The following is a 263,078-nucleotide window of genomic DNA, read 5'->3' as shown; positions in this document are numbered from 1 at the left end:
GCTCCAGGAACTGCATGGCCATTCTCTCCTCATGATGGGTTGCCTCATTCTCCTTCTGCAACCTCATCTCCTCCCTCTCTCTCAGGAACTCCATCTGTTTGTCTGCCTTGGTCAAAATGTCTTGCAGCATTTCGTCATGGATTCTCTTCCTTCTCCCATGTAGGTTGAGTGTCTGCTTCTCCAGGTTCCTGCTTCCTTGCTTCTGCTTGGTAGAGGTGGAAGGGCCTGCCAATGAAAATGAGAGAGCACATTACGGGCTGACCATGAGGGGGTGGGGGAATTCTACCCTTTTTGGGGGAGAGTATCACTGCAAAGTCACAGATTCATACTTTTTATAATATAGTTTTATTTTATTCATCAGCCTGTTCAGAAGCTCCATCAAGCCATGGTCCAAACCCAGACATGTTATGGAAAATTTAGCATAATAATATCATGTATATCTCATTAAATTTGTTTCCCATGGGAGGATGGTTGTTCCTATGAAGGACCCTAGGTTCGGTTTTACCATCCTTACAGGCAAGACAAGCTTTGGAAGACATTAATCTGCTAGAGGAGCCTGGCTGGAGGTGAGAACTCATATTCCAGGCCAGTGAAGAAGTGCCATCCATCTATACAAAGAAGTTGTTTTGGCATCTGGTGACTGGCCAGCACATCTCAGAATGGAGGGGGGTCATGAGTGTCAGAAGCGGCCATAATAAGTATGCCCTGTCCCAGAATTTAATTGTTCCTACTCCATGAGAAGGCTGCATGCATCAGCTGCCAGGAATGGATGAAAATCTGTGGCAAAATCAATCAGATGCTGATGTAGGATGGAGATGTATTATAATCCCTTCACAACCACCCTGCATTCCTGCAGAGATGAGAAAGGGCCCAGGAGACTAACTACATCCACCACTGTCATTCAGACTGATAATCAAGGCATCTTTGGACACTTCAGCTATACAGGGAGGGCGTTCTGGCACAGCTGAATCATAAACAAAGCCATACATGTAGAAATATGAATCAAAGCTAACTAAGGCTAATACCCCAATCCCTCTTTCAAACAATAAGCATGTATCTAGTAAAAATTTAATTTTTTTCCATATCCGCGAACCCATATCAGATCCCACCCAGAGCCCCTTTCCTGTTCCGCAACCCCCCCGGTGTGGTCTTGAGACTGGAAAACCTCTGTCTCCCACTGCGGCCTGAGGGCCCACAGCAGGGAGCTAGAGCTCCTCCATCCCTAGGGCTGTGGTGGGGGAGATTTTTCCGAGTGCCCCAAATTGGCCAGGGCCCCTTGAGGTAATCCGGCATTGCCTGCTCCTCCCACCGGTGGCATGAGGTTTGGGTAGGCCTAGCCCATGCCATTCTTACTAACAATAACATTTTAAAAAAGGAAGTCGCAACATACCAGGCTCCAGCTCCGGGGCTACTGCTACTGCTTCATCTGTGGGCCATTTGGGGGCCATCCCCAAACAGCTCCTCCAAATAAGGGCTCAGGATGTCCTATAGCTGGTCTGTCCACATAGCCTGATCTGGGCCTGGCAACAGCCACACAGTCCATTCAGGGGTGTCCTTCGGCAGCCGCAAGCTTGCTTCCAGTGCTGCCTCAGCCTCCACGGTTAGCTTCATGCTGTCCCTGCTCAGGACATTGTCATGCAGCATTGTGGGCGCTGCACTTGGCATTGTTTCCAGCATCCAGTCAAATTCCTCATAGCAGGGGGCCACGGAGCATCCTGAAGTACGGTTCACATCCTTCACTTTGAGGTAGATGGTTCTGAGGTGCTTGACTTGCTCCCAGCATTCGTTGCTGCTCCAGTGGATCCTCAGCTCTGCCAACGTCTTTGATGTATCTGTGTAAATATGCCCGTTTCTTGTACTCTTGCTAAAGGCAGGGCCTATCTTGCTCTTCTCAAACTATATATTGACCAGAATCTTGGTGTGTTCTTCTGGCCAGTTACCAGCGCACAGGTGGGTGGGCATCTTCTCAAGTTTTCAACAAGCTACGCTTACCAGTGCTTACAAATTGTACAGTCCACACAAAAAGGAAGGGTTAAAAACTGAGCAGCTGTGTTTGAACCACAAGACTGCTTCTGATTCCTGAGAGTTGGACACGCACTAAAGTGGGATGCGGGCTCATACCCATACGTCTGGGCAAGCCAGCGGGCATGCATTCTGAGAGAGTTCTCGCATGTATCAGAGGATTTTGTGTATGAGTGGTAGAGTGGTTGGGCTTAAACATGAGTCAAAGCCTTGTTTTACTATACAATATGAAACATATCCTCAAAAAGGAGCCTTATTTCCATCCTCTCATGTTTATGTTGTGGCAGAGAAAGGCAATGATTCCATCCTTATCAATCACAAGTGCTGTGATGAAAGAAAAGACCCCAGAAAATTTCACACATGAATGAGACTATATTATTTATTGGAATTGATAAGAACTTCTTCTACACTTATCTTAATGCATGGATAAAGCCTCTTTGGTGTTGAGTTCATTTTTTTAGACTCAAACCTTAATGTTTTCATATGGTGGTGTATTAAAAAAGGTGACACATACAGAGTCAAAATATTTAAGATTAGTTTGGCAGTCAGGAACTCTTTTGCTGGGCTAGTAAGATAAAAATCATTACCTCTATTAGCTTGTCTTGACAGCCAGCAAGGTTGACATTAATACCAGACATTACCATGCAGAGGACAACTTTTTAAGGTGCTTTTTACCCTCAAGAATTCTAAAGTAATTGGCTAAATGTATACATGGGTTTCACCACCACCAAAATTCAGCAATATCTGGGGTGAAACATGATAGTTGCCTTACATCAGCCACAGTAGGCAATTTTAGCAAGGAAAGTTAAGTATAATTTCTCCTACAGGAACTGCAGAGTGAATTTAGGCTGCAGAATCTCGTGATGCAATTTTGAATTTGGCTAGGACATCTGGACTTCACCTTTGTGAAAAGTGCTAATATAAAATCACTTGGCCATGAATCACTTGGTCAAGAGTTCTTGTGTGCATCTCTTCCAAGCAACATTAACACCAAAAACACAGTGCTCCGTAATCCCAGGCTGTTCGTTGTTTAGTCTTGAATGACCCATACCACTTCCTGAAGCAGCCAAGATTTTCTTTGGAACTTTCTCATTCACGCACTAACCAAGCCCAAACATGGTTAGTATATGAGATATGAGGAAATTACAGTCAAACTATATGGCTGCAGGATTCAAGCTATAGCTAGCCCCTTGTTTTTGGGCCAGCTGACAATGGGACACCATTTGCCGCTGCTCTGGAGGAAGCTGTCCCAGTCGATCCCACTTGAAATTAGAAAACGTTACTCAGGTATAGGGATGTCTACCCTTTCTGAAGACTACACCAAAACGGTTTTACAGTCTTGAACATGGGAAGGAACTAGATGATATTCATGCTACCAAGAAGAAGTGCCCTTTAGGAGACATGTTTCAGGTATAAAACAGCCTCTATTTAGTAAGATTAAGGGGAAAAAATTTCTCTGTGAGCATTACCTTACTGCCTAATTCAGGGTGTCTTGAACCTTCCTCTGAAGTACCTGGTAATGGCCACTGATAGAGACAGGATACTAGACAACAGGGATAACTACTTTGATCCAATATGGTAATTCCTATGTTCCTTTGACTAAATGAACAAAATGACAGCCTTCTGTGGACTCTTGAGTTTAGCACTCACCCAAGCCAGGGTATCAATAACCTGAATTCTCTCCTAACTCTCCTGAATACTCGAGTTTGCCCTGCTGTCCTCACAAAAGGAGATGGCAAGGGAGAAGTGGAATCTGCCAAAATTCTGTTTTTATTCCAAAGGCCAAGGAAGGAGCTTCTCAGTGAGTAACTGTTCCTTCCACTGCACAGAAGTGACAAACAAATCTTTTTGGCCATAACACAGTGCTAATGCACCTGACAAATATAGTTGAAGACTCCCTTAGTGCCATTTAAAAAAGGAGAGGGGCTCAAACTGTCAAATCCAGTTCTTGAATACTCAAGTCCTAGAGCAGTCAACTCACCCCTAACTGAAGGTGACCCCCAGACTCACTCTATCCCCCTGCTCACATCCACTGCCTGCATTTGGAGAGAAAGAGGGCATGGGAGAGGGGAATGGAGTGATAATGGAGAGAGAATGATGAGAGATTGTGACAGAGAGTGAGAGCGAGAGAGACAGAAAACACTGAAGGTTAAAATTAGACAGAGATAAAAGGCATGTAAGAAGAAACCATATCAAAGAGGTTGAGAAAAGAGACATTTTTAAAAAATGAAAAAAATATGGAAAAGGAGATGAAAGGCAACACAAACACTGAAAAAGACTGAAGAAAAACAGTGAGGCATAGAAGGAAAAGTAGGGAATACAATACAAAAGGAAAAACAAACAAACAATGGATCTATCTGAAATAAAGCCTCTAGGGCAAAAGAGTTTGTGATGTTCATTAAGGATGCTCCCTTGTCAATTTAATTTACATAGGAAGCACTTAGAAACTGTAGGTTTCAGAGTGGTAGCCATATTAGTCTGTATCGGCAAAAACAATGAGGAGTCCTTGTGGCACCTTAGAGACTAACACATTTATTTGGGCATAAGCTTTCGTGGGCTAAAAGCCACTTCATCAGAAACTATAGTGATGAGTGCTATAGAATATGAAGACCTAGATCCTGCAAAGTGTGCTTAACTTTAATTGAAATCAACATATAGGTGTTTGCACTATCTGGGTCTAAAATAAGTAGATACCAAAGGAAGAAAAGAAGTGGGGTGGAAAGCATATGATATTAAAAAACATTAAAAGTTTGTTTTTAGCTTCATTTTAAATTTAAGATTCAGTGAGTTTTGTTTTTGTTACACACAGCCAAACAAACAAACAAACAAACAAACAAAATCCAAACCGTGAGTTTTTCCAGCTTTGGGAGGGGACTACACCTCTTGCAACATCTAATTCCTCTTGGATTTTATACATCAAACATTCTTTTTGAAAATATGACATATTGCAGGTTTGGGATGCTCAGATCATGGGATGTGAGATCATCTCTTTCTTCAGTGATAGGGAACCAACTATGAATTTAGACCTGAATCCAAATTTTGATTTTGTTTCCCTCCTTCCAAATTTTAACAGTGTCCAGTCATGAGTTATGAGTCAAACCTATTTTTATGAAATGAAAAATAAAAGTAGGAGCCTTTTTCTATCACAAGGCCAAATGAGATTTTTAGAGTTATTTACAAAACAAAGAGTAAAAGCTTAAAAATACTGAGACAGAAGTTTAGAAATGAGCTTCTGAATATAAAATCACCAGATTTAAAAGTTTATTTTAAATACTTTGAATATATTTTGCTGTAATAATTTAACATAATTTCTGAACATTTTATTTTTCATGCATATTAATATTTATAATTATTAAAAATTGAGTGTATATTCAATAGTGTCAGGATTTCAGCTCAAGTGTTTTCACCTTGATGTTTACACCAGTAAGCCATTTCCTCCTACCTTACAAAAATGTTAGTACAACCCAAATAGATACGGTTGAACGGTTTGGTTGGGAGTGGACTTAGGATGTGCCATGGGTTGGGACCAACCACAGAGAAAAGCTCTTCAGGTCAGACACCATCCCTTAAACTATCATGTTTTACAGAAATACATTTGTGCTTAATATGTAAACATCTCAGACTGAACATCTCAGTCTTTCTCTTGCCCTCATAACAAACAGCATGCATGATGGTAGATAATCCAAAAAAGTGAACACTAAAAACCTCAAAAAGAAAAGGAGGACTTGTGGCACCTTAGAGACTAACAAATTTATTTGAGCATAAGCTTTCATGAGCTACAGCTCACTTCATCGGATGCATACAGTGGAAAATACAGTGTGGAGATTTATATACACAGAGAACATGAAACAGTGGGTGTTACCATACACACTGTAACGAGAGTCATCAGGTAAGGTGAGTTATTACCAGCAGGAGAGCGGGGGGTGGGAGGGGGAACCTTTTGTAGTGATAATCAAGGTGGGCCATTTCCAGCAGTTGACAAGAACATCTGAGGAACAGTGGTGGGGGGCGGGGAGGGGGAATAGTTTTACTTTGTGTAATGACCCATCCCCTCCCAGTCTTTATTCAAGCCTAAGTTAACTGTATCCAGTTTGCAAATTAATTCCAATTCAGCAGTCTCTTGTTGGAGTCTGTTTCTGAAGTTTTTTTGTTGAAGAATTGTGACTTTTAGGTCTGTAATCGAGTGACGAAAGAGATTGAAGTGTTCTCCGACTGGTTTTTGAATGTTATAATTCTTGACATCTGATTTGTGTCCATTTATTCTTTTATGTAGAGAGTGTCCAGTTTGGCCAATGTACATGGCAGAGGGGCATTGTTGGCACATGATGGCATATATCACACTGGTAGATGTGCAGGTGAACGAGCCTCTGATAGTGTGGCTGATGTGATGAGGCCCTGTGATGGTGTCTGCTGAATAGATATGTGGACACAGTTGGCAACGGGCTTTGTTGCAAGGATAGGATCCTGGGTTAGTGATTCTGTTATGTGGTGTGTGGTTGCTGGTGAGTATTTGCTTCAGGTTGGGGGGCTGTCTGTAAGCAAGGACTGGCTTGTCTCCCAAGATCTGTGAAAGTGATGGGTCGTCCTTCAGGATAGGTTGTAGGTCCTTGATGATGCGTTGGAGAGGTTTTAGTTGGGGGCTGAAGGTGATGGCTAGTGGCGTTCTGTTATTTTCTTTGTTGGGCCTGTCCTGTAGTAGGTGACTTCTGGGTACTCTTGTGGCTCTGTCAATCTGTTTCTTCACTTCAGCAGGTGGGTATTGTAGTTGTAAGAACACTTGATAGAGATCCTGTAGGTGTTTGTCTCTCTCTGAGGGGTTGGAGCAAATGCGGTTGTATTGTAGAGCTTGGCTGCAGTCTCTAAGGTGCCACAAGTCCTCCTTTTCTTTTTGCAGATACACACTAACACAGCTGCTACTCTGAAACTAAAAACCTCAGATTTAAAAAAGAAAGAAAACAAATCAGTCCACTGTTGTGTAGCTGTGACTGTCATAATTCCTAAATATAATACTTGTTTACAGACTGGACTGGGAATGAAGTTCAGTGAAGATTTCTCTCAAATGTGACATACTACCTTTATTTTTGCATAATTAAAAAAAAAATCAGTTCCACTACAAACAATGGTTGACTGTTTTTACTAATTGAGTAGTACACTCACTCAAGGCTGCTATTTTAGGGGAACATTCTAGGCCTCTAATCCTTGGAATGCCCCAAACCCCAATCATTCCTTAAGAAGTGCATTTTCTCTGTCCAGATTTTCTTCATTAATAAAAACAATATCCAAGTGGGTACCAAATAGAAACGAGCATTTCTACAAAATTCTAGATTTTTATTTTTAAAAATATTTTTCTGCAAGGGAAAAAGGATATAATACTGAATCCATGTCACAGCTCTACAGACCTGCCATTTTTCTATATTTTCAATCCAACACCCTCAGGACCTCATGACATCGTTACCATTGTTCTACCTGATGACTCCTCCTTAGGACTCCTTTCATAAAATATCAAGGAAGCATTCATTCAGCTGAAGGACTGCTGTTTAGTGGTATTTTCAATAAAATACTAAACAGGTTTACATAATGCCTTTTATTAAAAAAACCAAAGTGCTTTACAATGTATAGAGGAATAATTTCACCAGCAATAGAAATACAGCCACCTGAATGGAACATGGCAGCCGCATAAGAGTGCACAATAGTATACAGCCATTTAGGACAGGAAATAAAATACCATCCACTCAAATCTGCAGGAATAATTTAGAGCAGACAATGTAATTACCTAAAGCAACAGGTTTAACAACCCTATTGCAAGAAAAATCTTAAATTTTACACTGATCACAAGCTTTCAGTCCCGATTGAAAGACTTGCAATTTAAGCATTTTATTAATTCCTATCATCCCCTTTGAGCAGGGGATTGGATTAGATGACCTCCTGAGGTCTCTTCGAACCCTAATATTCTATGATTCATAGAATCATATAATATCAGGGTTGGAAGGAACCTCAAGAGGTCATCTAGTCCAACCCCTTGCTCAAAGCAGGACCAATTCAATGATCACAATGGAGCATTTGCTCAGTACTGACTTAGAAGGAAGAGCGCCACTTAATGAGTCACCAACACCACACCATCAGCACCCTGGTTCTCTTGGGAGGTAACTTATCCAAGTACTGATGTGGAGTAATTCTGCATATAGCTTGAAAGGACTTTCCACTCTGTTTTTATGAAACACCTAAGAAAATGTGTTTGTTGGTTTAAAGGGGCTCATATCAATTATTTTATTTTTCATGAGAGTTGGACAGAACAAAGGCAGACAAAATTTTGTGTACTAGCAGCCTATTTTACAGATCATTCCTCTCTCATTTGGCATCAAAGCTTTGTTTTGCAACTTTTAGCTAGCTATGTCTCAATTGTCTGGAAAAATTTATATGCCTTGGAAAGATTTTACAAAATGTTTCTCATATTGCAATAAAATTATCTAGTTTACCAATCAGCATGGAGATATTTAATAACTATAATCCAGAATAGTATCCAAACATTTAAATAATAGCTTTCACTAGGATACTTTCAGACCTGCTTTTTGGAGCAGAGTAACTATGGATTGAATCTAATGTTTAACATTTTGTATTGGAACACTATCAAGAAACAACAAGGAAAGACAGGAGTCTAGCTGATGCAATAAATACTACATTTATATTGCATTTAAAGCATGTTCTAAAATATGATGGAATGACATTGAATGAATACTGTAATACATTGGGGTTCAAGAATCATACTCAAAATCCAGACTAGTTTGTAGAGACTAGAAAGTAGCACTTAAGAGATTTGATAGTTTCTAATGAAATTTTTAAAAAAGGGTTTCACTAGATCATGTAATAGAATATATATGGAGAGAAATCCTATATAATTAGAATACAAACATAACACTGGGATTATTATACTGGTTTCCAGTTCAGAACATTGATGAGTGCACAAAGTTGAAAGAAAATGAAGGCCTCAAATTCTATTAATGGTAATTACAACTACTCGAGTATTAGTTGGGCAAAAGTCAAATGAAGGCAGTTGAGAGAAAAAAAAATCAACACTCATCAAGATGGTTGCTTGTTTGAAAAAGCTGGTTTTGAAACAGAAAAAGTTTATTCTTGATTTAGACCATAGTAACACACTGAAAGGGATATCTATATCTATATAGAGATTTCAAAGGAGAAAGCTACTTAGGAAGAACATAAAGACAAAAGTTAAGTTAAAATCCTTGGAATCAGCATGGAGGCTACTTATACTTTAGTTTAACTGAGGTGTTGAAGTTATGCCAATACCTAAATAAGACAGGAAGAAGAAACACAATGAGGTTAAAGGGCAAGGCACAAAAGTTTATTCAGACTAAAAGGATGTCTTTCAAAAAGTGGAAATCCAGCCTGAGTAAAGCCAATAGCAAGAACACACCATAGCAGGTAAAATATACCTAAATTAAAATGAAATTTAAAGAGGAAACAGTAAACAAATAAAACAAAAACTAGATGTCTTGGGGGTTGTTCCATTAGGAGGAGAAATAGATGGAGTCAGGTATTTATTTGCTGCAATCCTGTTTATTTACAAAGCATGTTTCCCTGAACACAGTAGGAATCAAACAGCAGGAGACAATTTCTTTGCTCACAGTTCCAAGCCTCTTTCCAGCCAGCACTCTTCCTATAAGCACTCTCAGCTTTTTCTCAGGATCATGCTGTATGTTTTATTCTGGCTGTCTCTAGGGCTTCCTTACTGCCTTCTCTGTGTGCTTTCTTAGCTGCTTCTGATCACAGACACACAACTGTAATCAAATGAAACCCCCATCCCAGCATATTGTTATGGGACTCCCCCAGGAAACCACTTTGGCCACATGGCCCAGCAACTGTCCAGGCTTGTATGCAGTCTAATTCTTGAGCCGTGGTTTTCCATTGTTTCAGCTATCACTAAATAGAGAGGCATTTAATTATTCCATCATTTGTAGAAGGCAGCTGTCATGCCCAATAGCTTCAGTGAGGTGGTGTGAATTGTCTTAAGATAAGGAATGTCCAGGTACCAGCAACACAGACACAGGTAAGTAACCGTTCTCATGTTCTCTCCACAGGTACCATTGCAGAGAGTGGACCAGATGATACATCCTGGGGGGAGAAAGCAGAAGGAGACTCCACTGGTTGGAAGGCATGAGATGCGCTGTCCTGAGGTTGGGGGTTCCACGACCACCACTCCCAAGAGAAGGAGGCGGGTGGTGGTGGTCGGGGACTCTCTCCTCAGGGGGACTGAGTCATCTATCTGCTGCCCTGACCGGGAAAACAGAGAAGTCTGCTGCTTGCCAGGGGCTAAGATTCGCGATGTGACGGAGAGACTGCCGAGACTCATCAAGCCCTCGGATCGCTACCTCTTCCTGCTTCTCCACGTGGGCACCAATGATACTGCCAAGAATGACCTTGAGCGGATCACTGTGGACTACGTGGTTCTGGGAAGAAGGATAAAGGAGTTTGAGGCGCAAGTGGTGTTCTCGTCCATCCTCCCCGTGGAAGGAAAAGGCCGGGGTAGGGACCGTCGAATCGTGGAAGTCAACGAATGGCTACTCAGGTGGTGTCGGAGAGAAGGCTTTGGATTCTTTGACCATGGGATGGTGTTCCATGAAGGAGGAGTGCTGGGCAGAGACGGGCTCCACCTAACGAAGAGAGGGAAGAGCATCTTTGCCAGCAGGCTGGCTAACCTAGTGAGGAGGGCTTTAAACTAGGTTCACTGGGGGAAGGAGACCAAAGCCCTGAGGTAAGTGGGCAAGCGGGATACCGGGAGGAAGCACAGGCAAGAACGTCTGTGAGGGGAGGGCTCCTGCCTCATACTGAGAATGTGGAGCAATCAGCAGGTTATCTCAAGTGCCTATATACAAATGCACAAAGCCTTGGAAACAAGCAGGGTGAACTGGACGTCCTAGTGATGTCAAGGAATTATGACATGATTGGAATAACAGAGACCTGGTGGGATAACTCACATGACTGGAGTACTATCATGGATGGTTATAAACTGTTCAGGAAGGACAGGCAGGGCAGAAAAGGTGGGGGAGTAGCACTGTATGTAAGGGAGCAGTATGACTGCTCAGAGCTCCGGTATGAAACTGCAGAAAAACCTGAGTGTCTCTGGATTAAGTTTAGAAGTGTGAGCAACAAGAGTGATGTAGTGGTGGGAGTCTGCTATAGACCACCGGACCAGGGGGATGAGGTGGATGAGGCTTTCTTCCGGCAACTCGCAGAAGCTACTAGATCGCATGCCCTGGTTCTCATGGGCGACTTTAATCATCCTGATATCTGCTGGGAGAGCAATACACCGGTGCATAGACAATCCAGGAAGTTTTTGGAAAATGTAGGGGATAATTTCCTGGTGCAAGTGCTGGAGGAGCCAACTAGGGGGGAGCTTTTCTTGACCTGCTGCTCACAAACCGGGAAGAATTAGTAGGGGAAGCAAAAGTGGGTGGGAATCTGGGAGGCAGTGACCATGAGTTGGTCGAGTTCAGGATCCTGACACCGGGAAGAAAGGTAAGTAGCAGAATACGGACCCTGGACTTCAGGAAAGCAGACTTCAACTCCCTCAGGGAACTGATGGGTAGGATCCCCTGGGGGAATAACATGAGGGGGAAAGGAGTCCAGGAGAGCTGGCTGTATTTCAAGGAATCCCTATTGAGGTTACAGGGACAAACCATCCCGATGTGTCGAAAGAATAGTAAATATGGCAGGAGACCAGCTTGGCTTAATGGTGAAATCCTTGCGGATCTTAAACATAAAAAAGAAGCTTACAAGAAGTGGAAGATTGGACAAATGACCAGGGAAGAGTATAAAAATATTGCTCGGGCATGTAGGAATGAAATCAGGAGGGCCAAATCACACCTGGAGCTGCAGCTAGCAAGAGATGTTAAGAGTAACAAGAAGGGTTTCTTCAGGGATGTTGGCAACAAGAAGAAAGCCAAGGAAAATGTGGGCCCCTTACTGAATGAGGGAGGCAACCTAGTGACAGAGGATGTGGAAAAAGCTAATGTACTCAATGCTTTCTTTGCCTCTGTCTTCACGAACAAGGTCAGCTCCCAGACTGCTGCGCTGGGCAACACAGCATGGGGAGTAGGTGGCCAGCCCTCTGTGGAGAAAGAGGTGGTTAGGGACTATGTAGAAAAGCTGGACGTGCACAAGTCCCTGGGGCCGGATGCGTTGCATCCGAGAGTGCTAAAGGAATTGGCAGCTGTGATTGCAGAGCCATTGGCCATTATCTTTGAAAACTCGTGGCGAACGGGGGAAGTCCCGGATGACTGGAAAAAGGCTAATGTAGTGCCAGTCTTTAAAAAAGGGAAGGAGGAGGATCCTGGGAACTACAGGCCAGTCAGCCTCACCTCAGTCCCCGGAAAAATCATGGAGCAGGTCCTCAAGGAATCTATCCTGAAGCACTTACACGAGAGGAAAGTGATCAGGAACAGTCAGCATGGATTCACCAAGGGAAGGTCATGCCTGACTAATCTAATCGCCTTCTATGATGAGATTACTGGTTCTGTGGATGAAGGGAAAGCAGTGGATGTATTGTTTCTTGACTTTAGCAAAGCTTTCGACACGGTCTCCCACAGTATTCTTGTCAGCAAGTTAAAGAAGTATGGGCTGGATGAAGGCACTATAAGGTGTGTAGAAAGTTGGCTAGATTGTCGGGCTCAACGGGTAGTGATCAATGGCTCCATGTCTAGTTGGCAGCCGGTGTCAAGTGGAGTGCCCCAAGGGTCGGTCCTGGGGCCGGTTTTGTTCAATATCTTCATAAATGATCTGGAGGATGGTGTGGATTGCACTCTCAGCAAATTTGCGGATGATACTAAACTAGGAGTGGTAGATACGGTGGCAGGTAGGGACAGGATACAGAGGGACCTAGACAAATTGGAGGATTGGGCCAAAAGAAATCTGATGAGGTTCAACAAGGATAAGTGCAGGGTCCTGCACTTAAGACGGAAGAATCCAATGCACCGCTACAGACTAATGACTGAATGGCTAGGCAGCAGTTCTGCGGAAAAGGACCTAGGGGTGACAGTGGACGAGTAGCTGGATATGAGTCAACAGTGTGCCCTTGTTGCCAAGAAGGCCAATGGCATTTTGGGATGTATAAGTAGGGGCATAGCCAGCGGATCGAGGGACGTGATCGTTCCCCTCTATTCGACATTGGTGTGGCCTCATCTGGAGTACTGTGTCCAGTTTTGGGCCCCACACTACAAGAAGGATGTGGAAAAATTGGAAAGAGTCCAGCGGAGGGCAACAAAAATGATTAGGGAACTGGAACACATGACTTATGAGGAGAGGCTGAGGGAACTGGGATTGTTTAGTCTGCAGAAGAGAAGAATGAGGGGGGATTTGATAGCTGCTTTCAACTACTTGAGAGGTGGTTCCAAAGAGGATGGTTCTAGACTATTCTCAGTGGTAGAAGATGACAGGACAAGGAGTAATGGTCTCAAGTTGCAGTGGGGGAGGTTTAGGTTGATATTAGGAAAAACTTTTTCACTAGGAGGGTGGTGAAACACTGGAATGCGTTACCTAGGGAGGTGGTAGAATCTCCTTCCTTAGAAGTTTTTAAGGTCAGGCTTGACAAAGCTCTGGCTGGGATGATTTAATTGGGGATTGGTCCTGCTTTGAGCAGGGGGTTGGACTAGATGACCTCCTGAGGTCCCTTCCAACCCTGATATTCTACGATTCTATGAAGGCTATAATTTAGTCTCAGAGGTCATGGAAGTCATGGAATCCGTGACTTCCAGAGACCTCCGTGACTTCAGCCTCTGATGGTCAGGAGCTGCAGGGTTCCCCGCTGCCTGCAGGGCCACAGATCTCCCGGCCATGGCGGGGGAACCCCACAGCTCCCAGATGCTGTGGGTGGCAAGGGAACCCAGCAGCTCCCAGCTGCCGCAGGAAGCCCTGAGCTGTGGGTGAACCCTGCAGCTCCCGGCCGCCGCAGGTGGTGGGGGAATCCCAGAGCTGTGGGAGGCAGGGGTACCCCGCTGCCCCCAGCTGCTGCAGGTGGTGGTGGGGAAGTGGGCTCCCGCCACTCCCAGCTGCTGCAGGCGGCCGGGGACCCTGGAGCTCTGACACCCAACCTGCGGTGGAGACCCCCAGAGATCCCAGCCACCCTGCAGCTGCCCCCACTGTGGGCTGCGTGGGGAACTTCAGAACCCTATTTTGTCACAGATATTTTTACTAAAAGCCACGGCTTCCATGAATTTTTCTTTAATGCCCGTGATTTGTCTGTGATTTTTACTAAAAATATCTGTGACAAAATCTTAGCCTTACCCATAGATCACAGATATGATTGGTGGAAGCTGCCCAACCTGCAGCATAACGGAACCTTTGGGTGAGTAGACAGTACATATGTTTGGAAGGAACTCTTTTGAGTCTCTTTAATCAGCTGCTAATCATAGGTTCTTGAAGGGAAGTATATTGCAGGTGCCAAGTACAAGTGGACCTCTGTATTAGTGTGGTTGAAACAGAGGACTGCTGCCCTTGGATCCGGTCTGAGAGAGGTAGAAATTCAGGGTTCCACCTAGACAAACATAAACATAGCAAAAGGTGTCGCATGAGGGGTATATGTCAGCAAGCACCATATATAACTGGGGCAGTATAGTGGGAGCAGGGCATGTTGTAGCCTTGTGAATCAGTCTAAAGTTAGGGGAACTGTGGAGTTCCACTCTGGGAGACGAATAGGTCTGTCACTTGAAAAGAGTGCCCACCAAGAGAATGGGACAAAGATCATCATTGAAGCTCAAATCTGAATCACGACAGCGGGTAATAAAGATGAGGCACTGGATTGCTCAAGGAGATGTCAAAACAAATGGATAATTATTTATGGTAACACCTAGAGGATCCAATCAGAATTGGGGCCCCACTGAGTTAGGCACTGTAAGAAGCACATAGGAAGACATGGTTGTGAAACACTGTGCCCCAAAGAGACACTCTGCACCCCATATTCACCATGGTGATATAATTATATGTTTTGTACAAGGTATGCTTTGTGAAGTATCATTCTAAAAGTCTTAATCTGTTGACCATTAATATCCTGTTAAGTTGTATGTGCTATCATTGTATATAAAGTTATGAAGTTTTGCTATGTATGTGCTACTGTAACATATTGTGAGGTTGGAACACCCACAAGCAGACTTTCAGGTACAACAATGAACAGGCCAAACAATGTTGATGGCCCATTGAGGAAATACACACACTCACAAGGATTACACCAGGAACTGGGTACAATAGGAACCTCTCAGAGATAGCACTACACAATGGGAACTGTGTGATCCAGGTCACAGCAAAAGATCTTTCCAGCAAGTTGGAAAAAGATATAAAGGGGGGAATGACATCATGACCGGCCTCACTCCCCACACAAGAGAACATCTGAGGAACAAAGACTGAACTGGGGGAAGTGCTGGTCCCAGGCAGGAAAGAAGGAAGCCTGTCCGTGTAGAAAACCTTGGTGGACTGTTTATACTATTTAACAGGGTGAGACAGGGTGAGACACTGCTTAATTCAAACCCTATCTATTATATTAGGCTTAGTGTGCATTTTTGTTTCTTTGCTATGTAAACAACTTTGATCTATTTGCTATCACTTATAATCACTTTAATCACATTATGGAAGCTTTTACCCTTTTCTGTAAAACATCTTGTACTAGCTACAGTTGAGCCTTGGAGTTATGAACACCAAAGTTACAAAAACACCTCATTTGGAACTGGAAGTATGCAGTCAGGCAGCAGCAGAGACACAAAAAAAAAGTATGTACAGTACAGTGTTAAATGTAAACTACTAAAAAAAGGGAAAGTTTACAAAAGATTTGACAAGGTAATGAAACTGTTTCTATGCTTGTTTCTTTTAAATTAAGATGGTTAAAAGCAGCATTTTCCTTCTGCATAGTAAAGTTTCAAAGCTGTATTAAGTCAATGTTCAGTTGTAAACTTTTGAAAGAACAACCATAACATTTTGTTCAGTTACAAACATTTCAGAGTTACGAACAACCTCTATTTCTGAGGTGTTCATAACTCTAAGGTTCTACTGTACTATTTGCCAAAATATTGGGCTAGACCAGGGGTTCTAAAATTGGCAGTTGGGAACAGTCAGGGGATTGCAAAGTTATTACATGGAGGGTCATGAGCTGTCAGCCTCCACCCCAAACCCCGCTTCACCTCCAGCATTTATAATAAGAACGGCCATACTGGGTCAGACCAAAGGTCCATCAAGCCCAGTATCCTGTCCTCTGACAGTGGCCAATGCCCGGTTCCCCAAAAGGAATGAACAGCAGGTAATCATCAAGTGATCCATGCCCTATCACCCAATCCCAGCTTCTGGCAAACAGAGGCCTGGGACACCATTCCTGCCCATCCTGGCTAATAGCCATTGATGGACCTATCTTCCATGAATCTATCTAGCTCCTTTTTGAACCCCGTTATAGTATTGGCCTTCACAACACCCTCAGGCAAGGAGTTCCAGAGGTTGACAGTGTGTTGCATGAAAAAATACTTTCTTGTGTTTGTTTTAAACCTGCTACCTATTAATTTCATTTGGTGGCCCCTTGTTCTTGTATTATGAGAAGGAGTAAATAACACTTCCTTATTACTTTCTCTATACAACTCATGATTTTATAGACGTCTATCATAACCCCCCTTAGTCGCCTCTTTTCCAAGCTGAAAAGTCTCAGTCTTATTAATGTCTCCTCATATGGAAGCCATTCCATACTTCTAATAATTTTTGTTGCCCTTTTCTGAACCTTTTCCAATTCCAATATATCTTTTTTGAGATGGGGCGACCACATCTGCACGCAGTATTCAAGGTGTGGGCATACCATAGATTTATACAGAGGCAATATGATATTTTCTGTCTTATTATCTATCCCTTTCTTGATGATTCCCAACATTCTGTTCACTTTTTTGACTGCCGCTGCACATTGAGTGGATGATTTCAGAGAACTATCCACAATGACTCCAAGATCTCTTTCTTGAGTGGTAACAGCTAATTTAGACCCCATCATTGTATATGTATAGCTAGGATTATGTTTTCCAATGTGCATTACTTTGCATTTATCAACATTAAATTTCATCTGCCATTTTGTTGCCCAGTCACCCAATTTTGTGAGATCCTTTTGTAGCTCTTCACCATCTGCCGGGGACATAACTATCTTGAGTAGTTTTGTATCATCTCACTGTTTGCCACCTCACTGTTTCCCCTTTTTCCAGATTGTTTATGAATATGTTAAATAGGACTGGGTTCAGTACAGATCCCTGGGGGACACCACTGTTTACTTCTCTCCATTCTGAAAACTGACCATTTATTCCTACCCTTTGTTTCCTATCTTTTAACCAGTTACCAATCCATGAGAGAGCCTTCCCTCTTATCCCATGACTGCTTATTTTGCTTAAGAGCCTTTGGTGAGGGACCTTGTCAAAAGCTTTCTGAAAATCGAAATACACTATATCCACTGGATCTTCTTTGTCCATATGCTTGTTGACCCCCCCCTTAAATAATTAATACTGTTTAAAAAAATTTAAGTGTTTTTAATTTATTGGGGGTGGGGGTCACACTCAGAGGCTTGCTATGTGAAAGGGGTCACTAATACAAACGTTTAAGAACCGCTGGGCTAGACAGACCAGTGATGTGGTTTCACAATTTTTATATTCCTAATAAAGATTTTTAAAAATCATTTTTTATTAATTCAATTTACAATTTGGTTAGCTCAACTTTTAATGTTTTGATCCAAATTCTTCAACAATATTTTTTGTACAAATGTTCTCTACACCATACATGATGTAACATGGTTATCACAAATAATCTGATATCTAAAGAGGGAAAAGAAATTGGACCCAAGAATAACTTCCAGACTCACAGTTTAAGATTTTTTTTCTGATTAGAAAACCAATTAAGTTGCCAGTGTGAACCAGATGTCTTGAGAGCATATGAAAAGTCCCAATTCCAGAAAAACAAAATATTGAAAAATATTTTCTCTGATAATAGAAAACCAAATTGCTTAAATTAACAGTTGTGCGTACTTTAAAGATGAAAAGGGCATTACCCCTAAAATACCGTATCAACATTGTTTTTGTGTGGGTATTCTGACCAAGTCTTAAGTTGTGCTATTTGTATTAATATTTTATTATGTATTCTTAATTGCTACTCAGTTTAAGCAATTTTGAGTTTAGCTTCTTCAGTCAGGTGAGCATCATCCTAAGCCTTTGTTTTATAGTTTGAGAGCAAGTGAGAAATTCAGCAGACAGAAAAGTTCTTCAACCCGCAGATACGCTATGTAAATAAAGTTCTATTGTAATGGAATTAGTATTTGAAATTCAATTTGGTTTTTGTAAATTGGTACATTTTATAGTAATAATCTTAATAGAAAACTAGAGTGAAGGTTCTGTTACCAGATTTTCCCATTACTTTGGGGTATGCTCATTTATTAGGGTTACTCTTCTGGCGGTGGGGGGGGGGGGGGAAGAGGGTTGTGTAATTCTGTTAATGTACTGCTTGTGTCACTTGTGTTTTCATATGGAGCTCTACTCCTTCCTTTTGCAAGTCCCCTCCCAATAGAGCTATCCTGCAGGACCTAGGTTCCCCAGGACTGGGTTCCTTCAGCCCCAGAACCAGCTGGACACACGTACACACACACGTACACACACAAACAGAGCAAGTCTGAGCAGACCGGGTCAATCAGCACTTTCAAGCTGACCCCTTATACGTCCCTGGACTCAGTGGGCTGGATCAAGCAGCAATTTCAAGCTGCCCCCCTTATGTGCCAAAGGTACCACACTGGAATAGAGTAAGCCTGAGCCGGCTGGCTCAAATGACACTTCCAGGCTGCCACCCTTATGTGCCCCTGAACTCAGCAGACTGGGTCAAGCAGCACTTTCAAGCTGCCACCCCTATATGCCCCTGGACTCAGTAGTCTAGGTTGAGCAGCACTTCCAAGCTGCCACCCTTGTATGTCACAGATTCAGCACATCCCTATCCCCACTTTCACATCACAATTGCACTGGTAGTAACCCACTTGATGAGCAAACCCCACAGTATTTTTGGGCGCTGCAGGGATCTTTAGCTTAGGTAAAAGAAGCGTTGCTGCAGAGTAAACGGGGAAGCTAAAAAACACAAAAGAGTAAAGTTGAGAGAGAGAGAGAGAGAGAGAGAGAGAGGCAACCCGCTTAACCATAAAAGTTATTTATTAAATACTAGTAATAACTACACAAGGAGAGCCTAAACCAACATCATTAAAGGTTAATACCTGAGGTAGGCGAGAGAGAGCAGGAAAGATCTCACCGCTCCATGAATCTTGAACTGGTCGGGGTTCCCAAGTGATGGTGGTAGCTGAGGGTCTGGAGTGCTGGAGACAGGCCGAGCCCCCAGCACAATCAGTCAGGAGAAGATGAAATCCCAGTGAACTGATGCAAGTTTGGATCCATGTATCAGCACACTTACTGGAGCATAAGTAGGAGTTTTTGTAGGGAAACAACAATGGTTCAAGGGAGAATACTCGATTTGTTTATGGGTAAACTGATGACTCAAGGGTTTTCTTTAGGCTAGATAATAGGAGCTGATCCCTCTTGGCTATGGGTGGTGTTCTTCCAGGGAGCACACAATGCAATTAGGCTGCTTCAGTATTTGGATATCAATCAAGGATTTATTATTATAATTGGTCTGATAACTGCTGAGCTGGGTGGCTGCAGGCATAGGTTCATTAACATCTGGAGCAGAGATCCCCCATGATGGAGTGCTTCCCTGCTTTTCTGGTCCCAGAGTTCAGTGCGGTTCTTGCTTTGGAATCTCTATTCTCCATTCTGTATGCTAATGGAGATACCTCCCTGTCCCATTTTCAATGCAGCTGAGGCTAGAGGAGTTGCCTTAATCTTGTCACCCTTGTCAGGAGGGGTCTAGGTGTCTCTCCCACCACCCTTCACTGCTCTCTGCAAGTCTTTTCTCTGATCGGTTTTGGTTCAAGCCAAGGTGGGGGGGGGGGGTGTCTTTCATGAGTCAGAGAGGCTGGATACTGCGCCCTGGTTCCCCAAGAACACAGAGCTGACTAGTATCAGTTCTCTCTCTGTTGTCTGAAGGATTCCAACTTATCAGGGAGCAAGGAGTTAAGTGGTTTAAGCATAAATGGAAGTTTTGTCTGAACTTGCAAGGAACTGTTTCAACTCCAACCATATATACACCCATAAGAGACTTCAAGATGACAGCAATAGACTAGTACATTTTAAGAGAATTATTGGGGAGATTCTTCAATTATGCTTAGTCGGAAAATATTAAGTTGTTTTTCCTCTTATTTTAAGTTCTTGGAATTCCTTTGGGTTTGGGAAACACTGTTGCTAAGAAAAGAGCAGCAATTTGGCATGTGGTATTATATTTTGGAAGAGAGTCATTAGCACATATGCAGTTGGAGGAGGTTCAGGGCTACTGCACCACATCCTTAAACATTTTAATTTTCAAGATGAATTAACATTAGAAGCTGTTGGGTGGAGACTAATTGGTTTGATATATATATTTTAGGAACCCTTCTCTCTTTTTTGGTTATGCCCTGTGAGGGAGTGTACTACCCCTTTAAGTGACAGGCTGGAGCCAACATTTGGAACAGCCTAGGGTGTAATCAAGGAAGCCCTGCCCTATGGCTGGGCTATATAAAAAGGAAGAGGAAGTGAAGAATGTGTGCATGCTGCAGTGGATGATGGTTTCTCTCAGGCTCCAGAGGATCAGCCCTATGACACTCAAGGCTTGTCTACATTTACAGTGCTGTAGCTGCACCAGTGCAGCTATAGCATGTAATGAAGATGCTACCTACGTCAATGGGAGAGCTTCTCCCATCGGCGTAGGTACTCCACCTCCCCAAGGGGTGGTGGCTATGCCAAAGGGAGAAGACCTCCTGTCAACATAGCACTATCAACACTGGGGATTAGGTCAGTAGAGCTACGTTGCTCAGGGGTGTGGAATGACAGTTATACCAACATAAGCTGGTAGTGTAGACTAGGGCTCAGAGACTTGGTGTTATGGACTTTAAGGTGGGAGCTCTCAACTAGGGTCTGGAGGTGAGGACTTATTGTTTGTTGTAATTGCTGCTGCCCACAAGACTTATTTAAAAAGGGACATGCCATTTTGTTCTTTTGTGTTGGCTTCTCCTTGCCTTGGCCTTTTAAAATGGAAACCTATTGCCACCCAAACAGGGGAAATTAAGATGGGGCACATCTACAGCACCACAGTGGGGTGCAAAAGGACTGCCCATAAATTTACATGCCCTACATTTTACGTGGAACAATTCTTAAAATAAGAGAAATATGGAACCTTTACTAAGCTGGGAGAGGATTTGGTGGAGGAAATCTTGAAGGTAAATTCTACTTTTTCTTTCATTAAGTTTTAGTACAAAAGCCTATAAACAACCAATATAAGTTGAAAAGATAGAATTGCGGAAACCTTTAAACCTGTGCTTATATAAAAGGTCTGCTTTTCCATTCAAAAATATTCATAATGAAGTGGAAGGAACACAGACTAACATTTTAAAACAAACGGAAATGTATTGTAAGATTCTTGTTCAAAGGTTAGGTGTTGTCTGAAGATTCTTTTTACGGTTTGACAAAACGATACCTATTTTGATGGAAGGGCAATTACAGTTCAGCATAAGTCATTCTTACTGAAAAAACCCATACTTGAGTTTCAAGTTTATAAATATATTGCATATTTTTATAATACCTGATTTGTCTTTTGAGAAATAAGTTTATAACTTTTTATACATTAATGTTGACTTGCTGATTTCCAAAGGCTGCAAACTGTGTGTGCAACAAATGATTTTCCTGGTATTTGTAGGTTTATAGGTAAGAGCCACCACTGTAGTTCAAAATTCAAGTAGTATGAGATAGAGCTACTTACTCAGAAGGTGGATGGAAATGCCAATATCCTAGTGATCATCTTAGAGGTGATTATAAATGCCCTTGTGTTATGGAAATTCAAATGGCATACAAGGAAAAGCCCAAGAAATTAGTTTAGAAATCCCCTGGGCTGTTAGGTCATTATAATATCAACCAATGTTAGAATAATTACATAGATAAAACGTAAGTGTGCAGGAAGCATTTCCCTAAACAGAAGTATTAAAAGTGTATCCTTATTCTATTTTGTTCCTACATTAATAAAAAGAATTAGTGGGCTCCCCCTAATGACATAGGCATCCTGAAAGTTACTATTACAAAGAAGTGACAAACAAACATTCAGGAAAATACTTCATAATATACTTTGCTCCTGACAACTAAGCACATTTTTCTGAGGAAGTATCTTATTGTAATAGGTAGAGTCTACTATGACATTTGCATGGGATACAACACTGTTAGTTTTTTTAGGAGAGGATAGTTAGTCTGCAAGCCCAATAGCAATTCAGTAGGGTTCTACTGTGTATTCAGTATTACATATAAAAACTCCCTTAAATGATGGTTAAGGTGGAAAGTCAAGCCTTCAAATTAGGAAGTGCCAGAATTAAGGTTGCCTGTGCAATCTTAATGTGGCCTACTTTAGTGTGTGAAATATGATGGAGTCTTTAATTACATTATCTCATACCATTATTTCCACCATGCCATTTAGTGTACAGGATGTGTCCCGAGAATGAATTGTGGTTGTGTTGCTAATGATGCTCTTAGCTGTTGGATCCCTGCCTCATTTGTTGCAGAAGTTGGAAGGTGTGTAGTGAATGAGGCAGGGGAATGCAGGAAGAGAGAGGCTGTTTTCATGGTTTAGGCAGGATGGAATGCCACCTTGGAGAACTGGAGTCTCTCACAGCCTCTACTATAGAGTTCCTGGGTGATGCTGGGCAAGACACTTAAACCAAACTTTTTACAGGTGGCCACTGTGTTCCTCATTTTCCAGGTGGCCAATAGGATACCCAGGGGTCTGACTGAAGAAGTGCTAAACACTCACGGCTGCAACTGAGGTCAATGGGAGCTGTACTCTGAATATATAAAGTTCTATAAAATACTAAGTTTTCTGAAAAGAGTCAGCCCCTCTGCATCTTAAATTGTACACCCAAAGTCCCAAGCAAGCACCCTAACCACGGGACAATTCTTCCTAGTATTCCGGTATTTCCTAGTTGTTGAGTGCTTCATTTTTAAACCTTAATGTTCTTTCCATAGATGTTGTGTTTGTAATTTCCTAATTAAAAAAAAGGGGGGGGGGGGAATTCCAACATGTGGCTCACAGTGAGACCAAAGCAGTCATCAGCAGAGCAGGAACCTTTAGACCCACCTCACAAATATCTGCTGCTTGAGCTAACAGTAATTCACAGCAGTGGTAGGTTGTCACCCTGTATATGCACTCTCTATTAGAGGGAGATGAGGCACAGGTTGCACTGCTATTTGCTGACAGCACAGGGATTTGGGATTTAGTCCATGCTTTGAAGGGAGTGTGCAATAATGGTTAGACCCCAGGGAATACTTCTCCTCCCCCCGCACCAGACCCTTCTTCCCTTGCCCTTCCAGTCTGTCCTTGTTCCAGTATTTCCCCCCCAATACATGCAGCTCCCTCGCTACATGCGGCTCATCTGAGACCACCTGTCCTACCCCTTCCCTAGGCCTAGCTTCTCACCCCTCCGTCTTACAATCAGACCACTGCCACCACCCTCACTGCATGGACTCTGGTAGCATAGGAAAGAAAATACCACTGCTCTCAGTTTCTGCTCCCAACACTTGGTTGCTGGAAGGAGGAACTCTCGGGAAAATCCTTCTCCAGCCCAGGGCTGCTGGATTGAGAATGCTCAATATTTTTTCCCCTAACCTTGTTCTGAGAACAGCTGAACCCTTTTTGCTGAAACTTAAAAAAAATTTCAGCAGGAGGCAGACACCCACCACAGAAATTTCAGCTGAAACAGATCTATCTGGCAGTGTTATAAGCAGCTAAAATAGGGTTGCATCATTAATGGCAAGTCAGGCAACTTTAACTGTACATATTGCTACCTGTGCCATCTCTACTACAAAGAAGGATTAAGCATAAATCCTGAATGAGTTTACCAAGATATCTGCTCCCTCACAACCATATTCAGGCTACATCAAATGAGGTAGGGGTGTGGTTTCCCTGCTCACTTACACATTCTCGTGCTAGTGCAAGTATAAACAGCAGTGTAGTAGCAGTCACACACGGTAGCAGCAAAGGCACAGCTGAGCTGTGATAGCAAGATTGAGTAGGTGTTCACATGCCTGCGGGGGGGGGGGGGGGGAGGAGAGAAAAATCACACCCCTGGCTTGTTGCAGTCTCAAATAAATTCTTCACACATCTTTAAAGATGGACTCTTACTCCCAATTTCAGAGTCTGACCTTGTCGGGGGGGGGGGGGGGGGCACGACGACATGACACACTACCCCACTTGGCAGACAGCTAGCTGGTACTACTTACCGGTGTCTTACTGCTTTGACTCATTTGGGTATCCAAATCTTCTTTACAGGACCATGGTCTCAGCCCAAATGATTCTTCCTTAACCCACTACTGACTACACCTACTTAGCTTTCAGAATGGAAAAAAAACTATTAAAAAGAACTATTTGCACATATTGACCACACAGATGAGCAAACATTGTCAAATTATGTAAAATACGCTTTGTAAGAGACAAATCAAACAGCTTTAAAATAAGACCTCTGCTGCAGTGATGCAGAAAACTCAGAAGTTAGATTTATGCATTCAAAAAAAATTAAGTACCATGCAACATATGGCGCTTGAAAATGCCACACAGTACTGGAACAGTAAATGCATGCCAAGGTGGATCCAGTTCCTAAAGTAAATTGTAACTTCCACTGAGCATTAATTCTCTTTACTTATTGAAAGATAAAGTATTCTTAGGGACAACTGAAGTCATGTTCATCTCCAACATCTGTTGACATTTTAGATCATAAAATATCTACAATTTAATAACTTGAGTGTTAAAAGGAAAGTTTGCAAACTGTTGCACAACATCTTTATCTTTTGTAAATCAGTAGTAACAAGCCACTTGCCAGAAATAGGAAACAGGTAAACGAAGAGCCCAATATTTAACAGCAAAAGCACAGCTCTCTGTGCAAATTAAACCTATCCCTAGGTAAACTATCAACCTCACAGCTGAATCACAAAGATGCATCAAACTGAACTACTCCATATTTTCCACATATCATCCAGTCAGGTTCAGAATTCACAAACTGCTCACCTTGTCCAGGTTTCAGACCAACCTGAACATCAGATTTTAGTGTTCTCAAGCTGCAAAGAGGTGCAGGATGAAATTTGTTTAAGGCTTGATGAAATGGAACAGTAAACTCCCATTTTCTATCTCCAGTTAGTTTCCTGTAGTTCAGATCACCTTTAAAAATAATTAAATGTGACTTCTGCAGCTCAGTGTACAAGTCAGTAGCAACCTGAGCCATACTACAAAATTCATGTGGCAGAGTCCAAAACATGTGATCATGGTAAACCAAAACTCCTTTTTTAATACTGCCCTCCCAGTTTATCCCACACCTAGACATCCACTTATTATTAGCTGACTGCAACTGTTTAATAGTCCAATTAAAATCTTGCTTTGTAGTATCTGATACATACCATGGAATACACTTTCCATGGAAATGGATTTCAGAAGCTAACTTTGATGATAACAGAAAGTCAGCCAGTACTAGATCAGTAATAAGTTCATATCCAGCATTATCCAGGACTATGTCAACTCTAGTAACTTCTTCTGAAGTTCTTCTTTTCTTGCTGTTAATAAGCAGTGACCAAATGCTTTCCATATCATCCACTAAGATGGAAGTTTTCAAGTTGTCCAACGATTTTACAGGACTGGCTTTCTGAGAGTTGTCTTCACCAGCTGAAATGGAGAGGTCGCACTTATTCCCCCACAATGAAACCTGAAGAGAAAAAAGTCCATTTTGCTAAAATCTCATTATTCTATAGCATTTGTATTTTTCTAGACACAGTGGGACCTGACTCCACATACATACTCCCTATTAAAGCTCAACATTTTGTACATAAAGAGTTCAGAATGATTTCTGGGAGAGAAACCAAAACAATACTCTTCACTTCCAAAGAGACACAAGAAATGAGTTGGAAGGGGGAAATACAAGCCTCTTTCCCATCTTTATCCTGGACTCGTGACAGATTAGGTTTGGTATAAACACACTGACAGAGCTAAAGAAATTTATATTATATACACAACTCCAAAGAGCCTTGGCAGGAGTACACATAGGACTAATAATGGGAGGATAAGTGAGTTTTGATTACCTGGAGTTTGATAAGTTGGTCTATATTGCAAGACTATGAAAATGTGCTCTTTTATGAAGTCTCAACAAACAGCTAGGTATGCAGTGTTGCCAACTTATGATTTTATTAAGCCTCATGGTAATTGGTGTTTTCCTAAAGCTTCAGCTCCTAGGGCAAGGAGATGGTGAGAACTTCAACTTTCAGTTAAATCAATAAGTTTCTATCCCTAATGGTTACAGAGAAAAGCTTGAAGTTGTAAACGATAACACCAAAACAATTTTTTAAAATCATGGTTTAAAGCAAATCTCATGACTTTTGAATGCTCGGGGATGGCAACACTGGATTTACATGAAAAAGAATAAGCAGGGCTTGGAACATGTAATAGACCACCAGCAGCATGAAATTACATGGCTACTCACAGGGTTTTTGAATAAGACCCAATATCTAACCAGAGTCTTGTTAGTTTCACTCTGCTGCTCAGATCTTTAACTTGCAGCAGAGGCACAAGAAATGTTTGCAGACTCAGCAATAAACTGCATCAGTCAACATATGATAGGATACACCTCTACCCTGACAGAACACGGTCCTCAAGAGCCAAAAAAAAAAAAAAAATCTTACCGCATTATATCGAACTTGCTTTGGCCTCGAGCATTTCCGTTAATAGTCACTTCTCGCCCCGACTGACCCCTCAGAACCCCTGACCCATCCAACCCCCCCTGCTCCTTGTCCCGACTACTCTCTCCAGAGATGCCCCACCCCTAACCTCACTTCAAGACCCCACCCCATCTAAGCCCCCCTGCTCCTTGTCCCCTGACTGCCCCCTCCAGAGACCCCCCCAGCCCCTAACCACCCTTCCCAAGACCCCACCCAACCCCCCTGCTCCCTGTCCCCTGACTGCCCTGAGCCCTATCCACACTCCTGCACCCTTATAGGCCCTCCGGGACTCCCACGCCCTATTCAACACGCCCATTCCCCATGCCCTGACCGCCCCCAGAACCTCTGAACCATCCAACCTCTCCGCTCCCTATCCCCTGACCCCCACCACCCGAGACCCTCCGCCCCTTATCCAACCCCTTGGCCCCGGCCCGGCACCCTTAACACGCCGCTCAGAGCGGCGTGTCAGAGCCAGACAAGCTGATTCACCAGAGCGCGCAGCCCCGCCCACCAGAGCACCGCTTTACCATGTTATATCCGAATTAGTGTTATATTGGGTAGCTTTATATCGGGGTAGAGGTGTAATTGCAAATAAGGCCCCAGAATTTTTTTTAAGTTTAAAGTTTAAGTTTTGCAGAACTCAAATTTTGTAACTTGCTACAGGAAGGAACTGTGAATAAGAAATGCCAAGTTTACCTGCAGCAGCTTATAAAATTCTTCCTGAAGTTGTTTTTCATCTAGGTCCTCAATGTTTTTAAGAAGTTCCTGCAAGTAAGTGCATAAGGCAATAATAGCTTGTTGAGATTCAAAGAAGCTGTGAACCTTTGCTTCTTTAAATACATCATAGTCATCAATAGGAGGACTAAAATAGAAGGGAAAAGATATAATTATTAATATGATTTCCATTTTCTCTCACAGCAGCAGCAGCAGCAGCAAAAGCGTTAAACACAACTTGTTTATTTAGATGAATGTTAAACTCGGGGTCCTAATCTGAACTTTCACAGTAATGTGGCATGCCAGACTCCTACATGGCTCCAGTAATACTTACTTTGCCTGGTATTTGGTCTCATTTATTTTAAGCAGCACATACATATATTTTTTAACAATAACCATATATATTATGGTTGTGGCCAAATGTCTCAATCACGATGGTCCCCTTCTCCTCCCACTATATGGGGCACTGTATACGCACTTTGAAAACCCTCAAGGGCAGCCAATCTATGAGAGACAAATAGATGAAGGGTGACAAGCCAACTGAGGTTAAATAATTGATCCAGTTTTTTTTCAGTACATTTGTATTTATGGTTGTGTGGCAACTTTTCATATGGACATACCTAAACCCTTTTTTGAAAGGAAGGGATTCGTCTTGTGGAAATTTTCATCTGGGCCATTCTAAAAATTAGCATGATAATTCTTCTGTTAAACTTAAAAAAAAACTTTACATTTATAATGTATTGGAAAAGATAAATACAATTTTTTTAACAAATGACTCAGTACACCACACAAATAAAAGTTTTAGTCAAAGATCCTCTAGTATTTTGAATTGCTGAACAAAAAAGCCTTTCATGTTGTTGACTCTCTCTAAGATTACAAAAGAATTCTTCACTTTTGGTGTAGAGGGAGATTTAGAGAACACAATTCCAAAATAACAGGAAATACAATGAATGGATTCCCAAAAGTGCAACTGACACGGAAAGTGACATTTTCTGGTTTGGAAAAATGTTCTTTTCCCCACCCCATTTTGGAAACTAAAAACAATTTACTCATTTAGTTTACAAAGATCTTTGTGTGACACAGAATTAATGAAAATTTTAGAAGCCTTCTTTCACACTATGATCTTTTCATTATTTATTTGTTTTGTGTGTGGGGTGAAGCTTTTTTGGAGAACTGAATTCTTAACATTGCGGCTTACATAAATCACTCAATATTTATCTACACAAAAACGTACAATTTTTGGAAGTGTTTAAGTATCAATTAGACTCTTTTGAAAATTTTACCCAAAAATATCAGTGGTAAGAAGTGTATAATTACAACTAACCCTACTGTCACCACATTTTTGTCTTTTAGTGCCTGCTACTACTCCTGTTGAAATTAATAGGAGTTTTGCCATTAACTTCAAATGAGAGCTGGGATTGGCCCTTTGCTTTCAAATGAAAAACACCAGCCAATTTAACTTTTTTAGAGGGCACACAGAAAACGTTAGCTCAACCTTGCATATTACTTGATTAAGGGGAGGATATCAGAGTTTGAATTATGCTATGTCGCAAAGGAAGCAAAGCCTCATTAGTACCTTAACCAGGGAAATTGTTGCTAAGACTTCTAGCAGTGGAGTTAGTAGAAAATTGAAAAAGACTACTGCTCTACATTTGTAAGAAAGATCTGCATTTTAAACCAATTGCTTCATTTTAAGCTTACTCCCTTTCTTCCCCCTCTCAGATGCACAAAATCAGAAGAACTATACACAGGGTAACATTTCATGTTAGAGTATATACTTACTTATGAACTAGTGCTTCATGAATGCGGCGATACATGTAGCACTCCACATATAACCAAGGGGACTGAAACCAGCTTGGCTGTTCATTTCCATCTAATAAATTTTGTTGATATTCTAGGTATTGATTCCACAATGAAACATCAGGGAGTTTATCATCCAAGGGAACCAATGGTTTGTCTGTCTGCAGCTCATTCCTTAACTTAGAGAGGATGGATATAGTATTCTTCTCTGCCTCAATGCCTTTCTGAAATAAAATGGAAAATAAGGTCCCTAGTCCAAAAATACATTCCTGGATAGCCACATACTCTATGGTAGATAAATTTTACTGCAAAAGGAAATAAGTTTTGAATCTTAAAAATCGAACAAAAATATCAGACTCTCAGGATCTTGCACTTGAACAAAGACAAAAGTCTAAATGACGCTCAGTGAAGCTTTTGTTCTACATCTGACATTCACTGCAGTTTCAAACCTTCCAAGCTAGAAGAATCCCCTTATGCCATGAAAGTTATCTGATTCTGTGTTGAGGCGGGACCTTTTGCTCATAATCCATTCTGTTCAACAAAATGCCTGGTTCACTGGGGAGAACTGTTAGGGGTCTGTTACAGTAGCGGGCAGATGAGGTTCTGTAGACTGCAATGTGCAGGAGGTTAGACTAGATGATCATGATTCTCTCTTCCGACATTAAAGTCTACAAGTCTATGAGAACAGCAGCCTGAAACCTTACCATCCCCACAAGGGCTAAGATGGATATGCCACATACCACCATGTAGCCAAAGAACAGAGAAAACTGAGGAAGTTTCAGGAGCCAGAAAGAAAAAAAAAAAAACATTAATAAAAGTGAGACATAACATAAATAACCAGGAAAGCAAAGGAAAAAGACAAGTCAGGGGTTGAGAGAAAAGAGGGACGACATGAGAAAAATTATGAGAGAAGACAACACGAGGAAAACAGGAATAAAAATAAAACAGAGAAAAGATCTCTAATAAGTTTCAGTATGAGAAAAATAGTATGAAACAACAGTACTCTTACCTCTCCATGTTCTTCAAAGAATTCATTTTTATGTCGGTGCAAAGTATCAATAACCCTAGTTAGGATTTGAGGCAGCCTGTCCTTAATTGTAAAATATGCAAAAGATCTAACAAGAAAAGAATCAAAGCATTACATTAATTACTCACACTAACACGAACAGATTTAATACCTTTTTCCTATTTATTCATTACTTTATTTTCAAGTGCAATCTATCACATTTAAGGATAGCATATAAAATGCAGTAATTTCTGTTTTGCTAGCTGCTTTTGAAGTTAGAGGGAGGAGTTAGCAAATGTGAAAAATTATTTTTCATTTCACCATATCCTAATGGACTAAAGAAATACTTTAGCCCTGGCAGACCAGTGAATTCCAGTGTAAAACACCCTTTCACGGAGAATGCTCAGTTATCAGATGTTGAAATCAAAGGAGGTAGGCTCAAGTGCCCAAATGGCTCATTAGAAGAAACATACACTGTTTTAACCTTGTATCTTATTGACCCTGGCTAATAAAAGCAAAGTAACCTTACACTTACCCTACACTTCCATTTATGTTACAACATACCCAGTTCCTAAAATAATTTACCTGGATGAATCAATACCAAATTTGAAGAAGGGCAATAAGCAGGGGTGAAAGTAAGTTAGAGCCGGAGTCCTGAGCAGGGGGCGTGGCCTCAACCGGAAGAGGCAGGGCCTTAAATCCCTGGGCCCTTTAAATCTTGATTTAAAGGGCCAGGGCTCCAGCTGCGGTAGTGGTGGCTGGGAGCCCGGGGCCCTTTAAATCCCCCCAAGCTACCAGCTGCAGAGGCGGCTGCGAGCCCCGGGGCTGATTTAAAGGGCCCAGGACTCCAGCTGCCACTACTGCAGTGGAGCCCTCTGCCCTTTAAATCACTGAAGAGCCCTGGGGGCTCCCAGCTGCCACTGCTACCCCGGGGCTCTGGCAGAGCTTTAAAGGGCCTGGGGCTCTGCTGTGGTAGCAGCTGCCGGAGCCCTGAGCCCTTTAAATCCCTGCCTGAGCCCTGGGGTAGTGGCAGCGGGGCTCTGGCGGGGATTTAAAGGGCCCCGGAGCTCCAGCCACCGCTACTGCCCCGGGGCCCTTTAAATCCCCACCTGAGCCCTGCTGCCCGGGCCCTGGGATAGCGGTGGCCGGGCTCCATCACGGATTTAAAGGACCCCAGGGCTTCAGCCACCGCTACCGCCCCAGCCCTTTAAATCCCTTCGGAACCCCACCACTGCTACCCCAGGGTTTCGGCAGCAGGGCTCAGACGGGGATTTAAAGGGCCCCAGGAGGGTAGCAGGGGCTGGAGCTCCGGGGCCCTTTAAATCCCTGCCACTGCCGCTACCCCAGGGCTCGGGCAGCAGGGCTCAGGTTGGGATTTAAAGGGCCCCGGGGCAGTAGCAGCGGCTGGAGCTCCAGGGCCCTTTAAATCCCTGCCAGAGCCCCGCCGCCACTACCCCAGGGCTTGGGCAGCAGGGCTCAGGCCAGGATTTAAAGGGTCCGGGACGGTAGCAGCGGCTGGAGCTCCAGGGCCCTTTAAATCCCCGCCGCAGCCACCCCAGGGCTTTAAATTGCCCTCTCTGAAAGCCAGTCCTGATACAGCACACCAGCTCTTACTGGTACACCGTACCGGCTTACTTTCATCTCTGACAATACGTAAAAGAAAATGACATGCATTAAAGCGCTCACTATAACTAGTCAGAACATTTTCATTTAAATTTCAATTCAGCAAACTATGTTTTGTCAAAATTAAAATGTTTCATGAAGACATTGTTTTCACTAAACTTTTGTTGGGAAGGTTTTGGGGTCCAGGATGAGGGATGAAAAGCCTTGGCTCTGAATCAGGCAGAGCAGGGACTTGAACCCGAGTCTCCCACATTCCAGACCAGTGTCCTAACTATCAAGTTGTAGAGCAGGGGTCGGAAACCTATGGCACGCATGCCAAACACAGCACGCGAGCCAATTTTTAATGGCTCGCTGCTGTCTGCTGGACCCAGGCAGACAGCAGCGTGCCACTAAAAATCCTGCCCGGCCCAGCCCGCTCTTTTCCGCTCCCCACCCTCCCCTTGCAGGGCAGGCAAGCTTCCCCCTCCCCCAGCCTCTTCCCCGAGCATGCTGGGTTCCTGCCCCTCCTTCTCTCCCTCCCTTGCTACAGAGGGGGAGAGGGAAAAGCGGAACTGCAGCACGCTCCGGGGACCTTGGGGAAGGGGGTGGAATCAGGGCATATCCCCTCCAGCCCCCTGCCCTGGGCTGCTCAGGGCAGGGGGCTGGGAGCACCCCCAGCCCTCTGCCCTGACCCCTGCACCTCCCCCCACACCCCCTCAGTCCTCTGCCCTGACCCCTGCACCCCCACACCCCATGCCCTGACTCTTGCACCCCCCACCTCCCCACTCCCACCCCTCACACCAAATGGGAGCTCCTGCACACACCCTCACATTCCCACCTGCACCCCTCGCACCAAATGGGAGCTGCCCAGGTAAGCGCTGCACACCCAAACCTCCTGCCCCAACCCTGAGCCCCCTCCCTCATTCTAGCTCCTGGCCAGACCCTGCACCCCAACCTGCTCCTTCTCCCCCAGCCCTGTTCTCAGCACACACCCACCCTCATCTCAGTGCAGAGAGAGGAAGAGAATGGCTAGAACCAGGGAGAAGGTAGGTACCTACTCTATGTGGACAGGGCCAGGACTCCAGACCAGCAGCGGGCTGAGCAGGGCCGGCAGCCGGGACCCTGGCTGGCAGGAGCCGGCAGACGGAACCCCAGACCAACAGCAGGCTGAGTGGCAGCGGGCTGAGCCGCTCAACCCACTGCCAGTCTGGGGTCCCGGCCACCAGCACCGCTCAGCCCACTGCCCGTCTGGGGTTCTGGCTGCCTGCCCCTTACCAGCCGGGGTCCCGGCCGCAGGCCCTGCTCAGCCCGCTGCCGGCCTAGGTGAACGGAACTCCCGGCCAGCAACGGGCTGAGCGGGCCGGCAGCATAAGATCAGCATTTTAATTTAATTTTAAATGAAGTTTCTTAAACATTTTGAAAACCTTGTTTACATACGACAATAGTTTAGTTATATAATATATAGACTTATAGAGAGAGACCCTCTAAAAAACGTTAAAATGTATTACTGGCACACAAAACCTTAAATTAAAGTGAATAAATGAAGACTTGGCACACCACTTCTGAAAGGTTGCCAACCCCTGTTGTAGAGCAACTGACATGCAGGCACACTTCCCTTTACCAGTCTGTTTTTCTAAACAAATTCAAAAAGAATATTTTTGGTGGTGTTGTTCCAATAAGGAACAAAAACAAATTTCAAAACCTTGAGAGCTGCTACACAATAACACTGCCATTTTCCCATAGCTCTGGTCCTCATCTCATGAAGTGTTTTTCCAACTCTGGTAAAGAAGATTTGTCAAGGATGCAAGTTGACAGGCATCACTTGCGTCACCTTTTCAGATGATAATATAATACTGTCAAGCTAGTGCTACAATGTATGTACACTGATAAGGTGATATACAATCCTATACATATGGTTACTTTAATACACACAAAAAATTCACTGTGAAGCAATCAGGACTGCTAACCCCACAGCATACCTGATCCAAACTCACAATATCAGAGAGAAGTTAGGGTATGTTAAAGTACATAGACTCTGTTCCTCCACTCACACTGCATCATCACCACAAATATCAAACACAGACCATGCACTGCAACCTCAACTCTGTCTCCCCCGTTTTGTTTCTGCACATACCCCTTTGCCAGATTTCTCCTCCTTCACCTCTTCCCCCAATACTATTAGTTACGGATATCAGGTATAAGGTAAAGGGTTAGATGCAGAAGGATTGCTAAAGGGAGACTGCCCAGCCTTCTGTTATGAAAGGACAAAATTAAGGTTCTCATGTATGGTCTTTGTTGTACGGCATAATTCTCCTCTGTCAGATTTTATTCTACAGCAGCAGAGAAAGTGTAGCTCCTGGTAGGGAAGATTTCATATGTCCCGGATTCCAATGAACCATTAGGCCAGCATATGCAGTGTATAACCCTAAATCCAATCTTTTTTTAAAAGCACTCATTACACCAGATCTACTCAGAATACACACCTCTCTACCAATTTTTTTTGTAGCCAGACAACAAAAAGGTAAAACTCTCAAAAAATTTTTTTTGCCAGAACCCAATTCCAGAGACTTCCTGTTTAAAACCAAACCAAACAAAAGCTACCAGGGAAAACCACACAGGGCATAAGAATTAATCCTGTGTGAAATTTCACCTCAATAAGCCACCTACCTTTAGAGAAAAATAGGAATTCAAGCAATATTTTAAGTCAATTTTAGTCATTACCAGTCACCTCCATTTACTAAATGTCAGTAATAATACAGAGAGATGACAGGCTGACAAAGGTAGCTGGTATCTACCACAGTGCATCAACTTACATTAACACTGAGTTACTTGTCACAAAAACTACATTAATAACCTTAGAGACTAACCAGTGCCACAAGTACTCCTTTTCTTTTTGCAAATACAGACTAACACAGCTGTTACTCTGAAACCTGTCATTAATAACCTTAAACTACAATTTTAATAGAGACTAAAACCCATCATAATCCTAGTACTAACCATCCAGCTGGAGGAACACCTCCACGGGTACTGAATACATGCAGATATACCGGCGCTGGAGCCCCCAGCACAACTGCACCGACTGGAGGGCGAGAGCTGAAGGTCTGGCCAGAGCAGTTTCACTTCCAGTGGCATGCCTGTACGTCTCTGCCTTGCTACCAAAACAGCGTTTGCGATGCCCCCTAGGATGCAGGGAGTGCGGGTTGACAAGGATGCCCGCAGGGCTTGTGTAGAAGGGAGACCAGCGATAAGAGCGAATCACCCAGGACAGCCGCCCCAGCTGAGCGGGGGTAAGAAGGGCCCGTGACAGCCTGGTCGGCACCGCACAGGGAGCGACGCTGTCTGACCGCGCTGCGTCCCCGCGCACAGAGGCGGAGCTCAGGTGACAGCGGAGCTCCACAGCCGGCTCTCGGGCTACCCACCCCTCCGCGCCTTGGCCGCCCCCGAGTCAGGGAGCCCCGTTAGCGCACCGGCCCAGCGGCCGCCCGCGCACGCTGCCGAGCCGTGACCGGCGGGGAGTCACGAGCCGGGGCAGGGCTCGACGTTCCGCCGCCCTCTCCAGCCGCGGCGCCCTGCGGAGGTCGCTGCTGGACGCAGCCCCCCCCCGGGACAGGTTCGTCCCACGAGAGCCCGGAGCCGGCGCCCCGGTGTCGGGCGCTCTCAGGGGAGCCGCTGCCAGAGCGGCGCCTGGATGGGCTGAGATGCGCCCCCCCCGGTTCAGCACTACCCCACTTGCGAACCCCCGCCGAGCCGTCACGGACCCCTTGAAGCTGCCCGCCAACGAAGCCGGTACCCCCGCCATCTTCCCCCCGCAGAGTAGTACTGCGGCACCGTTCCGGAAATGACGCAAGCACGCCTTGTTGCGCCCTCAATACGCATCATTAGCGCCGCAGGGAGGAGGAACAAACCCGCGGGGCGGGGCCGCACGGGGGCGGAATTGGTGGACGAGGGGGCGTGGTTACATGGTAAGAGCGCGCGGTGTGGCGGGGACTGAAGGTCGGGAGCCGGGTGCGGGGACAGGCAGTTGGGCGCAGCCGTTCCCCGCGCGTCAGGGAAAGGAGCCGCCCCCCCCACCCCGGGAAGCTCAGGTCACTGGTAGGGTGCGACCCCCACCCCTTGTGAACAGAGCCGCGCGCGGCTGTCAGGCCTTCCCAGTGTGTCGGGGCGCGAGCCCCCCCCGTGCGCGCGAGGGGTCCGCGGGCCCCCGGCACGGCTGCCGCCAAGAATCGGCTCCCGCTGGCTGCCAACGGCCGCGTGGGGGGAGGCGCTGTGCCCGGGCTCTGGGCGCCGCGGGCTGGGCCTTATGAAGGGGAGGCTGGAGGCGGTGCCGGCCTCCTCCCGGCTCGGGCTCCCGGCGGTTGCCCTGCTGCCGCCCGGAGCCGCGCGCGTCCCCCGTAGCTCACAGGGCACCCTACCGGGGAGTCGGTGTCGTCGCCCCATTTTATAGATGGCGAAACTGAGACCCGGAGGGTGTCCAGGCCTGGAGGGAGTGGGCGAAACCACATGCGTTTCTGTTCTAGGCCTTGGCTGCCCTGGCCTGTGCCAGTTCAGCAGGCTGGTCGGAAGCAGAGGCCCCAGCTCCTAACTGATGTATGGAGGGGGGAGGGGGTCTCTTAGGACAACCTTTCCAGGTACCCTGCCCAACAGGGCTCTTCCTGTTTCAGGACCCTGAGGTAGGTCAGGATTCTGCAGCTGGTCCTACATCACAGCAGTGCTCAGATACAACCACCAGCGCCCCAAGCTGCAATTCAAAACATGTCTACACTGGCAGAGTTACAGTGCCACCCAGAGAGTGCTGAAGGGAAACCGCTGTTGTGTGTTCTCACTGTCAGCTGCCAGTGCAATAACGTGTTCATACTTGCGGCACTTGCAGCGGTATTTGGAGTGGTGCACTCTGGGCAGCTGTCCCACAGAGCACCTCTTTCTCTTCTGCCGCTAAGACTTGTGGGAAGGTGAAGAGGGTTGCAGGGCATCCTGGGTCCTGTCCCAATGTCTCATGATGCATTGCTTTGCATCCCAGCAATTGCTGTGCTTCTGTCTGTATTTGGCGCCATCTTTCAATGGTTTCTGTACTGCGCACCCTGCCTCTTCAGGCTGCAGGAGTGGATCCCGAGCTGTTGACTAGTATGCTGCTCGCTCTGACCAACACGTCACAAGTGACAGTGGAGTTATTCCTTAAACTACAAAGGCAAGAGCAGTGTGACATTGATCTTGCTACGCGTAGTAGCTACGACACAAGATTTCTTTTGGCATTCATGGAAGTGCTGACCACAGTGAAACGCTGCTTTTGGGCTCAGGAAACGAGCACTGAGTGGTGCGATCACATCGTGATGTATGTCTGGGATGACGAGCAGTGGCTACGGTTGGTGGATGTGATTTAAATCAAATTAGTGGAAGACTCGATTCAATCATGGTTTTCTACATAAAAGTGCATTCTTGTTGGTTGTTATAGCCTTAATACATATTCTTCACAACTCCGATAGGTGTAGGTTTCATTGTTAGAAGGTGCACACTATACATTTTTAAAGTGAATTATTTTGAAAACTTTTCAGGTTAGTTTTACAGCTATATCAGAAAATGAATGATTGGTTATTTCATTTACCAAAAGTAATTAAAGCATATATTTATGAAGTTATTGGGAGGTGAGCTATCTCCAATTCAACAGGTTAATCATTAATATTTGGAGGAGTTTCTTGCCATGCTGTATTAGGAGGAGTACATCGGCAGACATTTAAGTTGTTTTAGTTAACTAAAACAACGTTATGTATTCTGGATTTTTTTTCTTCAACAGCAAACAATGTTTTAACAAAACAAGCATATGAATTTTTGAATTTAGTTAAACATTCAAGTTTTTTAAAATCAGGTTTGTTTTTGTTAAAATTGTTTAAAATAGTTAAATGAAATATTTAAAAAAAAATTAAATCAACTATGTCAGCCAGGTCAACATGAGAAACTTAAAATATTGGCTTCTGCAGCTAATTCAGTCGTTTTCACCTTCATTTTCTTCTTTGTTCATAATCTGGGAAAGGTCCCAAACAGTTTCTCAATTTGGAATGAATTAGTCCAAAGGAAGAAAATATTCTTTCTACACCAGCAGAGGAAGCAACTGCTGGTAAAAGTGAGATTATCACTTCAGCAGTCTCTGAATCCAAGTATTTAAGTGACTTCCAACCAGTTCACTGGTATGACTTTCTTTAAAACATCATCAGCAAACATATATTTCTTGAATGGTTCACACTTATAGTTGGCATTATGGAGGGATGATTGCTGGATGTCCATGTCATAGCCAACTCCTCTTCTTCAGCAGTTAAGGTTTGATGAGTATTACGAATCTTTGCAAGAAAATGAGCTGGAGATGGTGCTTGTCCCATTTGTTTTTTTTAATGCTTGTAATTTTACTCTCATTGTATATTTCTCTTTTTAAAATCTCACTCAGTTCCTTCCAGATTTCAACAGCGTCAGCAATAAAACAGCTATTTCCCTGCATTTTGTTCAAGGCTACAGAAATAGGCTTCGGGGTACTCCGCATGTGGTCAACATTTCTCTTAAGTCCAATGTTGAGAACTTTGGCTCTGACAGTGCCATCTATTTTTTTCACTCTTTTGTTCACAAACTGTCCTAAGATTAGGCCAGTTCTTGATATAGTGCTCAAAACAGTCCACTACTGAGTTCCATTGCACGTCTTGTGGGAGGGTTAGCTTGGTTCCTCCCACTTTTTTCAGAGCAGCTGCTGCAAAGTGGTTGTTACAGAAGTATTTTGCAATTTCAACAACATTAGCCTTTATTTCTGGAACACTGAAGTCTGGCTAAGAAGTGCATCAAATGAGCACTGCAACTATATGTTGTTAGCTTGGGACTCTTTTCACACTCTCCTAAATTATTTCTTCTCATCTTGGATACATTTGCAGCATTGTCTGTGACCAAGCCGCTTACTAGACATTTGAACTTTTTTTTTCAGTTTGTTATAGCTTTTACTGCTGCTACTACTTGTAAGTATTCTGCTGTGTGTGCATTTCCTGATGTATCAATTGTTTCTGTAAGGAAGACACTCCCTTCTTCTGTTGTCACAGAAGCACATACAACAGGATCATTGTGGACATTGCTCCACCCAAGACTTAGGTTAACAATTTCACCCTCTAGACCTTTTGCACACTGCTCAATTTCTCTTTCATACACTTTATCCAGCAATTTGCCTGCAATATCTGCTCTGTTGGGTGGATTGTATCCTGGTCTTAATGACTGAATCATGTTAATGAAGTGTGGGTTCTCAGTCATATGGAAAGGGGAGTTTTTTTGCATAAACAAACCGGGCAATCTTTTAATCAATTACTGCTTTTTGTAATCTGCTGGTTCTTATCACAAACTTGTCTATGGTGGTTTCTGGATGATGATGGAGTTGTTTTTTTCTTTTTGCTACAGGTGATATACTGTGGCTATGTGACATACCTTATGTGACTGAAACACTATCATTGGCAGATAACTCTGAAACTATAGAAAATGATGGTGATCTTGAAGGTGGATAGTCTTCAGAATCCTGTATGTTGAGGATGGATTCTCCTAATTAATTAATTGCATTGACTTATTTTGTTTATTATTACTATACTGCTCATTTAGTATTACTCATTGCATTCACTGATACTCAGTACTACTTTAAAGGTGAAATTGTAAAAGGAAGATCTGCCTATTTCAGCTATTTATTTTTTATCACAACTGCATCTAAAATGATAGTACCATAGAGTAACAACTATATTTTTTGCTCAAACATGAGAATTTAAGAATAGTCTAGAAGGAAGACAGGCAGTCCTTAAGAAAAGTATGAAATAAAAAAGTTTACCAACCTGAAGATCCTGCTAGTTCAGACATGTTCCTTTCATCATCTTCAGTGCAGCTTCCTCCTGAAAAGAAACACTTCTCATGATGTTGTTTCTTTCAGGCAACCCAGGCCTTGCATTTCTTTGTTGCACTGTTTGCATTTTGCACGCATGCCTGTCTTACCCACAGGTAGAGGAACTTCATTAAAATATTCCCAAGCTGGGTCTCTTTTACAGCCTGCTGCTATTATAGGTTTTCCCTTCTAGTGAGAGAATAGTATGGTAGATCTCAAATCAATGAAGGCTACACTCAGAAAGACCTCAAGACTTCTGGAATATGCTGCTCAAACAGTTTCACTTTTGTTTCTGCTGCCTGTCCCTCCCTTCTCACATTTATCTCCAGACTTCTTCTCCTTGTCCAGATCTATTCCGCCCCCAACAATCTTCTATTCATTGAACTTTTTGAAACTTTGCACTTTTAGAGAGAGGTAAGAGAGTGACTCTGTGTACACAGATTGGCAGAGGGACAGTGAAGTTGAGGTCTGTTATTTCTCACCTCTATATGTTTATTTTATTTATAACATTTTTGCTGTTAACAAGCATGTTATCTCTGGAGACAAATCTACCATTGGAGAACTGCAAAACTAAGCATCTCTGATGCTCAGTCTAGAAGATACTGAGTCCCATTGGGTAGATAGAAAGATTAACCTAAATAATCTATAAAGAAGCTCCTGGACCCCCATAAGATTTGGGTCCCTAATCCATGAACTATTGGAACACATTTACAAGACTTTTTTAAACATTACTTAAATATATTGTCTCATACTAAAGAATTAGAATTTATAATCTCTATTCCATGATGAGATATCTTTGAGCTATAATGTATCTTAATTAAAACTCTTTTCCTCAAAAAGCATTTTATAAAAAAAATCCTATTTAAATGAAAAATCTGTTTGTTTTTTTTTTATATCATTGATTTTTATCCACCATGGCTTCAGAAATTTTGTATGAGGAAAGCCACATTCATGGGACTGTGAGATGAACTCACCCCAGCCCTGCACCACAAGGACACAAGAATGAGAGCTACCCTGCCGTTGGAGAAGCGCGTGGCGATTGCACTATGGAAGCTGGCTATTCCAGACTGCTACTGATCGGTCGCTAATCAGTTTGGAGTGGGAAAGTCTACCATTGGACTCATGTTGATGGAAGTGTACAGGACCATTAATTGCATCCTGCTCCGAAAGACCGTGATTCTGGGCAATGTGCGTGACATTGTAGCTGGTTTTGCACAAATGGGCTTCCCTAACTGCAGAGGGGCAATACATGGCATGCATATTCCGATTCTGGCACCAGACCACCTAGCCACCAAGTACATTAATCACAAGGGGTATTTCTCAGTGGTTCTCCAGGCACTTATGAATCACCGTGGGCGTTTTACAAACAACGCAGGCTGGTCCAGAAAGGTGCATGACACATGCATTTTTCAGAACTCTGACCTGTTCAGGAAGCTGCAAGCAGGGACTTTCTTCCCGGACCAGAAGATCACCGGAGGGGAAGTTGAAATGCCCATTGTGATCCTGGGAGATCCTGCCTACCCCTTAATGTCAGGACTTATGAAGTCATACACGAGGCAACTTGACAGCAGTAAGGAGCAGTTCAACAACAGGCTGCACAAGTGCAGAATGACTGTTAATTGTGCTTTTGGCAGTTTAAAGGCCCGTTGGCGCTGCCTCTATGGGAAGCTGAACCTGGCCGATGACAATATTCCTATGCATATTAGCTATGTGTTGTACGCTCCATAATATTTGTGAGTGGAAGGGTGAAAGCTTCACTCAGGGCTGGACCACTGAGGCTCAGTGCCTGGAGGCTGAGTTTGAACAGCCAGAGACCAGGGCTATTAGCAGGACACAGCACGGAACCATAAGCGATGCCTTGAGGCAGCAACTTGAAGCTGAGCACCACTAATATTTGTTGCTATGCTCGGGAGTGCAGTGCTTGTAATGCTAAGAGGTGATTGGTGCACATGTTGCAATATGTGGGTTTAACATAATTGTATGTTGCTTTGCAGGGCTCATTTTGCTTTCAGTTAATAGAATAAAGATTACTTTCAAGCCAACGCAATTCTTTTATTAAAAGACAACAACTGTAGGAGAGAGTCAAATAAAAAAAAAAAAAAGTAGTGAGTGGGATAGGGGAAGGGAAGGTCCGAGGAAGAGGAGGGACCCGGGGCTGGCTAAAGATTTGTGTATGTCTAGGGATCATACCCAACCTTCTCCTTTGGAGTACAATGCAACACAGACAACACTGATTCAGTGATTTAAAACACAGCTAGTACTCTCACACCTGTCACTAACTGGCTGATGCCAGGCAAGCACACATGAGCCACAAGACCCCCAAAATGGCGAGTAGCTGCAGGGGCAGGGTAAATTACTCTTCCCGGACCCTGCTGTACACTGGGCACGTGGCTCTTGGGGAGAGCCAGCACTGTGGGGGGGCCTGATAATCATTCTTGTCCCCCCACTTTCCACAGGATGTGATAATTATGAAAGATATCTTGCTGCTGAGGGTGAGCAAGGAATCAAGGGAGGGTCTTCTCCAAGACTGCTGCTTCCACCCTGGCCCCTGTGCGGCTCGCCTGTGTGCAGCAATGGTACCTCCTCTTCCCCCCTCCCCGTGACACAGTGGAGCAGGAAAGTTACCATTAATGGGGCAAGAAACAAAGCAGCTCTGCCGAAGAACCTGCGGCAGCAGATTGCCCAGTATCTCCACAAGAGTTTCCTGGAGATCTCTGAGGGAGATTCCCATGAAGTGAAGGAATCAATCAACATCCTGTTCTGTCGCTCAGACTAGGCATGTGATGGGAGACAAACCTGCTTTCTGCAAACCTCCTGCCCCCAACTCCTCGCTTCAACGATTCCCAAAATCAAATCCACTTACCAAGGGCCGCCTCTCCTGTTTGTGCTTTGCCAACATCCAACAGCTGTGACTAGCTAGCCTCTGAATTATCCTCTGCCACCACATCCTTGTCCAAAATTTCCTCCTCCTGGCTCAGTCCACTCTCAACTGGCACGTGAGCCACCGAAGTATCCACAGTGGTCTTCATATGGTTTTCATAGTGAAGGTGGGGTCACAGCTGAGTATTGCATCCAGCTCTTTGTAGACCCGGCAGCTCGTGGGTGCAGCACCGGAGCAGCTGTTTGTCTCCCATGCCTTGTGGTAGGCATTCCGCAGCTCCTTCACTTTGAGCCTGCACTGCAGTGTGTCCCGGTCATGGCCCCTTTCTGTCCTGCATCGTGAAATTTGTCTGTAGGTATCATAATTCCTACAGCTGGAGCACAGCTGTGACTGGACGGCCTCCTCTTTCCCAAATGTTGATGAGCTCCCGCAGCTCAGCATTTCTCCAAATGGGGGATTGCCTGGTGCATAGAGCAGGCATGGCCACCTTAAGGTGACCAGATAGAAAGTGTGAAAAATCAGGACAAAGGGTGGGGGGGTAATAGGCACTTATATAAGAAAAAGCCCCAAATATCAGGACTGTCCCTAGAAAATTGGGACATCTGGTCACCTTAGGCCACCTGGAAAGATGCACTGAAACCCCTGCACGTGTCACTGAGCAAATAGGAAGGGGACTTTCAAAATTCCAAAGGAATTTAGGGGGTGGGGATGAAGGTTGGTCACCTGAAGGCAGGGCAGTAGAGTTCAAACCGATGACCATAGAGGCGAGAACAGGCATTGTGGGCCACCTCCCGGAGGCCAATCACAGCACTGGAATCGACCACGGTGTCTACGCTGGCACTGCAGCGCTGTAGCCTCGGCACAGAAAGCTGTATGCCTCTTGTTGGGGTGGTTTTTTCAAAGCGCTACAACTGCGCAGTTCCTGCGTACTAAGTGGTTTGGCAGTGTGTACACCTTGGGAGTTACAGCGCAGAAACTTGCTAGTGTAGACAGGGCCTCAGGAATCAAGTTGGATCAGTGAGGCCTGGTCTGCACCTCAAATGTAGGTTGACCTACCTATGTTGCTCAGGGCTGTGAAAAATTTCAAGTCCTTTATGGTGTGGAAGAGTCAACCTAACCCCCACTGTAGATACGGGTAGGTCAGTGGAAGAATTCTTCCATCAACCTAGCTGTTGCCTCTTGGAGAGGTGGATTGCCTTTGTTGACAGAAAAACCCTTTATGTTGCTGTAGCAAGAATCGGCACTGCAGTACTTGTGTAGGTATACGCTGAGTCTCTCTATCTTGAGAAAAGAGCTCTGTCCTTTGGGGAGGAGGTGACTACTGTGTCTTCTTCCATTAGTCAGAACCTAAGAACTGATTGAAACTTCGTCTCTCCCACTCAGTTCATATAGGTCTCTGCCCCTAATTATATCCTTCCTGCCTATAGTACAATTAAACTGCACACAACTGGTCCACTGATTCTCTTGTTCTGCCACAACATATGAGTAAAGCCCCTCATCCCACAAGTCTGCAAATATCGAAAAACATGTTTAACTTTGGGAGTAGTCATATTGAACTCGTGTATGTTTTTACAGGACTGGGCTACAGGCTGTGCATACACTTAATATTTTTAGAAATTCTTGCACAAGTGGTCACTGCAGCTTCAGCAGTGCTGGTAATGGAAGAACACAAGTGCATTTTAACCTCTGCTGCCTGCGTCCAGTCTACATTAACGTTCCCACCATTGCGAGTACTAGTAGAGCAGCAGTGGTCATAGACAAATGATGGAAGAGTTTCTGAAAATGCTTAGTGGAGATAAGGCCTAAATGCAGAACGCTGGTGCAAGAATGGGTTATGATTAGTACATAGTATTTAAAGGGCTTGTGTGGAAGAAATTGGAACCCATGATCCATTCACAGATTTTGATAATCCTACATACCACATGGTCTCCTCCTGTTGCATTTCCAACTGAAAATGTGATTGACTACTTATTATTTGCAAAAAGAAAAGGAGGACTTGTGGCACCTTTGAGACTAACACATTTATTTGAGCATAAGCTTTCGTGACCTACAGCTTACATAATTGGATGCGTTCAGTGGAAAATACAGTGGGGAGATTTATATACACAGAGAACTTGAAACAATGGGTGTTACCGTACACACTAATGAGAGTGATCAGGTAAGGAGAGCTATTACCAGCGGGGGGGGGGGGGGGGACCTTTTGTAGTGATAATCAGGGTGGGCCATTTCCAGCAGTTGACAAGAACATCTGAGGAACAGCTGGGGGGAATAAACCAGACTCCAACGAGAGACTGCTGAATTGGAATTAATTTGCAAACTGGATACAATTAACTTAGGCTTGAATAAAAGACTGGGAGTGGATGGGTCATCACACAAAGTAAAACTCTTTCCCCATGTTTATTCCCCCCACTCCCCCCCCCCCCCCGCTGTTCCTCAGACGTTCTTGTCAACTGCTGGAAATGGCCCACCTTGATTATCACTACAAAAGGTCCGTCCCCCGTCCCGTCCCCCCCGCTCTCCTGCTGGTAATAGCTCACCTTATCTGATCACTCTCCTTACAGTGTGTATGGTATAACACCCATTGTTTCATGTTCTCTGTGTATATAAATCTCCCCACTGTATTTTCCACTGAATGTATCCGATGAAGTGAGCTGTAGCTCATGAAAGCTTACGCTCAAATAAATTTGTTAGTCTCTAAGGTGCCACAAGTCCTCCTTCTCTTTTTGCGGATACAGACTAACATGGCTGCTACTCTGAAACCTACTTGTTATTTGTATTTATTACTTATATAGTGCCAGCAGCATTCTGGAATCTGTAAAGACATCAGAAAACAACCGATGGACATTTATCCCAGTTAGTTGTTATGTAAGATGTAGTGCACTAACTATCCTGATTATTTCTTAAAGGAGGAATGAGGACATGATTTTATATTACATTTCATTTGCTGTTATAAATTTGACATCAGCTCTGACCTTTTTGGTGAATCTTAAACTGGGTCATGGCAAGTTTTTTATTTAAAACTATTGAGTAAAAAATCATTCTTGGTATGATTAATTAAGTTAGTGGAGTTACCCTACCTGCCCCTCCAGATGGATTTAACTTTGTAGTCATGTTTTTGTTTGTTTAATTATTATTTGTATTATGTTAGTATCTAGATGCTCCATTCAGAATTGAGGTCTTGTTACAATGTGTGTTTTTGTACATTATTCTTCATGCACAAGAACATGACAATTTGAAGTATTATTTCGAATACATGTTGGAGGATTGGGAATTGGGTTCTTGTTAGGTATACTGTAATTTTAATTCGCATATTTCATTAGGAATGCTCCCATCCTTGAAAAACTTAGCACATTCCAAAAAACAAAACAAAAACCCCTAAGCAAGTGCAGTTTTAATTTCATTGTGCATTATGTCCCTATGAGGGAAAAGCATACCTTCTCCTAGTAAGAAGCCTAAAGACCCCCTGAAGATGCCTCTACGCAGGAGGTTTTTCCAAAAAATGTTCTCCAAAAAGGCAATTTTTTTCATAAGAAAACACTTGCTGTGTTTCTGTCTGCCTCTTATTACGAGAGTTATTTGCCTGAAAACAGCTCCTGTGTTTTCAGGCAAATGTTCCACATAATGAAAAGCAGGTGGGGAAAGACTTAGAGTTGCGTAACTGTTTATAAATGGAATGTGCTTCATGAGGTGTTAGCAGTATGTTAAATTTACCACCTTTGGAACACTCTGGCAGCTTATTTATATTGGCACACATATTGTGGTCCAAAATCTTCAGGAACTCTCTCTCATTCTAGCATAACTGATTTTATTTTGGTTAGTGCTAGTTATTGGACAATGTCAAACTCCTGTCAAAATCATTGGGGTGGAATTCAAGCAGTTCTTCTGCAATAACTTGCAGGATCGAGGCCTTACTGACCTAATTGGTATCAGTTTCTTATGGGATTCTGTATGATAGATTAATAACCACAACACTTGTATCTGTGTTGGGCTGTTTGTGAGGCATGGTAATTGGTATTGTCAGACAACATGCATGTATTGTAGGTGACTTTCTTTAAGAAGTGTTCACTAACTAATATAAATGTTAGAGATCAGTATTCAGACTATAAGGTCTGTATAATTTGATGTCCTAGTCAATGTGAGCATCTTAATCCATGAGTTGAAGCTAATGGGGCTTACTCCATAATAAGGTGCTACTTGGTGTGAGTAAGGGTGTGAGAATCTAACTGAAAGTGCCTGCCTATCAGCTAGCATAAGAACCACTGCATTATCTTTCCCTGTCTTTTGAGGATGCTGGGCAAGAAATGCATTTTGACCTCATTCAGGAAGAATATCAAATGTGAGGGAACAGTATTCAGAACCATCAGTATTTTTTTATGTAGAATGCAAGAGGAGTATTGATAGGCTCTTCTCTTTAAATACAACTGAACATAATGTGATTTCTTTCCAAGAGTTGATCTTTTAATTTTTTTTTTTTTATGCAGTTCAGAGAGAAGCGATGACAGTAAAACTGTTGGGATTCCTGGCTAGATGTTCCCATGTTTTAATGAAAATATGTGAATGCCAAGGCCTTCATAAACCTAGGCATTCAGTGTTGAAACTAAGCAATGATGTTGTCAGGGCATCATTCAGAACTCTAGCACCAAACAAAGACTTGAACTTGTGCACTCCTGAAACTGCTACCTGTTGCTTGACAAATCTGTGTGTGCGACTCAAGAATTGGCAAATGTCAGAAGCAAAAATTGTGAATTACCAGATCGGAGAAGTTTATCCTCCATTCAGGGACCATTTTGATACTCTGAGGACCGTGAACTACAAGCATGGACTAAGTAGTGCTAGAAAGTTTATGAAAATACCAACAAGACCTTACTCAATTGTATCAACTAGTAAAATACTGCCAAAACAAAGTATTCTGCCAACTAAGAGACCACCGAAAGCACCTAGGACCAAACAGCCATCCAGAGCTAACCAGCCACTAGTGTCAGAAACTGAGGTAAAGTATAAAACTTATGTTGTCTGTTATGTGGAATGTTAAAGGAACACTGCCAATTTAGTTTAGGTTCCAATTTTTTTAACAAACACTTTTCATAAAATTAAGTGAACTCTTTTTTTGGTGGAAGGAGGAGGATTTAAACATTCACATACGTGATTGTGAACACAAACAGTAGGACTATGCTGATAGAAGAAAAACAAAGTGAAATTCACTAGAAATAAGAATGTTATTGTCTAAAATGAAGCAGATGCAGCAAGCAGACTGCACAAATGGTGAGAAGAAAACCATATTATTAGAACAGAATAAGCTATAAAAGTTTTTTTTAATGGATTTAGCTTGTGTCCCTCTCTTGAGGTGTTGAAAGACAAAATCTGCTCTTCAGAATCATTTAATCCTTGAACACTCTTCTCTTTCTGTCTCAGTGATCAACTGTCACCATTTAAAAGGCTTTTATTCTTCTCCATTTTTCTTCTGTTAAGAAAGTAATATGAAGGTATACAGAATAAATTTCCAAATCGGTTTAAAAAAATTTCAGTTCAGGGAAGAAATAAGCAAAAATACTTAGGAAGTTTGTTTAAATAGACAACAGAAGTATAACATTTTTTCTTTTTTGAGTCTGATTTTGCTATTCTTATCTTTAAAGGGATAGTTACGTCATGTCAAGCTAAAGAGAAATAAATTATGCAAAAATGTTCCTTTCATTGGAAGCTCACGATATTTTCCTATAATCAGTCCTGAATTAGTGCATAGTTGTTGCATATACATTTCCCTAGGGGTTGGAGAAGGACAGCTATACATTTTGTATAGCTAGTTTCTGGATCTGAGAATAAGCACATCATTGCACTTAATGTTTGTGATACAGTCAATGACAGGACAAATCTTGCTTCCCTGATTCATGTGGGAAGTTCCATTGAAATCAGTAGAAGTACTTGAATAAGTTGGGTGAGGAAGATTTGGTCTGACATTTATAAATGAAGGTAGCATTTGTCACAAAGCTCCGCAGACCTGTTGGTTATTTATTTATTTTCCGAATGACGGCAGAGGATAGAAACTGCATCAACAGAGCATAAGGACTGAATCATTCAAAAGGAAAAACTTGTATGCTCTTAAGAAACCATCTGGCATTGGGGTAAAGATGAGTAGTATGCCAGTGTAGTGTATGTTTGTGGGATTCAATCGGAACAAATCAATCAAGAAATCCATTTAACAACAACTGTCAATAGTCTATAGATATCTTTGCTACCCATTTCGCAGCAAATACTAGACCATACTTAACATTTTGCTAAATGATGACCAAGAGGGGGTTATCGTTGAGCTGAGGCTCAAGCATATGTCTACACTACAGTGTAAGCCCATGCTTGAGCCTGGAATATGGTTACTTTGAAATGGGTCTGCACATTGCCATGTGGACTCCAGAGCCCTAAGTTCAAGCACAGGTTAGAAAAGTCTTAATGTAGGGTTAAAATACAATGTAGATGCTCAAGCTTAGGGTTCCCTAACACAGTTCGGCTGACTTGAGTCCCACAAACTCTGGGCATACCTTTTGAGGCTTGTGAAAGGCACTATACAAAACTAACAAATTGCTTAATTTTTTGACACTTCCATAAACAGAATATGCATGTAAAAATATGAGGTGCAGCTGTGATTTTTCCATTGTCAAAAGGCAGAGCAAACTGTCTGAAGTACTGAAATAGTACTTCTTTCAGAGGAAGCTTTCACATTTCAAAACTTTATGCCAGAGGTCACACAAACTCAGGCCTAATAAAAACATTTGTTATTTCAGAAATGACTTCTGTGCTTTTTCTTAACGTACAGCTCCACCTACTGGAATGCTGACATTTTGTAACCCAGCGAAAGGCTGACACAGAACACACTGCAACAAGAACATATGTTGACATTAAAAAAAAAAGTACTTTCCTTACATTGTACAAAAAAATCTCTAAAAGGCGTGTCTGAGTCTCTATGGATAGTAATTCCATGCTCTAATAAGACTATAACAGTAGGGATCTATTATCGACCACCCGACCAGGACAGCGATAGTGACTATGAAATGCTAAGGGGGATTAGAGAGGTTATCAAAATAAAGAACTCAATAATAGTGGGGGATTTCAGTTATCCCCATATTGACTGGGTAAATGTCACCTCAGGACGAAATGCAGAGACAAAATTTCTCGATACTTTAAGTGACTGCTTCTTGAAGCAGCTGGTACAGGAACCCACAAGGGGAAAGGCAATTCTTGATCTAGTCCTGAGTGGAGTGCAGGATCTGGTCCAAGAGGTAACTAACAGGACCGCTTGGAAATAGTGACCAAAATATAATAACATTTAACATTCCTGTGGTGGGAAGAACACCTCAGCAGCCCAACACTGTGGCATTTAATTTCAGAAAGGGGAACTATGCGAAAATGAGGAGGTTAGTTAAAGAGAAATTAAAAGGTACAGTGACTAGAGTAGAATCCCTGTAAGCTGCATGGACACTTCAAAGACACCATAATAGAGGCCCAACTTAAATGTACACCCCAAATTAAAAAACCACAGTAAAAGCACTAAAAAAGAACCAGCATGGCTCAACAACCATGTAAAAGAAAGCAGTGAGAGATAAAAAGGCATCTTTTAAAAAGTGGAAGTCACATCCTAGTGGGGTAAATAGAAAGGAGCAAACACACTGCCAAATTAAGTGTAAAAATGTAATAAGAAAAGCCAAAAAGGAGTTTGAAGAACAGCTAGCCAAAAACTCAAAAGGTCATAACAAAATGTTTTTTAAGTACTTCAGAAGCAGGAAGCCTGCTAAACAACCAGTGGGGCCCCTGGACAATAGAGATACAAAAGGAGCACTTAAAGACGACAAAGTCATTGCGGAGAAACTAAATTAATTCTTTGCTTCAGTCTTCACGGCTGAGGATGTTAGGGAGATTCCCAAACCTGAGCCGTCTTTTGTAGGTGACAAATCTGAGGAATTGTCACAGATTGAAGTGTCATTTAGAGGAGGTTTTGGAATTAATTGAGAAACTCAACAGTAACAAGTCACCAGGACCAGATGGCATTCATAGAGTTCTGAAAGAACTCAAATGTGAAATTGCAGAACTATTAACTATGGTTTATAACCTGCCCTTTAAATTAGCTACTGTACCCAATGACTGGAAAATAGCTAATGTAACGCCAATATTTAAAAAGGGCTCTAGAGGTGATCCTGGCAATTACAGACTGGTAAGTCTAACATCAGTACCGGGCAAATTAGTTGAAACAATAGTAAAGAATAAAATTGTCAGACCCATAGAAGAACATAAATTGTTGTGCAAAAGTCAACATGGTTTCCGTAAAGGAAAATCATGTCTTACTAATCTATTAGAGTTCTTTAAAGGGGTCAACAAACATGTGGACAAGGGGGATCCAGTGGACATAGTGAACTTAGATTACCAGAAAGCCTTTGACAAGGTCTCTTACCAAAGGCTCTTACATAAATTAAGTTGTCGTGGGATAAGAGGGAAAATCCTTTCATGGATTGAGAACCGATTAAAAGACAGGGAACAAAAGGTAGGAATAAATGGTAAATTTTCAGAATGGAGAGGGGTAACTAGAGGTGTTCCCCAAGGGTTGGTCCTAGGACCAATCCTATTCAACTTATTCATAAATGATCTGGAGAAAGGGGTAAACAGTGAGGTGGCAAAGTTTGTAGATGATACTAAACTGCTCAAGATAGTTAAGACCAAAGCAGACTGTGAAAAACTTCAAAAAAAATCTCACAAAACTAAGTGATTGGGCAACAAAATGGCAAATGAAATTTAATGTGGATAAATGTAAAGTAATGCACATTGGAAAAAATAACCCCAGCTATACATACAATATGATGGGGGCTAATTTAGCTACAACTAATCAGGAAAGAGATCTTGGAGTGATCGTGGATAGTTCTCTGAAGACATTCATACAGTGTACAGCGGCAGTCTAAAAAACCTAACAGGATGTTAGGAATCATTAAAAATGGGATAGAGAATAAGACGGAGAATATCTTATTGCTCTTATATAAATCCATGGTATGCTCACATCTTGAATGCTGTGTACAGCTATGGTCCCCTCATCTCAAAAAAGATATACTGGCATTAGAAAAGGTTCAGAGAAAGGCAACTAAAATGATTAAGGGTTTGGAATGGGTCCCATTTGAGGAGAGAGTAAAAAGACTAGGACTTTTCAGCTTGGAAAAGAGGAGACTAAGGGGGGATATGATAGAGGTCTATGAAATCATGAGTGGGGTGGAGAAAGTGAATAAGGAAAAGTTATTTACTTGTTCCCATAATATAAGAACTAGGGGCCACCAAATGAAATTAGTGGGCCGCAGGTTTAAAACAAATAAAAGGAAGTTCTTCACACAGCACACAGTCAACCTGTGGAACTCCTTGCCTGAGGAGGTTGTGAAGGCTAGGACTATAACAGGGTTTAAAAGAGAGCTAGATAAATTCATGGAGGTTAAGTCCATTAATAGCTATTAGCCAGGATGGGTAAGGAATGGTGTCCCTAGCTTCTGTTTGTCAGAGGATGGAGATTGATGGCAGGAGAGAGATCACTAGATCGTTACCTGTTAGGTTCACTCCCTCTGGGGCACCTGGCATTGGCCACTGTCAGCAGACAGGATACTCGTCTGGATGGACCTTTGATTTGACTCAGTATGGCCATTCTTATGACTTCTGCAAGATGACTGATGTAGTCCCAATGAATGGAGCAGAGTGAATTGATTCAGCTCAATCAATTGATTTAAATAGGCAAGCAGGAAACCTTGATTTAAATAATTGATTTTAATCTTGTTTTGCGTTTCTGTTCTTTAGTTATTTTTCTAAAAGTTTGATTCTCATTGGTTAGTTAATCATTGAAGCATGTTGATTTGCAACATAATATAGTGGGTTTTTTTGTTTTTTGTTTTTTGTTTTTTTTACACTAAATTTGGTACTTCTTTTTGCTAACCATGGAGATAAACTATACCTACACACATTTAGGCAGTTACATAGCTTAACATACATTTATTCAGATTCTTAATTATGTTAAGAAATGTGTCAATCATTTTTGATTCACTAGTTGTTTTTTTTTTTTTTAATACTTGTGATTGATGTCAAGCTGCCTTTGGTTGAAAACTGGAAATCAATTAAAACAAACAACAGCATTTTAAAATTGCTGTTCATTAGTTAAATAAAGCTATCTTAAATGTGCTGGACAGAGAAGAAAAATTTATCAAAAGATGTTTTGCATTTAAAACTGATTAATTAAACAAAGTATCCATGGTTAGGGATTGAACCTTTTCTGATCACCGTGTCTTGCAAGGTTTTAGAACTAGCACATCTCATCCTTACACCGTCATAGTTTGGAAGAGGAAAATGAGCTTTACTGATCTTAACTCCCAATGAGTTTCTCAACTTAGAATGAGCTAGTCATTGAACTGACCAGATAAATAAACTAAAGGAAGAAAATATTTTCTTTTTACCTGCAGAAGAGGCTACTCTTGTTAAAAGCTGGTTTAGCACTTCAGCAAAGTCTGGTTCCAGGTGCTTAGCCAGTAGGTTGACTTTCTTTAAAACTTTGGCAGCAAACATGTACTGCTTGAATATTTTTATTTATATTATTTCAATAAATTAAGGTAAGTTTAGGCCTTAATATAGGTTATCATAATTTCAAATTTAATTTCCCATACATTTCTTTTTAAATATAAACCTATTTAAATGAAAAAAAATCTGTTTTTTGTGGAGTTCTTAACTCTGTTTTTATCCACCCTGAAATGGAAAATCTTTGAGGTATTTTTCCAAGGTGTCATTTGTTTTCCTCACTAACTTTTATTCTGCATAGGCCCTTACACCATGGTATCTGAGTGCCTTTCAGTAGTGTATTGAACAGTGTGACTATACCTCTGTCATGTGTTGTTTGTTCTCTCAATCTCCCCAGAGAGAGGAGCATATATAGTGTAGGGTTTTTTTAGAACTGTTTTAAAAAAAAAAAAATTAATATACATGTTGCTATATGTTCCTTAGAGAAGGCAATGCAAAGGAAATGTGTCTTGCACTTGTAACAGAAGGTGGTAATGTTTGTAATGGTCCTTCGTTCCTGGGGGAGTTCATTCCACGGTCTCAGACTGGCCCCTGAGAAAGTTCTGTCTCCTGCACAGATGAGCTTTACCCTTATTGTAGAGAGTTCAATAGAGTAGAGAGTGCCAGAGGAATGTGGTTGTCAACCATGGTCTTCATCCCAGAGCTTTAGGCAGTCTTAGATATCCTGGCCCCACGCCATGGAGCACTTTGAATATGATTCAGTTCTATGGGAAATCAGTGTAGAGAGCAGGGGACAGCTTTTATGTGCTCACAGTAGCCTGTGTGGCTGAAGAGAGACACTGTAACATTCTGTACTAGTTGGGGTTTCCTGAGTGCTGAAGGTTTTATGCACAGGTATATTACATTGTTGTACTCCAGCTGAGAAGTGACTAAGGCTTGTATAAATGAGGTCAGGCCATCATCTGCCAAGGTGGGACAGAATCTCTTAGCCTACTGGAGGTGATAGAAAACATTACTCATGAATGCTCCTATGGAACAGTTTAGCATCAATGAGGAATCCAAGAATACTCCTAAACTATGAACTTCAAATTGACCAATTTTGAATGTGTACCTTCCACCAGTGGAGACTGTGCTGTGACATGCAAACTCTTGAAAATGCTTTTCTCTACCCACCATCACCACCTCTGGTCCTTGAAAAGCACAATCTACTCTTCCTTTGCATATCTTGAATAAGCCCAGAACTCTTCAAACATGCAGGCTATATGATTATCACTGCAGTTGTAAAAGAGCATGCTGCTGTATCTGAATCATCATAAGTAGCCTTTAGAGAGTGTTTGACTACATCCTGCCTTTTGGAATGATGGCTTTAGGTTCCCTCTTTAGGTCTTCTGGCAGGTGGTCCATGAGGGATTTCAGCTTGTTCTTTTGGAAGTAGTCTCATCTGGAAGTAGTCTGGCCAGAAGAGTTAGACAGTTAGTCATCCTCATTCACAGAGTAGATGAGGAATAAGGCTTCCTATCAAGGAGATTCAGTTTCCTTATACTCTGTCATCAGGAGAGGATTTTAGTATTTCTTCAGCGACTACTGAATACTTGCTGCGGGGTGCTGGTAGAAATATCCCAGCCATGGCAGTGCAGATTTGTCTGTGGTAGTCTGTCAGCTTTTGTGGAAGAAACTAGGATGAGTGGATGGGTTACTTGCAAGTCCTTGGATTGACCAAACAAGTCCTCAGTGATTAGTGGTACCACTATTCTGTCTAGCTGCTGTGGCCACAAAGTATGAAACAGCCTCCTGTTCAGCTGTCTAAAGTGGTAGCTATGCAGGCTAGTAAGAACTTGAATTTTAAGTGCAGACACAGTAGGTGAGGTGGTTCTTACATTCCTAAGAGCCCATGAAGACTGAATCCCTATAGGGATGCTAAGGAATAGGTTCTTCTTCCAGGTTTCCTGTTTTAAAGATTCAAATCCTTCAGCTAGTGGGGCAGAGGATGCGGTCTTCAATGGGAATTGGAGAACTACATTTAAGAACCAGAGTCCCCAACTTTGTTACAGGGCCTTTTTCTAGGTGTTGATATTCAAGGCTGTCCAAACCATTCTGCTAGTTCCATAGGGATAATGTGATGAACAGCAGTTCATTCACCCTGGTGCTTTAGACTGACTGATTCCTTCTTCCCCTTCAGTCCAAGGTCTTAATGGATCCACACCTCTGCTTGGCTTTTGCCAACGAAGAGGGTCCTGGTGCTCAGTCTGAGCTTCTCAGAGAGCCTGCACAATCAGGGAGGACGAGGTAAAGGTAGTACAGCAGAACACATCCCCAGCAAGTGAGTCTTTGGGGAAGATGAGCCATTGTACATGCATTGACCTCTCTGCATTACACAAAGAGGGCACATGTGAAGCTGGTTACCTTACCAGCCATCCTTCAGTGCCAACTGGAGGCATCCATGGCACTAAGAGAGTAAAACAACAAATTTAAATTGAAAAACTGGAAACCATGCTATGGAGCTTCTAGTCTAAAACAAGTGACAAAGAACTGCGTAAGATGGAAAGCAGCTAGAGCAGAGATGGGCAAACTACGGCCCATGGGTCACATCCGGCCCGTGGGACCATCCTGCCCAGCCCTTGAACTCACAGCCGGGTAGGCTATCCCCCTTTCCCCGCAGCCTCAGCTCGCCGTGCCGCCAGCACTCTGGGTGGTGGGGCTGCGAGCTCCTGCCAGGCAGCGCGGCAGCGTGGCTGGCTCCAGCCGGGCAGTGTGGCTGCCAGTCCTGGTGCTCTGAGCGTCATGGTAAGGGGGTAGGGAGCAGGGGGGTTGGGTAAGGGGCAGGTGGTCCCAGGGGACAGTTGGATAGGTGTGGGGCCTGTCAGGGGGCAGGGGTGTGGATTGGTGGTGGGGTCCTGGGGATGGGAGGGGAGCAGTTAGGGGTGGAGGGTCCCGGGAGGGGGCAGTCAGGGGACAAGGAGCAGGGGGGGATTGGATGGGTCAAGGGTTCGGGGGGGACAGTCAGGGGGCAGATAGGGGGCAGGGGCCAGGCTGTTTGGGGAGGCACAGCCTTCCCTACCCGGCCCTCCATACAGTTTCAGAACTCCAATGTGGTCCTCAGGCCAAAAAGTTTGCCCACCCCTGAACTAGAGGAAGGTTGAGGGTTTCTGACGGTGTACAGCTAGCTGGAAGGAACTGAGGGATAGAGCTCCTGCTCTCTCTATAACCTTGGGCCCAAATGTTTGGGACCATGACGGACCATTTTTGCAATTCCAATAACCTAAGCTTTCTAGAAACTTATGGTAAAGACATGGATTTTATCAGCGCGAGAGTGTATAGTTGTACAAGAAATACTCTTAAAACCAGAACTTTATTTAAACAATTCTAGCAAGTGAACTGGCAACAAATACATTCCATTGTTAAGTTAGCCTTCCAAAATGGTCATGAAAATTTACCAGCCCAGATACAAAACCATTCACTCATTCTTAATATAAGGGTGATCTTAAACATGAATATTTTATTTGCTTCTCAAATTAAGCTCCTTACTCCAGATGAGTGATGAAGTAGAATTTTTCTAGGCTGTGTTAAACATAGAATTGTAACAATCATTGAATTGATGAGATTATACTAAGATTATGGCAGGGATAAGAAAAAGGCTTACATTAAAAGGAAACAAAGTTTTGCTGTATGGGCACTGATTCACATAACTGGGTATAGGCATCTCTGTGAGAAAGTAGGTTCTCATCAAATTACATGGGGTTTGATAAGTACCAGGATTGACTCTCGCATACAACATGAAATCCACCCCCAAAAGTAAAAAGCCTTTTCCAGTAGTATTATAATCAGCTGCAGATTGCCAGTGTGTCTCATTTGCAACTGTGTGACAATACACTTTTTTCATCGATTACATTGTGCCTACAGTTTGTTTCAGTGTGGTGTTTTAGGAATTTAACATATGTTCTTTGAATATTGAAAGATTATGGCAGTTGTCTGCTGTCCTGCATTAGGAGCAGTGGAGAGCACACTGTTCTTTCATGAATACTGTGCTAGCTCTCTGCAGCGTGAAATGTATCCCCTACAGTTGTCCATTTCTATTGATTGGTGCAAAGCACGGCAGGGCTATGGCCCATTCTGCACTCCAGCCCTTTTTGAGGTAGTTTACATCCCAGGGATTGCAAATGGGGAGTAGGCTCTGCACTCACAAGAATACTGGGCCTGCCGTTTTGACTAGCCCTTGCTCAGGAGACATGGGGTGGGCGGGAACTGGCCCTATTACCTTAGTTTCTTAAGGGCCTGATCCTCAATGGGAGCCTTGCCATTGTTTTCACTTGGGAGCAAGTCCTAAGTCATGTACAAAATTAAGTAGCAGTAAGAGTGGAAGGATGGTCTTTCTGTTAAGGCACTGGACTGGCATTCAGGAGACCTGAGTTCAGTTCCTGGCTTTGTCATAAGGCGATTTAAGGCACATCACTTTATCTGTTGCTCCAGTCCCTATCTGTAAAATAGGGATAATTATACTCCACTATCTCTTAGGGACAGGATAAATTCATTAGTGTTTGTGTGGTGCTCTGATATTATGGTGATGAGCACCATAGAGAAACTAATAATTAAATGAATGTCAAATCATATAACAAACTTGGCCACAGAGCCAGACATATATCCTGTAAACATGTAACTTCAGCATTTTTTTAACCCAAGCTTGTATTCCTTTGGCACAGGATCTGATGCAGTGCACAGCCTTCGCAACAGCAGATGAATATCATCTTGGTAATCTGTGTCATGACCTGACTTCATATGGATATGTTGAAATAACAAGTTTGCCTAGAGGTAGATTTTTAAAACCTATTTTGAGCAGCTTTATCTTATTTTGGGAACAAAATATGGGTGAGTTATATAGAAAAGTAGTAGTAATTTTCTACACTTTCATATGTACTTTATCTTTGACATAGTATTGGAATATTTTGATACCTTCGAACAAAATTGCCTTTTCACAATTTTCTTAATAAAACAAAAACTGAAGACAAAACAAACCTTTGGCAGAGCAACATTCTCTGCACTTGCAAATAACTTATGATTTTCCAGAAATGACAGAGCTGGTTGGAAAATAGGATCCCTCCTCCCCACCAAAAATAAATTGCCCCGAAAAAATCATTTTGAAAGTTTGATAAAAGAATTTCTATTTTTGCAGGAAGTTTCAAATGGAAGGTTGTTCTGTTTCTAATCAACATTTCAAAACAAAATGAAGTTTTTCATATTTTTTCTTCCTTTATGCCACTTTTCCTGGTGAGGGTTGCAGCGGCAGCATGGAGAGTAGGGAGGACCAGACGTCCTTTTCCTCCGCAACAGATTCTAGCTGTTGTCCCACAACTTTTAAACAAAATAAAAAATGGTGGGGTTTTTGATAACCAAAATTCTTCATTTTGAAAAATGTCAGAAAAAAATAATTTGTCAAATGAAAATTTCTCAAATCTTTTGACAAAAACCCTCCTTTCCAACTACAAAATTTTTTAGTCTGAACATTTTTTGACCAGCTGTCACGTATAGTAAGTGCTAATATAAGAAGGTAGCTGGTAACTGTTAAGATGATAACATAACCAATAAGTTGTAACCTATATATTGACTACAAAAGGTCTAAACTAGAATGCAGTAATATACCATCTGTTCTGCAGCCTACTTGTCACTGGCAAATATGAAGCTTTTTCTAGTAAGTAGTCCTTTGCCATCAAATTCGGCAGAATTAAGCTTTCATCTGAAAGTTTCTAGATATTATAGTTATGAATATAGCACAGCAGTAGTTTACATGCAGATTGTCATCTTTAGTCTACAGACAGTTCTAATTCCTCTACAGCTGCTCATAACTTTACCAATCTGCAGCAAAATGAAAGCTGACCAGTCTTGGCAGTTTCACAGCTGTTAATCAGAGCCCTGCAGATAAAAGTAAAAACACATCTTTCAATCTGCTCTTGCTTGGAAAAGCTAAGAGGCATTGTTGCTTTTTATTGGGGAGGAAGCTTGGGATGGGAATAGAATAGTGAAGATGTCTTTTGTGGGAAGCTGAGTAGAGCAGTGGTGATATCCTCAACCCACCCACCATTGCAGGGGTCTTTGGGGTGGAAAGGAGGGAGGGGATGCGGTTTCTTTCCTGCAGCTAGAAAGTTTAGAGGTTTCATATTTATTGGGCATTCTAGTGTGAGAGTGATCTTAAAAGCCCAGAACAAGATCCTGGGAGAGCAGCCTGGTTAGAATTCCAACAATCTCCCCTTTCCTTGCAGCTGGCTGGACTTCTCATCAGGGCACTTTCCCTAATCATTGATGCTCTTTTCCTGATCTTTATTGTCCCTTGCATGTCTGATAAACTTCTCCAGCCCTGATCTGTATTATGAATTTAAGATGTGTTCCCTGAATATGCAAGCTGGCCATTAGTAGGAGGAGAGAGAGAAGCTTGCTGAATATTTACCCTTTAAAACAAACAATTACACACCAAAGTGAAAGGATACCTTTCTGATCAAGAAAATACAGTGGATATAGTGGGCCAAATTTAATCACTGGTGTAACTGTTGAAGAGTCCACTACGGCAAGCCTTCAACAAAATATTTGGCAATGATTCAACCTGAGATTTCTCAGAAAATCTGGGAAGCTGTGGCTTGGATATGAATATTGTGTGATGAATCCTGAATTAGCTGAAGGGTACTAACCAGAGAATAATTCTTGGAATCGTTGTTGGTCTGGAAGACCACAAGTGGGCTTCCACAAATGTTGGCTCTTGAACAGTTTACTATCTTGGAAGAAGTGGAGAGTACATTAATTAAACTAACAATGTATGTGAAGGTAAGAGGGATGAAAGATACTGTTAATAGGCATTTCAGCAGTGCTCAGCATAGTATCAGGGTGTTTCACAAACGTTAATAAATTAAGCCTGGCCAAACCCCAGTAATGAAAGAAAGTGATATTAACTCGTATTACAGATGGGGGTGCAGAGACAACTTACACTACTGTAAATGAGAACAGAATCTAGCCCTTTGGCTTCAAACACAAGATACTTTTGGACATATTTTGCTTGGAAAGATTAATGTGGAAGAATGAAACACTGTACAACAGGTCTATGTGTATTAGAACAAGGGAGGCAATGCTTCCATATGAGTACTGGCTTTTTACTTCGAGGCAGTAATTTTGTCTTTTCTGTTTTATACAGCACAATGGGGGTCCTAACCCAGTTGGGGCCTTTACCATAGGATAAATATTATTATTATTGTTGCTGGTGCCGTCCCCCCAATTGTAGCTGCCATCTCTATTTCCTCACTGCTTGCTCTGACTTCTCTTCTCTCATAGATGCAAGTTTTCTATTGGGTTGGAGGGAGATTTAAAACACTTGTTTTTTTCAAAATGTGATTGTGCTAGCAGCTAGGATGTTTTGTGGGCACTCATATCCTCATGCTGAATGTAGTGTCAGATGGCATGCTGACATGGCAATAGTTGGATAACAACTCGCTCAATCTTGTACACTGGAGAGTAAAATGTTGAGCATATATAAGCACAAAGTAACAAACCTGGGAATTATGTCCCTGGTCCCTGCCTACTAAAGTGCACTGGTTGCATTGTTGTTTCATTTGACAGCTATAGAATCATAGGTTTGGAAGGGACTTCTAATCCAGTCCTCTGCACTCAAGGCAGGACTAAGTATTGTCTAGATCATCCCTGACAAGTGTTTGTCTAACCTGCTTTTAAAAACCTCCAGTGACTAAGGAGATTCCACAATCTCCCTCGGCAATTTGTTCCAGTACTTAAGTACCCTGACAGGAAGTTTTTCCTAATGTCCAACCTAGACCTCCCATACTGCAATTTAAGCATCTTGCTTCTTGTCCTATCCTCACAGGTTAAGGAGAAAAATTTTTCTCCCTCCTCCTTGTACCAACCTTTTATGTACTGGAAAACTTATGGTGTCTCCCCTCAGTCTTCTCTTCTCCAGATCAAACAAAACCAGTTTTGTCAGTCTTTCCTCATCGGTCATGTTTTCGAGACCTTTAATCATTTTTGTTGCTCTCCTCTGGACTTTCTCCAATTTGTCACACCTTTCCTGAAATGTGACTCCCAGAACTGGACACAATACTCTGTGCTGATAAGACCTCAGCTGAAGTAGAGTGGAAAAATTACTTCTTGTGTCTTGCTTACAACACTCCTGCTAATATATCCCAGAATGATGTTTTGCAACAGTGTTACACTGTTGACTCCTATTTAGCTTGTGATCCACTGTGACCTCCAGATCCCTTTCCGCAGTACTCCTTCCAAGGCAGTCATTTCCCGTTTTGTATGTGTGCAATTGATTGATCCTTCTTAAGTGGAGTACTTTGCATTTGTTCTTGTTAAATTTCAGCCTATTTACTTCAGACTATTCAGTTTTTCCAAATCATTTTGAATTTTAATCCTGCCCTTCAACGCACTTACAACCCCACCTAGCTTGGTATCGTCTGCAAACTTTATAAGCATACTGTCTATGCCATTATTGAAATCGTTGACGAAGACATGGAACAGAACCAGACCCAGGACTGATCCCTGTGGGACCCCACTCAATATGCCCTTCCAGCTTGACTGTGTACCACTGATAACTACTCTGGGAACAGTTTTGCAACCAGTTATGCACCCACCTTATAGTAGCTTCGTCTAGGTTGTATTTCCTTTGTTTGTTTATGAGAAGGTCATGCAAGACCATATCAAAAGTCTTACTAAAGTCAAGATATACCACACCTACTGTTTCCCCCCATTCACAAAGCTTGTTTACCCTTTCAAAGAAAGCTATTAGGTTGGTTTGACATGATTTGTTCTTGACAAATCCATGCTGATTGTCACTATAGTATTTCTAAGGTGGTAAGTAACAGAGTACCACAGATTTTCCTAGAAGGCCACAGACATGAGGAAAAGAAGTATTTGGTGGGATAAGGAGATGGGAAGTTATGGCTTATCCTAATTAGGTATAAACTTTTGAAATGCCTACCTAATTAGTAATTTATTACCAAATGATTCTTCATCTTTTCTCTCTCATTCTGTTCATGCAGTTCTCTGGTAACCACAGTGGACACAATTCTGGCATAAGTGGACAAATGTAATGGGATTTGTGCCCACTTTATACCATGATATTACATGTTAGCCAAATTCATCCTATGTCAAATGTATTTTAACCATGATGGAAAGTATAACAAATACAGATGAAATAACTGGGCTGTGATATTTTAACATGGGAAAATGAAGGGATATGCTGACAAGTGCTCTCTTCCATCAGAGAACACTGATGATATTGTAATAGTTTTCTATAGCATTTGAGACTTTTGATCATTTTGAGCATTTGATCAACCACTACAACAAAAAGAAAAGGAGTACTTGTGGCACCTTAGCGACTAACCAATTTATTTGAGCATAAGCTTTTGTGAGCTACAGCTCACTTCATCACTTCAACAACTTTCCCAATTCTGTACTGCCTTAGTGGATAAAAGTCATGGCTTTTAAGTGGCCGGTGTCAAGTCAGTTGGTGGTGTCAATTCAGTTTCCATTGGAAATGAATCCACATCACAGTCACCACCTCAAGTAGCCTTAATAGATACTTCTTTGCCAAGTAAGTTTGCAATAAGGCAAAGGACTGAATGGGCACAGACCCTGAATTTAACACTTCACCCCAGCCCTAGAAGTGATTCGGTCACATTGGGGTTGATGCACATTTGACTGCTATCTTAAGCCTTGTCTGCACTAAAAAGGGTTTGCCGGTATAGTTACACCGGCAACCCCTCACAGCTTATCCCAATTCCCCAAATGAAATAAACCATAGCAGCAAAAACACTTTTTTTGCTGGTAAAACTTCATCAACACTAGGGCTTTTGGCAGCATGGCTATGTCTGTTATGGGGTATGATTTTTCACACTCCTAACCAACATAACTATGCTGGCAAAACTTAGTGTAGACCTGGATTTTGCTGTCCTTGCTGTATGGACAAAGAGGATTTCAGTCTTCTGGGCTGGCAAGCTCAACAGGGAGGTTGTCTGCAACTGTGCGGCATACCATTGTTCCTCACACATCAGTCAGAATTCCTCTGGGTGGCATCTACTGACTCCTGGGTCTCCTTCATAGAGCAGCGTTTACTTTCCACGGTTCTCTGCTTGATATCCCCTGTCCGATTCCCTTGTTTACATCTATGACCTCACTCCCATTTCTATTTTTCATTTGTTGTCCACTGCCATCAATTCCATCCTGTGTCCTATATTCTTCATGAGTACTATATTTCACTAAAAATTTAAGGGAACTGGGCTAGTGGAATGCAAAAATCAAAATCAGGAATGAATGTGCATTTTTGAGAACCCATGCAATTCTATGTATTGTAATCGCTTCCTATACTCCCTCCTTGAAAGCATTTCTATTTTTAAAAAAATGTAGTACTTTTATTTTGGAAGTACTGTTCCCAGATAAAGACTGTTAAAACTGGAGTTAGTTATAAATGTTTAACAGGTATAAAATACAGAAACTGTTGTGCCTCCTAAAGTGTTATTCCCTTCCTCTTATTTTTAAACTAGATGCAGCAAATGTTTTGGTGATTGGCACAGAAAATGCTGCAAAAGAATATGATCTTGGTATGATCTTTTTCTTCAGGTAAGTTGCAAACCAAGCCTGGCACATATGGTACATGTGGATGTAGCAAGCTACTTTGTCAGAGTTCAGGGCAACTGCACCTGAATTTTCTTCTCGTAGTCTGGCAAGGGTACCCTTTCTAGGCTTCAGGCTCCTCAAGCAGTCACCTCACTTGGGTAGAGCCCCACATTTTTCTACAGTGTGAAAGTCAGACTGGCTTAGCAGATATGCTTTGCTTCTTCTCAGAGGCTATAAATGTGTACACATGCTAATTAGTTTACCAGAGATCATCCCAACCCCAACAGGGGCTCTGGCAGGTGACCAGCCCTCTCATCCTCACCAAGGGGTTTTCTGTGGTTACAAGTTAATAACAGCTGTTAGTGCAGAACAAGCACCCCGTGAATCTGAGTTCCTCATTGTTAGGCCTCTGATCTTGTCCACATGTAACAGGTAATGAATAGACAAAAGTCCCCTTCTCAGGGTGAAGCTTCAAAAGGCTGAGTTGTTGCACAACTGGAGGGGTACATTTGCATACACCTTCCCCTAGAGATTTCCTGGGAAACCCACAATTTTAAAATTCATTCTTGTCTAGCCCATTGGTTCAAATAGTCCTTTGACGCAAATAACACTTCCCATGGTTTATGTTAATCATGTCTCCCCCCTAGGACATTACAAACAATCCCCCAATAATGCTACACATTTTTATTTTTAATACAATGAACTTGTAAGATACTGAAACTTAATTAAATAAGTTAAACTTCTTTGAATTTGTGAGTCCAGGCTATTGCAGGAAATTGCCATATCTCACATGTATTTTATTTTAATTATGTTTAAAAAAAAAAAAAAAAAACAACAAGAACAAGTGTTTCCTTCTGGAGATTCAGGAAACACCATGCAACCACTTAAGTGTTAAATAATTCTGACTTTAAAACTATATTTGGGTATTTTTTGTATTAAAAATTAAAGCATGATTAACAGCATATTTTTATGGGGCTCATATGAAGAATAAGCATTGTAAATGTTCTTGATTCACTTTGTGCAGAGGCAATTCCTGACAATATGACTGTAGCATTAAAGCCCTTTTAAGTACAAAACAATGTAATCTGACCCTCAAGCCTAATGCATCCTTATGTTCTGTTAACACAGGGAAGGGTCTGTTGTGTTTTGGAATGTGGAAGAGAAAACTGTAAGTAGAAAAAGAAGCTGTATTATTTAAATATCAAAGCTGATTAAGGTGAAATTCCTGCAAAGCCTGAGCAGATGGGTTTTGCATAGGTGACCTATGGAGGTGAGGGGAGGATTAAATTATTCTCCTCAGTGGAGGCAGCCACTTGGGGCTGTATCAGACAAGTGTGGATTGCTCTTGTGTAATCTTCATATCCTGCCTGCTTGCATAAGGTGGGCAGGTCTTCCACAGTGCTACTGTTAGAAAATAATATCCCAGTTATAGCGAAGTAGAAGCTCTAAGATGCCTTGCAGACCATGCCACCTAGTGCTGAAAGCCAGTCACGTCTCATGAATTAACTGGAGTCAAGTCAGGTCAGTATAGCAGTGTAACAACAAGGAACCTCTTGATGATTATTCAGTATGTGATACTTTTCCCTCTCTTTCAATACTGAACTGCACCTGGATGATATTTTGGGGCACTGTGCTGTTGGATATGTCATCTTAGACCAGAGGTCCCTCATCTCTTGCAATCACTGCAGATCCCATATCCTGGCCATGTACCAACTGAAGCTTCCCCTGTAGCCAGAATTGGGTACAGTGGAACGGATTCTTTGTTGCTGTGCACCTTGTAGTTATTTACACCAGTACAAAGTGGATGTAAAATATCAACAGAGCAGAATGGGAGCATTTTATACCTACTTCTAATTCACTTTTCACTAGTGTAGTCTGGAAAAAAAAACCAAAACACAAGGGTCAGGATAACAGAGAAGCAGATATAACGTCTGGTCTGCACACACTTTTTGTATTGGTGTAACTCAGTTAGGGGTTTGGGGTTTTTTTGTTTTGTTTTTTAAACCAAAATAGTTATACCTGCACAACCCCTAGTATGAAATGCAGTTACACTGGTATAACGGTGCCACCTACTCGTGTAGTTTATTTCCCTTATTCTACTGGAATAATCTACACCAGTATAAGTGCCTTTATGCCGGTATAACTGAAGGGCACCTTCAATATTACACATGGTCCTTGGAGGTTGTTGGAAGTTTTGCTTAGTCCCTTGTATGGTCTTTAATTTCCCATGACTGATTTAGCACCTGCCTCTTGATTTCTCTTGAGAAGTCTACAAGGAAGATTTTACATCTAGGCTGTTACATTCAAGTGAGGCTTTGAACAGTTCCATCTGCTCAACACTTGCTTCACTGGTGGTGGATACACTTGAATAAAATAGAAGACATTTCACTTTTTTATAATGTGCTGACTGCCATATTTAGCCAAATCAGAGAATATTGTAGTTGTTTCAAATCTGAGAAAACCTTGAAGAAAGTAGAAGCACTGCATCTAGCATGGTATTGCTGTAAACCTTTGCTCAGATGCGAATATATAAGCTGTCTGTTGCTAAATTTCTATGTGTTATTTGTGTTTTTAATAGGGCTGCCAGTAGAAGGGGGAGAGAAACTTGTTTTGGTGTACAAGTCATTGCACAAGCTTAAAACTAAAATCAATGTTCTTCTTTGAGTGAATCAATGTTTTTAGACTTTTTGGGCTCCAGCTACCCACAATTCACAACTTGGGATAGGCATAGATTTAAACTCTTGCCAAACAGAATTCTAACACACTTTGACTGCCAGTACTGATAGGGCCAAACAGGGTTAAAACCATGATGTTCTAATAAAGGTAAAGACATAAGTTAAACACTTTTAGAACTACTTTAAGATGATTTGGCTCAACTATAGCATCCACCCAAACAGTGTTTAGATTCCCATTTGGCCACAGTCAAATTAAAAGCATGTTTGAGGATTTTTGTTTTTAAAAAAATCCTCAATTTTAAGGCCATTGTAAATAAGGTCCATGTCCTCAAAATTCTTAACTATAAACAGACAAGCTTTCATGTCAAAGAGTGAGGATAATGGTATGGATTATTTACTTTACCTGCAATCAAGGTACTGGATACTGAACATCATAGTCTGTGATCCGTCAATTCTAGTTCTACTTATTCCAGATTGCACACTACATTTTCAAAGATCTGACAAAAAGGATCGTTGCTCTTCAGTTCACTGCAACATCTTCTGCTGAAAGCAATAGAAGACCATATAGACTTCAAAAGACCTATCACAGATTTCACTCCAGATGCAGCTTCGTACTAAAAGACTGGGTGGTTTGGTTTTTGTTTGTTTTGGTTTAGTTTCCTGATTAGCCAACATTTAAACTGCTCTCCACAATCAAATTATATAGCTTCAGTAGGTAATAAACATTCTGATTAAAGAATCTGTTTTCACATTCCAGTATTCTTATTCTAAGTCTCTCAACAGATAGTATCAAATTGGTAGCATACCTAATGATCTGTATGCCATCTGGAACTTGAACTGCTAGTTGATCTAGTAGAACTACTAGGCTGGCAAATGAGGGAAGAGGTTCAGACAGTTGCTCAGTTTTCCCTTGAGTTGGGGTCTATAAACTTAACCCAAAAGCATCAGCTTTTGAAGAAGCCAGACTTAAAATAGCAGTTTGTTTTTGTAAGTCAAGAAAATAGTTAAATCAAGGTTGCAGACTTAAAGACAGAACTCAAAATGAAGATTCTTTGGCTGAATCTGCTTCATTTTTAAGGTTAAAAATATGACCTTCACATTAGTGTCCACTGCAGCAGTAGATGGCCGGGGTATCATAAAAAGAAAATGGCTGATAGTTGCCCCATTTCTGCACCACATGACTCGGAGACAAAACACATTGCTCAAAAGAAATGCACAAGTGAAGCAGAATAAAGTTAGTAATTACTAAGACCATGTGTACACTATCACTTACATCAGCAAAACTTATATCACTCAGGGTGTGAAAAAAAAAAAAACACAAAACACCTCCCCCATCCCAAGTGACATAAGTTTCACAGGCATAAGTGATAGTGTTCACATCACTATGTCGATGGGAGAGCTTCTCCCGCTGACATAGCTACCACCACTCATTGGAGGTGGTTTAAATATGTCGATGGGAGAAGTCTCTCCCATCAGCATACAGTGGCTACAAGAGAAATCTTACTGCAGCGCAGCTGCATCAGTACAGCTGTGCCACTGTAATGTCTCTAGTGTAGCCAGAGCCCAAGATAGATATACATTAGCTATGGATTTGGGGAGATTGCATGAGCTGTAACTGATTTGGTGCAGAACACAGTTCATATCACTTTGCCTGCCACAAATTCAAATCCCTTTGTTTCTCTAAAGCACTCATACTGTTGCACTTTACAGAAATGCCATTGCAAAACAATGACTGCACTTTAGCAATGATGTGTTCCAGAGTGCATGCAGTATCTTTGTTGTGCAACAACAAAAACACACCCTTAGATTAGGAGTAAATCTTTTACCTTTAAAAGTTATCCTATCCCCCCAAACTTAGTTTGATTGTTCTTCCTCAAGAAGGATTTCCATCATGCCAAGTTTAAAGTTCACTCTTTCAGTCATTTGAGTTAAAAACATAAAAGAGACAGGAAAATATTCTTATGAGGAGAAAAGTGTAGTTTTTTTTCCATTCAGCTTGAGACATGATGTTATAGCATGTCCTCACCTTGAAGTAGCTCCGCTTTGTGTGTCCTTGCAGTGTTGTTGGGGCCCTAGTTTCAGGCACCCCCTCTTCTGGTTACTTCCTCCTGATGGCTTGTCCGTCTGGGTCTTTTATGTGATTTAGCCGGATGGCCAGGTTATAGAAGTTCACTCCCCTTCTGAGGTAACAAGAAGTCCAACTGAAAGTCCACAACAAATACCCAAACTTACAGTTCTTCTGCCCCTCTCAGGCTCCACTGAAGTCCTCTGTTTCTTGGTCCCTACTCCTAGCCCCTGCAGAACATCTCTTTTGTCTTAGTTCCTCCCCAGCCAGATTTCCCCCACTGCTTCCCTTCCCAAGGGACACTGGCAGCTTCACTTAGGGGCTACAAGTAGCTGGGAGATCCCTATCTCAGGACTCCCGCAGGGGTGCCTACTCTGTTCCTGTGGATCTCTTCCAGAACACCAGCCCCCGGACTGGCTCCTTGTTCCAGAGGCTCACCACAGGAGTTTGCTTACTCTGTGGCTCAGCTCACAAGCCACAGCCAGTCCCACCTTGCTGGGCTTTTCCTGTGGAATTGTCCTTCCTCCTCTGCAGTCTCTCCCTCTAGGCTGAATTCCCAGCTCTATTTAAGAAGTCCCATATAATTCTCTGCAGCTGAGATCACTAATTATCATTAAGTTGTTATCACTGTCAGTTGAGGGTAAACTGGTAGGTCACAAGTGAGGCTAAGCCCAGCTTGATTTAAAGGGCCAGCCAGCCTGTAACAGGTGGTGAGCCAGGTTAGCTCAGATTTTCTATTCAATCTCAGTGTAAAGATGGCGTTACTGTTTTATGACAGGCGCAACCCCAAAGTAACATTTATCAAAAAGTTATCAAAAAGTAAAAGGGCGATGAATAGAAATATCAATTTAGCTTGTCATGAATAAATGTTATAATGAGCACAGTGGACAAAGTCTTGCTTTGGGTCCAGAATCTGAAACCTTTACCATGTGAGATTGACAGAAGAAAAATAAATATCCTCCTAACTGTACTTATTCAAGGAACAGCATAGAAAATGCAAAGTGCAGTTAAGTCCCATGTTTACACCTAACCTATGAGGGTAGCTAAAAGAACACACTAAATTATGTCTTCCTGAAGCAGGGAGTACGAGTTAGAGAAAACATGATCAAACCATTCTTTTGTCTCTGGTATTTGATGCGTATCAAGTGTTTGTGGTGGAAGTGCGAGTCTACCATAAAAATAATGAGAAGCATTATTCAGTTATTCTTCAGAAGAGACAAAAGAAAATACATCTGCAGATCCCAACATACAAGTGACAGCAACAAATCTTTCAGGAGTGTCATGTGCTGAAAGTATCCAGAGAAAACGTTCTCTGAGTGTACTTGGAATGTTTTGTGTCCAAGCCTACAGAGTCTTACATTTATGTAATGCCTTTTATCCAGAGGGTAAACAAAGATCCCAACAAAGTTTCTTCCATGTATGTACAGAATAGTTTGTAGTTACAGTACTTGTATAAAATCATTATGGGCCTGAGCCAAACCTTGCGAGCCCAAGCTCTGGCCTGAGCTGCAATGTTCACACTAATTTTAGCATGCTAACTGAAGCTGTGCTAGCATGCTAGAAAGCTCACTCCCAGCTGCAGTGTGGACATACCCTTTAAGTCAATGGGAATCTTTCTGTTGACTTCAGTGGGCTTTGGATCAGACCCCAAATAGATACAAGCAATCTGCCAGTGAAGTGTAGCCACTTCTGGGATGGAACACAACAGCATAGAGCAGGGGTCGGCAACCTTTCAGAAGTGGTGTGCCGAGTCTTCATTTATTCATTTTAATTTAAGGTTTCATGTGCCAGTAATACATTTTAACGTTTTTTAGAAGGTCTCCCTCTATAAGTCTATATATTATATAACTAAACTATTGTCGAATGTAAAGTAAATAAGGTTTTCAAAATGTTTAAGAAGCTTCATTTAAAATTAAAATAAAATGCTGATCTTATGCTGCCGGCCCGCTCAGCCGGTTGCCAGCCTGGGGTCCGTTCACCTAGGCCGGCAGCAGGCTGAGCGGGGCCTGCGGCCGGGACTCCAGCTGGCAAGGGGCTGGCAGCCAGAACCCCAGACCAGCAGCGGGCTGAGCGGGGCTGGCAGCTGGGACCCCAGCAGCTCAGCCCACTGCCGGTGTGGGGTTCCGTCCACCGGCCCCTGCCAGCCAGGACCCTGCTCAGCCCGCTGCCGGTCTGGGATTCCAGCCCTGCCCACATAGAGTGGGTACCTACCTTCTCCCTGGTTCTAGCCCATTCTCTTCCTCTCTCTCTGCACTGAGCTGAGAGTGGGAGTGCACTGAGCATAGGGCTGGGGCTGAAGGAGCAGGCTGAGGGTGGGAGTGCACTGAGCACAGGGTTTGGCCAGGAGCTAGAATGAGGGAGGGAGCTCAGGGTTGGGGCAGGAGGTTTGGGTGTAGAGTGCTTACCTGGGCAGCTCCCATTTGGTGTGAGGGGTGCAGGTGGGAATGTGGGAGGGGGGGTGCAGGAGCTCCCGTTTGGTGCTCAGGGTGGGGGTGGGAATGTGGGGGGTGCAAAAGTCAGGGCATGGGGGGGCTGGGTATGTGGGGGGTTGCAGGAGTCAGGGCAGAGGGCTGGGGGCATGTGAGGGTGGTGCAGGAGTCAGGGCATGGGGTGTGGCAGGGCTGGGTATGTGTGGGGGTGTTGGAGTCAGGGCTCGGGTTGTGGCGGGGTACAGGGGTCAGGGCAGAGGGCTGGGAGTGTGTGGGGGGTGCAGGGGTCAGGACAGGGGGCTGGGGTATGGGGGGGTGTAGGGGTCAGGGCAGAGGGTGTGGGCTAGGGTCGTGGGGGTGCTCCCAACCCCCTGCCCAGAGCGGCTCACAGCACGGGGCTGGAGGGGATATGCCCTGATTCCACTCCCCCTTCCCAAAGGCCCTGTCCCCACCTCTTCTCCACCTCCTCCCTGGCCGCTTCTCCCCCTCCTCTCAAGGGCCATCAGCTGATTGGCAGCAGGGAGAGAGAGGAGGAGGGGCAGGAACCCAGCATGGCAGGGGAGGGGGGAGCTTGCCTGCCTTGCAGCAGCAGCCGCCAGGACCAAGCTTCTTCACCCTGCCCCCACGTGAGGGGGCTGGGCCAGAGAAGAGTGGGTTGGGGCGGGCAGGATTTTTAATGGCACGCTGCTGCCTGCCGGGGTCCCGGCCACTGGCCCCGCTCAGCCCACTGCCGGCCTGGGTTCGGCAGTGGGCTGATTGGGGCCAGCGGCTGGGACCCAGCAGACAGCAGCATGCCATCTTTGGCACACGTGCCATAGGTTGCCGACCCCGGCATACAGCAATGATGCATGACAGCTGGAAATGAAATGAAGAAAATTAAGAGGAAAACTGCATCAATGAAGGAAATGAAAAGGAAAACTGCATCAATTTGTAAACTGCATGTGGCATTTAGCTAGGCAGACAGGAATTCCCAAAATAGGAATGGCCAGAGAATGAAGGCTAGCGGCCCTGCTTTTTGAGTATAGTGCCATGAAAGTTTAATGGTTGTCTCAGCTAGAACCTGGACTTTTGTTCTCATGTAAATGACAGTAGCTTCAGCAAATAACAAGCCTATGATTTCCTAGCTAAACAAATAAAGGCCGTTAAGTTCAGCAGCAGTGTTTCATGGCCCAAGTATTCAGTAGTTTCTAAGGGGAAGGTGTGCTGCCTACTGAATCACTAATATTCAAAGTCCTATAGCACTGTGGATTCTCCTCACAGGTCTATACAAATGCTGATCAGGCCTGATCCTGCTTGGCCTACAGGACCTTGTGAGATCACAGCCGTAGATATTATGACTGCTATAAAAATGAAAAATACTTTATCTCAGCAATACAAATCAGAATTTCTCTACCTTTTTAGCAGTAATTCTTGGAATAGTTGGCAGACCTTAGACCAGTGGTTCCCAAACTTGTTCCACTGCTTGTTCAGGGCAAGCCCCTGGTGGGCTGGTCCGGTTTGTTTACCTGCCGTATCCGCAGGTTCGGCCGATTGCGGCTCCCAGTGGCTGCGGTTCACTGCTCCAGGCCAATGGGAGCTGCTGGAAGCGGCAGCCAGTACATCCCTCGGCCTGCACCGCTTCCAGCAGCTCCCATTGGCCGGGAGCAGTGAACCGCGGCCACTGGGAGCCACGATCGGCCAAACATGCGGAGGCAGCAGGTAAACAAACCAGCCCAGCCCGCCAGGGACTTTCCCCGCACTAGCAGCGGATCAAGTTTGGGAACCGCTGCCTTATACACGTCAGTATTTAATTCAAAATGATACGGCAATATTTCAGAAATTGCAGCCCTTCATAAAAACATATGGCAATGACTCTTATAGCATCATGTATATTGTCAATAAATATTATGAAAGCAACAAAGAAAGCTAACACCGCAGAGAAAATTATAGTCTTGTGTGGGATCGAACTGATTTTAAAGTACCTGTCTTTGGAAACTGCTTTATTGGAAATTGATTAAGCTAAAATTTTGCACTGAAAGATCCACTATTCTCCTTATGTTGAAGAGATAAGTGTTTAAAACGTGAGTACCCTAGCAGTGAGTATAGTATAAGTGCCTAGATGGCACAATCTTTTGGCCAAATTAGTTTAGAATTTCTGTTCTAAAATGTACAGTGTCAGAAAGTCTTGTACTATGGAAGATTTTCTGAATGGGATGTAAAATAAAATTAAAATGGTTACTTTATCCTAATGCAAGAAGGTATTTTCACCACACCTTTAACATTATTTAAATAAGCATCAGCGTACTGCTTTAATTTTAAGTATTAGATATTTGAAGACTTATGTGGGGCAGTTGTGTAGTATTTGCTAACCATTTTAATAATGTGCAATTGTCTTTTTTTCTAGATGAAGAAAATAATGCAAGTGCTGGAGCGGCATGAAATTCAGCCTTATGAAGTTGCACTGGTTCACTGGGAGAATGAAGAAATTAACTACAGGAGAGGAGAGTAAGAATTTTTATGCATCCTTTACCCAAAAACATTCCTTCCCTACCTCTCCTCCAGAGGAGTAAGAAAGTGTTTTGAGGGGTCAGTAATATGGGCTACAAACACTAAATACATCGGTCTTAATGGAGTATGCATTAATGTTTTTTTGAAAAATATGGCTTTGCAGCATTACTTGTGATCTTGATTATTTAGTGATCTCACTAAAGTAGTAGAGTAATCTCCATGGCTTCATAATGGTAAGTGCTCTTCAGCAGTCTCAAATGGAAAAACTCACACCTCATGAGGGCAGATATAAAGGAAAGGTGCATATTGAGACAGCTCTGATACAGAAGGGTCATCACAAGGAGTATCTTGCCTTCTTAGCTACATTGAAGTACACTGAAAACATAACAGTTTCTAATAGGGATAAAAGTGGCATATCATGGAAGAAGATGTGTGACCTCTCTTGACTTGGTTGCTTGTTAAATCATATCTTCAGGTTTCAGAGTAACAGCCGTGTTAGTCTGTATTCGTAAAAAGAAAAAAGAAAAGGAGTACTTGTGGCACCGTAGAGACTAACCAGTTTATTTGAGCATGAGCTTTCGTGAGCTACAGCTCACTTCATCGGATGCATAGCATATCGTGGAAACTGCAGAAGACATTATATACACACAGAGACCATGAAACAAAACTTCCTCCCACCCCACTGTCCTGCTGCTAACAGCTTATCTAAAGTGATCATCAAGTGATCATCAAGGAAGGCCATTTCCAGCACAAATCAAGGTTTTCTCACTCTTCCCCCCCCCCCCACACACACACACACAGACACACACACAAACTCACTCTCCTGCTGGTAATAGCCCATCCCTCTTTGAAACCTCTCTTTATAATGCGCATGATAATCAAGGTGGGTCATTTCCAGCACTAATCCAGGTTTTCTCACCACCACCCCCCTCACACACACACACACACCCCCTCCAAAAACCACACACACAAACTCACTCTCCTGCTGGCAATAGCTCATCTTACAATGTGCACAGCAATAATCCAAGTTTAACCAGAACGTCTTGGGGGAGGGGGGGGGGTTTGTAGGAAAAAAACAAGGGGAGATAGGCTACCTTGCATAATGACTTAGCCACTCCCAGTCTCTATTCAAGCCCAAATTAATAGTATCCAATTTGCAAATGAATTCCAATTCAGCAGTTTCTCGCTGGAGTCTGGATTTGAAGTTTTTTTGCTTTAAGATAGCGACCCTCATGTCTGTGATTGCGTGACCAGAGAGATTGAAGTGTTCTCCGACTGGTTTATGAATGTTATAATTCTTAACATCTGATTTGTGTCCATTTATTCTTTTACGTAGAGACTGTCCAGTTTGACCAATGTACATGGCAGAGGGGCATTGCTGGCACATGATGGCATATATCACATTGGTGGATGTGCAGGTGAACGAGCCTCTGATAGTGTGGCTGATGTTGTTAGGCCCTGTGATGGTGTTCCCTGAATAGATATGTGGGCACAGTTGGCAACGGGCTTTGTTGCAAGGATAGGTTCCTGGGTTAGTGGTTCTGTTGTGTGGTATGTGGTTGTTGGTGAGTATTCGCTTCAGGTTGGGGGGCTGTCTGTAGGCAAGGACTGGCCTTTCTCCCAAGATTTGTGAGAGTGTTGGGTCATCCTTCAGGATAGGTTGTAGATCCTTAATAATGCGTTGGAGGGGTTTTAGTTGGGGGCTGAAGGTGACGGCTAGTGGCGTTCTGTTATTTTCTTTGTTAGGCCTGTCCTGTAGTAGGTGACTTCTGGGAACTCTTCTGGCTCTATCAATCTGTTTCTTCACTTCCGCAGGTGGGTATTGTAGTTGTAAGAATGCTTGATAGAGATCTTGTAGGTGTTTGTCTCTGTCTGAGGGGTTGGAGCAAATGCGGTTGTATCGCAGAGCTTGGCTGTAGACGATGGATCGTGTGGTGTGGTCAGGGTGAAAGCTGGAGGCATGTAGGTAGGAATAGCGGTCAGTAGGTTTCCGGTATAGGGTGGTGTTGATGTGACCATCGTTTATTAGCACTGTAGTGTCCAGGAAGTGGATCTCATGTGTGGACTGGACCAGGCTGAGGTTGATGGTGGGATGGAAATTGTTGAAATCATGGTGGAATTCCTCAAGGGCTTCTTTTCCATGGGTCCAGATGATGAAGATGTCATCAATATAGCGCAAGTAAAGTAGGGGTGTTAGGGGACGAGAGCTGAGGAAGCGTTGTTCTAAATCAGCCATAAAAATGTTGGCATACTGTGGGGCCATGCGGGTACCCATAGCAGTGCCGCTGATCTGAAGGTATACATTGTCCCCAAATGTAAAATAGTTATGGGTAAGGACAAAGTCACAAAGTTCAGCCACCAGGTTAGTCGTGACATTATCGGGGATAGTGTTCTTGATGGCTTGTAGTCCATCTTTGTGTGGAATGTTGGTGTAGAGGGCTTCTACATCCATAGTGGCCAGGATGGTGTTATCAGGAAGATCACCAATGGATTGTAGTTTCCTCAGGAAGTCAGTGGTGTCTCGAAGGTAGCTGGGAGTGCTGGTAGCGTAGGGCCTGAGGAGTGAGTCTACATAGCCGGACAATCCTGCTGTCAGGGTGTCAATGCCTGAGATGATGGGGCGTCCAGGATTTCCAGGTTTATGGATCTTGGGTAGTAGATAGAATATCCCAGGTCGGGGTTCCAGGGGTGTGTCTGTGCGGATTTGATCTTGCGCTTTTTCAGGAAGTTTCTTGAGCAAATGCTGTAGATGCTTTTGGTAACTCTCAGTGGGATCAGAGGGTAATGGCTTGTAGAAAGTGGTGTTGGAGAGCTGCCGAGCAGCCTCTTGTTCATATTCCGACCTATTCATGATGACAACAGCACCTCCTTTGTCAGCCTTTTTGATTATGATGTCAGAGTTGTTTCTGAGGCTGTGGATGGCATTGTGTTCTGCACGGCTGAGGTTATGGGGCAAGTGATGCTGCTTTTCCACAATTTCAGCCCGTGCACGTCGGCGGAAGCACTCTATGTAGAAGTCCAGTCTGCTGTTTCGACCTTCAGGAGGAGTCCACCTAGAATCCTTCTTTTTGTAATGTTGGTAGGCAGGCCTCTGTGGATCATTATGTTGTTCAGAGGTATCTTGGAAATATTCCTTGAGTCGGAGACGTCGAAAATAGGATTCTAGGTCACCACAGAACTGTATCATGTTCGAGGGGGTGGAGGGGCAGAAGGAGAGACCCCGAGATAGGACAGCTGCTTCTGCTGGGCTGAGAGTATAGTTGGATAGGTTAACAATATTGCTGGGTGGGTTGAGGGGACCATTGCTGTGGCCCCTTGTAGCCTGTAGTAGTTTAGAAAGTTTAGTGTCCTTTTTCTTTTGTAGAGAAGTAAAGTGTGCGTTGTAAATGGCTTGTCTAGTTTTAGTAAAATCCAGCCACGAGGAAGTTGGAACACCATCACAGGGCCTAACAACATCAGCCAACATCACGAGGAAGTTGGGAACACCATCACAGGGCCTAACAACATCAGCCACACTATCAGAGGCTCGTTCACCTGCACATCCACCAATGTGATATATGCCATCATGTGCCAGCAATGCCCCTCTGCCATGTACATTGGTCAAACTGGACAGTCTCTACGTAAAAGAATAAATGGACACAAATCAGATGTTAAGAATTATAACATTCATAAACCAGTCGGAGAACACTTCAATCTCTCTGGTCACGCAATCACAGACATGAGGGTCGCTATCTTAAAGCAAAAAAACTTCAAATCCAGACTCCAGCGAGAAACTGCTGAATTGGAATTCATTTGCAAATTGGATACTATTAATTTGGGCTTGAATAGAGACTGGGAGTGGCTAAGTCATTATGCAAGGTAGCCTATCTCCCCTTGTTTTTTTCCTACAAACCCCCCCCCCCCCCCCCAAGACGTTCTGGTTAAACTTGGATTATTGCTGTGCACATTGTAAGATGAGCTATTGCCAGCAGGAGAGTGAGTTTCTGTGTGTGGTTTTTGGAGGGGGGGGGGGTGTGGGGGGGGGGTGAGAAAACCTGGATTAGTGCTGGAAATGACCCACCTTGATTATCATGCGCATTATAAAGAGAGGTTTCAAAGAGGGATGGGCTATTACCAGCAGGAGAGTGAGTTTGTATGTGTGTCTGTGTGTGTGGGGGGGGGGGGGGGGGAAGAGTGAGAAAACCTTGATTTGTGCTGGAAATGGCCTTCCTTGATGATCACTTGATGATCACTTTAGATAAGCTGTTAGCAGCAGGACAGTGGGGTGGGAGGAAGTTTTGTTTCATGGTCTCTGTGTGTATATAATGTCTTCTGCAGTTTCCACGATATGCTATGCATCCGATGAAGTGAGCTGTAGCTCACGAAAGCTCATGCTCAAATAAACTGGTTAGTCTCTAAGGTGCCACAAGTACTCCTTTTCTTTTTTCTTTTTATAAATCATATCTTGAGATCATGATAAGCTAAAGTTCTTGTTCAGAAAGATTTTTCATTGCAAATCATTGCTAGTTCATAGAATACATTGTATTTAGTCATTTGTAGTACAATGCTGCTACATAAGATGGTCATTTTCATAGCCAATGGAAAACTGAATGTGTTGTAAATTATGGAATCTGTAACTATTGAATTGCTCCATTGTTTTTAGCTTCTCCTTCACCAGCATTTGTACTTTACATTTTGAATGCTTCGCAGACTCTGAGGTGGGACTTATGCAAGGCACCTTGAAACTTGCAGGACTCATGACTTCTACTTTGCTGCTGACACACTGAAGAGAGCTGTTGGGGAGGAGTATCACAATTCAAGAAGGGAAAGGAGCGGAAATAGAGTGACAGAACAGAGTAGGAGAGATGAAAACAAGAACAGTGAAGTAGAAAGAGAGAGCACAAGAGGGGAGGGGAAGTGAGTGGGAAAGAGAAGTCCATAGTCCTGCTGTTTCTCTGAATTTTCTCAGTAGTGCTGCAGTTATTGTAGAAGATACTAATATTAGGTTTTTGCAGAGGAGTTGCTGGTGTAGAGGTTGAAGAAAGGTCTCCTGGTGGGTTTTCTCTCACTTTAATTGTGACTGAGAGCAAAATGCAAGGAAGTAAGATGGAGCAGTCATATACACTGCTCCATGTTTTTAAATTTTAAAAAGATGCATGAGGAATTTCCTTGTATAAAGGATTCTACCCTGACTCTTCATTTTAGAGGTGACTTAGTCAATGAATATGTCTCAATCCTGTTTTTACAGAGGCCAGTCAAAGCTCCACAGAGGAGAAATCTTGTTAAATTCTGACCTGGATATTGATGAAGTAATTCTGCAGAAATTTGCCTTTTCAAATGCTCTTTGCCTTTCTGGTAAGCTAATACTTTATGTAGTTCCCAATTTTACTTAAGATTGTGAAATGCCATCACAAATTTGGACATATACAATAACAGGGATGGAGGGAGAAGATGACCTTAAGCAAACTTTATATATGTATCAAATGGTGAATGTCTGTTTTCCATGTTGGGTACCTGCTGTTTTTACGTGGGTTACTCTCATTCATGAAAGTGAGGTATGCACATAAGTTGCCAGAGGCTAAATGGGAGGATTACTCTCATAGTTTTTAACTTGTGTTTTGTAAATTGGATCCCTACTTCAATCACAGGTAAATCTTTTAAAACAACATGCTTGAGGAAACTTTTTTTTTTTGTTTTTTTTTAGTTTATATCTTTTCCCTTCCCCAGCCCTGAATACTCTTCTAGTATTAGATGAACTAGAAGATAGCAGCAGTTTGTGCTTGACGCACATAGAGTTTAATGGAATCTTGAAACATTGGCAGATAGGCACTGTATTTTATGGTTACTTGAAATCTGAGACAACACATGAGATGTAATGTGCTATTTTGTTAATTTTTTGTTGCAGTAAAACTGGCCATTTGGGAATCATCCTTGGATAATTTTGTGGAATCTATCCAGTCAATTCCTGAGGTGAAATTTCTGTTTACTTGGGTTGGTTTTTTTTAAATTCTTTGTAAAGAATTAATTTTATCAGGAAAGAGATATTGGGAAAGCATTTGAATGGCTAATAGATTTGACTGTAAAGCCAAAGCAGGTATAGAAGCTCAGAGCATCTGCACTGGGTGGAATAAGGAAAGATGTTTAAAACCTTTTTTAAAGGGAGGTGATTGTCTGCATGCAAAAATGTTTTCACACAGGTGCACTTGCTAGATCATGCATGTGCATGTACAATAAAGTATCTACCTTTTCAAAATTCGGTCAGAGAATAGTGCAGCATCCCTGATCTAAATCAAAATCTAAATCATCATGAACTTGATTAAAATCTCAAATGTGAATAACTCAAGTAAAGAGTTTTCCTGATATTTTAATTAAATCAAGATTGCAATGTCCCATATCACTTATGTAGAAACCACAGCACTGAAAGCACAATTCAGTGACTTCTTTCTCTGGGGAAAGGGGTGGAAATCCTTAGCCTGTCTCTTTAAAAACAATTTATTCACTTTTTTTAAGCCTCTCAAAAGAAGAAATTAAGAAAGCTCAGTAGTTACAGGATAAGAGAGAAAGTTCTATCATATGTTAGAAACTGAATAGAGACTAAACAGTATAAAAGGGAATAAGTGGTCCATTTTCAGCCTGACAAAAGTTTAACAAGGAGTGTTCCAAGGGTCTGTGTTAGGAGTGGTGGTGTTTAATATATTGATCAATGATCTAGAAAAAGGTTGACAAGTTGTATGTGACACAGCAGGTTACCAAATTATTTAGGTAAATCAAGACTATAGAAGACTAAGGATCCCCAGAGCGACCTAACAATGCAAGCTAAATGGGCAGTAGAGTAGCAGATGAAATTCAGTGTTGATAAATGTGCAGTAGTGCACATTAGAAGGAATAGTTTGAACAACTGGTACAATGCTCAGGGTGTAGGATTCATGTTTTTTTTTTTTAACTGAGCTTAAATAAAATAAGCAGTTATGGAATGTCTTTGGCTAACGATTTATCACTAACTTCTCTGCAGATATTAAAATCAAGAAAAAAAGTGAAACTCTCTCATGCTGATGTAATGCAGAAAATTGGGGAACTCTTTGCCTTACGGTAAACTTTTTTTTAAGGGCTCACACCCTATCATTTCAAAAAGTATATTAATAGATTCTTAGCATCCCAACGCCAGAAAGAAAGAACTTCTGTGGCCCATGATTAAAGGATTGGCAAACATTCCTTATAGTGATAATCTCAAGGAGCCCAATCTATTTAGTTTAACAAAGCAAAGGCTAAGGGATAATTTGAACCCAATTTATAAGTATCTACATGGGGAACAAACATTTGATAATGGGCTCTTCAATCTAGCAGAGAAAGGTATAACACAATCCAATGGCTGGAAGTTGAAGCTAGACAAATTCAGACTGGAAATAAGGTGTACTTTTTGAGCAGTATGGCTAATTAGCCATTGGAACAGTTTAGCAGGGGTTGTGTTGGATTCTCCAAAACTGGCAATTTTTAAGTCAAGATATGAGGAGTTTTACTGTGATAAAAATGATTCCTTTGTTGTGTCCCTCTCACAAATCACATAAGTCTGACTGTAATACACATTACTATATATGTCCCATACAACTTACATTCAGTAAGTTAACAGGTGGAAGGGGAAAAAAGGACTATGAAGACAGACAGCTATGATATGAACACTACCTGCTAAGGCTCTGGATTTCATATCCACACCTAAAGGAGCCTATTGCCCGTGGACTGGGGGAAGCTATTGTTAGTGATCCTGATAACCGTCCCAGCATTCAATATCTGTTTTGTGCTGGAGGTGGGAGATATTACAAAGTAACTTTGATGCTGTTGTGACAGGCCTGGGAAGGTGCTTCACACTCAAGTCTATTGTTGTAGGTGCTCATCACCTCAGGCTTAAGCATTCTGTCACAATAAGTTTGTTTATTTCAGAACCATCTGTCTGTACTGATTGCTGTATAGCAAAAAGTGATTCATTCATGAGGGTCTAGTGACTTTCCGTATTCTCAGAACAACCAATTTAAGCAATTCTTACTGTTTAGTATTCATCGCCTGTCCTCGGATTTGTATTTTGTATAGGGAATAAGGGGAAATACTTCATACAGTGACAGTTGATGTTTTTAAAATAAACACTGTAGAAATTGGTAGGAAACTGAATAAACTTTAATCATTGCTTTGAAATAGCAATATAAATATTTGAACCTTTAACTCCCTAAAAAAAATTTTAACTACCATAACCATCCTTCTTTAGGCACTGTATAAATCTGAGTTCAGACCTGCTGATAACTCCTGACTTCTACTGGGACAGAGAGAATCTTGAAGAGCTTTATGACAAAACCTGTCAGTTTCTCAGCATTAATCGCAGAGTTAAAGTAAGTTTTTCGCAATTAGGAGGTTCTCCCTCACCCATAACAAGTCTTTGTAACTACATAAGAACGGCCATATTGGGTCAGACCAAAGGTCCATCTAGCCCAGTATCCTGTCTTCTCACAGTGGCCAATGCCAGGTGCCCCAGAGGGAATGAACAGAACAGGTAATCATCAAGTGATCCATCCCCTGTTGCCCATTCCTAGCTGGCAAACGGATGCTAGGGACACCATCCCTGCCCATTCTGGTTAATAGCCATTGATGGACCTATCCTCCATGAATTTATCTAGTTCTTTTTTGAAGCCTGTTATAGTCTTGGCCTTCACAACATCCTCTGGCAAAGAGTTCCACAGGTTGACTGTGCTTTTTGTGAAGAAATACTTCCTTCTGTTTGTTTTAAACCTGCTGCCTATTAATTTCATTTGGTGACCCCTAGTTCACGTGTTATGAGAAGGAGTAAATAACACTTCCTTATTTACTTTCTCCACACCCGTCATGATTTTATAGATCTCTATCATATCCCCCCTTAATCGTCTCTTTTCCAGGCTCAAAAGTCCTAGTCTTATTAATCACTTCTCATACGGAAGCCGTTCCATACCCCTAATCATTTTTGTTGCCCTTTCTGAACATTTTCCAATTCCAATATATCATTTTTGAGATTGGGTGACTACATCTGCACACAGTATTCAAGATGTGGGTGTACCAGGGATTTATATAGAGGCAATATGATATTTTTCTGTCTTATTATCTATCCCTTTCGTGATGATGCCTAACATTGACTGGATGTTTTCAGAGAACTATCCACAATGATTCCAAGATCTTTCTTGAGTGGTAACAGCTCATTTAGACCTTATCATTTTATATGTATAGTTGGGATTATGTTTTCCAATGTGCATTACATGGCATTTATCAACATTGAATTTCATCTGCCATTTTGTTGCCCAGTCACCCAGTTTAGAGAGATTCTTTTGTAGCTCTTCTCAGTCTGCTTGGGACTTAACTATCTTGAGTAGTTTTGTATCATCTGCAAATTTTGCCACCTCAGAGTTTACCCCTTTTTTCAGATCATTTCTGAATATGTTGAATAGGACTGGTCCCAGTACAGACCCCTGGGCAACACCACTATTTACCTCTCTCCATTCTGAAAACTGACCATTTATTCCTACCCTTTGTTTCCTATCTTTTAACCAGTTACCAATCCCTGAGAGGACCTTCCCCTCCTATCCCATGACAGACTCTGGTTAGTCTTCTGCTGAGCAAGACTACTCCATGAGTTTTTATAAATTTGACTCTGTCCAGTGAAGCAGAGATTGAGAGAGTGACCTGGATTTTTTAATGGTTTTAAACTATTAATTAATAAAAGTTCAATATTATTTACTGCACAAAGATATTTTGTAGAAAATAATAGGGGCCTGTAAGTTGCATCCTCTTCTATAAGTTTTTCTTTATTTGCATTTTTTCTGTGACAGATTCATGATACTTCCCCATTTTTGGCCATGACAAACAGCTAACCTTTATCATTCAGGCTTACATGTAAAGAGTATTTTTTCTAAGCCTTTAAATAAAGTTTTAAACAGGAAGAGCTTTTCTTTTGTTCTACAATACCACACCGTATGGAAATAAGCAAATAAAATTTTTTTTTCTGCTTTTGGGGTTTTTTATCAAGTAAAAGTGTTTTAAAGAAACAGAGGAGTTAAAAGGCCACTGAGGTGCAAAGCAATCTTTTTAGCTAAACCAAAGAAGGTTCCTGTGATACCTTAATCAATTGGTAGAATGAGCTGTAGTAAAATGAACATGCTGCTTAGGCCTTGTCTACACTACAGAGTTTTGTCGACACAAGTTATGCTGACGATTGAAAACCGGTATAATTACATTGCTTGTGCATATTCGTACAATGCTCCTTCTGTTGGCAGAGCACGTCCATAGTTGGTGCACTGTGGGTAGCTATCCCACTGTGCAACTTGCCACCTTCTTCATCTAGGAGTTGTGGAAAGGCGGAGTGTATCATGGGTGTGGACTCAACATCTCATGATGCAGTTTTTTTCCGTCCCATTATTCCATGAGCTTCCAGTTGCATTTCGCAGCATTTTTCAGCAGCCCCAGTTTACTGTGTGCCTGCTATCTCTGTCTCAAAGGATGGATCCTGCACTGCTCTCTACTGTTGTGGTCACTGTTATGAACACATCGCAGCTGGTCATTCAGTGTATCATGAACAGGAATCAGAGGTGCCTGACCTGCTGTGTGCCATGGAAAGAACAGATTACTTTTGGCATTCACAGAGCAGCTGCACACCGTGGACCATTGCTTCTGGGCTCGGGAAACAAACCCTGAGTGTTAAGATCGCATCATTATACAGTTCTGGGGTGACAAGCACTGGCTGCAGAACTTTCGGATTTGGAAAGCCACCTACCTGGAACTGTATGTGGAGCTTGCCCCAGCACTGTGGCACAAGGACACCAAAATGAGAGCTGCCCTCTTGGTGGAGAAGGGCGTGGCAATTGACGTGTGGAAGCTGGTAACACCAGACTGCTACCAGATGGTCGCAAATCAGTTTGAAGTCGGTAAGTCCACTGTTAGGGTTGCAGTAACGCAAGCATGCAGGACCATTAATCGTATCGTGCTACAAAGGACTGTGACTTGGCAATGTGCGTGAAAGAGTGGTTACTTTGCGGCAATGGGATTCCCTAGCTGCAGCGGAAAAATAGATGGCACACGGATCTCAATTTTGGCCCTGGACCATCTTGTGACGCAGTACATCAATAGAAGGAGTACTTCTCTGTGATATTGCAGGGGCTTGTGGATCACCGTGGGCATTTCACTGACATCAGTGTGGGGTGATCCGAGAAGGTGCATGACGCACGCATCTTCAGAAACACTGTCCTGTACAGAAAGCTGGAAGCAGGGACTTTATTTCCAGAGCAGAAGATTCCAGTGGGGGATGTTGGAATGCCCATAGTGATCCCGGGAGATGCAGCGTACCCCTTACTCTCATGGCTCACAAAGCCTTACCCTGGAAACCTGGACATCAGCAAGGAGCACTTCAGCAATGGGCTGAGCAGGTACAGAATGACCATACAATGTGCCTTTGGTAGATTAAAAGCATGCTGGTGCTGTCTTTATGGCAAGTTAGACCTCAGTGAGGAAAATATTCCCAGGGTCATAGCAACCTGCTGTGTGCTCCATAATATTTGTAAGGCTCAGGGTGAAAAGTTTTCCCCGAGGTGGAGTGCGAAGGTGGATCGCCTTGTGGTTGATCTTGAGCAGCCAGCTACCAAGGCTATTAGAGGGGTACAACGGGGGGCCTATTTGAATCAAGGAGATTTTGAGGCACTGTTTTGACAATGAGCACCAGTAATGTGTCCTTCTATACAACTGTCTGCCGTGCTTTGCTAACTTGCCATCTTTCATGAACATTTTGATGATTCCTGATAGTGATTTGTAATCAGCAAATGATCAAGTTGCAACTGTGTCTTAATTCCAGCAGCAGCCACTGTGTGTAAGAGACAAATAAAGATTGGTATTTAATAAAAACATATATTCTGAAAGATAACCAATTAACAACACACACAAAAGGCTTAGTGGGAAAGGAGATAACAATGAAGGGCAGTGTAGCCTCTTGTAGCTGTGTGTTAATCCAGCTATCATTTTGGAAGCTGTCCAAAGGGGTGGAGTGAACAAGGTACCGACATGGGCTGGGAAGTTGCAAGGAATATGTGGGAGGAGTTTGGGAGGGCATGGAAAGCAGTTCTGTATTGACTGCAGGGGTATCGAGCATGCATGAATTCTGCCTGTAGCATGATTAGGGACTTCAACATCTTCGTTTGCTCCTCCATCACTTTCATCATCCCCTCCTGGCCCATTAGAGTTCACTCCTGGCTCTCTTTTCTGTCTTGTTTTATAATTTTCTTTTAAAGTCTCTCTCCATGCCCTGCGTTCTTGTTTTTTGGCCTCCTGAGGGTAACAAGGGTGCAACTCCTGCACGCGTGCGACTTCAGACCTGGTCCCTATGCTGCTTACCTGTGTGCCGCTTTGATCCCTACACAAGTGATCGCCAATTAGCGCAGGAAGGTTTCCTACAATTGTGGGGAGGAACAAAGCAGCTCTGCCAAGGAACCTTCGGCAGAGGATTAGCGAGTACCTCCAGGAGTGTTTCCTAGAGATCTCTCTGGAGGATTTCTGTGAAATCTTGGTATGCATTAACACACTGTTCCGCCATACCGCTTAGCTGCATAGGGGAATGGGAAGCACATGCAAACCCAGCTAGTCTTTTACATTTCTATCCCTTCACCCACTTTTAGAATGTACAAAGCAAAGGACAGCTCTACTCCATATAACCAAGCAGTATCAAGTCAAATAGGTCATTTACCAGAGCTCTCGTCTCCTGCATTATGTGAGCCAGAGACAAACTGCTGAGACTGGCTAGACCCCTTCGGAGTGGAAAAGAGGTCCTGACTCGCCACTGGATGACTCTGCCATGTGTTCCACATCATCTTCCAGTTCAACCTCCTCATCCACAACTTTGTCCTTGTGGTTGTCTGCTGGCTCCCCCCGCCGAAGTATCCACGGGGCTCTTGGTGGTTGAGGTGGGGTCGCCCACGAGGATGGCGTCCAGCTCCTTATAGAAGCAGCAGGTCTTCGGTGCAGCACCAGCATGATGGTTTGACTTCCTTGTCTTCTGGTACACCTTTCTCAGTTCTTTTATCTTCGAACGGCACTGATGCTTGTCCTGTTCGTATCCCTTATTCAACATGTCCTGAGAAATCTGACCGTAGGTATTGAAGTTCCTACGGCTGGAGCGGAGCTGGGACTGCACAGCCTCCTCTCCCCATAGTGCCAGCAGATCCAACAACTCCAAACAGGAGTGTCTTTGTGTGCGTGGAGCTGCAATGGTCAGCTGGGAAGATGCGATGTGAGCTGTCCATGCCGAGCAAACAGGAAGCGGAATTTCAAAAATTCCTGGGCCTTTAAAGGGGGAGCGGCAGATGCCTGTGTACCTGGGTGCAGGGCAGCAGAGTTTGAACCGCTGACCAGAGTAGTCAGGATGGGCATTGTGGGACACTTCTTGGAGGCTATTTATAGCAACATAACCAAGCGCAGTGTCTACACTGACACTTTGTCGATAGAACTTTGGCACAAAAAGCTCTACGCCTCTCGTTGAGGTGGTTTTATTTTGTTGGCTAAGCAGGAGTGTTTTGTTGGCAGAAGGAGCATTGTAGTTTGTGCACCTCCACTGTTTTGTTGACAAAACTCTGTATTGCAGACAAGGTCTTAGGGTAAGTTACCTATTTAATGGCCTGAACCAGAGGTCAGCGACTGTTGATCTCAGTGGAAGTTACAGGCTCTTAATCCCAATCACTGACAGTCACAGAAGGAAAAAAAAAACCTTGAATGAGATGCAACAGAAAATTAAATCAGAGCCTTTTAATATTAGAAGTCTCTGAATTCTTGGGATATATAAAGTACCTTCCATTTGAGGAACCTTTTTTCCCCAACAGCGTTGGTTGTGACATAAAAGGAGTTTTAGTGGACACCAAAGGGTAAGAAGGGTGTTATGAGTCCTGTGAAGAAGAGCTGGGTATCTTTTCTTAACCCGAAAATGTATTATACAGCTGCTTAAGTAAAAAGACAGTGACAAAGTCAAGACAGGTTTCACTGTGTGAATACTGAATAGGCTAGATTCATGCATTGTCGGTGATAGGGAAACTCAAGTTACAGAAGTCCCCTTCCTCCAGAATTGTTTTGGAAGGCAACATCTCACCTTGCTCCAGTAAATCACTCAGTTCACTGTTCTCAGTACTGCCCTGAACTGTATCAGCAGGTGGACTAACCCAAAGATGTGTCACAGACATTGCCTATTGCTTACTTAATCTTTGACCTATTAATCTGTTTAAAAGTTTCTGGCTATGATGGACCTGATAGTATTGGGGATGGTGGGGAGTTAAAGGAAGTTATACCTACCTAATGGTGGGATGTTGAGAGAGTCTTAAATCATTAGTGTTTGTAAAGGACTCTGAGGATTTTGGATGAAAGGTGCTATAAAAGCATCAAGTAGGTGCGAGCTCATTCTACGAGAGCGCAAGCTATGTCAATAGTGTTTCTCAGTGATGTCTCAATATTGGACATTCGCAAGGCTGACGTGGTCATCAATACATATGTTTTTGAACCATTCTGCCATTACCACATCATCCAAAGCAGATGCAAATGTTGGGCAGTCCTGCAGTCTTTGTTTAGATCAGGGGTGCCCAACCTATGGCCCAAGGCCATACACGGTCCACCAGAGCATTTCATAAGGTCCACGGACTGCTTCAACACAATATACTAATGGCCGATTCATTACTGGTTTTTTTCCTGTTTACTATAATTCATCTGATACATGTTTTATGCACTGATTTCTCTGTTTTTAAATAGACAATATCGTACCTACGTTGTTTCTATCTAAATACATACGAAACAAGCTGAACTTAAAATATAAATCAATACAGGTGCCTTTAAATCTTATTAAAACATGCAGAATCTGTTCAGCCACACAAGGTTGTGCTTAGGTTTATGTGGCACTCCTGTGTGATAAGGTTGGCACCACTGGTTTAGATAAACTCTAAGCCCTGCCTCCTGAGGTGCGTACTGCTTGAGTCACACAAGTTGAATACATAGCTGCATCTACTTGAAGAAGAAACTGTTACTTACTGTAAATGGTTCCTCGAGATGTGATGCAGACGTATTCCACAATCCCCCATCCCATCCCTTCTGTATCAGTCTAGTCGCGGGGCATTCTGTGTGAATGAACTGAGAGGGTCAAGGTGGCATTGCCTCATATAGCCAAGGGAGGGGCTGTGTGGAACAACAAGGGGCTGTGCTGTACACTTTTGCACAGGGAAAAATCTCTATCAGCCTGGGAACCAAACAGTCATGTTTAAGTTAGATAATTTCTGCATTTGGTTAGCTTTCCTTAATGATTTAATAGAATTTGTTTAACTCAGGCTTTCTAAAAGTGCAGACTCTTCAACTGAAAGCATATATTTTTGCTGCAGGTAATGAATGAGAAACTTCAGCACTGCATGGAATTGACAGACCTGATGCGAAATCACCTGAATGAAAAACGTGCCCTGCGCTTGGAATGGATGATAGTCATACTCATCACTATAGAGGTGAGTTTGGTGTTCAGTTGCCACGCTTTCAATCATCACTCTGAAGAAGAAAATTAAATAATGAAAATATTATGATGCAGGAGTCACCCATTGTTGCACGGTTACATAAGCAGCTGTATATTTTACATGGCATGATTTGAAATATCCTGGAACAGTTTATGCTTATGTAGCCTGTGTGTAGGAATAAGTCTTCAGTTTTGGTTATTTCATGTATCATCACTGAGCCTTTTCTTTTGATTTGCAGCTATAGTCCACCTTTTCAGATTATTTTGTTTACCCTCTACCTTTTTTGTAGTATTAAAGAACTTGTACTATGCAAATCCTTATTAATACTGGTATTCATTACTCTGCAGGTCATGTTTGAACTTGCCAGAGTAGTTTTCTGACCATGGCAGAAGCTAAGAACATCTGAAAAAAGTATGACCGGACCATATTCACAACCAAAAAAAGTTCCTTGCTCCCACCTCTTTATTTTCTGTACATTTCTGGAAAATGCTGTAATTGTCTTACTAAATAAATATAGTTATGTATAAATGTACATCTGTTCAAATAAACTGTGAAATTAGTGAATAAATCATAAGTTAGGTTCAGCACTACTAGACAACTGATCTTTTGATATAACACTATAGAATTTATGCATTTTAAGTGAAGTTTCTGCAGTGAGTAGGAAATGCTGTGTCAATAAATGTCTCCAATGTGACAGTTTTGCCTCAATTATGGAGGTGACTCACTCAGCCTGTTCTGGTCCATGAATACCAAAGTCCTCGCTGCTGCCCCTGCTTCCTCTCCCCTGCCCCCCTGTACTGAAGTGTTTGCTGCCTGCTCCCTTTGAGCACTGAAAAGATACGGATATACCTACCCCCTCTTTTCCATTTTTGGTGAAAGCTTCTCTTCCTTTCACATTTTTGTTGCTTGAAATGTCTAGGAGAAGGCCATTCACCTTCTCGGTGTTCAATCTGTCAGACCTTCACCCCAAGAACCCATCAGCACAGGGAGATTTGTCTGCAACAACTTCTGCTTAAGGAAGCCCTTGAGGCTAGACCCTTTGGATCCATTCAGACTTTGGTTCAAAGGTCTAAAGAGTCAGCCTCAGCACCGTGGTCTCTGTCAATTCCAAAGGGATCCAAGAAGCTGCAGCCCCTATCTGGGCCAGACTTGGTTCCTGCGGCTCCCACAGTCAAGCCCCTGAATGATACAAGGCTGAACCAAGAGGTGTGTGGTTGGATCCCACTGCCCCAGTTCTGGAAGAAAGGTCGATGAACAGTTCAGCCACCCCTGCTAGTACCAAACCTCATGCCTCACAGCAGTCTGATCCTGATATAACCCCTGCAGCTGCAGGACATGGGTCAGTTCCAACTGTCTCTTCCAGTTCCTGGAAGATGGATGTAAGCAGTGCCTTTGACAGCCCTAGTTCAATGCCTTTGGTTTCAGATGCTGTGGTACTGAGGATAAAGCAAGACAGCCAATGTAAGCAGTGCTGGTTCCTGTGCATCAGAGTTATCAAATCCATACGATTCTGATGGAGTTGTAGTTGCAAAGTGGAGACATGTATCACCCCCAGCTTCAGTAATGAAGAAGATGAGCCCACATACCATTGGATCTGATGATGTCCAAACCTTCAGATCTGCTGTCATTTCCTGATCCAGTCTCTGTCAGTCTGGTTACTGCCACATGGCTAGATTGTGTGGTCCTATGGGTAGAGCCCCAAACCCTGCAGTGGGGGTCAGAGCACACAGCCAGAGCCCGTGGGTGGGGGGAGGGGGTGAGCCTAGGGCCAGGGTCAGGGCTCAAAGCCCATCACCAGGGGATGGAACCCGCAGCCACACGGCTGGAGCCTGCCGCCCGCCACCCCAGATCTGAAGCCCGAGCCCCGCCACCTGCCTGCTCCTCCAGCATTTGTGGCTCCAGAGGAGGACAGGGCCCAACCCCAAGTGGCAGCCCTGGGAGGGGCCACTGCTTTGCTTTCCTCTCCTTCCCTCCCATCACCACAGAGCAGGCTGTGGTCACATGAAAAGCACCAAGTGGCCGCATGTGAGAAACACTGATTTAGAAACTGACCTTCACCCTGACGTATCACCAAACTAACATGCAGTAGTTTCAACCTCTTCTCCTGAGAATGCTATGTAGGTCCACAATTTGATGGATCACATGGTGTCCATTTTGAATCTCCCTTTGGTACTGGTGGAAGAGACTTCACACATGGTATTTGATATCCTCAATGCTACTGTCAAGAGTAGAATGTCACTCCCCATCCTGGATCATAGAATCATAGAATAAGGGGTTGGAAGGGACCTCTGGAGGCCATCTAGTCCAACCCCCTGCCCAGAGCAGGACCAATCCCAACTAAATCATCCCAGCCAGGGCTTTGTCAAGCCTGACCTTAAAAACTTCTAAGGAAGGGGATTCCACCACCTCCCTAGGTAACGCATTCCAGTGTTTCACCACCCTCCTAGTGAAAAAGTTTTTCCTAATATCCAACCGAAACCTCCCCCACTGCAACTTGAGACCATTACTCCTTGTCCTGTCATCTGCTATCACTGAGAATAGTCTAGATCCATCCTCTTTGGATCCACCTTTCAGGTAGTTAAAAGCAGCTATCAAATCCCCCCTCATTCTTCTCTTCCGTAGACTAAACAATCCCAATTCCCTCAGCCTCTCCTCATAACTCGTGTTCCAGTCCCCTAATCATTTTTGTTGCCTTTCGCTGGGCTCTCTCCGATTTCTCCACATCCTTCTTGTAGTGTGGGGCCCAAAACTGGACACAGTACTCCAGATGAGGCCTCACCAATGTCGGATGGGTTGTTACAGCCAGCCAAATCTGTGTGGTCCAATCCCACCCCTTGTCCATCTGCCTGTAAGAAGGCAAATTATACCAGATACTCTGTGAAGGGTTCTCTTATTTCAATACCCAGCAACAGGGCAGGGTCTGAACAATCACATCCAAATGATAAAGGGGGGGGGGGAATTGACTCATTAGGGAGAAAGGCATTCTCCTCTTCATCCATGGTATCAGGGTGGCAAATTATCAGGCGGACATGGCCTATTACAAATTCCATCTATGGGGGGAAAGTGTTTTTTCTCCAGGACTTGCCTAATGACAGAAGGTTGGCAAATGCTGTTTTATTGGAGGGTCAGATTGTGTCCAAACATGCCCTCAGGGCCTCCTTCAATGCTTTAGACTCTGCTGCTAGAGCAGGGGTGGACAAACTACGGCCCGTGAGCCTGATCTGGCCCCTCAGGGCTTTGGATCTGGCCTGTGGGATTGCCACCCCGGTGGCGCCCCGGGCCCCGCACCGCTCCAGGAAGCAGCCAGGACCATGTCCCTGCGGCCCCTTGGGTAGGGGGGACAGAGGGCTGAGTGTGCTGCACTTGCCTATGGGAACCTCCCCCGAAGCTCCCATTAGCCAGGAACGGGGAACTGGGGAACCGCGGCCAATGGGAGCTTCGGGGGAGGTACCCACAGGCAAGGGCAGCGTGCTCAGCCCTCTGCCCCCCCGTCCCTCAGGGGCTACAGGGACGTTGTGCCGGGCACTTCCCAGAGCAGTGCGGGGCCGGGGCCGGGGCCAGGGCCAGGGCCGGCAGGGACCTGCCCTGGCCCCAGTGCATGCTGCTGCCACCCCAGAGCCGCTCCAGGTAAGCAGCACCAGGCCAGAGCCTGCACCCTGAGCCCCTCCTGCACCCCATACCCCAATTCCCTGCCTGAGCCCCCTCCCTGCACCCCTGCCACACCCCAACCCCTGCCCTTAGCGCACTCTGCACCCCTCCCTGCACCCCTGCCAAGCTCCCTCCTGCACCCCGCCCTGCACCACTGCCCTGAGCCCCTCCCGCACCCCCTTCTGCAGCCCAACCCCCTTCCCTGAGCTCCCTCGTACAACCTACACCTCTTCTCTGCCCCAATCCCTTACCCTGAGCCCCTTCCTACACACCACACTCCCTCCCACACCCCAACCCTACATTCATGGCCCTGCATGCAATTTCCCCACCCAGATGTGGCCCTCGGTCCAAAAAGTTTGCCCACCCCTGTGCTAGAGCATTGGTGTTGGCTGTGACCTTTAAGAGGCATGCCTGGCTTAGATTCTCCTCCTCAAGCTATGGACATTAGAAAGTAAGATGGAGGATCTCCCTTTTGAAGCGGAGGGTTTTTTGCAGTGAAAAGACTGAGTTATCAATCTTGTGTCCTTTAGTTTTTCTAATAAATTGCCAATCTCTGGGATTGATTCCATCTACTCAAAGAAGGCCCTTCACTCCCTTTTTCTGATACTAGATGCAGAGTACCCCCCATCTTTAGTGTTTCTACTTTTTGTCATGTCAAAAATGCCAACACCACCAATAGCCTGTAGTCTCTCAGAGCCATTGTAGAAAAAGGCCTTTCAACAAGTTTCCAAATCCAACCAGCTCACTTCCTTGTCAGCTCCTTCACCGCAGAAAATTAAGCCTCGGTTTGACAAGATGTTCAAGAGTTAGGAGCCAATCAACCAGCACTGTTCTGCCTCTGCATTTGGAGACAGGCTAGCCCACTTCATCAACGCATAGAGACAGATTATATCAAACCAATAAGTCTTAGAGATCATGGGAAAAAGCTATGCTGTACCATTTGAAAGACGGCTTTCTCCAAAATGCCCTTACCTGTCCTGTTCAGGGACTCTTCTCATGAGGCGATTCTCACAGAAGTGGAGAAGTTGCTTCTGATAGGAGCAGTCAAAGAGCTTCCTGCTTACCTCAGGGGTTTTACTCCTGATATTTTCTGGTAAAAATGAAGGACTGGGGTGGTGGGCATTTTGGCTGATGCTACACATGAGGGAATTTAACAAGTACATCCAGAAGTTTTGGTTCTGTACACTGCTCTGGCCTCCATAATCCCTTTGTCGTTGGTCCTGGATTGGTTCATGACAATCTAAAGGATGTGTATTTCCATATCCCAATTTGCTAAAATCATCAAAAGTAACTTTGATTCATGGTGGCTGGGCACCATTTCTAGTACCAGGTGCTCCCCTCTGGCCTTTCCCCAGCACCCAGGGTATTTACAAAATGCCTCTCTGTGGTAGCGATGTATCTGTGGAATCAGGGTATTTTTGTTTACACTTATTTGGATAATTGGCAGCTGCAGGCCGCTGTGCGCAAGGATCCATTGAGCCATGTGTGCTCCATGATCAATCTTTTCTCAGACCTAGCCTTTTTTCTCAACCTTCCAAAGTCAATCAAAAAGATTCCTTTTATAGGCACCATATTGAACTCAGTAAAAGGGAGAGCTTTTCTGCCAGAGGAGAGATTTCTCAATGTGAGACAATGTCTATTAAAGACGCAAAGTTGCCCTACACCAAGGATAAGAGTCTTCTTGTGGATCTCATGTGGTACATGGCAGCCACTACCTATCTGACTTCCCAGCTAACCATGAGACTTGTGCAGCAATGGATGTCCCAGGTCTACACTCCAGGTTGGGACAGTCTTCAGTTATTGATCACCATGCCTCAGAACATTATAGTCTCACTACACTAGTGGTCAAGCAGGAAGAACATGCTTCAGGGTATGCAATTTGGCTCATCAGAGACAGTGCCTAGATGCACAGGTGGTCCCTGAAGGATCAGTTGATCAGACCATATTTTCCAGATGGGGTTGACCAACTGTGGACTGTTCACAATGAAGTTCAACAAAAAGTGTCATTGTTTATGTTCCAGAGCAGGCTTGGACAATCTATCTCTAGCAGATGCTTTCCTGCTGCACTGGAGGAAGAGTCTGATATACATCTTTCCTCCTTTTCCCTTGAGACAGAAGGTGATAAGGAAGATACATCAGGGGAGGGCAAGGATGATATTCATTGCTTTGCTATGGCCATGTCAACAGTGGCTTACTGATCTCAAGCTATCCAGCAGTGTCTTTATGCACCTCCTCTGTCTCCAGCTTTTGTGTCCAAGGAGCGGGGACTGTTCCTCACCTGATGGCATGAGCAACCAGACTTTGACTCTGCACTTGAGTAGTCATCTTTCTCTGTATGCAGGACATACTAGTTAACCCTAGATAGTAGCAGTTTCTAGTTGACTGTTTTCTGAAGTGGTCCAAATTGCAGGCATGGATGCAGAAGAAGTCTGATTCTCCCATAATTGCTTCCATTCCTTGTGTTTTGGAATACTTAGACAACCCCTGGATTTTTAGGTAAGTTAATTCATCTTTAAATGTCCATTTGGCAGTCCTCTCTGCCTATTATACATTAGTTGATGGTAGATTGCTGTTTGTTCATGTTTGGTTACGAAGTTTATGAAAGGGTTAAGAAAAGTGTATCTTAATGTTAGATGCTCCGTCCCTTCTTGGAACCTCGATTTGGTTTTGACCACATTGGTAAAATTTCCGAGCCAGGGGTTGAGTGTTCATTTAATCATCTCATCTATCTATCAATCAAAACAGCCCTCATTATTGTTATTACATCAGCCAAAAGAATAAATAAATTGAATGCACTAATGGCTGATCCACCTTTTACTTTGTTTCATAAGGACAAGGTCCTTAGACTGATCCTTGGTTCGTACTGAAGGTGGGGTCTGATTTTCTCATTAGTCTATTAATTTACCACTTTTCCCACCTAAACCACATTCTAATAAAGGAGAATCTGTTCTCTGTACATTGGATGCTAGGAGGGCTCTTGCCTATTATTTGAACAGAACTAAGAGTTTTCTTAAAACATCTAACCTGTTTGTTTTGTATGCTAAGACCAACATGGGGCATACAGTTTCTTCCCAGACTATTTCCTGGTGGATTAAGCAATGTATTGGTGAGTGTTACAGGCTAGCAAAAGTTCATGTACCTGCTTCAGTTTGACCACATTCCCGTAGAGCTGTGCTTACTTCCTTCACTAGTTCTGTTGTCCTTCCCTTACCAACCTCTGCTTCCACATGGAATTAGATGTTAAGGTCACTGAGAGACTACAAGTCATATCCAAAGTATCTAGAGATGAGAGTATACCTGCCATCCCCTGCATTCTCAAGAGATTAGCTGCACAGCTGTTCTGCTCTGCAGACTCAGCTACCCAGTCTTCCCTCTGAACCTGAGACACAGACTGGTCACTTACAGAATCAGCATGGAGACATTCCTTTCTCAACAACCTTGTCTCCCCAACAAGCTGGCCAAACACAGCCACTTGGTTATAGGACTGTTCAACTTTCTTAACAGCTTTCACTCCATTTGAGACCTTCTCAAAGCTATCCACACTGGATCTTTCACTAGTGTGAGGCAGATACCACTTGCTGAGATCTGCAGAGTTGTAACCTGGACTTTGGTACACACCTTCAGCACTATGCTCTGGATTTGGCTTTTAGAGCGGGCATAAGGAGGTGCTTTAGTCTTTATTCAGCTAGGACTGTGTCCCTAGCCTCGGTTTGCCAGAAGCTGGGAATGAGCGACAGGGGATGGATCACTTGATGATTACCTGTTCTGTTCATTCCCTCTGGGCTAGATGGACCTTTGGTCTGACCCAGTAGGGCCATTTTTATGTTCTAGGACCCTTCCTTCCTCTACGTTAATTTCAGCACTGCTTATCAATCTTTCCCACAAGTCCTGTAACTGAACTTCAAGCTGTCTCTGCATCATCACACTTCCCAACTCTCCTCCTCTAGTCCATGTTCTCGAGTCTGGCATGGTGGTGGAAGAAACGGAGGTGGGACGGCACTATCACTCCATATTTAGCCTTGCCCTCAGTACAACGGGATGCTGAAGGGAGGGGCAGGGGTACTAGCTGACATTGCTAGAATAGGGTTCTGCCACAAGGTCGCGCCGTATCCCTTAAGTGTGAATATGCAGAATCATCTTGAAGAACTCCAGTTACAAATAAGTAACCTTCACTTTTCCTTTCTGGATCTTCAATCTGCAAATCACCATCTCCAAAATACAGCTATGATTCCTTCATCTTGCTTCAGCTGAACCTTTTGTATGGGGTCTTTTCATTAATTTAGTCTGCCTAAAGCCCTACTATCTAAATCTGTATTGAGAATCCACAGGCATAATCCTATTCCAGATAGTGGGACCATATCACCTCAGTTTTACCAGCATTTTAAACCTAAAGTTATCCTCATTTCCTGAATTATCCCTGTCCCATTTTTAATCTTTACCCATGCTTGTTTACTCATTCCTTCGCTTGACTTCTTGCTACCATACATATGCTGGTGTGAAACAAGTCTTCTGGGAACTGGATTGAAATTAATTCTTTTAATGTAAACCATCCAACTACTATCAACTAGTAAAAGCTTTTGGGCAGGACTAAATTTAGGCTGGAGTCAAACTGATAAGCTACTGTGAAAAGCACCCATTTGCAATTTGACACCTCCTCATCAATTATTAGGAGTGGACCATATCCACCCTGACTGAATTGGCCTTGTCAACACTAAAAGAAAAGGAGTACTTGTGGCACCTTAGAGACTAACCAATTTATTTGAGCATGAGCTTTCGTGAGCTACAGCTCACTTCATCGGATGCATACTGTGCATATATCGATGAAGTGAGCTGTAGCTCACGAATCAAATAAATTGGTTAGTCTCTAAGGTGCCACAAGTACTCCTTTTCTTTTTGCGAATACAGACTAACACGGCTGTTACTCTGAAACTTGTCAACACTGGTTCTCCACTTGCAAGGTAACTCACTTCTCTTCATGTGCCAGTGTACATATTTATGCCTGTATCTGTAATTTTCACTCCATGCGTCCGAAAAAGTGGATTTTTTACCCACAAAAGCTCATGCCCAAATAAATCTGTTAGTCTTTAAGGTGCCACCGGACACCTCGTAGTTTTTGTGGACACAAACTAACACAGCTACCCCTCTAAAGCCGTTTTTCTTAACCTGGGTGTGGGCTTCTCTGGGAGGCTGCCAGACTAGTCCAAGGGACAGGGAAAGCTGCATGACATTAGATCCACCCTTCCGCCTTACTAAGAATGTACTCCCATGGTTCCAGATAAACCACTGGCCTTCCTGCCTTCCGGGCAGTTTTTCTATCCTATCCCCTTTGCACCAGTACAGAAGTCGCCCACTCACAATGAATATGCAGTAGTTGAGGATTTTGCTTTTGGGACAATTCAGCTACAGTTTCCTAAGACCTTTGATAGGGGAAAGGTTTGAATGATCACAGGAGCATTCACAGAGATGAATTACTCAACTGGAGGGCTACACTGACAGACTATAAAATTTTCCAGAACAGCTCTGGTGCAGGGATCTTGCTTTCTGTATGGCTGAAGAACCTAGCCTAGACTTGTTCCTATATTAATAATAAACTTAACTAGACACCATTTGATTCCAGTAAGGGACAAACTATTAACTTTAGAAGTTAAATTTAGTATGTGTTTTTATTGTAAACTGAATGGTCTCATTCTTTTAGCAACAACCTGTTTTTTCCCATTCCTAAATTCAATTCTTATCCATCTTAGGAATAATCCATTAGCCTACCAGCCTCTCATGCATTTTAAGTCTGTATACTTTAATGTTTCAGCTAAATTGCTAATTCTCCACCTGGTGGACTTAACCACCTTTCTGAAATATGTAAACAAGCAAGAAGGACACACAGCGTCAAACAACGGCTAGTTTGGTCACCTCTTCCTAACTGTTAAATAGTTCCAGTGATTTGTCCTATGATTATACTGTATTACATTAGGAAAACATTAAAGTTGCAAAGTCAAGCATTTAAAAATTAGGAAATGCCAGAATTAAGGTTACCTGTGCAATCTTAATGCAGCCCGTTTGCGTGAACGTATGCATTATATAGTGGTCTATTACATGACCGTGTGCTATTTTTTCCTCACAGTGCACAGGATGCACAATACTAACTGGGTAGCTATTACATTTTTTTTTTTTAATTATCATTCTTTGTATGGCCCTATGCATTATTTACATATCATCCAAGCTGCACTGAACACAGATTTTCCACATAGACTTTGTTATGGTACTCAAATAATAGTATCCACTTTCTTTACAGACCATTCATGAATTTATGTTCTCAAAACCCCTGTGAGGTGAAGAGTATTATCTCCATTTTACACAGAGGTTGAGGGCACAGAGATGAAAGCAAGGCATGTGAAATAAAAGTGGCTGAAACCCAATTTGAGAAACCTTGGGCCTGATTTTTCACAGAACCTAGCATTTTATAGCACATTGTATGTACAGAACTCCCCTTGACCTCAGTTGCAGTTGTGAGTATTCAGCACTTCTTCAAACCAAATGCCTCAAGTTTGGTCACCAGAAAATTAGGATCAGCCAAAATTTTGGTTTAGAATCATAAAATCATAGGCTTTTCAGGTCAGAAGGGACCATTATGATAGTCTCGTCTGACCTCCTGCACAATGTAGGCCACAGAATCTCACCCATCCACTCCTGTAACAAACCCCTGACCTATGTCTGAGCTATTGAAGTCCTCAAATTGTGGTTTAAAGACTTCTAGGTGCAGAGAATCCTCCAGCAAGTGACCCATGCCCCATGCTGACTTGCCTGAACTCTGGGGCAGAGGAAGGGATAGAATCTAGTTCTGTAGGGCAGCATTCGACTCCTTCAGCCATGAGACCATCCTGCCTCTTCTTTGCCTCCTTTACTACACGCCTTCCAGTTTCTGCAACAAACGAGGGAGGGTCCTAGAGACAACAGTCTTATTCTTACACAACCCTGATTCATCCCCCAAGCATCAACCATCTTTTGCACTGAATGAGGCAGGTGTCCTGTGGAAAAATAGCAAATTACATATAACTAAAAGTTTATAAATAGATATGCAGAAGGCAGCCAAATAAAGGTTGCATGAACTTAAAATATGTCATTTACTACCTTCTGAGTACTTGATTTTGCAGCTGTAATGTTTAATGTATTTTTAACGTAATTTTTTGTTTGTTAAAAAACAAAAATTGAAGAAAAAATATTATATGGAACCATATTAAACTCTTACATGGGTCATCAGCAAGATTGGGATTTTTAAATGCATAAACACATCCTCTGCCACTTGAGCTAAGGGAGTAAATGACAGTAAAGGAAAGCTCTTATCTTCTGTATAGCTCTTCCACTTGAAAGGAGGGGACACACCTTGCCAGTTAATTTCACAGCTAGCTGCTAGACAGCACAGGAATGGTGAAATTCCAGGCCCTGAAAGGAAGTGTCTAGTGGTTACAGATCATTCCTGCCTCTGCTGTCCCCATCAGCTCTTGTTCCTATCCTACCTGCCCTTCCTTTTCCTGCTCCCATCCTCTTCTCCTGTCCTTATCTTCCCCCACTTCTCCTTTCCCCAACTCCTGCTCCCCTCCTGTCAATCTTCTCCCCCAGCACCTCTGTGCTCCTATTCCCCCCTCTCCCCCCGACTCCTGCCTCTCTCCTATCTTCTGTCCCACCTCTGCTCCTGTCCGTTCACAGCCCTGTATCTTTCCCCTCCCCCTATGCATTGTAAGCTAGGCTGTTGCTCCTGCCCCTCTACGTTGCATGGGGACCAGCAGGGATAGCACTGAGAGCCCAGAAAATACAGCCTCCCTTTCCTCAAATTTCTATACCCAGCACCACAGGAGCCCCCAAGCTTCATTACTAAAGAATGGCAGATTGTGATGTGAGAAGTACAAACTAAACTAGACACTCGATTATAAAAAATTTAAAATATGAGATTTCCACACAATCAGCAAGGATGCTGAGATCTCTTCTGAAGAAAACATACACATAACAACAGAAGAAAAACCTGCTAAATATAAGGATTATTTGACCTACAGTGCAACCTACACAAACACCATCTATATATAAGCAACCACTCTAAAATTATTCCAGAAATCTCCAGAATATTGTTTAGGAAGCAATTAATTTTTGCTGGTCTCTGGAGTGAGAGGTGGTTGTTGTTTTTTTTTTTGTTTTTTTTTTGTATTTCACACTTTTCTTCTGTAAAAATTAAGACTGTGCACACAACCCCAGTGCATAACCTTTACAGGTTGAAAGTTTCCATCTTGCAAGTTCTCCGACAAGAGCTAATTGAGAAGGTGAAGTGACACCACCAAATTTTAAAAAGTCACTTCCCCCCCACCCTCTAATTATAAGAAACTGAAAATTGCTTATAAAAGATGAGAGAAAATAAAATTTGTTTCTTCAGTTTACTTTAGGCTTTTGATAGTTCTCTTCCAGAGATGTTCAACGTTTCCTCTGTTGTTTATGTGGATCTTTCAAAGAGCAACTGGGTAGGAAAAAAATTGATTGTAAAATTATAGAAATTGGCAAATATAATACCTGAAACTACTTTGTTTTTAAATACTAACTAGATTTCAAGTGGATGTTGACCAGTTAAGCGCTCAAACTGATTTTGTAAATACACAGTATCCCATTAATTTTAAATGTATGATACAATTTGGGGGAAAACTATGGAATACTGTAAATACTTATCAGTGCTATTCAGTTAAGCAGGTGTGATTTTGTACTTTTTCCACTGAAGAGTTCAATAATTGCATAAGCTTTTAACTATGCAAGTATGGAAGCACTCAGTAAAAGCAGTAGTATTTTTTTTTAAAATACATTAATTTGTGCCCTCTCTTACAAGAAGTATACAATCATTCACATTGATATATAATAGAGTAGCTCTCTGAAAAATGTCATACTCTAGTCAGGAGAGCAGAGTCATATTCTGAGCTTGAGTACAGTTAAAGTTTGGCTCAAGTATGAAGCTGAACTGGGAAGGAGGCTGAGTCTGGAGATAGAGACCTGCATTCCAATTTTCCAGTTTTACACTTGACACAGGATATAGGAGAGATGATTTAAGCTACTTCTGTACTTGGTGTATTCTCAGACTCAGGTACGCTCTGGCCGCAACAGCCACATGGGCTGTTCACCCAACTGAGGCTAGTGCATTCCAGTAACACTCTCAAGGGAAGGAAGAAAGATGCAACACCTTTTCATTATTACCTGGAAATACGTGAGCTATAATCTGCACAGAACTACTACCACTCATCACCTAGGAGAAGTACTAAATCCATCTGCTTCTAACTGACCAGGGGTTTTCGTTGAAAGAGATACAACTGTCCTGTTTAAGTAGAAAAGAAATATTGTGAAGAGCAGGAAGGCAAGTAGTTATTCAGGGCACGGACTCTACTCTAGCTTTAAAGGTGCCAAACATCTCTTAAAGGCACCCCTGGAAACAATCATTAGTATTAGTCAGCCTGAACTGGATTAAAGTCAATAGGGCCATCTGATTCTAGATACCCCACAGCAGACTCAAGACTGGCACTGAGAGCTGTGCTGTAGTCTCTTAGTTTAGGGTTAGTACTAATTATTACGTTTACCAAAAATAAAAAAATCACTTGAGGGGTTTGGGTGTCTAGTCCAGGCTTCTCCCACTGCTAAATTGAATTCTTACTTGCATGCATTGACAATGGGATTAACATGCATCTTCATCATCCTCGCAGCACCCGTACCATCATTGGTGTCCACTGATCTAAATCATAGTACGTGATACTTGTAATATTTTTTTTATCTGGGTGCAGGATACTTGGCAGGACAGAATAAGGTCTACTGTTATGATAGGATTGGAGCCTGTAGCCCATAGTCACATGAATAGTCATTCCTGTTCTCAAGTCCTGTACTCAAATTTTAAGTAAGGCTTGCAGGATCAGTCCAGAATTTTAGTCAGTATGATTGTGCCTGTCAAAAGTCATACAAGGAAAGTAAAACCATTTCATTCATCTAGTATTCAGTGACAAAGGGGAAGAAATCTGCTTTTACAAATACGATGTGGCTCAGATTCAAATGGGAATCTTTTCTTTGACTGATGAGCTTTGATCAGACCAAGGGTCCTTTTACATCAAGATATCAGATTACCATTGATTTAGAAAATGTTATGAAGTTTACAGGTCTATAAACTGTTGATGTAAATCTAACTATTAAATACAAGTATTTACATTTTCCTCCAACTTTAGAGCCTGATTCTCCTTCTCTTATGCTGATGTGAATGAATAACTCCACGGAAGACACTGGAGTTACACCAGAATAAAGCGGTTTAAATAGGACACTCAAAGCCCTAGCCTTCAATTATCAAATAGAAAGCTTGCCAGAAATGTATTTGTTTTCCTCTTCTGAGTAGCCCATTCAGAGAATTATCTATAATTATTTCACTTTAAAATTATGGTTTTGCTGTTCTCAGTGAGAGTAGCATCTCTCAGTGTTTTGTGTAAACTCCCTATCTTAAAACATTTGGCTTACCAGCTATGTTAATTTATATTTCAAGTAGTCAAATCAAGTATGAACCACTGTCAAAAGGAGCACAGACCATTCTGGCAAGTAGATCAGAAATGTTCCCATTTACTAATTAAATATGTGCTGTAGAAACGTCTTTAAATCACACATTCACTCATGGAATTGAACAAGTCAAAGCTGTTGCACACACATACATATAGGGATATGATACTGTTTATTCACAATACCAGAACATTAGTACACATTATAGACTACCAACTTTGAGTTTGGTGAGCACAAAACCAACTGAAATAAGTTAAAAAAAAAAACAAAAAAAAAACCACATCAACTGTAAAGTCTTTTTTAAGATTTTGTTTGATAATTCAGATTTTAAAAGTATTTAAATTTTTATGGGCTAGATTCTCCCTATGAACCCAAACTGAGAGCACCCTTGCATACATGCAGAGACCCACTGACTTTGATGGGACTTCCTGCAAATGACTCTGTCAAGATGTGTGTCTAAGCTTGTAGGATCAAGCCCTCCATCAATTTAGTGCTCGTAAAATGTGATGACAGACAGCCCTGAAAACTGCAGTTGCCCACTGTGTCTCAATCATGACTGGCTCTACAGGTGAAAAGTTTGTTTATTCTCTGTTATTTGTACACCACATGTTCTTTTTTTATGCAGACTGCAAAAAAAGTAGTTAGTGATGTGAACACCTGTCCCCTAAGAACTGGGCTGAGACAAGTAAGTTCACCCACCATGCTATTTAACAGCCATCAGAAAATTCTCTTTACTCCATAACATGGATCAAATTCAAACAGTTGACATGGTGTTATATCCTGCTCCTGTCAAATGGAAAAACTTCCTCTGATTTTAATAATATCAGGACAAGCCCCCTAGAGGGTAAAGTTTTATAGCTAGTGCTGGTCAAAGATTTTTCCACCAAATTGTTTTGATGGAAAATTAGGTTTTTCGACTAATTGAAATTTTTGGTGAAAAGTGTTTGCTTTCTGCCTTAAAACTTTTGATTTTTCAGTCAAAAAACCTGAAATTTTCAGCAGAAAATCTATTTACTGACCAACTCTATTTGTAACATATATACACAAACACACACACACACGTGTTAAAGTTCAGGTCTGGACTTTGAGACTATAGAAGCGCAGCAAAGAAAAATACATGTAGACCGCTGAGAAGGTGGGATACTTCCATTTCTCAGATGACTTCCCGTTGCCCTCTCCAAAGGCGAAAGCCCACCCTCAATTCACATTAATGTCTACGGCCAATTGCAAAGTATTGAAATTTGTAAATAGGTAAACAATTCAAACACCAAGGATCACATCAAACATCAATGTATTTTGTTCAAATTTATTTATGCTACTTTGGAATACAGAAGTGTTCTGCACAATATATCAAATCTTTGTAAGATGAGGTCTCACTCCAGTACTGCCCCTCCCTTTCCTTCCACTACAAGAAATGGGCATAGTCACAAGTGTGAAAGCTGCAGAGCAAACTTTTATGAAAGATTTTCTAAACTTTTAAAACTATAAATATCTTAAAACTACAGGCAAAGAGTATGAAGAACTAAGACATTTCAACTGCATTTATACTTGAGCAATGTTTTAACTTAATATTTTAGACTGCAGAGTTTAGGTATTATATATTTGACAGTCCTGCAAAATGTAAAACCTGTCTTACCTAAATTAACCTCTTAGGGTAGGTCTACATAGCAGTTAAACACCCAAGGCTGGCCTGTGCCAGCTGACTTGGGCTTGCAGGGCTCAGGCTATAGAGCTATAAAACTGCAGTGTAGACATTTGGGCTCAGGCTGGAATCCTGGCTTTTGGACCCTTCCCCTAGCAGGGTCCCAGAGCTTGGACTCCAGCCCCAAGCCAAAATCAGCTGACACAGGCCAGCCACAGGTATTTAACCGTTGCGTAGATGTACCGTTAAAACACAGTACAAAAATAAAGGCTACTATACTCTGCAGTTTCTGCTTTGCCAGGTCTTTACCATCCCCTTTACAACAGCTGTTATTTCAACTTCCACATTAACTAGTGCGACCTGAGCAAGGGCACAACCATTTGCAATAGATAAAACCACCTAGACACATCTTAAAGCCTTGTTTTATCACAAAAGGTGCCTGTCGCTGATGACCAGAACCAGACCAAGACTTTACCATGGATTCAGAAATGGTGCTGACCAGACAGTACTTGGCTACCCTTACCGTTAAACTACATCCAGCACTGGATCAGTTCTGCCCAGTGCTGACAATGGGTATTTTTAATAATGTAGACAAGGTTTAAGCGGATGTTTTAAACTGCATTTTAAACTTAGTTTAGTATCCACACCCAGTTTCAAGTATAATTTTGAAGATGCCACCCTGGCAGAGGGGCACTCCTGAGCAGTGCAAGGTGCTCTCACTGGCTGAGCACTGCTGAAAGAAAGAGCAAAACCCAAAGTAGGCAGGTCCAGGGAGTTTTGGAGTATGCAGTGGGTGTGTGGGCACCGCAGGGAGGCGGCTATGCACTCCTCCACCCCAAGTCCAACTAGGCCACTCTGGTCTGCTGTGTCTGAAACAGGCCCCGACATGAGCCAGGCCTCGGATCCCCCTCCCCAGGAGCAGGCTGCGCCCTCGGCAGCAGGATGTGGTTAGGGCTGGGGGAAGCTACACTCGGGCTTCACCTCCCGCGCCCCCCTCCCCCACGGTTTTTAAAGGGGCAGCTCCCCAACAATAACGCGCGGTAGGGCTGGCTCCGGGGCTCCATTCGGCCGGGGGAGGGGGAGCTGTGGCTGGCGGCTCGGAGCAGGGGCTGAACGGGGAGCCCCGGCCCGGTGCGGCCTGTGCTCGGCACCGCGAGAGAGAGAGCGAGAGAGAGGGGAGGGGCGGGGTGGCTCCTGCTGCTGCCGCCACCAGCGCTCGCCGCCTCCCCTCCCCCCCCCGGCGGGGGCTCCTCGCTGCAGCCTCTGTGCTCCGCTCTCGGTCATGTGACCCTAACGTAACCGGACAGGAAAAGCCGCCGCCGCCGCCGCCGCGCTGACTCCGTTGTTGCTGCTGCTGCTGGGCGCGGAGACGGCGGCGGCCCGAGCGGGACCAGGCGCCACAGCGGCCCGAGCCCCCCAGGTGAGCGCCCTGCCCCCGGGACCGCAGGGGGGCCGGGGCCGCTCCCACGTGCCCGATCCCCGCCGCACCGAGCCAGCCGGGAGAACGCGGGCTCCGGCGGAGCGGCTGGGCCCGGCCCCCGCTATTGTGTGTGAGGGGAGCGGGCCCGGGCCGGCCGCGGGAGCCTCGGGCGCTGGAGCGGGCGGCGGCTGGCGGGGGACAGGGGGCGGCAGCAGCGCCTGGCGGCGCCGGAGCTCCCTCGCCTCCCGACTGGGCGGCTCCATCCGGGCCGCGCGGGGCCAGGGGAATGGGGGCCGCGCGGGGAGGGAGGGGGGGCAGAATCAGATCCTTTTCTCGCACGCCCTCCCCTCCTCCGGCCCGCGCGGGGCTCGGTTCGGTCGGTTGGGGCCCACTTGCCCTCGCGCTCTCTCCCCGCCCCTCGCGCCCGAAGCGGAGCGGCCCCCTGCGGCGGCATCCGGCGTGGGGGAGGGGCGAGGGTGAGGGAGCCGCGCGAAGCGGGAGGGGGCGGCTCCGTCTGGTTCTCCTCAGCAGGCTGGGCGGCCCTGGCGGCAGCGGTGGATCCCGTCTCGCGCGCCCTGGCGGCTCCGCTCGCGCTGCGTCTTGCTTGCGCCGGCTCCGTCCCGTCCGTGCGCGCGTGGAGGGCGCGTCGCATGCGCTAGGGGGCGGAGCCCAGCCAGTAAGAGCAACGCGCGGCCACTCAACCTTCCGCCTCGGCGACCAATCAGAGCGCGTCCTTAGTCCCCGCTGCCACAGGCCGAGCGTGACTCCTGAGGGGGTGGAGGAGCAGCCGCGAGACTCCACCCCCGTTGCGCGCCAGAGCCCGCTGCCCGCGGGGCTGGGGGAGGGGAGTGCTGTGGCGTGCCACTGAGATCACGGCAGCTGGGCCTAGCCCTGCAGGCCCAGGCCGCGCCCAGCCCGGCCGGCTCTGCCCGAGGGGGTCTGGCAGCGCCACCCCCATGGCTGAAATAAGCCGCTGTCCCCAAGCTGCAGTGTCCGGGGGGCGGCAGCGACAGGGACTTGGCTGGGTCGGGCGCGGAGAATTGTCCGGGGCGGGCGCAGCTGCCAGCCAGAGCCCCGCTGCCTTCGCTCTGGGAGCGGCTGGTGTCCTACCCGCCCAGCACCAACCTGGCGCTGGAGGCCGCGCCCCGCGAGCGTGAGCCCGGGGGCTCGCTCGCTTGCCGCTCGGCAGGCATGGGGCCCGGCTCGGCACACAGCCTGCGCTGGGGCTCGGGTAGCGGCCAGGTTTTAATAAGGTGTTTACTGTAGTCTGGCTGATATAGCAAACCAGCCCTACCCCATGGCACCTTTTGAAAGTCTCCAATCTCCCAAGCCTTCCAATGGTGAGACATTTCCCACGTCCTAACTTGCTACCAGAACTACCCAGTACCGATGAAGTGGGCTGTAGCTCACGAAAGCTTATGCTCAAATAAATTTGTTAGTCTCTAAGGTGCCACAAGTCCTCCTTTTCTTTTCACGTCTTTAAGGTTATTTGTCATGATTTTCTCTTCATAATTAAATTGACCTAATTTTTCACTTTTATATTTTGGTTTTCCATAACAGACTTCTTCTAAATGTTTGCAAAGGGACAATTCAGTGAATTATGGTTTTCATCTGTTACTCAGTTTACGTGACTTCAAAAACTGATCTTTAGAAATGATCACCAGCAGAACAAAGTAGCCCATCCAAGCTATGCTGCCAGCAACTTAGCAATAGGATCTTCTCCATAATACTAAGCACAGAGATATTTCCATGTGGTAAAGTTGTTTTAAATACAGAATTGTATTATTAGACTCATTTATTATATTAACCTTATTTAGCTAATACTTCAACCTAATGATCATATAATAAAGTCATGAATTTTCTTAGGCTGAAAACTACTTAGATATTCTAAAACAAAATAAGGTAGGTGGTTCCCTCACTCTTTTCCCCTTCACCAGGGTGTGTGTGAAGATGGAATTAGTTTTTAGTGCCTTTGATTCCAAAGACTTTATCATTTTTGAGTACCAATAAATGGGATAGGTGTACACGCATACTGAGATCATGTCATCCTGGATAGTAATTAAGCCAGCTCTGGGATGGAATATAATTGCTGCTCAGTAGCCACATTGACTCTGCAGTTTAGAAAAGGAAACAATACTGTATCAAGGACAAGCTTAGGTAGTAGAAGGTAAATAAAGAATGCCTCTTAACATGTGCTACCACCCCCTGGATCATTACTACCTCCTATTTCACCTAAAGGTCTTCTATCCAAGTACAAACTGGACCCAGCCCTGATTAGTTTGTAAATCCTGAGATGTTCTCAAAAATATTGCATAAAAATGAAGGCTTGATCTTGCAAAATTTTCCATGTTGTCAGAGTCTACTTGAGTGGAGCATCAACCTAACAGGATTGGAACCTGAACTGTGAATGTGCTTTTTTGTTGCTGATAGATCAAATATTTACTTTTGAGAATTTATCATAATATTTGCAGAGCCACAAATATCAAATGCCAACTTGTGTGCTTTATGGCCTTTATGATGTTGGAAAGTAATTTTTTCCTATTAAGCAGTAGTTTTTGTAACAAAATATTGCTTTTGTACACTGCATTCTTTCTTCCCCGCTCCTGACTCACTTTACACATAGAATTATAGGACTGGAAGGGACCTTGAGAGGTCTTCTAGTCCAATCTCCTGCGCTCAGCGGGGTGCAGGTGGCGCTGGGGGTGGGACAGGACAGGAAGGGGGCGTGCTTGGGGGAGGGGGTGGAAAGAGATGGGGAAGGGGTTGAGTGGGTGTGGGAAGAGGTGGGGTGGGGCCTTATGGGGAAGGGTGGAGTGGGGACAGGGCCTGGGGCTGGGGAAGGTTTGGGGGTCCGTGAACATTTTAAAATCAAAATGGGGGTCCTTGGGTTGCTAAAGTTTGAGAACCACTGCTCTATGCCATTACCTAAATCTTTGATGAAGATATTGAACCAGACCTGGAACTGATCCCTGTGGGACCCCACTTGATATGCCCTTCCATCTTGACTATGAACCACTGATAACTACTCTCAGGGAACACTTTTCCAACTAGTTATGCACCCACCTTATAGTAGCTCCATCTAGGTTATATTTCCCTAGTTTGTTTATGGGGTGATCATATTTCATAATTTCATATGAACGTCTGTGTCAGTGCAATGTATTGAAGCAGCCTGGTGACTGATGGCAGTCACAAAGTGTAATAATACCTTGGTCCTTCAGCAGGTTTGAAAAACATCTAATACCTACAACTACAATGACTAAACCTGTTAGCTAAGGTGAAATACCTACACCACCATCCCTCTCCTGTAATTGAAAGGGAAAATACAGTTTTGCATTGTTGTAATATTGTTTAAAATGTTCTATTAAACTTTGGAAACCAACTTTCTGTATGTCCTGGGGTCTTGTTACACTTCCCCCTTTCTGGCTTCACTGTATCTTTCTTTTCTATTATAGATCATGTATGTTTTTCTTAATTGTTGTGGATGTTTGTTTTCCTTCCTACACCTTCCACTGCTTTATACCCATTCCTCCTTTTCCTACTGTCTTTTGTACTCTATTTTCCATCTCTCCCTTCTTTCCAAAGTCTCTCTTCTGTACTTTATCCCTCCTCATTTTCTTCTTCCCATTATCATCCCTGCCCTACCCACGCACTCACTTACACTCACACATGCACTCAAAGGTTTTCTTGGCCCCCTGTCCTAAAAGTTAAAAATATCAGGTTGTAGAGGATGCTGCACTCCCTTCTCTGCCTCCAACTCTTGAGAAAATAGTAGCAACTCCTGAGCTGCTTCTCTACTGCACTGTTTTGTGCATTCACCTCCTTAATCCTGAACAAAATCAGTAATGGCACCCTTGGACTGCTTTGTTGCTGTTCGGCCTCCCCCTTAATACAGCATCAACCTCTGAGCTGCTTCTGCTCACAGGTTTGCCCTCAGGGGAAAGAGTCAGCAAGTATAGCACCCCTGGCTACTGTTGCCGGCTCCAAATTATTACTCACTCTGGGAAAGTGAGGTTTTCCAAGCCCTGGTTGAATTTTCAGTTGCCCTGCAGGTAGGTGTTTACTTTTACACGTGTTTGTCAGTGATCTCTACCCACACTGAATTGTATTGATGGAGGTGATTGAAATCCTGAGGAGGTAAAGGTCTACCAAGTGACCAGACTATAATTATATAAAAAATTAGTAGCAAAAACCTTCAATACAATTTCCCCTTAAAAATAAATTCATTCGTCTCTTACTCATCTTCTTTCGTTTCTCTTTCCCTTCTCTTGGATTGTGTATATTTATCTCTTAGGTATCTCCTATTCTAATACCCTATTTCTACCACTGTATTGTTATGTGATCCTGAGCAAATCAGTCAACCCTCTATAAAATGAGGATATTTACCTACTTATAAGACACTGTTTATAAAGCACCTTGATACTCTTGCATGAAAGGTGCAGTAGAAGCACAACATATATTGAAAAAGAATCTTCATGTACATCTACTGTTAAGTAAATACTTTTACATAAATGTCATTTGCTTTTCAGAGTGTAAAAAATGGATCTGGCCAACCACGGACTTATACTGCTACAGCAGCTAAATGCTCAGAGGGAGTTTGGTTTCCTGTGTGACTGCACGGTTGCTATTGGTGATGTCTACTTCAAGGCACACAAATCTGTCCTTGCTTCTTTCTCCAACTACTTTAAGATGTTGTTTGTCCATCAGACCAGGTAACTACAGAAAGGTTGACTGTTAAAATGTTATTCATTTAACTTGGCTAAAAAAATCTAGCTGCATTCTGAAGCATTAAAAAAGCGATCATTTTATTTTTTTGTTAATATTCATAGAGAACCCGGAATCTATTCTTGTTTGCAAACAAGGAAAGTCCTCAAGAAGTGGTAAGGTTGAAATTGTGTTTCATTGGCGTCCAGCTAACTTCCAAAACTAATATTATACTTCAGCAAAAATTCTTCACCTTCAAAAAACAAACACTCATTATCTCGAAGTGAATAGTTAAGGTAGCCAGCCTTGTCTCCACTTCTCTGTAGTTCTTGGTCACTGTCATCCACCCAAATTTAACTTTATTTCCTCAAATCTGCAAAAGAATACCCAAGAGCCAGTAATTAATTACTAGGAGAGTAAAATCTGTTAGAAGTTTGTTTTTTATCTTTGCTCCATAAAAATTGCAAAAATATTACAAAGTTAAGATTTGGTGGTGTGATTGTGAACAATGAAGGATTACATGGCAGTGGAGCACAAGCTGCATCCCTTAGCTGTTTATTTCCAGACATTGTAAAAAAAAAAAATTGGGGCAGAGGGGCTTTTTTTTTAAGGGTAGAATTCGTGGAAAGCAGGTATTGTTATTGGGTGTTAGCTGGACTCTAGTGAACAAGTTCAACCTTAACTCTTGAACATTTTTTGAACTAGGACTAAAATTTTGAATCTGATATATAAGGTCCACAGGTAGAGAGCCAACTCAGATAGCTCTAACACCCGTCAAGGTGGTGCTCCCTCCCTGCATATTTTAACAAGAGCTGGAGAGGAGAAAGTTATACCTGAGGAAAAAATGGGAGTGGAGGACTGTGGAGAGAGGGAAGCCTCTTATTCAGATTGAAGGTAGTGGGGCAGGAGCCTGTGGGAACAGTGTTCCCATATTCCGTAGCACTGTTGACCTCACTCACTGTATGGATGAAGTCATGCCACATCTTATACAGAAGCTTCCTGATGGCAGTGGCAGAGTACCTGCACTTAAAAGCCCCCCAAAAAACAGGACTATACCCCTGATTAAATTGTTAATGTCTGCTATCTAGAAAATTAAACATTTAAAGTTTACCATGAATAAGAGTCTCTGCCTGTCGCTGTCCCTCCAGTCCCTTCATCCCCCCTACTCCTAACCTCTTGCTTCCCTTCTCCAAAGCCCTTCATCCCAAGACCAGATAGCATAGCTCTATGCCAACGTCCTTTGCCCTCAGGCCCTACCCCTTCTCATCCGTTGCCCCTTTATCATGCCCCCTACTGTCTCCTCCTCAACCTCTGCCTTGATTCAGCAGTAGGTAATCCTATAAACAATTGTAATATCGCGCTGTATACATGTGAAAACAGCTTCTTAAGATTATAGCCTAAATTTAGCCATTAGCAAGATTTTAATATAAGACTGGCGGGGCGGGCAATGGAGGGAATCCTTGTAAATTGCAGAATATATTGTGTGGGACAGCAAATTCATAACAGCAGAAAAGAATTATTATCTTAGGGTCTGTCAGAACATATTTATGTTTCAAAGCAATTGGTTTACTTAGAATAAGATTGCCATTTTTCAACTGGCCAAATAAATTAATGCCTTTTGCCCCATCTACAAACCATATCTCTTATGACAAGCTCCCCCCTCTCTTTCCAAGCAAAACTAATCATTGCTGGAATTGCAGGTTGGTATGAGCTATGGGGATTATAGGTTATTGTTTTACACTTGGACTTTTAGTATTCATACATTTATAATTTAACAACAAAAAATGTGATTCTCCCTATGTTTCAAAAATCTCCCTATATTTCTGCATGGCACTTGTAGAAGTGTTATGTTTAGCTATGATGCTGCATAAATGCAAGGATTGGTTCCTGCACATATGACCTTACAGTCTATCGATTGGAGCTTTCTTTCTTTAATGTGTTAGGATGACAGATGACTGCTAGTATTTCCTAAAATTCAGTTAAAATGAGGAGGTCATTTTTAAAAGCAAATACATTTTGTAATAAATTTTATGTTTATATTTCAAACATATAACACTAATTATTTTTTATTCAGATAAATGAATGACCTAGATTAGATTCTAGAGACTTTTCCTTATCTCATTGTTTACTAAACAATTATTTTTCTTTTAGTGAATGTGTCCGTTTGAAAGCAACTGACATACAACCAGATATCTTCAGCTATCTCTTGCATTTGATGTATACTGGGAAGATGGCACCTCAGCTCATTGACCCAGTTCGATTAGAACAGGGAATAAAGTTTCTGCATGCATATCCACTGATTCAAGAGGCCAGCCTTGCCAGTCAGGGTACCTTTTCTCATCCAGATCAAGTTTTTCCATTAGCCTCTTCTTTATATGGCATTCAAATTGCAGATCACCAGACAAGACATCCCACTAAGGTTACCTCAGCAACTGACAAACTTGGGCGAGAACCAAGGCCACAGCCTTCCAGGATGAGCCAAGAACCCGTGTCTGAGGGCTCACAGCTCTCACGGTTGGCTTCAAGTCTGCCACAAGTGACCCGGACAAATATGACCACTTCTGACCCTTTGCAGTCTTCACTGTCTCCAGAATTGGTTTCCACTGCTGGTAATAGTTCTCCTCCAGAGGAGGAAGCGAACATGGAAGCATCTTCTTCAGATGAACAGCCTGCTTCACTCACAATAGCACATGTCAAGCCAAGTATTATGAAAAGGAATGGAAGCTTCCCAAAATACTATGCCTGCCACCTCTGTGGTCGTCGGTTCAATCTGCGAAGCAGTTTGCGTGAGCACCTCCAGATCCACACAGGAGTACCCTTCACATCAAGCCAGCAGGGAGAAAGTAGCATTTCCCTGTCTCTTTGTAATAATGCAGCTGAAAAAGATGCCATGGAAGTGCCTGAAGCGGGAATGATTAGTGACAGTGAGCTACAACAGATCTCAGATTCCCCAATAATTGATGGACAGCAGCAGGCAGAAACACCACCACCATCAGACATTGCAGACATAGACAACTTGGAACAGGCAGATCAAGAAAGAGAAGTTAAAAGACGGAAATATGAATGTTCCATCTGTGGACGCAAATTTATTCAAAAAAGCCACTGGAGGGAGCATATGTACATACATACTGGCAAACCTTTCAAGTGCAGCACTTGCGACAAAAGCTTCTGCAGGGCCAACCAAGCAGCCAGACATGTGTGCCTAAATCAGAGCATGGACACATATACTATGGTGGACAAACAGACTCTGGAACTCTGTACTTTTGAGGAAGGCAGTCAAATGGACAACATGTTAGTACAGACCAACAAGCCCTACAAATGTAACTTGTGTGACAAAACATTTTCAACTCCCAATGAAGTGGTCAAACATTCGTGCCAAAATCAAAACTCTGTCTTTTCTCTAGAAGAAGATAGATCCATTCTGCTTGGTAGTGAGGACACAGAAGCTACAGAGACTGATAACTCAGTGTTAACCTCCATCAAAAAGGAGCAGGAAGCAGTGTTGTTAGACTGAAGGTGAAACCTATCAATTTTTTAAAGTTATTCATTTGTATCAAACTAATACTCCCCCTGCAACCAGAACTACGCTGGCATGGTAAAAAATTGGATCTTGCCCCTCCCACAAATAAATAAAAGTCCTTTGCCTCAAGCCACAACATAATTGATTTTAATACAAAGGAAAGTGTGTAAAGGTAATTAAGCTAACTTTGTCAATAGTCCTAGTAAACTCAAATTTAAATAGATTTTAAACAGATTTTAGATTATTTAAATGCATACTTAGATGCAATGAAGTGTGTAATGAGAAATAAAATACCATTTTGGTAAACAAAGAATATATATATATTTAATTATAATTATTTTCTCTGGTAACAAGTCTTCCTTTTGAGAAGAAATAGCAGATGATGCAGCGTGCTTTTTAGAGCTACATGTACAAACTCTGTAAGATAACTAAAAAAGGCTTAAAACTTTTCACCATAAACCCAGGAAACTTTGTTTTTAGTCTTTAGTTTTTCCTCAAGTATTCCCTGGGATATGTATTTCAGGTATCATCATTGACATTATGTCCATTCAAGAAAATTTAGTTACTTAGTCAACTTTGACTAAAGTAGCAGTAATAATAATGTGATGGCAATCTTTTTATATGTATATATAGAAAGTGTGTACGTGTGTGTGTGTGTGTGTGTGTTTGGTATATACAGGTAAATTAATGCACACACCCTATCTAAAGAATTGGGCATCTGCTTTCAAGTTCAACCAAAAAGGTCCATGCATTTTAGTTATTTGACAGACTAGCCATTTTACACAACACTTATTTTTAAATTAAATTTAAACTGCCCCAGGATGTGTGCATTTTTATTATCGTGTTTGAATGGAAACTAATATAATTAGTGCTGTCACCCAAGACATGGAGGAAACTAGAAAATAGAGAAATTGCATACTAGTGAGCACTGTGCAGTTATCAGTGCTGCATTCACATGTGCTGTAACAATAGATCCGAGTCATTCCTGATATGAGGGGAGAGGGGAGACTTGATCACCTTATTCACACAAGTAGTCTCAGACTTCAGTGGGTCTAATTGCATGAGTTAAGGTGGAAAAGATTTGGCCCTTTGTTTAATATAGTCACCTTCTAGCAGCAGACAGAGGGAAAGGTGGCTATGGATCATGGTTGTTTTAAAAGTGAAGCTGCAGTGCTGGCCAGTGAATTCTGTTGTTTAAGGGATTCCCATCACTTTAGACTCCAAGGCAAGTATGCAAACGCTGGGAGGGCAAATACCATAGCATTAGCTATTGCTCAGGATAGCACTGCATCTTTGTATTTAAAATCAAGTTGCTGATTTTTATATTTAATTTTTTATAGATGCCTGGATTTTTTGCCAGTAGCCTAAAAACTGACAGCAGTAAGGAAGCCCACTGATCAGTCATTGGGCCAATAGGAAGGCTTATGTAGGCAGAGTAAGTGCCCCACCATAAATGGAGGCGTGGGGGGGCAGGGGGGCGGGGCACAAACCATAGCTCTGCTCTGTGTATTTGTTTAAATTGAGTATCATCCTATTTTGTGTATAGTTAAGTTCTCAGATTTGTAAGTTTTTATACATCATTTCATTGAATAAAAATTGAATTAAATGGAATGTGATTTATTTTGAGTCTGATCAAAGATTATTGGCTTGTGATCTGTTCAATAGGACTCTTTTTGAAGCAGTATAAAAGCTATGGGAAGCATGCAGCATGAGATGTTAATAAAATTCTTTCATATAAGCGAACAAATGGCTTATTTAAGAAAATTACACCTGCCTAAAAATAGTGGATTCAGAGCAAAAGTACCATCTGAACCTTAAGTTTAGTACTGGTGTGATAGACTGACAGAACTAAAATAAACTAAGAATTTACTGCACAGTATAACCTTCAAGGATGAGTGCCCCTATGAATTGCTTTACTATATCAAAATAATGTCACGCTATGTCTTACTGTTTATTCTCTACTTTCAGTGCTGTCAGTTTTAAGTCTCATTTTGGGGCTTCAACTGATATTATGACTTTTATGTAATTTGATCTTCACTGGTTCTGGTGGTCACTATCTGGAGTGCACCCAAAGGAGGAAAATTAGATCTCCTTACACACCAGTAAGTGGTGTATATAGATGTCTTTGGGTGTTCAAACCCATTCTGATGAGCTATCTTCTTTAAGGAGGGAGGAAAACTTGGCCATTAAAAGGAGACAGAGAGAGGAAGAACGTTTTGTGTGAGTGTACCCATTATAACAGTTATTTTTAAATCCCATGTTATTTTCTGAAACGGGATAGTGACATTGTTGAATTTTTTGACTCAGTGCGCTAGAGCTACTGCTTGGTCTGTTTTTTTCCTCACCTCAGATCAGGAACATTCCAGTCTACAGTGTCACTAAAACATGGGGTCATTGCTGAAAAATAGTTTGTAAGCTATTATAAATGCACTATGAAACTCTGTTGACGTACTACTGGTTTTCAGTGTAAATACATTTTTCTTCATCATTTTGTATATTAAATCCAATCCGAGTTAACCCTTTTAGACAAAGATAAAACTTAAGGTTTTATATAAGTCTCTTACATAGAAGGAAGGCTATGACTGAATTCTTCATTAAATCTACCTAAGTGGTAAAATTGAAGAGATCACCAAATTAGAGAAAACAATGCCGCAGGAAATCTTAAGTGTGCTGGGTGGAATCCAGGCTCCATTGAAGTCAACAGGAGTTTTCTCCAATGCATTTCCAAAGGCCTGGTCTACAGTACAGGAACTATAGCAGCATAGCCATGGCACCATGCTTATGCTAGCATAACCCTGTAACATAGACAGAGCCTACCACAATGGAAGGGGGTTTTCAGCAGTTGTAGAACACCACCTCCCCAAGCAACAATAGCTAGGTTGGTGGAAGCATTCTTCCCGTCAACTTAACTACAGCTACACAGGGGTTTAGGCTGGCATAGCTACAGCACTTGGATGTGGATTTTTCAGTCCTATGAGCACTGTAGTTACGTTGACCTACATTTTAAGTGTAGACCAAGCCAAAATGATAACTTGCCAGTGGGGCTGGTGTGTGAGTTTAAAAAATAAAACACACCTATGGCCTGACTTCAGAAGTGCTGAGCACCCACAACTCCAGTTGCAAATGGAAGCAGTGGATGATTAGCACTTCTGAAAGTTAAGACCATTGTGTACAGTACAAGTAAAGAGCTTATTTTTATCACCTTTCTGTTAAGTCTCTTTTTGGCCATAGTCTCTTAGCCTCCCAATAACCTTTCTAATTGTGCAAGGGAAGATATTTCATTGGAAAAAGCTAGCTTTACTAACACTTTATGTACTAATAGTTCAAGCATTGCTGCTGGTGGTGCTTGCTGCATATAAACACAACAAATCACTGCCCTGATTTTTAGAAAGTCTTCTGCTTTTCAGTTCAGTTTTAATAGGTATATAATAGTGTCTAAAAGAAACGAATTGTTCTGTGAAATGTTATTTTAAAGTAATTTTTCAATATCATAAAAGTCCTCAAGTTTATTTCAGTAACACACAACCCTACAAAGCAGTTGGTGTCTCAGGAACAAGCATCAGATTCATTGTCACTTAGAAAATATTTTGCTATTCTCCAAAATATGTAGAGCTAGTTATATAGATACTTTTTTCATTGCTTTCTGGACAGTTAAGTATCTTTTCTTTGTTGTTCATCCTCAGCACAAGACTAACTAGGAGCAAGATGCCCCATCATTAGGCACCTGTTCTAATATAATACATGAGGTTGTAGCTAAAAAGGAGTTAACATTGGTAAAGATACTGGGATTATGTAATTTAATTATTGGTCTGTGAACATCAAAAGATATTCCTAGATCACAATATACTTTTGTCCATAGCCAGAAGATATCGGGAGATGTTGGGTATGAAGAGTTGGGTCTCAGGAATGTACCCCAGACAACAAAATTACTTACGATTTCACAATTTTAATGATGCGCTATATCTATTAAAGACTGCTATTGATAAAAGCAGTCAGTTTGTATAAACAATGAGCCCAAATATTAGTAGGGCTATTGTCCTACTAAGGCAATGGGTGTCTGTCCATGTTTATGTGGGTTTTTCTTAATCTAGCTAAGCTTGTAAGAAGTGCCTGACTGTCAACCCTGGATAACGAAATCCCAGTCATACACAGGAAAAGCACGGGCAAAGGGCAGTGAATCTTTGGCATCCTTCCCCACTAACGTGTTTAGCCCGGTCAGCAGTGAGCACCTCTAGCTGAGTCATTCACTATCCATGCTAAATTTTGGTGTTTGCTGACACCTCCAGCAAGGGAGGCTGGTTGTGTGAACAGCTTTCTATGGAACTAGACGGAAGCCACCCAACTCACGTCACTTAATTCTTTGAAGTGCAGCTCTGTTGCAAGACAAAGTAAAGCATTACAGTTCCAAAATGTGGCCCTGCTGCAGCTAGCAAGAATTCCAAACAGGCACAAGGGCATTATGTTAATCCCCCTTTCCCCTTTCATGTCACTACCCAGATTGCTCTTGTCTAGACTCTAGACCACCACCCTGAGTACCTTTCCCCTATGCTTTACTAGAAATTAAATATGAACATCCCAATGTAATCTACTTAATTTCTCCACTCATATTCCTTCCGCTTTATAAGCTTGATGCACACCATTCAGTGATGCCAGGGCCAGTCCCTAGACGCATTTAGCTATAAGGGGCAATCCGAAGTGGCATAGCACCTTGTGTGGTGCTTGCCAAGCTTGAAAGGCAGGAGCATCAGAATAAAACAGCAGATACTGGTATTTTCATTCTTTAGAAAAAGAGAGACGAAGGATCCTTGTAGGAGCATCTAGGGAAGCATAGGGGGAGCCAGGGGACGGAGTATGAAAAAGGTTTGAAGGGCTGAATGTAACCGCTAGACACATTGTACTAGTCAGTCTCTTTGTTTCTTTCTTTTGAGACAGGATGTTTTCCTTAGACATTCTTCTGTATTTGAACTGGTAGCTTCTATTTTGTGTACATTATTATTTTCCATTCACCACAAACAATCCATTTGTTTCCTTATCTGTTCCTTTATCAACCACAGGCATGAGCGGACGAGCAAGCGGGAATGAACTGATCATGATCAGGACAGAAGGATTCAGAGAACAATTGAGTTAATTTAATATTGCAGAGGCTGTGAAAAGTTTAGGAGGTTTACGGGAGACAAGATTCAGCATTGTGATCTAGCATTGTATCAGTTTGCTGGATATTTGGTTAACAGTAAAAACATATGCTGTGGTAAAATTTATTCTCAGTGAATCAATTCATTACATGTCCATCCTCTCTTTCTCATTCAGAGTCTGTGTCCTGTTAGTGGACTTTGGTAGAAGACAAAGGCAAAGCCTATGTGCGCCCCAGCCCCTGTAGACCTGTTGCCAAGATTTACTCAATTTAGTTTGTTTTGCATTCTTGAGAAAGGCAGCCTGGATCTCCTCCAAGACCCAGTCACAGAAATTAAAGATGGAGGAGACCTATTAGATCATCTATCCCGTCACACTAGAGCGCTGCATTTAAAGCCATTTTCAAACATGATCACAGCTTTGCACATTTTTTAGATGGTTTGTGTTCACATCTAACATCTCACCTCTGCTGAAAAATCATAAGAATCAGAGGGGCTTTTGCAACATAGAAGTTCCCCAGATGCAGCTAATATACTATTCAAATTTCCAATTTAGACAGGACCAAAACATATCTTAACAGTGCTCTGTAACTCTATGCTATGTCCAAGGCTGTAACATTTGGAGACATGGCAGTACCATGCTGCAGTCCCAACTACCTTAAGCGCTGGGGAACTCCATGTTGTAACAGAGACCTTTGACACTGTTGATTTTACAGCATAAACAGGACCTAATAATCACAAAGTGTTCACAAACTGTGCTCCATGGGGAGAGGGAAGAGAAGCACAAGATGGGCTAGCATGGGTCTAAGTACATAGTAAGTGACCCTCTACTTACTGGACAGGGAATCCATAGTGTGACAGGATCCCAGTCCATCCCCTTAGCACTAGGAGATCTTGGGTATCCTGTGATTAAAATTTTATTATCCTTGAAGAATTATCTTGTTCAGGAATTTTTTTCTTTTTTAATCCACACTTTTTCTCAATAAAAGCAGACCTTTGAAGCAAGAATCAATTCACGCCCTAAAATACATTAAATGCTGCCCTGGTAGCTGATGATGAGGCAGGGTGCTACTTGGTGGGGGTTTCCTTCAGCATGGAACCGGGAAGGTCTGTGGAAACAGTTTGTTTTAAAGCCATACCATTCCACCTCTATGGTTAGACATAGGGGATAAATCTGACACAAATCTAAGGTCTTGTCTACATGGGGGAATTGTCTGGCATAGCTATTCCAAAATAGCTCATAGTGTGAACATTCTGGAATAAAAATGTCCATACAAAGAATTATTCCAAAATATCTATAGTGCTTTAAATTCACACCCTACCTTATTGCAGAATAACTTCCTGGTGTAGCCAACCCGCAGGCAATTTACACCATCTGGCTCCATCCGTGTGTAATTTACACTTAAGATCCGTTAGATTCACACAGGCTTATTGATGTATATTTGATATCCCCCTATACATCACTTCTGAATCTGATCTACTATGGGGATTTTAAATGATTGAATTATTTGCCAATGGATGGAAGACAAAGGACTGTACTTGAACCTCCAAATCCATACCCCGTCCTATGTTAGGATCTATACCCTTTCCTTCTGGCCCTTCCATGCATAAGGTACATGAGCTTAGCCTCCCCTAGTTTTGCTTACTCACAAGTGGATTTGACCTCTATTCTCTCCTCCTATTGACAATCCTATGACCTATGCTGTCCTTAAGATCCCTTTAGGCTACACAAGGAAGTTAGCTTTCCCCAGAGGATAAAGGTTTGAAGGGGTTTTTTTTGTACCAATATTTGCCCTGTATAGCCGTTGTCTCAGTCAGTTAATCACAGGTGCACCAAATGATCCAATCTGGGATGGTGAAATCGAATTCTACTACCAAACCAGCAAAAGAAAAGGGGGGCTAAGCTACAAAAATGGAAGAATGCCAAGAAGAGAAAATCTTTCTGAATCAGTGCAATCCCCTGGAAATGTGAGCAAAATTACTGCCTAAGGAAGCAGAAAACTCCAACTGGGTTCCCACCTTGTGGACCCGCTTTGTGAAAAAAATTGTTTATGTTGCTGCATATTTTGGAAATATTTTGAGGACCCTATTGTAGCCGAACATGAAATCCTGACAATGAAGAAAGATTCCATAGACACTTGGTGAATTATTTCCTTCCCCCCACCAACTACCATTATTCCACCAATCACTGTGAAGCATGAACTAACTATAGGCCTGATCATGCAAGTCTTCATGAGGGGAGTAGTCTCCCTGGAGTCAGTGGGGCTACTGGCATAAGCTAGTATTACTCAGATGACTAAAGCCTGCACAGTAAGGCCTTGTATGTAAAAGACAAAAACCACATTCTGTAACTTATTTGTCAAAATGAAAGAATAAAAGAGCATGGGAAACTATGTAAATCCTGCCCAGGTAAGTGCAAAGGAAAATTTTACTCACACACTTTGGTTTGCACCTGGTATTAGTTCCTTTTGGGTGTTGAAAGTCTCTGCTTGTTGAATTTCTTCCAGCTGTCAACTTTCTGGTTGGTACAGGATTCCTAAATTCAACTATAAACACATTCAAGCAATAACATCTGCAGATCCAGAAGTTGGTCTCTATTTCCTTCATCTTTGTTCACTTTCCCTTGGAATTTTTTATATGGTTAAATAATTCTATGCTTTACCCTAGCCACCATGAGTAGTACACGTAGTTCCTTCTTTCTGGCTCTGAGTTAAGGCTCTACTTATTCTCAATCACTTAAATTCTTTTTCAGCTGTAGTGGGTTTCTTCTGATCTTTTACTGAGGGCAGAGAAAAAGACAGCAAGGTTTGCCTACATAAAGCTTTATGGAGTTCCAATCTACCCCCATTGGGTTGTCAGATTGTCACTCCAATTCCTCATCCAATTCTTTTACCCTTTTTGAAATTAAGGGCTGAATTATAATTAACCATTTCACTTCTGTCTGCATGACAAGCAACTGGTTCTCATAAAGGAAGATGTGAGATTCTGGCTATTTCTTCTACTGATCCTATTAAACCTGTGCCCTTGCACTGGCGGATGGAAGGCCGATATGGCTGCCAGGTGCACCTTGACTGACGAGGGCGCCAGGTCCTGGGCCCTCAGGTGGAGGAGGTAATCAAGGATAAGCTGGATCGGGCCAGCCACAGGGAAGACACCCTGGACCACCGCCCACCTAGAAAACCAGGACCACTTCGCCAAATAAGCGCAGCGAGTGGAGGGCCATCTACTTTCGAGGAGCACACGCTGAACCTGTTCTGAGCACGTCCTTTCCTCTCCACCTAACCACTGAGCAGCCACGCCATGAGGCGAAGGGCCTCTAGGTTGGGGTGGAGGAGGCAGCCCTGGTCCTGAGAGAGCAGGTCTGGGCGGAGCGGCAATGGCCACAGCGGAGCTACTGCCAGGCCCGTGAGGGTCTCGTACCAATGCTGCCTGGGCCATGCTAAGGCAATCAGGAGGATGTGGACCTTGTCTGTCTGTATCTTTTCCAGGACCCTGCTGATTAGAGGGAATGGGGGAAAGGTGTAGAGAAGCCGGCCTGACCAGGACAGGATAAAGGCATCGGAGATAGCACCCCCTCCCTAGGCTCCGCCTGGAGCAGAGCTGGGGGCATTGCCAATTCTGCTGAGTCGCAAAAGGGTCCACCTGGGGAGTTCCCCAGAGCCAGTGGGCCACTTCCAGGTGGAGGGACCACTTGTGTTGTGAGGAAATGTCCCTGCTCAAGCGATCTGCCCTCTTGTTCCGGGCGCCCGGTAGCTGGAAAGCCTTCAGGTGGATGTCATGGGCTATACAGAAGTCCCACAGCCTGAGGGCTTCGTGGCAGAGGACAGAGGATCGGGCCCCGCCTTGCCTGTTGATATAGAACATCGAGGCCATGTTGTCCGTGAGGATCCTGACTACCTTGCCCTCCAGGTGTGAGCGGAAGGCCATACACGCCAGCCGCACCGCCCTGAGCTCCTTGATGTTTATATGTAGGGTCAGGTCTTGAGCTGACCACAGGCCTTGGGTCTGAAAGTTCCCCACATGGGCCCCCAACCCAGGTCCGCTGCATCGGACACCAGCTCCAACGATGGGGCACTGTCCCTGAACGGGACCCCTTGGGGTATACTGTTTGGGGTGTACCACCACCATAGGGAGGTGATCACAGAGTCTGGCATGGTGAGGACCTTGTCCATCCTGTCCGTGGCCTGGGAGAACTTTGAGGCCAACCAGAGCTGGAGGGGCCTCATCCTGAGTCTGGCGTGACGGACCACGTATGTGCACACCAACATGTGAACCAAGAGCTGCAGGCAAACCCTGGCTTTCAGGGTCTCGAATCTGTCTGGCAGGAGAGAGGCCCTGGCCGACACTGCATCCAGGAGCGCCCCGATAAACTCTATGCATTGGGCTGGGACTAACGTGGACTTGGTGTTGTTTACCAACAGGCCCAAGGTGGTGCACGTGGACAGGAGGAGCATCACATGATCCCTCACCTGCGACCAGGAGGTGCCCTTGACAAGCCAATCATCCAGATAGGGAAATATCTGGACCCCCCTGCCGTCTGAGGTAGGCTGCTACCACTGACATGCATTTTGTAAACACCCCAGGGGCAGTGGACAGACCAAATGGGAGGACGGTGAATTGGTAGTGATTTTGTCCCACCATGAAACGGCGGAAGTGCCTGTGCCCCTCGAATATGTGGATGTGGAAGTACGCATCCTGTAGATCGAGGGCAGCGTACTTCCACCAGTCCCCGGGATCCAGGGAGGGGATGATGGAGGCCAGGGAAACCATGCGGAACTTGAGTTTCACCATGTAGTGGTTCAGGCCTCGCAGGTCCAGGATGGGCCTGAGCCCCCCTTTGGCCTTCGGGATGAGGAAATAATGGGAGTAATACCCCTTGCCCATGAACTCCTCGGGCACCACCTCTATCGCTCCTAGTCCTAGGAGCCGCCCCACTTCCTGCTCGAGCAGAGCTTCGTGCAAGGGGTCCCCCAAGAGGGACGGGGGTGGCGGGAGGTTGGGCAGAGAGGAAGTAAACTGGAGGATGTAACTCCGGGAGATGGTGTTGAGGACCCATCGGTCCGAGGTTAGCCATGACCATTCCAGGAGGAAAGCACACAACTGGTTGGAGAAGGGGAGCTTTATTGGGGGTGGATCCCTGATGAGGACTGGTGGGGTGCCCCCGAGCATCCCATCAAAAGCGCCTTTTCCCTGCCTGCTTGCCCTTGGAGGACCCAGGCTGAGGGCAGGCCGAGATTGCCTCTAAGGGCATCTCTTATAGTCCCGCTGCTTATTATGGACGGCCTCGTACTTCGGGAGGGCGGCCTGGGCAGGAGTCTTCAATTTAGGTTTTGTCGGAACTGGGACTTGGAGGCCCAGAGTCTGGAGCGTCGTGCGGCAGTCTTTCATGCCATGCAGCTTTGTATCTGTTTCTGCCGCAAACAGAGCTTTCCCGTCAAACGGGAGATCCTGCATGGAAGACTGCGCCTCGCTGGACAGCCCAGAGAGCAGGAGCCATGACACCCGTCTCATGGACATTGCAGAAGCTATGGATCGTGCGGCCTTGTCCGCAGCATCGAAGGCTGCCTGCAGGGATGCTCTAGCGGCCGCTGCCCCTTCCTCCACTAGTGCCTTGAACTTCTTCCTATCACGCTCCTGGAGGGAGTCCTCAAACTTGGGCAGGGAGCCCCACAGATTGAATTCGTACCAGCCCAGGAGAGCCTGATGGTTTGCCACTCATAACTGGAAGCTCGAAGACGAATAAATTTTCCTTCCGAAAGAGTCCAGTCTCTGAGAGACTTTGTTCTTTGGGGTCGGGGCTGCCGTTCCCTGTGGTTGACTAACTCAACCACCAGGGAGTTGGGCACTGGGTGGGTATACAAGTGCTCATGCCTCTTAGTAGGTACAAAGTACTTGCGTTCCGCTTTCTTAGAGATGGGGGCCAACGAGGCCGGTGTTTGCCACAGGGCATTTGAAATCTTAGCCACCCCTTCATGGAGGGGCAAGGCCACCCTACCCGGTGCCGACGGGGACAGCACGTTAAACAGGGAGTCTGAGGGTTCCTCCATCTCCTCTGCCTGGAGGTGGAAGCTTGCTGCCACCCTTTTTAAGAGTTCTTGATGGGCCCTGAAGTCCTATTGCGGGGCGGAGGGGGAGCGGGGCAGCAATCGCCTCCTCCGGGCAGGGTGAGGAGGCCGGTGCAGTACTCTGGGTATCGGCTAGCACCAGAGGGTCCACCACCTGGTTGGACTCTGGGCATGGTGCCAAGGACGTATGTCCCAGAGACTACTTTCTTAGGGGTCTGGAGAGGGAGGCCAACGGTGCCTCCGAAGCTCCAGCCACTGAGCAAGCTCCCACCGGGGGCTGCGCCAGAGGCCACGGTGCCCACTGGTACCATTGGGCCAACCATGACGTTCGGTTCAACTGCAGCTGCTGTGGCAGTGGCGGGGCCTGCTGTTTGGGTTGGGTGGCCTGGTCCATCGAAGGATGGCTATGAATGGAGGCCGGGCTGGCTTAAGATTTGCTGCTGTCTCTGGACCGGGAGGAGCAGCAGTGCTGGGATCTACGATGGCCACAGGACTGCAATCTTGACGTGGAGGACCAGCACCGATGGTAACAGCAGGTCCGTGAACAGCCTCGATGGGCGGACCCGTGACGGCGAGACACCAGCGATCGACGCCCGGGACTGCGATGTCTTGGCGGCGACTTGGAGCAGGAGTCCAAGCAGGAATGGCGTCGACGACCGTACCGTGACTGACTGTGGTACCCCCTGTGAGATGAGGACTGTTGGCGATACCTGCCGTGGTCCCATTGATATTCGCTCCTTGAGGACGAGCGGTGCCGAGAGTCCCAGTCAGACGGAACCCAGCCAGACAGTCTGGTTGGCGTCGAGGGCGATCCACATGGACTCTGCCCTAAACGGTCTCTGGGCGGTGACTGGCATCAGGAATGTTCCCTTGACCGAGAGGTGACTACGGAGATTCCAGCGGTGCCTTGCCTCTGGAGCTTGGGGCTGACATCAGCAGCGCTCTGGGCACCGGCGTTGACATAACGTCCCAGGCCACCTAGAGGGCTTCAGGCGTGGACAGCATCTGGACATCCGGAGAGGCCTGTTCCAAAGGGGCCAGGCTACTCCACTCCACTTAACGTGAGTCGGAGGCCTGGGGCTCGGTGGGGATTGAGGACTGCCCGACATGGGCCTAGCCTCTGTCCCAGACTTCTGTTGGTGCGGCTGCGAAGAGGGAGTCTTTCTGGCCCTCTTGGTGTGCCCCGTGGATGGGGACCAGTTACGACTGGTCGATGGCACCGGAGGATCGCTGCGTACCGATGCTGCGGTGCTGGGTACTGGTTCGGAGCAGCGTGGTGGAGTCGGGGTCAGCGCCAACTCCATCAGGATGGCCCTGAGCCTAATGTCCCTTTCTCTTTTGGTCCAAGGCTTAAATGACTTGCAAGTCGTGCACCTTTCGCTGATATGGGTCTCTTCTTGGCATACAGCACCTACAAGAGCCGCACGACTTAAACCCTGTGGCGCGGGGCATGCGCTGGCCTGGGCTCACTGAGTAACTAAACTAACTAAACAGCTAACTAACTACAGGTACTAACGCTGAACGAACGAACAGTTCTGGGGACAAGCTACAGCAAAGCTGAAGCAGAGCAGTTCTGACGCACCTTCACTGGCGGCAAGAAGGAACTGAAGGTTGGGGGAGCGTGCAGCTCCTCTTATACCGCGCCAGGCAGGCACCACTCCAGGGGTTGCGGGGGGTGCTCCCCCCCTTACAGGTACTGCTGGGGAAAAACTTCTGGCACCGGTGCACGTGGCAAGTACGCACACCTAGTGTGGAATACTTGAAGAAGAACAGCTAATCATCAAGTGATCTATCCCGTCACCCAAATCCCAGCTTCTGCCAAACAGAGGCTAGGGACACCATCCCTGCCCAGCCTGGCTAATAGCCATCGATGGACCTATCCTCCATGAACTTATCCAGTTCTTTTTTGAACCCTCTTATAGTCTTGGCCTTCACAACATCGGCTGGCAGAGTTCCACAGGTGACTGTGCATTGTGTGAAGAAATACTTCCTTCTGTTTGTTTTAAACCTGCTGCCCATTAATTTCATTTGGTGACCCCTAGTTCACGTGTTATGAGAAGGAGTAAATAACACTTCCTTATTTACTTTCTCCACACCCATCATGATTTTATAGTCCTCTGAGTCGTCTCTTTTCCAAGATGAAAAGCCTTAGTCTTATTAATGTCTCCTCATATGGAAGCTGTTCCATACCCCTAATCATTTTTGTTGCCCTTTTCTGAACCTTTTCCAATTCCAATATGTCTTTTTTGAGATGGGGTGACCACATCTGAACGCAGTATTCAAGGTGTGGGAGTACCATGGATTTATTTAGAGGCAATATATTTTCTGTCTTATTATTTATCCCTTTCTTAATGCTTCCCAACATTTTGTTCGCTTTTTTAACTCCTGCTGCACATTGAGTGGATGTTTTCAGAGAACTATCCACAATGACGCCAAGATCTCTTTCTTGAGTGGTAACAGCTAATTTAGACCCATCATTTTATACATATAGTTAGGATTATGTTTTCCAATGTGCATTACTTTGCATTTATCAACATTGAATTTCATCTGCCATTTTGTTGCCCAGTCACCCAGTTTTGAGAGATCTTTTTGTAGCTCTTTGCAGCCTGGGACTTAACTATCTCTAGTAGTTTTGTATCATCTGCAAGTTTTGCCACCTCATTGTTTACCCCTTTTTCCAGATCATTTATGAATACGTTGAATAGGACTGGGCCCAGTACAGACCTTTGGGGGGCACCACTATTTACCTCTCTCCATTCTGAAAACTGAAAATTTATTCCTACCCTTTGTTTCCTATCTTTTAACCAATTACCAATCCATGAAAGGACCTTCCCTCTTATTCCATGACAGCTTACTTTGCTTAAGAGCCTTTGGTGAGGGACCTTGTCAAAGGCTTTCTGAAAATCTAAGTATACTATATCCCCCCGCCACGAAATAATTCTAATGGATTGGTGAGGCATGATTTCCCTTTACAAAAACCATGTTAACTCTTCCCCAGCAAATTATGTTAATCGATGTGTCTGACAATTTTGTTCTTTACTATAGTTTCAACCAGTTTGCCTGGCACTGAAATCTGGCTTCCTGGCCTGTAATTGCTGGGATCACCTCTGGAGCCCTTTTTAAAAATTGATGTCACATTAGCTATCCTTCAGTCATTTGGTACAGAAGCTGATCCACTTAAAGACTAAATACTATGCTGGTGGAGAGAGGGATTCAAACAACAAATAAATATTATCCTCTGTACTCTGTGTCTTTCTGCATAATGGCATCACCTCTAATAAACTGGTTTAGAGCTGTTATTTTGCTAATTTCTACCGTGCCTGTAACCATGGACAGTAAGAACTTTAATTCCAGGGATTAAAATACAAACAAAAAATTAATGAAATGCTAAACATACGTTTATCTTGTCCTGCAGATCACTAGATTCTTGCTCTCCTGGACTGAAAAGTAGTAAAGTCTAAAGCCCAACTCAGCTAAAAGCGACCTTTCAGACTTTGGGAGGAGGTGGGGAGTGGGCTATACTCCACTGCCTTGACTTGGGGAAAAGGGGTAAGAAATACTATCATACAGATCTGCTCATGTTTTGTATTCACTTTGCACAGATGGGACTGACTCTTCAAGGTGCAGGTGCAAGTGTGGGGTGGAGAATCAGGTCCAGCACACTCCAACAATACCAACAGCAGAAGCCTCCTTGCCAGTATCAGCTGGGGCTTTGCAATCTTCAGCTGAAAGCTGCTATAGATGTATAAATGTTATAGGTCATAAAGGTAGTGAGGCCTATAGTTAAGTTGCTCACCACTTACTATCATAGACTTGGGCCTGTCAATCTGACCTGGAGGGAAATTCCTTCCCACTCCCACATTAGAGAATCAGTTAGACCCTGAGCATGTGAGCAAGAACCAGAGAGCTACACACCTCAGAGAGAATGTTTGGTGCCACCTCAAATCCCTGGTCTACTCCAGTATACCATCTATAGCCATAGCCATCTCTGATGCTTCAGAGGAAGGAGACAAAAAATAATTCCAGAATACATGGTTGGGGAGGGGGAGGAGAAAAATTCCTTCCTGACCCCTACAAGCCTGGTTGAAGCCCTGAAGCATGAGCTTTTAGGAATATAAAGCATAAACTGGAAGTGAGCCCCAGTACTGGTGAGCCCTGCACCCCCTCCATTCAAAGCAACCTATCATACACTTTCACTTATAAATTTGTCCTGTTCTTTCTTAAAACGAGGTTGTTCATCCCCACAACGCCTATGTAGAGGCTACTATAGACCCTCACTCTGATGGTTAGAGACCTTCTTTTCAGGCATGGCCAGTTTATATCCATTTGTTCGTGTGTCAACATTGGCCTTTAGGTTAATACCTCTTCCCCCCCCCATTTACTATTCTGATGTATCTATAGCGAGAAATCATATCTCCTCAGCCTTTTTGCTACCCAAACAAGACAAGCTATTCCATTTTCTTAAGACAGGCCCTCCATTCCCTTGATCATCCCAGCAGCTCTTCTCTGTACCTATTCCTACTGCAATTCATCTTTCCTTAACACAAGCGACCAGAATTGTATATAGTATTCCAAATCAGAATTTGGCACCACCAGTGCCTTGTACAATGGCATTATACTTCTCTAGCTCTGCAGGAAATGCCTCACCTGATAAAGCCTAGGAGCACATTTGCCTTTTTGCAGCTGCATCACACTGGTGGCTTGGCATCCTGTGATTGACCAACAGACCAAGGTCTTTCTCTCCTCCTCCACTGCTTCCAACTGACACACCCCCGCAGCTCAAAGAAACTATTATTGGACTCTAAGTGCATGACCGTGTGCTTTGTACTATTGAATTCCATCCCATTTCTGTCACTCCAAAATCCTGCTCCCACCCTATGAGGTGTCACCATGGTGGTTCTGTTCCCAAAGAAGTCTTCAGAGCTACAGGAGCAGGATTTTCCTTATGTTCAGGTTATATTTAAATCCAGCTTTGCCTGGATTTGTGCTGGAAATGGCCCAACTTGATGATCACTTTAGATAAGCTATTACCAGCAGGAGAGTGGGGTGGGAGGAGGTATTGTTTCATGGTGTCTGTGTATATAATGTCTTCTGCAATTTCCACAGTATGCATCCGATGAAGTGAGCTGTAGCTCACGAAAGCTCATGCTCAAATAAATTGGTTAGTCTCTAAGGTGCCACAAGTCCTCCTTTTCTTTTTGTGGTGATGAGGGCCACAAAAGAACATGTACAACCAGCAGAAATGGCGGGGCCAAAGGCAGAGTTTATTAACCAAGTAACCACCACAGCCTGGCCAACACTGATTTTTTTTTAAATTAAATGATCTCAGTTTAAAAGAAAAACACACAAACCAATCTGTAAAACTCCACAATAGCAATGTTGTTTTACTCTGGGTTTCAAAACTGAATTGAGAGGGAGAGGCTACAAACTAATGTCAACGTAAGACTTACTGGGAGGATGCAAACCTTGCTGTGCTATAAAAAGGGAGGCCCTTGCAATGTAGGGCCCGATTCTGCCTTCCCTACAGATGCAATTATAATTTCCTTTTGAAATCAGTGCTGCTAGGATATGCTGAAGGAGAGACAGGAGTCAAAGTATTTTTCCCCCAACAAGTTTTCTTCTATAATTTGATAGCCCCAATTTTTAATGTTTGGGTTTAAATCTTTTATGTAATTTTTATTTATTTGTATCCTCTGAAGGAAGAAGCTGAGTTACCCCTTTGCTATTGGAAAGGGTTTGAAAATTCTGAGCAGAGGGCCAGTGCAGAGAGCTTTGCATATTTGCTGTGGCAATTCAATGTCAGTATTATGCTGGAATTTTAGTCACATTGATGCCTTACTTTTGCCTGACTTCAGTAGCTACACAAGGAAAGTGTACAATTCATTCCATAGCCTTTCCTGATCACTGAATACAATCACCGATCCCGAATTCAATCTGGAAATTGTTCTTGAAAATCCTCTCAAATAACTTAATACATACAATCACACAATTGAAGCTTCAGTGTAATCATGTAATTACTTTTTTTTAATTCAGCTCTAAAGCTGAATGAGAAGATGTCAATCAACACTGGCAGTTGTCAAGAAGCAAAACTCATTCTCTTGTCTGGAGATTTATCAATAAACAGGGAAACCATTTGCAAGAAGTAAGTTGAAACTACAAAACATGTACACACATTAGAATGAACTTGTGGTTGTACTTTATTTAGTCAGTGAAAATCTACCTTAAAAACAGAAAATAGAAAATCAACATTTTTTTTAACCCAGTACATTGGATTAGAGGAAGCTGCAAGCTTGGAGTTTAAGCACAAGCTACAGGTTGCAGCCTGGAGTATTTCAGGGGCCAAAGCAATACGCTGGAACAAAGTAGTATCTGGATGTAGAGATATGTTCCTTGCATCATTAGGAAGGTCTTAATGGTGCCATATTTTATAGATGTCTGTTACAAGAAGAAACATTGGTTATACAGTTAACATTGGTTGCATTGCTTAGCTAGACCCAGGATTAATATAAAAAACAAGCAAGATTTAAGCACTTGCTTCTCAGCTTCTACCAACAGACAATTTACATTTTGATAAAAGCTAGCTTTCTTTAAATGATGTTTAGACAAGAAATAACTTTACATATTATTAACAGCTTTGGAACTACAAATGTTAGACTCAGGATTACACAGGTCATGCTATTGTTATTGTTTTACCTGTTGCAGTTATTGCAATATGGCTTAACATACATAGGTATATAATTTTGTACAAACTTAACTGATTTCACATTTGCATGGTGTTATAAAAAGCACAAATAACGCAAGCAACATAACCTCTGGGAACTGACAGCTATTGTCAGAATTACTTTTGTAATTCATGCCCAAAGATAAGGGGGAAAGCTGCCACTGAGGAAAGAGACTGGATTGTTTGATATCACATTTCTCAACTTTAAACTTTTATATATTTTTCTGTGAGTTAAGAAAAATCTTTATATTCTGCACTCATGGGAGTACTCTGGCAAGTTGCACTGGTGACAATGCAGATTGGCGTCATTTATAATTGGGCCAAAAATAAGGCCCTTCCTGCCATGTTCTTTGTAGTAGAATATTGACTTTTTTTAGACAGCTAAAAGACACTGCTTTTTTCTGTGCATCCCCAGAGTCACATCTGTTAATTATTCCAGCCTCTCCTTTCACTGTTATACACACACAGTGTGTGTGCATGCATGTGCATTATGTCAGGTAAAGAGTGAAGATCCTAATTCATTTTAAGTTCAGTATCAAAGTGTCTTGGAGAAACATTTATATGAAGCCTCGAGTCTCACATGCATGACTAACGTCTGTTAAAATATGAGTGAGCTGAAAGAAGGGATTCAAAGGTTCTGAGCACTAGGCTGTTCTTTAGGGTTAAGGTGTCCTAGGTTAAATTTTTTACTGCAGCATCATCTGCCTGTAGTACAAGTTACTAAAGACCTGCTCTTAACTCAGAACAGTTTCCCAATTTTAGGATTGAAGTGATATTCAACTACAGTTAAAACCTTCAAGGGGAAAAAAAAAAAAAAAAGACAGACTTTCAGAGAAATTTTAGCAGATAATTAAATGTGTGTTGGTTTTTTTTGTTTTAAACAGAGTTCCTGGGCTAAGCACTTTGAGTGCTGTTACAGAGAGTAGCAAGGGGGTGAGGGGAAAGATGGTAAAAATGAAGAAAAGTAAAACTAATCTTTTAAACAAAAATCCATTCAACCCTCCATTTTCTCATGTACCCTAAAATGTCCAGAAGATAGCTATAAACACTTCACATAACTAGATATTTCTGCAGAAATTACTTTCTGTGTTACTAACTCCTGATGACCAATAGCTCCCTGCTCCAATACGTTGTCATGAGATCCTTTGAGCATAGTCCCACTGTACTTGGCATAAACCAACCACCTGATATTTGGAATTCTCATTTAGCAATTACAGCACAAGGATCCGGTCACTTTTCGGCTCAAGACTAAGGCCATGTCTACCCTGGCACTTACGTCGGCAAAACTTTTGACGCTCAGGGGTGTGAAAAAAACCCAGACCCCTGAGCAACAGAAGTTTTGCCAGCATAAACGCTTGGGTACACAGCACTATGTCCCGCCGACATAGCTACTGCCACTCGTTGAGCTGGTTTTAGGTCAACGGGAGAGCTCTCCCCCATAGGCCCAATGCGGCTACACGAGCAATCTTAAAGCAGCACAGCTGTATTGGTACAGCTGTGCCATTGTAAGCTTGCAAGTGTAGACATGGCCATATTTTGTTAGCAGATGCTGTGCAAGATGTGTTGTTTTATACACATTTCAGGAGAAACCCATATCTGCTTGCCAGAGGTGAATTAGTCGACTAACATACTTTTTCTGAGTAACAAGCTGCAAGTTGCAGAAAACCACCACCAGATGGTGCAATCACAACAGTGTAATCCATCACATTTCTTTGCTTGCACACTGTGCAGCCCCAGAGAGTGGGAGGCACCTGCCGTAACAAGAACATTTGGTATACTAATAGAAACAGTTCATTTTAAAATAAATTACTATACAGATAGGATAATGAAGTTATTGGTCAACATCTTGCTCAACCAGAATGGTGTGAAGTTCACAAAGTGCAACGTATAACATTTATTTTAGAAACCAGATCTAAAACTACTGACGACCCACCATGCTTGTTCTATGCCTAGAAGGTCGATTACAGAATACTTTAGACATTTAATAATTGTTCAGTTACCAGTTATTTAATATTTCAAGCCTGCCCAGTTTTACAAATGCTCTGATCTATACTTGTAACTTTACACCTGACAAAATTGGGAAATATTTTGTTCCAGGTTTGCCAAGTCTTAATTAAAACCAACAGAGCTAAGTATAAGCAAAGATTTTATTTAAATCATTTTCAGAAATCACAATCTGCCAAATGTACACGAGCATAATGAAACACACTGTTCTGAAAGAAGTGGGCATAAATATGGAGCGGACATAATCCAGTATCTATCAAAATATTTTTTTAAAAAGAACATGTCTCATTTCATGGCACTTGTGTGGTCCAGGAGACAAGGGGGGTAACATTAGAATGCAAAAATAAGAACAGTTAATCCTTTTCTTCATAAAGCTGAAATATTTTGTCTCAGAGATTTAAGCACAATAATTTCTTGAAATCGCCATTTCAAGGTTGCTCAACAATTTGAAATGGATAAATGTGTAACTCTTAAGGACTTCCAGCTTCCACCAGGTGCTGTCAGAAAAATCAAATTGCAATAAAGTGAGCTTTAAATGTTTTCAATAAAATTATAGTGCACTTCCTATAGAGGAAGTGATGCAAAGTTAACTTCTGCCTAATAATTTCCATCAGTAGGTTTCCAAATAGTAATTGTACCTTTCGATCATGAATGTTCTTTTATGGAAGCAGTAACAACAACTAGAATAATGCCTTAAATATCAGTTCTTACACCCTTCCACTGCGTGGAAAACCTGCCTAGATTTCATGAAGATCATTTGTGGCCAGCTGTAGCTCACACACAGTGCTTCACCATGGTCACATGCACTTAGTCTCATATAGTGATGCAAATGTATATCATTTTGTATTTTTAACATAAGATAGAGAAAATATACATTAAAATCAGAACTGGGTTTATGATATACATATAAATACACCAAGAATTACACTCCAGTTTTGGAAGCATGTTAGAAGGGGGAAATCTGGAACAATAGAAACTGGGCATTGCCAATAGGCTATGGAAATCATTTAAATCAAAGACATCACTTTTTTTCAATCATTTCATCAAACAAAAATACAGAAGTCTTGAAAAGAGGAAGTGTTAACATCCAAGAGTAGAGGGTGATGACTAAAGCTCCTGATATTGCCTCAGGATTGTCAGCTGCTCTCAAGGAATGACATCAGCTATTGATGGTCTAATCTCACAATTCAGAAACACTGGTCTACAGACCAATCAGCAGGTTCCACTTTCTGCTCCTTCCTTCTTCACATTCTGGTCTCTCCAAATGTAACACACACACTTAACAGAATGGCTGAAATAAAAGAACAAAAATATTAACAAAGCCTTATCAATCACAAATTTCTCTTTCAAGTAATTTCTACTCTCCCTCAGAATTTCCTTAAGTGGTGAAGCTGTTTTTCAGGAGCGGTGTTGAAGAGAGACCTCATCAACCCAGTTAACATCCTCCAGTTTAAAAAGAAAATGCTGAGCTAAACACAACTGACAGTAAGGGTGAGGATGACCTGTGACCATTATCTCCCCTTAAAGAGAATTCACTTGAAAATCTGAACACCTAGAAAAATTTCACCTCCTAATTACATGGGGGGGTTGTGAGCTGTCAGCCTCCACCCCCAAATCCCGCTTCACCTCCAGCATTTATAATAGTGTCAAGTATTTTTAAAAAGTGTTTTAAATGTATGGGGGGTGAGGGGGGAATCGCACTTAGAGGCTTGGTGTATGAAAGGGGTCACCAGTCCAAAAGTTTGAGAACGACTGCCCCTAAATCATTATCTTGGAAGTTGTTATACCAGACAATTGTTTAAGTGGGATTCCACTGAATCAAAAGTCTGCTGGAACAAGGCTGTACTGAGCAACATTTTAGGATGTGCTGGAAGGGGGAGCCAGATGGAGAAAGCAAAAGGATTATAGGGCAACACAGCATGGGAGTTTTCCCTTCTCCGCCCTTCCTGTGCATCTCCCAAAGCCCAAAATGAAGGGTGCCCGGACTCCTGGGGGGCCTTAGGAGGTGCACACAGGAGTTGGGCTCCCTTAACCATTTTAAAGAGACAAGGTGGGTGAGGTAATATCTTTTATTGGACCAACTTCTGTTGATGAGAGAGAGACAAGCTTTCGAATTTACAAAGAGCTCATCTTCAGGTCTGTGAAAGGTACTGAGCAACAGAGCCAAATGCAAGGTGGAACAGATTGTTTAGCATAAGTAGTTAGCACATAGTGTAAGAGACCACTCAAGGTAGAGTGGCCCATTAACCTCTGCAGTCATAGGACAAAAAGAGGAGGTTAGTGGGTTACAGATAGGAAAAAGCCATAAATCCAGTGTCTCTCTTCAGTACATGATTTTTACCCACTAACAGAGTTAGGAATTTAAGCTCCCAGGCTCATCTTTTAAAAGCCTGGAGAGCCTTTAGATTGAGGGGGAGATATAGGAATACAGTGACAAGCCTCGTAGACCCCCATTCTACCCTTGTTGCATGCCCCCCCATTCTGCTGCCTCCACAAAACCTTCTTCACTATTCTCTCAGTTGCCCCATTTTCTCCAGTGAACACTCCCCACACCCCACTGACCACATTTGTACCATCTTCTTCACAGCCCGCCTTGAGCTCCACACCCTGGTCAGCCCACTCACAACACAACACGACACCCTCATTACATGCACACTCACACACCCCTTCTGCAGAACTCCTAAGATTCATAGAAATGGTGCACCTAAGGAAATCCAGGGGGAGGGTAGCAGGAGACATGAGGGAGCAGCAGAACATGGAGGCACACCCTAAACAGATGTTCTAAATCTAGAATCTGGCAAAAAAAAAAGCGTTAGAAGAATTTTCAAGGGTGATGATCACTACATTTTCATTGTTTTCAACAGCATGTGTCTGATTAACCTCAGTATTGGTAAACATTCTCTTTTCTACATTCAAGTTACCCTAGTGATTGGATTATAAGTGACCTTAGACTCCTGCGGTCATTTGACAGCCTATTGTAACCTCTTCTGGATTGAGGTATCATTCTGACATTACTAATTTAAATCTGAAGACTTAAAATTGGAATGTAACCACCAAAACTTTGTCTTGTACTCTACATCAGAAATAGGAGACCTGAAAAATCAGTTAAACTCTCTCTCTCTCTCTCTCTCTCCTGTTCCATGGTTTTTTATGAAAATGGCAAAAAGTGATGAACACAATTTAGGATACCATAATTCAGTAACTCTTTGTCCAACTAACTTCATATTTGGGGAAGACAGATAAATGGGCCCCCTTCCAAATTACCCTGGAAACTCAAATGCTTAACCATGAGCTAACCCATTCTAGAATCCATGCAAATTTTCTGGGCATAAACAGCTCAACTTGAACTTTCACCTTCTCCAGTTTGTTTCAGTTCTTAGAATCATAGAATATCAGGGTTGGAAGGGACCTCAGGAAGTCATCTAGTCCAACCCCCTGCTCAAAGCAGGACCAATCCCCAATTTTTGCCCCAGATCCCTAAATGGCCCCCTCAAGGATTGAACTCACAAACCTGGGTTTAGCAGGCCAATGCTCAAACCACTGAGCTATCAAAGGCAAGTCAACACACAGGTATATTAAGCTGGATTATTCTAGTTAAAGATACTGATTAAATTCTGAAAGCTATTTTGACATGTTAATTATTTTTAACTCTCACATCACAGAAGCTTAAATGACATGGCTGCACTGATTTGTTATTATCAGGTGGCTCATAATTATCCAGCACTGACTGGAGTTTTATATAAGAGGTGGCTGTATTTCCCTACTGTGTTTGTAGAGCTTTTAGAGTTTTTCCTACACTGAAGGGATTCTTTTTCAGTACTTCATCCCTTGTTTTCATTTCCCAGAAGAATCCCCACCTCACTCGGAGTTCTTGCTCTGAAGAGAATACTTTTCTCACTTCCACAGAACTCTAATACAACAGGAAGGTGGTGGCATCACAGCCTCATTATCCCAGTTTGCTTCACAGTTTGTACTGGTTTTTGCGCCGCTGCTTTCCAGCCAAACTGGACGGCTGGGTACCAGTAGCAAGGTAGGACCAGTAGCAAGGTAAGCAGGGTCACATTAGGAACACAAGCTGAGAAGGAGGAAACTCCCAGCAAAGGATGAGTAGGTGTGAGTTTTTCCTTTCAAGAGTCCTGAAAGCAGACCCATCTTCCAGTGGCTAGAAACCTACCCTCCTCCCAGGTGTCCAACACTCAAGTGGCTACCTTTTAAGCATGGAAATTAGCCAGTTCCCTGGTTACATTCTTCTGGAAATCTAAGTTCAGATCCTAACATAAATTAGGACAGCTTAACACTGATTTACACCAGTTGATGATTTGGCCTCTATTTTTCAGAGGCAAAATGACAATGGCAATAGAAATGGTTAGAACTTCTGTTTTCTGTCTCATTCAACATCAACAGTTTAGTCCTGAGTCAGAGGAAAGACGGCCACTACTGAATTATCAGCATTTTCTGCAGCAACTGGGTTTTCCTTGGAGGTCTCCCACCCAAGTACTGACTAGATACGGATCAACTTGCTTAGCTTGTAAGGTGACAGTAATATAGCTGCATGTCCCATATTACCCCCAGGATTATTACTGGAATTCCCCCCTATTCACCGATGAGCAAAGACTGAAACAAGAAGTGGAGCAAACTCTCACTGTACTACCCAAGTAGGAGAGCATGGCTCCCCCAAGGCAGAAAGAGGAGGAATAGCTCTCTCACTGCGTTTAGAAGAGAAACGGTGCTGTGCTGCACCTGAATAAAAGCGTTCTGATTTTCCAAGATGTTGAGTGTGCACAGCTTCAGTTGGCACTGATGGGGGACAGCAGGTGAAGGATAATACAGTAGGCAAGTGGAGAATAATTACCCAGGAAGTTGACTAGTACAGCTGTTCAAGACCTCTGCTTTACATCTCATCCAAAAAGATTTGTTGCTTCTACTGAATAAAAGTGGCCTCATTTTCAGAGGTGCAGGTTCTCTTGTTGACAGTGGAACTCATGATTACTCAACAACCTTGAAAAATAAGGCTCCTTATTTACATTTCTAGATAGGAACATAATGGCCATACTGCGTCAGACCAGTGCTCCAGCTGGCCCAGTTGCCTGTCTTCTGACAATGGCTAATGCCAGGTTCCCCAGAGGGAATGAATAGAACAGGCAAGCAATGAGTAATCCATCCCTTGTTGTTCATGCCCAGCTTCTGGCAATCCGAGACAAGGGACACCCAGACCATGTGGTTGCCCCGACCATCTTGGCTAATAGCCATTGATGGACCTATCCTCCATGAACTAATCTACTTCTTTTTGGAACCCCGTTATAGTTGTGCCCTTCACAACATCACCTGGAAATGAGTTCCACAGGTTGACTGTCCATTGTGTGAAGAAGTACTTCCTTTTGTTTTAAACCTGCTGCCTATTAATTTCATTGGGTGACCCTGGTTGGTTTTTTAAATTATTATTAAGGAGTAAATACCGCTTCCTTATTCACGTCCACATCATTCACGATTTTATAGACCTCTATCATATCCCCCTTAGTCATCTCTTTTCCAAGCTGAAAAGACCCAGTCTTTTTAATCTCTCTGTATACAGAAGCTGTTCCATACCTTTCATCATTTTTGTTGCCCTTCTCTATACCTTTTAAAATTCTAATAAACTTTTTTGAGATGTGGTGACCAGAACTACCCACAGTATTCAAGGTGTGGGCGTACCATGGAAATATATAATGGCACAATGATATTGTGTGTCTTTATTAGCTATCCCTTTCCTAATGGTTCCTAACATTCGGTTAGCTTTTTTCACTGCCACTACCCGTTGAGTGGATGTTTTCAGAGAACTATCCACAATGACTCCAAGATCTCTTTCTTGAGTGCTAACAGCTGATTTAGATCCCATCATTTTGTAGGTATAGTTGGGATTGTTTTCCAATATGTATTACTTTGCATTTATCAGCATTAAATTTCATCTGCCAATTGGCTGTCCAGTTTTGTGAGATCCCTTTGTAACTCTTTACAGTCTGCTTTGGATTTAATTATCTTGAGTAATTTTGTACCTTCTGCAAATTTTGCCACCTCATTGTTTACCCCTTTTCCCAGATCATTTATATGTTGAATAGCACTGGATCCAGTATAGATCCCTCCATTCTGAAAACTGACCATTTATTTCTACCCTTTGTTTTCTTTTAACCGGTTACTGATCCATGAGAGGACCTTCCCTCTTATCCCATGATTGCTTACTCTGCTTAAGAGCCTTTGGTGACAGACCGTGTGTTGCAGGGCAGTGGTATAAAACCTTTGGATGCCCTGCTAAAGAGCCAGCTTCCCCCTGCTTCCCTGTAGGGTGGCCGGGTACATGGGCCAAGTCCCTTAGCCGGGAGCCCAGCTGCAGGCCCTAATGAGGGCGGGCTCAGTGTAATCTGCTGAGACAAGTGGAACCCGCTGGGCTGCTGACTGGGAAGAAATATAAACCCAGGGAAGAGCTCAAGGTGGTAGGCTAGCCAGGCAGGATAGGAGGGTTGAGGCTCTGTCTCTGCTGGCTGACACAAGCCTCAAAGGCCAGGGGACCCAGTGAGGGGTCGGAGCGGGGACCAGTGTTGGGGGAAATTGGGACTGTACAGCCCCTGTAAATAAAAACACGGGTGAAGCACCTGCAAGAGGCGTCCGAGACCCTTTCTTTTGCCAGCCCAAGCACAGGGCGCAGGGACAAGGGGAAGGAAACTTGTGCCGCCCTGTGACACCGTGTCAAAGGCTTTCTGAAGGTCCAAGTACACTGTATTCACTGGATCACCCTTGTCCAAAGAATTCTAATAAAGATTGGTGAGACATGATTTCCCTTTACAAAAGCAATGTTGACTCTTCCCCAACAGATTGTGTTCATCTGTGTGTCTGGTAATTCTGTTCTTTACTATAGTTTCAACCAATATGGGTCTAGGTGTCTCAAGTTAGGCAAAATAATTTGAAAATCTGGTCCTTAGTTTGCAATCCTGAGGAGGTCTTCGATGTGTGCAAAAGGCACTACACAGTATCAAATCAGTAACTATGAAAAAATGAAAAGATTCTGAATAATTCTACCAAAAATAAGTAATGAAAATGCTACTTACATTGGGCCTCAAGATTTGGTGAGCTCTGACTTTGATTGTGGACTCCCACAAGATGCATATTCTTGATTATTTACATCTTCCGCTGTGTGTCTCTTCATGTCTTCCACTGGTTGGCTATGTTTGTCTTCCTTCCTTTCTATATGTGTTTGCTGAACCATATATTTCTCTTGGGTGGCCACAGTCTGCCCGGCTTCTTTTTCCTTTAGCTTTGGTTGGTCTGTTCTTGTCTCTTTGGATAAGTCTTCTGAAACACTCATATCTATCACTGATTTTTGAGCCCCTAAACTTTCACTTGAAACACCTTCAGGGACAGCTACAATCTTTCCTGAATCCTGAATTTCTCCCTCTTTTGACAAATCAGAAATTAATGGCACATCTTCTGTTTGTTCTAGAGTAGCTTGTTTCTCTGCAGACTGTGTTAAAATAGTATGTTTGACTGTACTTGGTTGCTGGAACTCTTGTTCTTTACCCTCTATTGTCTTTTCACCTTTTACAAGAAGCTGCTGATGAGCCTGTACACTTCCCTGAACTTCAGATATATTTATACCTTTTTGACTTCCGTCTGCTGATTCAATCTGCTGCTGTGATTCAGATGCCATGCACACAGCAGCTGGCTCTTCTGTTCTCTCGAGTTTGTCAACAGCAGTCTGAATGATCTTTAATACAATTTTTGTACTCTGAGATTCTATAGTGACAGACTGAACAATATCTTTTTCGAATTCTATGTGGGTTAGAGATGGGCTTTTTTTATCTTGAGAAACTGTTTTTTTCTCAGCTTCTTCCCTACACTCTGGCTTCTGTTGCTCCTTCCCCTGTGTTGCGTCATCCACGTAATCTTTTTTGACCAAATCAGGTTGTGTACAGCTTGTTGCTGCCTCAGTCATTCCATTCACGGTTGCAGCGGTCATCTCTGATACTGACATTGTTGCAGTTTCTTCACTCCTACCGCCCGCAGCCCCAAATCCTGAATGAGCAATGGTAATATCTTGGACTAGATCAGAAAAGAGTTTTTCAGACACTGCTGCTAAAGGCTTCAAAGTTTCAGCTGAGCTTTCCATAGATGTTACAGTTTCTGCAATGATTTGTTCTTCAATTGCTGCAGCTGTTACAGGCACAGATGCTTTCTGAGCCTCCGAGCTTTCAACACTAGGAATGGGTGAGCCAGTATCTTCCAGCTGCACAGCTAAAATCTCTTGCTGCACTGGAGTCAAATAAAGTTTATCACCACTTGCAAGTTCCAATTTTCCAGATTCAAACAAATCTTTTTCAACTTCCATCATTAGCTCAAACTTGGTTTCCTCTCGCTGATTGTCATTTGAACTTGTAGCAGGCAGCAGAAGTATTTGTTTTGCTTCCATGGGCTCCTCTTTATCTCCCTTTCCATACACAGGCAGTTCTTTAGGACTCTGTAGAGGGGCCCCATTTACAACTGCCCCCGGGTATTCTGATTCTAATTTAGACAGGGCATCTTCTACATCATTCTGCATGGGAGCCTCAGCTGCAACTGCTTCAGTGCGTTCTGATTCTAAGGTAAGCGCAGCATCTTCTACCTCTCTCTTCACAGGTGCCTCAGTTACCCCACTCTGCACGGCATCCCCAGTTACAATTGCGTCTGTGCATTTTGATTCTAAGGAAAGCAGGGCATCTTCCATCTCACTCTGCATAGGAATCTCAGTTCCCTCGCTCTTCATGGTGGTCTCTAGAGCAGTGATTTCTGTGCATTTTGATTCTAAGGTAAGCATGGAATCGTCCACCTCGTTCTGCACTGTGGCCGTAGGGGCAATTTCTTCCACCTCATTCTGCACTGTGGCCTCCTCAGTTACCTCACTCTGCACAGTGGCCTCAGCAGCAATTGTTTCTGTGCATTCTGATTCCAAGAGAAGCACGGCATCTTGCACCTCACTTGCCAGTGCTTTTGTGCATTCTTTTTCTACAATATGCGCGGCATCTTCCACCCCACTCTGCACAGCGGCCTCAGACACATCCCTCTGCATTGGAGCCTCAGATGAAACTGTTTCAGTGCATTCTGATTCTAAGATAAGCACAGCATCTTCCATCTCTTTCTTCACAGGAGCCTCAGTTACCTCACTCTGCATCACCCCCTCAGTAGCAATTCCTTCCACCTCACTCTGCATGGTGGCCTCAGTCACCTCCCTCTGTACAGTGGCCTCAGTGCCCTTTGATTCCAAGCTAAGCATAGCATCTTGCCCCTCACTTTGCACAGAAGCCTCAGTCACATCACTCTGCACTGGAGCTTCAGCTGCAACTGCTTCAGTGCATTCTGATTCTAAGATAAGCACAGCATCTTCTATCTCTCTCTGCACAGGGGACTCATCTACAAGTGCTTCTGTGCTTCTTGGTTCTAAGGCCTCCCTGGCATGTTCCCTTTCACTCTGCACTGGGATGTCAGTCTCCTCACTCGGTATGGGGGACTGAGCTGCAGTTGCTTCTGAATGTTTTGATTCCAAAGTGAGCATGGCATCTTCTGCCTCACTCTGCAAAGGGGCTTCTGTTACGGTTACTTTCATGCATTTTGATTCTAAGTTAGGCACCATGTCCACCACTTGCTTAAATTCCTGGGACAGCTCAAGCTTTGCTTCATGTGTTTCACTTTCAGATCCATCCACTTCTGGAGCACCTTCATCTGTGATTTCACCTGGAATTATTTCTATTAAATTCACTTTGGCCTCTTCAGTTGAAATTTCTTGTTGTTTTACTACTGTAACATACTCAGCTTTCACTTCATGCTCTGCCTTGGTAGTTATTGTGACACCACTGTAAAATTCCTCCTCTTTCAATTTACATTTCTCTAGAATCCCTTCTACTTCAGATGTTTCTTCATGTCTTTCTATAAATGCTTGTTCAGTTTCTTGCCACTGACTTTCATCTGCCAATCTATCCCGACTTTTAGCTTCTTCTGTGTGTTCCTTCATCTCTGCACACTTTTCACTCATCTCTGACACTTCCTGTAGAACACTTTCGTCAGCTTCATTTCTACCTTGAACACTTCCTGCACTTTCCATATGTTGAATGTCAGCCTCTTTAGGTTCTTCTTTCTTTAAGGACTGTTCAACCAACACAGTTTCTTTGCATATGACTGTAACTTCATTAGCTTCATCTTTCATTTCAGATCCAATTTTCTGCATTGACTGAATGACTGTCACAGTTCTTTCACTAATCATCTGTACTTCATCTGATAGCTTCACTCTTTCTACAACTTCCTCTAGAATGTCCTGTGTTTGTTTATTTAATTCTTCTAAATTTTGCTCAGTCCCTTCTAGCTCTTGCACAGGTGTAACTTCTTCTGTAGTATCTGGGGATTCAGTTAACTGTGACACAGCAGAAACCATCTCAGTCGTCTCCTCTGCAAGGGACACTTCTGTTGCCTCTTCACCACAGGAAACTTCTGTTGCCTCTTCCAGTGCTGTCAATGCTTCTGAGGTTAACTCCAGCTCACTTACTATAGTATCATCACTAATATCCTTTCTCAACTCTGGCAAAGTTTTAGTAACCACCACTGTCTTTTCTACAACAACTTCAGTTTCAAATATCTGCTCAGTTTGTTCTTCATCATCTTTTTCCTGTTCAATGGACTCTGTCACAGTAGCAGATATCCAAGATGGTGACCTTTCTTCAATACTGGTAACTGCTCTCTCTCCCTCTACAACAGTCACAGTAACTGCATGAACCAGTCCTTCATTAGATTGCTCAATAATTAAGGTATCTTCTAATTTTTCAGCTCTCTTTTCATCTAAAGTTTCTTCCCTTATTGCCTCAGCTTGTGTTGCTTGTTGGGCCTCAATTTTCTCTTGTTCAGCTGCTTCGTACTCAGATAAAGGAACAACAGCTGGAACATCAGAGTCTTCTTCATTGGTTTCTGTCATCTCTTCTCCAGCTTCCTCAACACAAGCTTGTTCTGGCTTCCCATCTGACTTTTTCTTCCGACGACCAGGTATTAATTTTTTTAAAGAAACCCATGTTTCTTCTTTTCCAGGTTCACCATCTGAAGTAGAATGTTCTATGCTGGAAACTAACACAGATTCTTCAGTTCTCTCTTCCATTTTGGTTTTGGATTTTCTTCTTGGAGTGACTAGCCTTTTAAATGATTCCCAGGTTGAAACACCCTCTCCTTCAGATGGACTCCCAGCTTGTTCTGGTGAGGAACTTCCTTGTCCTTGATCACTTTCTTGGGAACTAGTTAGGATCATGTCTGGTGCAGTTTCTTTGCTTTGGCCAACTTCATCTATTTTTTGGCCTTCTTGAGCAAGCCTCTGTCCTACTTCCTCATCAGAAGAGGACGATTTCCTAGCTCTTTTCTTAGAGGAGCCTACACAAATTAAGGCTTCCCATGATACAGAAGTATCAACCTTTCGTTTTGGCTCTTCTATGCTTTTTTCTAGCTTCTGCTCCTCACCATTTACTTTAGTTTCTTCCTGATTTTCAGAGACTGCACTTTCAGTAGAAGACAAGGTAGCACTCTTTGCCTTATCAATTTCTTCTTCTTTGTCACTTTCAGAAGGCCTTCTGACACGTTTTTTGGGAGTCACCATCTTTTTAAATGATGCCCAAGGAGTTACACACTCTCTTTTCCTCTCTACATCTGAAATTACTCCTTCGGTTTCAGTGACCCGCGTTGCATCTATGGCTTTCTCCACAGAAGGAGGCTCTGTTGATTCTTCAGGTGAAGAGGCAGAGCTCTCTGCCTTTTGTTCTTCTGGACTTTCTGGGGAATCAGCTAAATGTTGAATTTGTTCTGCTTGTTCCCCTGGCTTAGTTTCTTCTCTCTTTCCTTTATGCTTCTTTCCAGAAAGCTTCTTTAAGCCAGTCCCTGTAAAAAGTTTCTTTAAGGGGCTGCCTTGCACTTTGGCTCTTTCTTGTGATGACAACAGTTCAACCTCAGTTGTGATGCCGTCTGGAGGCTTACATGCAGCTGCATCTTCAGAGCTTGGTTCTGTTTGCTTGATGTGGTCGTCTACTACTATGCATACTGTTTCTTTGGCTTGTATTTGTTCCTCAGTGGGTTGAATTCTTTGTAGCTCACCATCTCCTTCAACTGATTGTTCAGAAGCTGAGGAGGGCATCTGTTCTATCTTTACCTCTTTCTCCTCTGTAGTGCTAACATGAACTTCTTCCTCTGTCTCTAACTTTTCATCAAAGATTTCAGTTGCCAGTGGAGCTTTTGGTTCAGATTTCTCAATTTTTTCACCAAATACTTCTGCTGTCTTTGGAGATACAGGTTCATATTCTTCTTTAGATCTGCCTTTAGATTTTTCTAATTTTTCACCAAATATTTCCATGGTCATGGAAGCTGGTAGTTCAGATTTCTCTTCAAAGTGTATTTCAACTTTTTCTTCTAAGGATATTTTACATTCTTTCACTGGTTTTGATTTTTCTTCAGGGGATAGGTCTACTTTTTCTTCAAGGGACAGTTCAGATTCCTTGTTTACACTTTCAGTTGTCTCTTGTGGAAGTGACTGTTCAGAAGGAATAACAACTTCCTCCTTCAAACTTGCTTCTACTGGGATCTCTGCCACTTCCCTTTCTTGCTCTTCCTTTTCTTTCTCAGTTTTCTCCTTCTCACTTGCTTCTACTGGGACCTCTCCCATTTCCCTTTCTTGCTCTTCCTTTTCTTTCTCAGTTTTCTCCTTCTCACTTGCTTCTACTGGGATCTCTGCCACTTCCCTTTCTTGCTCTTCCTTTTCTTTCTCAGGAGCCTGCTGCTCATCCTCTTTAGGTTTCCTAAAACTTGTCTTTTTCCTAAACCCAGCCCAACCCTGAGTAAAGAATTTTCTTAGTGGTGATGCGGTTTCATTAACTAATCCATTTGTTGGAGACTCTGGTGACTTGCTAGGTTCTTTTTTTCCTTCTGCCTCTTTGTTTCCTTCAGCTTCCTCACTTGGGCTTTCTGCTACCTTTTCAGGAAGAGATTCATCTTTCCTTTCCTCACTTTTCGGTTCTTCTTCAATTTTTTCTGCAGGGTGGGTCACTTCACTTTCTGTTGCTTCCTCCACTGTTTCTATCTTGACTTCTTTATGATCTCCAGCTCCATTTGCTGCCACTTCTTCTTCCTCTTTTTTTACAGTCAGTAGCTGAACAGGTTCAGACTTTTCAGTCTTATCTTTTTTAACAGTAAACTTGAAACCAACAAATTTAAAAACTTTTTTAAATCCGACATCATTAGACTGAGATTCACTGGGCTGTTCTAGCTCTTCTACTTTTTCTTCCTCTGGTGGCAACTGTTCATTAGCTTCTTGAACATCTTTCTGTCCATCTTCCACACCATCCTTATCAGTTGATTCTGGTGGCATGGCTTCCATATTTTCAGCTAGCTCTTCTTTTACAATCACATTCGCAGGTTCTCTTTGTCCAACTGTATATATATATATATAAAAAAAGGAAAAATCAGATAGAAACAAATTAGATTTACGATAATCTTAATTCACTAAATTATGTATTAAAATCGCTAAAAAGATAATACATACTTCAACTTTTAATACAGAGATGAATTTACATTTTAATGTGATCTTGTAAATATATATTCCAGTATTATGGTGGCACCTCCTAGGTCTGCTAATTAAGGATTTATCAGTAGTTCTTATTATAAACCTAGTTTCCCCTCTCATTGGTAAGTGAAGAAAATCATGTCTGGATTGGTCTTGTTGCTTGACAGAAGGCTCATACAAAACATTCTAGGCTCACTCTCATTCTTTCTGGGCAAGTGAAGTTCAGGAGTATAAAACAAGTTCAATACTCAGGTTTTGTGTGGATAACAGCTGTTCACTTCAGAAATGCCTTTACTCAGAAGATACATAGGACATTAGTAATTTTTTCTGAAGCAGATGCTCAACCTCTTTCCCAGTACGGAGAAGAACACAGCATCAAGAATGAAAGCACCAATCCTGCAAAGAATGAAAGCACTAATCCTGCAAACTCACTCTGAGATCTTAAAATCAAATTGGGTTCTTTCCTTTTCCACACATCACCAGTATTGAAATATTCTGATGGCTAGATCTTATCTACTCACCAGTGCAACAGCTTATAAAATCAGTGAGGTTGCAGAGGTGTAAAAAGAGTATAGTTTGGCTTGCAGAATCAAAGCTGATGATGATGCATGAGAAGGCAAAAACCCAGTTTTAATCTCAGATCCTAGCAGCTTTATCTCTGCTTAGCTGCTCCCTGGGCGCTGCTCTGGTGGCTTTTGCCTGCATTAGACAGAGCAGTGCCCCAGTGAAGGCAGAGGACATCTGATTTAAAAAAATACAGTAGTCTGGGGAGGGAAGGAAAAAGAGAACAAGTACACTCCATCTGGTCTATATTATGCACTTGATGTAATGCATGTGTTCTGGTGCAGCAGTGCTGGTTACAGTATTGGGTGGAGGATAGCCCAGGATCTTCCTGTTCCCTACCACTCTCAGGTCCATGTGCAGAGGGGTGGGCAGAAGAGTACAAGCCCCAAGGAAGCTACTCACTCCATCTCCCTCCTTGTGCAGGTACGGTAGAGTGCACACTGAATGCGGTGCCTTCCACCCTCTTACTCCCCTGCACTGCCACACAAACAAATCACAATTTAGCCCTAAATAAAAATACAGAATAAAGATATTTATTTTTTCCCCTTCACAAGAGATTTTCTAGAGCCTTACTTTTTTAATATAAATTATAAGATTTTTATCTATCATTTTAGGTTAGTTTCTACTTACAATGCACCTTTCTGCACCACATGCTGACACCTGCTTCTGTGCATGTCAGTCTCTGACCCCCCCCTTCCTGCTTTCCTACGGATCGTCAAAAGGGGCAAATCTCATTACAGCTTTCCTGCTAAGAGCATTTGGCCTCTAGGTGGAGACAGTTTAGTTTATGCCTTACATAGTGTACAATGAGAATTCTAATAGCCACTGTAGTCTTTCTGAGTGGAGTGCCAGGGTTCTTGATTTATATAGTACATTATAGTTGTTTAGGCAAAATGTGCCATCGACTGTGTCCTTATTAGTATATTGCCAGTAGGTTAGCAACAACCCAAGAGAGACCGCAAATGTGGACTTAAATGCAGTGTATGCACTCTAATGTTTAGACCATAAGATTATAATGCTACCTAATGGCCAAATGCACTTAGCAGGAAAACTAAAATGAAACTTTTGGGGGGTAGGGGGGAGGAGAGAAGAGAGAATGTAAGTAACAGGAAAAGCGCAGTGTCTCCAAAACGCACACAGAAGAAATGAATGCAGGAATGCACTGTGTTCCACTCACAATTACTGACTTATGACAGTTACAGTTATTAAATTCCATATAATCCCATAAGACCTTGTGCTGACCTGGCTGTTGCCTAATGCAGACAATACCAACTTGCAGCTATTTTGCTTTGAAGAAACGCAATCACACAGGACAATCCTGGAGGGTTGGCAACCCTAGACTACAGGGGGAAAAAACATCCAAAACCTGGTATATTATCTCTGCAGTTTAGTGTATGACAGTAATTATAGCACTAGGCTAAAGAGAAAAATAAAAACTACCATATGAACCCATAATCCTAGAAGAACATACTAATTAAGTCAAATATGTAAGTGTTAAATCATGGCTAATCTGGTGGCTCAAATATAATGCTCTACTATTAGGGAGACCCAAACTGAAGCCAGCTTGTCATGGGATTAGGGAAAGTGTCAGGACATGAAGACAGTTTTTTACCTTTAGAGAAGATTTACAGGTAAATTATAATAATAAATCCTCACTCCTAGGTCATTGCTTCTAGCATTTGACTACTGGGAATTTTTCCAGCTGGAATTCTAAACTGTTAACTGCCTAGAAGTGGTCGTTATACAGATGACATTCTTTTTCTTTATAGTATGTTGAGAGGGAGGTTTTATCTGCTTGTAGTCTTCCATTGTTTCCACACCCATATTCATTAATTTCTTAAAATAATGTGAAAGAAATAAAATGAAAAAGATATATAAATGCTAAATGACAAAATCTGACCCTGGAGAAGGTGAGCTGAGTTATCACATCACAACTAACCACTACAACTGAGAAAATTACTTATCTATAATTCTTGTTCTCTGAAGATAAGTTTATGTGAATAGATTCCTGACTCCTGGAAACTCAAAACTTCCAGAAGTTATTTTGTGGAGATTAACTAGAAAAAATGGGCGTTGTGTAGTCATTTACACTAGTGTAAAGTGGGTATAAAACAGAATCATGGTGTTTGAGTAAGTATTTTGCCTGGGGGTAAATGATTACTCAAGGTGTTGGACACTAGTGTACAGCATACACAAAATTATGCTGGCTTCAAAATTTTGGCATAAATTGCAAAAATTCCACCCTGACCCGCAAAATCCATCAAAACCACCAGACAGAATAAATTAGAGCACTCCCAGCTTTACTTAGAAGGGTCAAACTTGGTTTCTTGCTAGGAGAATAAGTTCAAGCAATAATGCTTCAGAAAAGAATGCAGAGAAATCAGCCTAGTGGGATAAGGCAGATATCCTATATAGGAAGCAGGCATTTCTCTTACTCAGAGTGACTTAATATGACCTTGAAGCTGTAAGCATGCCAAGGAGCAAAATGAGAGATGCAATTAGACCAGTGCTTCAACTGGAGACAGGGAAGGTAGTAGTGACTCCGCTTTCCTTCCCACCCACTGGGGCTGTAAGTAACTCAAAAGTTTCTCTTTTCCTACCCTCAATCTCCCCTTCAGAGCTGTAATCACCCTCCCCCTCATTTTGCTTTTATTTTCCAACTTTTAAAACATTATCTTTTCCAATCACCTCCTCAACTTTAAAAACTAAATTAAACTCAAATTCGGAAGATAGCTTAATTTCTCCACCTTTACAGCAAATTTCAGTTTGTTGGACTTGGTAGGAAGGGCAGTTCTGGCTCTTGTCACTACTGTCAGAGTCAAGAGGAAAACTGGTAAGTCTCATGGTTGTCCCAGATATCACTCAAGCTTGGAGATATAGCAGAAGAGCTGGGACTGCCTTGAAACCCTGGATCCATGGTCAGTACCATGTACCTCTTCCAGCTCCTCCCAGATGTCATCCCAATGCCTACTCCCTCTCCCCACTTCTATATCATCAGCTCCAAAATCCTGCTGCAGCAGGGGAAAAAAAAAAAAAAAAAAAAAAGCTGTTGATAGGCAAGTTATTAGAAGTTTGCCACTGCTGACCAAAAAAACCCCAAACAAACAAACAAACAAAAAAAAACCAATCCCCAAGTCAAAGTAATTTTTGAGGTTAGCATGATGCTGCACTGGTGTCAAATGGAACAAAAATTGGTTAGATCACTCCTGATCCAGAGGCTGCACGCTGAAGAGCTGTTAGGGTTTGAAAAATTTACCAGACACCTACTACTCTGAGAACTCTCTCCATTAATGAGACGTAGATGCTAAATTCAACTACAATGGAAGGGAGAAGTTTCACCGCAAGATCCAGGGGCTTCAGATGCGAGGCAGTCAGCACACTGCTATTGGGAAGTGAAAGGGGCTGGTATTTCTATTAGACTATTGTCCCTGATCCCTGCTAGACCGTTATCATATTTTAGATCTGCATTTGGCTAAAAAAGATCTTGTAAAATTTGAAAATCCACTTTTGCCTAGCTCCTGGGAAAATTTTTCTGTCCCTTCCCCTCTCTATTATCCTGGCTTGTATGAAAGTGACCAGAAGGTGCGGGAGGAGGAAGCGCGTCATTACTCTATCGCTCCCTTCCCTGGTATGATGATGTGGCTAAGTGAGGGGCATACAGGAATCACAGTGGAGTTGCCATGCTCATTTCACAACTAAACTTTCATTTAAAAAAACAAAAACACCCCCTTCCCCCCACCATAAAGGCCTCCTTACTCACACCGTTAGCTTCCAAGAGGTTAATGGCTTTTTCAAGCCTTTTGTCTAAATGGGAAGGGGAGGAAGTTGTTTGGACTGTTTTATGGTGTTGTTTCTTCTAGTCTAAAGTAGTAGTATTCTAAGGGCAGGTCTACACTGACAACGTTGCAGCTGCGAGCAGCTGCGCCACTGTAGTGCTTCAGTGAAGATACAACTATTTTCCCATCTGCAGAGTTAATCCACCTCTGAAAGAGGCGGTAGCTGTCTACAGTGGGGGTTAGGTCAGTATAACTGCATTGCTCAAGGGTGTGGATTTTTCACACCCCTGAGCAACGTAGTTATGATGCACATTTATAGTGTAGAACTGGCCTAAGTAGATGAAGATTTTATCTGATGGAAGTTGGACCACAACAGTAATGGATTTTCACTAGACCATTACCACACCTGCTCCTTCTTACTATCTTAAAGAACAGATCTAGTGTCCTCCAACCAGAAACCAGTTTATCCTTAAATTACCAATTTTAAATCTCTACTGTACTAAATTCACAGATAAATGTTGTGGTTGTAACATTCAACCAATCAGATATCAATTTACTGTATGCAATCTCATTAATTTCTACAGATCCACCATATTATATATGGTGGATCTGTAGAAATTATATAGATATATATAGATATAGATATAGAGGTCCTAAATATTACTAAAATATTGCCCCTATCTCTGCCACTATTAAATATATTGTCCTAGTCGGGGAACACTATTGCTAATCTCAAACTAACAAATTTAAATGTCAGCTAGTCTGGAAGTAGAATATCTGCAAATATATTGGTTTTATTGGGGAAGAAAGAAAGTATGCTCTAACTTGTTTTTATTTTGAAAAAAATTAAAGCCACAATATAAAAAAAACCCTCTCTTCATAATCTAGAATCTAACAACTGTATCATCCACAACTGTGTCAGCAGTTTTGTTTTGCATTACATTAAACTCATTTCCTGAGCAGAAAAACCTGTAGTAAAGTGATAATCAATGGCTACCAGTCCCTCAATGCACATGTCTTTAATCTCCAGCCAGCCCCAGAATAAACTATTTGATATATACACAGACTTCAGAAATTACTTAATTTACACTCTCATCTGAAATGCAGCACCTTACCTTGCCAACTAGCTTGGTGATTTCAAAGTTGTACAGCTTCCAATATATTAACTTTGGGAGTAAAGTGACTTGCAATAGAAGTGACTTAATATCCTTTATTAAGATCATGTAATTCTACCAGATTTGTCAGAATGTTGTTCAGTTAATATTAGGTATCTTATGTATTTAGATGAATACTTTTGGATTATATAACAAATCTGACATTGAAAGCAGAGGAGACATTTTCTCCCCAACATCTTGTTTTGGGAATTCAGTGCTGATGTCAGGTGATGACTGGACATCCCTGAAAGTCCTTTATTTATTCACAGGTGAGGCACAATAAGCATGACCAATAACAATGCAAACTAGCCTTGTTACTGTGCTATAACCCACACATGCAAGAACCACTTCTCACAGTGAGAGGTTTGTTTAGCATTTCCATCCATTAAATCCTTTGTCTTTGATGTTGCCAACCAAGGAGCCAAATAGCTCCAAATGTTACAGTGATTGTGCTCATACAGAAGTCAGTTCTCTAGAAGTAAGATTGAGACTGCCACACCCATTTCACATAGGCTATCAAACAGCCATCAAATGGCAGCAGCTTTTGGTCACCACCAAACTGGGCTAGATATGAAAGCCAAGAAATTTTATTCTGAGATGATGCTTTCTATGATCAATGGAAGTAATTTTCTTAAAGGTTTATTATGCCATCAGTGGAGGAGGGGATTACACTTGTGTTCTCATTAGCACTTACAAGAATTGCATACCTGCATGAACTCTCATGCATTGACAAAGGAAGAGAGAATCCTATACTTATATGCAAGTTTTGCAATACTCACTAAAATGAAAGGGTCACCCAGTGCTTAATTTGTAATGAAAGAGGTGCCAGGCTCAAGCAATTACGTACTGGGGCTATGAACTGCCAAGCCTAGAGGTGCCCAGGCTCAGCCCTGGCAATTCCCGGCACAAAAGTAAGCACGGGGTCACCCAATGAAATTAATAGGCATCAGCTTTAAAACTAACATAAAAAAGTACTTCTCCACACAACATACAGTCAACCTGTGGAACTCATTGCCAGAGGATGCTGTAAAGGCCAAAAGTATAACAGGGTTTAAATAAGAATCAGGTAAGTTCATGGAAGATAGATCCATCAATGGCTATTAGCCAAGATGGTCAGGGATGCAACACCATGCTCTGGGTGTCCCTAAACCTCTGACAGCTAGAAGCTGGGACTGGATGACAAAGGATGGATCACTCAATAAATTGCCCTGTTCTGTTCACTCCCCCTGAAGCATCTGGCACTGGCCATTGTCGGAAGACAGACTACTGGGACAGATGGACCATTGGTCTGACCCAGTATTGCCATTCTTAGTTCTTATGTTAAATCAATGCAAATTCTAGTTTTCTTAAAAAACTAGACAAACAAACAACACATACTTAAAAGAGTTTAGACAGTGTACTTTCTTATGATCACTGCACTACCTATTTGCATCTCTCTCCTTCCCCTTGCTCCCCAACACATAAATTTGAGCTAACAGGGACAGGACCATAGGCCAAGAACCTACACTACAAGCAGAGGCCACAACAGATATGCCTCCCTAGAGCTGAGCCTAACCCTCTGTTAGACCAAAACGACCTAAACCCACTTTCCCTCCTAGTAAAGGCAGACTCCCATCTCCATTCCTCCATTTCCCTCCCTCCACCTTGAATGATGACAACCAGGAGGTGCTAGTCCTGGTTTGGACGCAGCTAGAGAATTGCTATGATGTTGTTTTGAGGATGGGGCCAGTTTCCTTTGCTGTTGCCTCTTGAGGGCACAAAAGAGCTGAGTGTCACCTACACAGACTGGTCGATTATTTGCACTTCTTGCCTAGCTTGGCCTAGCAACAAATTAAACTGAGTCATCAAAAATACAGGTGTTTACCAGACATGATAGATGTTTACCGGACAGGTAATACATTCAGCATCCCAAGAACCCTGGACTAAACTCCTCACTGAAAACAATCCCCTCCAGTGGAAGCTGTGGACCAAATCTCTATGACATTCAATCCATAGTGAAGACATTCACTGGGACTCTGAAAACAGTGTCGTGGAAAGGAAGAGCTGATCGCTGCGCATCTTGGGATTCTCTCCGAGTTCTCCCACAGCCCCCTGAGCTGCAGCGAGCAGCATCCTGAGAAGCTCTGTGAGCTCTCTGTGCGGAGGAATGTCAAAGCGGCACAGCAGTCTGTCCCCCTCCCCCTGCAGCAGCTGCTGTGTTCCTCGTTTAGGGCAGAACAGGAGCATTCCAATGATTTGCTCTTTGTTGCCCAAACACATGCCTGCAGGGCAGCAGAGATCAAAACACTGAGCAGAGCAATCGGGGCAGGCATTGTGGGATACTGTCAGCAGTGTCCACACTTGCTCTTTATCAACAATAAAGGGAGAGGGAAAAGACAAAAGTCTCTTGTAGCGGTGGGGTGGAAGTTTTTTGTCGCCAAAACTGGGCGTTTTTCATAACAAAAGTCCCAGTGTAGTGCATACGCTCTTGCTGTTTTGTCGCCAAAAGGCAGTTTTTGGCGACAAAACTTGCCAGTGTAGACAAGCCCTCAGTATCCGAGTACTGATTGTAGCTCTCAGAGCCTGAGGAGGCCTGCACTGATTAATCTAGGATGAATTTTCATATATGCTTCCCTCTCTCTATGTAGAGAAAGAAAGTCAGATGGAACACTGCCCCAGGACATCTTCAAGACAAAGCAAGCACCAGGTATGCCCATCATTAATGGGCATCAAAGCATCACATGAAGGACAGGTATTAAATCCCAGTGAAACCCTGTAAGTGAGGGATGGGGGAGCAGGGTCTAGAACAACAGAAATTACATATAAAAACAGATACAAAGAGAAAGCTACACTCAATATTATATACTAGGCTAAGAAAAATTTAAAGTGTGCAAAGTAAGTGGACATTGCAGGAATTCTGTCTTGTCACTACAGTGGTAAGGAACTGAGAGACAGTTGGGTCAACTCTGCCATTTATGCATGTGTGTAATGGGGTACAGGAGGATACCTAGGGCATAGGTGTGTCCAATGGACACTGTTGGCCAAAAGAAATTGACCTCCCAAATCCGTGTGTACAATTACTCCTTCCTCATTATTCTGAGACTTTGTCCAATATTTATAGTCTGGATTGGACTTGGATATTTCTCCTTCATGGTTTTTATTTCTTTCTGAAATTGATACATCACTGAGCCCTGGTCTAAAACTTATGGTGGTAGAACTAAAATCCACAGTCCTCAGTGATGTAGCTATTTATACCCACCCAACCCCTGGTGTAGACAGTGCCATGTGTCGATGGGCGTCGACATAGCTACTGCATCTCTGGGAAGTGGAGTACCTACGCTGATGGGAGAACCCCACGGGTGTGGTAGCTGTGCCACTGTAGCGCTGCAAGTGTAGACAAGCCCTGAGTATGTGAAGCACAAGGTCTTGAAGGAATGGTCAGTGTGACACTGCAGACCAGGCGCCAGCTCATGCAAGAACCCCAAGCCAATTCACTTGTGTATTAGTATACAGTAGAAACTCAAGAGTTACGAACACCAGAGTTACGAACTGACTAGTCAACCACACACCTCATTAGGAACCTGATGGAGTGCACAATCAGGCAGCAGCAGGGACAAAATAAAATAAATACATAAATACATACGTACAAATGTAGTACAGTACTGTTAAACATAAACTACTAAAAAAATAAAGGGAAAGCAGCATTTTTCTTCGTTATAGTAAAGTGTCAAAGCTGTATTAAGTCAATGTTCAGTTGTAAACTTTGGAAAGAACCACCATAACGTTTTGTTCAGAGTTACGAACAACCTCCATTCCCGAGGTGTGCATAACTCTGAGGTTCTACTGTAGATCAAAATGATTGTTAAATGTAATTGTTTTCACTTATCTGTATCCTGTTACAATGTAGTAAACATTTATATTGTGGATACCCCTGTAACTAAATAACCCATCAAATAAGAAAAGCCTTGTGGAATGCAAATGAGGAATTTTAAGAGAAAAGAGCTAATTTCAAAGCAAGTGGTCACTGTGCATGTGATGATCAGAGGTCAAAGACTCAAAATGCATTCCTCACTCTCTGTCATCAAAAGAAAAGCCCACGGAAAAGCCCACGGGTGGTGACACTGTCAGCTTGTTTTCTGTAAGAAGCAGAAGTTAGAGTACCACCTGATCTGGGGTAAGGGACTGGTCTCTCGGGACTGTGAGCAACCCAGAATGATCCAGGAGTTCACATTTGTTACTGGCTTGGTGAAGTCTAATTACAGAACATTAGACCAGCTTAGGGTGTCTGCCCTGTTTTCTGACAGTCAGCCCTGAGGTAGACACTCACAGTTGTCAGCCAACTCCAGACAGCGTGACAGTTAGTATCCATCAAACCTGAGATTACATTTGCCCAGTTTGATTATTCATGACATTTTGAAGGAAAATGGCTGGAATTCTCTGCAGCTATGGAAAAGATGCCAAATATTTGGAGGTATCTGCTCTTCCATCTGTGAGTGGAAGGCAACTCTGCAGGAAATCAAGAACATTTATTTATTTATTGAAAAAAAGTGTCTTCAACAGGAATGACACTGACTGCTGGTAATTTTTCAGCAGCTACTTCCTACCTTAACATTTGAGCTCTTCCCTGCCAAAGCAGGTGCAAAGTAATCATGCGTGCATACAAAAAATGCCACACTGTTTAAAGTAGCTAAGTATCAAAATACATATTTCCACATTAAAAACTTTGCCAGCATGCTTCATGACTGGTAGGTCATTTCCCTCAGACTGCAAAATTGAAACAACAGACAATTACCACATTACTGAAAAGAACAGCAGAGGGCAGTACAGCAACATTTTTACAGATATCACTATAGTTTATCAGGCACACAGGTCTGCCTCTCTTGAAGTTCATAGTATACAAAAAATTTTAAGTGTCATTAATGGTTTGTCAAATTACATTAGCCTTAAGTTAATATACTTAGGCTTGTTTGTTGCTAATATACTGGTTTGTTTCTTTGAGGTGGGGGGGGGGGGGGAAGATCCTTGAGCAATGAATCTGAAATGACAGATAATGATATTGTATACAAGCAGACATTAAGGGTGAAATCCTGGCCCCATTTAAATCAATGAGACTTGAAATCAATTATTCTACCAGACTCCTGATATTGTGCAAGAGGTAAAACTAAGAAAGGACGAGAATGTACATTCCTTTGCTCTGTAGATCTGACTGGAATGCTAAGAGTACACAAAGAAAAATAGATCAAAGTCAAATGGCAACAACTTCGAGACAAGTATTGCTCTTCACCAGACATTTGGATAAATGCAGTAATTCTCTCACAGGGCACAAAGGGTAAAATTTTCAAAACTGCCTCCTAAGTCACACTTTCAAAAGTGACTTAAGCTTTTAAGTCCCTCTGGAAGAGGCTGCATATCTTTGTGCCTAGACAGTGCATTGTGGATATGATTGGAATACAAACAAACCAACCTAAAAATACATCTACAAGATCCCTAGTATTCACATCCACATTTAATAGCCCAATGACAACTGCTTATTCAACAACTGGCATCTCTAATGGTAATTGTATTTATCTGACAAGTAAAAATCTTCCTTTTAATTGTTAACACAGGACTGAACAACCTCATCTAACTCAAAGTCTAACATCCAGTAACACCCTTGCCCCCATGGCATTTTAAGTCATTAAAAGTTCAAACTGTGTAATTTGCAAGGGCAGGAATTGGGATAAAACACTTCTAAAAGAATCTGGGATTACTCTCCCTTTGAGAATGTATGCCTTTTGTAGACTTCAGTGCATTCCACAAGCAAAAATATTTATCTGACAATCCCAGGTAGGAAGGGCTTAGCAATGCCTGAGTGCAACTAATTTACCAGACACAGGTGTACCTCTCTCTAACCCCCAATGGAAAATGAATATCATGAATAAGTGATTTATTGATTTTTTTTCTGGCTTTTTAAATCTTAAAAATTAAAGCCATACGATTCACATGTGGAGAGGAAACAAGAAAGAAACCCAATCTATGAAACTCCTTTCATTCATTCTTTGCCCTAGAAAGCATACTACAATTAAGTCATTTCCACAAAACTATACAGTTTAATAGGAAGCTTGTCACAAAGTATGAGTGGAATTTCCCAAAGGGAAAAGGGTTGGGTTCTTCAAATACGAGGCATGTACCAGATATTTGAAAAATGATTAGTAAGTGAGGGGAAACCAACCTGTGACAACAGAAGTCATTATAAGTTCTAACAGTGTTTCCATTATAAAACCTCACTTTCAGGTAGGAAGCAGCAAAATTGTGGGGGGCCGAGTCAGAGAGAGCCAGTCTTTCCCCTCCTTTCCACAGGAGCTCCTCCTGCTCTTCCTCCTTCTTCTTAATAAGACCTTTCAGCCTCCATAGCTTAGCTGTCTCCTCCAATCACCTACAAAAGTGCCTCCCTACCCTCCAAGGCCGTGTCTACACTACAAAATGTTACCAGGATAGAACACGGTTGTGAAGACTTAAGTTAGCTGACCACTAAGTTATATGCAGCATTGTGTTAGCTAACTTAAGTCTTCACAACCATGTTCTATCCTGGTAACATTTTGTAGTGTAGACAGGGCCCAAAGTGTGTGTCTACACAGGGATAAAAAACCCACAGCTGGCCCTAGGGGTTGCCAACTTTATAACTGCACAAAACCGAACACCCTGCCCTGACCGTTCTTTAAGGCCCCCCTCCTTCCGTCGCTTGCTCTCCCCCACCTTACTCACTTTAACTGGGCTGGGGCAGGGGGTTAGGGTGCGGGAGGGGGGGTGAGGGTTCTGGCTGGGGGTTCTGGGCTCGGGCCGGGGACAAAGAGTTTGGAGTGTAAGAGGGGACTCCGGGCTGGGACCGAGGGGTTCAGGGTACAGGAGAGGGGGCTCGGGGTGGGGCCAAGGTGTTCGGAGTGTGGGAGGGGGTGAGGGCTCTGGCTGGGGGTGCAGGGTTTGGGGTGCAGGAAGGGGCTCCAGGCTGGGGCTAAGGGGTCTGGAGTGGGCTCAGGGCTGGGTCAGGGTGTTGGGGTGCGGGAGGCGGTGCAGGCTCTGGGTGGGAGATAGGGTGCGGCAGGGGGGTTCAGACCTAGGGCAGAGGGTTGGGGTGCGGGTTCTGGATGAACGGCGCTTACCTCAGGTGGCTCCCGGTCACTGGCGAAGTGGGGGTAAGGCAGGCTCCCCGACTGCCCTGGTTCCACCCTGCTCCCGGAGGCGGCCAGCATGTCCAGCACCAAGGCGGAGGCACAGCCAGGCGGCTCTGTGTGGTGTGTGCTGCCCACACCTGCAGGCACCGCTCCTGCAGCTCCCATTGGCCGCTGTTTCCAGCCAATGGGAGCTGCAGAGCTGGCGCTTGGGGTGGGGGCAGCACAGGGAGCTTCCCTAATTGCCACTGTGCCTAGGGGCCGCAGGGACATGCCCACCGCTTCCAGGAAGCTGCGCAGAGTCAGGGCAGGCAGGGAACCTGCCTTAGCCCTGCTGCGCCGCCAACCAGACTTTTAACGGCCCAGCCAGCAGTGCTGACTGGAGTTGCCAGGGTCCCTTTTCGACCAGATGTTCTGGTCAAAAACCAGACCTCTGGCAAACCTAGCTGGCCCTTAGTCAACTGACTAATAAATTCATGGAGCTCAGGTTCTGGGGTTGGGGGGAGAAGGCGGGGAAATTTGCTCGGTAGATGTATACTGCCTTGGGCTGGCATCTGAGCTCTGGGACCCTCCAAGGCTGGAGCCTGAGCTAGCCTGAGCCCAAACACCTATCCAGCAGCTTTTAGCGTAGAAGCCTGATTCCTGTACGCCTAACTCAGCTGACCTGGGCCAGCCACGGCTGTGCTATGGGTCTTTTATTCCTGTGGAGATGTACCCAAAGAGGTCAGACGCCTCATGCTCTCTTCATCAACCTTCTTGATCTGCAATGCTTGAAGCAACATGCTTGTTCTTTCTCAGACTGAAACCCTGCCTCTCCTTCATGATTTGCAGATCGAAGGATGAATCAGTAAAGGACTGAGGGCAGATTGGTAATGCACATTGGTACTGGAGGTGCTAGAGGCAGGAAGGGCAGCAGGAACAGAGATAATAAGTACAGTGATGACTCATTCTAGGCAAGAATCTTGACCTAGACCAACCTCCTAAGCAGCTAGAAATTGTCCCTCAAGGCACAAGGCCTCCTAATGGCTCTCCTTAACCCTTGCTAACTGTTGAATCCCTAAGAATTAACCATTGTCTCAAAGGGTTAAATTGGTTCTTTAGTTTTGAAAAACTAGAGGTGTAGAAAATATATACAAGTTTACCAGTTTGGGTTCCTTTTCAGTATTCTTAAAACCCAAATAGAGGAGGGTGGTGGGGGGGGAGAATTTGCTCGTGCCCCGCCCCCCCAGCCCCGCCCCAACTCTACCCCTTCCCCGCCCCCATTCCAACCCCCTTCCCTAAAGTCCCTGCCTCAACTCCACCCCCTCCCTGCCTCATTGACCCCTTCCCCAAATCCCTGCCCTGGCCCCGCCTCCTCCCCCCTCCCTCCCTGCCATGTGAAACAGCTGTTTTGTGGCGTAAGTGCTGGGAGCCAGGGAGAAAAAGCAGACACTCTCTTTCTTGAATGATCAACTCTTCTTTGGGGAAAAATAATAATGGCAAAATCCTGGACGCTTTTAGATATTTAAAAATTCCTCCCGGACTCCGATTTAAGAACCAAAAAGCCGGACATGTCCGGGAAAATACGGACGTATGGTAACCCCAGTTTAATTTCAATCAGTTTAACAAGAAACTGGACCAGAATGTGAACTAATCAGTTGCTTTTTCTGTTTTAAAGATCAAGAGCTGAGTCTGACAGATGCAGGACTGCTGTTCCGAAAGGCATTGCTTTATATCGGGGGTGGCCAACCTGTGGCTCCGGAGCCACATGCGGCTCTTCAGAAGTTAATATGCGGCTCCTTGTATAGGCACCAACTCCGCGGCTGGAGCTACAGGTGCCAATTTTCCAATGTGCTGGCAGGTGCTCACTGCTCAACCCCTGGCTCTGCCACAGGACCTGCCCCAACTCCACCCCTTCCCACCCCCTTCCCTGAGTCTGCCATGCCCTCGCTCCTCCCCTCCCCTCCCCAGCCTCCTACATGCCTTTGATCCAGCTGATCCTTTGATCCAGAAGTGTGGGGAGGGAGAGGGAGGTGCTGATAGGCGGGGCTGCTGGTGGGCAGGAGCTGGGGCGGGGGGGGGGGTGCTGCTGCGGGGCTGCTGACATATTACTGTGGCTCTTTGGCAATGTACATTGGTAAATTCTGGCGCCTTCTCAGGCTCAGGTTGGCCACCCCTGCTTTATATGCATGGCAATCACTTACAAAGTGTTTTTACGTCTCATCTTTTAGTATTATCGTTCATATCATGCTAAGACAAAGAATCCATTAATTAGTTAACGTCTGTAAAATGCTTTGAAGATAAAAATAGAGCTGTATACTTATTATGAAAGCTACAGACATTCAGAAATATTAATTCTTACTATATATAGTTTGTGGGCTGTGTAGTAAGCTTTTTAAAAGTGCTAAAGTAATTTTATAATAGAGCTTTCAAGGCCATTTGGATTACATACCTACCCCTCATTTCAATACTTCATTAAATAAAAGTTAGAAGGAAATGATGAGTACAAAAAGTGTATGTTCAAATAACTTGATTTAAAAAAAAAAAAAAAAAATCTTTAGGATGAGGGCTGAAACTGTCTTTACCTCAAACACCCCACAGGCCACACATGTACAATGTGCTGCTGGAGTGACAAGAACATGGGTATCTCACACAATGGATCAACTCAGTACTTTCCCAGAATGGTTCCGCTCGTAAGTGTTTTTAATTGAATGGTATAGTCTGTAGTCTAATAAAACTGCAAGGGCACTGTAGTATTTTATGTGGGCTTTAAGGACAAGAATGCTTGATTTTACAAACATTTATGGTAGCTAGGAGTCCGGAGGATAAGAATTTATTTTCAGTTATATTTTGCTGCTAAGTATTGATACAATATTAAGATTTTCATACATATTTCAGTCATTTCCTATCTCATTAAAATCCAATGAACAACATAGAGAATTAATAACCTTTTTTGCATTTATCTTCTATTAAGTTGGCAGATACTGTTGGCAGCTTTTCTTAACTCCTCCTACCATCTCCCTTCCCTTTAGGAGTGAGAATGTATTCCATTTATAGTATTTGGAAGAGAGATAAAAAAATCTCAGCTGCAACAGTTAAATCTGCTGCATTTCATGTTCTCGCAGTCAACCATGTCAACATCTGGAGCTGGTTGAGTTTTCTCCCTCTAGATTTGTAGCACAGCCCTGGATTTTTTCCATAAATTCCCTACATTCTAAATCCATCAGATATATGTCATACACACCCAACACCCCTGTTCCAAACTCCACTAGTCATTGAAAGACTCCAAACAGGGGGTTTTGGTCTTAAGTTTATTAAATGTTTAAATATTAAGGGCCAAATTCTGCTCTTGGACATATATTGTGATTACTGGGGTTACTTGAGTATAAATGAAAGTCTCTGGCTTAAACCCAAGGCATAAAAGATATTAACAGTATTTTGCCTCCATTGTGTCTAGAGCTGCAACACATTGGACATGTAAAAAGCACCCACTGTTCTGATACTTACACAACAGCCAGACACAACAGGGCAATTTTAAGAATGAATTTGGATGGACAGATTTCCTTGCTTCTGATAGTTTAATTCACGCCTTTTATTATTTACGTGTATTTGTTGGACTTGTTTGGCTTTTATTATTAATAGAAGCATGAAAAGAAAATTATGAAAGGAGTCCAAAGTTTATAAGAGTTGGTAAAAGCAATAACTCTTGATGGTCTATCGTGTCAAAAATATTCTTTAAAAAGAGGTTTACCTTGCAAATATTTATTTATGATAGATAGCTATTTGGAGATATTAGTCAATTTGACTTTTTCTAGCAAGCAAAAGATAAGCTGTGGATTTCAATTTTCATTATGGAAAATTAGAATTAGACATTATTTTATAACACCAGGTGTGAGGGTTGTTGGTTTTTTTGGACCTCAGATTTGAGGGCATAGCGCTTTTAATAATAAATCAGATGGTCAGTTAGCCTCACTGATAAAATAACTTAAAGGAAACATTTTAGACATGACTTTTTCAAGAGTTATATTAAATTTTAAACTGAAAGAGCTTAATGTACTGCAGTCTGGAGCACTGCCGATTCTTGACAAAAAGAAAAGGAGTACTTGTGGCACCTTAGAGACTAACCAATTTATTTGAGCATAAGCTTTCGTGAGCTACAGAGCTCACTTCATCGCATTCGATGAAGTGAGCTGTAGCTCACGAAAGCTTATGCTCAAATTAATTGGTTAGTCTCTAAGGTGCCACAAGTACTCCTTTTCTTTTTGCTAACAGGGCTGTTACTCTGATTCTTGACAAGGTATTTTGCAAGTCTTTTCTCTCCTTCATGACTTTCTAATGGCTATATTTACATCTACACCTCAAATTACAAATACCTCCTTTTAAAGTCTATACTACATCCTTCACCATTTTACCATTCTATACACTCATCTATTTTTGAGCACAGATTAACTGTGCCTAATTGTGGGGAGGGGTTTCTTTGTAGATAGCAGTAATTAGCATTTAAAGGAGATTTACACACTGGATTTCACAATGAATACTTGTAATCCATGACCTTTCCAGTGATTTATTTCAGAGATTTAAATATAAATTCACAGTTGACTCCACCTGGGATGCTCCTAGTAGTGTTTAGCAAATTGGTAGTCAAGCAGTCGAAGTTGTAATCCCACACTTTTTTATTTATATAAAGGAAATAAAGGTGGGGAGGGTCATAAGTCAATTACCATTTTTCATGCATTTTGTTTCTCTGTGGAAATAGCACAAGCATGGTCCTGATGAAGGTAATTAAATTTATATTAACTTATATGTAACTAACTTAAAAGAGAGCACAAGCATTACTAATGTTATGGTATTGCCTTCCATCATAAACACCTTATTTTCAGACATTTATGATATAGCTGTAAAAGTTTTCTCCAGATTGAGGTCTGACTTATGAAATTCCTGCCATGGGGTACTGTACTTTGATTTAAAAATGTTAAATTGGTAAACATATTTGTATTTTTATCTAAATATTTCTAAAACATGTATTTAAGTTGTTCTGATGCTCTTTAAGTACAGTAAGTAACTGAAAAATTGTTAGTGAACTTAGAGAGTCTTTGCTAAATGAATTTCTTACCACCATTCTGCTTTCAAGTCAGCCCAGCTACTATGCATGTTAACCAAACCAACATGCTACAGATAATTATGACATCTGGGTTTTAAGCTTGGCTACTCTCATCATGTTCAGAGGTTTTTTTGTTTTGTTTTTAAAACATTCTTAGTTTCCCCAATATGACATAGTTGTAACACTACTACTCGGATATTTGAAAAAACAAACAAACCTGATGCATTGGGGACAAACGAGTTAAAGTTATATATCATAGTATTTACTTAGAGTGTTGTTATAAATGTAAATCAGGATGTTTCTGAAATGTAACAATGAATAATGCCAATTCACAATGAGAACCAGATTGAAAGTTCTCCTACTCAGGACATCTTAATGAAGGATAAATTTTAGCATTACTTGCAAACTGCACAAGAGATTCACATGGGTCTACATTAATTTACACAAATGTTAGCTCATATTCCTGCTTAAAAAAAAAAAAAAAAAAGTGTAGACCTCTACATTCAGATGGTAACTGGGCCTATGAGCAAGTTCAAATGCTTGCAAAATGTAGTTCAAATGCAATCATTCTACAATTTACCCAAGTCAGTTTGGTAGTTCATTATCTTTTTCTTTCTTTCATCATTCTTGTGACCCTATAAAAAGGTTTCCTCAAAAATAAATACATAAATTAGCCTTTAATTACTAGCAATAAAAGAAAAGAGCCCTTGAGGATAGACTCAGCATGCAATAAGCTCATTAAGCATCTAGTTTAATGAAAACCCCATTGTAAACAACAACGTCAAGTAAATAAAGGTTGGGCCACAGAACCCCCCTTCTTTCCTCCAACCCCCGCCAGCTGTTACAGACCACATACCATCCTCCCCCAGGCTCAAATTCTCCCACAGCTAGACTTTTGGAGGTTTTATCCTCAGTAGAAATGCTGTACCATTGATAAAAATTCAAACATGAAAAGCCAGGACTCAGGTATTTGTCAGGTCCATTTACTAGCTCAAGTAAATGCCATGAGGGTGAATGAATAATTGTTCCAACAGTTAAAATAGGAAAAATGAAGCTGAACAGATTACTAAAGAAATGTTTATCATCAACTGAAGGTAAAATCCATAGAGACAGCAAACAAGTAAGTCTACAGGAAGTAATAAGATTTTGTTTTGTTCATACTCTGGCTAAACTTCTCATCACTTTAATTTTCACAAGAAGATGGGACTATCTGTACAAACAACTCTGTGAAGAGGTGTTTTCAAAATCCCCAGAGTTTTTAAACTGTTGTACCTTTCATTAAAGCCAAAACAATTTGTAGTATTTTCCTGACACACCCACAAAAATGTTGATCTCGTAGTTTAAAATACAAATTGTTTAAGGGATAGGGAGTAACAGTTCCATTCTTCACACTATTTTTAGTCAGACACTTCATTTTCAATAGCTATTACTGTCACAAAGACAAACAATTGAACAAGGAATGTACTTTTTTAATTAACAAAGTGAAATGCATGGTGATCATTTGATCTCCAGAAGTTAAAAAAAAAGAAGAAATTATGGAGTTTTTAAAAGAGTTTATTTTTTAAAAGTCTTTATACTGCACTTAACTGTATGAATGTGGAACAAATACTAGACTCCATAAAACATATAAAATCTAAACATCCAAGTTTTCTGGAAAACAAATGCCTGAGGGAACACATCAAACGCAACAGACTTTTTCAAAACTGTGTAATCTACATGATGTATGGGAAAACAGCTGATATAACAAAACTGGTCATTCATAATAAAATTCAATGTAAAACAAAGTTTTAACAAGTTCATTAAATCCTTAAGAGTTCAAGGTTGCTAGAAGTACATTAGAATGCCTTCTAAGAAACCCTTCATGTTATTATGAAGTACTAATCTACATACACACGGAAAACCTCTAGTGATTGAACTCAAATTTATAGTTTTCACAGTAGCAGCCGTGTTAGTCTGTATTCGCAAAAAGAAAAGGAGGACTTGTGGCACCTTAGAGACTAACAAATTTATTTGAGCATAAGCTTTCGTGAGCTACAGCATCCGATGAAGTACTCATACAGACTAACACGGCTGCTACTCTGAAACCTGTCATTATGCAAGGCACTGAATTTAGCCGTATGGAGTGGAAATCTATCAACTTCATGAAAAAACTCGTACAGGAATGCATTCGATGAAGTGAGCTGTAGCTCACGAAAGCTTATGCTCAAATAAATTTGTTAGTCTTTAAGGTGCCACACGTACTTCTTTTCTTTTTGCAAATTTATAGTGAAATTAACGTACGTTTCTTTTTTGTAAGCTACTCTCAAACACCAATTTTTATTTTACTTTTTTTAAATTAAACACTATCAAGCAACAAAAATGCATTAATGTTTTTGTAGGGTCTAAATTATATCCCCTTCCATACGTCTGTTTCAATTCCATTTAACTAATCTGAGTCTGAAGGATAATAATTTTGTATTACATTATCTCTTGATTCATACTTATCAAGAGAGTTAAGGCAGTCATGGCTAGTTTTTCTTTTGCACTTACTTATCCCTTAATTCAGCAGCTAGTTTATTTTCTGCTACTCCAGCATAATAAAAAGTCATTATTTCTCTGAAACCCAGGAGCTTATTAATTGTTCTTGTATTACAAATTCTATATCACATGTCCTATTAAAAGTGACAAGAAATTCCAACATACATACTCTAAACTTGGCAATGGTTCTTATTCGGATCAAATGTTTAAGCCAACTTCTTTAAAGTGAGTCCCCCTTCTGCACCCCTCCCCCCCTCCCCCAGGAAAGTTTGAAGAAATAAAACAATGTTTGTGAAAGTTAAAGGAGCACTCCTGTGTTCACAGGACACTCTCTGCCACATCCTAGTCTCTGAGTCATCCCTGTAGGCAGTAAAACAAATCTGCAGCATAAAATGACCTGGATGCCACAAACACAAAGAAAGCCAATCACCAATATAGTCAACACGTACAGTTTAGCAACACCACTTCTTCCTACCTGTAATCGTTATGGTCCCCAGCATTTTTAAAACAACCCTGATAATAAATTTTCTCCTCAGAGTATGATGCTCCCTTATTTCTGTCCTGTGAAGCGTCAATATAATAATCAAGAGTGACACAGCAAAACAGCCTCTTGTGCTAACAAGAGCGCACTGAATCCTTCCTCCCCTGCCTGTGAGGAAAGCAAACTGAAGTGGCGTTGTTGCAGCAGTCCCTCTTACTTGACAGACAGCCCTTTGTGGTCCTTTCGGTTCTCAGCTGCTCGCTTTAGGACTAGAAGCAACTGACTCGGGTGGGCAGACCATGTGGTTCATTTTAAGGAAAACCCCTCCCCTTGCCCACTCCAGTTCCTGTTGTTGGCAAGCAGCCCGGCCCCTCATGTGGAGACCTGGGAATTGTTTAAATAAAGGCTGCTGAGATACACCTTAACTATTTTGTTTCCATATTTTACTACTTTTAAATCTTTCTTTTAAAAAAAAGTGTGAGGGAATTCCAGAAGTCTGCTACACATTGTGTTTCCTCTAGTCCTCTCTCTCCAGCCCAAATATCAGTTAAAATGTGGACACTATTTTGAATTGGGTTATTTAAGAATGACTTCTCAATTTAAAGAAAAATGGTGCAAAGGGAAAAAATAACCCCAAAACACTTCCTTCACTTTCAGGCTGGTTTCCTCACTACAACCTGCCTGCCTAGGTATCTGGGAAAAAGACTGCTAGACAGGACATATCTACTACAGATTTGCTATAAAGTCTGTTACCCATTTTCTTAGCAGAAGAAATATATTTTAAAAAACCTTTCTCAAGTATCTTGAACACAAAAACAGTCAGACCCCTGATCTCTCCCCCTGTCCACCCAAGTCCTCTTTAAAAGCCAAGTGTATCTTACTGTTAAGTATATTAGAAAAATAGTTTTGTATAGCTAGTATCTATGAAGCTGTTTTCTCCCCTCCCGTGTGGTTAAAAGGCACAGAGGAGACTTTTTACTTGGAAATCTCTACCCCAAATTGTCCTGTCAAGAAGGGTAGACGGGCGTTGCCCTTACTCCCCTTCCCACCTGCAGAAATCTTTGCACCCCCAAACCTGATGGTTTTCCTGGGATCTATATGGCTCCTGGTGATCCATGAGAAGCCAGGGTCATCCATGCAGAGGCCTTCTGTCGCCACGGTAGCTCTAACCTCCAGCACCAAACACCCTCTACCCTTAACTGCACCCTACCCTCTATGTCCTCCCTTCCAGAAACTCTCAGCTGGCCATGGAAAACCCTGAAGATACATGGGGCAAGAAGAAAAATTAATACAGCCTGGAGCCCAAACCTCTCAAGATGCCATGACCTAAATGTAAACTCCATGTGCAAAAAAGGTCCAAAAATAAAGGACAGGAAAAAATAATCCAGCAGGAACCTTGTAACACCCGTGGGATTCATTCATTTACTCGAAAGAACCTTCCTACCTATAACCTCAGTTTCATGGTTCTTTATTTCTCATTTTAAATAATCTGCAACAATAAAAGCAAGGGGACATCAAATTTGTGTGGAATGTAGGGAAGTTAAAAGAAAATGAGTGATGTTCCTCACATTGAGGGACATTTGAAAGTATTGTTAGGGCCCTGCCTCCACCCCTTCTGTTTACATATGCCTCAGGTCACATAGAGAACCCTCCTCCACCCCTTCTGTTTACATATGCCTCAGGTCACATAGAGAACCCTCTACATAGTCGAGAGAGGGAAGGCATGCTCTGCTGATGATCAACATTTCAGAAATGTAGTTTTTTACTTGCAAAACTGGCTTCCCAATAGTTGGCTATGCAGCTGTTTTTAAGATGGTGCCATTAGTAGCAATAGTTTTCACTTTGTGTAGGGTTTTTTTATTTCCTCTCAGTACCTTTCATAACCCCACTCCTCTTCCTCCCTTCCAAAGAGCAATTCTCTGGACATTTTTGGATTATGTTTGTTTCCCCTGTAATATAACTTTTATTACCAAGTAGGCCCAATCCTATTTCTGTTGACTTCAGTAAGAGCCTAATTAGGTCCAAATAATGGAACACCACTAGCACAAGCAGAAGAGTAGAAATTATAAGGGAATTTGTAGGATTTATAAGCCAAACTGCTCAAATACAATTTTCATGCTGCCAGTTTCCAGCAAGGAAAAGGCTGACCAATTTGGTCTCCTATAGCTATTTTGGTTCTGAGAGGAAGTTCCAGTCTGTTGTTCATCATGCATTCTAGTGTCATAAATTTCATATCTTTTAAATGCCTGGTTTTCAGAGTTTCTGTGCATCCACAACTCCAAATGAAATAAATGCAAGTTGCTAGTGCTTAGTATCTACAAAAAAACCCAGGCCTTTAGAAATGTTTTGCTTCTAGAACCATGAGCTCCAGTGCCTGAACAGTTATATGATCTCTGATTTCATTACATCTTACTTCAGTTTTAATTTTTATGACATACCTTAAACTTTAAGGTAATTTTTCCCTCCATCATGTGAGGTGTAGAGATTACCCAACCTCAGGATGAACCTATCCATTTAAAGTAAACTCTAACAAAAAACATACAGTTCTTACCATCTATGGAAGATAGTTATAAAATGAAAGAGCCAAATACAATATAGATCCATGTGAAATGGACAGTTGCTGTATTTGGGAGCAAAATATTAATCTCCCCAAATACTTAGTGCTTCATCATGGAGCTAGGCAAACTCACACAACTTTGCATTCTTTACAATCCATTTAATAATTAAAGGAATGCAAGGCAGTTGATGGGATTTGCTGATAATTACTCTTTTATAAAGGAGGAAGAGGTAGAGTAAAGAGGATAGAACATGTACTAGTAGTCAGACAATGGAAAAAAACATAGTTGTAAAGTAGCCCTTATGAAAATGGTTAAAAGCTTGTTTAATTTGTTTTTATGTTTGTAAAGCCATGGGAAACAGAACATGGCTGACTGTCAAAGAACTCAATTTAGAGATAGTCTACTTTGATCTATTCTCTCAAAAGTAATCAGGGACAAGCTGTGGAGTTCATCTGATTAGTTACTGTGTCTGGGTTTACAATGAAGAGACTCTATCAATCAAGATAAAAAAACCCCAAAAGATCCAGAATAAAAACAAAGCATCAGCATACAATACAGATGACCCCCTATTACATTAATTGAACAAGATTTGTGGTAAATCATTGCCTTTAGAGGATTTTAAAACCATAAACACAAACAGCATTGAGGCCTTCCTTAGTACAATTTTTAAAATATTTTTAAATCAGGGAATGTTTAAGTAGAACAGTCGTTCTCAACCAGGGGTAGATGTACCCCTGGGGGTATGCAGAGGTCTTCCAGGAGATACATCAAGTCATCTAGATATTTGCTTAGTTTTACAACAGGCTACATAAAAAGCACTAGTGAAGTCAATACAAACTAAAATTTCATACAGACAATGACTTGTTTATAGTACTATTTTTCTATAGTAAATAATAAGTACAATATAGTGAAATGTAAGTACAATATTTATATTCCAATTGATTTATTTTATAATCATATGGTAAAAATGAAAACATAAGCAATTTTTCAGTAATAGTGTACTGTGACACTTTTGTATTTTTATATTTGATTTTATAAGCAAGTAGTTTTTAAGTCAGGTGAAATTTGGGGGCAAATCAGGCTCCTAAAAGGGGTAGAGTAGTCTGGAAAGGTTGAGAGCCACTGAAATACAATGTATGAAAAATGTTTCCCAAGGACTTGTCTCTACACGCAAACTGTCACCAAAATTATTAAATCAGTTTTATTTTACAATTTTGTTGTTTTGGTGAAAATCTATTACATTTATTTTGGATTAAGGCCTGATCTACACACAGTTTTTGTATTGGTATAATTATATTGGTTAGGTCATGTGATTTTTTTTTCCCTGATAGTTATATCTAGACAACCTCTCGTTTGGGAATAAATGATCCTGTGGCCTGGCCTACACTAGGAATTTACATCGGTACAACTACATCTCTCACGAGTGAGAAAAATCCATACCCCTGGAAATGTAGCTATACCGACCTAACCCCCCAGTGTAGATAGCAGCAGGTCAACAGCAGAATTCTTCCATCAACCTACCACTGCCTCTCAGGGATGTGGATTACTTACATTGACAGGAGAATCCATCTTATCAGTGTAGGTAATGGCTTCACTGAATCACCAAGTTTTTGCCATCTATGGACGATGACAGTTATAAAATGAGGGAGCCAAATACAACACAGATCCACGTGAAACAGACAATCGCAGTAAACACATGTGGAAACATAGATATGCCTTTAGGAAAACTTCAGACACTTTAGGACAACTTCAGAAAATTAGTGATGGACATTCAGCCAAGAGTCTTGTCTAGACACAGAATTGTACTGATTTAACTAAGTGTGATTTTTAAACCATTTAGTTAAATCTTTTCAGTTGTGTTGCTTGATACTTATATCAGTTTAAACTCGATTTACATTGGTTTAACTTGTACAGGTAAATTTGCAGGAATGATCTAAATGATATAATTAGTTTTAAACCAATTTAAGAATTAAATAAAATTGTTTTTTAAAGTCCTTAATTACTTCAGTAGCAGTTTATTGTAAACAAGTCTTAATGGGTGTATTTTATTTCTCTTTCCTTGGTGAATTTATGGATATTCCTTCTGGCTTTCACGTTTAGTCTCTTTTCCTCAACGTAACATGTTCATACAACTTGTATTGTCGAGGAGACCCCATTGCTGGAAATACAAGAAAGTGAACCCTATATTTTAAGATTAATTTATAGTGTATGTAAATGTATGGTAAGTGTTTTGATCATAAAAGGCTTAATGTACATAGTGCCTTGTTTCCTCTATAAATATTGTGTTAGGAGTTTACTTTAACAAGCTTTGTTGTTTAAAATCTGATGGATAATTTTACTGATAGATGAAAATTATTGCATGGTATTGTAAAAATATGAGCTGAACCGATACGTCACCTTCCAGAACCATTCAGATACAGGGAACCCATGGAAATATTCCATTCATTGTACAGATTCTTCACACATACTAAAAATATCCATATGTAGCCAAGTTGCCTAATACAAAGTCCACTGACTCGAACTATGAAGAATGAGATAAATATACACACAAGAGAAGTTTAGCCAACCGAGAGGCTGAAAAATGGAAGAGATGCTTCATTTTTCCCCCTTCATAATCCAGAATAGACAACCACATGGCACACAGATTTGCCTTTAGAACAACTTCAGAAAATAAGTTATGGACATTTAGCCAGTAGCGAATAAAGTTAAAAAAATTAAAAATACATTTTCCCTAAATATAATTTTGATTGAATAGCAAGCAAATATGGTGCTCTCTCTATATATATATTCCAACAGAACAACAAGGAAAGACAAGCACCAGACCACACAGAAGCAGAAAATTTGACACTTAAAAGTAAAGGCACTTAAAATTTAGGGATAATTATTTTACAGAGCTATCAATGATACCGTTTATGATAGAAATGTGTGCACATGTTATGTTGGCGACAGCTGACAAAATGAAAACCAGACTGAAATTTTCATACATTCACTACAAGAAAGGACAGAAACACAGCACTTAAATCTCTCATAATTAGTTTAGGGAAGATACGGTAATTTTAAACCCTACCTTTAAGAATTCTAAATATCTTTTTTTTGTAAAAAGATCTCAAAAAGATATTGTTTTTTTTAATGTACTAGCATTAATCTATAAAGAGAACACTGTCCTATTAAAACCCCTTTTTTATCCAATATTATCTTTTTATTAAAATATAAAGAGCAATTTGCTCCATGGGTATACGGGATTATAAACATTCTGTCCAACTAAAATTAATGCTTATCTATATATGTAAAAAGTTAAATTTAAATTAGTCAGGTATGTAGGCATCATATACAGCAAATAAAATGCACTGGGCGAAATCTCGGACCCAACGGGAGTTTTGCCATTGACTTCAGTGAGGTCAGGATTTCACTCTGTATATCTTTCTTCAGAGCTCTGCTATACAGGATAAATTCAAAACATATGAAATACGGACAAGTCCCACTTTACATTTGACACTACAATTTTGTCTGAGTTTGTTATTACACTGTTTAATTTGAGAAAAGCAAATGGTGTCAAGCAAAACACTGTGCTTTATACAATCATTACAATGTATTACATGTGAGCAATTTAACTGGAGACCATTTTTCCCTCCAGGTATTATTTTTGCATCTCTTCATTATAATTTTCTTATTTAGATGCCTTAAGATTTGTTTGTCCTTCCCTTATTGTTCTACAAATATCTGCTATCCAAGGCCCTGATTTTGCAAGCTGCCCTGCAGCAGAGTCTCTGTGTTAGCAGAGAAATCTGCCTGCATGGACTTGCAGGGTTAGAGACCAAATTAGTATTCACGGACCTAGACAGAAGAGTGATAGGCCTGGGGATAGATACCAGCACAGTTTGGCCAAGCAATGTGAGTAGGAGCCAGTTGTGTTAGAACAACTGTGGTGGCCTAGTCTAGGATCCTGGCTAAAGTATGCTTGTGATAACCCAGTCTGACCTCCCACCAACACTGGCTACACAAATCAGGCTTGGAGTGCTGTTTGCCTACAAATATGCTTAGACCATTTTTAAGCACAGTTCTTAAATTCTGTTGAAAGGGCCATATAGAGCGAGCCATAATCTATCTATATTTTACCATTAAACTTGTGGTTCTACCACACCTCAGCTTCTGACAACTCCCATAAAGTGCTTTTCATAAAGCTTTTAGTGCTTTTTATAAAGCCCCAGCTCTTTGAGTCATGTTGATTATCTGAGAATCTCAGCTTTCATTTAAAAATAAAAAGTATGTTTTTAGCCCTTGTGGCTGCAGAGATAAGCTTGAAAATATGGCTCAAATGTAATCTAAAGGCTCCAAACCCAGAAGGCAAATAAAAAGAACACCCAAACTGATTATTAAAAATCTTGCGATTTTTAAACTAATGTCAAGACTTTTGGGGCCTAGATCCGGGCTCTGGAGCCACCTGGGCTCTTCAGAAGTTAATATGCGGCTCCTTGTATAGGCACCGACTCCGAGGCTGGAGCTATAGGCACCAACTTTCCAATGTGCTGGCAGGTGCTCACTGCTCAACCCCTGGCTCTGCCACAGGACCTGCCCCAACTCCACCCCTTCCCGCCCCCTCCCCGAGCCTGCTATGCCCTCACTCCTCCCCCTCCGAGCCTCCTGCATGCCACAAAACAGCGGGAGGTGCGGGGAGGCCAGCGGGGCTGCAGGTGGGCAGGAGGCACTAGGAGCGGGGAGTGGGGGTGGGGGTGTGAGCTGATGGGGGGCTGCCGACGTATTACTGTGGCTCTTTGGCAATGTACATCGGTAAATTTTGGCTCCTTCTCAGGCTTAGGTTGGCCACCCCGGGCCTAGATCATTAATTTTGAATGCTTGGAGTTGGCAATACTGCAACCTCCTTTCAATGGCCTGTAAAGAGACATAGATCCAGAAAATTTGCTTGCTATAGATACAGATTGCAGTTACTGTTAGTGGAACATCAATGGGGGTGGGGGTGGGGAGATGGATAAAGAAGTAAACGAGGCTGAACACCCCCACACAAATATCCCTCCTTGGAGGCAGAGCCTGAACACACAGAGACTGACTCCAGTTGTTGCTAAAGATGCCAGTCACTGGGGAACAGGATAGGCTCCACTCCCACCTCTGCTAGTTCTGCATACCAGAGGGAGATATTGCACAGATACTAGGACTGTACTAAGGGAGCTACAAAGGTTTTTCATTTTCATTCCTTTGTTTTCCTCTGCATTCCTTTGCACAGGAAGGGAGCAGAAAGGCCTTAGCTTTCAAACGAAAACACAGCATGTTTGCTAGCCTTCCTCACCCATCAACTTTGTAAGTTATTCTTTGGTTACAAGCTCTTTTAAAAGAACATTAAAAACAAGTCCTGGCTCTGTGCCAAATTATGCTTAAAGGTGGGTATAGTTTTAGCTTCATAGAATAAATTGTGCAGATTATCCTTGTCCAAAATACCATAACCTCTCCCTATACATTCCCACTCCGAAATACATTAAAGTATTGTAGCTTGGGGAAGGAAAACTATTTAAAAAACAAAAGTTTTACAGGTCCAGAGTATTAAATATGTTGCACTTTTTAAAAAAGAAAAAATAATCTCACTATTTCTGGGAAAGTAAAATATACAGCCAAATGAAGCCATCTCTGAAGGGCTCCTGGAGTCCACGGATGTGCCTGCTATAAGGTGGTGTACGTTGGATTTCTTGCAGTTTGTGGTTACTACTGTCTTGTACCAAACTCTGAAGTTTAACTTATTCCTATTAAATATTTGGAATAAGCCTTTTTCCACAGCATGATACATATTCCAAAGAAAATCAATTACTGATATTAAATACATGCCATTGCGCTGCATGTTTGTTTGTTTTTTAAAAAACATGGGGTTAACTATGAATTTGTCATGACTGAGCATCCATGAACAAAATCTTGTCAGGTCAATTAAAAGGTTTATCTTAAAATTAAAACTTTTTTTTTTTTTCCAGTGGTGATACAGTTTTTCCCAGACTAAACACCACTTGGAGACTTCTGCATTCAGAGTCAGAACACTATGCAAGTGTTGCCAAAATATAAGACAAAAAAAGGACAGAACCTCAAGCAGCTGTCACAGGCCTCGTCTTTGCTGCTAAAAAATATGTATTTTTTATCTTGGGGGCAACTAATGCATGAGAGCTATCCTGAGGTAAAAACATAGCGAAGACAAGGCTGTGAGGTAAACTAGGCAAGTTCAGCACTTTGCCCTCACGCTTGGGGTTGACCTCAATCCTTGGAAAAACTAAAGTGTCTGGTCTTCATTGGGATAACTCACATGGGTTAATTACCCCAAGGTTAAAAAATACACTCTTTTTTAACAGTGATGAGGCCACAGATGCAGACCCACAGTAGAAATTCGTCCCTGCCCTATAACCCTTTGTGTTTGTGCCAACTTTTCCCTTTCTTTGCTGTACGAAGCCTTGTTTGTTTGTATGTTGGCAGATCTTTTTTCTTGTTTTTCACTTTAAAAATATATAGAAATTCCAGTTTTGTCTTCCATGGCTTTGCTGCGGGGCTACCTAATGGATTCAGAGAACTTTAATTCAAGGGTCAGGGTACAGAATCTTTAACAAAAAAATCTTTTCTTCCAGTTGTGTGGTGTGTGTTAGCAAAAAACAAAAAGAGACACAGTAGTGGAAATTGCAATGCCAGATAATTGCAATGCCAGATATTTATTGTACTGAGCAACATCAGCATCAGGCTGCAGCTTGTAAATTATGGGGGGGAGGGGGGAGGGAAGCGGGAGGAAGAAAGGCAGAAATGGCAATTAGATGCCTAACTCCTATCAAGCTTTCCATAGGAGTTAGGCATCAAACTGCTATTTCTGTCTTTTAATTTGTCCACCCACTACTGCTGGACACTCAGACTAAAGCACTTATTTAGCAGGCATAAAAACTGTCACACTGCATTCTATTGCACATTTGAAAGTGAGTGATATTTATTGTGATGGCCCACTTGACAGTTAGAGGGGGGAAAGCTTGGATCTGTCCATAGCACCTACTGCAAGTCAACACATTCAGGGCTGGAAATCTGCCATTGATAATAATCTGAGCCCTAATATTCCCCCAGATTTCAAAAGTCAACTCCCACTATCTCTTTATCAGCCAGCCTTAATTTTACAATTAAATTAAAGGTGTAATACTGCTTTTCCCTCACCTCCATTGAAGCTCCCTGCACCTTTCCAAACAAGGTTCTCCTGGGTCATCATCCAGGAGAAATCAGCATGTACCACCATTTAAATTGTTGGAGCCTTCCCTTCCCCCACTGAAACCCTTGGTGTATGTCTACACTGCACGCTCCTTTCAGTGGTATGTAGCATACATACATGGCTAGGCTCCCTTAGCACAAGTATAAATAGCAGTTTAGACAGTGAGGCACTGCTTAGGGGAGTAAAGACACTCTTGAACCCTGAGGGTATGCACTCTCTACATGCCCAAGCAGTGCCTCCCTGCCCTACGTTGGTATTTTTATCAGTTTAGTGGTCCACTGCCTCCCAGGTGCTGGAGAATTTCCCTGCCACTTGGAGCTTTCAGAGTCTTTCTCCACTGCAGGGAAAGACTCTTGCAACAGAGACCTGCCAGAACCAGCAACTTCCGACTGCAGGAGTCCTTCCCTGTGGCAGGGAAAGGCTCCAGAAGCTCCCTGTTGCAGGAGTCTTTACCTTCTTCCTCCCACCTACCAGAGCCTTTCACTGATGCGTACAGAGGCAGATTTACAATGAAACACACATTGCCCTGGCACAGAGCCCCCCAACTACAGGGGGCCCCAGGGCTGGGCAGCCCAGCACCCCGGGCTCCTGCTGGCTGCCGGGACCCCTGCTGGCCAGACCCTGCACCCCAACCCCCAGCCCACTCCTGCACCCTAACGCCCTGCCAGACCCCAACCCTGAGTCTTCTCCCACATCCTAACTCCTGGCCAGACCCCACACCGCAATGGTTTTTTAACGTTTTTTTTATAAAGCGCTCTTATCCAAAGCACTTTACAATTCTTAGCTAATGGTGCAAACAATATTTGGAAAGATCATTAAGAGACCCTTAGCAATATTCAAGTGGTCTGTGAAAAAAAAGTTAGACTACAGAAACAATCAAGGTACTTCACTTTATTTTCATTTACTTCCTATTACTTATAATATAGGAGAAGCATGAAGAGAAAAAAGAATGAAAAGCAGGGTTGGGGAGAGAAGAATGTTCTTTTTCTTGGCCCCAGGGGGGGACCCCAAAAATGAAGCTGAGCACAGGGCCCCACTAACTCTAAATCCGCCACTGGATGCGTAGCTACACACAACAGTGAGGATGCAGCCTACTTTTCAATAAGGCATGTAGCTACACATACCCTACACAACGCCACAAGAGGTGTGCAGCATAGACACAGCTTTAGAAGAAACATTTTTCAGATGCCTCTGTTGGGTGTTTATGTGGGTCTTGATACCTTCAAGAAGTAACCTTATCATAGACTATTTGCACTGACCCACAGCCCATTCTAAACTTCTAAAATAAAACAGGAGGACTTGTGGGACCTTAGAGACTAACAAATTTGTTTGAGCATAAGCTTTCGTGGGCTACAGTCCACTTCATCGGATGCATAGAATGGAACATATAGTGAGAAGATATATATATATACATACAGAGAACATGAAAAAGTGGAGTAAGAGGCTAATTAATTAAGATGAGAAAAAAAAACTTTTTCTCCTGCTGATAATAGCTCATCTTAATTAATTAGCCTCTTACTCCACTTTTTCGTGTTCTCTGTATGTATATATCTATCTTCTTACTATATGTTCCATTCTATGCATCCAATGAAGTGGGCTGTAGCCCACGAAAGCTAATGCTCAAATAAATGTGTTAGTCTCCAAGGTGCCACAAGTCCTCCTGTTCTTTTTGCAGATACAGACTAACATGGCTGCTACTCTGCAACCTAAAATAAAACAAAAACACTGGTTAAGAGACAGCATTTTGATACTGCTGCTTCATTTTTCAAAAAAAGGCTGTATAGAGTATCCTCAGAGACTGAGAATTGCAACCGTTAAGACTCCTTTGGAAGGAAAAAGAAGTATGCTGCTGAAAAAGCAATGCAACACGCATTAATATTTCTTTCAATCTTTTGCTTTGTTTTTCCTTTTCAGACCCCACCAGTACTAGGAGAAGGAACCCAGAAAAGTTGGTCCATCACAGGCCAGATAAGTGAGCAGCAGTCCAGTATCTAAAGGGGAAGAGCACTTGGCAAAATAAGGGGGAACCAGCACAGAAACTTGGATGACATCTCAGTGGAATTGCAAAAGGAAATGAGAACACTGATCAGCATATTAAATGGAGCTGAAGAGACAAATTCAAAGAGGATAATGCTGCTTATAAGCCTTCAGGGCTGATACAGAGATAAGATCTCTGAGCCATAAGGGGAATAGATCTCTGAGCCATAAGGGGAATCATGACAGAGAGATGAGGCAATAGATATTTGTAGGGAGACCATGAGATTACAGGAACTCTGTGAGATAGCTCCTGCAGACGATGTACCATCCTCAAGTACCTCAGTATGGCGCTCCTCATACACACAGGCAGATTCACTTACAGTGGCACATCACAGAACAGCCTCAACATGTATTGTCTCATTTTCTCCTCCCCATTCTACAGTTAGACTATAGCTAGGACTAGGAGAACAGAAACCAAAATACAGCGCATTTCCTCTCTTCACAATGCCTGACAGTGGATTGACTGGTTTTTGTTTACATTTGTTTTGGTCCAGTGCTGCCAGACATAGTTATTGCAGCCAGGCTGCCTGTTTGTTGTTAAATAAAGTTGCTTTTCTATCTCTTTGTCACGATGTTATGTGACAAACTGATGTTACATGACATTAAGAACAGTGATAGTCATAGTCATACTGGCAATGATACGGAAACAAAATGAATTTATTAACCTTCAAATCAAATTCATTAAGCAGAAAATGAAAGCCTAGCATTCCCTGGCCTACAGGATACTATATCCTAATGATTGTCACCTTCAGAATCTATTGTATTTACACATGAGCATTTGAGAAACATTGCTCATAAATTAATGTATATTATCCATCAAAATACATCGAGACATACAGTAACTAGCAACTCATGAAACCATCCACAAACACCATGCAAAAGCAAATTTGCAATGCAAACAGTATGCTAAGCATGGTTCAAACCTCACCATTCTCCTGGACAACAACTACTACATGACATACTCCCTTCATTTCCAAAATAAGTATGTAGATTACCTTTAATAAGGGTAACATGCCCGGTACTGAGAATGGCATAACAGACCTTTGGTGCATGTCTGGTTACATATAATCAGCACCAAGGTTTGAGACCTCTTCAGTCTACAATCTGTTAAACAATTCATCCTTGCTTTCATAAATTTTATGTAGAACGGAGGAAATGGTTACTTACGAACAGTGACTACTTGTCTCCAAATGTATTGCCTTGATACACATCCTTCTTTCTCTATGCAGACAGAAGGAGAAAGACAGTATCTCCTATGAACCCAGAACTGAATAAGCCTCCAGGGTTGTGCCTAGACACACAAACTTTCCAATTTTAGCCTCTAACGTAAAGACACCCTGTGAACAACAGCTAAAGGCTAAGTGGTGAGAGAGTTTAGAACTTTTGTCCCAGAACATGTAACAGAACACATATATATGGGCCCAGACTCATGCTCAGAGACTGAAAGCAAGTATTAGCTCTTTGTAAAAGCACAAGGCAGAGACAATGAAGCTATTTATGATTCGAGATTACTAACTTTACTAATCCCACTTCAGAATGAGTGCCATGATAAGACCTTCGGTTGTAGTCCCACTGATTATTACTAGGGCTGTCAAGCATTTAAAAAAATTAATCACAATTAAAAAAATCAATTATGATTAATCACACTGTTAAACAGTAATAGAATACCATTTATTTAAATATTTTGGGTGTTTTCTACAATTTCAAATATATTGATTTCAATTACAACACAGAATACAAAGTGTACAGTACTCACTTTATATTTATTTTTGATTACAAATATTTGTGCTGTAAAAAACAAAAGCAATAGTATATTTTTGAATTCACCTCATACAAGTACTGTAGTGCAATCTCTGTATCATGAAAGTTGAATTTACAAATGTAGAATTATGTACAAAAAATAACTGCATTCAAAGATAAACAATGTAAAACTTTAGAACCTACAAGTCCACTCAGTCCTACTTCTTGTTCAGCAGTCACTAGGACAAACAATTTTATTTACATTTGCAGGAGATAATGCTGCCCTCTTCTTGTTTACAATGTCACCTGAAAGTAAGAACAGATGTTCTCATGGCACTCTTGTAACCGGTGTTGTAAGATATTTATGTGCCAGATGCACGAAAGATTCATATGTGGCTTCATCTTCAACCACCATTCTGGAGGACATGCATCCATGCTGATGACAGGTCCTGCTCGATGACTATCCAAAGCAGTGCAGACTGACACATGTTCACTTTCATCATGTGAGTCAGATGCCACCAGCAGAAGGTTGATTTTCTTTTTCGATAGTTCGGGTTCTGTAGTTTCTGCATCGGAGTGTTGCTCTTTTAAGACTTCTGAAAACATGCTCCATGCCTCGTCTCGCTCAGATTTTGGAAGGCACTTCAGATTCTTAAATCTTGGGTCGACTGCTGTAGCTATCTTTAGAAATCTCAAATTGGTACCTTCTTTGCATTTTGTCAAATCTGCAGTGAAAGTGTTCTTAAAACGAACAACACGTGCTGGGTCATCATCCGAGATTGCTATAATATGAAATACATGGCAGAATGCTGGTAAAACAGAGCAGGAGACATACTATTCTCCCCCAAGGAGTTCAGTCAAAATTTAATAATGCATTATTTTTTTAACTAGCATCATCCGCATGGAAGCATGTCCTCTGGAATGGCAGCCGAAGCATGAAGGGGTGTATGACTGTTTAGCATATCTGACACGTAAATACCTTGTAATGCCTGCTACAAAAGTGCCATGTGAATGCCTGTTCTTACTTTCAGGTGACATTGTAAATAAGAAGCTGGCACCATTATCTCCCCTAAATGTAAACAAACTTGTTTGTCTTCGTGATTGGCTGAATAAGAAGTAGGACTGAGTGCACTTGTAGGCTCTAAAGTTTACATCAGTGGTGGGCAAATTGTGGCCTGCGGCTGCATGTGGATTGGCCGGGAATGGCGAACCGCAGCCACTGGGAGTTGTGGGTGGCCGTGCCTGCAGACGGTTAATGTAAACGAACTGTCTCGTGGCCCGCCAGCGGATTACCCTGATGGGCCGTGTGCTGGCCGCAGGTTGCCTACCACTGTTTTACATTCTTTTGTTTTTGAGTGCAGTTATGTAATAAAAAAAATCTACATTTGTAAGTTGCACTTTCACGACAAAAAGATATTGCATCATCGTATTTGTATGAGGTGAATTGAAAAATACTGTTTCTTTTGTTTATCATTTTTACAGTGCAAATATTTGTCATTAAAATTATAATATAAATTGAGCACTGTACACTTTGTATTGTGTTGTAATTTAAATTAATATATTTGAAAATGTAGAAAAACTTCCAAAAATAATTAATAAATTTCAGTTAGTATTCTATTTTTTAACAGTGTAATTAAAACTGCGATTAATCACCATTAATTTTTTTAATCACAATTAATTCTTTAGAGTTAATCACATGAGTTAATTGCGATTAATCAATAGCCTTAATTATAACAGTAAAGAAAGTCATTTGTTATCTCCTTATGATGTTGGTGTATCAGAGGCACGAGTGCCCTGAAAGTTGGTGTCCAGGGACAGCAACAAGGTAGAGTTCCTAAAAGTTTAGTATACTTCAGAGTGTAATCTTCGGGAGCTTCTGTGATTGACATGACAACCTGCTGAAGAGACAGAAATTTAAAAACAGCTAGCCAGATCAAGTGGATGACCCCTTTGGAGAGAATTCAACTGAATATCAACTCGCTCACTTTGGGTGTCAAAGTCACTACCAGCAGGGTTAGTCTTCATGTGTGAACATGAAGTCACTGAAAATGTTAAGCAAACAAAGGCCTTTTTTTGTTTGGTTGTTTGTTTTAAAGATTACATTGAGACTGGCCCAGGTAAATGTTAGGGTATGCCTTCACTAGGAACATTAAAGCGCTGCTGTGTAGTCGGCACCAGTGCTGGGAGAGAGTTCTCCCACCCCCACGAGGGGAATAGCTACCAGCTACATGGGAGCGCGGCTCCCAGCGCTGGTGAACTGTCTACACTGGCACTTTACAGCGCTGAAACTTGCAGCGCTCAGGGCTGTGTTTTTTCACACGCCTGAGCCAGAAAGTTGCAGAGCTGTATGTAAAGTGCCAGGGGTAGACAAGCCCCTTGTCAAGCAAAAGTGGGAGGAGACAGTGGCGGATTAATAATTTTGCTGCCCCTAGGCCCTGAAATAATGGCGGCCCCCAGATGAACTTGTTTTTAGTTTTTTTACAAATTAGCGCTGTCATTGGTGGTTTCAATACACGCTATGATTGGTAGAATCATGGCGTCCATAGACACCGACTCCATGGGTGCTCCGGAGCTGGAGCATCCACGGAGAAAAATTGGTGGGTGCAGAGCATCCACCGGCAGCTCCCCACCCCAGCTCACCTCTGCTCCAACTCCGCCTCCTCCCCTGAGCGTGCTGCCAGGTCCTGCTTCTCCCTGCTCCCTGCCAGCGCTTGTGCGCAAAACAGCTTCACGTGGCTGGGAGGGAGGGGGGAAGAGGGGGGACGCCGCGTGCTCAGGGGAGGAGGTGGGGCTGGGGTGGGGATTTGGGGAAGGGGACCAATTGGGGCAGGGAGGGGGCGGAGTTGGGGCGGGGGCGGGGTGGCGGGGGGGCGCGAGCACCCACCGGTGCCTGGGGAAGTTGGCGCCTCTGGCTGCTATTATAAATTTGTTGGCCTAGGTGATAATACACCGCTGGGAGGAAGATATTGGGGATGAGAAGAATATTGTAAAAAGTACTCTTCCTCCTCTTTGCAATCCTGGCAAGTGGTCTCTGCTCTGCTGGTCCAGGACCGCAGCCTTCCCCACACCTTGCACCTTGGTGTCTCAGGCCCCTTGGCTGTGCAAGAAGCTGTCTCCAGCCCTCTTCTCAGTGCTGCCCTAGCCCTAATCCCAACCTTATCCCGCCTTAATTTCCAGCAACTGTAAAAATAAAGTTTAAAAAATGAAACAAACATTAAAAATAAAAATTGTTAAACAATGTGAAAAATCTTAACAATGAAAGTTGATATTTATCATCAAAATTAGAAAAAATAAAAATAAAATTCTGCCAAGCCTAGATATGGTTAAAGGAATATAGATGGCCTTGAGTATACCATACCATAAAGCCTTTCCCCTTATGGCTGAAATACCCAAAGCAGACTTCCTCCAAGATGCAAGCAGACACAAATCAGATACTGTATACTGAAATCTTGCCTCTAGAGCTTACACTCGTCAGTAACCAGGTGTTCAGAAGGAAGTGCCACAGGACAGATTGGGATGAGGTGCCCTAACTGAGAGAGAGCTCCTTTGTGGCTACATCATTAATCTGATGAGTGTCCACTATTACCTGCAGCCTGAAGAATATTCCTAGAGTCAAAAGGGGTCTAAGAGACTGTCACACTCTTGCCTCTCCTCACTTTGGAAAAGCCTCTTGCTATTAATGGAACTGATGGGTAAGCATGCAGGAGTTTCCCTCCCATGAAAGGAGCATGTATGCCCAGGCAGCACAAACTTCTAGCTTTGAGAGAAGCAAACTGACAGTGCTTCTTCCAGCTGAGTGGAAAAAATCTGATCTACTATGCCCTGATTTGAGGACTTCTTTAGAGCTACTAAGGGCTTGTTTACATGATGCCCGTGTTAACACAAACTGGATACCATTTAGTTTGCCCCAGCGCATCCACACGGGGCAGTTAGCGTCCAGCACTTTGGTGCGCCCTGGAATTCACACCTCTGTAGTCCACACTGCAATGCAGTGTAGACATAGCCCAAGATTTTTTGGCACTGCATCCTTCTTTCTAACCAGGTGGCAACTGACAGAAATCCTGTGAGAAAAAGCCCAGTCCTACACGAACAGGCTTTCAGACGCAGTTGTATCAGGCCTCAATGTAATGCAGTTATGTGCAAATCAACATTGCAACTTTAATAAAATGCAGTAAATGCAGTAACTCAGGGCACTTGGAAACACAGCCGTGTCCTATGAGCCCCTCTGGGTTATTAAATAATACCATGTTGGAAATTAGAACCTGCACTCTCTCAGGCCTGTCTTGACAGGCAAAAAGTGTGTTTTTTCAATTGTGCTGGCTGAACAAGACTGAAAAGCCCCATTAAGAATCATAGTAACACATATGGTATATATGTTGTAGCTCCCCCCTCGACTACAACTTAGCCAGCTAACGAACATAATAAGCAAACATGCTTTCACATGTGCTAGCTTGCATTTTACCAGATTGTCCGATCTGTGAGAGTAGGCTGTAGAAATGGCTGTGATTCTTACCAGGTTATGAAAGTTGAACCCCTTAATCTCCCAGAATATTTTGCCCCATTTACCTCAATCCACTGAGTCAAGAACTGTTCCGGGTACTGTGGGACAGGCAGTCAGAGGCAGTGCAACTGCAAGGATTGATTAGAGTGCTCTTTGTGGAAGTGGAGAAAAAACACTCTTGAAACATGATGCTTGGAAAATTTGCACGGATTCCATTTGTAATGGGATTTGTTATCAGGTGAAGGCAAAGCTCTCGTGACAGTGTGTCCTAAAAATACTGGTGATACAAAACCAGAACGCAGTGCTCCATAGGAAATGGCCAGTAGATTCTTATTTCAACTTCCCAGTCCGTCAAGCTATCCTCAGTGCTCTGTAACCTAGTCCATTCACTGTAGACTTTTACTTACCATCTGTTACAACTGCTTCTCTCTGCTGTCCATTTAGCTCCCCTGGCTGGAGGTTCAGCTCCACTTGCTCTTCTGTTATACCATTAATGTTGGATATCTGTCCATTCTTCTGTAAAAGCTGTATTGGCAAGGGGTGAGGTGGAGGGGAAAAAAGAGAGGGATAAGGATGAAATGTATTATAATTTTCAAGCTCATAGTATCATTCCTTCTCTTCTTTCACATAATATAAAAATATTCACCTCTTCTAGAAATAGTTTCACATTCAAATCATAGAATCATAGAATATCAGGGTTGGAAGGGACCTCAGGAGATCATCTAGTCCAACCCCCTGCTCAAAGCAGGACCATTCCCCAATTCCTTTTTATATACATATGGATTTGGGGAAATATAAGTACTAGACACTTACATAGCGCTGTTCTTTTTTAAAAGATATTAATATTAACTTTAATAAATCATTCCATCACCAAAGCTCCTTTGTGAGAGAAGCAGGTATCTGGGATCATATATTTTGTTAGTCTGCTGCATAGGATTTACTGAAGAACCGACAGTCTTGCCACAAAATTGTGCAGGAGAATCTAACTTTGCATTTAAGAAATAATTTAAGATTCTAGCACTTATGATTGAGAAGAAAAATTTCTGAATGTGAACTGAATCTGACTGATGCAGTGGTATCTTCCCGGGTCTACAGACAGCCTGAAACAGGAGCTGAGAGATTGATTTTCAGCATTCAGTTCAGGGAAGGTAGAGGGACCTGAAGATCAATGATAATTGACCTGAAGATCAATGATAATTTAAAATGTCAACAACGTTATTGCCATGTCAGCTGTTGGGGAAGGGACTTTTGGGAGGTGATCTAGGAGTTCAAGCCCTTCCCTCAAGATTTTGTCACATATGACCCTCATTAGCAGAAGGGAAGGTGGTGCATTCCTCGCCAGTGCAAAAAGCCCCCTCAAAAAACCCTACGCCCCAACCAATCCCTATGTACCCAAAATGAAAACCACTCTCACACCTTCCACGATCAAAAGAGCACCAACTGATCCTTGCCAACATGCCAAAACTAGCTGTTCTCCATCTCCAAGACAACATCAAAAAGGCTGTGAGTCTGTCACGGATTCCATGACTTTCTGGGACTTCTGCAGCGGCTGGTATGCCTGGCCGGGGGGCTGCCTGAGCAGCTCGGGTGGCCCCCCCAGCCAGCCGCACTGACCACCTCTCTCGTCCCACTGCCCCCTAGCATCCACAGGAGTTTGGATGTGGGAGGGGGCTCAGGGCGTGGGCTCTGGGAAGCGCTTACCTCAGGGGGACTCCCCAGAAGCGGTGACATTGCCCTCCCTCAGCTCCTAGCTCTGTGCGCTGCCTCCACCCACAGGCACCACCCCCTCAGCTCCCATTGGCCGCAGTTCCTGGCCAATGGGATCTGCGGAGCTGGCACTTGGGGTACGGCCAGAATGCGTAGCCCCTTGGCCGCGCTTCCACCGAGGAGCCGAGGGATGTGTCGCCGCTTCCGTGGTGGTGCAGAGCTGGGTAGGGAACCTGCCAGCCCCACCAACTCCCACCCAGCAGCAACGGGGGTCCTGGGCTGTGCGCTGCTGCCCGCCCCTCTTCCCTAGCACCAGACCTGTCTCCTTGCATGGGTGCCATGGGTCCTCCCCGCAAAGTGCCCATAGCACCCCCGGCCTCCTGCCCCAGAGTACCCGCAGTGCCCCTGGGCCCCCTCCCTGCCCCAGAACACCCATGTTTTAATTAGGGGTACATAGTACAAGTCATGGACAGGTCACGGGCCATGAATTTTTGTTTACTGCCCATGACTTGTCCATGGCTTTTACTAAAAATGCCCATGACTAAAATGTAGCCTTAAACATCAACAATGGAGATTTGACTAGTCAATTCAAATACATGAGGTATACGAACCATTGAAATTTTCGGGCAGAGTAAAATAAAATAAAATAACATACAATATACTTGTATTATTCAGTTTCATATTTAAATCAGTCAGCTAAACCTTCCATCTTTTAAATTTCCTGAAGCTGTTGCAGAAATTTCAACTAGTAGTAGAATTTAGCACTGAAGTACCAGAGAAACAAAAGTGCTTTACTACCGAATTTAGACCCAGCTTGCTGCACAATGCATGGGTACTTGATTATCATCCCCATTTTGCAGTGGAGTAAACGAGGAAAACTAACCCAAGGCAAGATGTCAATGGAGTATACAATGCATTTTTTTGGGAAATCTCAACCACTACACTGCAACTAGGGTAGGCAGCTCCACTGGTGGCAGAGTATTCATTGCACATATGTTCATTCCACCAGCTCATCTCACCACACTCAGAGAAAGTCTAGATGACGCAGTGGTAGTAAGAATACCTATGCCTACATAACAACTTTCACTGTTGCTACACGTTTAAGGTACTTAACTTTACTATTGTAACCAGTCCACTGAAATCAGTGAGACTACTCATAGTCAAATTAGGCATGTGCTTAAGTATTTGCAAGATTGGGGCACAATTTCCTACTGTAGGGAAGTCCCACGAGGGACTTTGTGTCAAATCCAGGATTAGAACAGAAGAGCTTGGTTCCCAGTCATGTATATAGATTGTACTGCTCTGAAAAAAATATTTATATTGCTTCAAGGAATTTATTGATTTAGAGCATGCATAGTCGTCTAGCCAAGCGATGGCATCTTTGGTGGCATGATGCAGTTCTTCTAGGCCACCGCTGAGCCTAGTCAGCCGGCATTCATCAACAGTGTACGTCATCGTCTATGTTGCGCCGCAGCTGCACAAAGGGCTGTCACGAAGGCCCCAGTGATACTGGTTGGCTGCACAGAGACCTTGCCTGGTCCAGAAACTCTTCAACAGGGACCATGAACGACAGGGCAGGTCAAAACCAGGCGAGCAAATTGTGGGGTCGGCGACGAGGGACTAGTTGGGGATTATAACAGATATCCTATTCCTCTCGCCAAAGTGTTTCCGCCCTAACATCCTGGCGTGGCGGCTGAGACCATAATGGGCGATGTGACGGCAAACGTGCAGCTAGTAGTTTAAAAAGGCCATTGTGCAGCGGCAGGCTTAAGTTGGCGCACACTTTCTCCAGTAACTTGCCAGTAACATATCTCGTCTGATATGAGGAGGAGCAACGTTGGTCAGAACTGGGAGTCATGGGAGTGGAGCTGGACGCAGGGTGCCACAGATGATATGCATAATAGCGGCATGTAACTGCATATCCACCAGTTCAAGGAATAGAGTACTCTATGATCAAAGCTGTATATTCTTTCTAACTACATTTACAGCTTGATTTTTAATTAAGCATAAGACAATTAACATATGTTACCTTTGTTGAGGAACAAATTACAAGTGAATGAATATAAAAGTAAAAGGGTCACTCAGTCATATTTCTACATGAAATGTTTTCCCCAATATTGTTTGTTATAAATAGCACCTAAAATTACTATAATGGCACCAAGAAAAAAAATCTCCATATTTCAGCTTCTTTAATTTTTACAGTATTTTGTATATAGGCATTTTAACCTGTTTTTGTGGGTCTTCCACAGTAAGAGAGGTTTTTTTACAAAATATGAAATGAATGTATTAAAAGCACAAAAATTGGCAGAGGGATTGAGGACAGTACCTGAAACTTTTAACACATTTTTTGAAATTGACTAAATATCCAGCTGATTGTGTCTCTTGAAGAGCTCTGTGTAAGCTCAAAGAGAGCCCCTCTGCCTAGCAAGGAGTGTGTTTTGGTAGCTCCCACAATCGGGGAGGGCACAAAGAACAGGATGGGCCAGGTCCTGTGGGATTTCTAGCCTCCACAGGACTTCTGGGGTAGGCTTGATATCTTGCAGGATTCAGCACAGGATTTGGAACCATAAGATCTCAAGGGATTTGGCACAAGATTTGGAGCCATGATCAGAGCCATGTACTCAGAAACACTTCCTGTTTGCTTGTTTCCCTACCCTCCCTCCTGTGCCCATCCAGATGGGGATTCAGTGTGGCAACCTCCCTGGACCCTCTGCCTTCTGCTACTGCAGGCGGGCCAGCAGGTATGCAGGTATCACTTTACCTCAGAGTGATTCACTTTTGTGGTGCCGCATGCGAAGCTGCTATGGGGCCAGGTCTGGGGGCAAGGTAAATGATGCCTCCCCTCCCCTGTGGGCTCCCAGGTCTCGGGGAGGCTGGGGGGTTAGGAATTTCTAGGGACAGCAGGGCTAAGTCCCATGACCTGGGCAGATCCCAGGTGGAAATTCCTGGCTCCCTTGGGCTATACGCCATGCCCATGAGGGGCTGCGGGACTTGAGTTGGCGGCAGCAGCTGTTGGATGTGTGAGTAAGCCCAGTCTGCCCCCTTCCTGTGGGGTCGATTTTACCTGGTAACTCTGTCTTACTGTGATAATCTAGTTGGTTCTTACCATGGGCTCATAACTGCTCCAGCAGGGCAGTGTGGTGGCTGGTGATCGTCCTGATCAGGGACTGGGACTGATCTGGGATTGTCCTGATCTGGGACTGATGCTCCCTGGCTTGGTTTTTGCTCCTGGTTACAGATCCCCTTTCTGTTTGTGCATTTGTCTGTGCTTGTGATCTCTCCCTAATCTCCTGTGAGACACTAGTCATGCTTGTAGCTTATACATAAGTACAACACAGAAACTTTGGATGTGAAAATGGAAACCTTCCATCATGGGCCATAAGTAGTATGTCTGGTGTTGATGCTGCTGGTGATGAGATGTGGGCAACAAGACTTTTAATCAGACACTTATTCAGAAGTGTCCATTTTCACTCCAATTATAGACTCAAGGTCCTTTCCTACAGCAGTTTAATGGATTAAAGCCCTGCTTCAGACTTGCACATTTACATAATTACTGTAGGGCAAACTTCCTTATTGTAGTTAGGACCTTAGACTGTGAAGACTGTATCATGTGTCTCACTCCAAAGATGGGACATTTCCACTCCTAAACATACTCATTATCTCTGCTCCTTCCCGTGAAGTGCAAGAATCTTTGTTCAGGAGAATGCAGTCTTTTAAATTCTAATGTACAAGCTGGAGGAGGACAATCATTTGCAATTGGAAGGCAAATGACTACTCCCTCACCTTTCTGAGCCCCACCCTGTCCAATGGGAACCAAGACAATAGAGGTATGAATAGATTATCTAGTGAAAAATGTTTTAAAAGCCCTGTGATAATCATCCATTGAGTAAACAGTGGCCGGAAGGAGCGTATATGTAAGACTCTGCAGAACTGATCTGATTGTTAGCTTAGCTGGGTAGTGTCTCAGTAGAGACATCCCCCTCCAATGAACCCTTGCTTATAGAGCCAAAGTGACTCTGCTTGTCAAGTTAGGAGCTGCCTCTACATTAGAATCTCTGCCATTCTGTGAATATGGATAAATATGGTAGCCCCTGATGTACCTCTGTCCCTCAGTGCTCATCAGACTGAGCGTGTCACCAAAGCATGATGCAGCCTTCAGCTTTGTTGGGCTGCAGTCTGGTCTGTTAAATGGGAGAATTTGAGCCCCATGTTCTAACTGTAGCCTCAAGGAAAGGCATTAGTGTAGGTGGAAGCTTAACCCCTCTTCTGTAGCCAATGTCTGGATTATTAGACTATGCCTTAACTGGCTTTCAGTATATCTATCTATCCTTGCATACGATTCCTGCTCAAGCACATCAGTCAGTGCCAGTGAAGAATTCTTCCAGCCAGATGGGTGTTTCATGGACCTGGCTACAGTGTGAGTGCACCAGTCATTTGCTAGATGAACTGAACACTCATTACCAGATACCTAAATGGCAGAAATGGCTCAACTTTGGAATTTTTTCCTACTCTCTCCTTGTGTGCCCTCAAATGAGCATGGGGAGTGCAGACCAGGTGCTGAATGAGCAGAACCACCCAAGGATGGAGTCCTACTTCCTCCAAATGGTCAATGCTTGTCAAATGTGCACATTGTGGTCTCAACAGAGGCTTGTCTCAGCCTGTCTCCTCTGTACTCCCTGACAGCAGCTGGAATGCATATAACACCACTCTTGCTGGATTTAAGGACAGGACTCCAGGGCTTATTTTCTCGCATGTCTTCCCCACCACCTGTGAAAGTGCGAGATTTGCCTTCCTCGCATGGGGCACAGCAGCCCTTCATAAGGAGGGGTAGTAGTGATTCCACCTGCATGGAATCCTTAATGTGACTAAGGCTCTCAAAGCACTCTCTCTTTTGTCAGGTTTCAGAGTAGCAGCCTTGTCAGTCTGTATTCCCAAAAAGAAAAGGAGTACTTTAGCTCACGAAAGCTTATGCTCAAATAAATTTGTTAGTCTCTAAGGTGCCACAAGTACTCCTTTCCTTTTCTCTCTTCTGTGTAGAGATGTTTAGCAATTAACACCACCAAACAGAAACATTCATACAATATTCATTTCACTGCCAAGCATGTGCCTGGGCTTAACAACGGCATAGCCTGGGCTTGTCTACATTGGCAAGTTTCTGTGCAGTAAAGCAACTTTTTGCGCTCAAACTGCAGACGTGTACACACTGCCAAGCCACTTTGTGCACAGAAACTCCTCAGTTGCAGCACTGCAAAAAAACACCTCAACGAGAGTCATGAGGCTATTTGCACAGAGGCTCCAGCGCTGTAATTGGCCTCTGGAGCCGTCCCATAATGCCTCAAGTGACCGCTCTGCTCATTATTTCGAACTTGGCTGTCTTGGAGACATGCGCCCCTCCCCTTTCAAAGCAACATTTCTGACAGCCTTTGCATGGTGTTCTGATCTGCTCTGGGACACAAAGCAAACCATTAATGTGGAATGCCCCTGCTGTTGAACACAGAGGGTGTGTGTGTGTGCGCGCACACGTGTGTGTGTGTGTGTGTGTGTGTAAGAGAGAGAGAGAGAGAGAGAGAGAGATTGCTGTACACATTGTCTCTTCCCCCCCTCCATACACACACACACTCCCTATCACACACTCTCTCCCCCTCTGCCCCCCACTTCAATTGAAAAGCAGCTGGCAATGTAGTAGGATGCCCATGGAACAATGGGATTGGGAAACCTACATCACGTGATGCTGTGCCTGCCCCATGAGGCATTGCAAACCCTTCCCAAAGCACGCTGCGGCCAGTTGCACAGTGGGATAGCTACCATGATGCACTGCTGTCTTTGCCATTTCAAGAGCTGCTACTGTGGATGCACTGCAGCATCACAAGGAGCACAGTGTGCACATGCAACAGCGGTTTAATTCCAACGTTTTAATAAAAGTGGTATAACTTGTGGCACAGAAACTTGCCAGTGCAGACATACCCTTAGTTGCAGGTCAACAGATTCAGAGCACTAGCACAGGAAGCCAAGGCAGTGCTAGAACAGATGCCTATGGAATCTTGGTTACTGGAATCAATATTCACTGCCAAGAGCCCACTTGCACCGCACACCTTTTTACTGTACACAACGACATGAGGAGTTTCGGGGGGGGGGGGGGGTGAGGGTCTACCCATGGCCTGGCCTACATTAGAACCCAAAATTTGGCAGTTCATAGTCTTGCTATAGCTAACTGGTTGTCCAGGGTGCTCTTTTACTGCAGGTTTGCCGGTTGTCTGGATCCCTATTGTGGATTGATGGTCCCGAGGATATGGAAGGGTTGGGCTGGGCTCCTGGGGTGTGGAGCAATGTCAGGAAGCCAGTGTCCTTGCAGGTCCCTAGGCAATTAGTTGAGGTTCTTCCTTTGGTCTATCGTTTGGAGGGTGAGGCTATTCTCTTCAAGGCAGCCTTCTGTTGTTTTTTTTCAGGGCCTTCCTTGTCTGTGAGTTGTTCTCTTCAGCCAAGGGAGATTCTTTGGGGTGAGGGGAAGGGAAGAGCTTCTTCTTAAAAATCTTGTAGCTGTGAAGGGCAGTTTTGAGGAGCCTGGGAATACCACCAGGTGGAATCAATTTATGTTGCTCAGGGGTGTGAAAAAACACAATATATGTTTTGCTGGCATAAGCAGTAGTGTGCACAGTGCTATGTCGCTCTCCGTCCTGTCAGCACAGAGTGGCTTCAAGGGTGATCTTATAGTGGCGCAGCTGCATTGGTACAGCTTTGCCACTGTAAGGTCTCTAGAGTAGACATAATCTAAGTGTCCTTGCCATCTTCCGTATGGTGAGCACACCAAAGAGGTCTCTCTCACCAACAGGAGTTGGCCCAAAATAAATAAAAATAAAGCCACCTCAACAAGAGGCATAAACCTTTCTGCTGCAAAATTAAAGTGACAAAGGGTCAGTGTAGACCAGGGATTGGCAACCTTTGGCACGCAGCCCGTCAGGGAAAGCCCCTGGAGGGCTGGGCCGGTTTGTTTACTTGCAGCGTCTGCAGATTCGGCAGATCGCAGCTCCCATTGGCCATGGCTCGCTGTCCCAGGCAAATGGGGGCTGCGGGAAGATGTGGCCTGACCCGCAGCACTTCCTGCAGCCCAGCCCCAATTGGCCTGGGTTGGCAAACTGCGGCAAGAGGGAGCTGCGATCGGCCCAACCTGCAGACCCTGCAGGTAAAGAAACTGGCCCGGCCAGGCCCGCCAGGGGCTTTCCCTGACGGGCCGCTTGCCAAAGGTTGCCGATCCCTGGTGTAGACACTGTGCTTGTTTTCTCGACATAACTGGCCTCTCCCAGTATCCCACAGCTCCTGCCCTGATTGCTCTGCTCACTGTTTTGATCTCTGCTGCCCTGCAGGCATCTGTCCCTCCCCTTTCAAAGATTAAATCATTAACATGGAATGCTCCTGTGGCCCTGCACTAGGAACACAGGGGCAGGCAGACTGGTGCTGCAGGGAGGTGGGTGTGTGTGGGGGCAGGGGGTACTGCTGTGTTGCTTTTTGACGTTCCTCAGCACGGGGAGCTCACAGAGCTGCTCAGGACGCCGCTCCCGACAGCTGAGGAAGCTGTGGGAGAACTCAGAGGAATCACAGAACTATAAGCAGGCAGGCAGAGCAGGCTGCTTTGGGAGCATAACTTTTGCCAACAAAACTTTGTAGTGTAGACAAGGTCTTAGAAATGGAGCTTTGAGATGTGGTTAGAGACTGGAAACTGCTCCTGTTTTAAAGGTTGTTTGCAGTGTTGTTGTAGCCGCGTAGATCCCAGGATATTAGAGAGACAAAATGGGTGAGGTAACAGCAGAGTTTTGCTGCCAAAAGTAGCTTTGTAGTGTGTACACCTCCCCTGCTTTGTCAGTTTGTAGTATAGACAAGACCCAAAGAAGAAGTTTAAAATTCCCCTAGTCACATATTCCCAGGTTTCAGAGTAGCAGCCGTGTTAGTCTGTATTCGCAAAAAGAAAAGGAGGACATGTGGCACCTTAGAGACTAGCCAATTTATTTGAACATAAGCTGTAGCTCACGAAAGCTTATGTTCAAATAAATTGGTTAGTCTCCAAGGTGCCACTAGTACTCCTAGTCACATATATTTCCTTCAATACCTAGTCACACTCATGAGACATCTACATTGAAGACCTGCTAATTAAATGAAGGGTCCTTTGCTAAATGCCACCTTTCAAACAAAATAAAGAACAAAATAATCTCTGGATGTGTGAAGCACCAAACTGGGTGGAGAAAGGAACAGCACTTTGGATTATAAAAATCCTTCCCAAACCAGTTAAAACAAGCTTTTGAATTGAGAGGTTTATTTCTTTGGATTAACAAATATCCTGTTGCAATGGAATCTCAAATCAGCATACAAAGCACTTGGCAAAGGTGTTAAGTCTGCCTCTTATTTCAATGACCCACTTATTTGCCAAACCTCTGTCTGAGAAAGCTTCACTGTTGTTTGCAGTGTTGTTGTAGCTGTGTTGGTCTGAGGATATGAGAGAGACCAGGTGGGTGAAGTAATATCTTTTATTGGATCAACTTCTGCTGGTGAAAGAGACAAGATTTTGAGCTAAGAGCTCTGTGTAGCTCAAAAGCTTGTCTCTTTCACCAACAGAAGTTGGTCCAATAAAAGATATTACTTCACCCAGCTTGTCTCTGACAAAACTCCACACTCTCCAGGCTTCCTCACTAAAAAAAAGTGTATTAGGGTTCATGGTAGTCTGTTGAAAAGCCCTTAATTAAATCGAATTGATTCCACCTGGTGGTGTTCCTAGGGTCCTCAAAACTGCCCTTCACAGCTACAAGATTTATGAAATCTGATACCAGTGTAGCATAATGGTAATACCACAGATGGAATAATTTGGCTTCACAGTTTTCATTACCTGCTGAGACCAGATATTAAATAGAAAAGGGGAAATGGGCACGGGTTCAACACTCAGATTACATTCCTACTTCTCACATTTTCTTGTTTGCAAATGTAAAACACAGGACCCCTTAGAATTAGTAAAAAGAAAAGGAGGACATGTGGCACCTTAGAGACTAACAAATTTATTTGAGCATAAGCTTTCGAAGTGAGCTGTAGCTCACGAAAGCTTATGCTCAAATAAATTTGTTAGTCTCTAAGGTGCCACATGTCCTCCTTTTCTTTCTGTGGATACAGACTAACACGGCTGCTACTCTGACACCTTAGAATTAGTAGTACTCCTGAGTAAGAGGAACTGCAGACTTTGATATGTTCATTTTGCAAATCTACACAGAATTAATTTAAGCTTTTAAATTCCATTGTAACATACTAAAGGCAGTAATAAAGATAGAGTATTGACTTAATGTTTGTAAAGTACTTTGCGATTCGCTAATGAAAATCTACCAAAGGACATTACACCCTTTTAAAAGGTGAGTTTTCATAAATTTATCTTTGTACCAAGCTTGCTTGAATAAATTTAAATTTGTTCTGCTAAATATCATTTGTACAGACCATTCATTCAGAATTGAAATTAAATAACAAATAAATAAAATTGGTAACCAAGGACCTAATTATCAAACAAACATACAGTTTAACTTTACATAAATGAGTTGACTCATTGGCTACAATAGGACTACTCATGCATAAAGTTACACTCATGCACACATGCATTTATTTGCAGGCCCTCAGAGTTAAGGTTGCTTAAAGTCAAATTCAATCACCACCATCTCTACATTTCAAGGAAACCACAAGGCAATAATAATTCATGTATTATAACACTCAAATATTGCAGACTCCTGACCTCCACCACAAACTCTGTTTCCTTTTCCACTTATTTTCTCACTCAAACACACAACCTTAACTCCAACCACAGCTAAATTAAGATATATTCTCTATAGACACACATGCACTCAAAATCTACCATTTGTTTATTTGTAGGTAAAAATGTATGAGGTTGGAGACATGGCTGTGCATTTGAATGTGTTTTAGATGACTTAAAATTATGCATTGTGGTTATACATTGGAAGTGCAAGGGAAAGTATGTTTTTTGTGCTGGAATTAGAAATAACAGGTCCTCACTGACCTCTTTTTCCTGCAGCATTTTGTCTGGAAATGAGATATCACAGCTAGAGGTTGAAATTTGAGCTGTAGCTGTGTCCTCACATTCCAAGTCCTCCAAAGGCTGGCCAAGGAATGCAAAATTTCAGTCCAAGCACTGTTTATGGCAGAATGAACTATAAGCCAGGGTATACACTGATCAAAAAAATTACAAGAGTTGGCCTTAGTAAATGTTTATTTTAAACTATTAAATTAAAGAAGAATTTTTTTCAGAAGAGGAGATTTCTTGACACCTACATGAAGGACACCCGTAAAGGTATTATGGAATATTTATTTATTTGCATTCCTACAAATATATACAAAAGCACCTATCATATGTCATAGGTACCTTTGCCACAAATTACAGGTAGAACAAAACCAGCAGCTAACCCTTCACCAAAAAACTTGGGCCTCAATACAACTCCTTTCCCTCACAAACTTAAGCCTCATCAAGCACATCTCCACTCAAAAGCTTCCGAGTGTGTACAGTGTTCTCTGAAGCAAACCTGAGTTACTTCAGACAGAATTCAACCCCATCCACTTCTGCCCTCATTTAAACCAGAAAGTCTGACAGAGTAAGATTTTTAGTTAACTAAATTGAGTTGATCCAGTTCCTGCAGTGGATGTCATTTTACTGTAGCAAATAGCTTACTAATATAAAGACAAAACTCACTGCAAAAGGATTTTCAAAAATCCTGGAAGAGGATAGCATTATACACTGTTCTACATTCTTCTCAGGCAATCACTCATGGCAAAAGAAAACATGGCAAAAAAACAAAAGTACAATTTAATTTGCAGTGAAAGTTTAAGGTTCATTTGAATAGTACGCTGATTCATCCATTTTTTTAAAAAATAGTGCACTTTCTTAGACTGCTCTTCTGCTGTCCCTACGAAGCTTGCATCATAGCAGGACCAATTCCCAACTAAATCATCCCAGCCAGGGCCTTGTCAACCCTGACCTTAAAAGCCTCTAAGGAAGGAGATTCCACCACCTCCCTAGGTAACCCATTCCAGTGCTTCACCACGCTCCTAGTGAAAAGGTTTTTCCTAATATCCAACCTAAACCTCCCCCACTGCAACTTGAGACCATTACTCCTTGTTCTGTCATCTGCTACTATTGAGAACAGTCTAGATCCATCCTCTTTGGAACCCACTTTCAGGTAGTTGAAAGCAGCTATCAAATCCCCTCTCACTCTTCTCTTCTGCAGACTAAATAATCCCAGTTCCCTCAGCCTCTCCTCATAAATAATGTGCTCCATCCCCCTAATCATTTTTGTTGCCCTCCGCTGGACTCTTTCCAATTTTTCCACATCCTTCTTGTAGTGTGAGGCCCAAAATTGGACAAAGTACTCCAGATGAGGCTTCACCAATGCCGAATAAAGGAGAATGATCATGTCCCTCGATCTGCTGGCAATGCTCCTACTTATAGAGCCCAAAATGCTGTTAGTCTTCTTGGCAACAAGGGCACACTGTTGACTCATATCCAGCTTCTCATCCACTGCAACCCCTAGGTCCTTTTCTGCAGAACTGCTGTCTAGCCACTTGGTTCCTTGTCTGTAGCAGTGCATGGGATTCTTCCGTCCTAAGTGCAAGACTCTGCACTTGTCCTTGTTGCACCTCATCAGATTTCTTTTGGCCCAATCCTCTAATTTGTCTAGGTCTCTTTGTATCCTATCCCTACCCTCAGCGTATCTACCTCTCCTGCCAGTTTAGTGTCATCTGCAAACTACTGTCATCACAAGTAAAGATCTGAGCTGCCAACTTCTAACCCATAGTTTCTCAACCCATGCACTGCGACCCAAAATTGGGTTGCCCCAAAGTGTCAAAGTGTTGTGTGGTAGGCCCAGGGAGGGAGGAGGAGATCAGGTCCTAACTGCAGTGGAGTAGGGGGCCTAGTGGTGGAGGGGAGAAAGGGCTGGTGTTGCAGAGCGCACTCTGCGGCAGCCGCTCCTGCGGCTCCTGCAGGGCTGGCTGGGCTTGGCTCCTGGGTGTTGCAATCTGATTCCTGGGGTTGCAGCACTGCTCATTGTTTGGCCTAGCTGGTCTCCCTGTCATCATGACAGGGGCAGAGTGAAGTGGTGTTGAGACCCCATGCAGCAGGTCGCAATGTCACTTACGCAGATCAGGTTAGGCTGGCCCCCCCCGTTAGGAAAGCCGGGTCACACCGGAGTGATGCTGCAACCCTGTAAGTAACAATGGCTGGATAGGAGCCTCTGCTATAGTACACCCTGTGATAAATGAAGACAGATGGGGAGTAGCTCCCTTTTATGGACACCCAGCCAGCCAGTTAGCTTTCAAATCCCTCTTGGTGGCTGTTCTCTGCTTGCTTTACCTGTAAAGGCTTAACCAAGTCTCCCAGGTAAAGGAAAAGGAGTGGGCATCTGACCAAAAGAGCCAATGGGAGGGCTAGAACTTTTTAAAATTGGGAAAAAACTTCCCTTTGTCTCGGTGTTGTGGTTCTCCGGGAAAGAGCAGAGACACAGAGCAGCAATGCTGTAAGCAGCTTTAAGCCAGATATGATCATAGATCATCAATTCATACCTCGAACCTACTTGTCTGAAGCCTCAGATATGTAAGTAAATTAGGGAATGTCTAGAAAGATGCAATTAGGGTTATTTCTTTTGTTTCTTATGGCTTGTGGACACCTCTGTGCTAACCCGAGATGCTTTTGTTTCGCTTGTAACCTTTAAACTGAACCTCAAGAGAGCTATCTTGATGCTTAATTTTTGTTAATTGTTTCTTTTAAGATCTAGCAAAAAGCCTAAGTTCCAAATGTATTTCCTTTATTTTTTGGGTTTAATAAAATTTACCTTTTTTAAGAATTGGATTGGATTTTTGTGTCCCTAAGAGGTTTGAAGAGGTTTGTGCATATGGTATTTAATTAGCTGGTGGCAACAGCTGATTTCCTTTGTTTTTTTTCCTCAGCTATTCCCGGGAAGGGGGGTGAAAGGGCTTGAGGGTACCCTACAGGAAGGAATTCCCAAGTGTTTCTTCCTGGGTTCTCAAAAAGCGGTTGTTGTTTTTTTGCACCTGGGTGGTGGCAGCATCTACCCATCCAAGGTGAGAGAGAAGCTGTGACCTTGGGAGTTTAATACCAGCCTGGAGTGGCCAGTATTAATTTTTTTAGAATCCTTGCGGGCCCCCATCTTTTGCACCCAAAGTGCCAGAGTAGGGAATCAGCCTTGACATGCCCCGTGTATTTATTATGTTAAAGTCTGTATTATATATTATAGTTAAGAATATTTAGTACGGTAGATGTTTTTTGCACGGAAGCTATTTGCTGGGTTGCAACAGATCATCAAAGTTAACAAATAGGTCCTGAGCCCAAGAACCACTGCTCTAACCTATGATTACCAATCAGCTGAATGGATCTACTAGCCTGCTCTCTGCGTACAGGCTATCCTCTCATGATTCAGCAAAATAAAATAAAATAAAATAAAATAAAACATAACCACGACCACCACAAACCACGCACACACCTTTTACAAAGATGTTAATCTAAATCTTGGCATGTCTGTTTTTGTGGAACTAAAGTAAATTTTTTAAAGGTTTTAATTAACACACCAAACAAGGGAAAGCATTTTTCTCTTTACCTGACTCACACAACTAGACTACTATCACTTAAAGATACACTACATACAACACTCACATTCTGGTTTGTGACTGTTTGGAGAGGGGGCTGGGAAAACAAATTAACACTACTGTCATTTACTAAAGCCAAAATACTGAAAACTAAGTTATTGGCAGGCACACATTGTTAATACTCCTATAATGTGAAAGAATTACATTACATTCGAATGAGCTATCAACTTTGTTCAACTGCCATATATTTAGAAACAGTTCTATTATGAAGAAGATATTTTTTCCTTCCATCAACTGAAGTCACACTCAGATATGCTTTTGATAAATAGACTTTTAATTCAACTATCTTGTTTTCCCACTTTAGGAAATACCGAAGAACTTCCCCTTCCCACTTCTCTGATATGTCTGATTACTAGAAGTAATGCAATTATTTCCACAATTCCAAAACCAAAGAGCTTTACTTGAAAACCAAGGTAAGATTGCTAAATGAAAACATTGTTGCCACCTATAGTAATTTACAACACCCAACCCACTTAAGAAAATTATTAGTTAACAGCATAATAAATTTTACATTGCCTATGTAATAAACAAACATACTGTCAGTATGAAGAAATGCATATTTAATTACAGAGCCTTTGTACCTGAGTTACTCCAGATGAAAAATGTGGATAGCAATAATGCTCTGTACTTACCTAATGACAGGTTTCAGAGTAACGGCCGTGTTAGTCTGTATTCGCAAAAAGAAAAGGAGTACTTGTGGCACCTTAGAGACTAACAAATTTATGTGAGCATAAGCTTTCGTGAGCTACAGCTCACTTCATCGGATGCAACCGATGAAGTGAGCTGTAGCTCACGAAAGCTTATGCTCACATAAATTTGTTAGTCTCTAAGGTGCCACAAGTACTCCTTTTCTTTTTGTACTTACCTAGTAATTTTTCATCTGTAGTTCTCAAAACACTTTACAAAGATAGCTAAACATTACTCTCTTCTTTACAGTTGGTCTGGTTCATATCTCTTGCTTAGAGGCAACTTGCCAATGCAATGGATGTACCATTTCAGAGATCTAGGTTCTGCTCCCAGCTCTACCACAAACTTCTTATGTAAATTTTGACAAGTCACTTCTCTGTTACTCATTCTGAAATTTCAGAGGGACACGAAGAAACATTACATCCTTTGTAAACATTTCCAAGAGGAGACACTAAACTTTTAACCTTATTAAGTACTGAAATTATTCAAAGTTGTAAGAAACGTGTTCCAGCTGTAAAATTCTGTCATATTTAGGCTTTTTTATCATACCTATCACCAGGTTATCTGAATGCCTAGAAAGACTTCATCCCAAAAATTTCAAAGCAGAGACTGGTCATGAAACCACATCAATCCTAATGAAAAACTCATACACGATGCTGCAGCTGGTCTCCTCAGCAACACAAACTACCACGAGCACATCAAACCTGTCATCCGCTCCCCACACTGGCTTACCACAGAACACCATACCAAATTCAAGGTACCAAGTGCTCATCTTCAAGGCACTCAATGGTTTGGGCCCAGGATATCTAAAAGATCACCTCAAACTCCATGACAAGGTCCACAGTCAGCAGCTCTGGCACAATGGAACTCTCCACAGCAAGAGTAAAGCTTGCGTGTGTAGAAAACAGAGCGCTCTTGGGACTCAGTCCAACACCACGGAACAAACTCCCGCAAAAATTAAGAACCACCACAAATCATTTGTAGCAAGTGCAAGGCACACTCCTTTATCTTGCTTTTGCTAATATAAACACATAGCACAGTGTAGATATATTTTCAAAAATAGAAATAAAACCCACACACAATTTCTCCTTGGGGAGAGGAAGAGAGCTGGGCAGGAAATGATTTTCCCATCTCATGAGAATTTTCAAGATTTTAAAAAATACTAATTCTGCCCCAAATGGTGATAAAAAGTCAAAAATGGCAAAAACATTCCAGGGGCTACAGTGTACTTAGATTTTCAGAAAGCCTTTGACAAGGTCCCTCACCAAAGGCTCCTAAGCAAAGTAATCTGTCAGGGGATAAGAGGGAAGGTCTTCTCATGTATTGTTAACTGGTTAAAAGATAGGAAACAAGGGGTAGGAATAAATGGTCAAGTTTTCAGAATGGAGAGACGTAAATGGTGGTGTCCCTCAGGGGTCTGTATTGGGACCACTGTTCCCTCTAAGCTGTGTGCGTATGCGCACGCGCGCACACAGACCCTAAACCCCACACACACGGCAAAACCCCGCGCACACAAAAATTTGCACAGAAGCACAACAATTTCCACAGAAGAAATTTTTTGTGCACACGGCCTGTCAAAAATTAGAGGGAACATTGATTGGGACCAGTTCTATTCAACATATTCATACATGATCTGGGGAAAGGGGTAAACAGTGAGGTGGCAAAAATTGCAGATGATCCAAAACTACTCAAGATAGTTAAGTCCCAAGGAGACTGGGAAAAACTACAAAAGGATCTCCCAAAACTGGGTCACTGGGCAACAAATTGGCAGATGAAATTCAATGTTGATAAATGCAAAGTAATGCACATTGGAAAATATAATCCCAACTATACATATAAAATTATGAGGTCTAAATTAGCTGTTACCACTCAAGAGAGAGATCTTGGTGTCACTGTGGATAGTTCTCTGAAAACATCCACTCAATGTGCAGTGGCAGTCAAAAAAGCGAACAGAATGTTGGGAATCATTAAGAAAGGGATAGATAATAAGGCAGAAAATATCATATTGCCTCTATATAAATCCATGGTACGCTCACATCTTGAATACTGCGTGCAGATGTGATCGTCCCATCTAAAAAAAGAAAGATTAGAATTGGAAAAGGTTCAGAAAAGGGCAACAAAAATTATTAGAGGTATGGAACAGCTGCCATATTAGGAGAGATTAATAAGACTGGGACTTTTCAGCTTGGAAAAGAGATGACTAAGTGGGGGATATGATAGAGATCTATCAAATCAAGACTGGTCCTCGGGAACCCTGGACTGATCAGGGGCAACGGATGTCACAGAAGGAGGGGCACAGTCAACAGAGACCACCAATGCTGCCCTGGAACCATGCCCTTACCGCTGGTGGTAGGCTGAAGGTGTCCTAAAGGGCGATTCTACCGGTCGAGTGGTCCTCCACCTTATGGTGCCGGTACAGGCTGTGTCAGGACATGTACGACTCCGCCTCTGACTCTGATGAATAATCCGAGCCCGACCAGAGAGGTGCAGATCGCGACGGTGCCGGGGAGTGGTACCGCAGCAATGGGGAATGGTGCCGCACCGTGGTGGGCTTGTCCCGGTGCTGGATAGGAGGTGCCGCTATCGGTGCCGCAGACGGTGCCAGAAGTGGTGCAGCAGCCAGTTCTTGTGCCGCCTGCACCTGAGCCAGCGCATGGGAATAGGAGGCCAGGGACTGTGCTGACATCACAAGTAAGTCCCGCGCAGCCTCAAAAGTGTCTGGTGTGGAGGGGAGGTCCAAGTTCTCCTCCAACACTTCCCGGATGGAGAGTCCACCGACACTGGACTTGACGGATGCCCCCTTCGAGACCGGAGTCAACGGTGCTGGGACTGACAAACCACGGTGTCCCAACATGGGATGCACCAACTGGAGTCCTGTTTGCTCTTCTTGGCAGGGGAGCAGCCCCATTCCGCCTTCTTCTTCTTATGCGGCACTGGGGATTGTGATCGGTGCTGCACTGACAAGCCGGCCTTCTGAGCAGGGGAATGGCACCGATCCTCCTCATGCGGGCCCTTCCTCGGTGCCAAGATGTCCCGCACCAAGGCCAGTGCGCTGTGCACTGAGGCTGCCACGTGCCGGCTCTTGAGCCAGTTGGAGCTGGAGAGCGGACTCCATCAAGATGAACTTGAGGCGATAGTCTCTCTCCCTCTTAGTTCTGGGCTTGAAGCCTCTGCAGATGGTGCACCGGTCTTACAAATGACCCTCTCCCAGACACTTCAGACAAGCAGGGTGCGGATCCCTTCTGGGCATAGGCTTACCACACTATTGCATGGGTTGAACCCCTGGGGCTGCGGCATGCCCCAGGGACAGGGAAAAATATCGGGGGGGACCCCCAACTTAAACGTACTAATGAACTAACTAACTGACTAACTAAGATGAAGGGTAACAGCTATATACAGGAAAAACCACTAGGAAGCACTTGCTAAAGCAAGAGACCAGTTGCTCCAACAACCATCACTGGCGGTAAGAAGGAACTGAGCAGGCAGCAGGTCAGCAGGGACCTATTTTCACTGCCACAAAGGCGCAATTCCAGGGGGCTCCACAGCCGACCCGACAGGTACCACTAGGGTAAAAACTTCCGACGATCATGCACACGGTGCGCGCAGATACCTATTGGAATGGACATGTACAATCACTCGAAGAAGAACCAATATTACTGTGTGATAACAGGGAAAACTGATGCTGAAAGTGCTGTCTTTTGGATAAAATAAAAAACTGAGGTGACCTCATGTGGTTGTTCATGATCCACAGCAATCTCTGCAAGAGTAATGGTGTTAATTCAGTGTTTCAACCAAAATCATATTCTAGTAATTACATTTTACTTCCTGAATTTAAAGTCTGAAGTTTCAAATGGAAATATTTTTCCATTTCCATCCTAAACTGCTGGGTAGTGTAACCATACACTAATAAAGAGCTGCAATGGTTCACCCCAAAGATGCTTTTGAATTTTGGCCATTTAATGATCTCGGCATATATCAGTTTAAATCTGTAAAGTGCTTTGAGATCCTCCAGTATGAGAAGAACTGAATAAATGAAAGATTATTAGTAACTTTTGCTTGAGGGGAAATTCTCATTCTTAACATCTCAGCTATTCAAAGCCTTTAGAATCAGAGCATCATTCTAGCAACTAGAAATTGACAAGAAATCTCAGTATAGGACGGACTTGGTATTTTTAAAGTTGATTGGATTTTAAATGTACCCCTACTTTTCCTCTCATCTTCAAGTGCAATATTTATCCTCTTACTCTCTCTTTCTCTGATCTCTCTCTCCCCAACCCCTCCTTTTTGACTCAGAGTGTTATCACATGTATCATTCTTAACTAATTTTCTTGTCTACCAGGAGTGCTGAATTTTAAGATTTTCAAATAAAATGCTTTGCTTAACAAAAGAAAAAAGAAAGAAAAAATTCCTTCTGTAAAAAATAATTAAAACAAAACAAAAGCACACACACAAAGGGGGGGGGGAGAAAGAGTCTTGTGAGAATATAGATATTTTTCTAATAACTATAGCAAAGACAAAAAGAAGGACATAAAATGACACATGCACTTTTTAAAGCAGATCCTCTTTTCAGGGAAAGTTGCCCAGGGTCTTTTATGAATGTATTCTCTCACAGTCCTTACTTTGTGGGTCAGTGCCATCTGTCCCACTGCATTAGTACTTCAGAGAAACTAATTTCAATTTCCAGTCACATTAACTGCCTCATTTCTCTGAGGGGATCTGAGCTGCAATTTAGTCCAGTTATGTCTAATTTAGTCAGCAGTGTTTCTAATTCCACTGGGAATTGTTATCTAGTTTAGACATAAATGAAGGCAAAGTTTTGGGAGATGAGTGAGAACCTCCCAAACAAAAGTAAGGGTAAGAACAAGGGGACTGGAGGGAACCTCATTAGTTCAGTTCTGCATATATCTGCAGGTACAGAGACAAACACATGCAGTTGTTATTACATCTGTCAGGTTTCTGAGGCACCCATTCATGGCTCTTCTGGGATTACGAAACAGTTCATGAATGTGGTGTCTCACATATATAAGAAACTAAAGAGAACCGGTTATTCAGTTCATTGGTCCTTCAATTTATTCATTCTCAACACAAAGGATTTTCACTGATGTAATGTTTCTGCTTCTACCATGTCACCATAATACACCATGTGCAACAAGGTTTTTTTAATCCTTTCCTTACACCCCACTACAGAAAGTGAAGCGAAGCACAGATGTCAAGTTAAGAATCTTAAAATGCACACGGGATATCACACAAACCCTTGAAGTTCCTGATGCGGCCAACTACAATCAGCACACTATTTTCTAATATGTGTAATGCAAATCGTTAGACTTTACTACATTTTTCCACAAACCGCACACAGAAATAAAAAATGTATATATGTCACAGTACAGGATTGAATAAAAGGTTCTTTGCCTAGAATTGGGTGACAGAGCAAGCTTAATTATTCTCAGTGGGGAAGCAGGATGCAACCACATCCTTCTCCATTACTAATCACCATCATTCCCAACATTCCTCAGTCCAGACCTAGACCCATTCCAAGGATTCCTCATACCAGACCCAAAAGCACCAGAGTTAATTTTGCCTCATTCTTTTAATCCTTCTACACTGATTCTACATTAGATTGCTAAAATAGCCAGATCCAGCTGTCTGAACAACTGACCAAAGTAACAGGAATGTACTGCAATTTTCACCCCATAATTTGATTTTTAAAGCTCACATGTTGATGAGCTATTCAATTTGCAGTTCTATCATACAATGTCACATTAAAAAAAAAACCCTCCTTAAATAGCAACATTTAAAAAAATTAAGTTAGATCATTTCCAAACTTTATGTGCTCTTAGCAGTCTGCCTGGCTTGGCATAAAATAATTCACAAAAGGTGCTCAAGGCAGTAGAGATTCTTGGTGGAGCTAAAATAAGGCAATGATCCTTCAAATAGATATGCAGGTACTTAACTCTATTATCATGAGTACTCTTATTAATTTCAATGAGCAGTCCTAAGGTGTGTAAGAATTTGCAGTATCAGTGCCTAAAAGAGTAAAAATCAATCCAGCATCTTGATAGTACTTTTGATGAAGCTTCTGACTCTTTTTAAGTGCACACATAAGGCAGGAGTCTACGTTTCTTCTCCTATCTCCCTCTTCTCCACAATTTATTGCTAGTATTAATATTTCTGCCCACAGAACTCTTGTCTTCCTTTAAAAAAAATGGTTAAGATTTAGAGTTGGTTGCGTGGGGGAGAAATAAAAAAATTGATAATACTTTTATGTAATTGAAAAAACAAAACTTGAAAATGTGTTTTTATTTCATAAAATAAAAAAATGCTCTGAAAATATTGAAAACTGATTTTTTTCTTGAAATTTTTGAGAAAAGGTCATTTTTTACTAACTTTTTAATAGAAAAAATTCAGCCAGATCTCAAACATTTTTCTGTAATGGTGCAAGCTCTAGTGTTGGCTGGGTGCAGTTACCTTTATAGTATTGCTAACCCCAAATGCTGAAAAATCATGAGTCAGAGGCCCCCAAAATCATGATTGGCTTTAAAATCATGAGATTGTATAAAAATAATAGATTTGCTGTTCTTTTTATTTCCCTTCTGCTTTTCTGAGCCTTGAGGGGTCACTGGGGTCACATTATGAAGCTTTGTCCAGAGCCATGAGGGCTAGAAACTTACTTTTTCTTTAAGGATGAAGGCTGAAATCATCACATATCCACTTGACTCCAGGAGCTGAGGCTTTAAGGAAAACAATTATCATAAGACTCAGGACCAAATCATCACTGTGGCAACACTGTTGCCAACAGTGGCAACACTGCCTTTACCACTATGATTTAGATGTTATGGTGGTAAAAATGCCTCTGTCTGATCTACATTAGGTCTTACACTTTAAATGGAAAAAAATATAAATTTCATGATTTCAGCTTTTTAAACCTGAAATTTCACAGTGTTGTAACTGTAGGGGTCCTGACCGAAAAAGGAGTTGGAGAAGGGGTCACAAGGTTATTGAAGGAGGGGGTTGTGGTACTGCTACCCTTTACTTCTGTGCAGCTGCTGGTGGCGGGGCTGCCTTCACAGCTGGACAGCTAGAGAGCGGCGGCTGCTGGCTGGGAGCCCAGCTCTGAAGGCAGAGCTGCAAGGATGGCATGGTATGCTATTGCTGCCCTTACTTCTGTGCTGCTGCCTGGACTCCCAATTTGAGAAATGCTGGTCTCCTCCGTGAAATCTGTATAGTATAGGTAAAAGCACACACTGGGGGAGACCAGATTTCACGGTCCGTGATGCGTTTTTCATGGCTGTGAATTTGGAAGGGCCCTACTAATTAGCCCTCATTTGCCTTTTAAGGGACCACTCATCACTATCTATTCCCAGTATCAAGATTTGTAATTTTAAAATACAGCATAAGAATTATAAGATCAAACAAACCCTGGGAGAGATCTTTGTGACAATAGGAATTTTATCATCTTGAAGCACCCAAAGTAGCAGAGTCCCCAAAACATTTTGCCTTGGCAAAGGTGCAGGCCTGTATCTGCTGTTAGAATGTGGATTACTTAAGAAAAATCACTACACAAGAAGATTCTTAAATTTATCACTTGGCTAAACAGAAGACTCAGTCCTGTAAATGAAAGTCAGACAGTCTTGCACTTCTCCCCTTTTAAAGCCTGCTCACACCATTCACACCAAATAGCCTCAAACTTGAGTTCTGTTTAATCTTTTAAGTATTTGGGCCCTTAGAGAGACAGTCTAGGGATTTTCCCCTGGTGCTTGAGTAAGCTTGGTTTTACCATTCAGTAATGGGAGGCATGCTCATTTTTTCAGACTGATTCAGCTTTGTCACCAGAACACAGCTGTTTAAACAGCAGATATAAGTCTGTCACAGCTGTTATTTGTCAAGGCATTCAAATGGTAAGACATTCTGACATCTCAGCTGTAACCTCTTTGGAAAAGACATAGCTCCCAAATATTTACTGTCTAGCAGAGCTGGTCTTAAAGCACAGGTAGGATAATCAAGTTACTACTCAGAAACTGTAATTTTTCAAAGATACAGTTGAAATAGTTCCCCATTCTTTGGTCTGGGCCCCTGAATATGACCAAGCCAGGATAGTACAAAGCTCAATGTTTTAAAGCCATTGTTTCCAGTAGTGGGGTATCTTGTGCCTCACCTATATTTCACTACTGCCATTTCCTTCTGGCGGCCACATATAAAAGAGTTTCCGTTTATGTGGCTGTTCCAGCACAGCTCATGGACACCACTCCAGCACAGCTGCTTGGAATTTTTTTTTTTCCAAAGGAAATTTCTGGCCTGCCCAGGGGCGGGACCTCAGGGGGAAGAGGAGTAGGGGACGGGGCCTCGTGGTGAGGAGGGCTAAGGCCCACCTCAGCCCCATCCACCGGGAAGAGGCTAGCACTGCCCCAGAGCCTTGGGCAGGTGCAGAGTGGTGCTGCAGGGAATCCAGGACAAATTATGTCCCAGAGTCATTCAGCCTGGGACTAGGACTTGAAATGTACATTTCGGGGCTGTCGCGCCCAATTAGGGACAGGTGGTCACCCTACAATAGACCATTCCTGTGATCTCTGAAGACAGCAGGAAGTATTGGTAGGCCTCACATCTTTCCTCAGATAAGATCATTCCAATGGTTCTACTGTTTTTCTGCTAACATCAGGCACTAGAATTACTCTGAGCCTGGAGCACTGAGTGCAATTGAGTTAACTCCTCTGACACTCAGTATAGGCATTGTCACAGTGCGTGAGTGCAACTTATTCCATACCCATTGATTGTGTGGCATTCATCAAAGTGATTTTTGATAATGCAACCAAGTCACAGTCACTCATTCTGAAACTATACTGTATATAATACCACTTAAACAATTTCAATAGTAGCTTAGCAGGCCCAATTGCAAAATAAACCTCCAAAACCAGTTCAGTTTTCTAATGTACACCAGGCTTGTTTGCCAGTTTTATGTTGTTCTTAGTAGTTGGTTTGATGCTCTAAGTAAGTCCGAGGCAAGGAAGAAACACCCTGAAGTGTGTTTCTATTATGAAAAATGATCTGGTAAAGTAGCATTGTGGAGTTCCACATTTACTGTGTCTCAGTGACCTGCAGGTCAAATTTACTCAGTTTATAAGGGGAAAATGTGTTTTGTTTTTTTAAACTGTCAACCTTGACAAACTCAGCCTTGGATCTGAAAGTCAAGCTGTGATTTTTCCGATCACAGTTCATGGTTATCTGCACCTTTGACCCCTCTGAGTGCAACCCCTCCTCTTGGTGACAAGCCTCTCTGGGGTGGAATCCTGCCATTCTCCCACTCTTTAGACTGGGTCTCCAGGGTGACAGCTCACCTGTGTACCAACTGTGATTCCTCAGCAAACTTCACTGGGTTTGGCTTCCCTGCATGATTTCCCATTTGGGATCTGTGACCAGTGTGAACACAATGACATAGGAAGAAAGAGAAAGGAAGGTCCAGCGGTTAGGGTACTAGCCTAGGGCTTGGGTGTCCTGGTTTCAGGTCCCTACTTACCACAGACTTCCTATGTGGCAAGTCACTTAGCCTCTCTGTGCCTCAATTCCCTGTAAATGTAAAAGGGGGATTCTACTTCACAGGGGATTTGTGAGGATAAATACATTAAAGATGGTGAGGCACTCAGATACTATAGCAATGGGGGCCCTGCCCTATAAGCACTTAATAGGAACTCCCCACCATGAAATAGCCTTTTCAAAACAAGATATTCAATTGTTTATTCTCAACAGTAGGAATCAAAGCATAACTAAACAAACAGTCTACATGCACCTATCTTACCTATGTAGGGTCAGGAAGGAATTTTTCCCCAGGTGAGACAGACAGTGACCCTGGGGATTTTTCACCTTCCTCTGCAGTGTGTGGGTGCAGGTAACTTGCCAGGATTATCTGCTCACTTAATCATTTCCCTGCTATTATGGAGTCATTGGGTATTGGTACACCTCGGTCCCTCTTATTCTCTGCCTGTAGCATATAATAGACTAGTCTCCCGTGGGCTGTAATACTTTTGTCTAATTTTGGTTGTTGGGTTTAGTGTGCAGGTGCTGGTGGAGGCTTGTGATGTACAGGAGATCAGACGAGCTGATCTGATGGTCCCTTCTGGCCTTAAATTCTATGACTCTAAGAAATCCTCCTCCCATACTGCCAGTTGGCCAGAAGCTGACATCAGCCTTCTGGTAAAGCTGTGGAGTGGTATCAGTAAGACCCATCATTTGGGGAAATGTACCAAAATGTTATTTTTATGTGTAGTGGACAAGAAAGAAACAGAGACACAGAGAAAGAAACAGAGACACAAGAAAGAGAGACAAGGAAGTCAGTCTGATCACCCCCCTGAGCGCTTTAAAGCGCTAGTGTGGACAAGCTCCGAGTGCTGGGAGCTGCACTTCCAGTGCTCGGAACTAATCCTCTCATGGAGATGGATTACTAAGAGTGTTGGAGAGCTCTCTCCCAGCACTCGCGTGCGATCACACTCACACTTCAAAGCACTGCCGTGAGAGTGCTCCCACAGCAGCGCTTTGAAGTTTCTAGTGTAGCCATGTCCTTAGACATCCTGATCTGCCAGCTCACCTGTTCCACTGGTTCCTGCTACTGAATTTCTCAATGATCAGTCCGGAGACTGGTGTCAGTCCCTGAGATATCCCTGACACAGTTTAGGAAGGCAGCAAGCCGGTCCCTGGTATCAAAGAAGTTGAGAAACATGGTGGTAGGAGACTCTCCAATAAAGGGGGTGATGTGGTATATGAAATATACTTCATAGTGAATCCTTCTTTACAGCAAGGCTTTCTAATGTGGTATGCGGATCTCCACACTATCAATCTCATCACTGTAGTACAGGAGCACCTAAAAGGATCATCACCTCCATGGACCATCCATCTCCCATCTGAACAATTCCAACTTCCCAGTGTTCTTCTTTCCTGAGTACTCTCCTGCCAGGGCTCAAGGACTGTTAATTAGCAATCCTGAGGATAGCTGCAACATCACAGGCATCTGGCTATTCCACTGCCTTTTGGCAGCCCCACTTAGAAGAAAGGGTAATAGAAACTTCTCAGCTGTCAGACCAAAGCAAGTGACCAAATTCCCAAACTTTTTCTAAAGGACAGTCACATTTGTATTAAGGGCAAATTTCATTAGATAATCCTTTGTTTTAAAACACCTTTTAGCATCCTCAATGATTTCCAATACAGTTTTGTTTGATCTTTCAACTGGGCAAATTATTTCTGCTAGCTGTTTTTGGGGTTACTGAAAACAGATTTCATTTTATGTAGATGAAAACTGACAGTACTCTAAATCAGGTAGGTAGGTCATGACACAAGTTGAATTGAGGCAAAAGGACAACATCAATCTAACAGAGCAGAGAACAAATAGCTGCAAGTGAACCTTACATCCTGAAGATTATTTTAGCACAAACATATAATGTTTATGGAAAGCCATCTACAACTTCTCTCTTACCATTAGTATTTTAACTGTTTTTAAGCACCACTTTTTCAAGTGTCTCATCAAAATAATCTCACTGAACACATTTAAAACAAACCACAAACATCTTCAGTTCCTCCGTGATAAGTGTCAATGCTTGCACAACTTCTTAGTGTTACTAAGGGCTTGTCTACACAGGGACAAAGCCCGGAACAGGTGGCATAGAATAGTTACTGCTGAATAGCTAGATGACAGAGAGAGATATTAACTGGACCAAGAATCAGTCAGTGGTCATTCTTCAGCTAAGTCTTCTTCCAAACCTTTGGCAGCATTTAGCACTGTTGTCTGATTTTCATGGCAAAAGCAGTATACCTTCATTTTCAAAACCTAAAAGTAAGGGAGGAAGGGATGGAAGGAACTTTACCTATTATTGCCTGTTGTCCAATAATAATCACTATGTTTTGTAGAGTATGTGCAGCAAATTGCTTTTCTGATTGATTAAATGCCTCACCCTGGCTTGCACGTTTAACTTCAACTGCTTTGTTGCATATGAAGCAACAGCGAGGATGCCAAGATGATCAGTGAAATAATACTATGCTATTCCAGCCTTTGCACTAAAAAAACAGTCAGCATCAAGAGAAGATGATGTCAGCAAGAGAGATATATAAAGAGATACCAAGCGACTTCAGTGTCTCCGACTTATATGAAGAACAAAAATAAAACAGCAGTGTATAATGCCCAAAATGGTGGGATTATTTAAAAAAAATAATTAAAAATTCAACTCCAATAATAGAACCTTGTTAAACTGTTCTTTTATACACCCTATTTACACTTTGTATGCTTGATAGCAGCAATTAATTGATAAAATGATGACATATCATAATGCCAAATATCTTATCATTGCTACATGATTGGTAACTCCTCTAATTTTAAAATAGGAAGCCCTCCTCTGAAAAAAAGATTCACACTTTTGTTTAGACATTTGTTTCCTACTGTTGGTACAATGGGAACTTAAGATTACTATAAATTAAAGTGATTATAACTTATTTCTCTTTTTTCATTGTTTACTTTTTGCATTTGAAAGTATTTTGTGTGCAGTCAGTTTTATTGTTTTATCTTTGCAGTCAGTTCCATCTGCTTGTGTAGGTCTTTAAACAAGCTACAGACACTATTCAACATAAGGCTCATTCATAAAGCTCAAATGTTAATTTTGTCAGTTGTCTCCGGTATTAACAACATCCAAAAGAATGCACAGCAAGGCTATGGTATTTCTAGAATTCACCAATATTTTATAGCATATTTGGAAACAGATGCAGATTTTTTTTTATTGATGGATTTGTATAAATATTTGTCTTCCAAAAATACAGCCCAATTTGAAGATTTATGAAAATACTTATGTGTAAGTAATGCCTAATGGAATTTGACTGAACATGACACCTAAAGAATAATCCCAGCCTTGGGATGTACATTCGGCTGTATCAGAAAGACCTCGTCTTTATTGACATAGCTCTCATTGTCAAGGAGTGCTTGATAACTGCAGCTATTGTCAAATAAAGTAACTTTCAGAATGGCAATATGAGCTCCGTTATACAAGTGAACAATAATAAAAGCTAATGGTTCCTTCTAGTGATCAGTGGTAAGTTTTTAACTTTAATGAAAGAGATGAACAAAATGCTTGAATATGAACACTTATTAGAATCCAGTTAAAGACCAAACACATGTAAGACAAACACCTACAAAATTTGAAATCCTATTTTGATTCCTAAACCCTCTCCTCTTTCCTGTTCTCAATCATCATTGGCAACTCCCTGTCACACAGCTTAGCAACTCTGGCATTATCGACTTCTCTTTTCTTTTCTTTACTAACAAATCCAGGCTTTACCATCACACTCTGACATGTCTTCCTTTGTATTTCTAAGCCCTGGTCTACACTAGGAGTTGAGGTCTAATTTAGCAGCGTTAAATCGATTTAACCCTGCACCCGTCCACACGATGAAGCCCTTTTTTTTCGACATAAAGGGCACTTAAAATCGATTTCCTTACTCCACCCCCGACAAGGGGATTAACGTTGAAATCGGCCTTGCTGGGTCAAATTTGGGGTACTGTGGACACAATTAGATGGTATTGGCCTCCGTGAACTATCCCAGAGTGCTCCATTGTGACCGCTCTGGACAGCACTCTCAACTCAGATGCACTGGCCAGGTAGACAGGAAAAGGCCCACAAACTTTTGAATTTCAATTTCCTGTTTGGCCAGCATGGCAAGCTGCAGGTGACCATGCAGAGCCCATCAGCAGAGGTGACCATGCAGAGCTCATCAGCAGAGGTGACCATGATGGAGTCCCAGAATTGCAAAAGAGCTCCAGCATGGACCGAACAGGAGGTACGGGATCTGATCGCTGTATGGGGAGAGGAATCCGTGCTATCAGAACTACGTTCCAGTTTTCGAAATGCCAAACCATTTGTCAAAATCTCCCAGGGCATGAAGGACAGAGGCCATAACAGGGAGCCGAAGCAGTGCCGCGTGAAACTTAAAGAGCTGAGGCAAGCCTACCAGAAAACCAGAGAGGTGAACGGCTGCTCCGGATCAGAGCCCAAAACATGCCGCTTCCATGATGAGCTGCATGCCATTTTAGGGGGTTTAGGCACCACTACCCCAGCCGTGTTGTTTGAATCCTTCAGTGGAGATGGAGGCAACACGGAAGCAGGTTTTGGGGACGAGGAAGATGATGATGATGAGGTTGTAGATAGCTCACAGCAAGCAAGCGGAGAAACCAGTTTTCCCGACAGCCAGGAACTGTTTCTCACCCTGGACCTGGAGCCAGTACCCCCCCAGACCCACCCAAGGCTGCCTCCCGAACCAGCCAGGTGGAGAAAGGACCTCTGGTGAGTGTACCTTTTCAAGTACTATACATGGTTTAAAAGCAAGCATGTTTAATGATTAATTTGCCCTGGCATTTGCAGCTATCCTGGATGTACTCCCAAAGCCTTTGCAAAAGGTTTCTGGGGAGGGCAGCCTTATTCCATCACCATGGTAGGCCACTTTACCACTCCAGGCCAGTAGCACATACTCGGGAATCATTGTAAAACAAAGCATTGCAGTGTATGTTTGCTGACGTTCAAACAACATCTGTTCTTTATCTCTCTGTGTTATCCTCAGGAGAGTGATATCATTCATGGTCACCTGGTTGAAACAGGGTGCTTTTCTTAAGGGGACATTCAGAGGTGCCCATTCCTGCTGGGCTGTTTGCCTGTGGCTGAACAGAAATGTTCCCCGCTGTTAGCCACCACGGGGAGGTTGGAGGGGCTAGCCACGCGCTGGGGAGAGGCAAAATGCGACCATGGAACGAAAGCACATGTGCTATATATGTAATGTTAACATCAAGGTTTACCGTGAAAGAGCGTACCATTGTTCTATAAAATGTGTCTTTTTAAATACCACTGTCCCTTTTTTTTCTCCACCAGCTGCATGTGTTTCAAGGATCACAGGATCTTCTCCTTCCCAGAGGCTAGCGAAGATTAGAAGGCGAAAAAAATGCACTCATGATGAAATGTTCTCTGAGCTCATGCTGTCCTCCCACACTGACAGAGCACAGACGAATGCGTGGAGGCAGACAATGTCAGAGTGCAGGAAAGCACAAAATGACCGGGAGGAGAGGTGGCGGGCTGAAGAGAGTAACTGGCGGGCTGAAGAGAGAGCTGAAGCTGAAAGGTGGCGGCAGCGTGATGAGAGCAGGCAGGATTCAATGCTGAGGCTGCTGGAGGATCAAACTAATATGCTCCAGCGTATGGTTGAGCTACAGGAAAGGCAGCAGGAGCACAGACCACGGCTACAGCCCCTGTGCAATCAACCGCCCTCCTCCCCAAGTTCCATAGCCTCCTCACGCAGATGCCCAAGAATGCGGTGGGGGGACCTCCGGCCACCCAGCCACTCCACCCCAGAGGCTTGCCCAAGCAACAGAACGTTGGCATTCATAGAATCATAGAACATCAGAGTTGGAAGGGACCTCTGGAGGTCATCTAGTCCAAACCCCTGCCCAGAGGAGGACCAATCCCAACTAAATCATCCCAGCCAGGGCTTTGTCAAGCCTGACCTTAAAAACTTCTAAGGAAGGGGATTCCACCACCTCCCTAGGTAACCCATTGCAGTGTTTCACCACCCTCCAAGTGAAAAAGTTTTTCCTAATATCCAACCTAAATCTCCCCCACTGCAACTTGAGACCATTACTCCTTGTCCTGTCATCTGCTATCACTGAGAATAGTCTAGATCCATCCTCTTTGGATCTACCTTTCAGGTAGTTAAAAGCAGCTATCAAATCCCCCGTCGTTCTTCTCTTCCGTAGACTAAACAATCCCAGTTGCCTCAGCCTCTCCTCATAAGTCATGTGTTCCACACCCCTAATCATTTTTGTTGCCCTTTGCTGGACTCCTTCCAATTTCTCCACATCCTTCTTGTAGTGTGGAGCCCAAAACTGGACACAGTACTCCAGATGAGGCCTCACCAATGTCGAATAGATGGGAACGATCACGTCCCTCGATCTGCTGGCAATGCCCCTACTTATACACCCCAAAATGCCATTGGCCTTCTTGGCAACAAGGGCACACTGTTGACTCATATCCAGCTTCTCGTCCACTGTCACCTCTAGGTCCTTCTCTTCAGAGCTGCTGCCTAGCCATTAGGTCCCTAGTCTGTAGCGGTGCATTGGGTTCTTCCGTCCTAAGTGCAGGACTCTGCACTTGTCCTTGTTGAACCTCATCAGATTTCTTTTGGCCCAATCCTCCAATTTGTCTAGGTCCCTCTGTATCCTATCCCTACCCTCCAGCGTATCTACCACTCCTCCCAGTTTAGTGTCATCTGCAAACTTGCTGAGGGTGCAATCCACACCATCCTCCAGATCATTAATGAAGATATTGAACAAAACTGGCCCCAGGACCGACCCTTGGGGCACTCCGCTTGATACCGGCTGGCAACTAGACATGGAGCCATTGATCACTACCCGTTAAGCCCGACAATCTAGCCAGCTTTCTATCCACCTTGTAGTGCATCCATCCAGCCCATACTTCTTTAACTTGCTGACAAGAATACTGTGGGAGACAGTGTCAAAAGCTTTGCTAAAGTCAAGGAATAACACGTCCACTGCTTTCCCTTCATCCACAGAACTAGTTATCTCATCATAGAAGGCAATTAGGTTAGTCAGGCATGACTTTCCCTTGGTGAATCCATGCTGACTGTTCCTGATCACTTTCCTCTCATCTATGTGCTTCAGAATTGATTCCTTGAGGACATGCTCCATGATTTTTCCAGGGACTGAGGTGAGGCTGACTGGCCTGTAGTTCCCAGGATCCTCCTTCTTCCCTTTTTTAAAGATTGGCACTACATTAGCCTTTTTCCAGTCATCCGGGACTTCCCCGGATCACCATGAGTTTTCAAAGATAATGCCAATGGCTCTGCAATCACATCCACCAATTCCTTTAGCACTCTCAGATGCAACGCATCCGGCCCCATGGACTTGTGCATGTCCAGTTTTTCTAAATAGTCCCGAACCACTTCTTCCTTCACAGAGGGCTGGCCACCTCCTCCCCAGGCTGTGCTGGGAGCTGACCTTGTTCGTGAAGACAGAGGCAAAAAAAGCATTGAGTACATTAGCTTTTTCCACATCCTCTGTCACTAGGTTGCCTCCATCATCCAGTAAGGGGCCCACACTTTCCTTGGCTTTCTTCTTGTTGCCAACATTCCTGAAGAAACCCTTCTTGTTACTCTTAACATCCCTCGCTAGCTGCAACTCCAGGTGTGATTTAGCCTTCCTGATTTCATTCCTACATGCCTGAGCAATACTTATATACTCATCCCTGGGCATCTGTCCAATCTTCCACTTCTTGTAAGCCTCTTTTTTGTGTTTAAGATCAGCAAGGATTTCACTGTTAAGCCAAGCTGGTCGCCTGCCATATTTGCTATTCTTTCTACACATCGGGATGGTTTGTCCCTGTAACCACAATAAGGATTCTTTAAAATACAACCAGCTCTCCTGGACTCCTTTCCCCCTCATTCAATAAGTTTTAAAGTTTTAAACTTTTAAAGTGCTGTGTGGCCTTGTCCTTCCCTCCTCCACCACCCCTCCTGGTGCTTCTCTCTTCCACCGCCTCTCCTGGGCTACCTTGGTAGTTATCCCCCTATTTGTGTGATGAATTAATAAAGAATGCACGAATGTGAAGCAACAATGACTTTATTGCCTCTGCAAGCGGTGATCGAAGGGAGGAGGGGAGGGTGGTTAGCTTACAGGGAAGTAGAGTGAACCAAGGGGCGGGGGGTTTCATCCAGGAGAAACAAACAGAACTTTCACACCGTAGCCTGGACAGTCATGAAACTGGTTTTCAAAGCTTCTCTGATGCGCACCGTGCCCTCCTGTGCTCTTCTAACCGCCCTGGTGTCTGGCTGTGCATAACCAGCAGCCAGGCAATTTGCCTCAACCTCCCACCCCGCCATAAACATCTCCCTCTTACTCTAACAGATATTGTGGAGCGCACAGCAAGCAGTAATAACAGTGGGAATATTGGTTTCGCTGAGGTCTAACCGAGTCAGTAAACTGCGCCAGCGCGCTTTTAAACGTCCAAATGCACATTCTACCACCATTCTGCACTTGTTCAGCCTGTAGTTGAACAGCTCCTGACTATTGTCCAGGCTGCCTGTGTACGGCTTCATGAGCCATGGCATTAAGGGATAGGCTGGGTCCCCAAGGATAACTATAGGCATTTCAACATCCCCAACGGTTATTTTCTGGTCTGCGAATAAAGTCCCTTCCTGCAGCTTTTGAAACAGACCAGAGTTCCTGAAGATGCGAGCGTCATGTACCTTTCCCGGCCATCCCACGTTGATGTTGGTGAAACATCCCTTGTGATCCACCAGTGCTTGCAGCACTATTGAAAAGTACCCCTTGCGGTTTATGTACTTGCCGGCTTGGTGCTCCGGTGCCAAGATAGGGATATGGGTTCCGTCTATGGCCCCACCACAGTTAGGGAATCCCATTGCAGCAAAGCCATCCACTATGACCTGCACATTTCCCAGGGTCGCTACCCTTGAGATCAGCAGATCTTTGACTGCGTTGGCTACTTGCATCACAGCAGCCCCCACAGTAGATTTGCCCACTCCAAATTGATTCCCGACTGACCGGTAGCTGTCTGGCATTGCAAGCTTCCACAGGGCTATTGCCACTTGCTTCTCAACTGTGAGGGCTGCTCTCATCTTGGTATTCTTGTGCCTCAGGGCAGGGGAAAGCAAGTATTTACAAAGTTCCATGAAAGTGCCCTTACACATGCGAAAGTTTCGCAGCCACTGGGAATCATCCCAGACCTGCAACACTATGCGGTCCCACCAGTCTGTGCTTGTTTCCCGAGCCCAGAATTGGCGTTCCACGCATGAACCTGCCCCATTAGCACCATGATGCCCACATGGTCAGGGCCCGTGCTTTGAGAGAAGTCTGTGTCCATGTCCTCATCACTCTCATCACCGCGCTGACGTCACCTACTCGCCCGGTATCACTTTGCCAGGTTCTGGTGCTGCATATACTGCTGGATAATGTGTGTGGTGTTTAATGTGCTCCTAATTCCCAAAGTGATCTGAGCGGGCTCCATGCTTGCCGTGGTATGGCGTCTGCACAGAAAAAAGGCGCAGAACGATTGTCTGCCATTGCCCTGACGGAGGGAGGGGCGACTGATGACATAGCTTACAGAGTTGGCTTACTGGGAATTAAAATCAACAAAGGGGGTGGTTTTGCGAGAAACTGAATAGCCCCCTCAAGGATAGAACTCAAAACCCCAAGGATAGAACTCAAAACTGGGTTTAGCAGGCCGTTGATTTCACGGAGGGAGGGAGGAGAAAATGAATACAAAACAAATCTGGTCTATTTCCTGTTTTGAGCCACTTCATCTATCTTTATACATCTTGCTGGCAGCAGACTGTGCAGTACGACTGCTAGCCATCGTCATCTCCTGGGTGCTCGGCAGAAGATGGTGCAGTATGACTACTGGCCATCATCTTCTGCTGGCTGCTGATTAAAAGACAGTGCACTGCTGGTAGGATTCAATCGCTAGGAGACTAAACTTAAAAGGGAAATGACCTGGTTCAGTCACTCCCATGTTTTCCCAGGCACCCCTGACCTCACTGAGGTCAGTTAAAAGAGCACTCAGGACTACGTCGACGACGGCTACCAGTCATACTGCACTGTCTGCTGCCAAAAGGCAATAATCTGCTGCTGTGTACGTTGTCTGCCAGCACCCAGGAGACATATGGTGACAGTTCGTTGAGCGGGCTCCATGCTTGCCATGGTATGGCGTCTGCACAGGTAACTCAAGAAAAAAGGCGCAAAACGATTGTCTGCCCTTGCTTTCACGGAAGGAGGGAGGGAAGGGGGGCCTGACGATATGTACCCAGAACCACCCGCGACAATGTTTTAGCCCAATCACACACTGGGATTTCTACCCAGAATTCAAATGGGTGGCGGAGACTGCGGGAACTGTGGGATAGCTACCCACTGTGTAAAGCTCCGGAAGTCGACGGTTGCCTCGGTACTGTGGACACACTCCACCGACTACATGCACTTAGAGCATTTGTGTGGGGACACACACAATTGACTATATAAAAACACTTTCTACAAAACCGACTTCTATAAATTCGACCTAATTTCGTAGAGTAAACATACCCTAAGATTGGCTTCCTATCCGGCTTTCACTGCTTGAAGAGAGACAAGGTGGGTGAGGTAATATCTTTTATTGGAACAGCTTCTACTGGTGAGAGAGACAAGCTTTTGAGCTCTTCTGTGCAAGCTCAAAAGCTTGTCTCTTTCACCAACAGAAGTTGTTCCAATAAAAGATATTACCTCAACCACCTTGTCTCTATAATATCCTGGAACCAACACGGCTACAACAACATGGCACATTCACTGCCAAAACAGTATTCTGTACTCTCACAAGGTATAGCTCATTTCAAGAAAATCCATAAAAGCATGTGGATTTTAGCACATTTAGAATGGAAGGACAGAGGGGCGGTGGAGGGAAAGGGCACCTCTGCACATCCATCTGCACCTTAGGTGGCTCTGAAAGGTGTGAAGTGGTCTGTTGAGCTCAATGTGATGTTTCTCAGCTGAATGAGATCACCTCCTGGGAATGAATAAAACCCAGAACAATAGCTCTGAGACATGCGAACAGCTCCATTCACCTCAGTGGGTGTTTCCATTCCCCTCCTATGTGCTTTAGAGCCAGTGCTGTGCATGAACTAGGCCTGTTCTCAGCTCTCCACCTAAGGGTGGGACTTCCCCAGATCCTGGTTTGGGAGGAGATAGGGAAGGACCTCAGACATTTCCAAAAGTGCAAGTCCCTAAACCCAGCTCACATGAAGAAGCCAGGGTAAGGGGGGGGGGGGGTCTAACCCCTGTAGATTAGGGTCTAACCCCTGTAGGGCACAGGACCCTTAGATCTTGGCACACATACACAGAGAGAGAGAGAGAGGACACAGTGAGAGGGGCTCAGATGTCTACAGAGAGGCAAGAGCCTCCCAGATGTGGGCACACACATGGGAAGGCCACTCACTCCTACGTCCCCCTTCCCCGTCTCCAATCCCTCCATTCCTCCAACCCTCACTCCTCCTTCACCTGCACCCAAACCTTTCTCCCCACCCCTACCACCCATCCCCATTTCCCCATCTCTCCATAACCCTTGCTGCAGCCCCAGACCCCTCTCCCTATTCCTCTGCCCCTGATACCTTCTGCTCCCAAGAAGCATTCACATGCCTAATCTTATTACCAAAATACTTTGATTACATTCTCCCCAAAATAAAACTGCCACCCATGATTCAAATTATAGCAACCACCAGCCACTAAGGGCTTGTCTACACTTACAGCACTGCAGTGGCGCAGCTGCACCAGTTCAGCTGAGCTGCTGTAGCGGTCAGTGAAAACACTCTACTTCTCCGAGAGGCAGTAGCTATACCGACAGTAGAAGCCCTCCCATTGACATAGCTCTATCTACACCAGGAGTGTGGTCAGTATAACTGTGTTGCTCAGGTGTGTCATTATACCGACATAAGTTTGTAGTGTAGATCAGGGCTCACTCCAAAACTCCTTTTGTTTTAGGTGGGGTCTTGTGATTAACTTATCCTTAGCTATGTTAATTGAAGAATGAGGTCACAGCCATTAGTCTCAATGATGTGTGGGGTCATCCAATCATTACGGCTACAATTTGGTCAAAAAGGTTGCAGAAGTCACGGAATCCGTGACTTACACAGACCTCCATGACTTCAGCCCGCAGCCACTGGGAGCTGCAGGGCACCCCCATCTCCCACGGTGGCTGGGAGCTGCGGGGTATGGCGGGGAAATTCCCCATCAGCTCTCCAGCTGCAGGAGGTGATGGGGAATCCCCCGGCAACTCGACAGCCCCCACTATCAATACCAAATCAATCCAAGTAACAATGCAGATTTTACAGCATTTACAAGAGTCAGGCTTTAAAACATATAAAGTGGGAGGAGGAAATAGAAACCCTTTAGCCATTTTCCTCTTTTGATGCATGTGCACTGTACAAATGTACATTTTAAAAATACCATTCTCAATCTGGGTCCTCCAAAGATTTAGTGGGTGCCATGCACTACACTGGGTAAAACTCAACAGATTAAGACCATTTTGACCTGCATTACATCAATAGTACGATCCCTAGCTCTGCACAAAAAACAAAGACAAAAAACCCCAAACACTCACCTAGAAACCTTTTGAAAAATAGCTATATTTTTCTGGGCTTTTATCTCTGCACACCCTAGTTCAAATTACCCCAAATTTGGGTCACTAGACCTAAACTGCACCCATCCTGAGGCACACAAAATATCAGAGGAATCCAACTAAGCATGTCAACTTTAGGTGACTTAGATAGCTGGTCTGGGAGGCAGGAGCTGTGGGGGGGGTACTTTGGGGGCCCCACAGTCCCAGAGTGGCCTGGAGAATTAGCAGGGGGCTGGGAACAGCCCGCTCTGCTTCCCTCGCCCCGGCCCCAGCCGTGTCGCTCAGTGGAAGGGGCTTGGGGGAAGGGATCCCTCCCTCCCCCTGCACTCACCAGCAGCGGTGGAAGCAGAGCAGCCCGGCCCCAGCCCACTCCACTCCACCAGCTCCCAGTCACGGTGCTCCGCTTCCCACCACAGGTGAGTGCGGGACCTTTCCCCAACCCCACTCCCCCAGCGACATGTCTGGGGCCGGGGCAAGGAAAGCAGAGTGGGCTGGGGCCGTGTCGCTCTGCTTCCCGCCACAGGTGAGTACGGAGGGCGTCCTTTCCCCAACCTTCCCGCACTCACTGGTAGCAGCGGGAAGCGGAGCGCCATGGCTGGGAGGTGGCGGAGTGGAGCAGGCTGGGGCCGCATTGTTCCGCTTCCTGCCGCTACCAGTTAGTGCCTGACAGGGGGCGAGGGGTGTGGATAGGGGTCGGAGCTGTCAGGGGACAGGGAGCAGGGGGGTTAGGTCGGGGGTGGTGTCTTGGGGGTGATTAGGGATGGGGGTCTCTGGAGGGGGCGGTCGGGGAACAAGGAACAGGGGGGGCCAAAGCAAGGTCGATATAACGTGGTCTTACCTATAACGCAGTGAGATTTTTTGACTACCGAGGACCGGGTTATATCTATATCGTGGTAGAGGTGTATATATAATTAGGTTAGAGCTGAGAGAGAGAGAGAGAGAGAGAGAGAGAGAACGATCTTAAAGTCAGAAACTAGGGGGTTTTCAGCTCTAACCTAATTAAGATACTTATTGTCCCTCAGTGACAAACTCCTCAATCCAAACTCTGTCTTTGTCTCTGTTCACAGGTTGTAATGTTCCTTTTTTACCTCCAAGTGGTTTTAATTGTTTGCACTAGTCTTTGATGGTTTTCCCTGGACTGTTCTGTGATTCGGTAATGGTATACAATTGAGCCTTGCATTACATCACAAGTTAAGCAGGGAGGGGTGGCAACTCCCTCCAGCATTAATTGGCCATCACTAAGGCTATGTCTACACTGGCAATTGAACGACAAAAATCCACACCCCTCAGTGATGCAGTTATACCGAAACCCCACCACCACCCCCGTGTAGACAGCGCTATTATGTTGACAAGAGGGCTTCTCGTCGACATAGCTACCACCTCTTGCAGAGGTAGATTAACTATGGCAACGGGAGAAGCTCTCCTGTCAACTTAGTAGTGTCTTCACTTATGCTCAAATAAATTTGTTAGTCTCTAAGGTGCCACAAGTCCTCCTTTTCTTTTCACTGAAGTACTAAAGCTACACCGCTTCACCAGTGCAACAGCACTGCAGCTGCAGCGTGATAAGAGCATATTGTACAGGGATTGGTTCCTACAAAATGACCAATCCAATCCCAACATGTGTGATGCAATGTATAGTAAATGCCATGTAATAAGTAAATGTATATAAGGAAGATGTTTGCTGTATAACTTTGGATGTGTGGTATACCCTGTACCCACCCCCCTATATTTGAGCTTAATCAACTCAAGTGTAGTTAGATTGTATGCCAATAAAGAAACCTCAGCGATGAGTATGGATTTGAACTGATTTCTTGAATTCCAGAGAACTAGCTAAAGTGTTCTCCCAGTACAGGATGAGGTGTTCTGAATAAGCTGAGTGGAAAAGATTTTGGAGAAAACCCCATGACGCTGACCTCCTTGTCGAGAGTAGGGTAAGTACACACACACCCCTTTGTGTGAAGAAAACCCCATGATGCTGATCTCCTTGTTGAGAGTAGGGTAAGTACACATCCCTTTGTCTGAGGGTCACTACCTATAAGTAAGAGAAATGGCACTGGAAGGGTTTAAAGATTTATATAAAAGAGAGGTAGTACCATGCTGGAGAAATGGGCATAATCTAAGGGTGGACCCTATGGACTCCCCAGAGAAGTATTAGAGGGAAACTGGGACCAAGTGAAAAATGACCTCCAGAAAGTGGTATTAAATAATAATAATAAAATTTGTGGCTAAGCATGGCAGAGATCCATTAAATGTGATCAATAAATAAATTATTGGCAGAGCACAGCAAAGGTCTGTTGAGTGCCACTGAAATGCTCAAAATACAGGACCCTCTGGCAGCCCTGGAAAAAAATAGTGTCTAGGTTTTTTTTAATCCTAAGGCAAAGAAAGACCAAATCAAAGCAGTCCTTTTACAAGAATTATTTCTGGTGGCTAAAACTTTACAAACAAAATGTGCCACCTTAAGAAATAAATGCAAAAATCATAAAAAGTAAATCACAAATATAGGAAACAAACACCAAACTAAATTGAAAAAAAATCCTAAAAGGTCAGGAAGAAAACAGGTTGCAGAGTAGCAGCCGTGTTAGTCTGTATCTGTAAAAAAGAAAAGGAGTACTTGTGGCACCTTAGAGACTAACAAATTTATTAGAACATAAGCTTTCGTGAGCTACATCTCACTTCATCGGATCCGATGAAGTGACGATGAAGTGAGCTGTAGCTCACGAAAGCTTGTGCTCTAATAAATTTGTTAGTCTCTAAGGTGCCACAAGTACTCCTTTTCTTTTTAGGAAGAAAACAATGTCTGTTTCCTAGTTGCATAAATCAAAAGTAAAATGCAGCCATCCTTCAAGAATTATATTTAGTGAGTACAGCTTTGCAGGCATAGTGTATTGTTAAAAAATAAATGCAAAAAAACATTAAAAAATAAGCTGAAAATGACTGAAAAAAGTTGGCTAAAAATATGTTATTCTAAAAAAGTTACAGTCCCAAAACTTAGTAGCCAGTATATTCTTAAAAAGTGTTTTATTAAACAATTAAATTTTTTTAAAAAAAGCTTGTACAGGCAGAAAAGGCTTTTGCACAAATTAACACTGCAAAGCTCAGAAAAACCTAAATAGTGAAAAGTAAAGTATTTAAAAAATTAAAGTGTTAAAAAGAAAAGACTGTTTGGTTTCATAATAAAACTCAGTTATAACAGGAGGACTTGTGGCACCTTAGAGACTAACAAATTTATCTGAGCATAAGCTTTCATGAGCTACAGCTAAATTTATTTGAGCATAAGGTTTCATGAGCTACAGCTCACTTCAAATGAGCTGCAGCTCACGAAAGCTTATGCTCAAATAAATTGGTTAGTCTCTAAGGTGCCACAAGTCCTCCTTTTCTTTTTGCGGATACAGACTAACACGGCTGCTACTCTGAAATCCGTTATAACAGTATAACTCAATGCAGTCATGCCTAGTAAAATCCTTAGTAATCAAATAAATTATGCAAAGAGGAGGTTAGGCTGTAACAACTATCACCACTATGCTTTCCCCCCCAAAAAAAGCCTTTACAGTCATTCTGAAGGAAATGGGCCATTTCCAATAAATGTGTCTGTAAATAATCAAATGTGCTGGTTGCTGCAGGTACAAAACCAATTTAATTTAAATAAACTATAAACAATTTCGTTAAAATCACTAGAAAAAATAAAAATTTCTATATGGCCTAACTGCTTCCAAATGTACTAGTAAAACTGTAACCTAGACACACACACACACAATTTTGTACTAAATTTAAAAGATAAATTAAAACAACAGCGAAACCTGTCTGTCAAAAAAAATTTAGTATAACACTAAGCTTACTAAAGTCTCAACCAGCTAAAATATAAATAAATAAAAAAGTAAAAGCAGCAGAAAAATAAAATGTTGATAAAATACAATTATGAGATCCCAGATCAAGAAAATTACCTCACCTATAAAAAATGTTACTCAAAACTTAAATATAAAAATAAAAATTGCAGTTTAATATTGTAAGCAACTTAAATGTGACATCTGCTCATAACTTACAATTTCCAAAAAAAAACCCAAACAAACCTTCAAAAGTGTCAATTTGGGGGAGGGGGAAGAAGAGTGTAAAGGTTCAGCTGGCAAGGCAAAGCCAAGCAAGTTTAAAATATTTATTAAACTTCTGCAACCAAAAAGACAGGGGTCCCCTAAACAACAGCATCCTGTTCTCAGTTCCTGGTACTGAGCACCACAGTGGTTTATGCCAGGAGTACCAATGACAGAGGCAGTCCTATTCAGCCCCTGCAGCCCCATGGTGGAGCATTCCCAGTATAGATAAAATCACTGGAGTACCAGAGCTTCAGGGAGAGTATACAGAACCAGGCAGTTAAAGTAATCCACTCTGCTTCCCCCTCCCAACTTCTGGCAGTCAGAGGGTTAGGGTCACTGCAGGTCTGGAGTTGCATCCCTGTCCATCTTGGATGATAGCCATTGATAAACCTATTCTCCTTGAATTTATCTAGTTCATTGCTCAAATAAATTGGTTAGTCTCTAAGGTGCCACAAGTACTCCTTTTCTTTTTGCAAATACAGACTAACACGGCTGTTACTCTGAAACCTTTTTGAACCCAGTTACACTTTTGGCTATCACAGCAATGATTTCCATAGGTTAACTGTGCAGTGTGTGAAAAAGTACTTCCTTTTGTTTGTATTAGGCCATGTCTACACTACAGAGTTTTATCAACAAAAGTTACGCCCACTTTAATTAAACCACTTTAATTAAACCACTGCTGCATGTGTCGGCAGAGCACATCCACACTATTAGCTCTTGCACTGACACACAGCAGTGCACTATGGGTATCTATTCCACTGTGCAACTGGTCGCAGGGTGCTTTGGGGAGGGTTTTCACTGGCTCATGGGGCAGGCACAGTGTCACATGAGGCAGGTTTCTCAATCCCATTGTTCCATGGGCATCCTACTAGACTGCCAGCTGCTTTTCAACTGAAGTGTAGGGGGGGAGAGGGAGTGTGGGGGGAGGGGGACAGAGGGAGTGTTGGTGAAGTGTGTGAGTTGGCGGAGAGTGTGTTGGCATGCTGTGTAAGTTTGGACAGCAGCCTGAGCAACCAATCCTGGGGGACGGGGACATTCCCCCACCATCAGCCCCTAGCTCTGTACAGCACTCCCTCCCTGTCCCTCGTTCCAACAGCAGCCCGCTCTGCCTGCCTGCCAATTTGACATTAGTGTTCTCCCACAGCCTCCTACTGGGAGCGGCATCCTCAACAGCTCTGTGTAGGGTGACCATACGTCTGTCCTGTTTTGGCCGGGACAGTCCCTTTTTTAAGCCCTGTCCCAGCCGTGTTGACTTTTTTGGCAAAAGTGGGCATTTGTTCTGTTTGCTCTTGCTGACTTGATCAGTTGGCAAGAGCAAACGGGACAAATGCCCACTTTTGTCCAAAAAGTGGGGTGCAGTGTGGAGAAATGTTGGGGGGGGGGCTGTGGAGATGCCAGCCCCGCACAGGGGGGAGGCAGGGCTCCAGCGAACTACAACAGCCTTCCACGGCAGTGCAGGCAGGATTACTCTGACCATCAACAGCCACTCCAGAGGGGCCTGAGCGATTCCTTGCACCAGGACCAGCCCTGGCTGCACTAGCAGCTCAGCCTGGCAGACACAGTCGCCTCCCAGAGGGCCGGTGAGTACGTCTGGGAGGCAGGGCATGGGGGAGTAGGTCTCTGGGGGTGGGGAGAGGGGTCCTAAGTTGTGAGGGGGCAGGATAGATCTCTGTATGTTGGGGGACTAAGGAGTGGGGTTCTGTGGGGGGTGCTGGGCAGTTGTGGTGGGGCTGTGGACAGGGGGGTGTTGAACAGGGGTGGTGGTGTGCAGGGCGCTGTGCATTTGTGGCAGGGTGTGGGGGGGGACACTGGGCTTAGTGGGTCGGGGGGGCAGTATTCCAGTGTTGGACGGGGGAGAGGGGGATGCGGCATGGCATGGCCTGCCCCCCGAGGGGAAGGGGCATGCTGGAAGCACAGGGCCAGGTGGGCCACTGTGTGTCTGGCAACTGCCAGTTGGTAAATAGTGCCCTCTCACTGGGTGGGTGGAGTGGGGCCACACCTGCCATGCCACGCCCTTGGCCAGCCCCTTGCTCTGGGAACCGACCCTCTCCCCCTCCTGCCCCCTCAACATGCTCCATTGCCCCCATGGGGGCCCACAAATATGTTTGGCGCCAGGCCCACAAAAGGTTAATCCGGCCCTGGTCACAGTGGGCATCGTGGGATACTGGGGGAGGCCAATGATGTCAACATAATGACCAGCAGTGTCTCACTGATGCTTTGTCGCTTTAACTTTTCCACAAACTTTATGCCTCTCAGAGAGGTGGTTTTATTTTGTCAGCAAAACAGCAGAGTTTTGCTGCCAAAAGTAACTTTGTAGAGCGTACACCTTCACTGTTTTGTTGGCAAAAGCTGTCTTTTGCCAACAAAACTGTATAGTGTAGACAAGGCCTTAAACCTGTTGCCTATTAATTTCATTGGGTGCCCTCTGGTTTTTGTATTTTGAGAAAGGGTATATAACACTTCTCTATTCACTTTTTCCACACCAATCATGATTTTATAGATCTCTATCATACCCCGCCCTTAGTAGTTTCTTTTCCAAGCTGAACAGCCATTCCATACCCTCGCCAGCTTTGTTGCCCTTCTCTGAATCTTTTTGAGAAGGGACAACCAGGATTGAACACAGTACTAAAGGTGTGAGCGTACCAGGGACTTAAATAGTGGCACTATGCTATTTTCTGTCTTATTAGCTATCCCTTACCTAATAGTTCCTAATATTCTATCCTGTTAGCTTTTTTGATTGAGCTGAAGTTTTCAGAGAACAATCCACAATGACTCCAAGATCTCGTTCTTGAGTAGTAATGGCTAAAGCTAAGATTTAGTCACGGGTATTTTTAATAAAAGTCATGGACAGGTCAGGGACAATAAATAAAAGTTCACAGCCTGTGACCTGTCCATGATTTTTACTACTACTTCTGGGCCCCTGCTGCTCCAGGGGACCCCTGCTGGGGGGTGTGATGTTCTGTACCTCGGGGGCACCCCCAGCACCCCCATGTTTATCCTTATAATATGGTTGTGTGGTATCTAATGCAAAGTCATGTTGCGTGTCTTTGAAAAGCTCACGATGCACTGAGCATTGTTGTTATAGTGATGTTATAGGTTGTAATTTCATGTATATAGTTATGAGGCTGAAAATGTGTCCTCATGGCTTAAAACAAAACCAGGCAAAAACTCCCCAAGAGTAGAAGGGCAGTTCACGCCTCATCAGGGAATGTATGGGACAAACCCAGCCCAGCCTGACAGAAACAAAGGACACTGGCCTAGGCAGCAACAAAAGAATCTGTTGGACTCGCCAGTGAGTCACCCCTCTTCCCTTGGTCAGTTAGTGACTACTATCAGATAGGGGGGCGCAAAGCAAAGAGGGAAGAAAGAACATGATAAATGTAGTTAATAAATCTGTTTATTCTACCTGAAGCAGTGCATTTGGTTTGAAGCGTGTCAGGGGTTCCCCTTGGGACAAGAAGTCTGGTATATATCAATTTCTTTATTAAATTGACACACTCATATAAGCTTGCAGCGTCTAGCAGGCATAACTGGACACTGCAAGACAGAAGTTCCTAGAGTTGTGTCTGGGACCAGAGATATTGGCTAGTGTCATTTGGTTGCACAATCCAAGGAGCAGCTTACATGCCAGAGGCTGCGCGTGAACAGCCCAGCAGTGGGGGGTTCTCAGAGCAGAGCAGGGTAAGGCTGGCTCCCAGAGTCAAGGATTGGAGTGACCTAGCAGATCACCAGTCCGGATAACACCATGGGAACATCACGGGGGGCTTCCTCCAGTGTTGGAGGTTGATTGTCCCTCGGCTACTGCGCCTGGGGACCGCTCTCCAGCTACCCCAGGACCGCTGCTGCTCGGGCGATCCCCAGGACACCCCAGGACCACTGCTTGAGCACTCCCCGGAGCCAGGCACACTGGCTGCTATTCCCGTGGTCCCCGGAGCCAGCTATATGGGGCCTCCTAAGCAGCGTCCAGTGCGTCTGGCCCCGGGGCAGACACTGGGACCACTGCTCAGACACTCCCTGGGGCTGCTCCCAGGACCATTGCTTGGGTGGTCCCCAAGACCAGCTGCACCGGTTGCTGCTCACGCGGTCCCTGGAGCCAGCTGCGGAAGTCACGGAAAGTCACAGAATCTGTAACTTCTGCAACCTCCTTGAAAGAACTGCAGTCTTAGTAATAGCTAATTTAGAACCCATCATTACATATGTGTAACTGGGATTATTTTTTCAAATTTGCACATATCCGTGTTTCATCTGCTATTTTGTAGTCCAATCACCCACTTGTGTGAGATCCCCTATAACTCTTAGCAGTCAGCTTTGGACTTAACTATCTTGAATAATTTTGTATAATCTGCAAATTTTGTCACTTCACTGTTCACTCTCTTTTCCAGATCATTAATGAATACATTAATAATTCAGCCCTTTTGTGCATATGCATTATGATACAGACTTTAACTTATATGATTCAGTACTATTTTTTCCATAAAACTCCTTCCTCAATCAGTGTACGGGATGGACAGTGCTCACTTAATAAGCAGCTATTCAATATTTTGTTTTATTCTCATTGTTCATAGTGTGGCCCCAAGCCTTATTTACTGCACTCTATTCAAACCCTCCTTTGATGACAGACGTATTAATTTTCCCATGGGCTTTCCTTTGCTATAGTATCTTATTAAGGTATAATTATAAGCAACTGACAACAGAGTCTTATATGGTAAGTATTGGAAAACCTTAATAGCAGGTGGTGCTACCAGCCCTACCCATAATATATAAAAAACACGCATACACATTCTAAAATACACTGCCTACTTATAAAGACGCATTTGAAACAGAAAAAGTTAAATCTATTTTCTTTCCAGAAATGTTTTTCCTCTTGTGCATGTACATTGCTCTGTAACTATAGTTGTCTCATGAAATATGACTGCCAATGGGAGAGAACCCCAGAAGGAGTGGAATAAATTGTGAACTGGCCAGAGGGCCAAGTTATAGGAAGAGAGACTACAGCGACACAGTGACTCTTGCCAGGGGGGTGCCATATGGTGAGAGAGCCACTATGCCGCACATGGCCATGAGGAGGCATACCCGTGATGGGTGAACTCCTTCACACTCACCCATACTAACTCTGTGGTGGGGAAACACCTATTGAGTTCCTAAATTGGGAAGTGCACCCAGGTGTGTAGCTGGGCTAATCCAGGATACCATTCGATCATGGACATGGAGTATATACTCATATTGCTTCACTGTTTTGCTTCCCTGTATATCAGCAGGGGCGAGAGTACTGGAATTTATTAAAATTTACAAGTCTTATGATCACCAGCTAGGATGTACAGACTGTTGTGCCCCTTGTTTTACAATGTGGATAGTTTCCAGGATTTGTTTGTTTTTAGATGGGAATGTGGAGAGAAGAAGTATAATAAAAAGTTTTGTTGTTGGAGTGGAGGGAAAGAAGGGTGTCAAGTTTTGGTGTCAGTCAGGACCCAAATGTCCATTTGACAGTAAGTACCTGCACTTACTATGTGATAAGAATTCAATTTTTACTGCTTCAATTTGTTTTTTCTTATATAGATTTCCATCTAAATGTGAGATTCTGACTTAAATAACACTGTTTGACAGGTCTGCAATTTTGTGGTCCTCACACACACTTCCTTTCTTTCCCACCACAGATCCATTAACTTGAAAATAGCAAGGGGTATGAAAATGAAGTCTATACATCTCCAAAGTAATGTCTATACCATAAAACACAATTTTTTAATATTACAAATAAATATCTACTATGTGGGTTTTCAATTTATAACTTTGAGTCACAGATATGAAGATGTGCTTTTACTAAGAGTTGGAGTTTTATATATTTTGGGAATAAGTTTGTTCTTTGAAAATAAAATTGCCATTGCCACTTTAACAATTGTTTACCTGTTATTTAATGGGCCTAAAATCTCAGCCTGCTCCCAAACCGCTTTATTTTGTTCAACCTCTGAATTTCTATAAATGTATTAAACTCATAATACTTTAGGGTAATGTCCATTTTAAACCTATTCTTCCTTCCCCATTTTCATGCTGACAATAAATTCAATCTCCGTAGCATACCTCTTTTCATGGCAAGCAAAGCCACATGCAGCCCATTGTAATCAGATCTACAGCAGGGGCGGGCTAACTTTTTGGCCTGAGGGCCACATCGGGTTTCCAAAATTGTGTCTCCAAACAGCCAGGCGTGGCCCGGCCGCCGCCCCCTATCCGACCTCCACTGCTTCTTGCCTCCTGATGGCCCCCCTGGGACTCCTGCCCCATCCAACCCCCCTTGATCCAAAAGGGAGTTGCAGGGGGGGTCACGAGGTTATTTTAGGGGGCTTGCAGTATTGCTACCCTTACCTCTGAGCTGCCTTCAGAGCTGGGCGGCTGGAGAGTGGTGGCTGCTGACTGAGGGCTCAGCTCTGCCGGCAGCAGCACAGAAGTAAGAGGGGCAATACCATACCATGCCATCATTACTTCTGTGCTGCTGATGGAAGTGGCTCTGCCTTCAGAGCTGGGCTCCCAGCCAGCAGCTGCGGCTCTACAGCTACCCAGCTCTGAAGGCAGTGTCGTGGCCAGCTGCAGCGCAGAAATAAGGGCAGCATTACCACAATGCCCCCTACAATAACCATGCAACCCCCCTCGCCCCCCCCCACACACAATTCCCTTTTGGGTCAGGACCCCTACAATTACACCATGAAATTTCAGGTTTAAATAGCTAAAAATCATGAAATTTATTATTTTAAAAATCCTATGACTGAGAAATTGATCAAAATGGACTGTGAATTTGGTAGAGCCCTAATCATTAGCTATTTTAGAAGTGGGGGAAACAGAGGCACAGAGGGGTGAACTGACTCAACCAAGGTCACTTATGCAAACCAGGAAGACTTGAATTCTAATCCTGCCTCTACCAATGGCTGTCAGTTTGGTCTCCTACCCACTGAGTTAAACTTCAGACTTAACTCAAATGGCTTCCCCACCACACCTAGAACAATTCTGAAATAAATACCAAGAAAGATATAATTAATACAGAAAACAGAACAAAAACAAACAGGCACCCAAAAGAGGTTTCTGCTCCTTTTCCCCACTGCACCCTTTCTCCCATGTGTGTGCTTGTCTGAAAATAAATTTTATTTTACAAGTGCAAGAGGACATTCCATTTTCACTTTTGTATATAAACGTACATGGGAGTTTGATGAATAAGCACTCTCGCCTCTGCATATTGTAATACAGCATGGCAGGAAGGCAGCAGGTGTAAGTCCCAGGATGAGGAGAAGCCTTATTCCCTGTAGAGGGAAGAAAGGTTTCTATAGATTAATTAAAAGCACCTGAAGCCAATTAGAGCGCCTGAAGCTAGTCACCTGATAAAAAACCCCTGCTTCAATCAGCCAAGAAAAGGAGTTGGAGTAGACAGCAGTTTGAAGGAGTTGAAGTAGAGGAGAGTTTGGAGAAGTGCTGTGGCTGGCTAGAAGACCAAGACTCTAGGTAAAGAGACACCCGGCTTGTGCAGAGAGAGAGGGCAGGAAGCCCCACAAGCTGAAGAGCAGGAGAGGGAAGTAGCCCAGGGGAAGGAAGCACTAGTTCAAATGGTTTACCACTATCCCTAAGGCCCCTGGGCTGGGACCTGGAGTAGAGGGTGGGCCTGGGTTTCTCCCTCTGCACTACCCTTCTCTGGATTACTAGTGGGACAGTAGATACCCTAGTTCAGGGGCAGGAAACTGCACCCTGAAACCCCCCCCCCCCCTCCAAGAAGTGGAAGTGTGGGACCCATCATAATTGTACTGGCAATTTGCCTCAATATGCATATTACTGGATACTGACAAATTCCCTGAAGTCACAGATTAATAACCATATTTTACAGCTTAATCTGCAAACAACATTCCTCTCTGAGTCTCAAATGTTTGGAACCAACTCCCCTTTAAACAGCTGCAGAAGTAGTTGCCACTACAAAAAGGAGGATCCATTTTCTTCTTTATTTTCAGGGTTTTAGTTACTTTATAGTCTGTGTACAATCAAGGCAAGTTTTTAAAAAAACCTAAGTGTGTGTCACTGAAACTCCCACAGATCCACCCAGTGTCCAGCCCTGTCCTTCCCTCTTTCTAACTTTTCCAAAGGAACAGGCATTAAAAATGACACTATGAATAAAATTTTGTGTTTGGGGGAGGCTGGGAGGAGCAAAGAAAGCATGTCTTCTGCTTTTTAAAAATTCTTAATGTTGTTTAAAATAAAAAAAGAAAAATTGTTATGTAATATTTTTACATAAAAACGAGCCTCTGGCACATATATAAAATTTAGGGGAAAAGTCTTTATTAGAAAAATTTCTGAGACCCTAACCAAAAAGATAGATTTTTTTTTTTTTTTTTTTAAAAAGAGTGGAAAACAAACAACAAATATTCAATTGAAGACTCCTGGACAGTTCATCATATTTTGTAATTGAAAATCAGCCACTCCCAATTTTGTTAAGCTATCCTTTTTTCTTTGTGTAATGCTGGACAAACTATACACAATAGGGAGTTACACTGAATAACTGCAGGGGTGTGCTGAAGAGCTAGACACAGTGGAACTGCATTGCCTCAGCGTCATCAGAACTGCTTACTAAGACCGCTGTAATCATGCACCTTTACTCAGATCAGCTAAAAAAATACTACATGATCATCCAAACTATAAAGAGAGAGGCTAGCTAAAGAAATATGCAGCACTGTCACTGCAGGAAAGCTAGGAATGTTTATGTAGAAGTAAATACCATTGCAATTTAAGTTTGATGTAACAATTCAAATGGTATGTATTTTTAAAAAGTGGCTGACCCAAGCCCTTAGCCAATGGATTTTAACTTGATTTAGCAAGACAAATATATTCAGGAGTTTCTCCAAACTCCTTAAAGACTCAACTTTGCTAATGCTATCACAATTCTCATCCTGACAAGGGCAACATTACTCATAATGATATTGACAAAATGAAACCTAAGGTTTTTCTTTGTAAAAATGTCTACAGACAAGAGGGTATTATATTTAGTTAGTTTCCATGTGGCCATTCAACAAAAGAGAGAAATTTCAGCTGCTCTTCAAGCCATCGTGGATAAAAATCAGTAATTAAAATACAAAATAAAATAAATAAATCAGATTTTTTTATTTAAATTAAATACATTTTCCTTTTTAAAAATAACCCTGTTTAAAATTAAATATGAAATCATGATAACCTATGTTAAAACCTGAGATTATACATAATCTGTTAAAGTAATCTAAATAAATTTAAAATGCTTCTTCCTCAAATTAATGAATTGAAGGGGTGTTGCTTTTTTAATTATATGCAAAATAGGAGGAAGACAGTTAACTTCTGAGGTCAACTCAAGGTTTATAAATATGTCACAATGTCATTTACTGTATTAAGTGACTAATTTTCAGTTTCAAATGTAAGTACTTTCAGTTTCCGTTGTACAGAAAAGCTTTTGCCTTAATTACTTCAGGTTCAGTTTAGCTAGTAGGTGCAGGAAGAATATTTTCTTTATTTGGACTTGTTCAAAGCTGAGAAATGAACTGGGAGTTGAAAAAGCAGGGAAGCATGTTTTCCTCTTCCTATCTATGACTAAAAAAAGATGGGAGAGGATGAGATCCATGAATTCTAAAAAGCTGAAGGACATGGGGGGGGGGGGGGGGAATGTCAGATTTTCAAAGGTATTTAGGCATCTAAAAATGCAAATAGGCACCTAGTGGGATTTTCAAAAATGGTTAGGCATCTAAATTTGTTTGAAAATCTGGTCCCCATAGTGACCAGAAACCAGGAACCTATTTTTGCTAAGAATCAGTAATCTGAGAGATTTCCTAATTGGACACTATGCATGATTATAGTTTAAAGTCCTGATCTTGCAAACATATATGCAGGCTCTTAACTTTACGCACAGGGGTAGCCCCACAGAGTTCAATGATACTATTTACCTGTGTAAAGTTAAGCACGTGTGTATTTTCAGGATTGGGGCCTAAATCATCAACTTTATTGCTAAGAACTCAGGGTGGTGGTTGTTTACCATCCTACACAGAGCAACAACTGCACACAAAAATACCAAGAAAAAAGTGACAAATCATACCTCTTAAAAACTAATGTATAATATAATATAATATATATGTAGTTGACACGATCATATTTAACATCCCATAAGATCAATTTTAATTTAAATTATTTTTCCAGTCTTGACAAGGAAATCCTTCCAAGAGTAGCCTTTTCTAGATAAAGGTTAAATCATCTGGAAACATTTATTCAGTCCTCCTATCTTAAATAGCGGTTTCTTCAGGATTGTGTAAATAGGTTTTTAATGACAGAAAAATGGGTTAGAAAAAAGAAGAGTAAACCAAAAATATTTTGAAAACTGCCCAATTTGTGTGTGTATGGAGACATCAGTGGAAATTCAGTAGTTAAGATTGTACTGAGCTGTTCACTTAGGGCCTGATCTAACTTACATTGAAGTCAACAGATCTTCCACTGAATTCAGTGGATATTGGATCAGGCTCTTCAAACAGGATCAAAATCCCCTCTGCCACTACATTTAATGATTAAACCAAGGCTTCCTATTTCTCACAATAGGGACAATTGAGTTTTCTCAGATATTTTCTTGATAAAACATTTCTAGAGCATATGAAACAAATCATCCAGTTTTGAAACTTAGCCTCATTATTGCTATATAAGCAGAGTCCCTACGAGTGCCAAGTACACATGCTATTACAATAGCACCACATTTCAAAAGTAAGCCATTTTTGGAATTTAAAAATTATATAGATCAAAAGTTATTCCCCCATTATATCATAACGCCATGTGTTATTGCCATACCAAATTTTACATATGCCAAGAGAAGCTAATGGATGAGACAGAATTTGACGTATTTCCATTCTCTGATGCTGTCTCCCTGGCCCTACGGCACAGCGTATACTAACTCTCTCCTTCTAACTCCTCTCTTCACAGTTCCCAGCCAACCCCTGACATTAAGTCAGGCTAGGGCAGCAGGGCTATTCAGGAAGCATGGGAGAAACAGAATTACATGGTGGAGACCTGTTTATTACATATTCCCTGCTCTGTAACTGTTGGGCTGGCTAGATAGTCTGCAATCAGGAAGCTCACATAGATCCCAGCCAGCCTGTCCAATGTTCACCAAACCTTTCTCCTCACACTTCCTCCTCTCAATGCAATGCAAAGCTCCCCCACCCAGGCTCCCAGCAGACCCGATCAGTTTTGCACACAGAGAGAACAAGTTCCATGAGTGTGAAATACTCATCCTAATTGAATATCTAATTTGGATGTATGTACTGGTACGGGGAATCACCATCTCAAAGCCATAAATGAAAGAGGGAGAAATCAGGTGGCTTTGTAATAAAGGCACTTGGATTTCAGGGCTATGACAGTGGTGTGTCAGAGGGAGTCTACTGGCTCCCTCTTCATACTCCGTGTCTTGGCCTCTGCGGCCAATATTCCAGAGCTCAGTACCACCAGCTTCGAGTGTCAGGGCTCCAAGAGTGCTGACAGAGCCTTCTGTTCCAAAGATGGCACAGTATGGGGAAAAAAGATGGGTTTACGTAGGCAACAGCAGTGTTGCCACAGTCAACTTGCAGTATTGGCTGACTCCAGCTTCAAGAGTTTACTCTTTGGGCCAGCCTTGCACCAGACTTACAGGAGTCTCATTGGAGTATTCTGAGTGGGAAACAGCTGCAAACTTATCTGGGATCTCACAATATTGTGATTTACTCTGAAGCAAATGAGACAACAAACACTGGGCTGTTTATCAACAGGGTTTGAAGTTGGTGAGTGATCTTCCCTGCTTCTGAGGAAGGAATGACAAGGGGAACAGAAAAAACTAAAAAAAAAAAAAAAAACCCAAAAGAAAAAACAAAAATAAACAAAACTCCAGACAGTGAGGTGGTGCACTGAACTGAAGTGCTAGAGCACAAAAGACACAGCACCTGAGGCACTTAAAACATAGCACTACCCATGGAGTGCAACATAATATCTAGTATAGTCCTATAACCACAACAAATGCCGAAGTGCTGACATGGATACAAAGCAACAGAACCAAAGCACCAACTCAGTTGCTATTAAACTGTTGCTGAAGTGCCAAAGTTACTGGCTCTGCAGCAAAGAACAAAATAAGGCACCACAGTACAATGGCAAAACACAAAAGACACAGAATTCACAGTTCTGTAATTCTGTAGGGAGAACTACAGCAGCAGCTGGTAAAGACAGGGCTCCAGTGGCCAACAAGGGACATACTAACAAGTTCCCAGAGCAGCAGTTAAGATGAGCAGGTGGCACATGACCACCAGCAGACCAGACTGCCTGGCTCACAGCTCCACCTTGCTACCATTGCCCTTTGCGGCCAAAATAACTTTAAGGTCCTGATTTAAAGCGCACCCAAATAAATGGAAAATCTCCCATTTACTTCAGTGGGCTTTTGGATCAAGTTCTAAGTGCTTAATGAGTTCTGTCACTCTCATGCTTGGTAGCAGAGACCCAGGAGTGGTATCTTTAGATAATGAATTTTTCAAAACAGTTTTATAGGACAAATGAAAGTAACTGTTTGTTTAAAATAGAACTCACTCACCAATGGTTTCAAAGCTATTTTGTTTTGGGGTTTTTTTTTTTAAACTGTCAAATTACTTCCCCTTTAGTGAGAAATGAATGTGCTGGGCTTTTTCTATCATCTTACTGATTTGAATACATTTCTTTTTCTTTTTGGAAATTTTATTTTTCCTTAGCAAACAGAATTGTATGAGGCTATAGCATAATCTGTAACCTATCTTCAAACTTTCCAAAAAGCTGAATACTTGAACACTTCATAACGTATGACTAAGCAAACTTTTCCCAAGCTTGCAGCGTGTGTACTGTTTCATACAGAATATTAGATATTCTATATTTACATGCATTACTTTCAGTTTGTTTTTTACTGCCTGCCTCAACTAAATAGATCACAATACTGGCTCATATTATTTTCTGAGGTCATTAGTAGAAAAGGTAAGAGGACAGTTGTATCACAGTTTCAATTTCCATACAGATTGACCAAAAACATTAGGTTGCTTCTCCAATCAGCATTAATAGTTTTCCCATTGGTTATTCAGTACACTATGCATGGTGTTGCATGCATGCCTTTTCAGGAGACAACATTTCCCCATGTGTATCAGTTTCTTATTAAGAAAAACCTGAAAGAAAGGGAAGTATTACCATGAACATGATTCAACAACCAAGTGTGTTAGGACAATATGAAATCAAGTGGTGTGATTCCTGAAAGATCTACAATATATTCTTTAAATATGTAGTTCCTGAAAGAACTACAATATATTCTTTAACTCTACATTATTTCCACCAGACAATCTAGCAATCATGGAGGATTGGCATTAACTCCATTTTTCACTGACTTCTAAGGGCCATTTAAAATAAAGCAAAACAAAAAAAAAAAGAGGGTGAGAGCTCAGAGTGCTCTTTAAAAAGAAAAAAAAATCTGTATTATAAGGCCCTGTATAAATCACAATTTCATGAACTGTATGGAAATTGTGAAAATAGCCCCATACCATGATTTTTCCAACAGCGGCATTCCCACTTCTGCCTCCCCACTAAAGGCACAGCTGCTGGTTGGGGGTTAGCAGGCCAGTCTCATCCTACAGTGGGTCAGGGAGGTGGTTGCCAGTCCTATTCCAGGGAGTACCAGGGGGAAGTGGGTGGCGGTGGCAGTATCTTACCACATGGTGCTGGCCTACCTAGGGCAGGGATCATATCACAGCTCACTCTGTGTTCAGCTCCAGCCCAGGCCATTGCTACTCCTTCCTGTCCAGCCAGCAGGGTACTCCATTGCTACTCCTTCCTGTCCAGCCAGCAGGGAGAGGGCAGTGCTGACAACATGGTAAATAGAAGCCTTGGCCCAGCTGGCTCAACAGTGGCCCCCTGCAAGCCCAGGGGAGATACCACAGGGGCTGAGACTGGGATCTGTCCCTGCACCGCAGCCAGCACCGTAACCGGTGCTGCTGCGTCTTGGATCAGGAGGAGGTGTGTGAGGAGTCGGGAGAGGGGCGGGGGGTGGATCCCATTCTCAGCTCCTCATCAGCTCCCCTTGCGGTGTCTCCCCCTGACCTCCCAGTGGTTGCTGTGGAGCAGGGCAGGCTGGAACAGGGCTCCTCCTAATGGCTGCATTGTCAGTGCTGCCCTTTTCAGGCTGGCAGGAAAAGAAGCTGCAGCAGAGACATGGGCTGGAGCTGAGAGCAGAACAAGCCCCTGTTTTCCTTCCTGGGATGCACTAGATCAGTGGTCACCATGTGGTCAGACACACCCGTTCAGAAGTGTTGCCCCTCCCCTCTCCGCAAAATAGGACAAGCCACCACCTCCTTGTCCCTTGCCTCTCCAGGATGGGAATGGCCCTCTCCCCCCCGCCCCCCCCAAGAGCAATTGTGCCCTCAGCAGGGAGATGGAAGCAGGGATGCCTGCTTCTAAAATCTGTGATTTTCTCAGGGCCTTAATTATGAGTCATCTGTGAGTTTAGGAGAAGGATGGGAAGGGAAGGAGAAGATCATTGCAAGACTACAATTCAAGAGTTTTGCCTTTTAATGTAAAAATTCACTGTAGTCTACAGAAAAAATCAAAAACAGTTGATTGTTAGCAGCAGCCTCTGATCAGTAGACTTGATTTTCAGCAGTAGTAATAAATTAATTTCCAAAACCACAGGGTCAGAATAATGTTGCAACTTAATCATCTTTTTCAACAGAAATCTGGTAAGCGGCAAGTATAGTAGTTTGAGCAAGAGATTGGTAGATAGAAACTTGTAAATTCTACTTCCAGATCTGGCAAGGACTTGTTATGGGATTTGCCTACTAACAATACTTACTATCTATGCAGCCTTTTTCTTCCATAAATCTCAAAGCACTTTACCAAGATCGGTCAACATTATTAACCTATTTTAGAGATGGGGAAACTGAGGCAGAGTGATTCACTTGCCTAAGATTACATAGCAAATCAGTGGCAGAACCTAGAACAGAATACTGGTCTTTGATTTCCAATCCAGTGTACTGGACAATGCTCTTTTCTGAGTGTTGATTTACCCCACGTGTAAAATAGGAATAATTTTTATTCACCCATGTTACACGGGTACAGTTTGGATTTAAAGTTATATAACACCCTGATGACCTATAAAAGCACTACATTACACATGTTAAAAGAAGGTTACGGTTGCAAAGCTAAGTAGGGCTAACCACCCATCCCACTGGCGATAGAGGCCAGCAGCTTGGCCGGGGCGGCGGAGGCTTGGCTCAGCACTGGGGCCAGCCCGGCACTCGGGGGGTTGGCGGCTCGGCTGGGGGGACCATCAGTGGTGGGGGCAGGGGGCAGAGGCTTGGCCTGACGCTAGGGCCAGCCCTGTGCTCGGGGCGGGGGGGGAGGGGTTGGTGGCTTGGCCTGGGGCCAGCCTGGCACTTGGGGGGGGGGTGGCAACTCACCTGGAGGGGGGGTGGTCAGCAGCTTGGCCTGACGCTAGGGCCAGCCCAGTGCTCGGGGGGCCTGGTGGCTCAGCCTGGCGCTCGGGGGCTGGCGGTTGGGGTGGGGGGGTGGTGCCTTGGCCCATGTGGCTGGAGTGGGCAGGTGGGAGGGCCAGGGCTCCTCTGGTCATGGAGGGAGAGGGGGGCTTCTCCTTTTGGGGGTGGGGTTTCGGGGCTCTGGCATGCAGGGGGCGGGGCCTTGGGTGGAATGGGTGGGGCCAGCGGGCTAGTCTCCACAATGCTGGGGTTCACCCACCACTGATAGACTGGGGAAGAGATAAGAAGCTCAACTTGCCCTTGAGCAGTAATACCCTACATGGGGGAAAAAACCCAAGCGTGCCTTAGAAACTACTGCAGACTCAGGTTAATTGGAAAAACTAAAAGTTGAGAGGTCATTGCCAATCCCATGAGCCAGAGGCTTTCCTTCTCCCACTCCTCACCGTACCTCTTTTAGTTTAATGCCTGTGTAGACGGAACAATAATTTATCAACTATCCTTTACATTTCCCCTACAAAATAGGTATATTTGTTCATATTGAGAATAAATTAGAACAGTATGTGAAATAGTAGAAGAAAAAGCAATTCACTCAGCTCTAAAAATTATCTTTGTATTTCATATACAAAAGCAATTAAATACACAGTTGATCATGGGCCTTTATTAAGTGATGATTCACAGAGTTACTATACAGATTAGCTAGAGCACACAAAGTACAACATCAAACTAAAGCATCCGAAAGTACACTTATGTTCTTGGTACCTAGAACCTATTTGCCTGTAACAGATAAAGGATCTCATGACAACAGCTTTATTTCAAAGGGGTTCGGAAAAGTGAAGAGAACATGTTGACCAACTTATGTAGCTTTTAGTCCTTAAAAGCAACAAATGTTATTGAGTGCTGTATTCAAATAAACTATTAGTGAACTAGTGTGCGATATCAGTTCCTTGAACTGTAATTAGTCTCAGGAACTATTAACTTGCAAATAGAGATTTGCCTAGTATGGCTTTAATAACCAGATTTGCACAACAGTGTAAAATTCTTTGTCAAATATATAATCAGTAGTGGGACAATTTCACTGTTCATGCATATAACAAATTGTATACCAATTAATGTCTTTATTTAGGCAACAAAAAATTAATTAACAGTAGTTGCCAGTAAATTTTTTAAAATGCTTATAAAAGTAAGTCTCGGCTATCAGAACTGTTTTGAAACTAATCCCAACATTAGAACAAATGGGACAGGTGACCTTCATTGGCACTAATCAACAGCACACTTTAGTCTGTATTCATTTCCAGCTCTTATGAAAATAGTTCCATCATTTAATCGAAACCTTTATCTGACTGCAGCCATTTAACTGCATACTAATCATAACACCATCTGTGGGAGTCAGACAGTCAGTCTTCAGAAGAGGTGCTGTTAGAAGGATGGTTATTATAAAAGGAATCATAATGGGGAGTAAGAAATACACTAGCCTTGCATCATACTTTTTTAATAGTATGACTGATAATCTGTCAGTGCTAATGTAAGGACAAGGTCACTCAAATTTTTTGTTATGTTTGGCTGGAAAAATCTAAGTCTACTGGCATGATAAATATACCAATTCTTCAGTTTTAATGCAATTAGACAGCTTTTCCTGTAGTTCTCAAAGTCCAGGCTCTCTTTGGTTTCTAATAACTATGTTTCTAGTTCTTACAATTAAAATATTAGTGATCTAAATATCACCGATTCAATCAGCTTAACAGCCATTGACTTTAAAACTTAGCTGTGAACATTTAAAATGCCAATATACAATTTACCCAGAACTCCCAACTCATAGCTCAGATAATTTAAATTAAATTAGTGGCATCTGTTGCTTGCGTTAGACTTTGAAATTTTAACATTCTTTTAACATTTTTTTTGCCATAATATATACATAAATTAGACTAGAATAACAGACTGTGTATATCTATTAATTTCCTTGAGACACAAAATAACTCATTCCTGGATTCCAAAATATCTTGATTAATCAAGAAACTGACAAGATAAAATATGCATCTGCTAACTAAATTACTTTTTTTTTTATAAGTGCACAAGTTTAACCAATAAGAAATTGTCAGCCTGTAAACATGGATGTAATTAATTTATTCTACAAAAAATTAACCACTGTTATAGAAGTGCTCTATAAAAGAGCTGCCTTAGAGGTTTTCCTGGGACTAGTTGCAAACATTGGGGTGAGTGGATTGATTTGCTGCAGACGTGTGTATGAGCCCAAAAGACAATGAGAGAGGCAGCAGAGCATCCCAAAGAGAGAGCAGAGGGACAGAGCTCTTTTGGGGCACATTTGGATTTCTGAGCAAGGAAACTGCCTGCTGTTTGTTTCTACTGTAGTTCTGTGATACATGATTTTGTGTACATTCTTTGTAAATAAAGAAGATTGCATCTAAGAAATACCTTATTCGTCTCATCCACTTCTCTTCCTAATGGAAACAAACCTACAAGGCCCAGAATATTGGTTAACCACTGTGGCCAGCAAAATATTATTACATATACACTAAAACCCCCACTCATATGTAGAAGCAAAATGATGTAGGTAACAAAGTCATATACACTAGAAAATTAGGAAATACCAGAATTACAGTTGCTCATGCAGCTTTAATTCTGCCACCTCCTGTGTGGGCATGTTACAGAATGTACAGTTAGCAGCCACCTGCAACATTGTGGGTGTTAACAACACAGAATCTTATAAGCACTTTGTGGCAGAGACAGGAACAGAACCAAGTTCTCCCAGGTGACAGCCACAGGCCCACCCTTTTAAAATTATATTACATGTAACCATTCACCCACTCCTGCATCTTGAACCACCTCCCTCATGTCAACACTCCATCCCAGTTCTACCCTTTGCACTACAAGTTTAACAATATTAGTTGGCACCAGAAAAAGTTTTTTATTTCATGAGAACCAGCCAGCGAAGGAAGATGCATAACAGTGGCTTACTGCACATGAGTAGATTCATTTTACAGACAGCATAGCCAAGGACAAAGAAATGGCAGGTTCTTGTTGCAAGACATGTGACTAAATGGCTGGGGTTTGGGCCTGCAATATGAGAGAGCTGAGTCTAGTCCAAACTTATGTAACATCTTGGTGGGATATAAGGCCTTGTTTAGTAATAAGAGTTGTAAGCAGTACAGAATTAACACCTGTCAATGGAAGTAGTAAGTGTAGAATTAATGGTCACCTGGTTCCTACCACAACAAATGTTTCCACAGGCCAAAAGTTATTTTGATGAGCAGTAAAAGCATCCATTTTGTCTGTCCTGTCTGGAGTTTGAGCTCTGTGTAAAATGCCGAAACAAGAGACTGGGATGGTATATGTCACTCACTGCAAAGCATATCCACATTTTAGAGTTCTTGTTAGATATTGAATACTCAGGTGGCAGCAGTAGCCAAGAATGATTACATCCTTCCTCGGCCCCCCTCCCCCCACACACACAAAAAAGAGAGGAACTCTGGCTCAGCTAAGGGTTTGGCCAGCTGTTGTTATTATTTAGTGGCTCAACTGTTGTTACTCCTTGAGCCAACTCCTGAATATTACTTAAGTAATGAATAACCTCTCTTCTTGTTTGTTCTAGCACTAACTCTTCCAAGAAACAATTGTTTAAGGTGTTGGGAAATTGCTTCTCTAAACTTTGCACCATTATGATATTTGACCAATTTACATTCAGGTAGTTCAAATCACCTATTATTCTCTAATACCTGATTATATCTCCTAATTTTCAATATATGTGCATTAAATGCAGAAGTATTGAGAGCAACATTTAATCTCATCTTTTTGCCACCATGGCTTTGGTCATAATGAACATTTGTGTTTAGTCAGAGGCTGACTGACAAAAAGCAAGGGAACAACTCCTGTAGCTTTACAGGCTGACTCTTCATCAGGGATTGAAAGGAACTGAAACGGACTTGAACAAAGAAAGCAATTGCATTGTAGTTAATCTCTCTATTGGTAATAAAGCTGCTTAAGCCATTCGCCACTGACAAGATGGGAACCTGAATCTTAAGGTGGTTTGATCATTCTGTAGTACCTGTCAAAATTCTAAAACCTTCAAGACCTGATGATCTCTTCCAGCCCTCTTAAAAATGGAAAGAATTTACATACTACAAGCATTAGAAATCCTACAAATGCTTCTGAAAAAGAAAAGCCATTTTCTGGCATTCAAGGGAAGAACTCTCTCATTACATACAACATTTACCTTATACCACCAGTTAAATACAGTGCAGAGCAGGTTAATTTAGGCTTAAGATATAGGTTTTCTAAGGGCACGGCTAAAACTGGAAACTTCAAAGCGCTCCCATGGCAGCACTCTGAAGTGAGAGTGTGGTGAGGGCTGGGAGAGAGCTCTCCCAGCACTCCTGGTAATCCACCTCCACGAGGGGATTAGCACCCAGAGCTGGGAGTATGGCTCCTAGTGCTCAGAGCCTGTTTACACTAGCGCTTTAAAGCGCTCAGACTTGCTGCGCTCAGGAGGGTGATTTTTCACCCCCCTGAGCCAGCAAGTTAGAGTGCTATAAAATTTAAGCGTAGACAAGCCCTAAGAGTCAAGTTTTATAAAGTTTAACAGTTTACTTTAAAAGAAAACGGGATATCTTCCAAAGTACTCCATCCTTTCCCCTCCCCAAAGCAACACACACTTTTATTGCCAGATTTTGTTGCACTTTAGTACAGCATCTATGGAATGTTAATTTAAAACCCTACCCCAATGAGCCTGATTACCAGAAAAGATAGTGATTAGAGATTCAGAGACATGGTCGCTTGCATTGATTTAAGGAAGGGAATGTGTCCTCATCACATCCAACCACGAAGCTGCTATGCTTCATGAGCATTACAAAACAAAAACAAAAAGTCCCCAAACAATCCAAACTAATGGATGACATTACTATTTGGTTGAAGAAGAATTTTCAACTCTGATCATGCAAATGCCATTTGACCTGACCCAGCTCTTTATTAGAGTTCAGATACAGTTACAATACAACTAGTATTCACAGCAGAATCTGGAAAGAGTTTGGGGAGTAAAATCAATTTCAGCATTTAACTCCACAGTAGTCCTATTGTCTTTGGCTGCAGTAAATATGGTAAAGATTATAAATAGTGAAAGTCTGAAGGGATATAGTAGTTTTTGCTCAGCAGCTTAGCTCTAAAAATTAAGACTGCAAAGGTGGTGACAAACTGCTCTTATAGATCATTAGATCTTGTTCTTGCATTTCTGATTTCCTGACTTCCTCCATGCCTCCCTTTGTCCCCCAGAATAGATAAAAACCACACTGGTTAACTTCCACTGACAAGACATCACTAATTGAAAACATTAAAAGTGAAATATTTTTGGAGTAGCTTTGCTACGCTGTTACAAGCATTACAAACATTCGAGAATGCTTCTGTTGAGTATCTTCTTAAAACTGCTGAAGAGATCAGACAAAAATAATAAAAAAGTGTTGAAATTAAAAGGTAAATTCGATACTAGTAATTTGTAACTGGGGCCTAATTATTGCATCTTTCTTCTGGGAAATATAAGATTGTATAGGAATTCCAATGGAGATGACAAACTGATCTTGCATATCCAATGTACTCAGTTTTTTTCAGTCCTGTATTTTCACACACACACACACAGTGTGTCTTTTTTCCCCAGTTGAGTACCATTCTATAGAACATTCTAGATTTATTTTTTTTGCATAGTAGTAACTTTATTTTTAAAAAGACACCAAAACAAATTAATCATTTCTATACTGGCTAAGAGTTCTCAATCCTTTTATTTTGTAAATAATAGAAAGAAGAGAATTACCGTTCCTCTTAATTTATTATTTAGAGAAAGCAGAATAAAACCAGAGTAACCTATTACAGATTTTCCTATTTCATGGTAAAAATCCCTAGAGGTTGATAAAGTTTATTCAATCCCCAATTAGATTTATAATTTAGTCTCATAGATTAGGGATAATAGCAGGCTTCAAGGATCACAAGAACTTTTTGAGGAACTTTTATTCACTAAAGCAAAGCTTTATTAAACCATGACCTACATCCAAGAGCACTTAAGCATTCCTTGCATTCCTCCCCATCATGGAAAGTCTGTTTATCAGGCGCAGCTACACAAATGGCTGGGAATCTCTAGCCACACTTTCAGCGCAGATTCAAGAAAATTACCCTGGTCTTTTGTCTAATAACAGTGATTCTCCACATAGAACAGAAGGCTCTTTCGTTCTGATTCAAGAAGTGCATATGTACTAAAGTTTACAATGAGCACCCATCTTCATTTCAGCAAAACACAGCTTACAAGTAACTACACTGTGACCATTTACTATATGTAAAGACACCACATGGTCCCATATCCTGGCTCCGACGAGAGTTTTTAGATGTAAATTCAGGTGTCATGTTCTCAAAGAAAGATATTCAAAACAAACAGAAAAATCCCTGTCCAAGAAAAATATAGTTTAAACAAGGATCTATTAGGTAAGCCTTGAAAAAACTTCCACTATTGCTAGCATTAGTTCAACCCACCAGTGTTAAGAACATTGGGAGCCCTAGAATAAATCACCAGCATTTTAAGTATCATGTCCATTTGACTTGCTCCAAGTAGTTTTAGATGACACATTGCTGAAAATAATTTTAGCAGCTGCTGGTCCATCTATACTAGGGCTTCCAGTGTTGCTAATAGTAGTGAAGTTGAACCAGTGTTAGGATGGGAAGGAATTTTTTTGCAAAGCTTCCTTAATGTAGATATCGCTTTAAAGGGGACACGACATTCTTAGATCCACTGATGGGTGCTGGGCAAGAATTGTAGGTTTGAAGGCCTCAAGAGAGGTAGTGAGAATGAAGGGTAGAAAAAAGATTACTGTATATACTTGTTCATAAGCCGAATATTTTTGGTAAAAAAGTGAAGCATCAAAGAGCGGGGATCAGCTTATAAATGGGTCTACACCAAAATTTGATTATTTTAAACTCTATGGAATTATTGAACAGCAAACCACGGCCACTGGGAGCTGAGGGGCTCCATGCCTGTGAACGCCCCAGGTAAACAAAATGTCCAGACCGCTAGTAGCTTATCCTAATGGGCCAGGAGCCAAAGTTTGCCAACCCCTGAAATATAGGGTTGGCTTATGAAAGGGTCATACAGGTTTTGCTATTTTAACGTATCCATCTGGGTGGGTCGGCTTACAAACAAGCGAGCTAATGAATGAGTATATATGGTAATTCTCGCTGTGTAGGCTTGGTAAAGACAGAAGCCTCTTAACACAGTCTCTGGATTCTTTCACTGGGTGAAGGGGAGTCCTCTGTCAAACACCTTCAGAGGGAGAAGAGCTCTTGTTCAAATTGCTTTGGTTTCACACATCTCTATAAAATACCAGCAGAAACAGTTATTACCTAGCACAGAAGACATAGTGGGGGAAAAAATAGCAATGACACAGTATCATAACTCCACCCACAATTCCAGGTTAGCCAACATAGCCAAGGGGTAGTAAACTAGATTCTGTTTCTTCCTGCACATAAGGAGGACCTATTATTTACATCAATGCAAAGCCAATGAAGGAACTTGGAACTATGAAGGTTATATCTCCCTTTTATGATTAGACAGAGAAAGAAAGATTATTAGGGACAGGGCAATTTGTATTTAGCATTTAGAAGGGATTTAGAAAGTGATCTTCAAGCTGAGAACTATCACTCAGAGCAAAGGCTGCTTAGTTTATACTTGAGGGTCTCTAAAAGAGGAATTCCTAGAGCAGACACTCTTGTTTTCTCTTCCGTGTCTTTCCTTGGAGGTGGCTACGGGTGCCCAAATGGGAGGGGGTTTGTGCATGTTATTTTTATAGTTGTAACAGGAATGGCAAATTATTTACTATGTACAAGTCAGTATTCTTTTTGTTCTTTTCTCTATTGGCTGTCACTTTTTCTTGCCTTCATTTTATTTTATTTTTTTTTTTTTTTTTGGTAGGGTGGATGAGGAAGTCAACTACTATAATATACCCAGAAAACAAGGGCTCAAAATGAGAAAGCAATATTGTGAAATTAAAAAACACAGCCTTAGGGAGTGACTGCTGGAGATATAAGCCTCCTTACCTATCAAGTGGGTAAGGGCATCTGATGAGGGTACACTACCAATGTGTGCAGATGGAAAGCCCAGCACAAATGTAATGATGTCCAAAGAATGGTGTTGATAGGTAGAGTTTACAGGGCTGGAGGTTACAAAAACAAATCTCTTTCCTTGTTAACTGACTGCTCCTGTTCCAGAATCAGTGATGACTATAAATATGGAACCTATAATACCATTTTTCCTTAATCACTTTTCAGATCAGAACCTTAAAAGACAAACTGAAAAAGAATTTTTTAAAGCTAGATTTGTGCTCCTGCTTGTTTTTGTTTGTTTTGGGAGGTTTTTTTATGATATAGAGCAAAGTCCTAGGAGAGGAGAGGACCTGGCCTTATTTTTGTTACTTAATAATTATTTTCCTTGATTTTCACCACTAGGAATTTTTCTGGAAGACCTCTCTGGGGCTCAGGAATGTTTACGGGATTTCTTACAACTTAGCTGAAGGGGCAGAGGTCCAGAACCTTGAAGGGTCAGGATGCTGAGCCTTTGACAAGCACATCTTTTCTCCAAAATAGAAAAAATATCACTCCAAAAACCACTCTGTCCACTATGTATAAATATTAAAGAGTCAGTAGCTCAGGCAGTGAGAATGACTCTACAGCCCAGTGATTAAGGCAATGACCTGGGAGATGGGAGACCCAGAATCCAGTTCCCCTGCTCCAATCACTCTTTAATTATTTATCCAAATAGGAAGAGCTTCAACAGGAGAGACTGAAAGAGAACTGCATCAGAATATCACAAAACTCAGTGATTAGAACTCCTGAGAGGTGGGAGACCCCCTTCAAATTCTTTCTCCCCCTTCAGCAGAGGAGGGAATTGAACGTGGTCCCAGGTGAGTGCTCTAATGACTGAGCTGAAAGTTATAAGGTGGGCACTACCACCAACCCCTGCACCTGCTGTTTTCTGTGGCTAGCGTGCTGGCTTTTGCAAATTGCATTTTAGGTGCTCCGCTCTCTCCCCTGCATTGGATAGGGAGCCTAAGTGCCTAACTCAGGCTTTGTAGATCCCATTGTTCTTCCAATGATTTTCTAGAAGACTAAGAATTATGTGTTGCAATGCTCGGGGAAGAGGCCGAGAAGAAATGTTCACTGTGGAGGAAAATAACTTTCACATTTCTGACATAAAAATACATCCATTCATAAGTCATAACTCTGTTAGTGACATCACAATAATTTAAATGTCAAACACAGAATTATTATTTCACTGCAAAATCAAGAACAACAAGTTTTGGTTAAGGACTTTACCTCACATACAAAACAATTTCACTTCATTTACACCAGTGGCATACAGAGTAATAGTAGACGAGTATATTTTTAAAAAATAAACAGACTTTTTTTTTCTAAGGCCACTGTAGTGTTAAAATTCCTTTTTTAAAATAATTTAATCTCCGAATCAATGGGGAGTTTTGTGTATCTTCTGGGTAACAGACCCGTATAAGCTATCTCCTCAGATGGTATAAATCAGTGTAGTTTCATTGACTTCAGTGAAACCATAATGATTTACATCTGTTGAGGATCTGGTCCTTTAGGGCTTGCCCTTAGTAGAAAAGTGCACCTGTTTAACTAAATCAATTTTAAAAAAACTAATCTAACACAGACTCACTTAAGCTAAATTGATATAAGCAAAGGTTAAAACCATTTAAGTGAGTCTACGTTAGGAGCTTGCATCAGTTTAACTAGATCAATTTTTAAATCTATTTATAGTTAAACTTGCATACTTTTCCAGTACATACAGCATCTTAAGTCTCCAGTCTTTTCAGTAACTTTATTTTCATACTTTTCAGAAGTGAAGGGAATATAACACCCCATGAAGTTCACTTAAGTTTTGTCCTTCTTTCTTCTTGAAAGAATCAAAATATACTGTTCATAAAAATAAGATATACTCTGTAGATAGAAAATATACATAGGTATGATTATCTTATCTTCAGATAATATATTCTTAGTTTAAAATTTCCAAAAAGTTCCATTACTACTCAACAGGCTGAAAAACTGTTTACATAATTCTATTCTTACTCTTTTTGGCCTCTCCCACTTGAGTGCCTCACATAAATCAATAGTTTTATAAGTCTATACCACAAAGAATCCTACTTCATCAAAAAAAATTCTGTAGATGTTTGATAACTAAGAAAATGAAGAGAAACGAAAATACACTTTTCTTTCAAACACAGTTTAATTGCCTTGCGGAGAAATTACTGTGCACTCACATGGAAGATATAAAGAGAGTGTAGCTTGAATTTCAAGAGCAACACAGTGACCCTTTTAGGCCCAAGGAAACTGTTGCAATCCCCATTCTTTACACTCCATATCACCAAGATTAGCTGAGATTACTAGACTAAATTTTAAACAAGACCTATATTTTCACATGCATTCTCTCTCTTTACTACATAAATTGTCAGAAAACACAGTTCAAATATAGAAGCCAATATATGTAATAGATTTATAACAGGCTTCACTCAAACCTTCTGATATTATACTGATCTGTTTAATAGGATTCCTAATAACCAAAGATAATCCTATTGGTTTTACTTCATTGGTATTTCTACAGCAGTTTGCATGAATGCTACTGTCTGGTTAGCTGATGAAGGTCCTGAAAACCATGTAATTCTCCTAGCCAATGTACATCTGGACTATACAGCCACAGTCAGCCAAATCACTGACACGTTCATACAGTTGGGTATTTTTAATTAAGCATTTATTTAACAACAGTTACATTTTAAATGGTAAATTCTAAATTTTAATTTTGAAGTGGTATCAAAACAAATACTATAATGTGTGAAATTTAAAATCTCTTTGAGTGTCTCCCCCTCCCACATCTAACAGATAATTGGATTAAGTAATGCACTCTGCAAGGCACTACATATAAAGACCACTGGTGAAAAGTGAAATGGCTCATTTTGTTAGTGGGATTGACCATACAGAGCACATTACATAAGTACTCTAACAAACATTGCTCTGTACCTCTGCCACAACTGAGGTTTGGTCTAGACTTAAGAGTTAGGTCAACACAGCTACATTGGTCAGGGGTGTAAATAAATCACAGCCCTGAGTGACGCAACTATGCTGACCTAACCTCCAGAATAGATGTAGTATGTCAGTGGAAGAATGCTTCACTGTTTACAGTGTTGGTACCAGAATATGAGAAAGACAAGGTGGGTGAGGTACTATCTTTTATTGGACTAACTTCTCTTGGTGCAAGAGACAAGTTTTCACCAACAGAAGGTGGTCCAATAAAAGATATTGTCTCTCCAGCAGCTAACTTCATTTGTGGAGGTGGTGTTCTTACACCAACAACAACAAAAAACTTTTGTCAGTGCAGGCTGCCTCTACACTAAGCAATTATGCTGGCATAGCTACATCAGTATAGTCTCCATAGTGTAGATGTACCATGAAACCAGCAAAGGTATTCTTGCCAATAGCACCTAGATATGAGTGTTCCAGAAGCTGAGCTTTCATGGTGGAAAGTCTTTGACTTTAGAATTCACCTCCCAACTTGGTCCAACAGAGCAAGAGTTTTGTTAAATGTGAGGTGCAAAGGTTCACTTTGATCTCGTCTACACTAGGGGTACATCAATACTTCAACGACAGGTGTGTTCTTAACTCAGTTTAGCTAATCGTTTAAAATAGCAGTGAAGACGTGGCAACTCAGCTTTCAACTCAGATGAGCAGTTTGAGTTCAACCTCAGGTTTCCTCTATAGGCTTTTACTTGCACTGCTAACATGAGTTAAAAGCTGAGTTAACAGGTCTTCCCCACTATTTTAATGCAAGATGGCTAATGTGAGTTAAGGATACACCTTTAAATATATATATATATATTTTTAAAGGTGTATCCTTTAAATATACATATTTTAGTGTAGACATATTCTAGGCAATATATGGGTGGGGGAACCAAGGCAATCACCAGATTGTCAGTACCAGTGTGTCATAGGGTAAAATTCTGAACCTCTTGAAGTCAATGGCAAAACTAACACAAGACGTTAACTTTGCCTAATTGTGATTTAGTGATCTAAACGAGGCATAAGTCATGGGCACGTGGTTCTGTAAGTGAAATTATAAAACAGAACAATGGATAATAGTTGGACTTCAAAAGAGAACTCACTGTTGATGATCACATTATGCCACTTGGCAGTAGTAGTGGGATTCAAAGAATAAACAGCAAAAAAACATACTACTGCCAAAAAACTAAGATGAGCAATACCACTGGCAGCAGATTCTTTTTAAAAACCCGCTACTGCTAAGCAGGTGGGAGGGGAAGGAAAGGAGGAGGGAAAAAGGGAAGGAAGCCTTTGGGAATTTTAAAAACTCTTTCCTCATACACATAGTGTAGCATGTTTATTTGATACATCTACAGGCTAGTATGTAGTCATAGTTGCAAAATTTTGGATGCTACAGACAATAAAAGGTTTTGTTTTTTATTGTCTATGCTGTCAAACATTTTGCAACTATAACTCTATACTATCCTGCAGATGTACTGTATCAAATAAACACAGTAACAATGGAACTATTGACTTTGGCAGATTAATATTTTATAGTTACATTTAAAATACTTCAAAATTGTCCCCATAGATTCCTACATTCATCAACAAATATATGCAAACCATGGATGTGATAAGACACAAAATAAATATCTATTGGCTGATGAATGCATCCACTATCATGTTACTACTTACTTGACGGGACAAAAATCTTACTGAAGACCTGAGTGATTATATTTGCATTAATTATTAATTCTTCAATTATAATTCTAACATTTGAAAACAATATAATGGTTTTGTACTCATGTTCTGGCTGAATTGCACTGCTGAAGATTATTATATTAGCATATTGTGAAAACTGATATCCTGTGGTGCCTGCAACAATACACCCAACCCAGAATATGAATGTGGCACTCTCTAGAAATGAGCAAGATAAATGTTGATCTAGTACAGGACCAGACTAAATTCTGACAAAGTATGACTTAATGTTCTGGGTCATTTTAAGTGTTGGAAGAACTAAAATAAAACTTCTGTCAGATTTTGAAATAATATTGGGCCCTAACCAGGATCTCAGAGTTGACTGTCCAAGTGCTTTGCCCTGTAATTGACCTGCCAAGTCTCGCTCAATTTGGATTAGTTTTAAAAGCAGTTTGCAAAATTTCAGTTGATGTGTTTCAATAAAAACACTCAAAAAGATCGTTCCTTTAAAGTTGTCACATTAGCAGCTCTTCAGTAAACAAATTAGCTCTCTAGTAGTTATGAATTTTTAAACAGTAAAAGAGGTTGTAACCAAAAGGAAATACAAGCATAATAGTCTGGTAATTTCCCAGTTTGAAAGGGTTGAATGGAATGAATATGAAAAAAATGCTCTATGCACTTATATACTACTTTGCTGTAGTATTCTGTATAATGTACAAAAGTGTACACTATTATATTGTAATAAGCACAGAACAAGATGTTGTAGGTGAGATTTTTAGTGGAGTGAGGTTACAAAAGGGAACAAAGCTAAACCTCATGAAAAAAAATCTTCCATCAGGCTATGGAAAACAAAGCAAGACAAAGCTGTTAAATTAAACCCAAATTAAATTTTGAAAAAATAGTATTTTACAGAGATGAAACTATTATCAATAAAACAAAACTATTATTAATAAAAACAGTTAAAAGTATAAAGGAAGATTCCTTTTTCACAGCTTTTTCTAGATGACAACAAGATTAATTCTATTAATTAGAAAGAATTTTTTCTTAAGGAGAAAAATGGATAAAAACAATTTTTAAAAATATATGTAAAGTTACTTTTCGGTAGCCCTGGGTCCTCCACAAAAAGGGCATTACCTAGATTACCTAAAATTATTTTATCCTGTCTTTATTCTGATAATTGGATTTATATGATTATGAATTTTATGTCCCTTCTTAGATATTAACATTATCTTGACTGTGAAACATATTTTTCACATCATTTGAAAAGATACTGTCTTGACCTTCTCAGGATTTTTTTTCCTCTCCAGAGTAAAGTAATGTTGTCTTCAATCACCTTTGTCAGATATTTCAGAAATATTTAATGATTTCTGCCATTAATGTCAACCAAAAAGATTCACAACAATCATCTTGCCTGCTGTAAACTTTTGGCTTCTGAATACCAAACTACTGTTGCTAAATACCACAATATCTTACAAACTAACATTGATTTTAAAGCTATTAAAGTTTAATGTGCACTGCTGAATCTGTCAAAACATGCAAACAAGATCTCCTGGAGGCCAGGAACTATGGAAAATTGTAGCTGAAAGTTAAAATCAGAATCGCAAGGTCAAGGAAACCAAGCCACAACCAGTTCTCAAGCTTTCACACCCACACGTTAGATTAAAAGAATTTTTGAATGCTCATACTTTAAAGACCCCAGTTCTGAAGAACGGGAAAAGTTGGATAACTTCTGCATAAATATGTACTGTTTCCACTCTGTTATATGGAACAATCTAAAAACGAAGCTAATGTTATGAAAACATCCTTGATGCACATAATTTCCCTCTTGCCCCCAACATCCTTTCAACCAAGAGAGTGTTCCAGCACAGGGAAAATGTAGTCGTTCAAAATTTATTGTAAACAGCAAACACATTAAAATAATTTCTTGCAGTTCTCCAACACATTTATTAAGACACTTAAATTCTCATCTGTGCTGGTTCGCCCTTAGCTAATTACTACATTTTGCCTGTGGGAATACATTAAGGATTATGGAAACTACCCTTAGGGACTAACTACTATGGCCAACTTTGTTTTTCGTTTAAAAATTGTACATGTTGCACACATGTATGACACCATACGAGAATCCCCAGCGGGGTGTTTACTCAGCACCGATGCTGTCATAACATAGGGGAGGCAGGGAGGGCTGCTGTCGAGTTTGAGCAACTTGTCAACGCAGGAGAGCCTGGAAAAGCCATAGATGTACTGGTTTTCTTTCGCACAGACCAGAGGCGCCTCCCACCTGCATCCTCTGTGGGGGGAGAGGAGACTGCAGAGAGCAGCAGCAAGAGCACGGGGTACCACGTCGAGCTGACTGCAGGAGCGCACCGCCGTCAGGCGGCTCTAGCCCCGGGTACTGGGTGGGGTCTCCCCCCCCCAAGCACACACATACGCAGGGGCTGAAGAAGGGTGGGTCTGTGGTAATCCCTCCCCGCGAGAGGCTGCCCCGCGGGCTGAGCGGAGCCAGCTGCACGGCAGGCAGCAGATGCAATGGGATGTAGCTAGCGTCCGAAGGTGAGCGAGGCGCTTGCCAGGGGCAGTGCAGGAGAGGACCCCGCCCGAGTTTACCAGCCGACTCGGGGAGGCGGGGGACTCCCGCCCCTGGCCCCCTTGGCGGCCCGCAGCAGGCGCGGGGCTGTCCGCCGGGGGGCGGGGGAAGTTTAAGGACGGCGGCCGAGGCCGCCGCTTGCGCAGTTCCCCGCCCCAGAGCGCTGCGGGCAAAGCGCCGCGCCGCGCACTACACTTGGCCGCCCCGAGACGCGGGAGGGGCAGGTGCTGGAGGCAGGTGTTCAGCCGCGGGCGGGAAGTTTGCCCCGGCGGGTGGGTCTAAGGGGGGAATGCCCCCTCCTCCGCTCCCCCCCCACACAGAGGGCTCAGCCCTGCGCCGCCTTGCAGGGGGCGAGGCTGGTACCTTGGCGGGGTCCTCGGGGTCCTCAAGCGGCGCCGCCGCCGCCTCTGGACTGGCGGGCTCGGACTCCGCTGCTGCAGTGGGCGCGTCCTGCGGACTCGGCTGCTCCGCCGAGCTGCCCGCGCCCATGTCGGTGCGTGCGGCTGCGGCTCTCCCGGCGCCCCGCTTCTGTCCGCTCGCCCCCGCGGGAGCCCGCCCAGCACCGGTAACAATGGGGATGTCCGCCCGGCCAGTCCCCGGCGGGCTCCGGCCGCTCCTACTCAGGGTGAGCCCAGCCTGCGAATGAAGGAGCCAGCCCAGCTTCCTGCCAACTCCTTTAAAAAAAATCACCTCCTCCCTTGTCCCCCCGCCCGTCTCTCCCGCTGGCTCCATCACATGAGCAGAGCCCCGGACACGCCTTGCAGCATCCACTCTGGCTGATAAGAAGGACAAGACTCAGCCGTGGCCGAGCCCCTGTTCCCCAGCGCCGAGGTTAGCCAGGGCTCCTAGGCCATCTCTTCAGTGAGCGGCGAAGGTGGGGGATGCAAGATCCCCCCCCCCCCCCATGGCACTGGGGTACTGGGCCTTAATTCCATCCCCCAGAGCAGAAGGAAAGGGGCTGGGGAGTGTGCCTGACCTTCGGCTCTCAGCTAGACAAGCATAGAGCTCCCCCTTCCTGCCCCTGGTCTCTGACTAAGCCTTTCTTATCTTCCTTCCAGCAAGAACAAGGCAAAGAAAAGGTGGCTGCTCTCTTGGAGGCATCAGCCAGCGGGGCACTGAATTTATGGCACAATAAGATCACGACCAGCTTGATGCAATCAAGCCCATTGAAACATTAATAAATTGTGATCCTAGCAGATGATTTGTTATTTTACATTTGTGTTGCAATGTACCCATCCAGGAGCAGGGCCCCAGCTGAGCTCAGATGTGTGCAATCACATATGAAGACATGTTTCCTGCCCCAAAGGGCTTACAGTCTAAGAGCCCCTTGAACTATGCTGCATCAGGTCTGCTCACTAAATAGCTGAGAGACTACCAAAGAAAATGTAGGTGCTGGAAGATTAATTGCACAGTGGTAGCACTGTTAGCTCAGCAGACACTACTGATATGATGCTGGTAAGGCTGTCTTTCAGATGGGACTTCAAAGGGAGACCTTGTTCACTTGCAGATGTAAAAGATCCCCTGGTACTTTTCATAATGTAGGAACTGACACTTGAGATGTGTTGACTGAATTCCTGTTAGAGTAATTATATATATATATACACACACACATTTTTCTGAATTTCTGCTGCATTTTCAATTTAAAAAGTACTTCTCCACGTACAATGATGGAGTATTGTGCTGTTAGCGCAGAATGGTTGCTGTGTTCCACCTCATTTCAGCAGTGGGTAAAGTGAAGTGATCTCACTACAATGTTCAGTGACCCATTTTGGTAGCTCTTTGGGGGAAAAAACACCATGTAAGTAAGTGTCAGTTGGAATTTGTAGAGATGACCCTAGCACAATAGGGTCCTGGTCCGTGCCTGGGGCTTCTAGGAGTTACAGTAATATAAATACCAGGTGATTGGAGAGTAAAGTTCAAAGGAAACAAACCTTTCATCGAGGTAGTTTTGAAAAACTTTATTCTCATGGTTTGAAATAAGCTGCAGACATTGAAGGAAGGAAGGAATCCCACATTCATAATGTTTTCAGTAAGACACGTAGTCATGATCTTTGCATCTAATTGGCAGTGGATCCCTCTACCATGGGAAAGCTGGTTTTAGTTTGAACCAAGCCCTTCACATTAGAAAAATGAAGGGGTGGGGGAACTGTGGTAGAATAACAGCAATAGAAACCAGTGGCTGCAATGGGGATTATTCCGTTTCTTATTATCTAAGGAGACAGCGCTATAGCAGTTATTTTTAAAAAGCTAGATGCTTGGTCAGGAGTTCCAAACTTCTGCTGATTTTAAAGTGTCAAAGTGAGTTAACAGTTATTGAATAGTAATTAACCTACTCTATACATCCTCATTTGAGAGTTTCAATACATGAACTTAAACATAGGCTATCAAATGAGGGAGTATACAGTAGGTTAACCTCTGACCCTGCATGCTGATCTGCACAGGCCCTTTATAGCCATGTGGAGCCCCACTGAAGCCAGAGGGACTCCCTGTGTTTGCAGAGATCTACCCATGTGGGTCAGCTTGCCGGATCATGCTTTGTGCAGAATAAAGCAGTGTAAATGAAAAGGGACTCCATTTAAAGATAGCCATGATTTGCTTATCTTTTTGAGACCACGGTTTTAAGATTTTTCAGTGAAATAAGACAGTGGTTCTCAAAATGGGGGTCAGGATCCCTCAGGGGGTCGCAAGGTTATTACATGGAGGGTCGCAAGCTGTCAGCCTCCACCCCAAACCCTGCTTTGCATCCAGCATTTATAATGGTGTTAAATTTATTAAAAAGTGTTTTTAATTTATAAGAGGGGTCGCACTCAGAGGCTTGCTATGTGAAAGGGGTTGCCAGTACAAAAGTTTGAGAACTACTGAAATAAGACAATTTTTTTCTGCTTGCCTCTGCTGAGCTTCTGAAAGGTAAAGCACAGATTTTTAAAAAAACAGTAAAATTTCTCCTGATATCATGTTGACAAACTGCTGCTTCTTTGAAAGCTAGTAACAAATCCAACAAAGCAAGGTCCCAAACCTTTAGATACAACTTCAGAACAAATATAAACAGATTTTTTTTTCAATGCAGAACAGGTTCTCT

General features: G+C 42.8%; 4 protein-coding genes across 10 annotated transcripts; 2 read left to right on the top strand and 2 right to left on the bottom strand.

Moving 5' to 3' along the window:
- Positions 1-24,427: 24,427 nt before the first annotated feature.
- DCPH1 (damage control phosphatase 1) lies at positions 24,428-35,868 on the bottom strand. Its single transcript, XM_074948623.1, has 5 exons — positions 35,769-35,868; positions 30,412-30,517; positions 29,385-29,626; positions 27,585-27,750; positions 24,428-25,882 (listed from the first exon to the last, which is right to left on the bottom strand). Exons 1-5 carry the CDS (start codon positions 35,807-35,809, stop codon positions 25,115-25,117), a joined length of 1,323 nt encoding a protein of 440 aa, XP_074804724.1. The 5' UTR covers positions 35,810-35,868; the 3' UTR covers positions 24,428-25,114.
- RMND1 (required for meiotic nuclear division 1 homolog) lies at positions 35,834-89,628 on the top strand. 5 transcript variants are annotated; one of them, XM_074948617.1, is made up of 12 exons: positions 35,834-35,972; positions 47,255-47,763; positions 57,986-58,094; positions 63,821-63,896; positions 65,022-65,061; positions 73,446-73,546; positions 78,777-78,883; positions 79,434-79,498; positions 80,541-80,617; positions 81,783-81,903; positions 88,927-89,043; positions 89,397-89,625. In XM_074948617.1, exons 1-12 carry the CDS (start codon positions 35,849-35,851, stop codon positions 89,427-89,429), a joined length of 1,479 nt encoding a protein of 492 aa, XP_074804718.1. In that variant the 5' UTR covers positions 35,834-35,848; the 3' UTR covers positions 89,430-89,625. The 5 variants fall into 5 exon arrangements, with proteins under 5 accessions (XP_074804718.1, XP_074804722.1, XP_074804721.1 ...); XM_074948620.1 differs by lacking the exon at positions 35,834-35,972 and adding an exon at positions 36,072-36,095 and having other exon boundaries at positions 89,397-89,623; XM_074948619.1 differs by lacking the exon at positions 35,834-35,972 and adding an exon at positions 36,079-36,102 and having other exon boundaries at positions 89,397-89,623.
- Positions 89,629-106,165: 16,537 nt separating this feature from the next.
- ZBTB2 (zinc finger and BTB domain containing 2) lies at positions 106,166-115,978 on the top strand. Its single transcript, XM_074946987.1, has 3 exons — positions 106,166-106,307; positions 110,834-111,016; positions 113,160-115,978. The coding sequence occupies exons 2-3, from the start codon at positions 110,844-110,846 to the stop codon at positions 114,520-114,522; spliced, it is 1,536 nt and encodes a 511-aa protein (XP_074803088.1). The 5' UTR covers positions 106,166-106,307; positions 110,834-110,843; the 3' UTR covers positions 114,523-115,978.
- Positions 115,979-133,247: 17,269 nt separating this feature from the next.
- Positions 133,248-260,643, bottom strand: AKAP12 (A-kinase anchoring protein 12). Of its 3 annotated transcripts, XM_074948614.1 has the most exons (4): positions 260,363-260,643; positions 187,200-187,317; positions 141,527-147,896; positions 133,248-135,738 (listed from the first exon to the last, which is right to left on the bottom strand). In XM_074948614.1, the coding sequence occupies exons 1-3, from the start codon at positions 260,486-260,488 to the stop codon at positions 141,535-141,537; spliced, it is 6,606 nt and encodes a 2,201-aa protein (XP_074804715.1). In that variant the 5' UTR covers positions 260,489-260,643; the 3' UTR covers positions 133,248-135,738; positions 141,527-141,534. The 3 variants fall into 3 exon arrangements, with proteins under 3 accessions (XP_074804715.1, XP_074804717.1, XP_074804716.1); XM_074948616.1 differs by lacking the exons at positions 187,200-187,317; positions 260,363-260,643 and adding an exon at positions 186,858-186,965; XM_074948615.1 differs by lacking the exons at positions 187,200-187,317; positions 260,363-260,643 and adding an exon at positions 168,723-168,996.
- Positions 260,644-263,078: the final 2,435 nt, after the last annotated feature.

Source organism: Natator depressus, chromosome 3, assembly GCF_965152275.1.
Source record: "Natator depressus isolate rNatDep1 chromosome 3, rNatDep2.hap1, whole genome shotgun sequence".
NCBI lineage: Eukaryota > Metazoa > Chordata > Testudines > Cheloniidae > Natator > Natator depressus.
The sequence above is the reverse complement of the archived record's forward strand: the minus strand, read 5'-3'. Positions and strand labels throughout refer to the sequence as shown.

Excerpts from the sequence above, each read along its gene's own strand:
- RMND1 (XM_074948617.1), top strand. The coding sequence starts at position 35,849 with ATGACGCAAGCACGCCTTGTTGCGCCCTCAATACGCATCATTAGCGCC. Across the intron at positions 80,618-81,782 it reads GGGGAACTCTTTGCCTTACG|GCACTGTATAAATCTGAGTT; the intron begins GTAAACTTTTTT and ends ATCCTTCTTTAG. Across the intron at positions 81,904-88,926 it reads GCATTAATCGCAGAGTTAAA|GTAATGAATGAGAAACTTCA; the intron begins GTAAGTTTTTCG and ends TTTTTGCTGCAG.
- ZBTB2 (XM_074946987.1), top strand. The coding sequence starts at position 110,844 with ATGGATCTGGCCAACCACGGACTTATACTGCTACAGCAGCTAAATGCT. Across the intron at positions 111,017-113,159 it reads TTGTTTGTCCATCAGACCAG|TGAATGTGTCCGTTTGAAAG; the intron begins GTAACTACAGAA and ends TTTTTCTTTTAG.
- AKAP12 (XM_074948614.1), bottom strand. The coding sequence starts at position 260,488 with ATGGGCGCGGGCAGCTCGGCGGAGCAGCCGAGTCCGCAGGACGCGCCC. Across the intron at positions 187,318-260,362 it reads ACCCCGAGGACCCCGCCAAG|CTTTTACAGAAGAATGGACA; the intron begins GTACCAGCCTCG and ends TTGCCAATACAG. Across the intron at positions 147,897-187,199 it reads AGAAGCAGTTGTAACAGATG|TTGGACAAAGAGAACCTGCG; the intron begins GTAAGTAAAAGT and ends ATATATATACAG.
- DCPH1 (XM_074948623.1), bottom strand. The coding sequence starts at position 35,809 with ATGGCGGGGGTACCGGCTTCGTTGGCGGGCAGCTTCAAGGG. Across the intron at positions 27,751-29,384 it reads CATGAAGCACTAGTTCATAA|TCCTCCTATTGATGACTATG; the intron begins GTAAGTATATAC and ends CTTCTATTTTAG. Across the intron at positions 25,883-27,584 it reads AATTTTATAAGCTGCTGCAG|GTTTCATTGTGGGGGAATAA; the intron begins GTAAACTTGGCA and ends TTTTCTCTTCAG.